Source organism: Neovison vison, chromosome 9, assembly GCF_020171115.1.
Source record: "Neovison vison isolate M4711 chromosome 9, ASM_NN_V1, whole genome shotgun sequence".
In the NCBI taxonomy this organism is placed as follows: Eukaryota; Metazoa; Chordata; class Mammalia; order Carnivora; family Mustelidae; genus Neogale; species Neogale vison.
In genome coordinates this window covers 45644147-45932504 of record NC_058099.1, presented here as the reverse complement: position 1 = coordinate 45932504, position 288358 = coordinate 45644147, and the positions used below count along the sequence as shown (strand labels likewise).

General features: G+C 38.9%; 1 protein-coding gene across 10 annotated transcripts; it reads right to left on the bottom strand.

Annotated features, from left to right (window-relative positions):
- Positions 1 to 64665: 64665 nt before the first annotated feature.
- On the bottom strand, positions 64666 to 210880 carry ELAVL2 (ELAV like RNA binding protein 2). 10 transcript variants are annotated; one of them, XM_044265570.1, is made up of 8 exons: positions 210358 to 210880; positions 139343 to 139433; positions 136251 to 136494; positions 107524 to 107627; positions 80196 to 80349; positions 76083 to 76308; positions 68073 to 68111; positions 64666 to 67451 (listed from the first exon to the last, which is right to left on the bottom strand). In XM_044265570.1, exons 2-8 carry the CDS (start codon positions 139412 to 139414, stop codon positions 67121 to 67123), a joined length of 1170 nt encoding a protein of 389 aa, XP_044121505.1. In that variant the 5' UTR covers positions 139415 to 139433; positions 210358 to 210880; the 3' UTR covers positions 64666 to 67120. The 10 variants fall into 10 exon arrangements, with proteins under 10 accessions (XP_044121505.1, XP_044121507.1, XP_044121508.1 ...); XM_044265572.1 differs by having other exon boundaries at positions 64666 to 67448; XM_044265573.1 differs by having other exon boundaries at positions 136251 to 136491.
- Between the last annotated feature and the right edge of the window lie 77478 nt (positions 210881 to 288358).

Below are 288358 nucleotides of genomic sequence, written 5' to 3'. Positions count from 1 at the left end.
TTTAATATATTTGATTTCCTTTAAGTACTTCAATTGTCTGACTTAAAACCTTCCTGAGTAATTAAATAAATCTCTTAAATCAAATAAATTAAATTTATAAATATAGCAAATCAAGTTCTTTTAAATATTCCAACACTGTAGATCAATTTAGTAATATTTCAACCTAAAAGCACAAGTCTAAATCAATTACTCAATTACGCATTTTAAATTAGAATTGTAAGACTGATTTGTTACTCTACCATATGAAATTTTCTTAACATATTACAAAAACTTTAAGTACCAAATAAACACAGGTTTCTTTTTAACAAGAAAACATGTTATGATTCTTTTAAATATTTTTCTTTTTCCAACCAAAAAAAAAAAAAGGCTTATTTATTTGAGAGAGAAAGTGGGGCAGAGAGGGAGGTAAGCAGATTCCCCACTGACCGGGGAGCTAGTTGCAGTGCTCAAACTCAGGACCCAGAGATCAGGACTTGAGCCAAAGGCAAGAGTGAGATGCTCATGTGACTGAGCCAACAGGCCCCCCCTTTTAAAAATATTTCTATATTTAAATTAAAACTGTGTCTGGTTAGAAGGGATGAATACTACTTTTCTAGTTAATAAACACTGCTATTGATCTCGACCAGTAGACTCTAGACTCAGGTTGGGAAAAGTGATGGGACATCCTGAGCCTTATTTATGAGGTTCTTCAAACCAAAGTTGGTGGTCACATACCAGGGTCCTAGGATTTTAGTCACATCATTACTAAATTTTAAACCAGATTAGAGTCTATAACTGTCACTCAGGTGGCTATATACTTTGATTGGATTACATATTTTTTTGGCACTTAAGATAAACCTCTTCCCCTTTTAAATCTAAAGACCTGTGTCCTCATGGTGGAATACTCATCCTTTTCCTACACTTCCTATCTCTGTCCTGCCATTCTAATGGACTTTTTTTTTTTAAGATTTTATTTATTTATTTGATAGAGAGATCACAAGTAGGCAGAGAGGGGGGGCAGAGAGAGAGAGAGAGAGGAGGAAGCAGGCTTCCCGCTGAGCAGAGAGCCTGACACAGGGCTCCATCCCAGGACCCTGGGATCATGACCTGAGCCAAAGGCAAAGGCTTTAACCCACTGAGCCACCCAGTTGCCCCTCTAACGGACTTTAAAATATATAAAATTTATTAAAATGATATCCAAATGTATTCTGGACATTTCACATACGCTTCTGTGGATTTGCTCAAGATGTCCAAGGTAATTCTACCGCAAGTGCCATGTGAAAGGACTATACCAGGCTCCCCTGCTCAGCTGTCACAGGTAGGAATTTGCTTAGGCCATGTGGTACACTGTGAGGTGTGCCACACTATGGGATTAAAACGCCAAAAGCTGTTAACAGGGATCCCAGGCAAGCTGTAAAAGCCCTCAAGTTAAAATGGAGAACAAAGGGATATATTCTTTATTCTTAACTTCTTAGGAGTCACCGAACTTTGAGAGAATCTGCTAAAAGTTACACACCCTCTGCCAGACAAACACACAAACCCTTTAGCTCACAATTTGCAAGATTTCATGTTTCCTCTGATAGTCACCAATAGATACCAGGTTAAAAAACAACAACCCTTAGACTAGATGGATCTTTAAAGTCGTTTCCCAACACGGTCTTGATAACGTATCTATCAAAGTGACATATCACAGAGGTGATATCAGAAATTTAGCTCAGAGGATTGGTTTTCAAAATGAGTACTCTAGAGAGCTCGTCAGAGTGAAAGTAGAGTAGAGTTCAGTAGATATTGGCTAGGGGAATTTTCTTTCTTACAAAAGAAAATTTTATAGTCTGCCCAAGTTTTCATTAAACATGTATGTCAGAGGTAGGGTGTAGTGAAAAAAACTGACCCTGTAAGGTTAAGAAAGATTTTTTTTTTTTTTACTCCGCTTTCAGAAGCAACAATGAGGAAGATTTCTAGGATAGGTTTTCCAAATAAATAAAGGAGGGCTTTCAAACTAAAGAAGGTAAAAAGCATGCACTCCATTTTTCTATAGTGTCAGGACATGGTACCACATGGTTTGTGGGGATATTTTGGTTTTTGGTTTTTTGGATGAGTTATTGAAGACAAAATAGAAACAACTTCTCTGGAAGTCATAACCTTCAGCATTCCTAATCTGGCTAGGATAATTAAGGATTACTGAATAGTAAGAGGAAGAATCACATGTTTTATGAATAACAGATGAATGAATGAATGAAATCTTACTATTCCTTCCAAACCCATAATCTGATATATGTCATGGCCGATCACGGGGTTTTCCATGAGCTTTAGCGGTTGTTTCCTCCATATACACTATAACATATTGTTTATTAAACAAGAAATAATTCTACCTCCTATTATTGTAAGTTTAGAATCCATATTTTATCTAGTAATGTCAGTCTAATTGAGTTAAAACTCCACATTGATAGCACAAGCTTAAAGGAAGATTTATACTACTGTACTCTCTTTGTGTCCTCTATGTGCTAAAAGCCAAGGCAAACTTCTAACATGGTTTCTTACCTTCTGGACTATTTTTAGAGGTACTGCCCCAAGAGCCAGGGCTCCTGCATTGAGCACATTCAAGGCTTACATTTAAGCTGCCTGGCTTTTAGAGTAACACAGAAAACAAAGCTCTGATGCATGAGGCCGTCAACTACAGCAACATGCTTTCTGTAAAGTTTCAGTTCAAGAAATGTATGCCTTACAGAAAAGGTCTTTGATTTCAGAAGTTGTTTTTTTTTTTTTTTCCTCACTCAAAAGCTCTCATTTTAAATTATGTTTTTAAAAATATATATTTATTGTTGTTTGGTAGAGATGGGAATCACCAAGGTGCCTACAGAATGATGGGGTCATAGCAAAGGGAAAGGCAAGAGGCTTGAACTCTGCAACCCTGGGCAATCCTTAAACCTCCATGGCAGAGGTGGTGAGAATATACCTAACACACAGAGAGTGAGAGGAAGGAGTGAGCATTGTCAGGATTTGGACAGCTACCACAAATGTCTGGTTCCCTAGGAGTCAGGCCTCCTCCAAAGGTATTCAAAATTGAATTTTAAAAAATGCAGTAGAAAAGCTGTCCATGAAGTGGATGAAACCCAGGGATTCAAAGATGGAGTGAGGTGCCTTTGTTACCTCCTATGCAAACACTGCTGATCAGCGAAGAAGTTGGCAAATACGCATCTTTTTCCTTTCTTGAGAAGTGGCCTAGAGGTAAAAACTTCTGCCAAGATTCCTCAATACTGTTGTAGCCAAAGTTGTCAATATTTTAGGAAATGTTTCCATTTTACCCTCACTTCCTTTAGGGCCAAGTCCCTTCTTTCCACATTGCATATTTTTCTTTTTTTAGATTTTTAAAAAATTTATTGATTTGAGAGAAAGAGAAAGAGTACAAGCAGGGAGAACAGCAGAGGAAGAGACACAAGCAGAGCAGGGAGCCGGATACAGGGTTCAATCCCAGGACCCAGGGATCATGACCTGAGCTGAAAGCAGACGTTTAACCGACTGAGCCTGCCAGGCACCCCACACATGCCCTATTTTTCACATACCCCTTCTGTTAGCAATTTGTAACAAAATGGTTCAGTTCATGTTTATGTTGACATAAAACATACCATATATTAGAACCTAAAATCAGGATATGCAAATCCCTAAAATGACAGCAAAGTGACAAGCAAAGATATATTAGAAGATGTGTTTTAGTCCAATCATATATAAAAAATGCAGAAATGATACTAACTCAGCAATCATTAAAAAACGAATTTATTCGGGGTGCCTGGGTGGCTCAGTGGGTTAAGCCACTGCCTTCGGCCGAGGTCATGATCCCAGGGTCCTGGGATAGAGCCCCGTGTCAGGCTCTCTGCTCAGTGGGGAGCCTGCTTCCCCCTCTCTCTCTCTGCCTGCCTCTTTGCCTACTTGTGATCTCTGTCTGTCAAATAAATAAAATAGTAAAAAAAAAAAAAAAAGAATTTATTCCTCTATCCATTCATCCAATTATCCATTCACTCATTTATTCATTCATTATATACTGAGCCCCTGTTATGTGCCAAGACCAGAGGGCAAAAAAGTGAACAAAACAGACACTCTTTCAAGGAGGCACTGCCTGAATATCATAGACATAGGGTTGATCATAAGATAACTCATTAGAGCATTACAGATGATTTTCTGAGAGGAAAGAGAAGGCACACTCAAGTTCAGATGAGGAAGGGGGTGGGAGCTCTAAAGACTTCTTGAATAAAGTCTTCAAGAATAAGCAGACATTAGCTGGGTAAAATGGAGAACAGCATTTTAAAGTTAATGGCTTTTTTCACACTTAACAACAAAATACATTTCCAGTATATGGAAGTTTTCCAAGACTATTATACCCACATGAGGCTCAGATCTGGTCTAAACATAATCCACCAAATGGTATCTCCTTGAAGCTCATGGGAAGTTGGTATGAGTTTTCCTAACACAGGTCCACGATTCCTCTGACAGTACAGTGGACCTAAATTGCAAACTTGATGGCATCTCAAAGAAATACAGCTAGAAGACAGCAATTACAATCCAATCCCTCTTGCATGCCGAATGTGTGCACACACAGCCACACAAATATAAGAGCCTGAGAATACAAAAGCTTCATTCTAGCAACAGAACGTTCACAGTCCACTTCAGCAGGTGAACTAAATCAAAAAACAAACAAACAAACAAAAAAACCCACAAACCCCCCCCTCCACACACAAAACCCAAAAACCAGAAACAAAACAAAACAAAAAAACCAAAACAAAAAAAACCCCAAACATTAAAAAAACCAAGGGAAAGTATCTTATAGAAATAGTTGCAAATTAACAAAGGAGATGAATTCTTGGGCTCCCTTGCATTTTCCGAGAGAGCCGGAAGAGCTGTTACTCCCTCTTTCCTACTTTGCTAAAGTCACTGTTGTTTTCAGCTCACTGTACTTTTATCAGTACTAATTGGAACATACTTCCTGCCAGGGTTTAGCATTTCCAGATTTTTTTTGTAGGCACTGATTTAATGGCACTGACATTAAGGTTTCTATCCACTGGGTCACATAAAAGCCAACTAAAATGGGCTGCAAAAGGAGAAGACTGTTGAAAATCAAAAGGAGTGGGAGGGCAGAAAGAGGACTGTCGATGTGCTTAGCCCGCCACAGAGACATGATAGCCGCTGCTGGCTCTAGTTATTAGCACAGCATGATGAAGGTCTACTGAGAGTTTCCACTGAGCCTCCTCCTGATGGGAAAAAGCTCAGAAAGGAGGAGAAGGCTACAATCTATCTTCTTTGATCTCACAGACAATGAACCAAATATTCCCATCTTAGTAGAAACAAACAAGCCAGTCCCCAGATCAGCTCTTTGAGCCATTCCCAAGGGCTGTGGCCAGTTTGGTCACCCCAGTGAAACTCGGGGATTTGCACAGATTCACAGCTCTTTCAGGAAAGAGCAAAGGCACAAGGGAGCCACCAAGACTAGTTTTTCAAAGCCCTTCTTGAATTGTTGCCTAAACCGTGTCAGAACCAGGCAAGCAATTGAGAGGAGGAAGCAAGTGTGGGTGTTACGTAAAGGGTGGGCAGGATTGGGACAAACTGGGGAGTCCAGGCCCTATCAAAGGGGCACCCACTGTTCAACTTTAGCCCAATGTTCTGCCATAACAGCATGGAGTCTTCTGATATTTTAAGAGATGTGGAAATAGAAGTTTAATGTGAAATTCCCAATTTTGAAATGTTGGCAACAAATGTAAAACACATCCAGGTCAGACAAAATAGGCCTGGTGCCAGACACAGCTGACAGATCAATGGTTTGTAACGTCTGATCAAAGTTTTAAGGCAAGAGTTTGGAGATCATCTCAGCAGCAGAAAATAAGACAAAGCAGACACCTGGCTTGAGCTTAGGTCCCTGAACTACACTACTCTAACCCAGAAGGGCCCCAAGAAACATACCAGCTAGCCTTGGACACAAATGCCTTTTATGTTTTCTCTTCTTTTCTCAAAGCAAACTTACTATTAGGTTCAAGATTTCCTAGGAAGAGAAAGAAAGAGAGACCTGGTTTTGATGCTGTGGCATTCTTTTGAAGGTTTTATGTGGCACTATCGGATAGTTTGCATTGGATCTCTACATTCAGTCTTTACTGAAATAAATTTGCCAGTTTGGTTTTCTCTGATTCTCAAGATGACTGATTTTCACAGAGAGGAGAACTGAATAAATCTGAGTCTTCTGATTAGTTTTATAGACAAACTGAGGACTTTTCAATCTGGCTTTCCTCAGCATTTCAGGGACTGTAAGAACAGTCTTCAATACACAAGGGCATCCCAGCGGAATTTCGTGGTCAAAAGGAGTTCAGAGTTAAAAAATCATGTTATAAACCTAATAAGGCTTCATAGCCACAGGTCTATTTCTGTGAAGTTGGTGGTCAGTGGGCAACAAATCAAGCCCAGACAGGCAAGGGGTTAGCCTTTCATTCTTAAAAGCGCCACCAATGCAGAGCACAGGCTTAAGCAGTCTGAAACAGAAAGAGTCGAGGCGATTCATAGGTCCATCAGGGAAATATTTATTTAATGCCTTCTATAGGCCAGGTATTGTTCTAGGGGCTGAAGATTAGCAGTAAATTAAACATATGTACAGCCACCATTAGAAAAGTTCCTCGACAAATAAATGTATATTGTACAATCAGAAAATGCCAAGTGCCACGTGAGAGAAAGGAGAGAGTAAATGAGTCATGACAGGATAATAACAGCATGCTTTCTCTAAGTCACAGGGAGCATTTCCTGGACACAGGAAGGAGCAAGAAACATTTCCCCATCTGCATTCACATCTATCTCCCTTCACCTTGCAGGGAGAAAGTGCAACTGGAAACCCAGCCAGACTAGTTAAAACTCCACTCTCTGGGCAGACTTGGGCTCCCCATGCCTCTCTTTCCTCACCTGTAAGATGGGGATAATATCAGCCACCCACCTCAAAGGATTCAAAGTGGATTACACGTGGCCATGTCACAAGACGGTGTGCAAAGATCACTGTGTCACTGTGATCATTATCGGCACTGGGGTGAGCATAGCATCTGCCTCCAGGCAGTTCCTCAGTGGACATCAGTTCCTTTTCCCTTTTCACACCCCTTAGAGCGGGGGTGCTGAGTGGGTGTGAACACACACGTGTATGTTCCAAATAGGACTTCTTATGTAGGAGTGTGTGGTAGATTGGATATGCTGGGGCTGAGGGCAGCTTGAGTTCTTTTTGGACCAAAGTAAGGAGCAGAGTTCTGATTTCATTGCTCTCTTCTCTTCTTTCCACACAAATAGTCAAACTTTACACAATAATGAAGAACTAGAAAGCAAATTTCAAAGGCATTTCTGGACTCTCTTACAGAGTATTTTTGTGGCCAATACAAATACTTCCTACTTCCACTGGGGAAAAAAAAAAGAAATTTAAAAAATTAACAGTTGTGTGAAACCAAATCCTTTAAAATGGTAGTGCTAGAATGGAACTTTAATTTTATTTGTATGGATTGAAGAGTGCCCAAAAATTGCATAAAATTTTCTAATGCAAAAATAAGAACTTTTGTGAAAAGGATGAAATGCTCCAAAAAATATATTTGATGAATCAATTCTAACACTAGTTGAATACTGACTGTGAGATTTTTCAAAGGTTGTTGAAAATGGGTCCCTTTTGGCAATGCAGGTGACAGAAAAGTTGAGAAATTGAATTCAAATTAAATTTGCAAACTTAATCCCACAGCTGCTTACCTACATTTGCCCAGATATGAATTTAATAGATTTTTCCCACTCACCATTAAAAAGGAAGTATGTGTTAGTCTCTTGAAAAACTGCCCCTAGGAAATCTAGTTGAGAAATAATAAAAATAAAGAAACAACCATTAATTTATGAAGAACAATTAATTTCTAGATGTGCTATGTACACCATGACAGCCAGCATACTGGTAAATTTATTCCAACTCTTTCACATTAATTAAATGTATTAAATCAGAAACTGCCTAAATCACAATATATTATAAAAACTAATGTTTATTTCTACATCTAATATATCTGTGGAGAAACCATGCCAGTTAATTTCCATGGATTGTCATAGAAGAAAAACAAGACTGGCATAGCTTTACTTGAAACAATGAATTTGCTTTGCCATCATCAGTTTTCACTGTACAGAAATTACAGGTCAAATAATTAGGCCTAGCATTAAACCTATCACACAAACTCTTTGTTGAATTGTATTCAAACTTTCAGCAATCCATTATCCTAAGTTCAAGTAAATCTGATCCTTTTGACCACTATACATAATAACTCAATGTCCCTCCCCCTGACTTCCAATGTCCCTCATCAAACTCTCCTTCGAATTCTCCTTTATCCACAACACTTATCTTACTACTTCTTTGTGTGTGTGTGTGTGTGTGGGCACATTTTACATAATACCAATGGCCTAATTTCCCTCAGAACACTGTAACATCCCCAAGTGTAGGAATCTTAATTTGTCCCATAACAGGACCCAAGCACTTAGAACTGTGCCTGGCACATAGTAAGCTTTCAGTTAATATGTGTTGTATGGATAAATTTAAATGCTTTTAAAGAAGCTCATTATTTAAGACACACAATGGTGGAAATTTTTTTTTGTAAGATGAATTCTTCTTCCATTTAAAAATGTACATTCATTTCCTACGTATGAGCCCATGTTTCTCTTTGCCAGGTGCTCTAAAAGAATAAACTGCAGTTTGTGTACCAAGGGGAAAGACAGAAAAGGTCACTAAACCACAATGTGGTTACTTAGATCCTCATAACCAGTCATTCTCATATTTAACAGCTCCAGGCCAACAATGTACAAATGCCAACATACCAAAATGTAGCCATTCAGACATGGTCTGGCCCAGAAATCAAAAGCATGCCATTGAGACATTAATGTTAACAAAAGTATGCATCCTGCAGGAGACCACCTTCATGTCAGGCTCATCATTCCGCTACAGTCACAAGCTCATCTATATTTACATGCACCTTATTTTACTCCTTAAAGGAAAAATGCAAAAACACTTAACGTTAGTTGAGTACTCCAAAGTATCAATACAATTCCAATGTACAGAGCTCTCCTTCGAATGGCTAGCCAAACACCTTTTCTCACTCATTCTGAGTCAATCATCAAATCACCTTTTTTTTCCTCAGGTTTCCTGTAAAGAAATACGTACTAAAGTCTGAGATATTAAAAACAACCCTTTAATGTGATCTCTACATTCACCAGTGGGATGTTCTTGAGTATAACACTTACATTCTTGGAGTCTCAGTTTCATCATTTTTTGAACAAGGTCAGTACCAGGCAGAATTATCAAGGCAGTGAATGCAAAAGTCTTTTGAGCATGGTTTCTGGCATATAGTACTGTCGCACAATTTTTATTGAGTTAATAATCTGAATTCTATTCATAGCTGTAAGAAGCAAAATCATGAGCAGTTATTTTGTTCCATTATAAGAATATAGCTATGTCTCTGTGATCTGACTCCTAGGGTCTTACTTTGGGCTTGAAAGGGGCAGCAGGTGTCAAGGGAAGAGAGGAAGGTTAGTCTTCCTTTTTTTTTTTTTTAAAGATTTTTATTTATTTATTTGACAGAGAGAGATCACAAGCAGGCAGACAGGCAAGCAGAAAGAGAGAGAGAGAGAGGAGGAAGCAGGCTCCCTGCCGAGCAGAGAGCCTGATGCGGAACTTGATCCCAGGACCCTCATACCATGACCTGAGCTGAAGGCAGAGGCTCAACCCACTGAGCCATCCAGGAGCCCTGCTTAGTCTTCCTTTGAATGAGAAGGCAAACAGTATGCCCAAAGGCATCTTCCAAATGAGACTATGTGGTACCTAAAAAGGCTAACCAAATTGTTGCTCAGCACCTTGATGAATGACGGTTATGTCTAACTCACCTTAAATGAAACAAGATGGGATCAGGAGGGAGACAAACCATAAGAGACTCTTAATCTCACAAAACAAACAGGGTTGCCGGGGGGAGAGGGAGAGGGTGGTTGGGTTATGGACACTGGGGAAAGTATGTGCTATGTTGAGTACTGTGAAGTGTAAACCTGGTGATTCACAGACCTGTACCCCTGGGGCTAATAATACATTATATGTTAATAAAAAATTTTTTTAAATTAAAAATTAAAACTTAAAATGGGGGGTGCCTGGGTGTCTCAGTGGGTTAAGCCTCCTTTGGCTCAGGTCATGATCTCAGGGTCCTGGGACCGAGCCCTGCATTGGGCTCTCTGCTCAGTGGGGAGCCTGCTTCCCTCTCTCTCTGCCTGCCTCTCTGCCATTTGTGATCCCTTTCTGTAAAATAAAAACAAAAACAAAAACCTTAAAATGGATCATGTTGTGGTGCGTGGGTGGTACAGTCACAAGTATCTGACTCTTGGTTTTGGCTCAGGTCATGATCTCAGGATCATGGGATTGAACCCCAACTTGGGCTCCACGCTCATTGTAGAGTCTCCTTGAGTTTCTGGCTCCCTCTGCCCCTCCCCCCATGCTCTCTAAAATAAATACATTATTTTTAAAAGATAAAATGGATCATTACTATAATGAGTCAGTGACAACCAATACAAATAAGAACAAGGACATTTTCACAAAATGTCAGATTGTGTAAGGCATCCAGAACTCACGTAATACCTTAGGAAGATCTCCACTCCAATAAAATAATTGATGTTGGATATCTATGCACTTTGGCAAGTAGAAGTTTAGATCAATTTGAGCTTTCAACAATGAGGAAATACAACATTTATGCAGCCAAATGTTACAGAACAAATTCATACCCATCATTCAAATGGGATGTCCCACATTAACTCCATGGCGGGATTTTTCACTGAGTGAGGGGGTTGTGAAAGTTTTTTGTTTTGTTTAAGATTTTATTTATTTCTTTGAGAGAGAGAGAAGGCATGAGCAGGACAAGAGTCAGAGGCAGAAGGACAGACTTCCCACACTGAGCCAGAATCCAGATGTGGGGGCTCGATCCCAGGACACTGAGATCATGACCTGAGCTAAAGGCAGACGCTTAACAGACTGAGCCACCAAGCGCCTTGGAAGTATCCTCTTTTTATCAGAATGGTATCAGGACATCTTCAGCATTGCTGCATCATGTCTTTAAGGCCCTAGTACCTTTCAACACCTAATCTGTGGGATACAGCCCTGGGACACAGTCACTAGCTGCTTTTTTTACTAAGAGAGCTGCAACTCCCCTGCAAAGCAACTAACCATTCTAAACTCAAGCTATCAAAGGAAGCTTTCTCCTTAAAATGAACTTCAAAAAGGTGAGTCACTCTTTTTCATAGTCAGTAAGTTACCTGCAGGTAAAAGGACAAGCATTTTCAATGCTTCAACATTGAAAATATGGGTTATGAAATGCTCCTCTGGATGCCTTTCAAAACAAAAGGACTTGAGTAACTGCAGTCACCAACGTCAGGAGACACTCCCCAGGGTGACCACACAAGCAGCGGCAGCATCGAAATGGGAAGCCCTTAATTGAGAGCTTATTCACGAGCCAGCCACAGCCCTATGCACTTCCTAAGCATCTTCTCATTCTGTCCTGATCACAAGCCACTGATACTATTATCCCATTGTTTACAGATGAAGAAATTCAGATTTAAAGGGATTAAATGAACTACTGAAGAAACAGCTAGTAAATGGCAGAGCAGAAGTTCCTGAGTCTGAGTTCTGATTCAGAACTCAGACACTAGTCAGGCACCTGAGTCAGAGGAGCACTGGACTGTGGCTTCTCGGTCAGGCCAATCAAATTCCAGTCGTCAGCCAGCTGTCCTATCTTTTGTTCTTATACCCCTTCTCTTCCTAACACTGCAATCAGCAAATCTTTTATCCTGGATCAGCCAGGATCCTGGGGAGAAGAGCAAAACCAACACCAAATATCTTACCGGAGAGAGTGTGACGTAAGGAATTAGTTAAACAGGCGCAGTGGTACTGAAAAGGTAAACAAGGAAAACCATGGTAACACAGAAATGAAAACCAAACAAAACTACCACCACCCCTAGGGAAGAAAGGGAAGAGATGGAGGTAATTTGGTTCTAGAAGCTTGGAGAAGGGACTCCGCAGAGCTGGGTGCAAGCTTCTGAGAAGTGGGTGCTAACCAGCTCATGACCAGCCGTGACAGAACCAACCAAAACAAGAGGCTGAAACTAAGGGCCACTGCCGGGGTGCTGAACAGGAACAGCGAACACACAGAATGGAGCAAAACCTTCTTTCACCTCAGGTCATGATCTCAGGGTACTGGGATGGAGGCCCACATCAGGCTCTTTGCTCAGTGGGGAGCCTGCTTCTCCCTCTCCCTTTGCCAGCTGCTCTGCCTACTTGTGATCTCTCTCTCTGTATGTGTCAAATAAATAAAATCTTACAAAACAACAACAGTGACAAAAAAAAAAAAAAAAAAAAAAAAACCAAACACCTTAAGTACTAACTAGCACACACCCTACACCAGGATGCACTGGTAGAAGGAATCAGCTCATCACTGACAATCCTGTCCCTCGGCCGATGATGCAGTGACCCATAAGAATGCCAGGTGAAAACACTGTTCCCATCTGATCTGGCCTCCAATAAACAGCTTCATGAATGAGAGAAAATCAGTCTTTGGTTGTGCCCACAGTGTGTAAATATTGTACTGAGAATCTGATCACATGCATCTTTACATTCAATGTTCACACAATAGTCAGTTCTGCTATAATTCAACACAGGCATTTGCCAAAATCAGCCTGCTATGCAAAGAAACACAATAAAAACCACAAGACTTGTAGGGCAAAGTCAGGATAGGGGTGCAACACTCACAAACTTGTCAGTGACATAGAGGAATCTAATAAAAATAGTACACAGTTTTATATGTATTGATTAAGAAATATGTTAGGTACTATAATAAATAGGTATGGAATTCTATGAAACTTGACCTTGAAAACACCTCAAGTTTGCTTGTGGAAATGAGCATCAGACAGGCTGCAGGTGATGAGTTACTGAGATGTGGTAGAAGGAGGGTCACCTGAAATCAGAGGGATAGCTTTAACACCAGCTGTGGGGATGTGAATGGGTGTGGCTAATGGCCCAAAGAACTGAAGTAGATGGTGAATGTCTGAACTGTGAGTGTGACCTGCATATCCTACACAGCCCAGTTCAGCTGGGTATTATTTTCTATATTTACCCAATGTTTCTTGCAGACATAACTCCATACAAAATCCATTTTGTGATGAAACTGTTCCCTAATATACCAATATTAAAACAAATTAATGGCTTCAAAATAATTATAAGCAGAACTGATTATATTCTGTAGGCCAGGAAGTATTAACTCCAATATTACAGATGAGAAAACTGACTCAGGAAGATCAAACTTCTCAAAAACAAAACAAAACAAAAAAAAATGCTATCTTTCTTGGGGTAGCACTGTATTTTCTCATCTAAGATATATCACTTGACAGTATGAGGTCAAAGCAGTCGAACCTAAGGGCAGCTTTCAGCACGTTTTGCTGGTGACCTTCTCTAGATAGGTGTAAGGTCCCTGTGATGGAATAGCCAGTGATCTCAATCTTCTTTAGGTCAACGTTTAAAAGCAGAGGTGCTGAGCAAAGGAATTCATGTCTCTCCTTCACTATCTCATAAATGAACTTCTAGACCTCTGTCACAGTGCTACTCAAAAGATGTTTGACAAGAGTTGAAACCCATGGAAATAAATATCCCAATGTCTAAGGTCCAGAAATAAAACATAACATGAATGTCTAAGTTTATTGTTCATACTCTGCCTCAGTATCTTTCTAAGATGCATAAGTCAATGTTATTCCCAAGGTGAATATTCTTTGATGGTTCCCTAATGCCTAAAACATAAGGCCCCATGCTCTTCAGCATGGAGGGCTGGGTACACTTCTAGATATGGCACCTACTTACGTATCCAGCTTCATCTCCAACTAAGCACTCACCTAAAACCTGGGCTCCAATCAGCTGAAAGGTTTGTTTTTCCCACACACCCAGTTCATTTCGGAGCTACGTAAATCTGCCCACACTAATCCCTCAGTTAAATGCCTACATGCTCTATGCCCAACTTCTGAACACCAACCCACTTCTGCTTACAACTACTTGGATGGGATCCCCTCCCCATATCATCAGGCAGAATTAACAACTTCTTTTGTTGGGGATCTACTGTGTCCTACACTAACTCCTATCATAGTACTCTGCCAGGTGTATTTATATGAAATTTGACTCTTTTCTTCTTCTTTTTTTAAAATCACAGCCATCTATAGGTATTGGCCATGTCTGAAATATCTCCACATCCCTAGAACCTAGCTAATGCCTGGTAACTAAATGTACCATAAATGTTTAAGGACTGAATAACAAAAGGCTGTTATCGTAACAGAAAAGAGATAAAGTTGTACCTTTTTCTTTCTTCACCTTAAATCTGGAAAGGACCCTCAGTCAGCTCCACTAAGTTCTGTGTAGGGTAAAACCTACTGATTTTTGGGAGGGGGGAGGAAAGGGGTAGAAAGAGAGAGAGAGAGAACCTTAAGCAGACTCCACACCCAGTGCAGAGCTGATATGGGGCTCAATCTCACAACCCTGAGATCATGACCTGAGCTGAAAAACAAGAGTCAGGCACTAAACCACCTGAGCCACCCACACACCCCTAAAACCTATTAAATTGATAAAGGCAGATGTCATGGATTCAATGTGTGAGTGTCCTTAAAACTCATATATTGAAGCCCAATGCCCACTGTGATATCTGGAGATGGGGCATTCAGGGATAGGAGGGGGAAGGGGGCAGGTTTAGATGAGGTCATTAGGATGGGGCCCTCCTGATGGGATTAGTGCCCTTACAAAAGGCAAAGAAAGTTCTCTTTCTCCATGCACCTGCACCAAGGAAAGGCCAAGAGAGCCCATATCAAGAAGGTCACTGTCTATAAGCCAAGAAGCAGGTCTTGGTGAAGTTCCCAGTGAAGACTGGGAACCAAATCTGTGGACACCCTGATCTTAAGACTGTAAGATATTCCACAGCTGTGAGAAATTTGTATTGGTTAAGCCACCTAGCCTGTGATATTTTGTTATAGCAATCCAACCAAAGTAAGATGATATATGATAGTAGATACATCAAATGATTTTGCCAAAATGAAGATGGCCTGGGTCCACCATCTTATCTAAAAGTATAAAATTTTTGAGGACACAAAATGCACAGAGGCTTCACACAAAAGGCCTACTAAAAATATAGAGAGTATCAAGAAAGTAAAAATTAGACAGTGGGAAATGCTCACCTGGGTTGAGTTACTAAGCAAGGTACCTACCCAAGAAGCTGTGGAGGAAAAACATAATTTTGAGTGCTGCGGAAAATCAACACTTCACTATAGAACCTGAGGACTGTAAGAAAACTGCCCCCCATCCCACAGTGGGAGGCTGACAAACTCTCTGTTTAAGTACCAGAGGCCAGTCACACGGTTCCACATTGAGGCCAACTTAAATCAAAGACCATAACAAGTTTGCAGACACCAGATCTAGGACACTGTAACAATACAGATTGTTCAGTGGCTTCCCTTGTGATTTTCTGGATCTGCATTCTTCAAGAAATCTCCTGTACTAACGGGTGGAAAGTGGAAATCTCCGGTACTGATGGGCAGCAGTGGAAAAAATAATAAATCACGTGATAGTATATCCAGTCCCAAGGAATACTAGGTGTGATTTTTTTTTTTTTTTAAGATTTTATTTATTTGACACAGAGAGAGAAGTTACAAGTAGGCAGAGAGGCAGGCAGAGAGAGAGAAGGGAGGAAGAAGGCTCCCTGCGGAGCAGAGAGCCCGACGTGGGGCTCGATCCCAGGACCCTGGGATCATGACCTGAGCCGAAGGCAGAGGCTTTAACCCACTGAGCCACCCAGGTGCCCCTTAGGTGTGATATTCTTGAAAATGCATATTCTAAAAAAAAAAAAAAGTATCCTCAAAACATCTAGTTTTTTCCCTTCATTTGGGCCATGCATTTCTTATCATGAAGAAATGGTAAACCCTGAAAGTCATATATATATATATTTTTTAAAGATTTATTTATTTATTTGACAGACAGAGATCAGAAGTTGGCGAGAGGCAGGCAGAGAGAGAGGAGGAAGCAGGCTTCCCACAGAGCAGAGAGCCCGATGCGGGGCTTGATCCCAGGACCCTGGGATCATGACCCGAGCTGAAGGCAGTGGCTTAATCCACTGAGCCCCCCAGGAGCCCCCTGAAAATCATATTCTTAAATGGATATCAGAAAATGAAAACAGGTATATTTAAAGGCAGGTATCATGGGTCCTCATTTAGGAAAGCTGGCCACACTGAGATTCTAGGTCTGTTTTTCCAAACACCGAAGGAAGATTTCCACAGTATATCTAACAGTTGCCTCAAATAATGCCTAAAGCATCCTTCTTTGGTCCCTTTCCCACAAACATGCTGACCTGCACCACAGTCCTGTTCCTCATGTTGGATCATAAGCCCAGCTGGATTACCTAGTTCAAATCCTCAAACTGTCCTTCACTTCTCCTACTTGTCTCCTCTGTTAATAAAATCTCATCACTTTCTCCTGAAAGTATTAGGGACAGGCAAAACACCTAAACCTTTTCCTGACCAGGCTTTGGAACCAAAACTTACATTCTGGGATTGGCTACAGTGCTGTTGGAAGGTAGCTGCCCAACCAGTGGGTCCACTGCTTAGCTCAAAAGTGTGACCAAAGGAGTTGGTTCCAGACCAGGGAGCGTGAGCAATGACAGGCGCCACTGCCAGGCCAGACTCATAGAAAACCCCCTCATGGTGCTCCTTTATGCCTGTCCCTTCTCTTCTGGCAGTAGTGAAACCTGAGGTCTTGAGAAATCGGGGAGCCACCAAATGGAATAAGCCTGCATTCTCTGTCACCATGTGAGAGAAAGTTGCCCTCTACCAACAACATCCCACTTACCGGATACATCAAGAAACAGGTTTTATTTTAAGCCAGTGAAATACTGCAGTTTGCTATTTTACAGCACAAAGAATAAAAATTCTAGAACCATATAAGGTTAAAGCCATTTCTGTATATGTGATAATAAGGGTTATGGCACTGCCCTTGATTATAGGATTCTGACCTCTCCTTTCTCGGGTATACAACAAACATACTGATTCAATAGTTCTATATATAACATTACTCAATGCTCACCACAATAAGTATAGCCAAACACTTGATTCAAACCTTAGAATGATTCAAACCTCTTAAAGTTTACTATTGCTTTGTGAAAAGAATTGTAATTGTACTATGTATCACATTAAAAGGAGTCACCATTTATTGACCTCTTTCTGTGTGAGAGGCAGGGATCATACTATGTGTTTTATGTATTTTAATCTTATGAACAGTCTACAAAGTAGATATTGCTAACTCTGTCAACAATTCACAAATGAGAACGCTTAGGTCCAGGGAAAGTAGCAGGGACAAGCCTGGGTCACAGAGCTAGAGAGCAGAACTCAAGCCCTATGCGGTCCTTCTCCAAGGCTCCTTGACAGCTAGCTATCCAGCCTTCTTTAAGATAAAACCAAAACAAAATAAGAATGTTAATGGCTTTCACTCCAGTTACCACATGAGACCTTGTATTTCACAATGTGCATGTGAATTTATTTTCTGCCACAGAGAATAAACAATCTTGTATTTTAGTTAACACTATTACAGAGTCCCTCAAGTCTCGCTCAGGGACCCCCAGCCGTATAATGAAAGGATGGTTTTCTGCTGCTCGTCTCCACTTGCCCTGTACGCCGCCAACAGCATTGCACAATTCACCCCGTGAGAACCTCACGTACCTCATGTAGGTGCCTCTGAAGTTATGCTTGTATCATTTCTGACCATCTTTAAATTCAATCACCTGTCTGAGAATACAGATTTCAGGCCTGGTTTCCAAAACAGTAGATCCTCGTTAGCAAGTGGGCTACATGCTAAGTCGGTTTATCATACTTTAACTTTCTTCCTCTAAGAAAATCCAGAGGACAGGTAGCTTGCATCATGCCTTTCAACAGTCTTGAGAACTGAATCAGATCCCTAAATTATCCACTACAATGAGTTGGATTTTTAAATTAATGATCTTTCCATAAACTGCCTTGTTTATGACCGACTTTCCAAATTACAAGCTCACAGGAGGGACATGTATCAGTCATGGAGTCTCCCTACACAGAGCAACTTACGTGACCAACTGTGACTGATAAAGCCTCTCCCAGCAGACAACAGGGAAGCCAATTTGTGAAACAGGATAACCAGGCATGGCTGAGGTCATCTCTCCAAGGGCACTGACCTCCTAACCCACAAAAGATTCTGGACAGGTATTTTATGCATCAACCTTGGCACAACATGTAACTTTCTGAGTTAAAATGAAGACAAAGGCAAATTAGGCACTTCCATGAGAGTACTGATTTTTTTTTTCCTATTGCTATGGTAACACCACTCCATTTTAGGAGAGGGAAAAGGAAGAGTGGGCCTTAAAAACTGAGCTATACAATTTGTCAATGATGTATCAAAAAGGACTAAAAAGATATTCCTTTTAGTTATTTCACTGCTAGGAATTCATCCCAGAGAAACAGTCTGATAAATGTGTACGTTTAAGAGACTTAATGACAGCACTTTATTAAACAGTGACATTGGAAAAATAAAAAATGCCTAACAATTAAATAAATTATGGTATATCTGTACAGAGCAATACCAGCCATTATGAGTTAGGATGCAGAGGTACACTTACTGACATGATGCGTGTTCATTGTGCACCTTTAAGTCTGCACGTTAAGTCCCAGGGTAGCATACAGCATTTGACTCCATTATAAAAATTTCCCAGGGAAAAATATCTTAAGTTATTTATGTCAATACACTAACAGGAGCAGTTATGTCTAGTGAGAGAAATTTGGGATGATTGGAAAGGTCTGCTGTGTGCTTTTCAGCATTTTCTAGGATGACTTTTCATTATTTGTGTTATTAAAAATAGGGAAACATGTAACCATGGCTACATGTTATATTGTAATTATTTGCAACTGTATTATTTATTCCAAAATATTTGCTGCTCCTTCCTAGGGGCCCTGGCCTACTATCTTCTTTCGTGAAAAGAACAGAATTCTCGTACCTGAAGACATCAGGTTAACTATGTATTTTGCTTTCACTAATAAAAGATAAAACACGGAAGGCCATGTGTGACTCCAAGCAAAAACTTTAATAGCTATTGTGTGTTTCCACCAATTTTTATTTTCCTTCTACCCTGAAAAAAGAATGTTCCAGATAGGTTGCTTCCTCTGCCTGATTCACCAAAGGAGAAGATGTAAAACAGATTTGACCAGACTTGCAACAGTCCTAGTATAAGTGAGAAATAAATCTTGGGTTGTCACAGCCACTGAGACTTTGGAGCTGTTTGTTACCATAGCGTAATAAATTCTAAGCTGACTGATACATGAACTTTTTCTACCACATTCCCAATAAGACCAAACTAAGATTTAAGTATAACAGCCCCTTTACTACCTACCTGTGATTAATTCTGGAGTTTTCGTGTTTAACGTAAACCTCCCTGTTAATGGTATTTTTAAACTGTGATTGGCGGCAGAGTTTACTACACCCAGGCTTCCCTTTACACAGCCTCTGTGCATCATACTGATTATTCCTCTGACTTTCATGATCATTTCTTTTAGGTCTCATTATTCTCCCTATAGTGCAGGCCTTGCTCATTTCATATCTACATATGGTGGCCATTGACACTGACACTATCCTTCAATGTTCTTCATACAGATATGTAAGATTTGCCTGCCTTCAACAATGTGTTGCAATTTACCACCACGGGCATACTGAACCTTTAGCCTGAATTCAGGCCACTTCACAATTCCTCAAACTCACTACCCTCCTAACACAAATCCTCAGCACTGGCCAAATAGCAATTTGTTTGCTTTGTTTTAGCAAGAGAGAGCTCAAGTTGGGGGTGGGGCAAAGGGAGAGAAAGAATCTTAAGCAGGCTCTACGTCCAGCATGGAGCCCAACACAGGGCTCAGTTTCACAACCCTGAAATTGTGACCTGAGCTGTAATCCAGAGTTAGACATTTAACTGACTGAGCTACCTAGGCACCCCATCAATTTTGTTATTTCTTGTGCACACCTAACATATTCCCAGAATCAGGGCTACCTGCCCAAGATTACAGTTATGATGTCAGCAACCTAAGCCCTGTGGAGAAAGGGTATACTGATAGCAGAATGAAGGAATAATTTCATGGGTGACTCTAATATATGTACAGGTAGTGTGCCCTTAAGGTACAGTTGACAGAGTGGGCAGAGTGAAAGGCATGGTGATAATCTTCAAATGTGGCCACCAATGACTCCTCATACCCTGGAACACACATGACCTATTTCCTTTCTCTTAGAACTGGGCTGGCTTTGTGATGTTTCCACCAATAAAATGTAGTACACATGATGTTCTGAGACCTCCCAGACCATAAAAGATCTGAGGCTTCCCCCATCTCAGAGCCCAGGCAATAAGCTGTAAGGAAGTACAACACAGACTACAGAAGGATGCGAGTCATGTGGCCAGGGACCCGGAGAACTGGTGGCCACCTCGGGTTTTCCAGCTCCTGCCAAGATCCCAGCCAAATGCAGTCATCTGAGTAGCCCCAGGCAACAGTAACTACCTAGTTGAGCCCAATCAACCTAAACACTCATGGGGACAAAAAAAAAAAGATAGTTTTATGAAACTGTTTGTTTCACAGCAACACATAACTAAGACAACGGGCATTCTTACTTCTGCCCTGAACAGAACACCGTTCCAGCCTCTTGGTGGATGGTGGTTTATGAAAGCAGTTTACACAGCAGCAAGAGGGTACCCTGAGGTGACTAACAGGAAGTGAATTTAAAAACAGTAGAATGAGGGCTGGGGGTGCAGATGAAATGGGAGAGGAAAAAGATGGCAGAGAGCACCAAAATCTTGGCTCACAGACTGACCTATAAGACAGCGCTAGATGAAAAGCCAGAGGTAGTGGAAGATCCCCACTGAAGCTGTGGCAGGAACCAGTACAGTGTGTTATTCTTTCTGTGACTTTGTTTCCTCAGGCTAGTAAGGACTTGGAAAGAGTCAGGGGCATTAATAACAACTCAGTCTATACACAACCCTAACACCCACCATGCTCTGGTTATCAGCAGAGAACCTAAGTCCATCATGGGCAGAAGCACAAACCTATCAACATCAGAGCATTCAAGTCCCAGGTGGCAGAGACGGCCAGCTGATCACCGAACTCATTTCCTCTGGTTCTGGGCAAACAGGTCACATTCTCCAGCCTCCCTTGCCTCTAACAGTGGCAGTATGACTGAGTTCCAGCCAAGAGAATGGAGATGGAAATGATGAAACTACTTCCCAGCCTGCCCTTCAGAAACCTCCATGTCTCCCCATTACTCTGCCACCATGGAAGGCACACATCAAGGTATAGCCCCAAGAGGGCAGACTCTGGGTCTCTGATCTACTGCTTGGAGGAGAGTCATCACCCAAACCAACACACTGATTCTGGTGACAGAAAAGGTGTTATCTTTTATACCCTGCTAATACATCCTAGTTGCTGCATGGAAACATCATATGTGAAAATGTCCTTCAGTGCAAAGATATCCAAAACAAGAGGTTTCCAGATATTGTGAAAAACTGCAAAATAGTAATAAAAAAATCTTAAGTCTAAAATCTAATCAGCATGGCAGTGCAGGAGTCAACGTGAAATCTTGATTCTAAAGGTGGTCTAGAACAGATCTCTTGGTAACCTTTATCTTTTATCTTAAGGCTTCAACTGATTGGATGAGGCATGGCCAGATTATGGAGGGTAATCTGTTTTATTGAAAGTTTATCATTTCAATGTGAACCACATTAAAAACAAACAAACAATAAACAACAAGAAACCCTCAAAGCAACATCTAGACTGGTGTTTGACCACATAACTGGCATTTGACTAACCCTAGCCAAGGCAACAGCTAACATTAACCACCACACCAGAGAAGCTAAAGTCTTAGTGAGCCTCTAAGAGCCACTGCACTATAGGACTGTGAAGCTACATAAGCTAAGAGAAGTAACATCAGCTGACTACAAAGAGTTTTCAATTATTATGACCTCTCTTTTTTCTTACAGACCTTTTTATTTTTAATCAACTAGGAAAATTAGGTTCTCAGATCCCCAAATATTTGAAAGTTCTGTGGTTGCTTCCTAAATTCAAATAAACAATTTCTGGATTAGTCATTTTATGTGACCTGAGCCGCCTCTTGATCCTACAGGTATAAAACCCAACAGTGTAGTTTTGGTGGTGAGATCACCATTCTCAGTAGACAGACATGGACACTAAAAGTTAGTGTGGTCTTCCATTCACCTCAAATCTCCATCTGTTTAGAAAACTGAATTTTAAAATTAATGCTGGTAGGTATTCTGACCAGGCACTTAATAATTACATGTTACATAAACATGAATAATTTTGTATGTTGAAAAGTTGGAAAATGATGATATAAATGAAATGCTAATTATTCTCTTTTAAGAGAGTTGTATCCTACTAGGATTAAATTCTTGCTTTTTTGACACATTTTTAAAATCTGCACTTCACAGCAGTTAGGAAATAGCAGAATTTGGTTCTGATTTAATCATATGAGAACTAATTCAGCTTCAGGCCAAAATGACACTTGGTGGGAGAGGTTGGGAAGCTTTCACACTACATTTTTTTTAAAACACAAATTTCTTTCACTCTTCCCTTGAACTTTCACTCTGCTTGATACTATTCCTAGATTTTAATTCCTAATTCCCCGAAGGGTAGAGAAAGCCATCTAATGTATTATAATCTAAGACATCTTTAGTTTAAATAGAAAGGTTTTAGAATATTAGAATCAAATAAGCCACTTTTTAAAAACTCTGATTTTGGCAAAGAAGACAATAATATTTATATACAGAAACACATTTCATTTTGACCAAAGTCCCTTAACACCAAAAACATTTGAATATCCCTTAGCTACATTATTTCTGTGTTTCACAAATTATGCTCCACACAGATCTTTGTAATAGGCATTAGGAAAAAAATAAAATAAAATAAATCAATCAGCTGGAAGGAAACTCTAAGTTAAACAGGTTCCTTTTTTCTAGAAAGTCTGTTTTTTAAAAGATGTTAATATATGTGGTGCTTAAAATGCACAACACGTGTGCACACAGATCCACAAAATATGGGTGGTTTCCCAAACTTACTTGCTCATGGGCAACTTTTGTTCCTCGCTCAAAGCATCTCTCAGGATTTAGGTTCTACTAAAACATGCTACAAAATGGCCTAAAGATACATCCAGGAAGAACTGACACTAACAACTATAACCTCTGCTTATAAATTTTAGGCTCTCTGTATCTGACTCAAATCCAGTGTCAATATGGCCCACTCATCAGCTGAAACGCAGTCTAACCTGAACAGCAGCAATGCTTCCATTATCCAGCATTCCAGAAAACTGATTTCCCTAAAAAATACTGACAGTCTTTCAAACAAGGGTGGATTAATGGTAGAACAACTGCTGGGACAGGGCACTAATGCAATATGATAAAAGAAGTCGAAATTATTAGTATTCCTCATTTCTAAGTTGTTAAAGTTATGGGAGGTTTTTTCCTTTGTGTTGTTTTAAGTATTCTAAATTTCCTAAAATGAGCTATAACTTTTCTAATTAGAAAATAAATTTAGGGGCACCCGAGTGGCTCAGTTGGTTAGGCATCCAATTCTTGATTTCAGCTCAGGTCATGATCTCAGGGTCCTGAGACTGAGTCCTGTGTCAGGCTATGCACTGGGCATGGAGCCTGCTTGAAGTTCTTTCTCTATCGCCCCTTCCACCCTTCCCACCTCTAAAAACAAAAACAAAACTGGAAAAAAAAAAGAAAATAAATTTAAATGTCATTTTTAAAATATCACTTTAAAAGGTAGTCAAATATATTTTCTCAGGGGAGCTTTTTTAACGTAAATATTTACAACGACAACATTTTCATCTTCATAACCATTAGACTACAGAAAACCTAGATCAAAAATTAAAACTAAAACATGAAAAATGACCAAAAACTGCTAAACCTGGCTTTGTTTTTTCTGTCAAGGTACCTGAGCTGCCCTTCAGCAAGAAAGGAGAACCTTCACTTTTGCATTAAAAGATGCAGAGCAGGGGCACCTGGGTGGCTCAGATGGTTAAGCATCTGCCTAGGCTCAGATCATGATCTCTAGGTCCTAGGATCGAGCCCCGCATCCAGCTCCATGCTCAGTGGGAAGTCTGCTTCTTCCTCCCACTCTGACACACCCCCTGCTTGTGTGCTCTCTCCCTCTCTCTCAAATAATCTTTAAAAAAAAAAAAGAGAGAGAGATGCAGAGTCAACCACTGGAAAGACAGATTTTGCCTAACTAGAACTCAGATTACAAAGAAAAATTCAGCACTACAGTCAGTAAATCACATCCAGAAGACTCACTTTCAAAATAGCTCACATGCCGGTGGTAGGCTGAATAATGCACACCCACCCCTAGAAGGTACCCACAACTTCATCTCTGAAGCCAGATCAGGTTTCAGACTTTCAGCCTCCAGAGCTGTATGAGAATAAAGTTTAGTTTTCTAAGCCACCAAGTGGGTGGTAACTAGTTAATAGGGCTCATAGGAAATGAATGCAATGCTCCAGTCTTAAGGAGGCAGAGTCCCGGTGTACACCAGGCTGCAGGAGACTCACCCGCTGGCTGACCAGTTCCTGAGGGCAATCATCACCTTGGGTGGTTGTCCTTTAGTCCTGATTCAAGGATGACCAGGACACTTGTGTGCAAGCTCCAGAAGCAGCGGCTTTGAGTCACACATTATTAAAGTGAGTTATCTCTAGGACACAGAGCCCAGTCATGTGATTACTACCTGGGATAATGTGGATTTAGTATTAAATACTAGGGTTTTTTTTGTTTTTTTTAAGATTTTATTTATTCATTTGACAGAGAGAGATCACAAGTAAGCAGAGAGGCAGGCAGAGAGAGAGGAAGGGAAGCAGGCTCCCTGCCGAGCAGAGAGCCTGACGCGGGACTCGATCCCAGGACCCTGAGATCACGACCTGAGCCGAAGGCAGCGGCTTAACCCACTGAGCCACCCAGGCGCCCCCCAAATGTTTAAAATACTAGTGTATGTTTAGAATCATCTCTCTGTCTAGGATATTATTAAAACACGCACCTGACACAATTATATACACACCTATAATTCTGATGTCCAACAAAAAACCCCACAAATCTAGAAACCAGCAAATGTTTTAAATAGGAAACAGGTAAGAAAGAGACATTTCATTTACCTTAGTTATTGATTAAACTTTGAAAGAATAAAACATATACTGAAGAAAGAATTGTTGTACTTGTAAATCAAATTCACTCCATTTAAGAGCTCCATTATCTCCTAGTAGTACCAAAATTGAAAAGAGGTTATTGCTTTTAAAGGTTTAATTTAAATTTGGGCCCTTCAACAGCAAGTTCAATGATTTATCACACTGATTGAATTCTAATTCTCTTACTATGTTGAATCCCAGAAAGCCATTTCCTTCAAACATTAGGACCACTGAGATACAAACCAGACTTACAGGGACTCCTTCACCCTACAAAAAATAATGTAATTCACACAACATTTAATTGAACAAGACAGTGTTACTGTCACACGTGATTAAAGTAGTGGTACAAGGAATATGAGGAGGCATGGCTCTTTTTTTCAAGTGGCCTTCTAGAAAATCTGGTTTTGCGAAATGATAAAATATTGATAACTTAGTGTGTCCTGAATATGAAATGAATGATACACAACTACTAGAACACAGAAATAATAAGCTGAACAACCCACTTGTCTTCAGGAGGAACTTCATCTACCTTCCCTCGACTCACTCCATACCATACTCTACATAAGCGGCAATCTCGGTGGAAAGCCTTAGGAATTCATATCTGAACACAAATCAAGTCCAAATAAATGTCATGGTAGAGGCCTGTTAACTATTCAAACACCATTCCCATCTTTCTCCTGGAGGCCTAGATAAACAGATTTCCCAGCCTCTCAGGCCATTATTACTGTTGAACACAGGACCGACATCTGGTCAATCAAATACAGTGATGTGCATCACTTCCAGACCCGACCCCTGAAGACCCAAAATGACCCACCACACTCCTTTCTGCACCAGCCTTTGGAGCTCTGTGTTAAAGAAGGCTAGGAGAGCCACAGAATGGAAGGAGCCTGAAGGAATAAACTATTGTCATTGATTTCTTGAAGCAGCTAGCATTAGCTTAACTATACTGTGGTTTTGCTTGATTTGTTAATTTATGTGTTGATTCAGTTGAAACAAGAATACACTGGCTGCTCCACACATGCCAGAAAATAAGGAAACAATGACTCAACCCAGAAAACTCCCCAGTCAAGGAAATAACACATGTAAAAAAAATTCCAACGGTGCATGGTCCTAAATCCTATGAATGAAATACCCACGGCAATCTGAAAGTTTCTGTGGAAATTGGAGAGCGGCACTAGGGGAATATGGGCCAAGATTCCCAAGTTGATTCTTGAAACACAGACATGGCAGGTGCTTCTCCAACCACAGGGGGGAAAAAAAAAAAAAGTTAGAAACTATATGGGGACAGAGACTGCAGGGCCTGTGGAGAATGGAATGGGGAAAGAAGCGGGGAGTGATAACCATAGGCCTGGTACTCTGCAATACCCTCCAAAGTTAATATCGAATAATGCTAGTAGATTCGCTAAGAAGAGTGTACTTTATCCTCGGACAACGGGAAGTCACTGGTAGTGTTTATGGTGAGCACAGGCAGACTTAAAACTCTAACCTGGGGGAAAACACCCACATATGAAGTAGAGGGTAGGGGTTTTGGGGGTTTTTTTCCCCTTTAGGAGATGGTATGATTAGGAAGGAAAGGAATCAGCAATAAAGGGATCAAGTTTACAAACTACTGGGAATTCTAATATTGAAAATCAAAGGTTCTGCATGTGCAGAGTTCCCATATGCCCTTTTTTTTTTTTGTTAGAAATTCCTTAATTCTTACTTAATTTTTATTACGCACCAGCTTGATCTTCTTGTTGTTAGAAATTCCATATGCCCTTTCTGCTGTATCCCACATACAGCCTCCCCTAAGGTTAATATCCTGCATTACTGTGGTACATCTGTTAAAACTGATAATCCACTATACACACACGATCTAGATCCATAGGTTGGTTACATCAGGCTTTGCTCATTGTACTGTGCAGTTCTGATTCGACAAATGCACAAAAACGAATCCATCATTACAGTATCATAAAGTTCATGGCCTTAAAATTCCCCTGTGCCCTTCCAATTCATCCTCCCTTTCTTCTCTCCCCCGAACCTCTGGCAACCACTCATCCTTTTCCTACCTCCCTCGTTTCACCTTTTCCAGAAGGTCATATACTCACAGAGTTGTTTAGCCTTTTCAGACTGACTTCTTTCAATTCCTAATATGCAAGGTTCTTCCAAGTCTTTTCATGCCTTGTTAACTCATTTATCCTTATTATTCGATAAAAAACTGCTATGGTCTGAACAGAGCAAGAGTTTATGTTTTCATCTGGTAAAGGGCATCTTGGTGGCTTCCAAGTTTTGGCAACTATGAATAAAGTGGCTACAAACATTCGCATGCGGGTTTTTTGTGTTTTTAGCTCATTTGGGTAAATAACTAGAAGTGAGACTGCTGAATTGTATAGTATGACTACATTAAGCTTTATAAAAAAAAGTGCGAAAATGTCTTCCAAAGTGGCCGTACAATTTTGCATTCCCAACAGCAGTAAATGAGTGTCTGTCACTCCACATTCTCACCAGCATGTGCGATCAGTGTTTAGGATTTGTGCTGTCCTGATAAGTGTGTAGTGATAGATCTTGTTGTTGTTTAAATTTGCAATTCACTAATGACACATGATGTGGAACATCTTTTCATATGCTTATTCTCCATCTGTAAATCTTCTTTGGAGTCTGTTCAGATCTCTTACTCATTTTTTGAATTGAATTGTTTCCTTTTGTTCAGTTTTAAGTTTGGGTTTTTGGTTTTGTTTTGTTTTTGGTATATTTTGGATTTAAGTACTTTATCAGATGTAAGGTTTTTCCAAAGACTTTCCCCTAGTCTGTGGCTTGTCTTTTTATACTCTAACAGTGTCTTTTGCAGAGAAAAAGCTTTTAAATTTAATGGAGTCCAAATTTTCCAAATTTTCTTTTGTGATTCATGCATTTGGTACTGTATCCAAGAAGTCCTCACCAAACTCAAGGTCACTTAGATTTTCTTCTAGGTTATCTGAGAATTTTTTGAGTTTACACTTAGGTCTATGATCCATTTTGAGCTAATTTTTGTGAAAGGGGCAAGGTCTGTGTCTAGATTCATTTTTTTGCATATTAACGTCCAGCACCATGTGTTGAAAATACTATCCTTTCTCCACTGCCCTGACTTTGCTCAATTAAGTCAAAGATCACTTGACCATAATTGTTGTTGATCTGCTTCAAGGCTTTCTACTCTGATCCACTGATCTATGTGTCCATTCTCTCACCAATACCACAGTGTCTCAATTATTGTAGCTTCACAGTAAGTCTTAAAGTCAGGTAGTGATTTTTTTCACTAACAAAGGAATTAAGACCTACCCTTGCAAAGTTCACAGGCGACTTGCTACATATTTCTAACTCGGGAGAGAACAGAGCACCTGGGAGAGAGCCAGACTATTCAGCCAGCCTGGACCCCAGAGTGATGACCACATGGGGCAGAGGCCTCAGCTAACCCATCATGAACCTTATGCATAAAAGGGAAGAAGTTTTTGCCATTTTTAAGCCAACGAAGTTTCTGGTTTTTTTTTTTTTTTAAAGATTTTATTAATTATTTTTTGGAGACAGGGCAAGAGCGAGCACACATGTGCTTGAGAGAGGGGAGGGGCAGAGGGAGAGGGAGAAGCAGCCTCCCAGTAGAGCAGAAAGCCCAATGGGGGTACTCGATCCCAGGACCTCAGGATCATGACTAGAGCTGAAGCAGATGCTTATCTGACTGAGCCACCAAGGAGCCCCACGTTCTAGTTATTCTTTTAATGCCACATATGCTAGCCTATTGCAGGCACCGAAATTTGGACTGGGAAGACAGTTTCACAACTTTAATGAAGAAAACCACTATGATCTCTGAATCCTTCATCGCAAACAGAATCAGCACCAAAAATGCTCCTGTTAAGCGTAGTCACAAAACATTAGTTATGGCTCTCTTAAGAAGAAAGAAGTAAAACCCTCAGCTTCGGCAGATAAAGATAAGGCTCTTAATAGTAATAACTTAGACATGTCAGTGCATCTGTAGCCAGTGTGAGCCTCAGCTAGGCATGGAATCTTACCACCCAACAGAGTGTAATGTGCTTCAGCTCACCAGGGCAGAGAGGCTAAAAGCACGGGCAGGAAATCAGAGCAGAAAACAGGTAGAGCTGCCACACTACAGCATACAGACAGAGATGCCTTGACAATCAGGCACTCACTGCATCTATTATGCAGAAGAGACTGGACTCAGTCCAACTGAAGAGATACTGTACCTGAAGGAAATTGTGATAAATGTCATTAGTGAAGACTGAGAAGCCCATGCAATGAAGGGCACCTGATTCCAGAACAGTCTTGAGGGGAAGAACAAGGACAGAGGAGGAAAATGAGCAAGACACAAAAGAGGTACCCAGACTGGGCCAAAAGGAGACTATTTTAAGCCACCAGAACCCTTTTAAGGAAGAGCCGTAAGTTCATATCACAGCCATTGAACTGCCTAAAGATGGAGTATATTCACATTTTAATATATATAGGACACATTTTAATAAACGAGAGTAGATGCTGGCAAACTACAGTGTGCAGTCCACATCCAGCTCTTACAGTAAATCGAGTTGTACTGGAACTCAGCAACACCCCTTTGTTTCTGTAGTGCCTCTGGCTGTTTGAGAACTATAGTTGCAAAGCCGAGCAGCTTTAACAGAGACCATACCAACTGTAAAGTCTGAAGTATTTGCTACCTAGCCCTTTACAAAAAGCTTGCTGATGCCTGATCTAGTGTATAGATTTAGTCATTCAATAACTCTTTTTGTTGTCTTTGGGAAATTTCAAGTATTAGGGGCACCTGGGTGGCTCAGTGGGCTAAGCCTCTGCCTTTGGCTCAGGTCATGATCTCAGGGTCCTGGAGTTGAGTCCCACATCGGGCTCTCTGCTCAGCAGGGAGCCTGCTTCCTCCTCCTCTCTCTCTCTCTCTCTCTCTCTCTCTCTCTGCCTGCCTCTCTCTGCCTACTTGTGATCTCTGTCAAATAAGTAAATAAAATCTTTTGAAAAAAATTTCAAGTATTAAAGAAAGGTTCTACTATAAAAGGTCTTTACTTTAAAAGGTCCTACTGGACCACAAATGTCAATATTTTCTTACCCTCAAGAAAATGATAATGGCAATTGCTTTAAGGAGATAACTGGGAGGGTATGGAAGAGAAACAGTTACTCTTCACTGTGTTCTTTCTCTTCATTTAGACTATTTTAGCAAAAGCACATGTTAAATTGAATTTCTATGTATATCCATGCACACATTCTTTTTACTTAATTAAAAAATGTCTCTAGCAACTAAAGTTATATGGATTAAAGGTTTTATCAAGGTTCATTTTACTTAACTCTTCAACTGTAAAGGGGAAGAAATAACCTCAAGAAAAAAAACTGAGCACTGAGAAAGTGTTTATAAGAGTAGAAAGAAAACCACTTAAATGTCCAATTTTCCAAAAAATGACCAAGGAAAGGGGATGTTATGTAAACTGTGGTATATCCATTCAATGGAACTCCACATTGCCATTATAATAGTGAATTACAAATGCATTTACTCACATGGAAATATGTTCACAATGTGGTACTGAGGAAAGCTAGGCAGAGCACAACATAAATCTCAAAATACACTTAACGTGCATATGTAAGCACTGAAAAGGATTGGAAGGATATACATCAAAGTTAAAAAATTATGTATTTAAAGAGAGTATGTTTTTCTTCTTTTGCTTTTCTGTACTCCTAAAATTTTCAACAGTGAACATGGATTCCTTTTCATTATTGAAAAGGAAGAAAGTTTTAAAATATTACTGAGTAGAGAGAGTATGAGGCGATGCTGGTCATGTTTGGCTCCTGATCTGGAGGCCTGTAACATCACATGAATGTTCAATATGTGAAAATTCATCAAGCTGTACACTTATCTGCATTTTTTGGGTCAATGCATATATATGTACACACACGTAATATTACAGAGCCCAAAAGGGAGGGGGAAAAGCACTCATTCGCCATCCCTTACAGAATTTCATTCACTAATTTAGTGCCGATCAACTATCTCCCACAGACTGGACTCCATGCAAAGTATTAAAATAAAGACACACAGAATATACATTTATAGAGCTGGGTGGAGTACAAAGGCACACAAAAAGTCACACACTTACAAGTACATAAGTTGTAGGATTCAACTACAGGCTCATAAATATTTAAATAAACTAGATTAAGCAAAAAGGAAAGTCAGTAGCCCAAAGAATGTGAAGCAGCTCTGAAAAGGAAACTAAAGGCAGAGAAGCATCTAGGCAGGTGGTTTGCAGACATGATTTTGCCCCACCCCCATCCCCAGAACCTTTGGCAATGCATGAAGACATTTCTGGGCATCACGACTGAGAACACTAGTGGTATCTAGTGGGTAGAAGCCAGGGATGGTGTGAAACATCCTACCACGCACAGTGGTAGGACAGTCCCTTGCAAAAAAGAATAATTTGGTCCCAAATGTCCAAGAGTGCCAAGGTACTCTGAGAAACCCTGAGGCCTTGTTACTATAGACATGGTCTACTGAGCAGCAGTTCTAACCAGCAGCTATGGAAGCAGGTCAGAAAATCAGAACGGGGGTCCCTGCCAGGATGATTTAAATCAGAACCTGTGCATGATCCCAGGTGTCTCCTAAGCATCTCAGGATTTGAGAAGCACTACCCTCAACTCCTGCAAAGAGAGTTAGGAACTGACTTTGCCAGGCAAGTGGCTCCCTATGTGACTTCCCTTCCCTTGCTGACAGTGAGATTCTGCCTCATGCTGAAATCCTGGCTGCTATGGATTCCCAAGGCACATGCCTCATATTTCCTTCTATGAGAGAGGAACACTGACTCTCTTCCTCAGGTGCTGGGCTTACCAAGTCATAGGAGGCTCTCCTAGCTACAGAGGAAAACAGAGTCTCATAAGAGAACTACCTGAACTTAAGATCAAGAAAACCCAAACTGAAAATTCAAACGCATTTCTGAAAAACAAGGACAGTTAGCAAGACCAGACATTTGTTAAAGATTTGCTAAGCACCTATAATGTTTCAGACACTGTTCTGACTCTGGAACTAAAACAATGAAAATCACCATGTCCTGAGCCTATCTCTGAGTTCGAGCTTACATTTTACTGCACAGAAGCGGACAAACACAGGAACAGAGAAAATGCAATTACAGAATGCGAGGCACCCTAGGACATGGAGGGAGGCAAAGGTTCTAAAAAGTAAGGGATGAAGTGACAGAATGCCTAGGGCACAAGGACAAGTATTTTAAGGATTCTCCAAATGAGGTAACATTTGAACTGATCTGAAGGATAATTAGGCAGAAGAAGCCAGGGGCAGAGCATTCCATAAGGAGAGCTCAGAGACAAAAAGGCCCTGAGGAGGAGCCTGGTGGGCTCACAGATGAGGGCAGGGTTGGTGGTGAGGAAAACGGGCAGAGAAAGGAACTGGGGATCAGAGGAGGAGGACGGGGATAGGGCAGCAGAGAAAGGGACAAAACTGATGGTGCAGAAAGAGAGAAATATGGTACTGTTGTTTACATTAATTAAAATGACCCACCTTCTGAGGCAGGATAGGAGGTGGCACAAACTGACAAGGGCTCCAGGCTCTGGTAGCCTTGGTGGGAATCTGGCCTCCACCATTTATTAGAAGTGTGACTACCTCACACACTTATGTATTGGTTCACGTATTTCAAGTAGTATGTGAAGATGACTTGGAACAAGCCCACTGCCTATTTTCATATGGCCTATTACCTAAGAAAGTTTTCTTTTTACATCTTTAAATCTTTACATTAGAAATGGTAACATTAAGTACTTGCATTATATACTGGATTTTGCCCTTGGTCCACAAAGCCTAAAATACTCAGCATGTGGCCCTTCACAATAAAAGTCTGCCACAGAATCAGGTGTGCGGGCAGCAGGTGCTCAGAGGTGAGAGAGATTACTGCCCTCTGTCATCTTGCCAGATTAGGTGGATCCCCAGCGGGCATGAGCGGTGGCTTTTTTGTGCAATACCTCCTAAAACAACCATTTGCTTAATTTACACTTAAAACACAGTCAAGTAATTTTCCAAGAACACAAAACTTAACTCTAAGTCTTGAATTAAAATCTAGTTCTTCATGTTCTCAAACCCATGGTCTTTCAGTACTCCATTATGATTAAGGCTTTACTTTTTTTTAATTAAGATTTATTTATTTGAGAGAACAAGAGAAAGCACAAGCAGGGGGGAGTGGCAGAGAGAGAGAGGAAGAAGCAGGCTCTCCACTGAACAGGGAGCCTGAGAAGGGGTCAATCCCAGGACCAGGAGATCATGACCTTAGCCAAAGGCAGATGCTTAACCGACTGAGCCACCCAGGTATCCCTAATTAAGCCTTTATTAATCTTTTTTCCAAGCCAGACATGTTTTTCCAAGCATGTCTGACACACAGACAGTTCAGATGGAACTGCACGTGGATGCCTGGGTGGCTCGGTGGGTTAAGCCGCTGCCTTCGGCTCAGGTCATGATCTCAGGGTCCTGGGATTGAGTCCCGCGTCTGGCTCTCTGCTAGGCAGAGAGCCTGCTTTCCTCTCTCTCTCTTGTCTCTGCCTGCCTTTCTGCCTACTTGCAGTCTCTCTCTGTCAAATAAATAAATAAAATCTTAAAAAAAAAAAAAAGATGGAACTGCATGAATTTTATCACTTTGCTTACTATATGACCAAAAAGGGGGCCAGGGAGGGGAGGAAATAATTGTTTTTGAGGGTAAGACTTAAATCAATTTATTATCCTTCTTTTTACTTTTCTCCTTTTCCAATTTTCTATAAGTGTGTTACTTTTGTAATAGGTAACTACATTTTTTTTTAAAAGAAAGCAAGCAGAAATAATCAGTCTTATGGGAAGTATCTATATTGTACTTTTTTAAAGACAGCACTATTTTGACAGCCAAAAAATACATTTAGGAATGCAGCATTACAAATTCAAGATCATGTCTTATGAACTTGGCTTAAAGAAAAGCCCTCTGAAAAAATACAACCTACCATCTGTACAGTGTATTAAAAAATGATTAGCATAGTATGAAAAAATAATGCTGGAATAGCAGGAATTTTTTTCGTATTTTAAGAATGCCCCTGGTTCAAGGTTCTTTTCAGATTTCTCCATGAGGTATAAGCAAAGGCAAAATGGAACTTCAAGTCGAGAACAGAGACACAGGAAATAAACAAAGATGGACAAGGAACAGTAAATGCCCTTTACTGAAGATGTGGCCCTGCTCTAGAAATTGCAGAAAGCCCAAGAGAGGAACCTTTGTCTGCATGCACCCATGTGGAGAGCTGTACGGGGAAGCCTCCCATCTCTGGCTTCAAATTTGAAGTCCGAGTCCTCCTTACACTATGTCAGCCATCAAAAGCGACACAGGCCTTTCTCTGACAGCAGGGCTCTCACTCTCATGTCAGCAAAGTGAATCAGCAGAGCTTGCAGATGCAGAGCTGGGAAAAGTCCCTCATAGCTGACCATGCAGAGGGAGCAAAGGAAGTGTGGAGCAGGCTTTCGGGCTGGAAGAGCGGCCTGTGGCTCAGCTTCCCTGTTAATCAAGGAATAGCCTTGCACAATTCCCTCAACCTCCTTGAGCCTTAGCCACACACACACCAAATTTTAAAAAAAGAAAGAAAGAAAGAAAGAACGAACTTAGGCCAAGACCTTACAGCCAAAAAGCCATTCTATGCTTTTCTGATGTTAAAAAATGAGGTGCTGTTCACATTTATACAAAGAATACAGTATTATACAAATAATACAGGCTTAATCAGTGGCTTCCAAACATTGTCAGCTTTAGGAAACTGTGTCCCATAGATGTTTACATACTTTTCCCCAAAATGGAAAAAAAAAAATTTAATGTTTGAATTTCATACCTATTATAGGGGTATTTAACATTCAGGTGTAGTGCCCCAAAGGTCTCCGAAACACCAATGCCTGCATCTGAAAAAGCAGGTGGGGTGGGTTTTGCTCCTATCTTGCCAGTGGGCCCTGGAGGACCCCCACAGATGAGCTTGTTCATAGGAAAAGCCACCACACCAAGAGTTTATCGAGAGAATGACCTCCAGCTCTCTGTGGCAGCTGGGAGTTCGGTGCCTAATGGAACTTCACTTCTCAGGGGCCAGAAAAGCTCATTTAAGTCAGGAGGCAATCTCTCTGCTCATGATCTCCACAATCTCTTCAGTTTCATAAGTTGCCTTACTGGATGGTTGGAATGGCCAAGTCCTTAACACTGGCAAACACAGATGTTCCTTTAATGCTTTGTTTGGTCTACAGACAGAAAAGAGAGGAAAAAAATAAATAATCATACCTCTGACAATGCTCCTGCCAAGAAGGATCTAAGGGTTGGATTAGACAGACATACAAACATGTTTTCTCAGAGACTGCCAAATAAACTAACAACAGAGGTCAGTAGTTGCTGTAGTTAGGTTTTTGTAGGCCACCGTTTCTGCTCCAACTACTCAACTCTGCTGTTCCAGTGCAAAAGCGCGACAGACACCATGCAAACGTTCCCATAAAACTATTTATGAGCACTGAAATTTGAATTTTGTATCATTTTTATAGGTCACAAAATCTTTGATTTTTTTCCAACTACATAAAAACATAAAGACCATTCTTAACTTGCAGGCCATAAGAAATGGGTGGGCTGTGGCTTCCTGATACCTGGCCAAGAGAATGAGACTAGTGTCCTATTCAGCATCCCACCACAGAGGATGCAAAGTGCAGAACCTTGCTTCGTAGGCTTGGTCACAACTGATTTACCCCTTTCCTTCCCCAAACACAATCCTTCAAAATAGTCCACCCATGGATCTCTCTCTTCCCTTCTTTGCTCCCACCATCCTGGCTCCTCCTGATTCTGCTCACATTACTCACACCACCAAAGCAGTCTCCAGCAGCACTGAAGGGGCAATGGGCTTTGAAAGGAGGTGGAGTCAGGTCACTCCTTGTGAAGCTCCCTCAGTAGCTCCCCAGTCCTTTCAGAATTAACTCCAAACTCCTCACTGGGACCTGAAAGGCCCTGCCTCTCTCTCCAACTTCATTTGTGCCCCTCTCTGTGACTTTGACCCCTATGTAACCTGACTGGATCACACAGTGTCCAGACACTTGGATAAACATTATTCTATATACATCTTGGATGAGATTATCACTGGAATCAGTAGAATGAGTAGAGCAGACTACCCTCTGTGTTAGTCAAGGTTCTCCAGGAAAGGGGCACCTGCATGGCTCAGTCAGTTAAGCATCTACTTTCTGCCCAGCTCATGATCTCTGAGTCCTGGGATCAAGCCCCGCATCAAGCTCCCTGCTCGGTAAGGAGTCTACTTCTGTCCCTCTCTCTCTCAAATAAATAAAATCTTAAAAAAAAAAAAAAAAAAAGGCTCTCCAGGGGAAAAGAGCCAACAGGAGATTGGCTAGTAAGATTATGAAGGCTGGGAAGTCCCAGGATCTAAGTCCCAGTTTAAAGACAGGGGAAGACTGATGACTCAGTTTAGTCATTAGGTTGGGGGAGGGGGTGGGTGGAAGAGAGAGAAAGAACTTAACCTTTATCTACCTTTTTGTTCCATTTGGACCCTCAGAAGGTTGAATGATTCCAACCCACATTGTGGGGGCAATCAGCTTTACTCAGTGCACCAATTCATATCTGTTCTGGATATGAACACCCTCACAGACACACCCAGAAATAATCTGCAAGACCCAGAGTAACAGCGGTAGAGCAATGGCAGGGGAGGAAAATTAATGCATACAAAGAGTTAATAAGAGTCTTTGCTTAGAAAAGTAGAATTGGAGAGACCATCAGCTTAATGTCATACTATCCTAGTAAAGTATAAAAGCACAGTACTTTTTGAAAGAGTAGAGTACTTTTTTACTAGTAAAAAGTGCTTTCCCCTCCTCTTACTTATCACCACCTTTGGCAGGTTCCTCCCAGTGACTGCTTGCTTTCTATTCCTCACACTCATCCGTGAGAAGAGCTTATGCTTCCACACCGTGCAGAAAGCAAAGTGAAAGTCAGGCAATTATTTGTGGATTTGTTTGTGTTTGGTCTGTGGTAAAGCTGATGAGCTTCTGTTCTGTCCTGCCTCAGCCTGCTTCCCAAACCGTGACAGAAAGAACATCTTTAATTTAGGTAAAACAATCTGATCTCAGGACATGCTACAACTTAACTGAAGATGAAATAATCTGTCAGCCCTGGTTACGTGAGGCTGTCACCCCACACCTGAGAGCTCCCCAACGAGGCCAACCATGGTCATCTGAAACCTGCCAGCAAGTCTGGGAACCCAGCCCTTGGAAATCATCCTTTGCTAAAACTGCTCTATCAACACAGAACATCAGACCCTCGAAGATCTTCAGGCCTATATGTGCCTGGAATGGCACCCGGCTCACTTCGATCTTTAATGCAGAACATTCACACTGGAGTGTGAAATGTGTTCATATCCTGTGAAGCAATTTTGTTTCCAAGTAAGAAGACCCTCCTACCTGCTCTACTGAGAGGCTTAATCTTGTCACCTTTTCCAGGGTGCATTTCCTGCTGCAAGGGGCTCAGTATGAGGAAAAACAAGGCAGCTATTTTTTTTTTTATAGCTGCCCAACTTTCTGTGCATACAGCTAAATGGGCTTATCCACAGTGATGCCTCCACAAGCTCCCAAAAAAGATGCTCAACTTAACAGTGACTTACACCTGAGCACTTCCCCCTTTGAATTTAATTCTCTTTACAAGGCAGCACCTTGAGGTGCGAACTTCTAAAGAACAAGGGAGGGCAGCTGCAGGCATTACAGTTTCCTAGCTCTGGACCTCACTCTGCAGGCTGTTGACTCTGCAGCTCGGATTCAACGTGGGAGTGAGAGGTCTGGCAGAAGACAGTTTAAAAAAAAAAAAAAAAAAGCCAATTATGTGGGACATACCCCTAAGTGATTAACAGCTGGCCGGCAAAACCAGAGCTGCTTTTGATTCACTAGAAACACATTTCTCAGTCCTGCATTCCGATAAGGCAATGCAGCTCAGTTTGTAGTGCAGGTCTTGTTACACAATACTTCTTTATTTGATTCCAAGTACGTATTCGTGAGATATTGCTAAAAGTCACAAAGGGAAAGAGGGCATTAATCGATCGTGTTGATTCTAAGCTTTACCTCCACAATATACAGGGAAGTGCTAGAGATGAAGGAATGTCTCCATTTGCCTGAAAACCTCCAACATGGCTTTCTAATAATAAGTACAACTACTGGGTAAAAGCATTTCTCAGTATCTGACTAGTGATGCCTCCCACAGCTGGTAAGATTAGGTTTCCAGTAAAACTTACCCCCTGGCCCTCCCCAGCTGCATGAGTGAGAAATACAATGGTCTCTGCTTGATTCCAACTATACTTTATTCCTCAACTCAGACTCTGGTTTTCTTTAGGAGAGCTGTTTAAAACTGCAACAGTAAAATGATTATGATGATGACGATGTCATGAACGTTCTTACTGGAGAGCTTCTGCACCCGGCGTAGGCACCTGAACATACTAGCAGCCTAAGGATGCAGGGCCACAAAAGCTGACTAACAAGAACGTCTATCCTAACAATCAGAACAAGTTGACATTTCCAAAAGTGTAATTCACTAAGTAGGGAACAAGAAGTTTTCTGAGAAAATTGCATATAGGAAGTAGGGTTAAATAAAAGTTAAATGGAATACTTTTTTGCAGAATTTCTCTGAGCCTTTAATAACCCAACATGTACGTTGAGTCTTGAACTTTCTACAACTGAATTCTTTTTCATAAACTGCAACATTTTGTAGGGCTAGCACTCTATGGGATAAATTTTTGGGATCTTTGAAATAGGCCAATTAAAAGTGTAGAAAGTATTTTACTACCTTTTCTGTCACACACATCCTTTTCACTATTTCCTATCACTCCATCACAGGGTGTTTTGCATAGGGCAGGGTAAAATACAGTATTATACTAATAGAGAGGATACAGGGCAATGAAGAGGTTTCCAAATGCTCATTGGCATTATTCCTCCTATTTCCTACTTGGCTGGTATTTTGGGAAATTCTGGGATGGGTCTTTCCTCTGAAGCACATGGTGATCTGAAGAAAGCATGAATGAACAAAATGAGGGGCCGCATAGAAGTGTGACTGCCACATCTGTTAGCAGTGCATTTGGTGAGCCTTCCCCTGTCACTATATATATTCAGAAATAATGACAAAGAAATGCAGTTCCTCCGGGCAAATGAAATGGAGGTGCAAATTAGAATCACACCTCCAGTCTCATTTTGGTATCACTTCTTGTCTGGATAAACAACACTTACTCTCACTTTCCTACTCATGGCAGGTAGCCACTGTTAACACTTGCATTAGGGATCAGTCACAACAAATTACAGTTAAGTTTCACACTGCACTGCAGGAGGCAGCGTGGGCCCCAGGGGAGCACCGAGCTAAACTAGGCCCGTTACCAATTTTGAGATAACTATCATCAGGGCTGAAAAGGCCCCTGTGCCTCAGCCACATGAAGTGGTTAAAATTCTAATAGTCTAAGTGGTATCTTAATATTACTGTGTATGGTCATTTATTATTCTCTGTGGAGAGCAGCAGTGGGTAGCTGCTTGCAAAAAGGGTGATTTTAATCACCAATCATTTTCAAGAACACAAGAGATCAGTAGTAGTACTCAACTGTGAAAGCCTTATTATAATGGGAAACTGCCTGTGTGGATTAAACACACAAACAGATTTCACTTCAACATAACTGTGTTAGATGCTAAACTTGTGGCATGCAAAGAGTAGCCACCTTGCGTCATACAAAACTATCTGTGGGGAAGAAGAGGAAAATACACACTGTAGACTCACCACTTCCATGAATTTACCCTAACAGGTGGACAGAAGAAAAGGGGATTCTGTAACCCTGATTCCACAATGGCTAGCTTATTAGATGTTCAAATAGGGCAAAGTAGTTCACCTTTTCTAGTGAAGCACACAGGTGAAACCTGGGGGAAAAAAATAAATGCCTGTAGAATCCACACAATCAACCTCTTTTAAAGCAGCCAAAAATAAAGTAAATAGTTATCTTAGGAAAACTTAAGAATCAGCATAGCTATGAATAAATAGGAGAAATAAGCAATATTAAACATGTTTGAATGTAACAAATTCAGATGAACTCATTCTTCACCAGATTTGCTACATTTTTTGGCAGATTACTTATTTAGGGAATCTCTACTAAGTTCCTGAGTGATCCTGACATTTCAAGATGGGGGGAAGAACTGAGGCCCTTTGTGATATGGGACCAGATGATTTTCCCAGATCTGGGAACAGGATTCATTTTATAATTTAGTATATTAAAAAGGTAGCAGAGATTTTTGACATGTTTTAATCCCAAGTAAAACATGGATGGGTTTAGGATGGCTGTAGATCTCTTCTCCACAAGGCTCCTTCCTATTGCTAAGTTTCAGGTATCTGCGAGCTCTTCTCTAAGTACAGGAAAATTATTCGACTCCATCATATGTATGTCCCCTCATCCCTATTCCTTGGAACATCTGTTAAAGTGGCCTCTCTTATTTAGAAGAAATCATTATGTCAAAGGCCCCCTTATAGCCCAATGTTCACAACGTTATCAGTAGCAGCACTCCTTAAGGGCAGTGGTCACACACCAAACTCCACACTAAGTCCTGGGTATGCACGATCTACCTTATCCTTCACAACAAATCTGCAAGCAAGTTTTATTATGCTTATTTTACAAGTGAGGAAGTTGAAGCTCAAAGGGTTTTTGAAATCCGACTGCTCCTGGTAACAGGGCCAGTAAGTGATACACTATAGGTTCAACCCCAGCCTGTCTGACTCCAGTCAGTAAGCATGTACACATCTTTACTGAGGAACCAGAAAGTACAATGTAAGGAAAACAGATGTGCGAATCAAGATATGTTATTAATGAGCTTAAAGCTTAATGGAAACCACTGTGAGAACCAAAAACCGGGATAGGCTACAACAGATTTCAGGCCAAGAGAGGAGAATGCAAAAGGTGGCTTTTGAAGTATATCTTGAGAAGAGGAAAATGTTCCCTTTTCTTATTGAAATCCTGTTCTTCTTTCCAGGCTCAACAGGATTTGTTAAGCGGGACAAGGGCATTTCAGATGAAGAAGTAACAATGTAAGCACAAAAAATAAAAAACGAAGCTCACATGTTCATAAAAATGCAAATTCTGCAGGTTAGCTGAGATTTAAGTACGAGGAAGGACATATAGGTAAGACTGGAAAGATAGGATTGGGCCAGTAATGCAAACAAGATACGCTTTGGAATGGTACTGAACTCTTCTTCCAGATCACTGCCGAACTCCATCTACCCTTGCATTTTCTCCCAAGCCTCTTCCTTCCATTTCCACAAGCATTTCTTCCCTTTCCTTTCAGTTGGCCACTTAGTTTTCTACTCATTTTCCACCTTTCTTGAGCTCTCCTTCAAGTCCAGCTCAGGTTCTGTCACTATTCCTCAATTGCAAACCTGGCCTCCTATACAGCATCCGTGGTCCTCCCTGACTTGGTCCCATGCCTTGTCTCCTCCATCTCTCAATGTACTTAACACTTGTTAGGTTCACTTTAGGGCTCTTCTCAAAATAGCTCTAATGGCTTTGATAATATGCCATTAACTCATCTCCTCCCCCAACTATGTTTCGCCCTCACTGTTCCCCATTTCAACAAATGAACAAGTGAAATTAGAAAGCACAACTAAGATAGAAATCTCATCATCAACCAAAACTCCTACCTTTCCTCTGCTCTGATTTTGAATGTAATTTTTTAAAAGATTCTGTAACCGATCTCCTTAATTTTAGACTTATCATCCTCCTCCCAAGTCCTCATCCATATTTATCATAATAATGAAATTTAATCAAATCACTTATCTGCTTAAAACTTTTTAAGGTATCTCACTGGCCCTAGGAAAAAAAGCCTAATCTTTTAAACATGGTATAGAAAACCTATAAGAGGGGCACCTGGGTGGCTCAGTGGGTTAAAGCCTCTGCCTTCGACTCGGGTCATGATCTCAGGGTCCTGGGATCAAGCCCCGAATCAGGCTCTCTGCTCAGCAGGGAGCCTGCTTCCTCCTCTCTCTCTCTCTCTGCCTGCCTCTCTGCCTACATGTGATCTTTCTCTCTGTCAAATAAATTAAAAAAAAAAATCTTTGAGAAAAAGAAAACCTGTAAGAGGTGGCCCCTGTTTGTATGTCTAAGCCTTGCCTCTCATTGCTCTCTCCCTTGTCCCTGTGCTCTCGTTCACAGGAAGTACTGTAAAGTTCTTACAATCATGTGCATTTTTCCCCCCTCATCTCTGGACAGGCCAGGCCTGGACATGGCCTGTCTCTCTGGGCTTTCTACATGGGCCTAGTTAACTAACACCCCCTACACCTTCCAGAGTCTCAGCTTATACATTCCTTTTTCCAGGCGGACAGATGTGTCTTTTCAAATCTAAGTTAGGAGTTTCTCTGCTGCTCCTCTACAGCACCCTGACAGACTTACCCTCTCCATTCTGTACTGCAACTGCCTTTTTTGTCTTTCTCACCCATTATCTCAGGAAGCAGTGCAGGATCTCCTAATTCCTGCAATCTCACACATGAGAAAATGAACTAATAAGTCAGTACTACTGAATTCCCTCATATTTATATATTACTTACTCACTTTTCACATCTCTCCCTCCAAATCTGAAGAAAACAGTAAGGAAAAGAACCATATTCACATAATTTTCTCCACTCTCTTCCTCTGCTTTTACACAGCAAACTTAGCTGATAACTTAACTGGTCCGTTTGAGAACATAACAAACACCTAACAGTAGGAAAATACAATAAATGAGAGTCTTAATAAGTGATGACTCCATGTACCAGGGTTTTTTTTGTTTTTGTTTTAAGATTTTATTTATTTATTTGACAGACAGAGATCACAAGTGGGCAGAGAGGCAGGCAGAGAGAGAAAGGAGGAAGAAGGTTCCCTGCTAAGCAGAGAGGCCGATGCGGGGCTCGATCCCAGGACCCTGGGATCATGACCTGAGCCCAAGGCAGAGGCTTAACCCACTAAGCCACCCAGGCACCTCCATGTACCAGTTTTTAAAGACTGTATGTATAAACTCCATTCACATCAATTAATGGTACCTGGAATCTTAGACTAGAAATAAGAAAGATGGGGGGAAATACGCCAGTTTTCCCCTCTATCATTTCACATTCATTCTTTTCTGTTAACAGTGAATTCTCCTAGTAAAAAAGGGATCTTGGCATGGGGGGGGGGCGGTACCAGGACAGCTCAGTCAGTTGAACGTCTGGCTCTTAAAGCTCAGCACAGCTCTCAATCTCAGAGTCATGAGTTTGAGCCTTGCACTGGGCTCCACACTGGGCGTGGAGCCTGGGCGGGGGGGGGGGGGGGGGGGATATGGGGGGATGGGGGGATGGGGGGATGGGGGGATGGGGGGATGGGGGGATGGGGGGATGGGGGGATGGGGGGAGGCAAGGGGAGAAGGGAGAAAGAGTTGTTGGGTACAAAATGCACTTTGGGCACCTGAGGCCTCCATTTATCTCCAACAAGATGTTTAAATGGGACACAAGTAGTTGCCCAACTGTTTGACTCATCCAGAGAAAATTGTCTTAAAATCAATAAACACGTGAGTATGAATATTGCCTTTCAACAGCAAAAAGGTTAGTACCTGTCCCTTACTACACATTCTTGATGAAAACAAAAAGGCAAATGCAGCATATGTCTAATAAATCTTTCTCTTTAAATTGAGTAGTAAAAGCAGAACTTTCAGATGGGCAAAATTACAATCCTTCCCCAGGAAAACTGGAGAGACAGGAAATGATGCAAAAACAATGCAGAAATATTTGACTGGTATTCACATTCTAGCTTGTAAACAATTTCCAATTCACTTGCCTAGAGAGTTAGCCATCAGTCTGGATGTAAAGAATTTAAGCCCAACCAAGAAACAGGAAGCATCAGTTCTGACACATGTGTGTTTATTTTGGTGGCTCACATCTGCAGATTTTCCCCCTCGATGTATCCTTTCAGAACTAAAATGAGGGAGGGAACAAAGTTATTGGGCCTATATCCATCACTGTGATTATGATAAACTGAACCACCCACTGCATCTTGAAAAGGAAGTTATTAGTTTTACAATGAAGAACTCCAACCCATATGGAGGCAAAGTCTAGAAGTAAAGGAAGTCTATTCAATATGATTGACTTTATTCAGTATACCCAATGGCATCCCAAAACTGAACTAGTCACATTAAGTTTAGAAAGAGTTTATCTAAATGGATGTGTTCAGACTGATGTTCAAAGGCATTTGGTATGCTTTTGGGAGTCAAACATCAGCAAAGGATCTTCCGGACTTTATTTTGTGCTGATGATGAAATTACTTCCAAATAATCAGAACCTTTGATAAACAGTGAATAACACAAAGTGCCATTACCAAATCTACACACCTAAGGGTATACATTAGGCTTGACAACTATACTGCATGAACCCAAAGCCTTTGAAAAATCTCCCACATACATTGAATTCTTGTGGTCTTGAACAGGAGTTGAAACCCTGGCCCACTGGTTAAATCTTACTGACCACCTCTTACTGTAAATAAAGTTTTATTGGGACAGAACCATGACCACACATTAATGTACTGTTTTGTACTGCAATAAAAGAGTTAAGTAGTTGTGGCAGAGATCACAAGGCCTACAAAGCCTAAAATATTATCTTGCTCTTTACATAAAAAGTTTCCAGATCCCTGGTATAGAATGGTGGGTTATTTGCCGATCCTTGCTCTACAAAACCAGCTTCTGGATCAAAATTATTTTGTCTTGATTCTATACTTCTTTATTTAAAAGACCCTAGCACTTAAGGCTTTAGGTTGGCCCAAAGACAACCCAACCCTCCACTTGGAAACACTATAGGAATGGGTCCAAATGGCAACCCTACAGATCTGAACAGATGCCTTTTTTTCTTCTGCCCATGAGACAGATGGTCCTCAGAGAGGGGAGAATAATTCGTCCATGAGAGAGAATTCTCTGTGCAGCACTAATTTTGGAAATTTATCCCTGATCCATCTGGCCAAAAAGGATTCCTTAGGAGTACCTTTGCTATTTGAATTTGCTTAACATTCAGGAGGGGAATCCTAAGTACCAAGGCTAGAATATCAGGTATTTTCTCTCTAAATGTCAGTAAAGCTTTCCAAGTCTGCCCTTGAGATAAGAAAATTCAAATACTTGTAAGAACAAAGGGTAATTATAAGGATGAAGAACAGCTTAACCACGCATTTAGGGGCCCCACTGCAAAGAATTTGTTCACTTCTCTGACAGTAAGTAACCCTTCTGGGTAAGGAAAATAACAACCAGACATTTTTGCCATGTGCAGAAAGTAGGAGGAGCAAAATTTACTCTCTGACCCTAGATGCAACCTTCACCTTCTCATTAAGCACTCTAACCTGTCTTTGATTTTCTGACATTGTTGTACCAAACAGCTTTTCTCCCTGGGTAAAACCTATACATTTTCAAAGTTCATTAACTCAGATATGTTTTTTTCCTCGCTTCATTCCTAAACCTGCTCCAGAGCTGAATATTTGTTGGGTATGTTCCATCCAGAAATAAAGGAGAGATAAAATTTAGAAGTGACAAGGAAAAGTTAGGCAACTGGAAAGAGGAGCCCCACTGAAAGTAATTGTGTAGGGAATCTTTCCTTTCAGTTTCAGTTGACAGGCTTCTGAAGTCTGGTGATCTTGAGTTCAAGTCCCACTTCTACCACTTACTACCGAGGTAATCTTAAGGTCCTCAACTATTAACAAAATAACCTACTTTCCTGTGCAGTTATCAAAACAACTGAATAAAAATGCATATAAATCATTTAACAGTGCTTGGTTAGCAGTAAGTCCTTACTATTTTTTTTTTTAAAGATTTTTTATTTATGTATTTGTCAGAGAGAGAGGGAGAGAGAGTGAGCACAGGCAGACAGAGAGTCAGGCAGAGGCAGAGGGAGAAGCAGGCTCCCTGCCAAGCAAGGAGCCCGATGTGGGACTCGATCCCAGGACGCTGGGATCATGACCTGAGCTGAAGGCAGCTGCTTAACCAACTAAGCCACCCAGGCGTCCCCCTTACTATGTTTTTAAGTCCTTAATACGTACTTAACAATCTTTATGAAGCAAAGTTCCTGCTAAGAGCATAGCTGCTGTCAGAAACAGAAATAAAAGTAGACTAGGGAAAAGAATCACAAGGGAAAGCCATCTTTCTTGACTCATACGTACTTGGAGACAAAGGAAAATTCTTAGTAGAAAAGAGGTCATTAAATTCAATATCCACTATTCCCATCATTAGGAACATTAGGAATATCATTAGGAACAATAACAACAACTACTTTTAGAGTGCTTTTGGCCCCAAAACCATCTGTGGAGTTACTTGTGAGCCTGCTACACCATCCAACATTGCCTTACTCAGTCACAACATCAAGGAACAGAAGATGCTGCCTCAAATAACTGGAGGTCTCTGTAGATGATGCTATGCCACATCAGTCAATCAAGAAATAGTTACATGCCCAGCATTATTTAGGCAGAGTAGATTATGGAAGAAAAGAGTTCATTCTACAAAGAAAGTAGCTATAACAAAGAAAGTAGCTATAACATTAGGAAAGTAATATCACTGACCCTGGTGTGGTAAAAGCACTTAGTTAAATTTAGTCTTACGGGATTTTCTTTAAGAAGCTACTATTTGTTTACAAAATCATAATATCTTCCATGGGAGATCCCTAGATTTGTGTACAAAACGTAGGAACAGAGACAATGAAATAATAATAAACCAAGGAGCAAGAGTAGATTTTCAAGAAAACCAGGCTGGAGACAAAAATGACAAAGGACTTTATAAATGAAAATCAATACCTGAATTGTATCTGGAAGCAAATGGGCAGCCAGGACAGACGACAGAACACAGCTGCAGTGACTTCTAGCTGCTGTTAATCTTATAGAGCTCGCCTCCGGGGCAACTCCCTGAAAGCAAAGCAACATTATCCAGCTCCTCCTGCCAGATGCTGCTCTTTCTCCAAGCTCCATGGGTTTAGGTTACATTTAAGCTCGCTTTCACCCATGTTGAGAGCTAATTACAAAGAAACCAGAAATGTGGCAATGAACTGGGAATACCGTAGGCTGCTGTAACAAACCTTAGCACTATCTGCTGAAATATTAAGATGCTTGTTAAAAAAGTTGGCTGCCAGAGAAGGGGGTCACAGCACTGGCAGTGGGGAAGTTCTCTTTAACAATTACTTTTTACTTCTCTTTCCAGCACAAAAACAGTGGAGCACTGAGCACTAAAGCAAAGGTGAACAGTCCAGAGATAAAAGACCACCTTTGCTTACCTTCTTCTCCTGCTCTAGGTGCCAGCAGGAAGAGAGCCTAGAGTGCCTTGGTCATCAAAGGACAAGAGAGATGGTCAAAAGATTGTGGCATGTTTGTGTGTTTCAGTAAACAACAACAGTTATTTGGGAAAATACATAGGAATGTCATTAAAATTCCCTTCTTTTTTATAATGATTTGGCAGAGAAACAATCAAAGTATACATGTACTTATGGAAGACATCATGTAAATGTGGTTTCATCCAGGTGTGATCATCCCTTGGACGCTCACAGAATTGAAGGTTCTCTTTGCATACTAGATGTTTCTCTCCCACAGGAACAGTCAAAAACAGCCTCAGGTTTGTGAACAAAGAGCAGGCTGACAGAGTTTCAAGGAGTTTAAGGAAGGGAAAGGAAAGTCTTAGATGATTTAATGTCACTGTTCACACAATCATACACAATCATACCAGTGGACAAGAAGTAGACAATAATAGCTCTGGTCGTTCATACTCTCTCAGCGAAGGGAAGAACATCCATCAGGCTCCAGGTGATGAGGACAGCAACAACAATAAGTAACGGCAGCCAACATCTCTTGAGCACACACACCACGTATGAGGCATTACGCGAGGGGCTCCACCTGCTACACATTAATCCTTCCAACACTCTGAGGCAGGTACCGTTTTCTCATTTTATAGGGAAAGGAAACAGATGCTTACAGAGGGTAACAACCTTATGCAAGAGTTCGTCAACCTGGAATGGGCAGAACTGGCACAGAAGCCAAGCAATCTGACTGCACGCACAACCACTGTGCTCTAGCCCCCACAGACATGGTGTCAGTAGGCCTGCTTACATAAGGGAGGGTCATCATAAGGTATAAGCAGCAACGAGGAAGACAGACTCTATAAGAGTTGAGCCACATGCTTTAGAGAGACAAAAAATGGAGCCAAAGTGACTAGAGGGGCGCCAGGCCACCCATGTTCAAGACTCTTCCTTCTTGTGACTACCAGCTACTCTGCCTGTCTGCTTCTCTACACTCCACCAACTGGCTTCTACTCTGTCACTGGCTAGACTACACATAGGCCATTCTTGAGTCAAATACCAAGGGTCCACTTAACAGAGGTCAGGTACAAAAGCCTGGGCCATGAGGGCTGCAACTTCACAGGAGTGACTGGAGAGGCAGACAAGCATGAAAGGAGCTAGGAGCACAGCAGGCCCCAGGCTGCTCACATAGTACCGAAAGCAACTCTCCAATCCTTCTTGGATCCTGACTCAACATTTTTGGCATTTACAGGGATTATTTATACCCAAAAAGGCACAGATGATTATTTCCCAGTCTCAGTAGTTTCCGTGTAGTGAATATCTAGACGAAAAAATGGGTGTGTAAAGATCTCCTACTAATAAGTGTGAAGAGTACCAACAAAACAGACTAGCAGCCTGTGAAAGCTTTTCCTCTGCCTTCTTCACTTTGTGTTTCTTTCAATGTCCTGTTTATCAGAATTAAAGGTGCACGGGTTCTGATTTCCACTTACCAGGAGGCTGGCCATTTTTCTTCATTATGTGGAGGGGTGGCTCTGAGTTTAGCTCAACCATCTGTCGTCCCTCACAAGCCTGAGGGAATCACAGCAGGACCAGGAGAGTTTGCCAACCCTCTCGAGCAGGCTCTCAGGGCAGGGTCGTCAAGTCACTTCCCAAGCCTGTGTTGACCAGACAGGAAGAACACATGACTAGATATAAAGCTAGACATGTGGGCCTGATAGGTCATAAAAAAGCGAAGTAACCCTGTGGGAGGAAAAAACCCATCGCCCCAACATTCACTGTTGAAGTCTCAAGTGCTCATGCGGGACACTACCTTCAACTCCAAATGTCTCTAAAGCCAAGAGGCCAAAAATGGTCTCAAGGTAAGTAAGACATTTTATGTAGACAAAAATTAATGAGGCAAACATTCAGCTGCAACATATGCCAAAAGATGAACAAACCTCTACAATAAGTGTAAATAATCCACTGGGAAGAATACTTCACTTTTAAAGAGGCAGGGCATTTTAAAATGTTTTCCTAAGAAAACGAAGTTCTAAAGACACCGGTATTAAGTGTAAGTAGATTAGATCCCCAACTACTAATGCATTTCAATTTTACAAGCCTTTCCATGAGATATTTACAATTCTCAACTATTCTGCTAACAACTTTTCTAGCCTCTTTTAAATACACTTGTAACAAACTGTTAGACTAAGCATGGGAAACCTATCCAGGTTTGGAGTCAACGGTGAGTGTTTGCTCAGAGGCTCTGCCATTTATCAACCTTGTTCAATTCAGCCAGTCCTTCCTCCACCTGGCTGAGTTTTAGACTGGTTTCGTTGGTGTTCTGTCTGTTTGTTTGTTTAAGATTCTATTTATTCATTTTGAGAGAGAATGCACACACACAGGGGGAGGAACAGGGGAGACAGGGAGAGAGAGAATCTCAAGCAGACTCTGCACTGAGTGTGGAGCCCTAGGTGGGCTCTCATGACCCTGAGATCTCAACCCAAGCCTGAAATCAAAAGTCAGACACTTGACCAACTGAGTCAGCCAGGCGCCCCCTGGTTGAGTTTTAGGTTCTTACCTATCCAGCCCAATCCCATCTGTAAAAGAGCACAGTAGCATCTACCCTATCTATTTCACAAGATTATGAATACTCTTAAAACTTCAGAACTTTGAGGTAGGCATGAGGCATTTTCATTTCTAATGGTTGCATGGGCTCATATCTATTTTACCTAGCTTTCCACAAAATATGGCACATGTTGAGAGTAGGTTCCAGACCCCATGTTCAAATCCAAATTTAAAATCTCAGCTCTGCCAATAAATCTTGGGGATTTATTTAAGGCCATGTTTCCTCAGCTGTTAAGAATGGAACGCACAAAAGTTAGTGTATGGAATTGTGCGGTACCTCACCCAGCACTCAGCTAATGGGATACTCAATGAAGCACTGGTTTTCTTATTCTAGTCCCATGGTCCCTTCCACCTAAAACTTCCTGAGCTACCTGACAGTTCTGTGATACCACAATTTCTTGCAATATAGTAAGTGCATATATATATCTTGCCCAAAATGAGCACTAAGCCTTCTTCCTAGGGCACATTCTCCAGAAAATAACCTTCCAACTTTCAGCTCTATTCCAAAAGCAGAAAAAGTCAAAACAAAAGAAACTGCCAGAGAGCATGAATTTTAAAATCCTGATAACTGGCACAGAAGAAACTTCTACTCTCAGCAGTCACTTTATCAACTGATGAATGAGTTGCCTTTTATTATTATAGGAGGATGTTGAAAACTAAGGGCAAGGAGAAAATCCTACATCCCCAAGCTTCATCACCAAATTTAAAAAGCAAAGTTTGCTGAGTTATCACACCCACAAATAGCGAAGCAACTTTTTTCTTTTATTAGGACCTATCGAATACTTAAGGCCAACAAAAAAGATTAATAATGGTTTAAATATTGGAGGGAAAAAATGCTCTAGAAAAAAATGGTTTAAATATTGGAGGGGCTGGAGTGTGAATGTACCAGGCCCAATGTTTTTTAAAAATTTCATGATACAAACAAGAATATATTTAAACTCTAAGAGCTTTCATTTGAGGTGAATATAAACATAGTTACATAGCATCCAACATCTACCTCCCTGCAAATGTAGCAGTCATACAAGGGTGGGGCTCCCTACTTCCTGACCACAGTGATCAAAAGAATCATTTATAAGCCTAGCCTTAAAGGTACCTATGCTCTCAATGGATAAACACAGAAAAACACCTTGAGCCAAAGTAGTAAGCAGCCAACCCTCCATATACAAAACTGCCTTAAATTGATTTAAAAAGGAAAGATTGGCTGGCCAAGTAGGCTGCTGAGTTCTGATCACTGTTTGTGGTACTTGGCAAGGGTAGCGATGAGAAATTATGAAGAGTTCTTAGAAGGAAGTGGAATCTTAGAAAAGCTGAGATACACAATTCTTCCTTTTTGAGAATAAAGAGGGCAATGCTTCCGGCCAACCCATTCAGAGGCTTCCTGGAAACTGCTCAATTATTATTTCCCTGTTCTATTTATCCTTACATATATATTTACCTATATAAATGTTTCTTCCCTTCTCATAGTGATGACAGAACACTTTCCCATCAACCTCAGCCCTTCTCAGGATAACTTTTCAGTAAGTAAGGGTAAAACTGTTGTGGACTCCACCTTCAGCCCTAGATAAAAAGTACCCAGAGAACTGGCTACACAGGTTCTTAACTTCATGGAGTTCAGCCAACCAAATGATAGAGGGAATAACCCAACCCGAGAGGCCATCCAACCACTGCTGCAAGGTATGCAGAGACAGGCCAACTTCCAATGCATGCACTCCTGACCTACTGAATCAATCTCTGAGCCCAGGATTCTGTTTTAAGAAGCTCTCTGGGTCCATCTTAAGCACATTCAAATTTGAGAAACACTGCCTGAGAGCACTGATTCTTAAATTTTAATGTGCATATGCATCAACCTGGTAATTCCACAAAAATGCAGATCATGGTTCAGTAGGTTGGAGGACAGAGACCCAGTAAGTCTGCATTTCTAACAAGCTCCCAGGTGGTATCAGTGCTGCTGATCCACGGACAATATTTAGAATAGCAAGACCTTAGAGAACAGAGTCCAACAACACTCTTGTTCTATGTACTACAATAATTTATTAGCAATCTAATCTGGGAACCAAACAAAATTACGTGATGTTGGAAGGGTGGTAATGATAAGTAATCAGACCCAGCCTAAGATACTGCGCAGTTTAGGAAAAAACCATACCTTCTATTTCTATGCACTTTAATTTAGATAGTGAGTGCTACTGCAAAATGTATTTCCAAGTATCATTTCACCTAATCCTGCTCAATTTCTAAATTACAGCCTGGTACTTGGAGGCCTGCAATTCTAATCACACAGCAAGTGCTCAACATTCGTCAAGCCAATCGCTTCTCTTCTACCCAAGTTCCTCACCAGCCAAATGAAGGCATTTAGTCCAATTAATCCACAGGCTTATGTACTCCTTACAGGTGCAAGAGTATGCTCGACCATCAGGAAACATTAAAAACAGAAACTGCCGAAACTTGTACCGACATAATTTTCTACACACAGAAAGCAGTAAGGTAACTGTGTATGTTACCACCTAAAGGACAAACGTTCTCTCATCTCCGAAGGCAGAAAAATAAAGACTTTAATCTGAACTAGCTTCCATTACAGCTTGCGAGCTTTCTGATTTCATGGAGCTGCAGGTACCACAAGACACAAAGGAAATAATCTGAGTTCCAGTACCCAAATGCATTCCCTGGGCATACTTTAGTTACCAAATACATAACTGACCATTGATCTACCTGGACTTGGAGAACTCTCTTTTCCATTTAATTTAGCAATGATAAAAGAAGCTAAAACATCACCCCCCCATCAGGGGTTCCTTTGTCTCTTCAACTCTTGGGTTTTCCTATCTGTAATAGAAGGATGATATATGATGCACCTTTCAGAATTATCATGAAAATTAGCAACAACTCATTTGAAATGCCCAGACTCCTGACTGGGTCATGGTTGACATTCAACAGAAGAAAGTCATTATGATAACACAATTTTATACAATGACAGTCTGATATGATTTAAAGAGATATCTGTTCAAATATATGCCAGAACTCCACACAGAATGTTATGGATGGGGTATCTGTACCCGCCTCCCCCCTCCCCTGCCCCACAATGCACATGTAGAAATGGAATCCCCAGTGTGACGGCATGTGGAGTGGAGCCTTCCAGAGGTAATGAGGTCATGAGAGTAGACTCTCACGAAAGGGATTAGTGTCCTCCTGCAAAGAGGCCAGAGAATTGGCTTGCTCTCTTTTCACTATGTGAGATCACAACAAAAAGTTGGCAGTCTGCAACCTGAAGGAAGACCCTTCCCGCAGGCAAGAACCCTGATCTCAGATGTACAGCCACCACCACTGTGAGGAATATCCTCCTGTTGTTTAGGAACCTACCCATCTCTAATGTTGTATTTTAGCAGCCTGAACTAAGATACTACACATAACATCCTGATATTCTGGCATGACTCTCTTATTAGGACTTGGATGTAGTCAAGAAATGACATTAGTCAAGCTATAAACTCTAAGCAGGGAATATTCTACTACCTAGAGTAAATTCAAAGAGGCCATGTTACTCTTCTATTAACACCATAATATTTCAATAAAAAAGGGAAGAGCTGTGAAATCTCTTGTTTATAAATGTACACCAACACCAGGTCACCTGGGACCTCTGAGAAACAAGGCCAAAGACATTTCAACTTCTATTTATGCTTCTGTCTCATTCTCACTGATACACACGCTATGTACAGACATAGAACCAGATTATATATTGTCCAAGAGAAAAGACATTAACTGTTCATATTCCTAGTATTCACATTTAGAAGACCTTTCTACTCAAGGAGAACAGAAACAGAATGCATATCAGAAGTCCCTGGGTGGGCAGACTTGTACTTCCTCCTGGAGCACCGTAATCCCTTTCCCATACTTTACCTGGGGTCATCATTTTACAATTTAGTTATTATTTCTGACCCTGGCTTGCCCCCAAAACAAGCAAGCAAACCTGAAATGTTTAAGAAACACAGATACTAGGGGCGCTGGGTGGCTCAGTGGGTTAAAGCCTCTGCCTTTGGCTCAGGTCATGATCCCAGGGTCCTAGGATCGAGCCCCACATGGGGGGGAGGGATTACTGCTCAGCGGGGAACCCACTTACCTCTCTCTCTGCCTGCCTCTCTGCCTACTTGTGATCTCTCTCTGTCAAATAAATAAATAAAATCTTTAAAGAAGATTTTTAAAATCTTTAAAAAAGAAAGAAAGAAACACAGATACTACAAGCATTAATTTCCTGACAGAGAAAATACATTTAAGAATATACTGGGTCTAGGGACGCCTAGGTGGTTCAGTAGGTTAATCGTTGTCTGCCTTTGGCTCAGGTCATGATCTCCGGGTCCTGGGATTAAGCCCTGCATCAGGTTCTCTGCCCAGCAAGGAGTCTGCTTCTCCTTCTCACTCTCCATATGTGTGCACGCATGCGCTCTTTCTCTCAAATAAATTTATTAAGAATCTTAAAAAAAATAAAATAAAATAGGTCTCACACCAACTCAAATTCGGAATAGACAGCAGCTCCTCAAACTTCATCCTTCCCTTTTATGTATTCTACAAGTATGCTGAATGCTCACAATGTGCAAGGTGCTACAGTGGACACAGAGGAAAAGGAACACCAAGCTGAATCACAGAAACATCCTACCCTAGGGAATTTCCCAGTCTAGAAAGTGAGCTAAAACATGAACAAACATAACTGTATTACGGACTTCGCAAACATACACACACTCCAAAACACCCCAGCAGGACTCTTTCCCAAGAGGAGATGTATTTGCAGCAGTAAACCCAAACCACCTCATTTTAGGGTAAAACCAAATACGTAAAAACACGGCTGCCCACTATTAACCATGACAATATCAAGTCTTGCTAAGACTGTCGCTCTGAAGTCAGATACGAAGCTAAAGCGCTCGGGTGACTTACTAACTGTAGTCCTTAGACAAGTTTCTGTACTTCATCAAATCACATTTTATTTCTCTGATAAATAGGGATTATTACAGTACCTCCTTGTGATTTTAAGATTGATACATATACTGTATATAAGGTGTTTAGCATGGTGCTTGACCCAAATACACAGTCAAATATAAGTTTTCTAGGTGAAAAATGAGGTAGGAACAGACAACAACAGGCTTCCTGGAACCTGAAAAGACTACAACAGAAAAGGAAGAAGAAAGACACAGAATAGGAACACCCTGTATTCCTATATCCTTTAAAGCCCATTAACCATTATACCAAGATGTCTCTACCTTGGCTGAAAAACCTCCCTGCACTATGAAGCCCATCTAGAATTTATGATAGGGCCAGAGAACAAGAATCTGGGGGTGAGCCTCAATATTAATGCTCCTAAGTTTCAAAAATGAGTGTCAAGTTCAAAAGTGATCATGAGAACCATCGTGAAAGATAAAATATTTGAGAAGTGCTGTAATATTTGAGACATGTTTCAGCTAAGATCAGATGCTTCACTTTGAGGCTAATATAGCTAGCTGCCTACTCTTAAAAATCTCAGGATCTCTGTATTAAATTATCAAGGAGTCTTCCTAATGAGGTTTTCACTGATTCATCAGTACAACCTCACCTCCCCGGGGCATTCATTGCAACAAAAAGGACAGCATCACACTGAGGTACCTTCACTCCTCCATTCAGATATTCTGGCCAAACCATCTAGCCACGTTTCCACATCCCTCTAATCTCACTTAACGGCATCTCTGTTGAGTCTTTCCTTTTCCAAGATAATGCTGCCACACTGCCTTCAAATGTATTCATAATCAAATCTGAGTATTAAAAAAAAAACCTTGTCCAATAAACATACTTCAATCCTAGTAGTTATATTGCCCTCTTATATACTGGTTAGGTTGCCAAAAGGTTTAACTATATGAGAAATGGTCTCAAAAGTTTGTAAAAACAAGAAAGTCATCCATAATTCATATTACAATTATTTACTGTTATTCAGAAAAGGAAAGGGGATAATGTCTTGCATTTTGCTGAAATTTTTATGTTCAATTCAAATCATGATTCTTTGGGACTATAGCATTGTTGAAAAATAAAGTCACCCAAAGAGAGAAAAATTTTACAGGAAAATTTGTTAAAGTTACTAGGTTGGGGGTACCTGGCTGGCCTTGGTGGAGCATGCAACTTGATCTCACGGTTGGGAGTTCATGCCCCACAGAGGGCACAGACCTTACTTTAAAACAAACAAACAAACAAAAACAAAACAGAGGCACCTGGGCAGCTCTGTTGGTTAAGCATCTGCCTTTGACTCAGGTCATGATCCCGGGGTCCTGGGATTGAGCCCCTCATCAGGCTCCCTGCTCAGCAGGGAGTCTACTTCTCCCCTGACCCTCCTCCCTGGACCCTCCCCCCTTTCACGCTACCTCTCTCTCTCTAATAAATAAATAAAATATTTAAAACAAAAACAAAAACTAGATTTTTAGTTTACAGGTGTTCATACCTCTCCAACTATATGAAAAATTTTATTGGAGGGTGTGATTAAAGGAGAAATACTACACTTGACTTAGTAATAATAGATTAAAGCTGGCTAATCAAACAGATTGCCATCTGGTCAATCAATTGCCATATGAAACGCTGCTCTAAAAATACCTTCATGTAAGTGTCTAAATCTTAACAAAAATGTATTGACTCCTAATTAATTTAGGCTAGCTAGCAGGAAACAGATTTTCACTGGACATTTTAGATTCCCACTTATAATACAATTACCAAAACCCTCCAATATTCCCAAAATATTTCCCCAAATAGAGATGAAAAAAACATATTCTAATTCTACTCTAAACTTTCCAAGAAGTCACTATATACTAGTCTTGGGCATTAAAGTAATCTCTAGCAGCCTTTAAAATAAAGCAGAGTTCATCAACCTGCTTCAGCTTAGTACGCTGGCAGTAAAACACACAAAATACGTATTTTCTTTTTTGTACAAAAGCAAATAGCCACAGTACAGAACAGTTAAGCAGGTGGCTGGCTACCCACTAACTTTGAGGCTATCTACTTTTCCAAAAAACAATCTAGAATTCCCTACCTCACAAGTTGCTGTGACATTCAAATGTAAAAATGTATATAAAAGTATATAATGAATCCTTAAGCAACAGGGCTATTAAATATGTACACACATATACCTTCTTCTATCAAAAGTATATTCAAAGGCAAAAGATGTGATAAAAACCATGAAACCCACAATCCCTTCATTTGAGCTGCTGTTTGGGGAAGTGTCAGGCATTAAATTAGAGCCAAGATTATCTAAGAAGTCATTCTTCACTACAGATATAAATCTGAGGCACCAGACTCTTCTGTGAATCTCTTTCTCACACTTGCACATGTAGATTATCCCACAAAAGCCCCAACAAATCAAGAGCAACAAACAAGGAGTAAAAGCAAAGGAAAAGTTACTGAGAAAAGTGCACGATGCTTTCGGATGAACCATGTTCAGGTTTGCACAGGGAGGACTCAGGAAGAATGGGAGAGGTTCATTCTGCAGCATCCCGGCTTTGTGAAGCCATCCTGGCTTCCACAGAGCAAGGTGTTTAAGTGACTCTGATCAGCACAGCATGCTGATGATCCCATTGTACATCTGATTTGGCTCAGGATCACCCAATCGAATTTGGTAACACAGTAGACTCCAGAAGAACTACCCGTTAAAAACAATCCAAATACAGACTCTAAATGGGCATAAGGCCTTTTGTGATCTCCGCTGGAGCTTATAGTATCTAACAGCTGCAACTGTGACTGTTCTAGCTAATTGCTCTCAGCAACAAAAATAAACAATCGCTCCAGGAAGAAGACTGTACCCGCCAAATATTAATGAATTTTTTAACAGTCAGAAATCTCAAATCTTGATTTAAAAGCCCTGCTACAGGTTTAAAAAAAAAAAAAGTCTCCAAGAACAAACAGGGTTGACGTGGCCTAGACAGAAAGTCCTTATTTTGTACTTAATCCTCCCCCGCACTTCTGCCCCCCCCAAAAAGAAAAGGAAAACTGCCTTGTGTCTGGAAGAATTTAAGCAATCTGAGATATTTTAACTCATGTATAACTTTTTAACATATGGGGGAAAAGAGTCGTACTGATTGGAGCTATTTTTAAAGTGCAGCTCTACCGTAAAAATAGACATTTACTCATAAGGATGCTTGAATAGAGAACAAGCCCAATCTACGTCTCATTGTTAAGAAAGGGGTGAAAAAAGGCTGCTGTGCTTTCTGGAGAGCCGTTTATGGTCCGCCTGTGATGTCATGGCAGGATCCAGGTGCACTCTAACAAGCGTCTTTCAGCCTCCTCAATTCTTTTAAAAGTGCTCTTCTACCATCAGCTACTTCTCTGAGCACAAGCAATAAGGAGCTAGTATTTACTCAGACCTTTGCAAGAGGGAAGATCACTGCAATCAGAGACACATGGAAGGAGAAAGAAAAATTACTCACCCACAATGAGGTGCCTCATCATCCTCTCCTCGTCCAGCATTTCCTTTTGCTAAGGAGAGAAAGGATAGAAGCAGTTGACTTATCAGTACTCTGGGACATCTATATGTCTTCTGTGCATAAGAAGTAGTAACTTCATAGCTCTCTCCCCATTCAGGCCCCAGCTGCTTAGGTGACCCTCACAACCACATACCCGCCATAGATAATGGCAAGCAGGCATTTTAGGCATCTCCACAACATAACGCTTGGAGACATCAACCTGGTTTCGGGACCTCAACTGGTCTTTAGCCTGCAGCAATGGAGTTGTAATGGAAAACCATGTAGATACCCTGAATTTAAGTCCTCCATGAGAAAATGTCAGCAGCAATCTGATACCATAAAAAACCAGCAATGGCTTTCACGTGCCAATCTTAAACCCAAATCAGAATTCATTAGTTTATGTCTAAAACAACAAACAAAACAAAAAAACAAACAAAAAAAACTCTCCATACACACCTGGAACAAAACCAAAAAAGGGGGAAAGAATCCTTATCAAAAGAAAACTAAAAAGCAAATGTGAATGTTAAAAAATTTTTGTTTAAAAGACTAGATAGAGGGGCGCCTGGGTGGCTCAATGGGTTAAGCCTCTACCTTCATCTCAGGTCATGATCTCAGGGTCCTGGGATAGAGCCCCACATAGGGCTCTCCGCTCAGCAGGGAGCCTGCTTCCTCCTCTCTCTCTGCCTGCCTCTCTGCATACTTGTGACATCTATCTGTCAAATAAATAAATAAATAAAATTTAAAAAAATAAAAGACTAGATACATAATCATGACTTTTAAAATGTCAGAGAAAAATAAATAAATATGCCAGAGAAAAAGAGGTGCTCAAGTATCTTTTTCGTAAGAATGAATTAATTCTGATTTGTGTTTTTTGTACTTTATAAATTTTCTTATAAATACATTGTATTATATTACTTTATAAATACAGGGACTGTATTATTATTGACTGAAATTCTCCACAGGGATTAAAATAGCATCAAGTGCCTCATAATAAAATGTATGCATCTGCCTATGTTCAACTTCTAGATGCCATATATATCTGGCAGGATTTAATAAATCTGATTCCACAAAAGAACACAGTTTATACAAGTTAATTTAGCACGTGTTTTAGTACTCAGTTATAGTGAAGGGCAAAGAGCCAGGAGTTAGAAGGCTGGATTCAAGTGCCAGGTCTTACATTAGCAAAAGAACCTTTGAGAACCTTACCATCTCTGGGACGGACTCACACATCTGCTGAACAAGACCCCCAAAGTGTCTTCCAGCTCAAAACTGGAGAAAAACTGGACATAAATTAAATGTTAAGCCCAGAAGCATGGCATAGCTACTGGTACAGAGCAGGTGCTCAATGTATATTTAATGAAAGAATTACCAAAAGAGAAGTTTTAAAGAATATTTGAAACAGAGCATCCCAACCTGTGTGCCACCATGTCGAAAAAGGGCTAACAGGTGTGTCAAGCTACTGATCTCCTCAGGACTACAGCCAAAACCATTTGTGAAGCACACCTTTTAAAGTATACTATCATTACACACACAAAGCCATCTTTATTTGGAAAAGTTCATGATCAACTTATAAAAAGTTCAAGATCAACTTATAAAAAAACTTATAAAAACTGCCCTTCATTAAGAAAGACAGCATGTGGGGCTCTATCAACTGATACTCAAGCCATTTCACCTGAAAACAGAGAGCATGAGAAGCCCTTTGCTTAAGAAGCTTTGAAAGGAAACCTTCTCACACAATTATGGGTGTGAACAGGTACTTCTCTTAAGAACAAAGTCTGAAAACCAAAATCCTCTCAACATGCACTTGGGTACATATGGAGAACACACAACAGCAACCATTCTCAAAAGATGAAGTTCTGCAAAAGAATATTTAAAAGTAATACAGTAGCAACTGCAATGTGTGGCTTGAACATTTATAGCAATAGCTACTTATCCTTTTTGATAGTAACTCGGGAATTTTTCGGTGTGAAAACCTGCAATATTTCTTGCAATTATTAAAACTCGTAACATCATAAAACCTATTTTTCTTTTGAGAAAGGAAAAGATCAGAAACATATGGAGGGGGTTACTTTCAACGTGGTGCTTAACTGTACTTCCCAACTGGCTGCTTTTCCTTCCGTATTCAACAAATGGAAGTTGTGCATCTTTTGGAAGCCCCATCACCTGTATTTATGGGTCATACCTTTCCTTTCCCCCGTCTCACCACAGTCACTTCACCTCTGTCTTATCTGCAGTGCAATCCACAGAAAAAAGCTACCTTGCCAACTGTACTTCATTCCAAAGTGTGGGTCACTCAGAAGGGGGCTGCCAGTTTCTTCAGATCTGCAAGGAAGTCCATGGTGGGGCTGGTGGCTTCTGAAACTGTCCAGGGAGGATTCTCGGAAGGAGTGTACAATGAAAATCAGAGTTAGAGATGGCATGTGACTGACCACGATCTGTAGGTCCAAGGGGCCTGCAGAATAAACAAACAAGTCCTCCTCCCTAAAGGGCCACTTCAATGGTCTGCCTTTCTTTCCTATGATTCTTCATGGAAAGGGAAGGTGTGGTTATAAACTGAGCTCCCAAAAAATCCCAGAAAGATAAAAAGCTATCAAACTAAAACCTCATCTTAGAAATACCTGAGGAACATCTGAGACAATGTTCCCCTCATCTTATAGGAATGTGGCTCTTGAGCAATATGGATTAAGAATGAATATAAACTGCAGTCCAATATTAACAGTCAAATGGGTACTCTGGCCCTAGAAATAGTATAAACACTATAGAAGATCACTTTACCATCTAAAATCACGGAGTTTGAAAGATATACACACTGACAAATAGACTGGTCTGTGTTCTGAGGAGATTACTGGAGAGATTTTGTAGGAGTTTTTGCTTTTGTTTTGCATATATTGAACAAACGCTCCAAATAAATGTCTACCTTAAAAGAAGGCACTGACCTTCCTACCAACTCCAAAAATCACATATTACCTTTTATAGCAAGTATTTCTAGTGCTGCAGTAGAAATATGGGCAAAGGAACAAAAGCAAAGTTTTGAATGTTTAGATACTTTACATTTCATTATGGACTCAAATTTCTGACTCACCTGAGATTTAACTAGTCACAGACATAAAAATGTTTAACAAAATCAGAGGTCTATATTGAATGACTGAATTACCCAGAAAATACTAGAAGAAAACAGAAGCTTACCCTTTGATCAGTGTTTTTTGTTTTGTTTTGTTTTTTGTTTTTTACTTCCCACCCCCTACCCCAATCTCTTTCAAATCCCACTTAATGTCCCAGCTCAATTGCTACCGTGTGGCTTCCCATTTCCACCCAAATTACCCTTCCAACACACACACACACACACACACACACCCGACTCCCTTCCTCCTTTTCTTTTTAATGTACTTTGTCCACAGCCCTCTTGATCTTCTTTCTACTGTATAGTTACTCGTAGATGTGAACAAATCTTGAGCCTAAGACAGACTCTGTGAGAACAGAGAAGCGTATGTCATGCAAACACTTATGTCTGCCCCTTTGAGACACTGTACATTGTGAGGGTTCGTGCTTGGTTGCTATAAGGTATTTGAAAACGTAATATCCGTAAGTATTTCTGGGAGTTAGTATCAATTACTACATCTTAACCTGCATCTTTAGTTAAATTAAAAGTAATGTTAATATTGAATTTGAGACCGTAAGATTGTGACGTCTTAATTCAAAGAATAATGCCAGTCGGCATACTTTTAATATTCAGGGTATTTTACCATATTAGTGCTTTGTAAATCATCACCCCTATGTTGTATGTTTACAGAGGGCAAGAACATCTGGCCAAATTCTTCCATCAACCCAACTATTCAGATAAACAGTGTCTCATTGTATATGATAACTTTCATTTTGTTTCAGAAAGGATATGGACAATTTAATGCATACGAGAGCACTTCAAGATCCACTAAATGACACTAATGTCAGAAAAAAAAATACACAAATGAGCTAATAATTAAATCCAAGAAAGGAAAAGCAGGATCCATAAGAAGGGGAAAGCAGGTTCACCTTTGCAAGTTGTAACTGGGCTTATAATAACTAGAGGAAGTTAGCTTGAAACCTATTCTGGGCTCTCAGAACACTTACGACATTGTGGTCCTGGTCCTGTGGCTTATCTGTCCTCCAATCTGGGTGACAGTTTCCAAAAGGTAAGAGCCACAACTTGGTCATTTTTATAGACTGGGGGCACAACACACAGTACACAGATAACCAATAAGCCCATGTTGGACAGCCAAAACAACTTCTGTTTATTTCTATAAACCAGAATTCTGGAGTGGTTAATTTCAGTAACCCTATTATCAACAGGGTGCCTGTATTAATGGTATAGATGTTTTAATTCTTTCAACTTAAAGGGAATTGAGCCTATTTCTGGAAATTTTCAGAAAGAATACTAAGAATAGTAGAGAAACACGAGCCATTCCCTGCGACGAATGAAGTTATAAATGTTCTTCAAACAATAATTGTTACGATTTGGGCAATACTTCTGTTTGAGGTTCTGATATGGTAACAGATACAAAGGATCAAAACCAATGCCTCTTATATGTATCTTCTGATAAAAAAAAATATGCATACTCTTCCGGAAGTATATTAAAACTTCAACATAGTTACTGTTAAAATATATGCATTTCCTTATTTCTAGGTAACCCTCTGAAAAGGATATTATAAGCTTTCACTACACTTTTGAACCTCTCATAAAGTAAGGGTAGGACTCTTAGTCTTTTTTTTTTTTTTTAAACAAAAAGGCTAAATTGCTAACACTTTTACTCAGACCAGATTTAAATAATGTAAAATGATGTTAATATTTAAAAATTTATGTTGGCAACCCTAACACAGAACTGCAATACTCTAGGATTATTTGCATTATATGCATTATCTCTCCCTGAGGGGAGAAAGGATTCTAAGGGTGAAAAAAATCTCAAGTATACCAGTAGTCTCACCAACCTTCTTTCCTGAGAATTTCTCCACTATCTGCTCAAATATAAAAGACCTGCTGACATGCAAACCAGTCAACATACAGGTAAGCATGCAAGAATCGAGAGGTAAGAGGGGGGGAATGTTCTGTTATCACAAAATCAGAGTATTAAATTCATATAATAAAGAAGCAGGTATGGAGATTTGAGATTAATTGCATGTTAGAAGAAAAGGAATTGTCTTGTCACTCAGCTATGCTCTTGACTACTAAGTTGTGAATTCAGGACAATTACTTTAGAATGGCTTTTTACAAAAAAAACAAAACAACTTACAGATATGGTCAAATTTTAAAAAGCCATTTAGCACACTTTATACGAAAAAAGAAGTACTTCATTAGTGTATCAAATTTTCTTAAGTTCTACAGAAGTAGAATCTTCCATAAAAGATCAGCAAGAAGTATTTTTCTTCCTCCACAGACCTGGTAAGGATGTGGTAATGAGAACTGAACAGGTATATGCAACACAGATTTGGCCCAGTTCCTGACGTGGACCCGTGCTACCCACATCAGCGTTAACCGAATGAAAACGGGAGTTTCTGAATTCAGAGAAGAGTCGCTTCACAATCTGGCACTTGGGCAACAAAAATAAATCTCACACACCAGTAGTTAATCCCACGGGTGAATTAAACCTTGCCGGCAGAAGCAGAGTAAATTATCTTCCTTCTCTGGTTTTTCTTTAGCTCAAGTAAATGTGTGAGGACAATTCGCATTTGTTTAAAAAAAAAAAAAGTTGGTGATTATTAAATCAGAGAAACAGAATGATGTCAGCATTCAATTACCCAAACTTTACAACTAGCAGATGAAAGCACGTATTCCTATAAAAATTACTCATTAAGTAGTATTTGAAAGCTAACTATCAGAAGTGTCATTCAAAAAAAATTTTTTTTGCACATCCTACTTCAATTAACATGCTTCTGGAATTCTTACTTTAGATAACACAGCGTTCAACTAAAGCTCTGAGAGGACCTCTTAACTCAAGAGGGTAAGTTTATAAGCCTGAGCACAGGAGCCCCCAAAATGCGTATAAAGACCTACTCACCACACTGTTCTTTCCCTTCAACTTTGTTTATTGATGTACTGAACATGAAAAAGTACAAAGAATCCAAACACAAAAGAAAACATGTACAGCCTCTTAAATACTCAACAGAATATATTTTCTATTCCAACAGATGTGAATTAAGTCATACTGTACAACTTCAAATAAATACCAGCCTTACATTTTATTAAGTGCTCTGATAAACACTGTAAAGTGAAGCACAATTTGCATGCCCTCTCATCAATGCCTTGGTTTGCTACAGTAGTATAGGAAAGAAGCATGTAGCTGCTGTTTTCCCGGGAGGGAAACCTTATTTTTTTTTTTTTAAGTATATACATGTATTTTGTTTTTTAGTTTTTTTTTTTTTTTTTTAACGCAGAAGGTTAACTCTGACAATCTAAATGCACCTAAGGATATGAGAAAGTGCTAAGCCAATTGATTTCTGAATAGCATTGAGTGGGTCAGCATGAAAACTCGCTTATTCACTTTAGCACGCGCCTCACAGTATATGTACTGTACTATACTGAAAAATTTTATAACTACAATTTTAAATAATAAAAAATAAAACTCAACGCAACCGCAAAGATAATGTACAACTATGTTATGCATAGCACATTGCCTGTTCTAAGGGGAAGCATGTGAGCATCTCAGTTTATACAAAAAGCAGGACGTAACTATATAGTTCTCAGTGCATCCTGATGAAGGCATTTTTGCCTTCAGCTTTTTTGAAAATTTATTATAAGCTAGATGCTAATCAGAAAATATTTTGTATTTTTTAAAATTTCTTTCATACATGGTAAAGACTTATTTTATTATTTCCCCAAATAGTGGTTTAAGCATCATACAAAGTTAAATTTCAGTAGCATACAGATATTTATGATTTTTGTATGAAAAATGTAAGGAAATTTGTTCAAAACCTATGGTTATACTCATTTTTTTTACCACAAACATATTTATAAACGAAAATGTAGCATCACCATAAACAGCTGAAGCTAGACTATCTACAGACAAAATTAGCAACAAATCTGATGCACTGTAAATTCAAGTCCTCAGGACAACAAAAGTGATTAAGCAAGACCTCAAGTAACAATGTTAATGCCATTTACAAAGGAAAAAACTGATACAAAAACATTCAAAACCTGAACATCACTTGGCATGTAAGGGAAAAAAAAAAATCAAATTAGCTGAAAGGTTCATAAACACAAGGTCTTATTTACATTACACAAAGCTCAGGTGTTAGCCTTGAACGTAACTTTCAAAATACCTTCAAATATATCCAACTCAGATCACTTTTGCTGATTTGCTGCAGTACAAATCATGTGCAACATCTTTTTTCCTTAAGACAAAACAATTCTTCAAACAATACTGCAAGTACATCACTAAACACCATGAGCTCTATCTGAAGGGATTTCTTTAGGAAGAACAGATTTTTTTTCCCCCATCTCTTGGTAATTTAAATTTCTTGCCTGCTCTTATATATTCTTTTGTAAATTTTTTTTTATTTGTTTCAAAATCACAAATCAATGTGAGCCATCTATCACATAATAACCAGGATGATCAGACGCTCCACTGGTGATTACAAAAACGAAACCAGCAGTGTTTCCCCCATTGATTCTACTCCTTTCATACAAAGATCTCAAAAGTAGTATTTTCTACATCATAAATCTTTCTAAATTTTCCAACCGCTGCAAATTTCCTGGTAAATTTTAAAAGCTCACTAGGTGTCATATGAAGAGATTTCTCAAAGTATTCAAGTCAAAATATTTGTTCCAGGACCAGTAAAAAGTTTCTCCAAATTTTCTTTTTTATAAAAATAGATGCTTTTTTTAAACCCACATCAAAGAGGCTCTTATCTCTTTGGCAAGGTACTGCTTTACGAAAAGTTCTCCAGTATTCTTACAATAAGCGTTTATAATGTAGCCCCCCCCTTCCCCAACCCAAATCATAATTACAAAATAAATACTGTTTTTAACTTCATAAATAAAAATGTAAACTTCAAAATACTTTTCTTAGACATAACAGCAATGCTTTAAATGTAAACCAAACACAAAGCTAATTGGAAAAAGAAAGAAAAGGGGGAAAAAAAGACACAACCAACTGAAGAATTACAACACAAAGCCTCAATATTTACTCACAGGTTCAAGGCAGTTATGTAAAAAGAAAAGAAATGTCTTCCCTTAGCTGAAACACTTTAAAAGGTCCACCTTCTTCAAAGAAGGCAATAGAATGCAATGTGACAGGTAAAAACCCTGTACCTCTTGTCCATATTCAAACATAAAAGATATTTAAGAAGTTTTAATTCAAATACTAGCAATAAAAAATCTCACATATTTCTTAGGATGCTAAGTAGTCGTTTTATCCCCATCTCAACACTGACTTACAAAGACATTTACTAATGTATAAAGTTTCTCTTAACTTGCCTTTGTTGTATAGTTTTCATATATAAATGGACTGAGGACAAGAGCTCATTAGGCTTTGTGCGTTTTGTTTGTCTTAAAGGAGACCTGCAGTACTCTGTCTCCCAGACGGTATCCATTGAGGCTAGCTATCGCCATGGCAGCCTCATCATAGTTTGTCATAGTCACAAATCCAAAACCTTTGCATTTATTGGTGTTAAAGTCACGGATGACCTTCACGTTGGTGACAGCTCCAAAAGGCCCAAACATTTGCCACAGGATACTCTCATCTGCGTCAGGAGCCAGGTTGTACACAAAAATACACCACCCTGTTCCTGGGTGCCCAGGGATATTAATTCCAGCCAAACTGGTCATTCCATCAATGGTCATTGGAGAAAACCTACTAAACAAAATAGGAAACACACACACACACACGCACGCACACACACACACACACACCACACACAACACACACACACACACACAAATAGAAACAAAGGTTGGTTACAGCAATGGACGTATTTTTTTCCCCTCCCAGCCCAAGAGTTGCAGTAACCCCCTCCCCTCCAACAGATATATACAACTATCTGATGTTTCAACCAAGGTCTGTGTGTGTGGCTTGCGGTGACATGCTATATTGACAAGATATTAATAAATTATGAAATGGACATTATATGCTGTACTGAACAATACGACCCACAAGAGCAAAGAAATATATTTAAAATATATTTAGAAGTGGCTTCATGAATTAAGCAGGATTGGAGGGAGGGGGTACCAACACATACACACACATGCTATAGCGTCGCAATGCAATATAAAACAAATAATGGGGTTTTTAAAGACCAGGTGGCATCCAGTGGTATACAAATACTCAAATCAACCGTGCTTCAAAAAGCAACTTTTCATTAGGTTGTACATGCAAAAGAAAACTGAACACAAACTCATGAAGGGTGTCACTGCCAAAATCAAAGAAACTAATCAATTATGGGAAGGGATTATGAGTATCATGAACCTCTATCATTACCTCTTTACTCCATAAGCCATATTGAGCAGATTGTCCAACCTGCAAAACATACATTTAGCAAACTTCAGTTTTTAATTTTCCCCCTTGATGTTCCAGAAAGCTGGATTTGTTACAGCCATCTTCCAAGGGGATATTTGTATGTTAATTCTATGTGAAGTCTCAAAACTTTACTTCTTTTCACATTCCTGGGACAGTGGGTACCACTGCCCCAAGACACTAGCTCTTCCGATGGATGGTTTATCCCTATAGTGACCAGAGCCATGCAGGTGTAAGGTAGGTGGTCATTCAGAGAGGAAACATGGAGGCTCTGCAGCAGTTCGTCTTTGGGTTCTCCCCTATTACCAGGTAAATTCTAAGTTCTCCATGTGCACTTATGGGTAATTTATACTACTGTTTAAAAAAAGAAGAAGAAGAAGAAGAAGAAAACAGGCCTCAAATGGAGTCACCTGTGCTGAGCCCCATATCAGCAAACCAAGACTTAATATCTAATCTAATAGTAGGTTCAAGAACACAAACTTTAACCAGTCAAGCTGGAATTACCTGGTCAGCTCTAGTGATGTACTTTGCCTGAAATGACTCCCACCCTTCTCCCAAAGGAAGGTGACCTTGCCTGAAACAATCCACTCTTTGTTAGAAATGTCCCTTTTCCTGCTCCCTTCTGCCTATAAAAGCCTTCCATTTTGTACAGCTTCTTGGAGCTCCTTTCTATTTGCTAGCTAAAATGCTGCCTGATTCATGAATTGTAGAATAAAACAATTTGATGTTCAAATTTACTCAGCTGAATTCTGTTTTTTAACATTAAGTTTTATAACTCCATTGACTCCTGTGTATACCAGGCACACTGATTATGTGACTTGCCAAAGACCATAGGGCTAATAAATAGTGACACCAATATTCCATAAATTTCCCTTCAACCTCTCAACTCGGAAAGACTTTCATTTCTTACAAAATGGTGTGTTACAGGTAGAAAAAACCTTACAGATTGTATCAGCTCAATGTGCCATTTCTCCTTGTGCTCAAATAAGGTGCAGAAAAAGACAACAGACTCATTGCTTCAGTGAGCAACAGGGCAGAGTTCAGATTCTGAGACTGATGCTTATTTTGACTACGCTACAGAAAATGTAGCTCTACGCAAAGTCTAAGTCAGGTAGAAACCAACCAACCACCCTGAACCTCCCTTAAAATTTTTAAAACCAAGCAGTTGGGGGTAGGTAGGTACTCTTTAAAACTCTTCATCCTTTCCCTATTTCAAAAATTAAGTTGATTTTATAATATTTGCTTCTTTTTGCTTAGAGACCATTGTGATGTCCCAAATTTCCACAATGTATACTAATCAATTACACGTATTTAGAGGAGGTGGGCACAGCTTATGGTAGACAGAACCACCTTCAACACTCTCCAAGTGAGACCCTGAGGCAGGGGGAACAGTTTTGTTCTTTAACACCTATGAAAAGGTAAGTCTGAAAAATGCCTCGATGTTGTTGTCTAACCTGTGGCCTCAAATGAGACTAGGGTACACATAAGAAAGCAACTGCTTCTAGTTTTATAAAAGCCAAAAAACCATCTCTTTCTTGTGTTTTAGAATTGGAAAAGGAATCTTCACACATTCCTGTCCACAACCACCTCTAGGTATTTTGTGTGTTTTGTAAAAATGGAAAGAAATAACTGAGCTGATGCAATGCAAGGTGTAAGGAAACAGAACAAATCACAATGACAAAGGATCCTCATCTGTGTGTATGTCTGTTGTCTTGTCCCAACACCCTCTCAGAAGCAGGGACATGTTCATTCCCCACTGTGCCACTAAGCATAAAGCACACACCTGGATCACTGCAGGTTTAAAATAACTATCTGTTGACAAATAAAGCAATAAGGTTACAAATACTATCCTTAACTACTTAATCCAGAATGAAAAGTATCAGGAAGGCTGGCCTGCAGAGCCTGTTTGCACATGCAAGGAAAAAGCACGTGTGTGGAAAAAGTACACAGGTGGGAAGGCTTGGTTTTCTGCAGAGGCAGTAAGTCAAAGAAATTAAGGCTTTATACACCAAAAGAAAGGCCACAAACACCAGAATAAAGATGCATACAACTTAAGTATCACCAACCATCAAGTAATGTCATACAGAAAATTTCATACAGGGACAGGAATGATAAAGAATGCATTTGGCATATGATACCTATAGAGCAGAATGGCAACTGAAGTCTCCTTTCAAAGTGCTGAAGGGCCTGGATGCAGAGACACCTAATCGATTCACTCAAAACAGAGTTACACCACCTCTGCCCAGGTTGGGAGTGTCACACTTTGCCACCAACAATCAGCTTACTATACCAACCGAAAGCCCGTGGACAGAATCTCCTAAGCAAGTGTTCAGTATTTTCAAGACAGGTTGGAAACCAAAACTGCTCCAGAAGTGGATTACACATGTTAGGGAGAGACATCTTTTTCCCCATTCTCCATCCAAGGACCTTCCAGGCAGGAGGCCTAAGACTTCTACACTTGGATCTCTGAGGACCCTCTCAGTGAGCCTCCTAAGCAATGGGTGCTCCACGTGGACACTATGCACCCCAAATCTCATAGCAGCTGGAAAAACCGTAAACTAAGCATCTTCTCTTTTAACTGCCTAGTTTACAGTTCACTCAGACATAGGACCATTATTACTCTCCAGAACTATATATTGTTGTTGGGGATGTCCAGAGCTCAAGGACAGCCATCTTTTATATGTGGTCATTTAAAAACGGAAGCCTAAGTCAGTAGTGTCCAGAATGATCCAGGGGGGTGTGAATGATGATATACTACAGTGTGGAAGAAGAGAGTCCATTCAAAAGATACTTTCAACTTTAAAAGTATTCTTCATTCAAATTTAATGGCTGCACCACAACCAGTACCCTCACTGAGCAACAAGTACCCTCAATCAGTTCCCGCGCATTGCTTCCTTTCCGGAGGAAGACTGAGCAGTCCTCAAGGGAGGTGGCACTCTTCCCCTGTTCTGTAGCTTGGATATAATCCACTTTACAAATAGCACATTAAGTGGATCTGGAGGATTAGATAGGGAGGCCTAGCTTTAATTAAAAAAAAAAAAAAAAAAAACCTCCAAGAAGAGGTAGCTTCACAATGATTTCTATAGAAATCATCATCATCAGACTCAGGATGATACCAGTAAAAGCAGTCCAAGTCAACAGAAACAGGGAGAGCTGACTATTTCTGATTATTTCTCCTCTTCCTAGTATAAAGTCTGTGATGAGGTCAGACACAAGATAATCCAACATGTAGTTCAAAATTACTAAGATACTTTCATAAATCTTGCCTTAAAGATATAGGATTTATTAAGATAGTAGATAAATGAAGTCAGTCAGCATGATAATAAGCAAGATATTTAAAATATTGTTTCTTTCATCTTTATATATATTTTCTATGTTTGATTAGGGTTTAAGAGTTCATTAATGTAACCGCACAAAGCCCATGTTCATATAATTTATGAAAAAATGATATACTGGGAGGGCGGGCACCTGGGTGGCTCAGTGGATTAATAAAGCCTCTGCCTTGGGCTCAGGTCACCATCTCAGAGTCTTGGGATCAAGCCCGGCATCGGGCTCCCTGCTCAGCATGGAGCCTGCTTCCCCCTCTCTCTCTGCCTACTTGTGATCTCTGTCTGTCAAATAAATAAATAAAATTCTTTTAAAAAAATGATATACTGGGGATACAGGTATAAACATTTTCCTCTCAACAGGAATACAACTCAGATGGCACTATTTTGAATATTAGGTAGAGCACTCTCATTTCAAAGTTAGAAGTTACAAAAAGAAAACACCTACTTAATTTCTAAGAAATTTAGCCAACAGACTATGGGGAGACCCACATGCAAGTAGAAAGGGAAATGTGAGGTCAATTAAAGTCAGAAATAAAAATATAAAGAGAGATTACTAACGGGTAATAAAGTGCAACTCTGAACTCTACAAATAATGGTTCTCAAAACCTCTCCAAAGCACTAGCCAAGATATGCTTTGAAATTAACCACAAGATCATCAACTTACCCCTTATCCTATTAGATGGTGTCATCTATCCTCTAAGAAAAAAAAAATTACTCAGGAGGACTGATACCACTTTCTTCCAAAAGGAAATTATAAGAGTAGCAACCAGCACATGCCTTCAATGCATGTGCATGGATTTAAAAGGCTGTTTTAAAAATGCATAAAGGCTTACAGAAGCAGGCACACAGGCCATTAGACTAGATCACGTTCAATAAAATCAAAGCTGCTCCACAAGAAGAGAGATGAAAAATTTGGCCAAAAGCTTAATTCTGACACCATGTCCTAAAAAATATACTTAAGGGGCTTGAATTATACTATCCATCCCAATAAATAAAGATGGTTTTATTTTGAAAACTGTAGTCAATTAAAAAAACATATTAGATCTGCAGTGCTCATGTTAAAATAATTCTCTATTCCTATGGGTTCACTGAGCCATAAACTTCAGAAGCCCACTTTTAAACTTAACCCTTACTGCATGGGTTTTACATTTTTCTGACTTCAAAAGATATGGTGCATTTCATGAGTATTAAAAATATCCTTGAGGGGGAAAAAAATATATCCTTTAGGGGCGCCTGGGTGGCTCAGTGGGTTAAAGCCTCTGCCTTCAACTCAGGTCATGATCCCCGGGTCTTGGGATCAAGCCCCACATCGGGCTCCCTGCTCAGCAGGGAGCCCGCTTCCCACCCCCTCTCTGTCTGCCGCTCTGCCTACTTGTGATCTCTCTGTGTTAAATAAATAAATAAAATCTATAAAAAAAAAAAAAAGAAAGAAAGAAAGAAAAAAGAAATCCTTGACTATTATTATAATACTTAGAACTTGTATTCTCTAGTCTCCTTGAACTCCCAGGGTACTATGACGACATAAAAAACAGAGTGAGAAATGCACTGTCTACTGGAAAGTGCCAAAGTAAAGGCCTTAGGACACAGATGTCAGGGACAAAATATTCCTGCAATGATCTAGATCTGAGTGAGAGAAGAGCAAAATACCAACATAAGAAACAAGTCCTTTAATTCAATAGTCTTTGTGAAGAGAAAGTAGCTTCAACCTTAATTCAACAGAAGAGGGACAAAGATATAGGTAATAACACCAAGTTTTTAAAGTATTAAAAGCAACCAAACATATACCAGGTTAAACCTTAATTCTAGGAATAAAGGCTCCCAATTTCTTCCAACACTGCGTCTAGACCAAGCACTTTCACTCAGTTCAAAGACTAGTTCATTACTTATTATCCACACAGAGGTTTAAGGAAGGAACGGAGGGCAGTAGAGACGAAAGTCAGGAATCTGAAAGCAATCTTCTGTTTTCTGAAACTGAGTTTACCTTACAACAGACAGTTCTTATTCCCATTTACAGAATTTCTTTTTCTAGCAATCAAGGAAGAATTTCAAGTTAATAACATACGGAACAAAAAGATAAAAGCAAAGGATGAGCAGAAAGATATTTAGAAAGATATTAAATGTGACCATGAGAACATCCTTGAAAGCTTTCCCAACCCACAATTAAGAAGCACAGAGCATGCAGGAGTGGGCTGGGTGGGGTTGTGTGCAGACACAGCAGTTAGAAGCCTGGTCTGGGAGTCTCAGCAGGCCTCACCATTTCAATGATCAGGCATTCTCCTATAGATCCTGCCACCTCAGACCTCTCCATCTGATCTTCCTCATCATTTAGTCTTGACCCTCAATGCACAGTCTTACTTAATAACTACCATGAAATGAAATCAGAGCTTACAGTGGGGAACACCAGGAAAAAACTAACAATGTAAAACGAACACAGCTTTCCATTACCATCAAACATTTTATATTTTCACAGGGTTGAAATCAACCAATAAGTCTCAAAGAGCCTCCCTCTATGTAAGCTCAAAACTCTTTTCTAGACCCCAAAGAGGTTACCTGGATAGGCTGTCCAGGAAACACCTCTAAAATTCCTTCAAGTTTGCGTAAAATTTGCAGGAAATATTATTTACTTTAAGATACCACACAGGAAACCTACAAGCGGAGCTTTAAAAAAACAAACAAACAAACAAAAAACCCCCAAAAAATGGTTTTTGAGATTTTTCTCTACAAGATCTAGTATCAAGCTGCTCCAATGCATCTTTTCCCCTGCAGCCATGGCCTGGAGTACCCACCACCATCATGCGGAGCAGTGTTTCCTGACAATGTGTTGGTGTGTGGGGGTTTTGTTGTTGTTGCTGTTGTTTTTTTTAAACATCGCAAAGTTTAAAACAGAGAGTAAACACAGGCTCAATCAACTGGGTAACCCAGTCATCCAGTCTCAGATGGATCCTTTCGTCAGTCCCACCTCTACTGTCAGGGCAAAAGCCAGCCTAAGTAGGAACTGAACACAGAGTTTATGGTGAATTTCTTTCTCACACCTCATGTGACACAACTGAGTACTTTTTTGAAAAGAAGGTATTTCACCAATTTCATCTCTATTCTTTGGCACTCCTAAATACCCCAAATGAAAAACTGCATATGATTTAAGCTCAAAAACATAACTCCTCAGGGTGCCTAGGTGGCTCAGTGGGTTAAGCCTCTGCCTTCAGCTCAGGTCATGATCTCAGGGTCCTGGGATCAAGCCCTGCATCAGGCTCTCTGCTCAGCGAGGAGCCTGCTTCCCCATCTCTCTCTGCCTACCTCTCTGCCTACTTGTGATCTCTCTCTCTCTCTCTCTTTCTGTGTCAAATAAATAAAATCGGGGGGGGGGACCTCCTCGTTAAGCTACATTTATGATCCTATTTTTGGTAAGTAACTATTCTGCCCCTGCAAGGAAAGAAAACTGATAATGCATTTGGGATTAAAAAAAAAAAAAATTAGCATGGGGTTAGATGAAATTACGGCTGCAGTACACCATATGGCCAAAAAGGATATTAAAAAATGTTCTAGGGAAAAAAAAAAAAAAAACTGGGTGGCTTTGCTTATGAAACCATAAGTTCTTTGTGCTGTGCTTAATGTCTTAAAGTCACTGTTCTCACATGCAGATCGGAGATGTTTTTTATAATGACTCTCGATTTGACTGTTTACCCCAGGTTTAAATTAAACTTGAAAAATTAAAATATTTATGCCTATCTACAAGATAGAATGTCTTCCTTGGGCTGAAGATGCATAGTCATTCTACGGACTATACAGGGGTCTGAAAACTACCACCCACAGGCCAAATCCACACTGCCATCTGCTTCTGTATCACCCAGGAGTGAAGAATGGCTTTTACATTTTTAAAAGGCTGTTTAAAAAAAGATCTATATGTTACAGAGACCATGACCCCCAAAGCCGAAAATATTTACTATCCAGCCCTTTACGGAGGAGGTTTGCCAACCCCCAAAATACAAGAAATAAAAACTTTATAAGGGGATAGGGATCCATTTGTAGAAACTTAATGTTTTCACATAGGTTTTATCTCCTTAGTGGTGTATACATTATAAAACAAAGTAACTGAAAGAGCTTGACCTAAAAGCTGAACTACGAGAATAAAATCTTACCAGGAAAAGAAAAGGGGGGAAAAAAAAAAAAAACCCAGAAAGGGGAAATCAGAAGCACTGGAAACACAAAGAACCCAGCATTCCATAGATCAGGGTTTCTCAACCTCATACGATTGATGCCTGGAGTTAGACCATTTGCTGCTGTTGGGGGTTATGCTGTACACTGCAGAACGTTCAGCAGCAACCCCGATCTCTACCCAGTAGATGCCACGAGGAACTATACCCAAGTTATGCCCACACAATGTCTCTGGATGCTCCCAAATGTCCCAAGGGGCACAATTACTCCCCAGGTGAGAGTGACTGCTATAGCTTATTGCCTTTTTTTGTTACCACCTTCAGCAAAAGACACTACACCCCAAATATGTTTTCTCTTATCCTCATAAGAAATAGAAAGAAAACATTGCCAGCAACAGTAAGAACAAGCCAGAATCCTGTCAAAAGAAGTACTGCACAGTGAACCTGAGAGTTCTGAGTGTAGTAGCTGGGCAGAAGAACCAGACCAGACTTACCTAAAACGCTGTGCCTGCTGAGCTAGTGGTCCTGGATACCTTCTGTTTGGAGACTGGTACAGCTGGGAAAGGATGGCCTGATTGGTTTTTTGGCTTGGATTATTAGCAAACTTTACAGTGATTGGCTCTGTGGCACCAGGAGGTTTCTGGCCATTTAGGCCTTTGATAGCTTCTTCTGCCTCAATCCGCTTGTCAAATCGAATAAACCCTACACCCCTTGATATGCCTATTGGTAGATTTGGGTAAGGATTTGGGGAAAAGGGAGCGGAAGGAGAAGGGAGGGAGAGAAGAAAGGATAAATTAATTTTTCCTTCTCAAAAACATGTCTTCACCCACATAGAACATCTGCCACAAAACCACAGGAGGAGGAAAGTTTTACCTTACCTTAGTAGCAATTCAATCTAGAATCCCAATTTTGTATTTTTTAATTCATCTACACAATCTGAATACCCACCATTACATGCCTACCAATAAGCCTAGACAAATAGAAAGCACGCAAATATATCCATGTTCTCCCTACTTGCTGCCTTCTCTCTCCCTCCATAGACTCCCTTGTCTTTAATAATGTCAACAATAGCATGCCTGATTTCTACTTCTCAAATTATGGTATCAGATAAGCAGCTCAGTAATGAAGGGCACAGTAGCTTCCTTTCTTGTAAGGGGGAGAACAGAACCAGGCATTTACTAAAAATTCTAAAAAGCTATGCTAAAAATACATCACAGTGGTTGTAAGATATCTCAGCAAAATTTTTAAATAATAAAATTCTACTTAATAATATTACAAAGGATACTGGCCTGCTAAGAAAAATGTCTGAAGAGGCTTTTCTGGATCCCTGAAACTCCCCCCACTGGTTTTAACTAGCTAAACCTTATGAGAGAAACAATATTATAAGGAGAAAAAGGGATAAAAGAAGACCTAGATTTTTAAAATAAAGAAAATAGAAATAAAGCCTCAAAGCTTTCTGGCTCTAGCAGTATTACTTCTATGGAAATGCCGTTCTCTATCTCATGCTCTCTCCCCACTCTGAGAGACAAGAATAGGGAAGCAGGGGGATGGCCAAATACCCGTCCAGCTTTTGAAAAATGGCAGAGAAAAACCCAACGCATTCCATTTAATTAGCTTTAATGGGCTAGCTGAGGTAGCCATAACTGGCCATCCGGAGATAAACAGTTGTAGGGAAACACTTTCTTGGCAAGCAAATTGGTACTAGCTGTGCTAGCTTAGGACTAGTATCTAGAAAAATCTAGATGATTCAGAGCATATAAATGAAGACTAGAACAAGAGGTTATTGAGAAAGACAGGCCAAGAAAATGTACTCAACCATCATGATTTATAGGAACTTTAAAAAAGAATGAAGTTCTACTTGCTTTGTAATTAACACTGTGTAAGTTCACTGGTGTAGAATTTTTTTCTAAGGTGGAGAGGCATTTCTTCCAGACACCTATCTCAGCCCATACCACTTTTCCTTTCCTATTGAAGTTATATCAGTTGTACATTATTACTACCTCATGACTAACAAAATTGCAGGGTTTTCTTTTCCATTTCAGATAAACTGAATAATTTTGCCTTGAAAGTCTTAAGTAGAAAGATTAAAGATAAAATGGTGAAATGAGAGTAAATATATTCTTTTACTTATCCACTAACATGAAGAATTAATAACCCCTATTCCATGAGGAAAGCATTAGGTTAGCACTGCAATAGCCTCCACACAGGCTGAGTCACCCAAATCTGAGGTCCTCTAACTTGAGCATGCATCAGAAAAACCCAAAGAGGGGTGCCTGGGTGGCTCAGTGGATTAAAAGCCTCTGCCTTCAGCTCAGGTTATGATCTCAGGGTCCTGGGATCAAGCCCAACATCGGGCTCTCTACTCAGCGGGGAGCCTGTTTCTCTCTCTCTGCCTACTGGTGATCTCTCTGTCAAATAAATAAATAAAATCTTAAAGAAACCCAAAGAGGGTTGCCTGGCTGTCTCAGTCAATTAAGGATCTGACTCTTAGTTTTGGCTCAGGTCATGATCTCATGGGTCAGGAGATGGAACCCAAAGTTTGGCTTGGTACTCAGTGGGAAGTCTGCTTGAGATTCTCTCCCTCTGCCCCTCTACCCACTTATGAGTACATGCTCTCACATGCTTGCTCTCTCTCTTATATAAATAAATCTTTAAAAAAAAAAAAAAAAGAGAGAGAGAGTGAGAAAATAACCAAAAGGCTTGGTATAATGCCCACCTTAAAGAAATGGGACTTCTGTATCAGAAATGAAATCTAGGGGCGCCTGGGTGGCTCAGTGGGTTAAAGCCTCTGCCTTTGGCTCAGGTCATGATTCTGGGGTACTGGATCGAGCCCCGCATCGGGCTCTCTGCTTAGCGGGGAGCCTACTTCCTCTTCTCTCTCTCTCTGCCTGCCTCTCTACCTACTTGTGATTTCTGTCTGTCAAATAAATAAACAAAATTTTTTAAAAAACAAAAAAAGTGAAATCTACTCTCCACTCATCAACTTGTCATTAAGAATGATGAATTAAAAAGCATGAATGATATGAACCCCCCCAAAAAAAGTATTTCTGTTGCTTTAAGCAAATTTATCTGGATTGCTAGACCTGGATTTCTTCTATTTAACCAACTAACAGTCTGTGTGATACAGCAAAGTGACAGAACGTACACGGATGATTACAAAATGCAGCTATGATGAAAAGGCAGTTTTTTTATATTTCTTCCCTAGACTAAATTTTCTTCATACAGCCAAACCTATAGGCCATTCTCCCACGCATGTATATGAAGGTAGGTATCTTTCTACCCAAAACTCTTAAGGATGCTGCTTCTTATGTATGAGGCCCATTAACAGCACAGAGGAGCAGAACATGACTGCTTGTGTTCAAACTCAGATCTTCACTTGAAGAATTAAAAACTTGGACTGATTTTTATTCTATAGTTAATCTACTGCCCCTGTTGGTTTGTTTTGTTTTGTTTTGCTTTGCTTTGTTTTTTAAGATTAGAGCAGAAATAAATGTTATAAAGAAACTAAAAAGACAATAGAACAGATCAGGGAAACAAGGAGCCACTTCTTTGAAAAGATCAACAAACTGATAAACCTCTAGCCATATACATCAACACAAAAAAGAGAGAAGACTCAAAATCAGAAGTGGAAGAGGAGAAATAACAGAACCACAGAAATAAAGGATGATAAGAGATTATCCACTGCTACCTTTAGGAAAAAACAGACATCGTCATACACGATGATACATCTCCTCTTATGGTAGTAGGAGACAGAGGAGAAAGAAAACAGGGAAAATGAGAGGAAAGAAAAGAAGAAACACAAAGAAAATTAAAGAGGAAAATCTATCTATGTTTTCCCCCCAAATCTTCAAGTGACTGCTTGAGTATATGGTAATACACAGCCAATTTTCCCCTCCTTACCATGTTTCTCTATTTCTGCTGTTTTTAAAAAGAATAAGCATTGCTTTTATAATAGAAAATTATAATTAATTCTTAAAATCCATGGTCAAACCTATATGGCTAGCTTTTCTTTAAAAGCCTTGGCAGAAGAGCACCCTTACAAAAGTTTTAATAAACCTATTAGTCTCCTCATTTCAGTTTGGTCAAGTTATACCAGGCATAAAATAAATTTTTAATATTCAAAATGTCAAACACTTACACATGCCCGCATAACAAAGGATGGACCTAGAAACCAGCCTGAACAGCTAGTGTGGACACAGGGTCATGCTCCCTTAGAGAACAAGGTACATACTGCTGCATTAAACTATGCTTTTTACAAGAAAAAAGACTATTTATTAGAAGGAGTACTTTATGAGGAGGATAAGGGCTTTTTTCACACAGAAGCTTGGAAATGAGGATTATATCATCTACAAATTTATTACATGCCATAAAACAGACTTCAAACATGCCCCTTCGGGGTACAAATGACGCAAGCTCGCTCACCCCACTCCACAATCTATTTTTATCCATGCAGATTTATGAACAATTCCCGCAGAAAGTTATGTTTTCTGGTCCACATATACCTTTGGTATGTTCCAGAGGCAAGATCACTGTGCGGAAAGGCAGAGTATTTCACAGTCTGCCACTCAGAAAGTGTCAAAGATTGTCTGGAGCAGCTGCCTACTTACCGGTGACCTGGTCAACAAGAATACGAGAAGTAATGATGCGTCCATATTGTGAAAAAAGCTGCTCCAACTCCTTCTGGGTCATTGTTTTCGGAAGTCCGCTGACATACAAATTCGCATCTCTGATAGAAGCCGAACTTGGGCGAGCATAGGAAACCTAGGAAAGGAAAATGGAATTAAGCATCTACACACACTCAGTTACCTCCCTTTAAAAATTCAAAGACTGTCTAAAGTTAGCAGCTTTTCCATACAGAGCATGTAACAAACAATAAGTTAAAGCAAGTCTGGAGTTAACAGTTTTACTCATTTCTGGAGAAATGCTCAACAAATGAGAAATGCCACTCCCCTGGGGAGAGAAAAGAGAGTATTTATCCCTAGGTTTGCAAGTTTTCAAAACAAACCACACAGCACAGCAGTAGGTTGTCCTCAGTGGGGCCAAACCCCTAAATGAGGAATGTAGGCTCAATAATTAAGTTTAAGGACTCTAAATTCATCCAACACATTTTGTGACCTGTTTTTGAGCCTCTTCCATCTCTGCTGGTGGTGGTACAAAGTTTCTAATAAGTCGCCCTATTATCAGTAAGTATGCCTTTTTGATTCATTAGCAAAATAACCTTCTATCATCCCTAAATCCCTACAAATTTAAGCACTTGAATGGAGTTACAACCCTGGTCACTCTTTGCTTATTATTTTCTTGTCCTCAAGTCTCTGCAGTGTTGTTTTTCCAAAAGGTCTTAAGTCCCTTTATAGCCTCTACCTACCATCCTTTCAAAAAGCTTCCTCTCTTTAAGACATAGTGTCCCAAATTCTAGAAGGATGGAAGATAGAATAAGATTGCCTGTATTTATTTGTAATTAACATTCTTCATGTAAGCTCCATGCCCTAAGGAACTACATCTCTTTTTCTTGTAATGATCATCCTCAATATCTTGGCATGTGATAGATGCTGGAACATTTGCTGAGTAAAACCCATCTCATACCCCACTGATCCTGTGGGTTCACACCAGCTTGGTATACCACAGGATTTAAGGAACAGTTCAGGCAGTCATCAAGAGCTTGCCCAAATTATAATTGACGGCTCTCTGCTTAGAACTATCTCTGCCATTTTTCAGATAGCTTTAAGTCTCATGTGCTATTCCTTACCACATTGCCTCTGGTTTATTTCTGAGCTTTCCTGGACTATCTAACTGCAAGAACTTCACAACATACCCCACCCCCATTTTTCAGATCATTCATAAAAATGGCCAGTGGGTCTAATGCTGATTTGTTCAGGTACCGTAACATGACAACTTCCGCTTACTTCTTTTATCTATTAGTATCCACCATAAATCTAGTCCGTTGCTCATTACAAAAGAAACAACAAAAATCATCTTTTGAATTTGAACAAGCTTTTAGGTATTTTCAAATATTTTCTCCATGGTTTAAATTATGTCCACAGTGTTATCAGCTTTTTATTTTTGGCTTTTCAGGCAGAGGGGAAAAAAGCCAGGATCTATACTCCTTTATAACAGTCTTGCTATCTTTCATCTCTGCTCCACCAGTGTTAACATTTAATATTCTTATCCTTTATTCAACAAATTTGCTCATTAACAAGTGAAAATACACCTATTGGTCCAAACATGCTATCTGAAGTCAAGTGAGCACTGTCCTGTCCTAAACATACACGGAATGTGGAATAGTGGTAGAGAGCAGATAGATAACTATTCACATGTGCTTTGTCTCTACGCCTAAACACCTAAACACTTAAGAAGAATGGAACTTAAATGTTAAGTGGAAAGTAAGAAATGAAGGCAAATTCCAAATGATCACCAAAATAATTCAAGTGGAATCTAGTCTTGGGGCTGTTATAAACTGAAAAAACAAAGCAAATGAATTACACATGCACTCAGTGGTATGAAAAAATGAGTAGCCAGATTTCTTTTCTAAAGCACAATTCTCAATTATCAGGCTAAGCTAAAAATCCCACCACATAAACTTGCTTTCAGTGCAGGGAGCGCTCAGCAAGTCAGCTGTTCTGCTGCTCCGGGTCACATGACTCAAGTGTTCCCTTTAGGAAGAGCCACTTCCCACGGGCACCAGAGTAAGCATCTGTACATTTTCCAAGTTGGGAGGCTCCCTCCCAAGGGCTGATGAAGCAGGCCTGGGAGGCAGGCAGCCACTCCATGAGCTCAAGCAAGGCGTGAGGTAATGTAGTTCTAGGTGACAGCTCTCTAACCAGTATGCCTGGGCTCAAAACTACTTGCCATTCATTAAAGGTTCTGTGAACTTGCATAAATTATTTAAGTCTATTACCAGGTAACTCTAACTTCTTTGTATGGTTATTAGGAATAATTAACAAAGTAATTTCTAATCTACATAAAATTCTTAACACAGAACCTGAAAACCTAGGTGACTATAAATATTATTTATCTCTACAAGCATCTGAGAATATAGGTAAAGACACAGACCATTAAAGTTGAAAGTAACCTGAATCCATTACTGTGTTCCAGAATAATTTACTCATGCAGTGACATTTACTGCTCTGTGCATTTCAGAGGTGTGTGGGTGGAGTGTTTTAAAAGTTATCCTAAAATATATTTAGGAAAACGGGTTTATATTTAGTGCTTATATAAAAGCTTTGAAAACATACTTGGGTCAGTTATGTTACCTGCTTTTTTTTTTTTTTTCCTTCAATGTCTGGTCTTAAGTTTACATTGCTTCTTTAATTCTCAGCTTGTATTGACAATATTTTATTTTCTGTTGATGCTCTAGCATCTGGGGCCTTGATCCTGGAGAGACTGCCCCACCCAGGTATAGCTACTTCCTGGGAGACAGTAAATGACCCCCGTGAGCATGCCTTTGATATATGAACAAACAACTCAGAGCTCACACCCATAACTCCTTTATCAAATTCTCACATACCACACCTATTCCTCCCTCCCGTCCCCCCAACCCCGTCCTCACCCCAGGGGGCCAGATGCCTGACAACTACCCCCCACTAAGCTAGAGTCCTCCAAAATTATTCACACTAACTAGTGCTAAACTTACTCAGCACACCTACTCTGCTTCCCCCATTTCCTTTCCACAAGGAACTCTAGTAAAAGCTCTGGGCCATGCTCTGCACTCCTGACTGACCATCCCTGATGACTCCCCATGTGACCCTACATGTCATGCTGACATACCCTGTTTCTAAAGATCTGTAACTATAAAATTCTTCCTTCATAACGATAACTTCCATGTCTGCATGTCCTACCATACCTGATTAAAAGCAATCCTGGGTACATTTTTAGAATACAAGCACATTAGAAGGGCTCCAAGAATCAATACTAAGCCTCTGCAAAAAGAGTATTTTTCAATAACTTTGTCAGAAACTGGTTCCCAGTTTCTGTCAGAACTGTTCCCAGTTCCTTACCACAGTAGGACAGAGGTAACTACATTGCATATAAACTCACAGTAGTAACAAATAATATTTCCATTTAATTTACACATAGGGACTTAGAAGACTTCACCATGTAAAAGCATTTTCAAATAGAGTGTTTTGTTTGTAGTAGGTAAGGCACACATTAGTATTCTATAGCTGGGCAAATAGGTAAATAACATGCCTAATGTTACATACCCCTGGATTCAAACTATGATCTTCTGACCCCATGAACTTGCAGCCTTGTCCCGTTTTCTTTCTACAATTTACCACACTATAGTAACTTTTGTTCTGAAAGTTTGGAAAAATTAAATGAATCTTGGTTGTTTCTTTCACACACCACACACACAGTGAAATTGAGAGCTAAGACAGAAGAAAAGAGGATGACACTAGAAATTATAGTTAAGTCAAAGTTATTTTATTTCATTTTCCATTAATATTTCTGAAAAGTAACTTCTCCCAAGAATGAGCGGTCACTAATTGAGATTCACTGCAGAAACTGCATGATAATTAGAATTTTTAATTTAGTTTTATTACTTTCTAATTCTTAGAATGAATTAAATGAGCAATATATCTCCGCCCTACCCCCTCATCCACTTCCAAGAAATAAAAGTGTAAAAAAGGGCAAACATCCTGCTCTCCCAGACCACGGGGCCAAGTCTTGCCCCTATACCTCTGTTTCTCAGGATTAACAGGCCCCTCCCGTGCTCTATCAAAGATGTCACTGTCAATAACATCCTCCTTTCTAAAACTGTTTTTCTTCTTCTTCCTCTTCTGCTGCTGCTGCTTCTTCTATCTCTAAAGATTATCAACAGAATATACTTAGATCCAAGTAGGAAAAGACTCCCCCACTAGGATAAGGACTTGTATTTGAAGATTCAAATAGGCTTCCAGACAGAATTAATTTTTTAATAAACATACAATGTATTTTTATTCCCAGGGGTACAGGTCTGTGAATCACCAGGTTTACACACTTCACAGCACTCATCATAGCACATTCCCTCCCCAATGTCCATATCCCCACCACCCTCTCCTGTCCCCCCTTCCCCCAGCAACCCTCAGTCTGTTTTTTGAGATTGAGTCTTTTATGGTTTGTCTCCCTCCCAATCCCATCTTCTTTCATTTTTTCTTTTCCTACCGCCCAACCCACCCACATTGCATCTCAGCTTCCTCATATCAGGGAGATCATATATGATAGTTGTCTTTCTCAGATTGACTTACTTCGCTAAGCATAATACCCTCTAGTTTCATCCATTTCCCAGACAGAATTTTTTATCTAGCAATTATCAGCAACCTTCTCCATTCTGATTTTTCTGTGGAGGTGAAGCTTATACTGGTGCCTTGAATCACTACAAGAACCACTCTTGAGCTATCTTAAACCTCAAAGTGTTAAATCTATTTTTATGGTTCTTTAAAGTTAAAACATCTTGGAGAAGACCCAAGAGATGGTTTTGTTTTATGGCAAATTATGTATTAGAAATATTTCAATCCAATGAACCTCCAGCATATGTCCCAGTGGGGTCAAAATAGCTTCTTCCTTCACCAACTGCAAGCTGTTCACCTAATCTACATTCACTGGATTAATAGAATGGGTTTGGATTTTAAATTTTCACTGCCATTTAAACAGGTGAATATTTAATGCCTGAGGAGCAAGGTTATGAAATGTCAAAACTACTAAGTGAAGGATCTAATTTAAGAGGCAGCCAGAGAGTCTGCAATTTAAATATTTAAAGATGATACAGGGAGTACAACACTGAACACCAATCTACTCCAAAGATAGCAATTTAAAATTCAGGTTTATTTTGGAATTTCTCACAACCCTACAAGTGATATAATAAACAAAGACAAGCAATACTGAGATTTCTTGAGGGGAAGGAAGGGAAGCAGTTAGGAGTACCAGGCAAATAAATGCTCTAGCCAACAGTTTCTCAACTTGTTCTTCACAAATGAGATCACACTGGACAAAACAGAGATAAAAATAGATTTATCAAAATAATTAGGTCTTGAAAATGGAATAGTTTGAAACACAATATATTCCTTGTAATTAAAAACTCATTTCTTCATCAGCAACTAAAACTAATTATACATTAAACATTCAAGGACAAGTAACCTATATTAAGAATGGGCTATCAAAACACAAGTTAATCAAAATACATAGTAGTAAAAGAAATGAAAATATCTTATGGATTGAAAATATCTTATGGATAAGAATTAGTACTTTATTACACGTAAATAGTGAAGTTTAAAATCCCAGTACATTGCTTTTAATAGAAGTCCATCGCAATGCCTTTGTCCAAAAACACAACTGCTCTCATTTCTCTCTGATTCATCAAGGAAAGATCAGTGACAGTGGACATTAATACCAACAGATTAAAGAGATAAGGTCTATAAATGAACAAAGCAATTCCTTCTTTATTAAACTAAGGACATTTGAAAAATCTCCCACTGGCAAGATCACCATTGAACAACTTCTATCACTTGTCAATTACTGACCCAGGACTATAAACATTAAACCTGAAAATTAGATACTTGCCACTTCAGACTTTTTTGAAAAGCTCCATTCAATCTCTTCAGCTGAAAGGAGTGGACAAGGTCACGCTTGTGCCTATTTAAACTAAGAATTAATTGCTGTTCATATCAAAAAATGGACTCTTGATGGGACTGTCTGAAAAATGACTATCTCACTAAGTGGAAGTTAGCTCTGGCTCTGGTAGAACGTAGCAAAGGTCTCATGGCAGCATTAAGCCTCTACTGAGGTGGCTACACTACACCCTCCAAAAGAGCTCAGAAGTTAAGAACATAGAAGGATGGGATCTACAATCACAATTCAGGCCACAGACCTCAAAATTCACCCAAAAGGAAGAATTGTACTTTTATCTGCTTCTAAACGCAAAATCCTGCCAGGAACAAGTCTCAAACACACATCAAGGCATATACATATCATAGTCTAAGATTAAGTTTTTTAAGGGTAGGCATGTTTCATAAGGGGTTGCAAATGAGTAACCCTGAGAGAACAAAGCATATAGAAATAAGTCCATAAGAAATCAAAGATTAGCTCTAGCAAAGGTGCTGGAGTTAAAAGCAATAATAATCACCCCTAATAGGAAAGCTTAAAAAGGGTATTATAGATTAGGGGAGTTACCTTTAATAGGTATTCCAAGATGTGGAATTCAGAAAACTACATCAGTGGAAAATGCACGTGAGACCTCAAATTTTACTGAGACTTGATTTGCTGAATGCTTTAAGTCTCATAAAGACTGTTTTAATTCAAGCAACACCAGAAACACAACTGACTGTGTTCTTCTCTGCTTCAAATCCCTCAAGGGCTCCCTAATGCTTTAGGATTAATTTCAAATTTCTTAGTTCTTTATGCTCAGGGCACTGACTTCCCTTTTCCTTATAAACAAACACAACCTTCAGTAGTTTTCCAAACTTTCCTCCCTTACCTCCCTGTGTTAATACAACCTGCTCCTCCCACTTATCTAAATGTGAGTCTCTTCGGACTCAACAAGGGCATCACTGAGTGCGCCTCACATCCACTCTCATCTGCCTTCTTCAGTCGGAGCTGGTACCCTTGCCAGTAGCTACCCTGCATCACACATATTCTCATCCACACTAAGCAAACCAAGATACACTTGTCTCTTATCACAGCCTTATGTCCTTGAATAAACCTTGTCTTTACCCTACTCTGTACACCCTAGTACCTCCTGCACATTTACTGTAATGAAGAGGATTTATAATCACACACAAAGTAGGGAAGCTTCATGTTTGAAATCTTGTCTAAAAGTTAAGAGGGGCCATAATCTGCTTTGTATATAGCAAATGCCATATGTGATGATACTCTGTGCACACTGTGCAGATGCCATTAAACATGTCAGAATGAAGTTTCATTTCACAAACTGGGGACTCAACTCCCCAGAGACAGTAAAATTTTTGATGGAATAATATGTTGCTGGGAGGAGAGAGGGTCTTAATTTTGGAGCAAAAAGAAAAGAGATCATTTAGCCCAATTCCTTGATTTTTAGGAAAGAGGGAGGCTGAGGCACACAAAGGTGATGTGACTTGTCCAAAGACGTAGAGCAAGGGATTTTCCACTACCGCACTGGGCTGCAACACAGTCTGAAATTATACAAGTTTGTAGAAAATGATAATTACTGGGAGGATGATCGGACATTTACAAGGAGATACCAGAAGAGATACGTAAGAAGGTAAGAACTTTAGCTCTGCTGAAGTTTTTCTTCTATACACATAAGAAAATCTGAAATACATTAAAATGGGTCTTTTCCTTAGGACAGTTCCTGTATTTCTTCTACTAGTATCGCCTGATAGCCATTTAAGAAATGTCTGAGGGGCGCCTGGGTGGCTCAGTGGGTTAAAGCGTCTGCCTTTGGCTCAGGTCATGATCCCAGGGTCCTCTCTGCTCAGCAGGGAGCCTGCTTCCCTCCCCCCGCCCCGCCTGCCTCTCTGCCTACTTGTGATCTCTGTCAAATAAATAAATAAAATCTTAAAAAAAAAAAAAAAGAAAGAAAGAAAGAAATGTCTGAAAAAGAGTTAAGAGTATAAGGGTAGGGGAGAGCAGCTGAAGAGAGAAAAATCAAATCAGGAACCTGGAGACTATTGCTTTACATGAAGTAAATTAAAACATACCTCAAATAATCAGAATATTTTAGGTATCAAACATGCTTTTAAAAAAAAAAATCTCCTATCACTTGACAGAAAGGGAAAATAGTAACTGGGTGTATTACACTAGCAAGACTACCCGGTTTTACATCATTTCCTTCAGCACAACAACATTAAATAAAATTCAAAGCAGGTGATTCTTACATCATAAAAATGAACAAAAGAGTAAATAATGTAAGAATAAAGAGATCATATATGACATTATTAAAAACAAAAGTGTGCTGGTTATAATACTTGTATTAAACAACTCTTCATAAACTGGATACTTGACAACTTAGATTTCCTTTTTCACACATCTTAAATGCAGCCTCTGAGAAACTACATGGAGCTGAGTCTATTAAATGCTACCCAAATCAGGGGTACCTGGGTAGTTCAGCAAGTTAAACGTCTGTCTTCAGCTCAGGTTATGACCCCAGAAACCTGTGATAGAGTCTGGCATTGAGCTCCCTGCTCAGCGAGGAGCCTGCTTCACCCCCTGCCTGCTGCTCCCACCCCAGCTTGAGCTCATTCTCTCATGCTAATAAATAAAATCTTTTTTAAAAAGTTACCCAATTTGATTTCATGCATGTGTATTAATTAAATGAGGGTCCAAACAGACTGTCCTGACAGATACCTTTGTATCTTATTATAGTTTCATTAAACAGTTGGTTAAGCGGCTGCCTTCGGCTCAGATCATGATCCCAGCGTCCTGGGATCGAGTCCCACATCGTCCTGGGATTCAGTCCCACATCAGGCTCCTTGCTCAGCAGGAAGCCTGCTTCTCTCTCTGCCTGCCACTCTGTCTGCCTGTACTTGCGCGCGCGCTCGCTCTCTCTCTCTCTCTCTCTCTCTGACAAATAAATAAAATCTTTTTTAAAACATTTTTTTGTTAAAGTATCTAGGTATTTAGTACACTATCAAAGTTAGTAGAACACATCCGGCCTTCCATTGTTGCTTGTGCCTGGCTGTTGTACACACCTGGTTCAACAAGGACTCTAGTGCTAGTAAAGGCAAACAGTGAGCCTGTGGTAAAGCATTCTTGAAAACGCAATTTAGGCCAAAAACACCTTCCAAATTTCTAAAAAAAAACAAAAAAAAAAAAAAAAAAACAAATAGATCAGGTAGTGATCTGGCATCTGAAAGAGGGTGGGGAGATTAAATCAGATGGACAATTGCAGCAGCGGTGGATTAGTCATCTTAAAGTCTAAGCAGTAATCTATCAATGGAATGGATATTCCATATTGCATTTCCAAGCCCATACCTTCACTGAGCCCAGGAAAAATTTTCAAAAGTGATTACACTTAAGTGGTTTGGGAGGGGGAAAAAAATGGGGAGTTTCAGCTGTAACCACTAGAGTTCATTCCTATCCCCTCTGCATTAAGAAGTTTTCTGTACTGGTTAGGAAAAGCAAACTTCCTTACTTTTAACATTAAAAATGAGAAAGAAGACTATTATTTATTTGGCCACATATCTTTTTTTTTTTTTTTAAGATTTTATTCATTTGACAGAGAGAGAGAAATCACAAGTAAGCAGAGAGGCAGGCAGAGAGAGAGAGACGGGGGAGGAAGCAGGCTCCCCGTGGAGCAGAGAGCCTGACTCAGGGCTTGATCAAAGGACCCTGGGACCATGACCCAAGCCGAAGGCAGAGGCTTTAACCCACTGAGCCACCCAGGCGCCCCTTGGCCACATATCTTTAGGCAAGTTAAGTAAGGGATGCCTGGCTGGCTCAGTGGGAACTGGAACCCTTGATCTCATTAGGGTCATGAGTTCAGGTCCCACATCTGATGTGGAGCCTACTTTAAAAAAAAAAAAAAAGTATTAAGTAATATAAATAGGCTAGAATTGAGGCAAACATGAATTAGTTTAGTACTAGGTCAAAAAACTTACAGAGGCAAAAGAAAATGCAACATTACTGGTGAAGTTCTGGCTGCAACAGAGCATACTCTGAACTACTGGCCAGAAACTGATGCTTGTACCAGTACTCTCCAAAGTCATGAAGTACTACAAACACAGGGCATGGAATCACAGAGTAAGTTCAGACCTTGCCTCTGTTACCTTATCAATTATATAACTGGGGAATGAATAATTTCCATACATTCTCTGAAGCCTCTATTTCTTCATTTGCAATCTGACATTAATGATAGTTCTTACCTCACAAAGATTAAATGGAAAAATAAAACTATTAACACAAAGCTGGAGAACCATAGTAATGTTTCATCATACCATAGAATTTCATGTATATAGAAAATCACAATAACATAGATAGATCATGATAACCTCAAACATTTATTAAATGATTACCATGTGCCAGGCACTGTTCTTGGTATGGTATATATTTATAGAAGATTTGTGAGAGAGCGAGAGAGCATGTGCAAACACCTGTGGTGGAGGAAGGAGGGGAAGGTGTGGCAGAGGGAGAGAGGATCCCAAACCGACTCCCTGTTGGATGTGGAGTCCCCAACACAACAACCCTGAGATCATGACCTAAGCTGAAATTGAAATAAGATGCTTAACCAACACCCAGGCACCCCTCGGTATGTTACATGTATTAGCTGAATTGATCCGAGTGGTAGGGTATAAACGGTAGGGTATAAATTATCATAAGTATCCCTAATTTATGTTAAGAAGAAACTCAAAGGTGACTATTATCTCCGAGAAGACACAGAGAGGGCCATTTGGCAAAAGATATATGCACTTTAAAAGGAAAATAGTTCAAAGGGGGAAATAAGTAAGTCTCTCCCAAATCCATGGCAGTTAGTATAAAAATTAATCCTTACTAGTAATTACTTTATTACAATACAATATTCCCAGTATTTTGATAATGGCAGAGGAGCACGTTGGAAAGCCTGGCTGAAGCATGAGGAAAAGGGTGTCTTGCTGTCATATAGAGGGTCCACATCAAGCATATTTAAATGGGCTGATAGAAAAGACCAACTTAATCTTATTTGTCTAATTAATTTTATGCATATTAAATAATCCTCCCACCTCCTTATTCTTTCTCATAAAAGATCTGTTAGAGACTAAAGTTGGATGCAAAATGAGAAAGAGGAGAAATCCATTTCAGGGAGACAGTGGTAGAAATAGTAAGTGGACTTCGGGGAACAGGGCCTATTTTCTTAGGCCTGCAGGTATGCTTCTGAATGTGGGCTGCAGGTTATTTGTGGGATTCAACTGCAGGTTATTTGTCACTTTCATGTGTTCTTTTTTCTCTCTCAAACCCTAGATGGAGTATGTTCAAGCCCTGGGATATGTAACCTACCAAAACTGGCTTGCCGAGAACCTTCTTTTTCCACACATTACCAACCAGTGTTGGCTGAATGCAGATTCAACCAGTGCCTAATGATTCAACGTGATTTCACAGTAGAAAAAAATGCTAAGGTGGTTATGCTAGGGGAGTACTGTGACTTTTTCATTTTGGACACTATCACTAAATATAGTGGGAGGACATTAGGGAGACTTCAAGAAAAAGAGCAATCTCAGTACTAGTACTCAATACTCAGCCATGTCTCAGGCTTCCTCAACACTGCCAGCACAGCAGACTGCCTCCATGCCTCCTCCCAGGTAACAGGACCGCCATTCGCTTACAAAGCTTTTCTATTACTAGGCTGTAAAGTCCTAGAGGGTTGAAACTAATTCTTGTAGGGGCCCCTATCTTACAGCCCCACCCACCAAGGAGGCACTCCAATTCCTGCTGACCTGCCTGGCCTCCTGCAGAGGGGCACTTTCTGAATGAAGTACCTCTTAGGCAAGGTGATTAGAAGGTGTGATGCTTGTCCAAACAATCTGGCTTTCTGTGCTTCACTGGGAACAATACAAGTTAAACTGGCTTGCAGAAAAAGAGTGTACTCATTCAGTTCTTAGAAAACTATTCTCCAGGAGTTGCTTCTTAAAGGTTCTTCTTTCAAGATTCTGAAATTTGATCAGATGCAATCTCTAACAAAAGCCATACTATCAAAGTTACCAGTTACAATTTTACCTCCAAAAATAAACTTAAAATATAATTTATATAGCACTGGACCACCCAGCAGATGTAAAGCACTGCCAACAGATTAAATGTTGAGTTAGAAAGTGAAACCTAAAGAAGGTCTCCACAGTATTGTAGAAGTAAACTGGAGAGGTTTAACGATAAAAGTCAACAAGCACTGGTTGGTAATGTGTGAAAAAAGAAATTTCTCAACAAGCCAGTTTTGGTGGGTTACATATCCTAGGGCTTGAACATAATCCATCTAGGGTTTGAGAGAGAAAAAAGAACAGGTGAAAGTGACAAAGGACAAAAAGACACAGGCTGATGGACATTACGTGGAAAATCACTCATAAAAGGAAAACAATAGTTCGATCTTCATTAACTGTAGAAAAGAAAAAGCAGGTAAGCCCTTCATATATCCTTCATTTGGATGTGTCCTCAATAAATAGTAAGACCTCTCAGGAAGTGTCAGAGTTTCACTTTTGGTTTCACTTAAATTGTGAATTTTCCTATCTTTGAGCATATAGAGCACATCTCCACCATCCTTATAAACAATATACAGAAACTTCCTCCTTCAGAAATTTTAAATAAAAGCTTAAGTATTTTGTGAATTGCTCTGAAGACAAATCTGACTACTCCTCTGACAGTAGACCATCCAAGGGAAAAAAAGGTAACATACAGTAAAAAATAAAATAAAATAAACAAATGCTTTAATAGCAAAATAAAAAGTCAGTAAGTTATGACCTTGGTATAGGGCAGTATAGGCAGAGAATGAAATAGGACTTTGACTTGCATCTTCAAGGATGAGGAGGCCAGGTGAGCAAGATTAAGGATCTCTGTAGAACAAAAACAACCCTGTAATACCAAGTTGGGGCAGATTCTGGAGCCCTTTTATGTCACAGAAAAGCATTCAATGAGCAGGGGAGTGATAGCCTACAGAAATGTATATATATATATATATATATATATATATATATATATACACACACATATCCAATATGTGGGTCAGACACATATACGATATAGAGGTAATTTTCCCAGGATAAGCTAGGTGAGAATAGTCAAAATCAGTGTTGCCATTTAAAAAGCTATCTTAAATACAATCTACAGAAGTTTGCTTTTGTTCTATAACTAGAAGAAAAACTGCTTCACCACAATGTTGGTTCAGATATCCAAGTCTTCTTTGACCTACTTATACATACAGTAATGAAAATATAATGATCCTATTTCTGTGTGTACACTAAACACTCCAAAGAGAAATTTCATCTTGGCACCATTTTTAAATATCTTAAATGACACAGGTTACCAAGATCTATGGTATATATGAACAAATGAATTAATTTGCCCAAAATTCATCTCTATAGTTCCTTTCATGAATTAGGTCTTCACTGAAAAAGGATAAATGTAAACTATGGGGCTAGGTTTAACCAAATTTTCCTCCCAATCATTTTCATAGAAGGTTAATACTCAACAGACTGAGCACACTTTATAATTTCCAAATGTAAGTTTCTTCCAAAAAGTACATGTCACATAAAGGCCTCTATGCCTTTGGATGAGACATTCCTTCACGTCTAATACCTGTCTTCTTTCTCGGCGTGATAAACCCTATTTTGTAAAACCCTATCACCTCTGAAGCCATTGCGGAGGCCTCTCGACAGCCAGTGACCAATCCATCCCCACTGCACTCTGCATTCACTTATCATACATCCAAAAAAAAAAAAAAACAAAAAAAAAAACGGTCATATAAAGTAAGTGCTGTCTCTTCCTACTATACAATGACATCAAGGACAAGATGATATCTTGTCATATTTTAGCATGGCTCCAACATTTAGCAAAGCTGACTGGTACATACTAGACACTCAAAATGCTTGCAGAATTAAGTACTTCATTACTCACAGATGCTGCCTATCCAAGATTCCCCATCTAAGATTGTACAGTCTTTAAAAAAACAATTTGTGATTCTTTTTTTAGTATTACTTTTTATATCTTTGCCCTTGGTGGGGGAGAAGAAGGAAGAAAAGCACATGTACAGTGGCCATTAATAATTTTTAAAAGCATATGCCCTTCCATACAAACTTGGAAACAAACTGTTGAACTTGCTATGATGATTTCACATAATGTAGAAGCCCCTAATGGGATAAGGCTCTTAAAGATGAAATACTCGCTTTTACCAAACCTTTAACGTCCTTAAAAAATTATTCCTCAAACATCTAAAGGAAAATTTCTAACAATCTTCCTTCAAACACCTGTTGTAAATGTAAAAACAGTTTGCAACACATACCTATATTACAATTAAATCACAACAGCCAAGAAGTGTTTTCAGGCCTGTTTTAACCCAACTGTCAGGAATCTAGTGTGTGTATGCTTCTATGTACACACGCATATGCACAAAAAGTTAGGAAACTACCTCACTTTCTTTCAAGGTGAGCCTGTCTTTGGTAAACCTTAATGAGTACAAACTATACACCATTTGAAGGGGGTGGGGAGGAGTAACAAACATTTTGGATTGCACAAGGCATTTATCTCTCAAATAGACCTAGATGACAATTTACATGTCAAACACATGTAATAACATTTGAGAAGAGGAAAAAAAGAATAGGAATGCTATTATAAATCCTCCCCAGAACCAAAGAAACTTTTACCAAATATATTTTGTGGACCTGACATTAAGTTATACAACTATGAAAAATTTATTCAATAGAGTTTAAAAGGAATAACCCCTGAAATACTACTGAATGTTTTATAACTTCAACCTATCAAGATATTTTTCTCTCAACATGATTAGACATTAGAGTATAATCACAGGGAAAGCTTTTTTAAATGAACTGATTTGCAGGACTAATAGTCTCATTCAAAGACAATCCCTCATTCTCCAAATATCTATTAGACACCTGAGCTATATATCCTCCCAAACAGCTTTAAGAAAAAGTAATTACTGTATTCCTAAAGCCTTTTGTATGCCAGTTGTGAAGATCTTACAAGAAAGAGGGTTGGGTTTTGTTTTGTTTTTAAGATTTTATTTGACAGAGAGATCACAAGCAGGCAGAGAGGCAGACAGAGAAAAGGGGAAAGCAGGCTCCCCACTGAGCAAAACGCCCAATGCAGAACTTGATCCCAGGACCCTAAGATCATGATCTGAGCCAAAGGCGGAGGCTTAACCCACTGAGCCACCCAGGTGCCCCAAGAAAGAGGGATTTTAAGGAAAACACCAACAACCTTAAATGTGCACAAGGAACAGACCATATTACTTCCATTTGTAGACACCTCCAAAAATTTAATGAACAGCAGCAGGAGGGGATAACCACCTTTACCTGTGTTGCAAGACAAAGTGCTCTCTTGCTTCAGATGTGTGGAAGCACCTCTCACTTTACCTTGAGAATCCAGTCCTGAGGTATTTAATTACACTGTCGGGAGCAGCAAATGGTCTGGCACTGTGCCCTTTCCCTGGGTCTCGCTGATTGATAGCATCAATAACATTCACTGGCTGTAATTAAACCGCCAAATAGTACCCCATTTGCCACTTGGTAGATCAATGTTCTTTAATACTCAAAGGACAAAGTACAAAGGTGATAGGTGTTTTTAGCCCTCACCTTCATGGTTCATTTGACTTTGTACGCCAGAGCAATGTGCAGACAATGCATATTTCACAATTCCCCCAAGACACTGGTTAATGAAGAACACGATGGAAAATCCTGTAAGTTGGTGACAATTACTTATTAACCCATTTTTGCAAATCTGAGAACAGAGACATTGTAAGCCTTTTGGTGACAGTATGCACTGCTTTCACATAGCTTTGGGACAAAATTCAATTTATAGGTCAAAAGGTTTCTAAATTAAGGTGACATACAGTAAATAGGTTTTTCTTCCTTTCAATATTTGTAACATGCGACGTGAGGGAGTATTTATGATAACAGAGCAAATTCCCATTTATTTAAACCATGACTAAAAAAGTTCAAACATCCAAATACTAGGGAGGGGGAGAAGAGGGGTATGATTGGGAGCCTATAAATAGGAAATTAATTTTTATAGCACTTTAAAAGCAACTTCCATATTCTAAGGATTCACAACCATCTTGAATCATAATTCAACTCCCCAATCTCTATACTAACATGAAATACCCATTTTAAATGAATGGGCCCCAGAAGAACCATGCTGCAAATTCCCAACCCTCAGAATCAAATATTAAATGACGTTTATGTACTTGTAAAGCTAAAATTACTTAATGACACAGAAAAGCTCTGAAAATGAGTACTGTGTGTGTGTGTGTGTGTGTGTGTGTGTGTGTGAGAGAGAGAGAGAGAGAGAGAGTGGTTTATTTAAGTCCAGCATTATATTCATTAAAAGTACATCTGTTAACCACAAGTATTCCAGATAGTTTATGATAGAACCCACAAATGAAAATCTTATTTACATGTAGATTTATTTTGAAACAAGCACCACAGACCTATCTATCCAAGTTCATATCATTAAGGTCCACCAAACAATGGTTCTCAGGTCAGACCACCATCTATTAACAATCACCTGTAGTGTTTGGTTAAATACAATCTTTGTTGTCAGTCAGTTTTACTGGAGTCCAGAAATATGCATTTTATCAACCGCACCACACCAGAAATTCTGATGAATGTTAATGTTTTGGCACTCCCTTACACAGGGGGACTTTAAACAGGTAATCCTCAAACTCTGGGGCCATACTCAGGATTCCTAGAAACTAGTTTTCCTCCTTCTCACCAATTAATGTTGGTTTCCAAGTGAGTAAGAAATTCATAGGCAGCTTGAAAGGATATATGAATATGAATCACTGACAAATATAAACATGTAAAAGTAAAACAAAGCCCGTAAAACTCATCCCAAGGTATTTCCAAAAACAAGCTTGGCTGACTGGGGCTTGGCTGGATCAGGGAGCTCATCAGCTTGGCTGGTCTGTGCAAAAGGCTGCTGTGCTTAATTCTGTGAGGTGAGAGCCACTCTCAGTGACTCCAGAATCTTTCTAGGAATACAAACAGGGTCATTTGGGTGAAAACAAATAGGAATAGTCAAATTTTTTTTTTTAATTTTATCTATTTATTTGACAGACAGAAATCACAAGTAGGCAGAGAGGCAGGCAGAGAGAGAGAGGAGGAAGCAGGCTCCCTGCGGAGCAGAGAGCCCGAAGTGGGGCTCGATCCCAGGACTCTGGGATCATGACCTGAGCCGAAGGCAGAGGCTTTAACCCACTGAGCCACCCAGGCGCCCCAATAGTCAAATTTCTAAACAGTCATTTAACAAAATTTGTGGAAATGAAAACATTTTCTGAATGACTAGTTTCCAGCACCACGCAGGTGCTTGCTGCTCACCTAAGGGTCAGGGAGGGTCACTTCAAGACTCATTAGCAAACCCAGAACCTATACAGGAAGGATTACACTTCTCTTTCCTATGGGAGGAGGTAACCTTATACTAATGACCAAAAAATGGAGCACATTAGCATGATTTATTGATTTTTTTCACAACCCACTTCTCTATAGCACAAGGTAACTACAATAGCTTTTCAAATATCCAACAAAATTAAACCAACGAACTAAACAGGGTGACTATTTTCATCACAGAAAAAGTAGCTTTTCAATTTCCCCAATTAGATTTCTAAAATACTACTCTACTATAGAAAAGACTGAAAAACAACTTAATATTCTTGATCTTCTCTTTCTAAAAGCCACGGGCCAACACAAGTACTTTCTACCTCTAGATGTTCAGTAACATGCTACACAATAATTGTGTCACAGTACCACCCCACCATTTTACAAATGAGAAAGCTAGACCAGGAGAGTGAAAGCAGGACAGAAAGCCAGGACTTACGGCTCGAGGTCTTGATGCCACATTCAAAGGAGCACTCCTCATTTGGGATGGGGGGCATACATGCAACAGACTGCCTATACCGTTTTCAAAACACAGCCCTCCCTCTCTGCTTAACCATCAACAATAGGTCAAGAAACATCCAAAGTAAAACCCCACAAGCCAGATTAGTGCTTGTAGCTTAGAAGTGATGCTAAGGGCAATGACAGGAAAAATCTGGCAGAGGTGGGAGATAAAGAAAATGGACCTCACATGCTTTTGTAAAGAGTCTGCACACAAATGTGACAAATGCACTTTAACTTTTAAACTTGGATCTAAGACTATCAAGAACCTACAGGAAAAACATTCTGAACGGGTCGGGTCCTATAGAACAGAGATCTGGGCAGTTATTATAATAATTCTCTCCCATTACCATCAAAATACTTAAAATCTCTAGGAACTTGCCCATCCACTAACCAGGACCTCCAGACACTGGTTTTCCTCTCAAGCTGGAGGTGTGAATGTCGACAGTACTCAGCCTAAAAGACAGCAGTTTTTCCACGACTAGGAAGAGCTCCGTTTTCTCACACCTAACAGAGATCGGATTCAGAAAGTCTCAAGACAATAAAACATCCCCAATGAAGGTCCCCAAGAAAATATTCCATTTGTCTGTAGTGGTATCTATAACCCATTTCTAAGGAAAACACCTGAATATCAATAATAAGAGATGGAAAGAAAACAATAAAAGCCACCAGTGTCAGCCAACGTGACCTTACATTCCTGTTCCTAGTGGTGTTATCAACTGCACTGGGTTTTGAACAAGTCCCTTAACCTGAGCTGCATTTCACTGGTCAAAGGGAGTATTTGCCTGGGGCACTGGGGTGGCTCTGTTGGTTAAGCATCTGCCTTTGGCTCAAGTCATGATCTGGAGGTCCTGGGATTGAGCCCCATATCAGGCTCCCTGTGGGAAGTCTGCTTCTCCCACTGACTCTCCCCCTAATCCCACTGCTCTAAATACATAAATCCTTAAAAACAGGGTGGGGGGAGGGGGGTAGGAGGAATGTGCCTACAAAAGACTATTGTTTTTGCATAAATCCAGACAAGTAGAAGGATAAAAGTCCTATGCAAAAAAGTCCTACTACAAAAAGTAGATAAAGCAAGAAATTAAGGGACCCTTCAGAAGTTAGCATGCCCATCTTAACCTCTCAAGCTAACTTTACAGGACACACTGAAGCCACTCAACTACCTGGCAGTACTTCTCCCAAGTCATAAATAAAAGGCCACACGCCCTACCCTACCCTTAAAGAGCAGTAGAAAAGATAAGCAGACAAGCGTTAACAGTGCCTAGCCGAAATGCTTTTGCTGATACACATCTATGAAATAGGCAGGAAAAGCAGAGGCTTGGAAAATAAAATGATCTATAAATTCCCTCCTAAGATGGGCGCCTGGGTAGCTCAGTGGGTTAAGCCGCTGCCTTCGGCTCAGGTCATGATCTCAGGGTCCTGGGATCGAGTCCCGCATCGGGCTCTCTGCTCAGCGGAGAGCCTGCTTCCCTCTCTCTCTCCGCCTGCCTCTCCATCTACTTGTGATTTCTCTCTGTCAACTAAATACATAAAATCTTTAAAAAAAAAAAATTCAATCAAGTGCTGAGACTCTCCCACCATCCCCCTGTCCTGATTCACAAGCAGGGGTGGGCAGGAAGCAAGTGGAGACAATGCTAGAGGGAACCTTCCTCCTCACCTATCCCTCTGTGCAGGCTCACCTCTGCTCTACCAACCAATCTACAGAAAAGCCATTCAGATAATGCTAAGTTACTGCCCTCTGGAAATTTTCAAATGTCTCCTTTCCACTATGAAGGGAGCTTGGAAGGAGCAGGAGTTAACACTAATGGGCCTGAGTTGGGATGATGAAGTTCTGGACTAGGCTAGTCCACCTGCCCACACTGTACAGGTCATCCAAGGTGAGTAAGTAACCTATGGTGCTTTTTGTGGTTTAAAAAAAAAAAGAGAAAAAGGGCACCTGGGTGGCTGAGTTGGTTGAACGACTGCCTTCACCTTGGGTCATGATCCTGGAGTTCCGGGATCAAATCCCACATTGGGCTCTCTGCTCACTGGGGAGTCTGTTTCTCCCCCTGACCTTTCTCTCCCATTCTCTCTCTCTCTCTCTCAAATAAATAAATAAAATCTATAAAAAAAAAAAAAAAGAAAAAAGAAAAAAGAAAAAAAAAAATCAAGCTCACAATGAAGTATTCTACAAACACATGACGAGCATTATAAAAATAATACCTGGGCGCCTGGGTGGCTCAGTGGGTTAAGCCGCTGCCTTCGGCTCAGGTCATGATCTCAGGGTCCTGGGATCGAGTCCGGCATCGGGCTCTCTGCTCAGCAGGGGGCCTGCTTCCCTCTATCTCTCTCTCTCTGCCTGCCTCTCTGCCTACTTGTGATCTCTCTCTGTCAAATAAATAAATAAAATCTTAAAAAAATAATAATAATAATACCTTATTTTAAAAATCTTATTCCTAAAAAAAAATAAAAATAAAAATAAAAATCTTATTCCTCATCTCCATTGAGGACAATGGTAACTAGTCTCGGTGTGCATATAAGAGTTTTATTTAAATGCACTGAAGGGGTCTGATAATCTGATGTAGCAATATATTGGTAACACTTGGCACACGGCTCTAGAAAGTTCCAGACCATGAGTTAAAAAGGAAGTTAAAATGCATCCAGTCTTTATTTTTAAATAGGCAAAGAAATTATTCACTCAGCTTCCATCCTCACTTCCACTCTTGGTATGTACTTTTTCCACTTTTTTTATCCCTCCACAAACGAAAGTCTGACCAGCCAAACAGCAGTTTAGGTTAACATCTCAGAAGTTGTCAGTTAACTTGAGGCCTGTCCTTCAGACTATTACTTTCAAATTTCCAAATCTAGTCAAGGTAAAAGGTAAATGATGATCCAAATGCAGCAGTGCTGAAATATGGGGTACTTTATAGGAGACGCTTTGTTTAGGTCTATTAAACTCACACTTCTACAAACATCTACACTTTGCACAGAAAACAAAATCAACTACATAAGCTAAAAGAACACTAGGGTAGCCTGAGATGCTCAGAGAGATGCAGGATTTCTACCAAATAAAACTTCCTTTCTTCACAAATACTTAAGTCAAATCCATCAGTGCCCTGCTCGAAACTCTTTCATCGTTCTCCCTCACCTACAATATAAAACCTTGGCATGGCACAGCTGCCTTTTATCATCCCCCAACACTCTCTGGCTCCTTTCTGCATTACTTCCCCTGCTTACTGCTCCAGCTAATTCTGTGTGGTTCCCCTACAATCTGCTTTCAAACTTCCCTACAAAAGCACAAGCCCTCGGCAGTGTTACTGCTATTATGAAACCCACTTGTCTCAAACACCCCAAAATGGTGCTGCAGATATTCAAACAGAGCACCCAGCAGGTGGCAAGCCTAACTTCACTCACATTTCCAACTTCCATGCCCGATCCTTCTCAAGCCTAAAGAGTCAATGATTTATGCAGCATTTTCTAATGGTCAGAATTAAATTTTATAAAAGAAGGGTTTAAATGGTAAGTGAAAACCAATGCCCTCCCTAGTAATTCTGTACCAAAAACAGGGTGAAGCTAAGGAATGATTTCTCAGCACAAATTTTACTGTGGCTGATAAACTTTCAACAATGGCAAAGAGAAACAGTTAAAACTGTTCTCTCTTCAGGACGGGGTGCTACACTTCACTACTAACTAAATCATTCCATGATAACCATGAGTTCATTAAATATTTATTAAATAGTTACACCCTTTACAATGCAATTTGGCAGAACATGGAAAGCTTAAAAAAAAAAAAAAGTAATGAACATTCTCAGTGACGAATAAATTGACTATTTTTACAGATAAAATGGAAACTTACAAGATTAAGACTTGTCCAAGATTACAAAGTCAGTTAAAACACTTTATCAATGTCAAAAATTTCAGAAATGCAGTTCTGTATTCCTCCTATATTAAAGATATAGTTCCATAGGAAGAAATTTTTGTGACCCTGGGTTAGGTAAGGGTATCATGCATTCAATACCAAAAGCATTTTATTTATTAAAAGAACAAATTCATATATTAGACCTTGTCAAAACTTAAAACTTTTGTTCTTTAAAAATCCCGATTAATAAAATGAAAAGACAAATAAAAGTAGTAACAATAAGGACACAGTTCATGCTAAACAAACACACAAAAGAAGTCTGTAAATATGACAGTTACTGGAAAAAGGATAGTAAGCTAGTGAGAAAAAGATATAAATGTAAAAATAATTTAAATCAACACTATGGCTAAGAATAAAGGTCTATTGGCTTTACTTAATTGTTCTCTAACAAACTGAACACTTTAAGAAATAGACACTGTATTTATTTCAATTTTTGTAAAGATTTATTTGACAGAGAGCGAGATCACAAGTAGGCAGAGAGGCAGGCAGATGTAGGGGACAAGCAGGCTCCCCACTGAACAGAGAGCCCTATACAGGGCTGGATCCCAGGACCCTGAGATCATAACCTGAGCTGAAGGCAGAAGCTTAACCCACTGAGCCACCCAGGCACCCCAGTATTTCAATTTCTATAACAGTTTTTCCATAGGACTTTAAATGGTGGTTTGGTTATTTTAATATGAGAAATTTCCATTAATATATGTCAATTAATAACCTTTAAGCAAAGTTAAAATTTAGGTTGATTTATGTCTGAAAGATTAAGAAAAAAAAATTATCTAATCTAAACCAAATTTAGGCAGTTTTTCCATGCTGGTAGGATTTCCAAATAAGGATTTTGTTTTCCTTCAATGGGGCAGAGAAGCCATGATTTTCTCAGGGTACCTACCAGTAATAACAAAAAACTTCTATTCCTTGAGTTAACATCTCCTACTTCCAAGATAAAGCAAGCCCACTTTTGGGAATAACAAGTATTTCTACACCCCCGTAGGAAGGGGAGAAGTTGGGAGTGATGCTGGGAGGAAAGACTTCCATCACCTATTCATAGTACTTGATGGGGGGATGGGGCAGGGGAAAGGAGCATAGAAGACTTTTTGGAAATCTTCAATATTTTACTCTATTAATTATGAATTTAAGTCTGGTACTATTAACCTAGGCAAAAAATGCATTTTTCCCTTGGTGGGGGAAGGGTATTAGCTTGAAGCCATACATGTTTCATATACCAGTGTAGATTTTATCAGTACCTGAGACTCCTAAAAACAAAATAAGCAAAGAACATGAAGACTGAACACAGTAGTCACAACCACTGAGATCCCAAACAGTCCACAGAAGAAAGGGCTCCCCTGGGGAACAGTGGTGTCTTGATGAGATTCCCACCCCCTCGCCCCAGTATACAATTTTTGCCGCTGTCATGATAAGATTCCCATCCCCCCACACTTGAATTGTGTACATAATATACTACCTTTTCACTACACTCCCTAATATCAGAAGTTAAAAACATCTTGAATTCTTCACACCATATTTACCATCTCAGTGTCAGGGACAATGTGGGCAGGCTTTATCATGACTGCCTCCCACATAGCTCAGAGATGGTGTGATATCACCAGCAAGGTAAGCTGCCAAAACATAAACCTAATCAGGAAAAAAATAGGATCCTTAGGAGAAGACAATAAGCACTTTGAAACATTAACCTATGAATGCTATTTATAATAAATATCTTTCTAACGTAAGGTGAACATACTAAGTTTTTCTCATTTCTAAAGTGAAGATGGTATGAACTTCTTTTTACTCTGAATGCTGAACTACCTATCATTCAGTATGCTAAGAATTACCCACAAGAAGATTATCAAGGTAAAAGATGAAAACAAACTTAACTTTAAATGCAAAAATACCAAATAGAGAACCCACCTATTCAGAAAAGGTACATTTTGATGGCTTCTACATGCTAGGCCTTAGACTTGCTGTCATGAACTGGAAAGCTTATTAAAAAGCAGATTCCTCAGCGGCGCCTGGGTGGCTCAGTGGGTTAGGCCTCTGCCTTTAGCTCAGGTCATGGTCTTGGGGTTCTGGGATTGAGCCCTGAGTTGGGCTCTCTGCTCAGCGGGGAGCCTGCTTCTCCCTCTCTCTCTGCCTGCCTCTCTGCCTACTTGTGATTTCTCTCTGTCAAATAAATAAATAAAATTTTTATTAAAAAAAAAAAAGATTTCTGCATCTCACTTCTGGACACTGATCCAGTAGCTCGGTAGTGGGCCCAGGAATCTGCATTTCTAATTCACTTCTCCTGGTGATTCTAATGCAACCAAGTTTAGGAATAATTTCTTTAGGATTTCACAGTGCCTGAGGGACTTTGTTTCACTCATGGCAGAAATACTGAATATTCGTCATTTATTCAACACACCATCCATCTATTGCAAAAAACCCAACTGGGCTAATGCTATTAGGAAGCCCCAGGAGAAACTGCTAAATAAACCACCTTTCACAGCACTTGATACACTGCTTCAATATTGCAATTACTAGGAATTCTACCAAATGCATACTAAATGCTAGGTGGCTTGGAAGATTTAACTTGAGGAGCACACAAACATTTGTATACTCATATATGATGTATGTATTAATTAGTCTACTGTAGCTTTCTAAAGGGAAAGAGTTTTGCCACATTAAATGTAAGAGTTTTGTCTTCAACGGCCTGGACTTAGCCAAGCTCTTTGAGCACTAAGGTCTCAACTCTTTTACTGAGGGCAATGGCTGAAGAAAGTACTTCAGATGGGCTCCCATAGATGGGGAGATTGCTATTCAACTAAAGCAGCATGAAAGGGTATGCCAGGAGTTGAGACTACAGGGGAATATGTGCAGAGCCTGAGAAGATCAGCTCACTAAGGAAGAGACAGGTTGACTGCCCAGAAAGTAGTAATAACACTGGGTCAACTCCAAAGTTAACTCAAACGACAACGGTGAAAGAGCAGGGAAATACAAGAGAGGTCTGAGTGAGAAGTAACATGAGGAGACTGGTATTTGTTTAAGTTTAGTCCTACAGTCACCGCCAGGATGGACTGCAAGAAGGATAAAAAGGCTAATTTATGGAATGGTATCCCAGAGAATGGAATGGTTTAAGTGGAGCTTCCAAAAGGTACTTGAAGCAGCAAACATGAGGAGAAAACTGGCTCAAGATGTTGCCTAAGAACACACAAAACATGTCTCACTGAAAATAAGAGAAAAAAAAAAAATACAAAGAACAAACAGACAAAAATGGTGCTCTATAGTTTTGGAAAATGGCCTGCTTTGCCTCTCAGAGAAATCTGGGCCAAAATGAGGATACCAGCTGTTATCTGATATTTTTACAGGAACTGAATGGGGGCGGGGAAAGAAGTAGCCTGCTGCCTTCCCCACCACTCCCACCCCCATTTCGGAAAATCAGAAGTAGCAGATGTCACAGTTTAAAAGCCACAAGGCATTACTGTCCTTTCTTCCACGTATTCTGCCTGAGCAGCTGGGCCCTGAAGAGAAAGCCGGGCAATGGGCAGTGAGGAAGCAGCTGCCATCAATGGTTTCCTTGCAGGCCATGGAAATTTATTCTCTGGTGACCTGTTTCCCCCGCATTTCTGCCTTCTTATGGACATTACTGCAGAAGAACTTACAGCAAAAAACCTGACTCACTAGAATGAAATAAGGGCGGCTATTTCTGGAGTGGAGAAAAGGGTATGCTCTGGTATGAACCATCCCAACCATCTATTCCAATTTCTTCTTAACCACAACTCAGGATCTCAACACTAAGATAAATTAGCAGCAATTCTGGAAATCAATTTAACATGAGGAGCCCTGCAAACGTTCTCAGGAAGACAGAGGGCACACAAAACATTCTGAAGGTAACTGGATATTAGAGGGGTTTGTTTGTTTGTTTTTACAGCATTTGTTATTATTTAATAGTAATAGTGCTTAATAGTACTAGTAAAAGGTTAACCTTTGTGACCTACCCCCCAAAAAAAGTGTGCAGAAAAGTATGGAATTTAGATAAAGCAATCCAGATTAAAAAAAAAAAAAAACAAGTCTTTGTGATTGTAGACTATATTAGAAATCTAATTTTTTCCCCCTCAAATTTTGGTAGCATATTTACCAGCTCATTATCTGGCTAAAGTGAATATTTTCAGAGGATATTTTCTTGATCAACAATTCTTGGACATCTTACCATCCAAATGTATTTGGGACCCCCCCAATACAGTTCCTTTTAGATGAGACAGATCCGGAAGGCATTTTTCCTATGGGCTAACAAAAATTAAGAATGAGATGTCAAAACTATCCAGAGCTAATGAATTACCTTAGCTGACAATTCTGAGAGAAGCAACTTTTAAACACAAAGATGACATTGCATTTCCAGATTTCTGAAAAAATGAGCAGAAATCTTCTAGACAAGGCTCTAAGCAAGATGGATGCCACAGTCAGCCTTGACTAACTTCCCCTCACCACTTCAGGCTATAGCCTGAGTTGACTTCTTAAATCAAGGGTGGAAAATAGGTTCCAACTTGAGTCAATTGATAGAGGTTGTCTGGAACGTTATTTTGAAAAATATTTGGGAGCCACATATAGACTTAGTGAGACAGACTGCCATGATTGATTGGTAATGTCTGCACTGGGCAGGAGAGGCAAAATTGATGGCACGTGCACTAAGCATTTGCCAGAAGCAACATCTGTTTTATTTTCTAAAGGAAAAAATATCTATACTCCAAATTGTATTAACTTCTTATTCAGTTACAATCTATGTCAGCATTTCGAAAATTCAAAAAAGCCGGAAAATATCCACAGATTACTGACCAATTGTCTTAAAAAACGTAACAGGAAAAACAACCTGTGTGGCATGTAAGCAGTTCCCGTCAGTCCCCTCAAAGTCAGAGCAGAGTCAGAACAGAGCCAAAGGACCACATTCAGCCTACAAGCTGTTTTATATGATCCATGAGCTAAGAATGACTTTTACATTTTTAAATGACTGGGACAAAATAAAAAAACTGTTCTGTGACACATAACAAGACATAAAATTCAAGTTTCAGCTTCCATAAATAAGATTTTCTAAGATCACAGTCATATCCTTTCATTCACGCAGTTATTGGCTACAGTTGCTTCAAGGTACACGGGCAGAGCTGAGAAGTCATGACAGAGGCTGCACGAACCACAAAGCCTAACGTATTTACTACCTGGCCCTTTATAGAACAAGTCTGTCAAGCCCTGGGCTCAAAGAACTAGTCAAAGGTTTCCTCCAGCTTTACAGAAAGTAAGTAACTCCAAAGGAAGGAGATTTAATTCAGCAGGCTTCACGGAGTACTTAGTGAAGAAAAGTTGCTGCTGCCCCCCACCTTGTTAATACAGGAGTGATTACATAAAGTACTCGTGAATAGTTTCCCCATCATGCAACAAGCAAAAAATTCTGATCTGCCTCCTAGAGAAGTGTCTATGTGGGCATGAAACAAAGGAAAAGAAGTACAAGACTTGAATTCTTTTTTAATCTCTGCTCTGCAAGTAGATATAAAAAAAATTTAAACATACTTTTATTGTTTTGGTTTGAAGTCTCAATCCATTCAGGGTGTTGATAGCTTTCTCTGCATCCTTAGGGTCAATGTAGTTCACAAAGCCATATCCCAAGCTCTGCCCTAATGAAAGGGAAGGAGAAAAAGGCATATATTAGTTCTACACCACTGATGACAGAGATCCACTCTCATTCTTGCATATGGTCTTCTCATTAACACCAGCACGTTTTCTCAATAGTAAAAAGAAGTCTACATTAATTCTCCTAGAAACATACATGGGGGTCTTTTTTTCCAGCTACTGTCTACTACATTTGCAAGTTTAAACATCAGTTAGAACTCAGCAAGCTGTGCATTTAAAAACAAAACAACAACAACAAAAAAACCCCACACATCTCTAAAGAATTCCATCAAACATGCCCTGCCTGAGCCAGAGCACCCAGCAGCAAACGCAACGTTCAGCTTCAGAAACTGTGGGTGCAAGTCTCCGCCAAGCTGCTGAGTGGGCTTCACGGGCACGACTTTTTCAGTTTCATTTTCTTTACCCATAAAAGGGGAAGGCATCAAGCATCAACCAAGAATCTAGCAGCATTCTGTACACTGTACTCTGACTAATTTACAGCCTTTACCAAGTACAATTATTTCCACTTAAAAGGTGCAGAATTTTGTGTTCACATGTGCACATATATGTATACATGCACATTTATTTCATAGAAGACCCTCTTCAAATAAATGAAGTATGATTTTCTAAAAGAGATTTGATGACCTATATAAGGATACGGGAAAATCTGAACACAAAGATTTATACTGAGAACATCTAAGCCAATGAGAACATGTAGGGAAGGAAGAAAGAGTATAAACAAAAATAATAAAACACAATTTCTGAAGAGTTGCTTAACAAGGAGTATTGTATTGTTTTTCCCTATCATCTGAGCTGTTTAACCCCTGATTCAATGATGTCCCAACTCTCAAACAAAATGAAGGGTATTCAAGGGACTGAAATCAATGAAATGCACATATAAGTAAAGCCAATCCAAAAGGCCAATTTTTCAACCAAGAGGAAGTTCCTCAGTTTCAGAAGGTAAGAAACACTAAATAAAATAGGTTAACAAAAACCGATATAAGACCAGTTTAGTCTACTGAAAGTCAAACCAAACTAATTGAGGGCTTCCCAGAAGATGCTCAAGAAAGGTCCAAATACATTTTATTAAATATATTTCTTTTCATCAATTTCATAGCAAACTGATGGGTTTTTTTTTCCCTTGATGGGGCACTTTAGATGCATGTGGTTATGAATACAGATATTTAGGATGGCCACTCTGTGTACCCTAATGTGGTTTCCTATTAACTACACAAAAAAAGAGAGAGACTAGAACACTAAAGACAGAACACTAAATATAGTACCAAATAGCCATGAAAACATGTGGTTGTATTTTGGGACCACTACCAGAATCTGGGTATTGTAAACACCCAAAACTAATATGTTAATTTACCTCAATTAAAAGGAAAAAAAAGAACTTGGGTAATCATTGCTAACATATACCCTGTTATCAAATTGTGGTTTTTTTTTCTATTTTTAAAAAAAGAGGGTGATAGAAGAGCTAAAACTAATTCAGTTCATTATTTTTTTTCTCACACTAATCAGAGATTTTGTTTTACTCACAGTTCTATTTTTAAGTTGTTCCACGGGAAGCCACTGTATTTTAAGCATTTAGTTTTTTACTAATTCAACATTTACCATGGGTCTATCGCATGCATAGTGCCCTCTTATGAAATGTGCTTCAGTTCTATTGTCGTTGAGCAGGATTCAAGTGGGCTAAACATAAAAGCTGCTCAAGCAAGCAGATTAAGACGGAAAGACAAGCTTTGGAGACAGACACACAGGAGTTCTAATCTTGCCTCTGCTGTTTACCAGCTCTCTGACTTTGAAGAAGCTGCTCAACTTCTATGATAGCCATATCTCCCTTATTTCTAAAATGAGGAGAGTAATTTCTACCCAACAAGGTTACAGAGGCCATGATGAGAGAATATTCACTACTGATGGAAGTAAATTATTTCAGTCAAAAGATAACGTAAGAAAAGTAACATATATTTACTAGATTTTAATGAGGTTCCATGTATTTATTTAAAATTAAATCAGGAAGACCCCTGGGTGGCTCAATCCATTCATCGGCTAAGCATCCAACTCTTGATTTTGGCTGGGGTATTGAATTCAGGGTTGTGGAATCAAGTCCCTTGTTGGGCTCTGCTCCAGATTCTCCATCTCCCTCTGCCCTCTGTCCCCACCTAACACTTGCGCTAAGTAAATAAAATCTCTTAATAAGTAAATAAATAAATCAGGAAAATGCTACAAATATAATGGAGAAAGGAAAGGCAAGCTGAACACTGTATAGTTTTATCACACTGCTATTCTATAATAAAATGTATCAAATCAATTACAACAGTATTAACAGTCTATTTCTCCTATCTATGGCACTATTCTCACACCTGCATTTTAGCAGCTTCTAATTAATCAAAGTGCTTTTTCAACCTTGGTCACACACTGGAATCATCTACAAAGCTTTTAAAAAAATATGAAACAACAACAAAAAAACTAATACCGGAGTCCTTTTCCCAAAGATTTTTAGTTTATTGATCTATTTGAAGCACTGGTACCAGGTTTTTGAAATCCTGGAGATTCTAACATGCAGCCAAGGTTGAGAATCAATTTTAATGGCGAGAGAGAATCTGGGGCTCAAATCTGGCATCTGGAACCCTTGAGAGGGGCCATGTACTAAGGGTCTGGGCATGTGAAAAAAACCTGCAGAAAGACTGTCTTTCTTATAGATCCATTTTCAGATACAAGTGGATGTCTTCCCTCCAAAACCTTCAAGTTCAGAGAAACTGTCAGGCATAGAAGTGCCTGCTGGAGTTGGGTCACCGGGTAAAGTAAAAAGCCTACTCTGCAAGCCCCCGCTTAGCCCTCCAGCTGGCCTCTGAGCGCTTACTCCTAAGCATATGGTAGGTACTGAAATGCTTGCTAAATAAATGAATGAGAAACACAGCGGTGTTATGTATTTAACCAAAGGCATTATCATCAGCATCACATCAGATGATCCATCCACTAAACGGGTCTTTGACTTGACCGCCCCCCCACCCCAGCCATCATGGCTAGCTATAACAGTGAGTCAGCCATGTTTCTACTTCCTGTCAATCAACTACACTCAGACAACATTTTATTCCTAAATGACTTCTCCTCCACAAAGTTTCTAATTTGCTTATTGGCATTACTAGAAAGAAACCCAGCTATCAATCAAAATGTGCTGTGGTAAGCAAAATTTTACGATTAATCTAAGGAAGATCATACGAAAGGAGGTATTTGCTGCAAAATCTACTATAGGAGATGAATTAGCATATTGGCACTGAAAGTGCAAGGGAGTTAGGAGCTTGAGTGATTTTCATTTTAAGGTATTATTAAATGCTTACAATATAAGGTTTCACAGATGATACCAAGATAGGCAAGACCCCCCCATTCTCACCTTCCAGTTCTGTGGTATTTCGCTGTTTAATTTTAGCCTCACACGTATCAGGTGATATACTCAGTTTCCTCTTCTGAAAGGGAGATATGATTTTTGAAGCTGGACAAGGTCAATCAGCTCCCTCAAATCAAAAGAGCAGGTGGGAAGTAGTGGTCAGGATTTGAATCCAGAACTCTCAAATGCTAGGCTCTTCTGCACTCAAATCATAGCTAGTTAATACATGAATTCAGGGGCGCCTCGCTGGCTCAGTGGGTTGAGCCTCTGCCTTCGGCTCAGGTCATGATCTCAGGGTCCTGGGATGGAGCCCCACATCGGGCTCTCTGCTCGGCGGGGAGCCTGCTTCTCCCTCTCTCTCTATGCCTGCCTCTCTGCCTACTTGTGATCTCTCTCTGTCAAATAAATAAATAAAATCTTTAAAAAAAAAAAAAAAGTACATAAATTCAGACCTCATCTTCAATGTGCTTGAAGTATAATGCAACTTGGCATTTTCAAAGAGGGTTCTACCACAAAATATTTTTTTTTAAAGATTTTTTATTTATTTATTTGACAGACAGAGATCACAATCAGGCAGAGAGGCAGGCAAAGAGAGAGGAAGGGAAGCAGGCTCCCCGCCGAGCAGAGAGCCCGACGCAGGGCTCGATCCCAGGACCCTGAGATCATGACCTGAGCCGAAGGCAGAGGCCCAACCCACTGAGCCACCCAGGTGCCCCTCTACCACAAAATGTTTTAAGACTGTTGTTCACTATCTCAAATTCCTGTACATGTGCAAATATCAGTTTCACTATGTATGAATTTCAATGTTATTATTCATTCCTATGACAAAGTCAAGTGCATCTTAGATAGTGACCACTTCACTTCAGGTTATCCTAAGTGAGTGCAGATTTTTAAAAAATAAAAGCAGTATCAAGTCAAAATCAAGAAAGATTACTTAGCCAGGATCCACTGTTTCACACTCTTGTATTCATCAGCCAGTAACCGTGATAAACCACCAGGGAAGGCTTGGAAACCAAGCATCATCTATCCATACCATCCAAATCTAGTTTTCAAATCATTCTGAATTTAGAACGTGCATATTGATAATCCCAAAACCAAGAATCATTTCTTTAAAAAAAAATGTATAAAGTTCTACATTTAAATTCCAAGTATAAAGAAACCCAACGTGATAAAAGAAAACTGAACAAAATGACAAAGCTAATAAGTCTCTTCCCAAAAAAGCCTTTAAGACACACACACACACACACACACACACACACACAAAATCCTACCTTTATAAGGCAAAAAATTCCTTCTGGTAACTGGACATCAAGAATAATGTCAAGGGCGCCTGGGTGGCTCAGTGGGTTAAGCCTCTGCCTTCGGCTCAGGTCATGATCTCAGGGTCCTGGGATCGAGTCCCGCATCGGGCTCTCTGCTCAGCAGGGAGCCTGCTTCCCTCTCTCTCTCTCTGCCTGCCTCTCTGTCTACTTGTGATCTCTCTCTGTCAAATAAATAAATAAAATGTTTAAAAAAAAAAAAACAAAACGAATAACGTCAACATCACTTGTCCCCAGCTATCCTCCTTACAAGCAACCTATGGTCTTAAGGCCCACAGGGATTTTTGGAACCATTAATCCAAGCCTTGGTCCGAATGGCCATAGCAAGGATTCTAGAATCCCACTACAGAAAAAACAACATGAACAATCATATGGCCCAAGACCTCCACACAGGCACTTAAGACTCCAGGTAAATACCACACTTCAGCACACGTGCTCTATACACTGCATTGTGAATGCCTTTGTTTTGCACTGCCCTTTTTAATCTAGAATGTATGCTACAGAAGATGATGTCTTCTTCAGAAGAAGTAGAAAAATCACTTATAAACTGCTCCCAGCATGAGGAGAACAGCGAGAAGCAGGCTACTTAGAACCATAGTCAAGTGATCTAAGCACAGAGCTGAAGCACTCCACAGGCCTCTGAATGGGACCGAGACCCATCAAGAGCCACACGGGGGTCAGGGCAGGAAGAGGAAAACAGGAAGAGTCCTTATAGTAACAAAGTGCTGGGGAGACACACAGTAAACTCCAATTTATCCCAAACTGTGCGTAATTCAAAGCAGCAGCTATTCCCCTGCCACCTACATTGCTTTTAATAGCATACTTTAATTAAAAATTTAATTGCATATTTTAATTAAAAATACACAATCTTCTGGACCCATTTAATTCAAGGGTCACTTTATTTAGTCTTTTCTATTTCAGATTACTACCAACGTACAGAATATCAAATTACCTCCTCAGGTTTAAAGGTAAAGGTAATATACCACCATAATTCTTGATCAACTGGTACAACTAATATTAATTGAGACCCTTCTGAACATGAACTGTGGACAGTAAAACTCTGTATTACAAAAAGCCATCCTATATATTCTCACCAACATTTAGCATTCATTTGTTTAACAATTATAGAAAGTCTACTTTCTGCTAGTCCAAAGACAAAAAGTTTCTCTTCATAAAACCCTAAATCCTGGGGGTGCTGGAGTGGGTCAGTGAGTAAGCATCTAACTAATGGTTTTCATTCAGATCATGATCTCAGGATGATCGCAGGGTCCTGAGAGCATACCTCTTAGCAGGCTCTGTGCTCAGAAGGGAGCCTTGCTTGAAGTTCTTCCTCTCTCTCCCTTTGCCCCTCGCCCCTCTCCCCACTTACTGGCACGCTCACTCGCTCTCTCTCTCTAAAATAAACAAATAAAATCTTTGTAAAAACAAAAACAAAAAACCCTACATACAGTTAGAAGGACACAAAACAACAAGCTCCACAGTGTATCAGAAGAAAGTAACGGCTAAGGGGATAAGAGAAAAAGAGAGGAGAATGTGGGGGGAGAGGGATCAGGACTCCAATTTAAATAGAGTGGGCCTCATCCAGAAGGCAACATCTGATCCAAGACTTAAAGGAGTAACTCACAGTCTAACAAGAAAGCTCTGTAAGACAGACTTCGACACAAGGGGTATTTCATAATGGTATCCCATCCTGTCAGTTCTACCAGCTAAATCTGCCCTCCTCCCTACCCCCTCTGCATTAGCACGGGTCCTCATGTATTATTCTAACCTGGATTATTGCTACAATACCTTAAGCCATCATCCTTTCCCTAGACTCCTGTAACTCCTAAACCAGTTGTCCACCATGATGTTGCCCAGATGATCTTCCTAAAACATAAATCCATTTCTTCTGTGGTTTCCAAGGTGGTCATTGGCTTCTTGCTTACTTGCTCTACTCCTCCACACATACCCTAAAATGAACATTCAGTTCCCTGTGCCTGGATTACACATCTCCAACTCGCCAACTCCCACATATCCTTTGAGACTTTCTCTAAGACCCTTTCTTTACCTGACACAACTTGTCCCATTCCCAGTACACACTGTTCAATACGCCTCAGTCCTTCCACAGCCCATATATTATATACCTCTTTATCTTTGTACACGTGGGTAGTGAGTCCACTTGGATTACAGTCTCCCCAACCTGCTTTAAACTATTGAGCAAAGGCAAGCTGAGCATAGGTCCTGACATAGAAAACCCTAGCACAGATTATTAACTACACGCTCACTGAATGAAAGAACAAATGAGCTAATGAACAAAGGAAGAGCCGTCTGCCTTTCAGAAAACTATGGTTTAGAGGAGAGATACCCTGCTCCCCCATGTCCCTGCATTGTTCCAGAAGGAACAAATGTTACAGTGTTCTGTCCTTCTAAGGGAGTGATGTGTGATATATTTTTTTAAATAGTTCATGTAAAATTTTTCATGAAAAATTTCTACAAATACCATTTAAATGAAATCTCAATTTTAAAAAATAATGTCACCTAGAGTAATTTGATAGATTTACATAAATCTGTTTCACAAATCTGTAAGTATGAATTATGGGATGTCAGCATATAATTTTGTTGAAAGTGCTTTTTCACTAATATAATTAAGTCTGCCGAGACTATTCATGTACAAGTCAAATAAAATGCAGAGTGAATTCTGTAAAAACCTGGTAGTTGAATCAACAATAAAAGGTGACTACGCTGATTGATGTGTATCTATTATTTCATTTAGAGCAGTAGCAATGTTTTATGAAATAAAAAAAGACAAAAGCAGCATAAATCTTTTCTAAATCCCACAGTTCGCAGAAACAGGTCACTATGGTTCTGTCTGACAAGCAAGATTATTTGCAATCTGAGGTCTAATAATGCAATACTTTAAAAAAAAAAAAAAAAAGAAAGAAAGAAAGAAATAAAAAGAAAAGATTCACTGTCTCCAAATAAGGCCCCAATATAAAACCTCATCCCCTAACCAAAAAAAAGCAAATAATTTGAATCAAGAAAACAAGTTTACTCTGGGGGAGGGGCGAACAGTGCAATTTTTGTTTTTAAAGACAGACCCACCCATTTCCATCATTGGAACACCCTTGTTTCCTCCTTCCCCCAACACACACTAAAGTTGCAAATGTGCTGTGCTTCTTCAGATGGACTTCCTGTTCTTGGGCATTGGTTATGTGTGTCTGTTCAGACAGGCTGTGTGCTGCAACTCTGGCACCAAAGCAAAGAGGACCAGACTTTACAAAGGAGCTCTCTTAATATATCAGATCTGATGTGTAACAAAACCATGTGGATACCACACATCAGGGGGAAGGTTTGAGAGAATAGTAGCAGAACAGAGGGATGCAATCCTCTCCAGTCACGTCTCCTCTCCAAATTTTAATTTCTGACTTAGCCTGAGTCTCCTCAGATGCAGCATGCCAGATGCAGCAAGACCTTTCACTTAAACACTCAACTAAACTCTGGTCAAATTAAACAGGTCCTCCTAGCTGCCCTCTAATGAGGAAGATCAAATTGTGAGGCAGAGGACTAGTGAGATCCTATTACTACAAAACAAGCCAGCCTCCCTAAAAGCTCGGAGCATTTTTACCAGCTTCCCAAAGGACATTACCAGGGATTAGGGCAAGAAAGAGAATTCAACCTAGAGGCTCACATAACACAGAAACAGATGGCTCACTCGAAGACTCCTCTTCTACCCAAATGCTAATAAAGCTGGCCTAAGACTAAAATGCCCCAATATTTTAAAAAAGTTTTCAGGACTTCACAGATACATTGAGATAATAGTGAAGAGTTTAAATTGTAACTTTTCTGCTGAAATCAAAGTTGTAAATAGTGATCATTTGGTAAATATTACCTAAGCACCCTAATTCTTGAGGGAGCTCTTAACATCCTTAGCACCAAGGCATTTTCCTTTCAAGTTAATTTTAATGGCCATATCTGTCCTCTGATTATGCAACTCTATTTTCCTATGGTTCCAATCCCAGTAATTATGAATCCGCTGGCAATGCAGCATGACCTTGCTTAAGTTGGTGAAACTGTGGATTCTTAATACATCACAATTTCAGACAACATTAAGAACTCCCACACAATCCAGGCTTAGGCTATTGAGAACAGCAACAGCATATTAAATTCTTCAGTACTGCACATGGGTACTAAGATGTCTTACATTTAAGACCAGGAAAATTGGGAAATATGATCTTTATCCAAAGTGAGGAAAATAAACCAACTGCTCAAGCATGTAAACATCTTAGAATAAGACTTCACCTTAGAGGTTCTCTAGCCAGACACACGGTGAGCTACTATAACATCTCAACACCACAGTTAAAACAAAAGCCAGCTCTCATTACTCACTAATTTAGGTAGTTGCCCTCAAAGAAAAATCAACAGTGTCACCTTAAATACTGCAACTGACCCCATAACAAGAACAAAAGCCAAAAAATGGCAGGTGGCCAGAAGGTCAGACACTACAGTTCTAAAAACAAAACAAAACAAAACAAAAGCCCTAGCAACTTTTTTTGTTTAAAAAAAAAAAAAAAAAAAACAGAAACATAAACAAAAACAAACCAACAATTCTGAGCTAAGGCAAAAACTTCTTTCAGGGGCCCCTGGGTGGCTCAGTCATTAAGTGTATGAATTCCACTCAGGTCATGATCCAAAGGACCTCTGCTCAGCGGGGGGAAGCCTGGTTCTCCCTCTTCCACTCCCCCTAGTTGTGTTCCCTCTCTCACTGTGTCTCTGTCAAATAAATAAACAAAATCTTTAAAAAAAAACCTACTTTCAGCAGATCTAGGTATGCTGCCTTATTCTCATTTCTTTATTAATGAACTCTCTACAAATTTTTTTTTTAAAGTAGGCCCCACATCCAGCACAGAGCCTAACATAGGACTTGAACTCATGACCCTGAGATCAAGAATCAGATGCTTAACTGAATGAGTACCAGGGCACCTCTACACAAATTTCTTTTAATTCTACACACACACACACACACACACACACATACAAACACAAAAGTGCGCGCACTTGAGTTATTTGTTTTATATTGTGCTTTCCTAAAAGGCAATGGAGTTGTTCAAGTAACTATCATTTGAGATGAGGGCAAAAGAACTGTGTACATCAAAATATTGTTGTGGTAAAGAGAGAAACCAGTTAACAACTGTAGTAGTAAAAAGGGCATCTGCTGTTGCTTTTACCACCAGCTGGTGTCAATCTATGCATACACATACACAGACACTGGTGAGCAGTCCATCAAAAAGCAATACAACTTCTTGGGGCACCTGGGTGGCTCAGTGGGCTACCTCTACCTTCAGCTCAGGTCATGATCCTGGAGTCCTGGGATCAAGTCCACATCAGGCTCTCTGCTTGGTAGGGAGCCTGCTTCCTCCTCTCTCTCTCTCTCTGCCTGCCTCTGCCTACTTGTGATTGCTATCTGTCAAATAAATAAATAAAGTCTTAAAAAAAAAAAAGAAAGAAAGAAAAGCAATACAGCTTCTTAATGTGTTTTTCTCACTTTGTAAGACATTATTTTTTTATTTAGATATTGTAAGAAGAAAAATTTAAACGTCCTAAAACACTAGAATTAGCTTGGGGCCCCTTGAAACTGTGTCAAAGAATCTCAAAAACTACTATGATGAGCTCCCTGCTTTGTCCAGAACAATGGAAAATATAAGCCTATAAATCCCACCACTTCTACCTGATTAAAAATCTTGTAAGAGATAAATTCTCTTCTTGAATACATAATAGTTTGCATAAAACAAAACAAAAAACATTCTCTCATCCAAAGGTAAAAGTTCACCAGGCAAAGCCTTCCAATACAAAAAGCTCAGTAAGTCTGCGGGAAAAGTCTGTTCCTACTGATCCATGAATGCTTTTTTCTGAAGCTCTCTAGAAACAAACGGTATCACTGCCTAATTATAAACTGCCATCAAACAATTAATAAGTCTTACATTACACATACTTATATTTAATTCTCACAATAAAGCTCTGCATAGATAAATCTGTACCAATTTTATAGTTATAAATTTGGAGGCCCAGAGATGCTAAGTAACTTGCCCAAAGGCATACAGTAAGCTGGTTAATGGTAGTTAGGGTTCTTCAAAGTCAAGGTTGACCTTTCCAAACTTGATCTTCCCAGCATACACTTCACTGACTTTGGCCAAGTTCAGGAATTACACTGAAATGGAGTCCAATGTATCCAAAGGTCACATGTTTTCAACCAGGATATTCATAATCTTCAAATACACCTGCAATTTTTTTCTTGTTGTCATGTAATCGATTGACTGAAACCACCAATCTTTCCTAATCCATCAAGATGCTATGTACAAAAGAAAAAAAAAAAAACAAAACCTAGGGGGAGAGGAAAAAGGAAATGGCATGCTGCAGGTGCACAAACCATTTAAATCCTCAAAACAAATCCATCATTACAAAACAGATTAGAGATATCCACATTATAAAAAGATTCATTTAAAACAGGACTTGATTTGCATACTCTTTTTCCAGAAACGCAGAAAGCAATTCTTATGGCTAAAGCCAAACATGTTTGCTACTGCCAAAATTGTCTCCCACACAAGACACTTCTCTCGTCAGCAGATTGCATTAAAAATGCTTTCATACGCACAGTGTGGTTTCCTAGCTGAAGAAAAGCAGGTGGGATCAATACCACATGCTCTCTGCCCTCTGAAGACCTTTGCTCAGAAATTTAAAGCATGACAGTAAACAAGGGAGAAGCACTCTCCTAATGAACACGGAATATCTACGGTAAAAGACTGGCGTTTCATGTTCAACCAGCACAAACTTGCAAAAGATATATTTAGTTGGCTGAAACGCAGAAGAAACTTGGGGAGTTTCCTGACAGAGAAATAAGGAAATAGGCATACAGAGGAGAGCTAATGTGTAGAGAAGAGAAAGACAGAGGAGATGGTTGGACTAAAGGCATGCTGAATGAACAGCACGTGATCTTTACAGAAAGAAGCAGATCATAAGAACAGGGTGCCCCACATGAAGGTCGGCAGTCATACTGCAGCATGCACCAAGCAGGGATGGACAACGAAGAAAGATGAGAGAGAAACCTAGAGAAATCAGGGAAGTAACTCTGGAAGCCTAGAACAATCAGGACATACAGATCTGGGATAAAGAAGACCATTGAGAAAGAAATACTGATGGCCAGAAAGGGGATCAGAACCAAATGCCTTTCATTCAAGTCCCCAGAGATCTCTAAAAAAAACAAAAATTGCAGGATAAAAACCCATGACTTCTTTCACAAAACCCTACAAACTACTACAATCTGAAATGGCTAATCTCCCATCTACTCCTTATTCTCCTAATCCACAAAAACCTTTTGCTCATGCTACCCTTCTCTGAGCCACTGCTCTGACCTTAGAATAAGCATGATTAGCTCCTTCTAATCCCTCTATACCCAAAACTGAAATTTCAGACCAACTACTCTTTTCCTTCAGTGGACCTTCCGTTAGGAATTCCTTCCATGAGGAAAGGAATCAAAGGCAAACCCTCCTTCCCCAAGTAGCTCTCTACTTCCAAGACATAACTTCTCACCTTCCTAAGAGTTAACAAAAGACAAGGAACTTTCTGAACCTTAATACTTGGCAATTAACACAGAGCACCAACCCAAGAGCCTCTCATACTCATTCACTATTCAGCTAGCAGACATGGATAACCCCAGACATCAAACGGCAAAACCCAACCTGATTACCCAGGGTAGACACAATTTTCCAAGACCTCCTTTACAAAGGTATAAAAATATATATATCTGAATCCTGCCCCCCTAATCCCCACCCCCAGCTAAGCTGTTCTTATGAACGGAAAGTGTTAATATTAAGTACCATAAGCCATTTTGTGCAACTAACACAAAGTTATACATGATTTCTGAATGCACGCACATACCTAAGACCCACACATACAAATAGTGATACCAAGTCAAAAAAGAACAACAGTGAGAAAGAGGGGAAGGCTGAGTCATTTAAGAAGGGGACCCTAGGGGCATGTGGCTGCCTCAGTTGGTTAAGCCGGTTAAGCATGGGACTCTTGATTTCAGCTCAGGAATTGATCTCAGGGGTGATGAGTTAAACCGCACGTTGGGCACCACACTGGGTGTGGGGCCTACTCAAAAAGGGGGGCAGGCTGGATAGCATCACATCATCATCTGGGGGAAAAAAGTTTCAAATAAAGTAAAAACATGTATCATTTCACCTTCTTATCTGTATCACTGATAAAGTATATTCAATATATGTAACAAGGTTTTCACTTGGGGCAACTCTCCACTTTAGTTCATTTTATTTCAGTAAAGAAAGATCATAATTAAATTAAGAGATATTTTTAGCAAAGACAAAGGAAGTAAATTCCAAAGGACATCCACTGTCCCCGACTGACGCAAAAATTTAGGTATAAATAACGTGTGATTTTTCCTTCTCTTTTGTACAGCACATTTTGTTTAGTTTTATATTTAATAAAAAAAAGGCAGTTACATTTTCAAGAGGATATGAGGAATATGGGTTTTTTTTTCCTCCCCCTCAACTTAAAATAGTCACATAAAAGCAATGATTTTTATACTTCGGAGAAATCCCCGAACAGACCAATTGTGTTTGGTCAGGTAGGGTAGAAATGCTGACTATAAAGGAAACTTATTTAAATAATGCAGACACAGCTTTAAGGACCTCAAGAAGTCCTCTCTGAACTAGTAAAGAGAAAAACAATCTATAGAGAAAGGCAGGAGTACAAGGTGAAAGTTTAAAAAGCTACAGGTCAGATGGGAACCATGGCTACAAATTAAGTCAAAGAGGTACCAGGACAGAAATAAATAGGTGTTTTGATTTGCTAAGGGACAGCTATGTTACAGCAAACCACTCTGAGACCACAGGGCAATTTGCCCACCAATTAACAGATGGCTGCTGCTGCTGCAGCTTTTTTTTTTTTTTTTTTTAAAGATTTTATTTATTTATCTGACAGAGAGAGACACAGCGAGATAGGGAACACAAGCAGGGGGACTAGGAGAGGGAGAAGCAGGCTTCCCGCTGAGCAGGGAGCCTAAAGTGGGGCTCTCGATCCCAGGACACTGGGATCAAGACCTGAGCCAAAGGCAGAGGCTTAACAACTGAGCTACCCTGATGCCTTCTAAAAAGAAATACAAAATGCTCTGGTTCCCAAAATTCATATACATAAGCATCTCTGACAAAATAACCTAGTTTAAAAGTTGAAAGATTAGGGCGCCTGGGTGGCTCAGTGGGTTAAGCCGCTGCCTTCAGCTCAGGTCATGATCTCAGGGTCCTGGGATCAAGTTCCGCATCGGGCTCTCTGCTCAGCAGGGAGCCTGCTTCCTCCTCTCTCACTGTCTGCCTCTCTGCCTACTTGTGATCTCTCTCTGTCAAATAAATGAATAAAATCTTTAAAAAAAAAAAAAAAAAAGTTGAAAGATTAACTATTGTGACCCTCCAAACTTAAAATTCACATAAACACTTTAATTAAGAAGCAAATGCTTAAAAGATTTTGCTCAGACAATGATTCATTAGCACACAAAAGTGATGTGGCCCTGTCCTCATCAGCATCACAGTAAATGCGCCATCACACTGACCTGGAGAAGCACAGAGGCTGATCTCTTACCAGGTACTAAGAAGTACATTAAAAAGGAAATATGCAAATCATATACTCCACGACTTAGACTATCTGACCCCAATTTCCCCCCATGAAACAGGAAAAACCTAAACAAAAAAATAATCTGTTCAGGGGCGCCTGGGTGGCTCAGCAGGTGAAAGCCTCTGCCTTTGGCTCAGGTCATGATCCCAGGGTCCTGGGATTGAGCCCCACATCCAGGGTCTCTGCTCAGCGGGGAACCCGCTTCCCTCTCTCTCTGCCTGCCTCTCTGCCTACTTGTGATCTCTCTCTGTCAAATAAATAAAATCTTTTAAAAAATAATAATAATAATCTGTTTAAATTACTACCATGTTATCGTCTCAAGTACCCATGAACCGAAAGCAGGATGTTGGGGAAAAGAATTTTATTTAATAAGTGCACCTAGGGTGCTTGGCTGGTTCAGCTGACAGAGCATGCAACTCAATCTTAGAGTGAATTCGAGCCCCACACTGGGTACAGAGCTTGCTAAAAAAAAAAAAAACAAACTTTAAAATAAATAAAAGAAGTATACCTAAACTTTTAATTTCTCTTAAGGACTTTTTATTTTTTTTAAAGTTTTTTAAAATTTCTTTGAGATCGTGAGAGCAAGTGAGCTCTATCTTTGAGATAGAGCGAGAGCAAGTGAGGGGCAAAGAGAGAAGGAGAAGTAGCCTCCCCATTGAACAGGGAGCCCAGCTCCAGGTTCAATCCAGGACCTTAGGATCATGACCTGAGTTGAAGGCAGCCGATTAACCGCGAAGCCACCCAGGTGCCCCTTTCTTAAGGAGTTTAGAAATGATGCTTCCTTTCATGTGCTATTACTGAAGTGACCTGATTACATATCTGAGGCTCACTCTTGGGGAAAATGCTGTTTTTTATGCCACCGGATTAAATAATATTAAGGATGTCTGACGTGGGAAGCAACTTCTACAGACAAAGCTTCTAAGCCATTTGGGTCACATCACATGGCAACTCTGCGAACATATTTCAAGATTAGGGCAAAGACAGGTGGCATAAGGTATCTCATTCAGAGAAATCATCTTTTTGCCACAAAGTGTCCCCTAAAGAAAAGGGGCTGGGAGTGTAAGGTCTCCTGCTAACTCAGCCCTAAGATGCACATCTGTGAAAGGATTCCTCACCTGTGGAAATAAGTTGGGCTATATGTACTCTCTCATGTTCACCCCTGCAACTTCACCATCTACCTTGCCTTTGTTAAGTTACACAAAATCAATTCCTAACAGAACGTTGCCATCAGAAATATTATTAGAGCCTCCTAGGCCGTAGAATTCTATACAAAATGCTAGGTATTCAAATATACAAATGACGATTTCACTAAACCCTAGTCTTTCAGATGATACTAATATTGAATAATCCTTAGTGTCAAGGAGTTTTCTGTGTTGTTGTTGACAATTTCTTCCTTGCTATTTATAAAGAGGTAAAGGCCTAAACAGTTATGTATTACAAACTAATCTCCTTTATTTTGGGAAAACTTGAAAAATCTTATGTATGTTGCCAGATCCACTTACCAGTCAAGCCCTATATACAATGTATAAAACCTAATACAATGTATAAAATAAGGGCTTATTCTAGCTGTCCTCATAAAACACCAACATTATTAAGGTAGTCCATTTACACCTACATGATCTCATTCTCCTCAAGCAAGAAAATTTTTTTAGCAAGAAGACACATATAGCCACTGAAATACATTTTTTTTTTAAGATTTTATTTATTTATTTGACAGAGAGAGAGATCACAAGTAGGAAGAGAGGCAGGCGGGGGGGGGGGTGCCCAGGGAGCCCGATGCGGGGCTCAATCCCAGGACCTTGGGATCATGACCTGAGCCGAAGGCAGAGGCTTAACCCACTGAGCCACCTAGGCACCCCAACATTCTGCAGATGTAATCCTGAAATACATCTCTTGAACCCAAAGCCTTCCATACTGTGCCTGGGTTCTTCATTTCCACTCCTCTCCCAAAAAATTACATCTCAGACTACAGAAGTAGAACTTTAAAGTTTCATCTCCTATAGACAGTTGTAAATTGTAAAGGTGTAAACACTTCAGATACCTCTAATATCAGTTGAGATTGAGATAAAGATTGACCAGCTCTAAGTAGCATTCTTCTGAAGAAAGAGAGAGGGACAAATTATTTTCCTTAAGACTCCAGACTATGAAAGATTATACCAAACATCAATTAAACAATTATGCTCTTCTGTGCTACTGGAACATCTTTTAGTCCTTGCACTCTTAAAAGATGGAAATTCACCCAGTATTTCTTCTTATTCCCAGCAATTCTCAAGACTCTTGATTGAATGAATATCCAGAAATGAAAACCTGAAGGTTAATCATTGTGATAACTGTATGAGGTATCATAACTTACTAAATGATAGTCCTCAGTCAAATTTAAAATCTTACCATCAGACGTAATGACTGCCCCAATCTTGCCTGTCACGCGAAGACCCTGGATTCCATTACTGCTCACAGAGCTACCTTATCCCTTTACTTTCATTCTCTGTAATTCTCATCTAAATTAAAAGGAGGGAAGGAAAATTTCTACAGAAACACAAAATGAGGGCACCTGGGTGGCTCAGTGGGTTATGCTGCTGCCTTCAGCTCGGGTCATGATCTCTGGGTCTTGGGATCAAGTCCTGCGTCCGGCTCTCTGCTCAGCGGGGAGCCTGCTTCCTCCTCTCTCTCTGCCTGCCTCTCTGCCTACTTGTGGTCTCTCTCTGTCAAATAAATAAATAAAATCTTAAAAAAAAAAAAAAAGAAAGAAAGAAAGAAAAGAAAAGAAACACAAAATGACCAGGAGCTATATTAGACTATTATAATCCTCAAAGGAATTTTGTTTTTTTCTGAATGCGGAATCTACAGGCTAATGAAGGTGTTATTCAAAAGCCTTCTGTATCATTTCCTAACACCTAGTGATAGCCTGGCCGGGCCATACCCCTCCAGACCCTCATGCCATGTTTCCACTAAAAGCTCCTTGAACAGATATCCTATTCTAATCCTTTAAGCATACATAAATATCTTAACAGGTTACAAGGTGAGAACATGAAACCAACTGGATAGTCTTTCAAACAATTGCAGTTACAATTCTGTATCAGGGACTAGTTAAAAATAAAAGTACTGCAGAAAAGAAAGCTAAAGCTAGAATTTGATTTAAAACACAAACATACACACAAAACTGACAACTGTCTAAAAAATCACTGATACTGACAATGTAAACCACTGACTCAGTGGGACAACTGATCTGAGCCACCATAACCAACCTGCTCAGATCCATTTTAAGGTGGACTAAGAGCAAACTATATAATTCATTTCAGCGGTATGAAAAAAACTCTCACAGACTAGTACCAGGGTTAAGAAAGAAGACTCAGAGAACAGTGCCTTGGAGGCCACTGTGTCATTCACCCAGTGGTACCTTAAGACTGGATTTAAAGCATCAAAATGTGAGAAAATAAAATTGTTCCCTCAGGCTCCAGTGACCTTGAATACAATGAAAGGACTCTGGTTTGCCTGTTTACAGCTGCTCTGCCTCCTTTAAACCTTACTCTAAAAGGAAAATTTGACTTTCTCAGGAATAAGCCAGAAGGTCAAATAGGTTGTGAGGAGTCAAGGACAAGACCACATCTACACTACTAAGTAAAAATAAATAAATAAATTAAAAATAAATTAAAAAAAAAACCCAGATCTATCACCTCAAATGCAAAAATGCAAATTTCTATGGAGCTGGACAGGAGGTTGGGGGTGGATTACAGGACTTGTGAGCCATATACACTCCCCTTCAAAACCAAAGCATTATGTAGAAAACAGAGTTCCAACAAAAAGTACAATGATGAGAAAAGAACTCATTAAAAGCTAAAAATAAACTCTAATTCACAATATGCATACGGATTTAACAAAAAAAGGAAAACAAGATGTAAAATTGCATCTGCTAAGTTAACCAGGCCCTAGTGGAAATCGCCACCCCCCTTTACACAAACTGAAATCTGTAAAGTCTGTGATGACTGAATAAAAGCAAGGCTTTAAATGTTTTCAATGAATATTCCAACTAAAGAAAACAAAGGGATAGCAATTTTTTTTTGAAGCCTTCTGATCTGCTAACACTACAGGAATACTGGACTTTTTAATATCCAAGCACACCAGTCTCTGTATTTCCCTACCTGAACGTCTTATTTTATGAAATCAGAATATTTGGTAATAGTATTTATAATTTATATAAAAAGGATACTAATTTTAAGGAAGAAGATGTCCATAAAAGTGAAAACAATCCTCAGTTTTTATCTAACCAATACCTCATGACTCAATTTAACAATTTGCTTATCTTCCAGGCCAGTAATAGTTCACTGGGGAAGCTCAGCAGAGAGTACCTTCATATTTTAAGTCAAGTTCATTCATTCTGAATAACATGCACACAATACCCCACACTTCAGCACTCTGATTCAGAGAGACTGGTGTATCAGTAATCATCTTTCTAGGCTCCCAAGTCCTGCCTTGAACTTCCTATTCCCACCTTGTCCCACCACTAGAAAATCAACTGTCTTGGTCAAATCATCTAGAAAGCAAGAACAGAATATTAGCTTTAGGTTCTTCCCACATCATGCCTGAGAAATTATAAGAATTCTGAGGCAACAGATCTATTTGAAGATTTTTTCAAAATTGGTTCACTTAAGGAAAAAAGTCTGCAACTGTCATAACTGAATGTGTTTTAACTGGTAAGGAGGGGTATGGAGAAAGAGAGATGCCTGTGTGCTACCCACTTTATGAAAGAGACTCAACTTTGGAGTCACAGAGCTCGTATAAGGCTACATTACAAATAAGTGGCTAGACTGGGATATGAACCCAAGTGCTACATTCTTTCTAGGCTAACACCTCAAATTGCTTCATTAAGCCACCTCCCTAGCTAGGGAGTAGCAGGTAGCAGACATTTTTTGCTTGGATGTTAATCCTGAGAACTTGATCGCAAGCTAACCAAGTAACAACCCTGGAGTAATAGCAGTTTAGTAAATCCTATTACCATCTCATTCAAGTCCATATCATATGGAAAGATACAAAGGAATGCTATGAACACAGTTTAAACTGAATACTTCCATCTTGCATTTATTTCCATGAAGGAAGCACACAGAGTAAGAATCTCTGTTCTTATTTAGAACAATGTAGAAGGAATGATCCTTCCCCAATTAGTTCAATATCATAGATGATGTAAGGTTGAATAGTTAGATCACAAAAAGACAGTAACTGAGGATCTGTTTCTTCACAATACTTGCAAGAGCGGTCAATGCTGCTTTACAGCTTTAAAGCTCCTCAGAATATAGCTGACAACAGTACCATCACCAATAAAAGGACACCCAATGAGGTCAAAATATTGACACTTTAAAACTTTAAAAAGTGAAACCACTTTTTAAGGAGTAAAACATGCTAACTAAAGCCAATGCACAGGACTCACAAATCAAACAACACTGACAAGTAAAATGCCAGGAAATATCTTTAAAAGCTGACCTTTTTAGTTGAAAAGGCAAGCTTCGAGGGTTTCCACAGCTTCAAAATTCGGTATAGTAGCAATGCACTCCACTGAAAGTCAATTAACTTAAAACAAGCTCGGAAGAAGCTGGTGAATTGTGAAGCACGGTTTTAGCTTCAATGATCAACTATTCTGTTCAGGAAGTACTTAAAAGGAAATGTTCCAACAGGCGCAAAATCAAAATGCTTTGCTCTATTGATAATTTCAAAAGTTAAGAAACAAAGGCTGATGCTAAGGTAGCATAACAAATAAGACAGTGAAATAAAAACCATCAAAAGAAAAGCAGGTTGATTTTGTATTGCATCATGAAAAAGGGAGGGGAGAAAGCCAATTTCATAGGTGATGAGAAAGAGGATTTTAACATTCTATGGATTTCAGAAAAAGAAATCGTATATCAGAATTTAATTGCTCTCTATCTTCTCCCATTTTGATCACCATCTTCTCTCATGTACATTTTTCCATTATTACTAGGACAGCCACTAAATAAACTGAAGGCAGTTTCTACTCTTACAGCTGCTCTGCCTCCTTTAAACCTTACTCTAAAAGGAGAATGACTTTCTCAGGAATAAGCCAGAAGGTCAAATAGGTTGTGAGGAGTCACACAATGCAGAAGTAAACAAAACTAGAAAAAAAACACTGTGAAAAGATCTGCAATAGCAAACAGCACACAGCCACTCACACTTGGCTAAATTTTAAGAGGAGGATTCCTTACAGAAGAACTTCAACTCTGTTTTCTATGAACTTGAACACATTAACAAAGTTAACGTTTTGTACCAAATTAATAAAGGAATCAAGTCAAAGGCACTCAATGAATTTTCTTAATCTGCTGACAAGACAACCATGATCATTCTAGAAGCCCTAGTGACAATATGGGTCAATAAACCACAGAATCAAAACTCATAAACCTCATTTATACAGTACGTCCAACCTTATTTCGCCAGTAGATCGTCTTAAAAAGCGGCTAGAAAAATGTGTAACTAACTCTAGGGAGCTGCAATACTTTTCTTCATTAAGCAGCACAAATATCAACATCAAGAAATCAGAAAAACTAAAATCCAGACCAATGACACATAATAAACAATGGTTTTGTTTCAAACGATAGCTATCTTTTCTTTCCAGCAACTAACCATTTCAGGTTGCATTACCATTAAGATAGTCAAAGAAAAACCTTTTCTGTTTAGGTTTGCTAACTGAAAGTTAATTTATTTCATGCTAAAGGGGCCCTAAAGAAGGTATCACCGCAAATAAGTCATTTTGGCTTAGGATCATTTTGAGCTGAAGGCAGTTAAGAATCAACAGACACAGAGAGTTCTCTCCCCTATCCTTTTCTGCCTACCAAGGAGGTCACAAATTTCCCTTGGGGAGAGGTCCCCTGCCACTGTGCCAGAAAGAGGAAAGAGCCACTTTCACCACCAGAGATGGAGAGCAGGCACCAAAATGTATAAACAAACCTTGCTAAAATAGCTCAATACCTTCCAATAGTTTCCCCCATGTAACTCCTGGTCACTTTCCCACAATTTACCAAGCCTCAGAACCCAACCCCCTTTCCTTTGGTAAAATGGTACAAGCCCCCAAGTCTAACCACTTAACTTTTGAGTTTCAATTTTTTTGTGTGTGAACTTCAGTGCACATGAGGCGCCTGGGGGGCTCAGTGGGTTGAGCCTCTGATTTCGGCTCAGGTCATGATTTCAGGGTCCTGGGATCGAGCCCTACATTGGGCTCTTTGCTCGGTGGGTAGCCTACTTCTGCCTCTCTCTTTGCCTGTCTCTCTGCCTACTTGAGATATCTCTCTGTCAAATAAATAAATAGAATCTTTAATTTTTTTTAAAAAAATACTAACAAAAATTGTGCTTCTTCTGTTAATCCACCCCCCCCCCGGTTTATTGAGATAGCGGTGACATAAAACATTGTCTAGGGGCGCCTGGGTGGCTCAGAGGGTTAAGGCCTCTGTCTTCGGCTCAGGTCATGATCCCAGGGTCCTGGGATCGAGCCCTGCATCAGGCTCCCTGCTCAGGGGGGCAGCCTGTTTCCCCCTCTCTCTCTGCCTGCCTCTCTGCCTACTTGTAATCTCTGTCAAATAAATAAATAAAATCTTTAAGGAAAAATAAAAACTGTCTAATTTATCTTCTGTTATGTTCAGGCCCTAGGGGCCTATGAATTAAATTAAGAGAATTAAGGAAAAGATTTTCCTACATGATAATGATAAAGAACTGCATTTAGTTTCTCAAATTTGATAAATTTTAATTTTATCATCCTTAAGTTTTCATCTAAATCATTCAATGCGGACATTGAAATTTATTCCATAAAACACTCCAAGTTCAAGGTTTAAGTGGAAAAGTGAACACAGAATTCTTAAGTTTTTCCCCCAAAACTTCATAAAAAGCTTCTACAATGGTAACAATTTTTTTAAATGACTGACTAGTCATTTAAAATAGGTTTAAAAATCTTTGAAAACAGAAGAAGAGTCAATTAAAAAAGTTTTTTCAGGACCACCACCAAAAAAAAAAAAAAAATCATTTTATAAAAATAATACTTTATACAAATTTAGTCACTAAAATCTAAAAATAGCCATAATGAAATGTATTGCATTCCACAGTTAATATATTAGGGACCACCAAAGCATTTACTAGTACAGCAAAGATGCCCTTGTTTTGTGAGGACCTAAGGACACACCAGTCTTTCCACTAAATCTCTAAATAAACAGCTCCCAAAGTATGCAATGTGAGGTATTTATTAAACTACCACCAACCACCCACCCACCCTGCCCTCTTCAACTACTTGTCTGAAAGAATCAGTTCTTAATCTCTTCAATCTCTTCATACTATGGACATCCAAAAGCTGACTTAAGGATTGCAACAGACACATACAACCACCTTTTCAAATTAATGTTCATCAAAACAGCCTGAGACTCACTGTGATTGACTTTATCACAGTAAATAAATGCTATTAAATTTGAAGGTATGAATTAGAAAAATAAAATACCACTTACTACTTCAATCCTGAAAAGCAAAGATTATGTTTATTTTTAAAAGGAAGAGAAGAGGGGAGCGCCTGGGTGGCTCAGTCAGTTAAGTGTCTGTTTTCAGCTCAGGTCATGAGCTCAGGGTCCTGGAATCAAGTCCTACATCAGGCTCCCTGGTTGTCCCTCTCTCACTGCCCCTCCCCTCTCTTGTGCCTTCTCTCTCTTTCAAATAAATAGGTAAAATCTTAAAGAGGAGGGGAGAATATTCTCAGGAAGCAAGAAAGCTATAATTTAAATCTAGCTTAAACCCTATTTAAAGAAGGAAAAAAAAAAAAGAGGAGTGGCGGAACTGTGTTAGCATAGGTGGTGCTGTCTGTTCAAAGGTAATCATCCAAGGATGGACACTGGCAAAGTCCCTCCTTGGGTCCCCTACAATTTGTATATGTTTGTTTGGGTGTTTGTTTTTCCTTTTTGTCTGAAAGATTCTTGTTGGCAGATGAGATCAGCACAGGACCCACCTCTGACAAGTCCTGGAATAACAGTGCAGACATTACATCAAGATAAAAAGGAGCATCACTCATTACCTGAAGTCTTCACCTAACTTACTTCTCTGCTCTTCCATTAGAAGAAAGGAAAAGTAACAATGACAGAACAAGCTACGTTGGAGGTTTGAAAACCAATTATACATATGTACACACATACACACCCTTTCAGGGACAGGTTAGATATTCGGTAAAGACATAGCTTAGTGACTTTTTTTTTTTTTTTTTTAAGATTTTGTTTATTTATTTGACAGATCACAAGCAGGCAGAGAGGCAGGCAGAGAGAGAGGAGGAAGCAGGCTCCCTTGCAGGATCCTGGGATCATGACCTGAGCCGAAGGCAGAGGCTTTAACCTACTGAGCCACCCAGGCACCCCTAGCCTAGTGACTTTTAAACTTGACACCTCTAGTCCTGCACCCCAGGAGGTATTCATCAGAAACCACCACTGGGGAAGGGACACCACCACAGCTGGCTGTAGATAAAGTACTGCAATTATTACAACTCTCCCACCCATCTCCAGCCAAAGTTCAGGTAAACCTGGAATATTCTGGTTCTACCTCCATGCAAAATATTCAGGGAAAGTAGTGGATAACTCTCAGGTAAATGGAACATTCTGGGCCCTACTTCAAAGATTCTGCTTCAGTAGGTTTGGGCAGGGCCCAGGAAGCTGCATTTCTGGTGGTCATCCCAAGTGATTCCAAACCAGGTAACTCTACTGATTATACTTGAAAAGACTGATTCCCAAAATTGCTTGTTTGCCCATCAAAATCACTTGAGGAACTTTCTGACAACAGATTCCCAAAGCCCCCGAAATCTGTATTTTTTAAAACTCTCTCACATGAGGATGGGGAGCCAGATTTAGCAATCACTGAACTAAAATACCCAAATTCACAACTATAGAGTACAAGTTTTATAGAGCAACATGGATGTTCTCCTTCATTTTATGTATCCATCAGTCCTTGATCTCAAAACTCTCTTATTTCCCCCTTCTGAAGAAGACACACCCACCAAAAGATGCCCCTCAGTGGATCTATACAAGTTAGGTGTCTCACTATAAATTCATCAGTTGGTCCTATAGTTAATTTTTAAAGAGTTCTGGCCTCTAACAAGAAACAAGGAGGAAATATCCCAGGATAGAAGCAGAAAACTGGAATTCTGGTCCCTGCTCTACCACTTAACAGCTATGAGGTCTTGGACTATTCACATTTAAACAAACCTCGCCTTCAGATCACCTGTTAAGCGAAGGAGCTATCTAAGGTCATCTCAAGGACATTTCTGATTCTAACACTCTATTACTCACTCCTTGCCTCATAAAATCCAGTTCACTCCTCTAAAATGCAGCATCAGCAGGTGTCAAGGACTCTAAAGTACATAAACCCAAAGAGATGGACCGACATCAGCTAAACTGTATGAGCAGCAGTGGTTTCTCATGATGAATGTCTATAGACAGGAAATGGGATGAAGCATAAAGCTGGGCATGAGACCAAAGAAAGGACCTGAAAAACAACATAATAATAAATAGAATTTAGGCCAAAGAGAAGATTACTATATTTACTACTGAAAGGTGTCTTAATGTATTTCTCTAATCCTCATTCTATCAAAATAGTGACATTAATTTGCCAACAACACCACAATCTAAAATTATATACTCACTTTTAGGACTTAGGCAAGAGGCACATATTTTCCTAACTGGATTTTTTTTTTTTTTTTTAAACCTGAGATACAATTTCCTAATTCAGCATTATTTAAGCAGGCAAAGATTAAAGAAAAATGAAAAAGAGCAATTTAAATGTTCTTCCCAAAGAGTGACCTCATAGTTTTCTTACAACCCAGACAATTAATGCTCACCTCCTACAAAATCAGAATACAAAGAGCTGGCCCAGGAGCTCCCCAGGAGGCAGGATAAGTTGGACAGATAGACCAAGGAACTCAGACTTGACCCTACAAATGTGTACTGAGAAACCGCATCAACCGGCCAATGTTAAATACACCAAAGGGCAGTGTCCACATCCTCACAAATTCTTCCAATCTTTCCAGGCACGTTAACAGCAGTTTCTTAGGAAGATATGCTCACTTGCCAAAGTACAACCATTCAAAATCCAGTTTTAAATCTAGCATTACTATACTATTTTGTTCAATACAAATATTAACAAAGAAACTCAGGATTTAAAAATATATATACACATTTAAATTTGGGCTTTGAGACTAAATGAGTCAGACCCTTCTGAACACCACTTTAACCCATACTAAGAATGAGATATCACTGGACTAAGTCAAAACAGGGTTACTAGAAGAGGTGCTCTGTATTCTTATTTACCTGCTCACCTTTTATAATACATAGTTCATTATCATGGATGTTCATTTATGAAACATGCTCATGAACTTTGATATGAACAGGTTACGGTAGAGTTTCAGAATGTATGATAATCTGTAAAATGATTTCAAAAGCTTTCATAGCAAAACCCTTTATATGCTCGATGGAAATCTAGTATTGGGGAGATATCCCCTAAAATGAGTTTTGTGGTCAAATAAGGCCGGAAAACCAGCTTCTTTACTGTAGGATTTAAAAGTATGGTTCTAAAAAAAATAAAATAAAATAAAACAAAATAAAAGTATGGTTCTAATATGCTAATGATCTACAATTTGGCTCTTACATAGGAAACTATGAAGGGCAGCATTTCTCAAATTTGTCTGTCAATGGAACATTTCCTCTGAAGAACAAGTATGATTGTGTCTCTTAGAATAAAGTTTAGAAAATGTGTTGGGACCCTCCTGCCCACTGTGGATATTCTTGGGTACTCCATTCACTTATTAATAAGTTTTAAACAGATATTTTACCATGGTGGGAAAATATGTTCATGGCTCCCTCTCACCGAACAGACAATGGGGTATTGATGGGGGATAAAGAAACTGGACAGGAAATATTAATGCACTTTGCCAGTATCCAACCATGTCCTTCATATTACCATGCACTGTGGTTCCATTACCACTGTTTATCACACTGAAGATAGGGAGGCAAAGGGTATGAAGACATACAATCCAAATTTGTTGCACCATAAAACAGCTCTAGTAAAAGACTTATGGAAGAGTAAGATAATTCAAGATCGACCAGAGATGAAAGATTAAAATCTTGGAAATGTTTTCTGCAGAAGGTGCCTAATAAAAAGGATATAAGATTTGTTCTGTATTTTTATCTACTCACAGTATCGTAACAAAAAATTCAACATTTATATACCTAGTTCAAGTATCTTTTTTTTTCACGGTAGGGACAGTTACTAAGCAATTAACCCAGAAATCACATCACTGATATCATGGCCTTTATACCATTTATCAGACAGTCATTTATGTAAAGGAGGTTGCAAAAGTCACATATGAAGAAGCTGTTTTGCTAAAAAGAATAAAATTTAGTGTCAGAACAAATGTATTAAGAACCATTTGTTCTTGGGGCACCTGAGTGGCTCAGTTGTTAAGCATCTGCCTCCGGCTCAGGTCATGACCCCAGAGTCCTGGGATCGAGCCCAGAGTCGGCTCCCCACTCAGCAGGAAGCCTGCTTCTCCCTCTCCCACTCCCCCTGCTTGTGTTCCCTCTCTCACTATCTCTCTGTCAAATTAAAAAAAAAAAAAAAAAAGGTTTTATTTAAGGAGCCATTTGTTTTCTAACTTTTTCAACTTTTCAAAAATGGTTTATAAACTTCACATATGCTAACACTGATTTTAGAAAAAGAAGTGGGAAAATATTCTCCATTGGATTATCAGTATCCCCCCCCCCAAAAAAAAGATAATAATTTCCCTGATGATACTGTGGTGAACATCTAAGTAACATAACTAGTTAAAGTGTAATTATTCAGTATGGACTGATGACAACCAGGTTTTACTTAGGTTTTTACTTGATTTAAGTATGTTCCCTCTGTGAGTTTCAATTTGTAGCTCCAGGAAATAGGATTGTGAGGCCAAGCTGAGGTGATTGCTCTAAGAACACAATCTCCCACCTTGGAGGCAGTAAGTCCTGCTGTCTTGATAAAAGAAAGGTACTATCTCAGACAAAGTAAAAATGACTGCAGAAATCACCTAGTGTGACCCCTTTCTTAAGCCTCTACCTCATTTACCTACGGACATCTGAAGCCAAGAGCTGACTTGATTCTTGGTCAAACTCTTCTCACTGCCTTTAGGTATTCTCTGCCCATTTCAAATATTTAGTTTTTAGGGCGCCTGGGTGGCTCAGTGGGTTAAGCCTCTGCCTTCAGCTCAGGTCATGATCTCAGGGTCCTGGGATCGGGTCCCGCATCGGGCTCTCTGCTCAGCAGGGAGCCTGCTTCCCTCTCTCTCTCTCTGCCTGCCTGTCTGCTTGTGATTTCTCTCTGTCAAATAAATAAATAAAATCTTAAATATTTAGTTTTTATAGTTTGAGTTATAAGCCATGTAAAGCAATTTAATATACATCACCCCTCAAACTTAATAATGACATGAGAAAGTGAAGTCTTTCTACACTTAACTTTGTACATTTTCATTGTTTCAGAACAACTCCTACAAGAAACATTCCCAAGAACATGCTCAATTAGACTTTGGCTTATTCTAAATATTTAGTTGAATCTTACAAAATACTAAGGTTATTCTCCACTACCCAAAACCCAAAATGTATCAAAGTTCAAATTACCCAGACTTTCATTTTTATCTTTACGATAAGAAGAACACCCATACACCACTTTTTCCTTTCCTTGTCAAAGAACAGAACATAAGATCTTGCTACACTCAAATTATATCAGTGCAAGTATTTATACATTGACAATGTGAATACTACTATTTACTCTGTAATATATATTAAAAGCAGAACTATACAGACTTAAAGGAAAGGACATTTTAAGAAGTTTCTTCCTTCTCCAAAACAGAATAAACTTCCTATATCTCACTGTAAAAATGCTAAATCATATAAGCTCAGGAAACTAAAAACTGAAGGTTAACATGATACTTTCTGTCCCAGACATACACACACTCCTGAAACATTTTTCAAAGATGTTATTGCACAGTATATGGTATATAATAGTCTAGTTATAATACATACTGTCCATAAAAATATTTTATGCTTTAAAAGGAAAACAAAACTTTTAAAACTAAGTTTCATCCTGCTAATGTAGTCAGTAACAGAGAATCCCTAGATGGGTAAAACTGCAGCACCGAATGATCTACAGGCAGTAAACTTATTATTTTCTCACAAAAGAAACATAATCCTTTAAAGGTAAGTAACACATATGAAACTGCATACCTGTTATTTTGTCTCTTACAAGCTTACAAGACTCTATCTCACCAATGCTCCCAAAAAGACTCTTTAGTTCCTCCTGGGTCATGTTCTGAGGAAGGTAGTTGACTATTAAGTTGGTCTTGCTGTCCTCTGTGTTCCCAGAGTCAACTGGTGACGAGCAGTTGTTGTTTATGGTGGTTGGACCATTGGCTGTGTTATTGCAAGTTGGCCCATTAGACAGTTGTGTTTCCATGGCAGCAATTACCTGCTAAAAACAGAGAAAACAAGAAATGTCAGAATTCATATTTCACAAACTATTAGAGATTCCAACCAAGAATGTAAATACTTGTCACTAAATACAAGTCATTCTGCTGAAAATTACAATAAAGCTTCAACAAAAAGTACACCTACGCTAATTTATACTTTATATTAAGCTAGTCAAGTTAAGTTCACAATTATACTTTCACATACATATTCCATACATGCACATAAAAAAGCACACTCTAAATGTTAAACATTCTCTAGAACCGCATTTTGGGTCTATTCACATACCCTTACTCACCTGCGGTATCCAAACACTCAAGGAAATTTAGTACCAAAGGGCATGGAATTAAACCCTGACTAAAATCATTCTACGAAACAGAAGTGCTTAACATGCTACCAAAAGACAAATCAAAAAATGGTCTTCCAAACTCTAAAGAGATTTTCAGTTAGCCTAAGAGTTTCAATATTCTAAAACTGACATACATCCATTAACTTAAAATCAAGGAGGCAAGAGTACTTTAAAAATATAAATTTGTCAACATGTACTGTTTTGGTTACATATTGAAAATGTTTTTGATTGACAGTATCTTATACCTCTTCTGTTGGTAAGAAATAAGAAAAAATATTAGATGTCAAATGTTAGGGCATGAAAAGGATTTGTAGGATAACTTGGAAAAGAAGCTATGAGTACTTAGCGTACCTTGTAGAATCTAACAAGCTATTCTTGTCAACCTTGCCAGCTAAAGATCACCAACAAGGCAACTGATCTACAGCATCAAAACAGAATCCCCAAACAATTCAATATGGCATTTTGCCTTGATTCTAACTACAAATGGGAAAAAAATAAAAAATAAAAAAATTTTAAAAAAAATAAAAACCTATCCAGGTCACCAAAACAATAACATAAATATTTCAACTTTTGCAAACAGACCAGCCCAAGGAATTTTCATTTGAGCACATAAGCCTGTTGAAATGCAAGTAATAAGGTACCTATAAACTCCAAATACAGGATAAGTAGCAGATTTGGGGAAAATGGCTTCAAACTGTTCAGGCTATTCTAAAAATCTACTTATTAAGCAAATTTGGATCTAGTTTCTACAAATCAGTGCTATGACCTTTGAGCAAAAGAGTTACAAACCACAGCCCCAAATTTTCTAGAACCATCTTCCAAAAGGTATCTACTTTGGTCAGCCAAGATTGCGGGGGAATCCAAAAATCAAAGCATCAGTGAAAGAATTATCCTTCCTATTTCATTCAATACAGCTCTCATCTCCACAAAGAACTACTTCTCAAAACTGACAATTCTGAATTGATGGAATGCTAGTTTTGGGGGAAGCTCTCTAACATATAAAAGGCAAAGAATTTGAGGCAAATTTTTTAAAAAGCAAAGTAGAGGAAAAGAGTGTTACAAGAGGAAAAAAAAGTCTTTTAAAAAGCATATTACTTAAGAAAAATGAAAGGGCACAATAGTGGATAAGCCTACATACAGGAAGAAATCTCGACTGCCGAGAGATGTTTATAAAAGAAGGCAGCATAGGATAGATTGAGACTGGTCAACTCACCAGATTAAGACTGGTCAGACTGGCAAGAATCCATGCTATCATGATTAAAAAAAAAAAAAATAGACAAAATCCAGACTACCTATCAAATATCAAACAATCTAAACCCTCCATGACTGCATTTCCTTTTCAAAGAAATGCGTATTTCTTTGCACAAGCTGCAAGCTACCTCTCTTGGGTAAGTGTTCTTCTTACAGTACTTAAAGGAACAAGGGAAAATAAAGAAATCTTTAGAAATCTGCAAGAAAAAAAAAGTGAAACAATTCAAGACATGCATTTTATTGTAATTAACAACTTTATCTGAAACTGAGAAAGGAGTTTTCAAATTTCCTAATAAAGCGTAACTTCCATTCTGTAGATATTAGCTATGGGTCACTTTCCACAGCAAACTCTTATGGGATTAACCTTTGCCCAGCATTTATGAAAACAATGAGTTGCGAGAGTGGCCAAGGCCAATTAAAACAAATCACTGTTCAAAAATTAGGGTATGTGTAGAAACTATATGAACCCCAAATATGAGATCTGGATTTAACTCACTGGGATGGCATGCGAAATATAAACTGTTCATTGACTGAAATTAGCAGGATTTAGCAAGGACAACAAACACTCCTCACTTAATTGCACATTTATTTCCATGTTCAGGTGGCAAGAATGAGCTCCTAAGCCAACATTCAAGTGAACAGCTGCAGTAGGCTGTGTGCGCTGAAAATTACAGCATCTCTCAGCTATAGGACCATCTGCTCAGAATAAAATGATACTAATGTGCTATATTTTACAAATAATGCATATTCCATTGATAGGCTCAACACAACTGTTCACAGAATGCAAACTCTTTCAACAGTTACTGGGCAAATAATTTTCAGCCAGATTTACAATTTCAACAATTTTTTTTTTTTTGAGCATCAGGAATTGTAAATAACTTCAAAATTTAGTAACCAAAAAAATACATAGTAAACAGAATGTAAAGAATTACGGTAACTTAGTATTCAGACCATACCAAAACTTTTTTGTTTCTTTAAAAAAAAGCTTGTCACTCTTTTCTTTGAGTCTGCACTAAATCCTAATTTAGATTATAAAAAGTTACATAGAAAAGCATGGTTCTGATGCTACATGTACCACTATGGTTAAAATTGCAATGTGCTTTAAGTCCTAATGATGGCCATACCGCAATAGGTTAAACGTAAGAATAATTAGTATGCCAAATGAAAAGTTCAAGTGTTTGGTATGGCCTCAGCACTCCTGCAACATGCTAAAAAAAAGTAGCCTACAGAATTTAAGAAAAATCCCACAGACCCCAGTCCAAGGCTCTGCTGCCCACGAACCACTTCTAAGCAGAGAAGCCACATCACACAGTCTGACTGCCATGTTAGTTTGGAGTTGCCGTCTGCAATATGGACACAAAAAGTACCGTATGTTAGATGAGCAAGATAATGCAACAAATCAGTTTGTACAAAATTTACAGTGATTGTATTGATATTCCCAGCACGTCCATGCAGTGTGGCTTAATTGAATTTGAGGCAATTCCAATCTAATCTTTCCAAATTCATTTTAACATGTAGTTTTCTTGCACAAATTAAGCATTTTTAATTAAGAGCCTGATTTTCAAACAGTATTAACTAGTTACCTTGACATCTATCCTGAAGAACTACCTTAAACCACATCTCAAAAAAATTTTTAAATAATAAAATGAACCAAAAACACTGCATGCTGTCCTGCCTCTTAAGGATGTGGGAGAAGGAAGGAAATGTGAATGAAATTTATAGGGAGAAAAGGCAGTCATGCAATTCATAAGTGAATGCTTTGCATAAAAGCATCCTTTCCCCAAAATATCAGAAAGGCATTAAAGGGAAACTATATTTGCCCACACTGTTACATTATAGTATAAATGATCCGTAATCCTGGGACTTAAAATTAAAAGTGAATCGAAACCCTGTGAGGTTATTTTGCCACCACCGTCCAACTGATCTCTAACAGTTTCACTGAGAATTGTTCACATATACTAAGAGGCAGTAAACCAGCATCTTTCAATTGAAATAATTGGACCAATAAATAGGATTGTTTGGAGTAATGTTTATATAGGATGTCAGCTTTGTCCCTGAACGAAATCAAGTGAACGTTTTTTAATATGTAAATTGTAAACGCAGCACGATTTGAAATTAGTGCTGCTATGAGGCTTCCAATATAGTTAATGAGCCATTTACCACTTATTACAACTTGCCCAAATACTAAACAGAGCCACAATATTGGCACAAAAGCCAAAGTATACATTTTAGCCATATATGCAGATCCTTTAAATTGTCAACAGAATATTCAGAAAAACTCAGTCTCTGAAAATAGACAATGAGTAACAAAGGAGGGCCAAAAACATATTTTACTTGGGTACTTAGGATTATAAAAATTTCATCCTTGGAGTTAAAACCTGGCTGATAAGTGAAATACTCTTGTTGCGAGTGATGACATTAACAGGTAACAAGTAACAGGTAACAATGGATTCCATTTTCTGGCATCTACCAAAAGGGTTTAACATACTCTTTACAGGATGCCATGAAAATATTTTACACCTCCTCCCTTCTCCCACTGTTATAATTCAGTGTTATAAAACATGATTCCATGTTTTTTATTTAAAAAGCAAAAAACCTACTTATAGTTGAACTAAACCTGTGAAGAAATAAAGTGTTTTTTATATCCATGAAATATTTTGACAAGAACCTAATTGTGGTTAGACCATATGTGTAGAATAGGTAGGACCACACCCAAGAGTTTAAACCAAGCTTAAATGTATGTCCTGAATACCCTTGGGAATTGGTATCTAACATTTTTCACTACATAAAACCACAGATTCACATTTAATGGCCTTGGTCCCGTCTATTCCACAGGAGGCGACACTAATAAGCTAATCTACTGACACCCCTCCTTCTGACAGCCCCAGGGATGTGAACAATCACTTTACTGCACCAACTAGCCAGGAAGGCTGTGTATGGAAAATGAATCTACTGCACTTTTACATTTCAAGCACCCCAGACAGTTTCTCTGCTTGAGGGCAGACACATACCTTGATGGAAAGTTATAAATAAGTTGCTCACATGGCCCTTACCTTTATGCTGGCCAACAATTCAGTTACTAAAAATGTAAAGCTACTTCCCCTTCACTTAAGGACAGGCGATTCTGCTCTACTCAATCTACCACAGACAACACGGCCTGCACTATTTATAGATTCTATTGACTCTGAAACTCGGGGGGGGGGGGGGGACATTCCAGCAACACAGAAGCATTCATTTTAAAGCTTAAAAAATAATATTTTAATATATGTTCACATCTTAATTTAGACATCAATTATGCCAATTAAGACGCCTTTTTCTCCTGTTACTCTCCACATAGTAATTTATGAAAGGCACTTCGGCATAGCTCAATCTAGAATATTCTAAACTTTCCCTGAGCTCCAAGAGATAATGATAAGGTGTTTGGTGGAATCATGATTTTCCGGGGGGTTGGAGGGGAGGCCTGGCAAGCCTCAATGTCTTCACATCCACACAGTTTACTTCCAAAACTCCATAAAAACTTTTTAAGTTCATTTTTTCCTTTTTTATTTAAATGGCCTTCTGTGTACTATAACTTCTAAATTTTCTTATAGCAGTGGATTTTAGGTAACCAATGTTATTGCTTGATTTCGTCTACCTGGTACCAAAAATTTTCTGGTCACATGAGAGAAAACAAAAGTCCCTATTTTCCAAACCACCTAATACAGAGTTCTGAAACCTAAGGTTCATCAGTCTCCTTCCTAGTTCAACCTCTTACAGACAACCACCAAATAAGACAGACTGCTAATCAAAAACATCCTAAATCTATTCTGAGAATTCTCATTAAGTACAAAGTCTGCAAGGGAAAAAAAAACGTTTTCTAAGACCTAGATCCCACCTGATTTGGGGAACAGGCCTTTGCAGTTTAAAGTCATAGTAGGACCACTGAGGGACCACTGCACATCCCCTGGTGAGGCCTGTCCATCTTCCTGGATTTTTCCACTGTCACAGTTATAAACCCAATTTGGGGCCTCATGTTTCAACATCTGAACCACTGAACTATAGTCTTCCCAAAGGCCCTTCATCATCTTAATCCACACTAACACTACTACTCCCTAATAGATTTTCTTAAACCTACGATAGTTCCCTGTTGTCTATCAAATTAAGTACAGACTACTTGTTATAAACAGTATAAACATCTGAGACCCTCTAGAACTTCTTTTACCAGCCCACATATTCAAGCAACTAAAAATCTGAACCATTCCTTGTCCCTCAAACAGTTGCAATAAATGCAAAGCTATACATTCTCTGGCTTTGCTCATGCAATTCCATCTGCCTGGAAGGCCCCCAGCCATACCCATCACATATCTATATCCCTGGTTGTATAGACTAAGCATGTGAAAACATACCTAAGGACAAGAACAGTTATTCTTTTTTAAAAAGCTGAGCATGAAAGGGCAGTGACCTCCCTAAACACATGCAAACTTAGTAGCTTTCTTCTATTCCACTTCAAGTATTTCAAACCAGAGATAATTATGAAAGCATATTTTCATTCAATTTCTGGCATGCTCCATAAGCCACGCTTATCCACTAAAATCCAAATTCTTGTTAAACAGCATAACAAAGAAAAGCTATCTTAAGTGATCACTTGTGTACTTTCAAGTATTTCAAGAGTCTATCATGTCAAATTGCCAACTACATAAAAGCTGGATGCCAAGACAAAAATATAGCATAAATGTACTCCAACCTCTGGCCAGCAAGGTTACAGAGATGTCACATCTGGAATTTGGGTCTAACTTGAGGAAAATGGCAGAAGGAGAGGTAGATGGAAGAAAAGGGGGGGGGTCTTTATAACAAAGGTGTTTAAAAATGCATCATAACTAAGTTATGGATCTCAAATAGTTTTAATTTGATGCAGACTAGAATGTTTAAGCAAATATAAAAGGTATTATCTCTAAAAAGAACTTTCGCCAGGATTAAAAGCTAGCATTTCTCTCTCATTTTGAAAGGTCTAGCTTGGATAAAGTGACTTTGGTCTGGACACTTCCTTCCAAGCTAACAGATTCTCAATACCATGAGTAGCAGGAGCACTAGGACAGAATCAGGGAAGTGCAAGTCTTCCCTTTGACTACAAACCTCTCTAAAAGCCAAGTTAACAAGGTAAACAGAAGGCATTTGCCTCTAAAGTTTAAGAAGAGAAACTACCAAAATAAAGCCAGAATCTTTGGCCCAAAAGCATTTTCCTTTGGGGAATACAAGGCAGGGATCTAAAGCACTGGAAATAATCAGCAGAGTAATGAGAACTTACAGATGAGAGCTGGGTAAGCAGCTGATGGGGCTATCCACCTAGCAAACACACCATTCCCACATCATAATTTTTAATCTTTCCCACTAAAATGGCATTTTCAGGATATATTTCAGCTCTACTGAATTAAGCAACAGAAGAACTTAATCAAGCACTAAAATCACGGGGCTGATGTGTCAACTACAGGAATGAGCTATCAGTTTGTTTTCTTTAAACCTCTTCACTTTCCTTTGTCCTTCCTAAAATAATAAAGGTTTGTGGCTTTAAACTTCATGTGATTTCCTCAGTTCTAGAGTCCCTGTCAATTCTTCACCCTACCTCCATAACCATTTTAGCTGCCTGACAGCTCTATAGATTCCTCAGCCTTGTCAAGCTCAGATTTTTGGCCTTGGGGTTAACAAGGGTCCAAGAGCTGCCAGAGACAATACAACAAACAGCTGTAGGAGTCACAGGGAGAATGTTCTTTGGCAGTGAACACCAACAGTTCTCTGTCCGTGGGCCCTTTATGGATCCTACAGACAAACTAGAGTCTTTCCTGTAGTTGTAAGAGCTGGCAGGATGAAAACCTTTGAGGTTAGAGAGTAAAGCAAATGAATTTAGGAGTCCCAAGTCCTCCCCTTCATTCTATGTCCACTTCAGGCATCCATGCTGGGCAAGAGAAAAGCAAAGCTCCGATGAGAAATATTTGCTTAAGCTTCACACATTGTTCATTCATTCACTCCATCATCATCCATCCAACACACTTGTAATCAACTCCAAAGAGCTAAGGACTGTCCCAGGTACTTGAGATACAGTAATGAAGATGAATCCTGGAGTGTACATATGCAACAGGAGGTGTATGCAGAAGACCACTAATGAACACATATAAGAAAATAGTCTAACAGTATTAAGAAGTGAATTTTGGAATAAAAGAAAATGTGGAGCTGAGCAGGAGTTGAGAATGCAGAGAAGGCAGTTTTCAATATTAAACAGCAGACATCCTTAAGAAGGTGAACTCTGAGCAGGGTTTGGAGGAGATATAAACTAGCCACTGTGGGGGGCAAGAGCTCACCTGGATGTCCATATCCTAATCTCTGAAATCTATGAATATGTTGTTACATAACAAGATGGATTTAAACTGCAGAGTATTAAGGCTGCTAATCAAATGACTCCAAAACAAGGAGATTATTCAGTATTACCCAGGTAGGGCTGGTGTAAGCAGAAGAGTTGTTTTAATTGAAGGCTGAAGAGTCAGTGTCAGACTAACACCACATGAGAAAAAGACTAAACTGCCTTTGAAGATGGGGGGGGACAGCCACCAACCAAAGAGTATGTGCAGCCTCAAAAAAGATGGAAAAGGCAAGGAAAAGAAAACAGATTCTCCCCTACAGACTCTAAAAGGAATGCAGTCCTGCCAACAGCTTGATCAAAGTCCAGACAGACCCACTTCAGGGGGCTGCCCTTCAAAACTGAAAGACATAAATTCACAATGTTTTAAGCACCAAGATTATGGTTACTTGTTAGAGATGTAATAGTAAACAAATACCTCCCCATGGGGATATCCAGAAGAGGCACATTCCAGGCCAAGACCATCTAGTGTGAAGCTAGCAGTAAGAGTGAGAGGGGTCAAAGAGGTAATAAGACCAGACCTTACAGGGTCTTGGAGGTGTAGGGGAAAAGAAAAGTTTCTTGGACCCTCCTAGGGTCCCTGGCTGGGTCTGAAAATAAAACTAGCAAAGAGATTAACAGGAGAAAAACATAAATTTTATAAAACTTTTTTAAGTACATGGAAGCCTTCACAAGAAAATGAAGACGAAAAGTAGTGACCAGAGCAGGAAACTTTTACACCTTTTAGGTAAAGAATAAATTTGTGAAGAACTGACAAAACAAAGGGGTTGAGGCTAGAGGTATTAGTTGATGAAAAAGTGACTGGAAAGAGAAGGGTTGGTTTAACAAGGTTTGTCTGTACTAATTTCTAAGCCCCAAATTCTCTGTCTCTGGTGATAAGAACGTCTTCCTTCCTCCCAGTACCGTGTGCGTACACTTCACATATAGAGTTTTAGAACCTGTTTCAGGGGAAAGGGGGGTGGTAGGCAGGGTGACCTTTCTCCTCCTGTTTTCTCAAACTCCTTCCACTTAAGATACTCAATATGCCAAGGTGCCATATTTTGAGGTAGTATGTCCTGAGCCCCATCAGAGGCTACCGTAAGATATTCAGCAAAACAACAGTATGTGGCAGTTGTAAAAATAAAGCATATATGATTGTATGGGAGAACTCCACAACTTTGGCAACAGGAAGACCTATCCAGAAACAACTGCAGTAACCTTGATACAAAAAGACAGGGACTCTAACCTTGTGTAGATAAAGGCTATTGTTACTGGGAATCCCAAAAGGTAAAGGCCACAAAAATTGGTGGGTACAGGTAAAGCACTTTAAAGCAGTCAGAGTCAAAGCAGCACTCTTCTCTGGTGACACCAGAGTAGACGATATACCCAGGAGAAAACAGTTATTAATGTGCTACTTTAATTATGTCAGTTAACTGTTTAAATGCATGATCAAGAAATCAGTTTTGATTCTAACTTCATAGGCTCAATCAACAACTACCAGTGCCATTTATTAAGACCTGGGCACTGAGAATACAAGATGATTAAGCAAAGGAATGGCTTTCTATAGTAAGCTGTCTTAAGGGGGTTTTGGGGGGGGGGGGAATCTCCACAAGGAAATCCAACACATGAAAACTGAGTTTATGAATATTAAATCGAGTTATTCATTTTATATATGGATTAATTATAGAATGACTTTTTGATTCATTTAATACGTTAAAAAAAAAGTTTAAAAATGGGAGACACTTGTGCTATTATGTCCCACAGCAGCAAACTAAGACTTAATTCCTAACTTAAAGGCAGTGTCAACCTATCCCAGGAATAAAACCTTAAAACTAGTAAATGTGGAATTGTCCAGTGAGTACTATGGAGGTAATTCACCTAACAGACCCCTTCTGTCCCTCCAAAGAAAGATGAGGTAATCCACATATTTTCTTTCCACTTATGAAAGACTCCCACTTTGTTCACTCTCTGGAGCTCCTTTCTGTTTGCTAGAGAGGATGCTGCCCCATTCTGGAGTTGCTGAATAAAGTCAGTGAGATCTCTGAAGTTTATTCAGTTTAACTTTGTTTTCGTTTTGATTTGGTGGCAGTGACAAGATCCAAAGTGAAACTTGCTGATGACATCCAGGGCAACAAAAACGTAAGAGTAGTATTTGCAGAACCCTTAAGTTCTAGGTCTTTCTCACCAGTCCCAACAGCCATGGTTAAGTTCTTTTACTTTGAACACCACACCCTGCCTCCATCAGGCTCCCAATCTAATAGGGCTTCTAGCTGAGGGCAGGTCAGCTGGTGCTAGCAGATGGTTCCACCAGGAACCCAAGTCCCTTGCCCTTGAGACAGTCCACAATTTCCCTTTTTGGAAACCCCGTCCAGTACACACTCCTCATTCTTAACATCTGCTCATTTAGTCCTTTCCCAGTGCCAGGTTGGGAAGTGCTGGTGGTGTAAACAGGGCCTTCTCTTGGCCGGTGTGCTGTAAAACCTCTTGGTTACTGCCATTGTGTTAAGGTGTATATTTATTTTGTTCGTGTAGATAAAGGCTATTGTTAATGGGAATCTTGGGGGGAAAAGGCACAAAAATTGGTGGGTATAGGTAAAGCACTTGAAAGCAGTCAGAGCACTCCCACCTAAATCAAAGACTCCAATGTTAGGATAAGCTAACAGGTTAAGTAACACCTTGGATTAATACTGGAGTCACCAGCCAACCATAAGAAACTTCCCATGCAATGAAGTATACTGTATAACATCACAAAATTCCCAACCCAGATGCACATCTACCTTCCAGCCATCCATCTGGCTCCCAGGGATCCAAAGGCTTACCTAAAAAAAATATTTTTTCATAAAATAAAATAAAAATTAAATTAAAAAAATTAAAAACTAAATAATAAAGAAGATCTTTAAATTCTAAAAAACTAAGCAAACCACAATCCAGGACACTTGCTTATTTTAAAGTCTATGATCCCAGAAGCTGTAAATATCTACATAAATAACAAAATCTTACTAAAAATAACCTAGAATTAGAGAAGCTCACAGTGTTATGTCCTGAGAGCTCAGCTTGGTAACCAACCTGGTTGGTGGTTGGGTCAGAGGCCCCAAAATACCACAGGGCAGAAATATGGGTTGAACCCCATTTGAGGCAGATATGCTGGACAGAAATGTGAGTTGCTCTCCACTTGTAGTTAAGAGTCCTACCAAACCACTGCCAATTCCATCAGGGGAATTACGGTGGCCATTATGAGAAATGTTCCAGTAAGTAAGATCATTTAAGAAGAGGCGCACAAAAAAAAACTAAGGGCTCCCAGATTAAGCAAAAAGAATGGGATACCTATTTTAACTGATATGCAGAAGGCTACAAAAGGTTTCAAGATTCTGGGCACCTGGGTGGCTCAGTCATTAAGCATCTGCCTTCAGCTCAGGTCCCAGGGTCCTGGGATGGAGCCCTGCATTGGGCTCCCTGCTCAGCAGGAAGCCTACTTCTCCCTCTCCCACTCCCCCTGCTTGTGTTCCCTCTCTCGCTGTGTCTCTGTCAAATAAATAAATACAATCTTAAAAAAAAAAAGTTTCAGGATTCCAAAATAGCTTCATTGAAAGATTCACTGTAAAAGGCTAACGAAAAATTAAACACATAAGAGAGGCCTAAAACAAAAGACTGTAAGATGAATGCCAACTCCTACTGCTCTCCTCCATCCTTCTTTATTCAAGTACTCATTCTAGTAATCCTGTCTAAATTGTCTTTCTACTCTAAAAAGTTTACAAGACCATAAAAAAAAAAAAAGAAAAGAAAAAAATTCTGCCAAGTTAACAGACCAACTTCAGGAAGATTATTCTTATCAAACAACTACAACAGAAGTGAAAAAGTCAATTAAAACTTAGACAAAATGAAAATTTCTTTTAAATGTCTTCTCCACACTTATTAGTAAAAAGCTTTCACCATGTGAGCAAGTAACCTCAATTTATCTCACTTACCAGAAAAACAACTTAGATCCAACTTCTTCCATAACTAGTGAGTTTCGTTTCGTATTATTATATCTGACTGACAGCAGTAATTTTAAAATAGAAGCTACATGATCTCTGCATCTACGTATTTGGATGTCTACATGTTCATATGTACCTACACATACGTTATACATGTGTATTTTCTACCTCCAGATGGTACTGCCAAACATAAATTTGTAAAAGAACTCTATGTAACTGACATTAAGAAAACAAAGTACTGATACAAATTCAAGTGTCCCTAGAATTCTCAGAAAAGTAACAGAAACTAACCCAAGTATTCTTCCAGTTCAGGTGGAGCTGGGAAAATACTCAGTATTAAAGTCTACTTAAATTTGTAGGTTTAATTAAAATAAATGTATCTTTAAAGTTATCGCCACTGAATATAATGCATACAACTTTTATTCTGCCTGGATTAGTCAAATAAGTTCATGTTTTCTGTTATAAAAGTTGTCAGCAAGAAAAATAACTTGGTTTGATGAAATTTCTTAAAAGTAATCGAAACATGATTACTGAGAAGTAAATTAAATAAATGTAAGCAAGATAAAAGTTTTTAGGTAAATTTTTTTTTAATAGTCTCCCCAGACCTTCTTGGTAACCTGAAATCTTACAGTTCTGCTAAGTTAAATTAAAGGATGAATAATCATTAAATATCAAAATCATTTCCAAATATGATAAAACACAAGAATACTAATTACTAAAAATAGGCTTATCCACTTTTGGCTTCCTTTACAGAGGAACTAGAGATAGATATTTTGGGTCTATTAGTAAACATGTTTTGTGCCATGCTGAGAAATTTACTATGAGAAACATATGTTTCTAGGAATTATTTATAAATTTGCCAAGCCACAGAATGCTAATTCTAAAAGACAATTTACAGTTGTATACTTCTTTACTAGAAATTACGATTTTTAAGCATTAAGAATTCTAACGTATCTAATTAAAATGACTAGAACTACGTATTCAAGGAAAGTAGAATATGGGTTGTTTGTTCTGGCTAGAAAAGACATGAGGTTTGAAGATGGATTTCTATTAAGGGTAAATGAAATATATTTCCCAAAGTAAAACTGGGTTATTTCATAATGGAAAAGGAGAAAATAAAGGACAAATTAAATAGAAAGTTGGGAAGAGAGAAAGAGAATCTTACCTTGTTTGGATCAGTTGGTTAAAAGTAAATGAATTTATTATAAGGGTTATAAAAGCAAGCTTTAAAGTCAGTAGTGCGAAAATTAGCACTCAATTTTCCTTCATCTGCTAAAAAGACAGTTTTTTGGAGGACTACTTGTCATTTCCTGGTAAAAAAATTGTAATAGGCTTTTCTTTACCTTTTAAGCATTCTTCCTGGAAAACACAGATTTTGTGTCTTGTCAAAATAATTTCCTGTGTTTCATGTCATTCTTTTTTTCAGGTCTTTGATTATTTTTGAAATCTCAGTCTTCCACATTAAAAGAGGTTTTAAAAGAGTTTTGTTGGGTTTTTTTGTTTGTTTGTTTGTTTTTACAACTATTGAACTTTCTGTGTTTGCATTCAAAATGTTTAATTGTCACTATGGTTAAATGGATAAATAAGTATTATTTCAAAGTGACCTACGATCCTACTTGACCAAGTGTTTCAAAACCTTTTTGATAGTTTTAATAAACTTTACAGAATCAAATTCTAAATGATGCCTTTTTTACCTCAAACTAACTTGAAATTTTTCAGATGGCCCCTGGAACATCTCAAAAGTTATGGCTTCTCTCCTTATCAAAAGGGAGATGTTAAATTAGACTTATGTGATAAAAATTACATGAGAAGTACTGTCAAGAATACTAAGCTTTTTTATGTTTTATTTGTATAAACATATGTTAGAAGGACTCCAGAAATTGTATCTAACGACAAGAAATCTGACATATTCTGGTATAATGTTATCAGTCATAACTGCAGTTATCTTAAGATGTTGTATATTACAAAAATAACCAAATTTCCTTGTCAATTCCATTATGATGAACACTCATCAGATCTTTTAAACATGAAATCATTTTTAAGCCTTTTGTCTTTTGCAGAGTTACTGTTTTATTCTGACGGTTTTGCAAAAGGGTTCCTGTAAAAGTGCTTCATCTTCAAGGAGATTCACGGAAAGCACTTTGACAACTCCAAATTTTTGTTAAGATTAAGTTCATAAAACTGCACTGTGTAAAAAAAATCACCAGAATAAGGAAACTGGATTAAAGCGAACAAGTATTAATGGAGAACTATAACCTTTAGGACTTTTTGTTTGAAAACACTGCTGGTTCCTTAGTATTTTGAGTTTGTAGACTTAAGGAAATCTTTTTTCTTAAACTGTCTATGACTTATAGCAATTTGGTAAAGTATATACCTTTGTAAACAAGGAGGAAACATTTTTCCCCCTACCAAATCCCTCCAAAATTCAAAAACTTTTGAATAGTCTTTTCATGGCAATGTAGAGATTTACATAAATTCAGTAATAATCTATTCTCCTTTACCAGGACACAAAAGGATATACTAACCAAATTATCAAACCTTTGAATGGAATGGTTATTACAACAGATGTCGTGTGATGAGGAGTCCTTAGCTTGGCTTCCTGGTCTCCAGGTTTTTCAGAGTTCAATGTAAGATTCCTTATGAAAAGTTCCAGCAAGGCATATTAAAAAAAAACCTTACATGGTCAACAACTCTTCTTGGTGCACTTATATCAAGCCGAGTTTAACACAAACAAATGCATTTTACTGTGATTACCTTTGGGGAATGAAATGAGGGTAACTACAGAGAAAATTTGTTTATGCCTTTGTTGATATTAAATTTTAATCTCATTGTCTTTGAGGCTATATACCTGTAGAACCAACTGGGTCCTAAATTATTCTAGTTTCCTAAATTATTTGGCTATGACTTTCCAAACCAGTGTTTCAAATTTTCTCCCTCCTTTTTGATTTGGAACCACTAAGAACAAAGACTGCCCCTAAAATCTCCTTGAAAGAACTACACCAGGTCTTCCTCATACCCAGACAGCAGCCAAACTTCAGGAACTAAAACATCAGGCACACCTTTCACAGGTAAAAAGGCTTCACCTGACATCTGTGGTCCTGTACAAACACTGGAGACCTTCAAGTCAAATTGCTGAGGAAGAAAAGTAGTTGACATGGATGCAGACTGCTTCCTCCCAGACACCAAATCAAGACTTCTCACCTTAACTAAACATGAAACCCTTTTGTCTTCTTTTTCTTTGCTTCACCATAGCATTGGGCTAGAAAGATAACACCATCACCTTTATGTCCAGGCCACTATTAAGAGGGGTAATGTCTCAGACTGTTGAATTTATCATCAAAAACGCCAATCTGCCATGGTTCTGGAGACCCCCTTGGTCCATTTTCTAGTCTCTTTTAATAAGCCCAAACCCAAAGAAACTTGGGACCAGGCCCTGTATGAAGAAAGGGACACAAGACAAGCTAATCAGAATAAAACCACCTATCCAGTCTGCAGACTCTAAAAATTTATAGGCCTCCATGACTGTCACTTTTCCTATCCAAGGCCACAGACTCTAATGAACCTTATCAGGAGGCATTTATGATTCAAAATTAGCTTCCATTAGCAGGTCAGTGCTCTCTTGGCTACAAATAAAAGGAAAATGAGGATATGGGCAGGGCCCTTTCCTTAACTCTTCAAGAAGTACTCCTGAATCTGCTGCTAAAACACTAAGTACCCAAGAACTAGACTCTTTGGCAAAAGATGTTCTTGGTACTAAGACTGCCTTTAACTATCTTAGTTCAGCAAGGAGAGATCTGTGCTGTTGCCAAAACCACCTACTAACCTTGGATTAACACCTCTTGGGAAGTTGAAACTCAGCGACATAAGATCTTATGAGTCTTTGACTTAGAATGGTGAATCTTTCCATCAGGTCTCTTCCTTTGACTTAATTGAGTTTGATTGCTTTGGGTCTTGGAGACCATGGCTCCAAAGCACACTCCAAACATGGGAATTATCCTGCTTATAATAATCATAGTAGTCTCCCTAGCATGCTATATTCTCTGAAAAGCTACAAATGCATGTCTATAGCGGCTAAGCATCAAGCAAATAATCTCCCTAAGCCTGGACTGTCAAAAAAGTAACCAAGAGAATGACCAGGTTAAAAATTGTGAACCTGAGGGGGCGCCTGGGCGGCTCAGTGGGTTAAAGCCTCTGCCTTCAGCTCAGGTCATGATCACAGGGTCCTGGGATCGAGCCCCACATCAGGCTCTCTGCTCAGCGGGGAGCCTGCTTCCCCCTTTCTCTCTGCCTGCCTCTCTGCCTACTTGTAATCTCTGTCTGTCAAATAAATAAATAAAATCTTAAAAAAAAAAATTTGTGAACCTGAATTAATGATATGTAATATCACAGAGATTAAGAAAAGATCATCATGGCCTATGAATATCACACAGAGGATCAACAAAGACTTAAGAGAACTTCAGAGCAGTAGCTGGGAGTGGTGGTAACACCTTGAATTTTTATCACATCTTTCAGTTAAACTGAGAGTCTGATCAAAAGGGGGGCATTGTTAAAAGACAAAAAATGGGTCCAGAGTGGAGTTACTTGTGCTAAGCTCTGTATCAGCAAACCAAGACTTAATATCTAATCTAGTAACAGTCTCAATTCCTCCCTACCCTCCAACTAGTAAATCTGGAATTTCCTGGTCAGCACTTAGGAGGAAATCTGCCTCATGAGTCCACACTGCCCGCCCCCCAAAGAAAGATGGCGTAAATCCACTCTCTCCTTATCCCTGTCTCTTCTGCCTATAAAACTCCCCCATTGTGTTCAGTTCTTTGGAGCTCCTTTCTGTCTGCTTAACAAGATGCTTCACAATTCATAAACCAGTAAATAGGGGCACCTGGGTGCCTCAGTTGTTAAGTGTCTCTCTTTGGCTCAGCTCCTGATCCCAGGGTCCTGGGATGAGCTCTGCATGGGAGCTCCCTGCTCAGCAAGAAGCCTGCTTCTCCATCCACTCCCTGTTTGTGTTCCCTCTCACTGTGTCAAATAAAGAAATAAAATCTTAAATAAATTAATTAAATCATTGAATAAAGCCAAGGTCTTTACAGTTTACTCGGTTGATTTTTCTTTGCAACTAGTAAATAAATTTTTAAAAATCAGAGTAACTTAAAAGATGGAACAGTCAGTAGGTTAGAAATTGTTCATAACCTTAGAGAACCTACTTAAAGCTGTCAGAATTCAAAATAAGAAAATGTCTCAATGTTACTCCCAAAAGTTAAAAAAAAAAAAAATTATATGAGATAATGAGAATAAATTACATCTTGTGCAATGGAAGTAAGTTTTTCAATCTATATTCTTCAGAAGAGCCATTTATACGCTTCTAAAACAGTGCAAGTTAAGCCAGGGGTTAACTCAATCCTGGTTATGGGCTGGAATATGCTACCTTCTAGTGATGAATCATTCCAACCTCATTCTTTCATTCTAACCTCAGTGGGCCTAATTAATTTCCATGCCATTATTTGGCTATAGAACCTAAAAAGAGATATGAGCATAATAAGAATAAAATCACCTACTCCCACAGTTTGTAGCAGAGTTCTTGTTTAGTATAGGCAGATAAATTTGAATTGCTAAATTAAGACAGTTAACATAGTAATCAACATAGAAATTGGATTAACTTCACATTCTTCCACTAAAGTCACAGCTAAAGGGAACCCCCTCAGGATAGTAACAAATTGTGAAAAGCTGATTGGAAATCCTCAAATTAATCCCAGTAGTTGAAGGTTTTCATTAGGTAGGTTAAAAACATAGCTCCACAGTAGGATACAGACATTAAAATACAGTTACATTCAGGCTCCAAAAGAGAAACTATGCCTAATCTTAAAGGGACTATAAAACAAGGAAGGTTTATGGTCACAAACATTTTTAACACATAAGTGTTATAAAGGGCCACAAACCCCCATCTGGCCACTAAGGTTAGCATTTTACTCCTCACTGTCATTTAGCAAGCTTTAGGACAGAAAGCCAAAAACCATAGTGTTTAATCCCCACTGGCTAATACCAAAATGTCAACTAAACAAGGTACACTTCCTTAATAATCTTGGGAGGCTACAAATATTTCTTTCAAACTTCAGAGAAACTGAAAACAAAGAGCAAGCAAGAGTGGCTACCTTCAGACACAGAAAATCTTATTATAATTTGTTACTATGCGGTAAAGCCTAGAACAATGGGCCCTCACCCCGCCCACCACAGCACAGCATTGTAGGGAGTATAAACCCTGATCAATACACCCAGCCAAGCTTCCTTCCTCTCTGAAATGTAGATCATCTCACTGGTGTTCGCTTATGAAATGCATTTTTCTTTTCAGCTGATGTTTAAAGTAACTGACATTCCCAAGAGATGTATACTTTTGATTTAGAAACATGACTATGAATTATTTAGTATGGAAAGTTGGAGCATCTTAAAAAAACAAGACTCACACTAAGAAAGATACTTTATTTCCTTTGGTCTACCTCTTCCCCTTCCTCCCTAAAAGACAGCTTTCTTGAAAAGCTACATCCCAGCTGGAAAAAAAAACAAAAACAAAACAAAACAAAACCAAGAAACACAAAAAACCAAGGTAGGTACATCTGTGGCTTCTTATGATAATTAAATTCCTAGTTGTTGGCAACATTTCAGGAGGGGGAGAGAGGGCAAGAATTGACACTCAGTTAATCGCCAAGGAAATTTCTAGTTAATTTCCTGCCTAAGATAGTGTTAAGAGCTAAAGCTTTAAAGAACAAAGAAAAAAAAAGAAAGAAAAGAAAAGTAAGACTATACATTACAGATCAGGTAAGGCCTCCTTCTTAACCTCAGATCTTGTCTGCTTAATATACATAGTGGGCACATACACCCAATCCCAGATCTCTGATATATAAAAAGGAAAGGCTTCCAAGTGTTTAAGTTCTCTGCTAGTGACTGTCACTTCAACTTGAGTTAGAGTCCCCTTTTGCAATTTATCTTAACTATCACCAAAATGAAGCACATTTTAATTAAATGCTTAAGGATTTCTAAAAGTACACTGGGCCAAGTCCTCCCACTGCAAAAACGAACAATGAGGTAGGTGTGTGGGTATATACGTGCATACAGAACCTATTTATGTCTGTACATATACATTTCCAAGAGTTAACGAAAAGCAAGATTGATCTCCTATAGGCTGAAATGTTGAAAGGGGGTGCATGATACCACAGGCTATACTTTAACATAACATTCTGAAGACTCAAACCACAAAGACAATTAGCCTTTAAATTATTCTCACTCTAGTAAGGGTTGGGGGGGAGGGGTATAAGGGTCTGTTTTCTTTTTTAATTATATAAGTATTATTTAGTCACAGAGTATGTCAAAGCACTTTACAAATTCTGAGGTGCCAAGGGAATACTAAGGGTTAGCATTATTGTTAGTTAGACAAAGGAAGATGCCTCTTTTAAAATGTTACCATAGAGAAGGTGCCAATCTATCTTTTAGGTTAAGGTTTAGGCTCCCCTCCCCCCATGTCTATGGCCAACATGTGTAGACAGTTTTGCTGGGAGTTTCTTAACATGAAAAGAGAACACTGTGGACACAAAGTGTAAAATGCAGACTTTGCCCAACCGTGACTGTCAGCTCCGGTGCAGGGCCTCTGAAGCAGATGCTGTGTTAAACTACATTTAGCACACAGCTACAAATGGTGACTAAGGAGGATAAGAATTTTTACTTGACTTGCTGCAATTTTTAACCCCAGACCTCTAAAGACTACATTTAAATATACAGAGAGCCAAGAGCCTAAATGTTTCATAGAGTTACAGCCTTGTCTATTTTAATTTACCTTACTTTTAAAAAATGTACACACACACACACACACACACACACACACACGAGTGCACATGCCTTCCATCCTCCTCAACTCCATCCTCTCATGATCAGCTGCTCAGACTCTTGGAATTTTAATATTTAAAATTAGAAACTGCTACCTCACTGTTCCTTTGGCTAAGAACTCTGAAGATAACACAAGCATCTTCCACTTCATCACAAGGAAGAATGGGCATGCAGAAGTCTCAGCCACCAGTGTACTCTGCAATCCAGACTGAATATGTGCACAATGGGATGGGTCACATGGTACCACAGTCTCACACATCCACACACAACTGTACTGTCCCCCTCCATCTTCCTCCTATCATGATTTTCAAAATGACCTGAATTTGAACATTATTTTTCTAGGCCGGCCCTAACTTCAATTTTAAGACAATGTTTAATTTTAAAAATAATAATAAAATTAACTAAGGCATCTTCCTAAACCCTCCACAGGATTTGGGTATCTTACTACAGAAAAGAAGTTCAGATTATCTGAGTGCCTCCTCTAGCAGAATAAATCCTAGTACCAACAGAAGGTAGGAAAAAGTAGAAAAGGAAAAGAAAGTAGCCATTTATGGACTCCTTATTCCAGGCCAGGCCTCAAACTAGATATTTTACCAACAAAATCCCACTTAATCCTCTTGTACGCTATGAGCTATATACATCACCTTTCAGTTACAAATGAAGATGCCAAAATTTCAGGAGTCCATATAGCTATTAAGTAGAGAAACTGGAATTTGAAAGCAGTGCTGAGACTCCATCTGAAGACTCCTAACAGAGGTCTTCTGCTTTCAGGTTTACCCTTTCTTCAACCCATTCTCCATTCCACAGCTATACTTGTCTACATAAAGGGGTCAACATCCCATAACCATTTCCCTTTTCCAGGTCTTCAGTGACTCTCCACTGCCTACAAAGCAACATCTCAGCTCAGCGATGAGACACTCGACCTGGTTCCCAGTTAGCTCTCCATGGCACACCTACCACTCCACTTCACACCACAGGAGGCTCCAGCAAACTCCCCGCAGTCGCTCCCTTGCCTAGGCTGCTTCCCACAGCCTCATTACCTTTCTTCTGGTAATGGAAACATCCTCATGCACAAAAAGAAGACACAAGGTCTCCAGGAAGCCTTCTGTAAACCACTGAGTTGGGCCAGATACTCCTTTGTGCTTCTATTAGCCCATATACTCACCTTTACCTCCTCAGCAATAAATGTGAACAGAGATCCATAAAGAGACACCAATGTCATCAAGTGCAATTCAAGATGGTGAGGGAAAAAAAAAATTCCCACGAATTTATGGGACTTTTCAGGTGGTTTTACATTCTCTGCCAAGCAGAAACTTTCCAGTGCAAATCTGTATACCTGAAGGAGCCAGTCAAGGTCCCCAAAGACTAGAGGATGGTAGACTTCGAGCAGGCTGTCATAGCCCACCATCAACACACACATACATACCCCTTTCCAGTTACACCTGCTAGCTATTATAGGCTAAAGCTTCACGTTGAATCTGATTTTTTTTTTCTTTTAATTCAAAGTATAAGCCTTTGTTAGAACAACCTAAGCCTCAGGGAGTAAGTGAGAGGGGGAAAGCCAGGGACTGCCACATCACAGTTTAAAATAAGCAAACCTTACCACTATTGTGAAAAAACAAGAGCATACCACAAGATAATAACTCTCCTCAGCCTAGCCAAGGTCTGGTATATAGAATACTATCAGGGGAGAGAAGTAGAGAAGAAGACACCAAGGAAAAAGGCAACATCCCTGATATACAGGGCATGACAGGCACACTGTGCTAGACACTAGAAAAACAAGGTGCACAAAACCTATTCATATCCCACCCCTCATGGAGCTTCTCTAAAGCATACCTGCATCCAGAGGAGTCAAAGGCTTGCAAAGCAGTCTTTAAGAATCCACAGTCAGAAATAATAGTCTCTCTGAATGACCTATGCTAAATACTGTGCTATCCAAGAAAAAGATACAAGGGCAAAGTCATTGCCATGGAAACTACCACCTCTAACTTAAACATCTGAACTTAGACACATATTTGAGCAAAAAAGAAGCATCTTTTTTACTAATGTTTAAAATGCTAGAGAGTAATAGGAGATTTTGTAGTTATCTCACTTAAACAGTAAACTGGATTTCTGACTCTTTACAAAAATTTGAAACTATGAAGAAACAAAAGCTAAAGTTTTTCTGCTTTAGGATTGCTAAGAGCTTCTTCCTACCCATTTCCTGCTATAATGTTTTCCCACATAGAGAGCAAGTTTCTTTAAGAGAACTTGATCAGCACAGACTTTTACATGTAAATTACTGTTAACAAGACTTTCAGAAAGTACTATGTAACAGGAAATATGCTAGTCCAGAGCAGTGTAGACTACAACCTGTTTTCAGATCAGCCTACAAGGAAAAAAACTTCTACCATCATTTACTACTTTAATCTCAGATGAACTTGGAAAAAAAAAAAAAGGTGAAGTGAATCCTCAAGCGATTCTTGAGGCCATGACCCCAAATTTTTTACTCTTTCTCTGGAAGGGGGGGGGGAGGCAGAGATCGACACAAGTACAGTCTTTCTTAGACATATTTTAGAGTTCTTTCACTTGATTTTGATTGCCAATTTCTGGCTGAGACTCATCACTATACAGGAAATAGAATGGCTTAGAAATTGGATTTTACTATACCCTTAGCCCCACCCAAGCATGCTTTTTAAAATCATCTTATGCTGGGCTAAAGCCCAGGATTCACAACAAACGCTTGGGGACTGCTGTCCTTGGAACTGAGCTGAGGAATCAGGATACTATTTTTCATTTTCTATTTCAAGAACACGGAAATCAAGAAGCGGGAAGGGAATCATCGAGGTAGAAGCAGAAGTAGTAAATTAAGACTGGAGAAAACTTACATTGCATTAGAACACTCATTAGAACAATTTCACTGCCATCAGGTTAAGAAAGAACAATTACTATGCATCACTGGCCAACACACTGTGGTATATGGCTAAAGTAACTACTTGTCCTAAACTGGAAAAAAAAAAAAAAGTTATCTTGACTTGCTGAAGTCTTGACTAAAGACAGTTGGCTTCCTATATTATGAACTGACCAGGGGCGCCTGGGTGGCTCATTTGGTTAAGCTTCTGCCTTCGACTTAGGTCATGATCCCAGGGTCCAGGGATAAGTCCTACATCAGGCTCCCTGCTCAATGGGGAGTCTGCTTCTCCCTCTCCCTCTGCTGCTTCTGTCAAATAAATAAATTAAAAAAAAAAAAAAAAACTGACCAAAATGCACACAAATAAATCCTCTTATTTACCCATCAAGATAGCCTCACATTAATCAAGACCTACTCAACATGGCTACAGAAACAGCAACAGCCAGGTGACCACTTGACATCTTTTGTGGTATAATGCTCATCATATACCTAATGGCACGGTGAACAAGACCCAAAAGTGCCTCTTACGAGAAGGAAAAAAAAAGCTGGACCGAAAAGGAGCCACACAGTGTAAGGATAGAAGGAGTCAAAGTCCTCCTGATTCAAGTATTATGCACTTGAATACATGCGCACGTTTAATAAAACCAAAAATAAAGCTCAATGACAATGGACTTTGGTTAAATAATCCATGAACAAAGTGGGAAAGGGGTTACAGGATCACACCTGGAAGGAAGAATAAGGAGAGGTGCCAAAAAATAGTCATGAGTAACCACATATGATCATGCACATGCCTCTTGGAGGAAAACCACAAGATCGAGGGGAAAAGCTCTTAGGCAATGATGTTCCTTAAAACCTCCAGCCCAGAGTCACAACTGGAAACCAAAGGGCAGATTTAGTCTACAAACATGTGCTATCTGGTGTATCTACTGTGTTTTTCTTTTTAATTAGTAATGTCTAATACTTAAACTTTACCAATTTAGCTATTCCAGTTTTTTGTTTTGTTTTGTTTTTTAATTCCTAGCTTCTCTTAAAAAGAGAGACAACAGAGGCCACACATTCCCACAGCGCTATTAGCCAACAGGCTGCCCTTTTAAAGGAGCATGTTCTCTGCAGCTCTCCCAACACCAGCTTTCCTCCTTTGCCTGGTTTCTGCTAAGGCTGGACCTCAAGTAAAACAACATCACAGCCTGAAGGTCAAACATGCTGAAGGGTGCACAGCTTTTCTCCAGAGGTAGTCGAGAGGTTCAGGAAGACTGGGGTATTGGCATATGGATGGAGCAACAGAAACGACGAGATCCCTAGTGCAAGACACTTGCCAACTTCATTGTAGATACAGCACAGAAGTACAGGATTGGGTGAATTAATATTAACTGCTTTTGGCATGACATGTTTATCTAAACTCAGGATCTTCCACTTCTACCACGCTACGTTATTAAATGGTACTTTTGACTAGACTTCTCTCTATCCAGATATGAGCAAAAAAAGGAAAACAAATTTACTAGAACATTGGGTCCATAAAAATCTTGTGTCACAAAGCAAAGAGAACTTTTTCTTGAAGACAAACATGGAGGCCATCAATTTGAAAATAATTTACATAACAAACAAGACAATTTAGAGGAGAAATACTTGGGTCCATTAAAATAAATTCTATTGTAAGAAATAGATTTGAATAAGCTAAGATTAAAACAGATAAAAATAGACTGTTCGAAATAATTAGAAACGATGACAACACAAAATAATCTCTCCATTTTAGGCAGCTAACTGCAAAAGGTAATAAAGAAAATTAAATGAATGATGAAAAATTCTACAAGAATCTAGAAGAGATTAAAAGTGAGAGAGGCTTATGAAAAAATTTGAAAAAACATGATATATAACAAAATATTACTATCTTTAAACATATAAAAATGCCAATATAGGAACAGAAGAAAAAAGAAAGAAAAGGTTTTCCTTGAAACTTATCCTGCTGCCTTCAGCTTACCCAAATAATACTGCTGCAAAAACCTGCTTCAAACCAGGACAACTGTCAGGCCAAGGGACAGAGAAGACCCCTGAGCCTGCAGCAATCTTTTGAGAACAAGGAGAGTAGAAAGCCTGAAGGCTGGCCACTTTACTCCTCGATGAACATGCAAATCCGGAGGTGGTTAATGGAATGAACCACTAGAGGGTGGGCTGAATGCAAGCTTCCAGGCCCCCAAAGCAGCTATTTTGTATCTGGTACAAGTTTTCAAAGCACTGCAAAACTGTCCTGAGGTCCATTTGGCAATATCAGAGCCATTACCACTTGGTTAAAATGCTGAGGTAATTAACTCACCATTCTTTCCAATTCTCTAACAATACAGGTCTAAACAAAGAGTAAGGGACACCACCACCCAATGATAGAATAATGGTCTCCCAAGAATCTCCTGCACGGAGAAATATTTGAGCATTGCAGTTTCGGTAATTTCATGCAAAGACCAGAGAAACTATACTTTTCATCTCTTCATCTCTTCTTGTAAGCTAAAAGCCACAGCTAAAAATAAAAAGCTAGAGGAACTCCAAAATTGAGGGTTTTATAGGACACATTAAATTATTCTCTATCAACTGCAAATCTTTAAGGTTGCAGAACGCAACCTTAATGCTATTGATTTTTTTTAACCCCAGAATCCATGGCAATTTTCCCTTTTTTAAAAAAAAAAGGAAAAAGAAAAAGTCCTCATGAACTTCCATTCTAAACTCTATTGTGAGGGAAGGAACTCTGAGTCCCTAAATGTATAGAGCATACTGCCTATTTTGCAGATAGAATTTAGGTAGATTTTCTTCTTCCAGGGCTGTATTACCAAACATCAAATGTGAACTGACCAATATTTAGCATTAAACAGCAGTGGTGCATTGAATTAATTATTTTATGTTTGTTTACTTATCTAGTTTATGTTTCCAAAACAAAGTGGTCCAAAAACAGAGACCTTACTAAACATGGAATCTGAAATCTCATTTAAGTAAAAACACTGACAAGCATTTAGTTCTCCCCTTGACACCCAATTGTTATTAACCCTCATGACAGGTTTTTCAGCCTAATAAACTTGGGAAATTGGCTTTCCACCTACCAAATTCCTCCAATTTTACAACAGTTTATAGGTACTGAGTATTACAGTTCTCTGTATAATCACTATCTCCTGGTATTTTTGGTCAATTTACTATGACCTTGTAAGAGTTACCCTCTAGAATATATGAGTGAGTAAGAGAATATCCAAGCAGACTGCCTGACGTGGACCCCGGAGATCAGGATCTGACTCGGAAACCAAGACTCAAAACACTCAATCACTGAGCCACCTAGGTGCCCCTTATTATATTCTTAATTAAGGACCAAGGTTACAGAAATAAATGCATTGGATCAGTCGAAATTCAAATCAAAATTATCACATATAATATATAGCAGTTTCCAAGTCTAGCTATAATTTCCCATATCCAAAATATCAGAATGAAATGTATCCATCTGTATTAAAATGAAGGCTTCAGTTCAATTCTTTAGAAGAGTTAAGAGATGGCCAAATAAAAATCAAAGCCAAGAAAAGACAAGTCTCAATACTACATCACATGTTGGGGAGATGTGGAGTTTAGACTTTCACATTAACCAAAGTGAGGGCTGGAAGTGACCTCGGGGACAACTATGTCCTTCACCAGTGCTCATCTTCTAGACAGAATAGGAGGATATGGAAACAGGAGAGTAAAAGTTAAAGCCTACATGAAGCAAGGAAGTTGACTGCCAGTCCTAATTGTTTTTTTCTTAGTAGTTTTGCTGCTCTTTGACACATTTTAACCTCAGTAACTTCCCTTATCGAGGAAGTATAGATTTTTCCTATTCTGTCTATTAACCAAGGCTTTTATAAGAAATAAGTTAAATAATAGGGCGCCTGGGTGGCTCAGTGGGTTAAGCCGCTGCCTTCGGCTCAGGTCATGATCTCAGGGTCCTGGGATCGAGTCCCGCATCGGGCTCTCTGCTCTGCAGGGAGCCTGCTTCCTCCTCTCTCTCTCTCTGCCTGCCTCTCTGGCTACTTGTAATCTCTCTCTGTCAAATAAATAAATAAAATCTTAAAAAAAAAAAAAAAAAGAAAGAAAGAAGTTAAATAATAGGTAAAAGAATGGCTTATGAAAATACTAATACAATAACCTTCTTGAGAACAGTCTTCTGTTCCCCTTTCTTCTACCAGCACATTTCTAATTTACGCTAAGGTCAAGATGTCACAATCACTGTAACCTGGAAAACTCAAATTAACAAAGATAAATATACACTACTCCTGCATATAGATTATGGTTGGCTGTGCCTTCTCACTCACTCAAAACAAAAAGGTTATTTTCTGTCTTAAACTTGCCTGTAACCAGACCAAGAACTCTCACATACCACATTCCAAGTACAAAATACTTAAACCACCACAGCAGACAGAATAGACTATTTGAGTAGTTTGTTTAACATCAAGTTTACACAGATACTGATTCAGGTGCCAATTTAAAAACCACACACTGTAGATACCCCACGATAATTCATAATCAAAGTACACAGTAGGCATGTGCTTGCAGCCTAGCATAGGGTTTAACACAAGGTCCTAAAATGGTCAACAAACTGACAGTAGACTGAAATTAATATTAAATGCTGAGCATTCTTGAAAACATAAGAGATTAGGCTAATTTCAAGAGCTAGATGTGTGAACTAAAATTAAGCCTGATGATGATTAGTATGTAGCACACCATACCAAGAAAACTACTTTATACCGCCCGTACTTCCTGGTACAGTCTGCTGATGAAGCAATCCTACATGAATTTACTGATAAACTACTTACAATCCTACCAAACAGCTTGGACACAAGGGAAAAGCATAACTGAAGATGGAAACCCAAAACTCCAAAAGGTGCAGGGGCCAGGGTGGGGGGACTAGGAGGAAGAGCAGGAAGGAGGTAAAATTTTCTTGATAGTCTTGTACATATCTTATCCACCCTTTACTTCCCTCCAGTTTTTTGTTTTGTTTTTAAGATTTTATTTATTTGAAGGAGACAGTGAGGGAGAGAAAGCACATGAATAGCGGGGAAGGGGAGAAACAGACTCCTCTGATGAGCAGGACGCCTGATGCTGCCTGGATCCCAGGGCTCTGGCATCCAGACCTGAGCTGAAGGCAGTCACCTAACTGACTAAGCCACCCAGGTGTCCCTTCCCTCCTAGCTTCTCATCAGGCCCTCATTTCCTCTCCCAATTTGAGATCTCAGCTGGGTCCTCAAAGATCCTAAGATACTAAATATTTGCCTAGTGAGAGAGTGAGAGAGAGAGAGAGCGCCCATCACATTTTCTATCACATCCAACAAAATTATACCTCAAAAGGGCAGGAAATATCTGGAATTGTTCCACTACTTGTGAAATGTATTCTCTGGGGCATGGAATCATCCTCCTAGATGATCCATTTGGGCAGAAGTATCCTTACCTTAACTGTTAACCTCTACTGCTCAAATAAAAATAGCCAAAGTGAACATAAATGCTCAAAGCACCAAGGAAGGAAGATAGATCTCAGTTTACAATCCAGAGGTACTTCCACGGAGTGACTGCAAGCAAAACTAAGTAAGATACACAGAAGAAACACACATAACTTCAGACAGTGTGACAACCTGTACAACTAAGACAACTACAAAGGGGCCATGTGCCAACCTGCAAACAAGGAGATTACTGGGGGAGGAGGCATCAGAGATTCTTTGAGATGGAGCTTCCCAAAAAGGCTTAAATCACAACTAAAAGGACACAGAAAAAAATAGATGTGTCTCCAACATCAACACATTTGAAGGACAAAGACATTCACATTCATTCTAATATGCAAATCCTGTAACATTCAGGGCACTGTGATGGGTACTCAAGATGACTCAGATAAGGAGTTCCCATTTAGTGCCTAACAAAAAACAGAACACATGCAGAACTACAGCACAGGACACAATCTGGTAAGTGTGAGAAGCAGGGATTATATCTGGATGACCAAGAAAAAAATCAGAAAGGTTCAAATAACAGAGAAAGGACATATGCACCAGACGCTATCCATTGTCATATGTTCAAATACAGGATAAGACACATGCATTCAACCACTTAATAAACACTTGCATTATCATAGCCAAACTACGGGAAGAGCCTAGATGGCCATCGACTGATGAATGGATAAAGATGTGGTGAACACACACACACACAGGAATATTATGCCAGACACACACACAGGAATATTATGCCCCACACACACACACACACACACGAATATTATGCCAGCCAACAAAAAATGAAATCTTGCCATTTGCAACGATGTGGATGGCAGTAGAGGGTATTATGCTAAGCAAAATAAGTCAGAGAAAGACAATTATCATGTGATCTCACTGATAAGTGGAATTTGAGAAAGAAGGAAGAAGTTCATAGGGGAAGAGAGGAAAAAATGAAACAAGATGAAACCAGAGAGGGAGAAAAACCATAAATGACTCTTAAATCTCTGGAAACAAACGGATGGGTTGCTGGAGGTGAGGGGGGTGGGAGGGATGGGGTTGCTAGGGGATGGACTTTGGGGAGGGTATGTGCTATGGTGAGTGCTGTGAACTGTTTAAGACTAATCAATCACACACACCTGTACCCCTGAAACAAATAATACAGTACATGTTAATGAAAAAAAGAAAAACAAAAAACCGGGCATCAGGGTGGCTCAGTCAGTTAAGCGTCTGCCTTCAACTCAGGTCATGATCCCAAGGTCCTGGGTTTGAGCCCCACATCAGGATCCCTGCTCAGCGGGAAGCCTGCTTCTCCCTCTCCCACTCCCCCTGCTTGTGTCCCCTCTCTCGCTGTGTCTCTGTCAAATAAATAAAATCTTTAAAAAAAAAAAAAAATGCCTGCACGAGTTCACAAAACAGGCACTCAAAGAAGGCAACTTAGTAGGAGAGATAAAGATATTAAAGAATCAAAAGGACAAAACTAGGGGCACCGGCACCTGGGTGGCTCAGTGGGTTGGACCTCTGCCTTTGGCTCGGGTCATGATCCCAGGAGCCTGGGATCGAGCCCCACATCGGGCTCTCTGCTCGGAGCAGGGAGCCTGCTTCCCCTCTCTCTCTCTGCCTGCCTCTCTGCCTACCTGTGGTCTCTGTCTGTCTGTCTATAAATAAATAAAATCTTTAAAAAAAAAAAAAAAAAGGACAAAACTATTATTGAAAACAGCAATGCATGCCATGAAAAGAAAGTAAGAATCTATGGGAGTAAAATAGGAAAGGTGACCAGAAAAGTCCTCTTTAGAGAAGTGACATTTAAACTGAGATAACACCTAGAAGTAAGGAACCCGTTAGATCTATGCCAACACTTGGTCTTTCAAAGGGGAGGGCAGTGCCATGCAACATGCAAGGTACTCAGGGGTGAGGGAGCTGGGATGGTGAGTAAGACATAACCTGTGCCTTGAAGAATCTCATCCTAGCGTAGCAGTCTCGTGCAGAATGTGGAAGTCCCATCAGCAGAACTGCACCATTATGGAGCCTTAAGAATCTGGAGAGATCCTGAAACCCATCCGGGTCAACCATTCCTTTTTTCAAATGAGGGATATAAAGGCCACAGATTGGCTCAGGGCCACTGAACTAAGGAGCTGCAGTGGGGCACCAGCCTACCACTTCTCATTATTCCACACTGCCCATTAGCTTTTTAATCAGAAAATTCATTTGGGAAACCACAGCTCAGTAGTTGGAAAGGTATAAGGAACACTTACCATCTGTAAGGAAAATAAGAAGACTCGGGCCTAAGTGTCAAGCACTTCACCAGACATTATAGAACGATCTTCCCTGGTTCCGGACAAAATAAAAAATGTAGAGAAGATTTTCATAAAGTGAAATATATTCAAATTCTCTTCTGAAATCACATGCATCCAACTTTTGCCTAAGCATCCAGGAAATTATATTTGATAATGGAGATTCTTCAGATTTTCTAAAATGACTTCCTCTGGCAAAAAGAGTTGGCAAACTGATCAAATCCCCTCCCCCACATACACTTTTATGTTTTACTGTACTTGCCTGAGAAATACAAACATTAAGGAACAACTGTTAGAGAGGGTAACAGGGAATGTGGGGAACTACTTAAGGAGTTCACAGCAGTAAGGTTCATCAAAGCAAAAAAATTAAAACTCCAGTGCTTATCAAGGAAGATAAACAAGTTGAAGACATGAAGATAAGTAACTGGTCATATACTCACACACTGACTATAATTCAACAGCAAAATAGGACCCATGCTTAGACCAATGAAGATTATAAAACTGAGAAATTTGATGAATTTAATTCTGTGTCCTGCTGGACAAAAAAGGGATTCTCAATCTTCCAAGTTATTATAGCTGTCCTAAAATGTCAAATGTAGTCAAAAAGGAAACATTAATTTTTAATCACATGTTTTCCAAATCACACATGATCATTTTTTAAGGACAGTGTGGAAAGAAATATAATGGGAAAATGCCCTTTAATTGGAGCCACTGTAACTCAACCCTCACGGCCTTACACCTGGTTAACCCAAAACTCCCACTACAATCACTAATCATTTTATAGCACAGAAACCCAGACCTACTCTGCCAATTAGCAGCTGCTCAAGGTCGACCTGTTAAGAGCTATTTCTAAAGCCTATGACCAGGTTTACCTGAGGCAGAATAATAGGTTAAACCTGGAAAGGACACATAGTGGGAAAAACAGTAAATCAGCTTATGAAACTCTACAGAGTTGATGAGACAGTGGGTCTGACTTGAAGAAGACTTATTTCAACCTCTCACTTAATTCATAGTCTCGAAGAAGAAATAATGACCTAAAAATTCTAGACCTTGTGTTTTGAAGGTCACCAGATGAAATCACTGGGAAGAGGAACTCTCCCAGAATGCTGATTGATCTACTGGAAAAAGTAGCCTGGCTGGTCTTCACTGATGCTACGCTCTGTTTTGGACACTAACTGTCTCAAGCTAGCTGAAGTTGGGAGATTTTTAAGTCTTTCCAAGGACATCAGAAACATTTGTGTCTGTACCAGAGCATTTATCTCTGTTACTAAAGGAAAGTCACCTTCCAGAAGAATTGCCGTAAAAGCCCATATCATGTGCACTAATATAAAAAGTAACATAGAAAAGGAAAAGTAGTTTAAAAACACAATTCTATTATATACCAAGAAAGTCAAGGTGAACTTTAAGAAAATTAAAACCCTGATACCTAATTTTACCAAAATGATGTAAGCAATAAAGATCTAATTTATACTGAGACACACTATATAGTTCAGACTATTCCAGACAAGGTATTCAGAAGAATGCTTGTTTCATACCAAGATTTATAAGACATGAATGATTTAGAAATGTACATGGACCTGAGCTATTAAAATGATGAAAAACCCAAGGTGATTACTGACATATCAGAACAATAACAGGAATTTTGAGGTCTCTTTTATTCTCCAAAAAAAAGGAAAAAAAGGTTCAATAAAAACTCTTTTAAAAATAGAAAGACAGTTATCCCTTTCAACTGATGTAATCTGCCCTTTATCACTGGACATAGAATATTTTACTCAAAAAGTCACCTTGAAGCTATAAAGACACTTGGGGGGAAAACTAAACTTCAGGTAAGGACAGGGCTAGCAACCTGTTAAGACAAAAAACTAAGACATATGTATTCAAGAACAAATAGCAGGAAACTTGCAGTGGCTTCAATAACAAAGTCTTTAGTGGTAAGAGAAAAACAAAAGAAAGCCTTTAAAAAACACTAGGCCATTGAAATTTTAGAACACCCACAAGTCCCACTTCACTTTACTTTGAAAAAAAACTTTTGAATCAGTATGTTGTACACCTGAAACTGTACGTGAACTATACTTCAATATTAAATTTTGTTTTAAAGTATAGGAAATTAGGAATAGGAGGAAATAGAAATGAACAAATTTCATATTTTCTCAGTTGGAACTCAAGAGATTTGCTCCAAAGTTTCAAGGAATAAATACATTACAAAAGGTTATAGTCATCTTAATCATAATAGGAATATAAGCTTTTCATAGTAAAGAAACACAAAAGCACACCCTATCTCACGTGCACGCGCGCGCGCGCACACACACGTAAGAAATACCAAATAATAAAATATTTAAAAGTAGCAACCAAAAAAATAAAATATAGGACAAAACTAAAACTAAAATATGTTATGTAAAGAACTCAAAATGGATTAAACTCATTTGTAAGAAGAAAGAAATCTGCTTAACTCACAAATAAAACCCAGCAATATGGGGGCACCTGGGTGGCTCAGTCTGTTAAGCACCATTTTGGCTCAAGTCATGATCTCAGGGTCCAGAGATTGAGCCCCAAACTGGGCTCCATGCTGGACATGGAGCCTGCTTAAGATTCTCTCTCTTTCTCTCCCTCTGCCCCCCCCCACACCACACCCTCCAAAAAATGAAAACTGAGCAATATGCTACAAATTAGAAACATATATAAATATGTCAAATTTATGAAAATGTTGAACTTAAAAAATCTTTATAAAAATATTTTATAAAACGGGGCGCCTGGGTGGCTCAGTGTGTTAAAGCCTCTGCCTTCGGCTCAGGTTGTGATCCCAGGGTCCTGGGATCGAGCCCCGCATGGGGCTCTCTGCTCTACAGAGAGCCTGCTAACTGCTCTCTCTCTCTCTGCCTGTCTCTCTGCCTGCCTCTCTGCCTACTTGTGATCTCTGTCAAATAAATAAATAAATAAATCTTTAAAAAAAAAAAATATTTTATAAAACATTTGTCAAAATGTCTCCAAAAGGTTGTAATTTTTTTTTTTTTTAAATGGGGGAAAAAGTCTATCGGAAAAAGTAAACAACAACATTAACAAATTAGAAGCTGGTATCCTAATTTCAGACAATCTTGAATTTCAGTCTTTGAAACAAGCATTAAATGTGATTTTTTAAAACACCACAAACGAGGAAGTTTACAATCTATAATGAAAATAATATAAAATCTGTGTGGTCAGAAGAATTTTACAATGTCCCCTAGTATTCCTCTTAGTATCCATCCATGTCTTGCATAAATCTCGCCCCCTGAAGTTGGAAAAAGACAAAATTGATGCCACGTTATCTTTTTTTCTTTGAAGTTTTTCAGGTCTAATAAAGACACAAATAAAATAGAATCATCATTGACCTGCAAACAAATTTTAAAGGTAAAGAAAAATTCAAACACACAGGAAAGGCAATAAATAAGAGAAAGAACATGGGCATTTGGAAATGGGGAAAAAAAAAAACAAACACTGTTGGATGGGGTGAAAAAGACAATAGTTATTATTAGTTTAACTGACGGTGTGCCAAGCAGTGTGCTAAACCCTTTAAGGGGCAGTATCCCCATGTGATCCTACCAACAAGGAAATGGGTCATTTTAGCCCTATTTTGCAGATGAAGAAATGAGCTTTAAAAAGATTAACTTCCCCAGAACTACAGAACTTGCAAATCCAGGTCTATCAGACTGTAAAGCACATGCTCTTTGCACCACATCAGTAAAGCAGTTAAAATAACCAATGTCTGGCTTCACCCCAGACCAATTAAATAAGAATCTCTTGTAAAGGCCCAGACAGTGGTATTTTTTAAAGCACACATTTGATGCTAATGTGCAGCCAACGTTAAGAGCCGTTGCAAACATCTTCATAAAACAAGTGGAGGATCAGCTGGGTCATGCAGACCAAGTAGGAGCCAAATCATCAGAGATGGAGGAAGGCATCCAGCTTTTAGGAGGAACTGACTGTGGGCATCAGTGAAGTTGAAGAGGCAGAGCCAGGCAAGAACATGTCCAGAGAAAAGTCTCACCAGAGCGGGGACTAAAAAGGCAAAGAAAGTCAACTGGAATCTTTCTGCTGAGCACAAAGTACAGGCCAGGAGATTTGTACCATAAAGACTGTACGTAAAAAGGGGGCACAAAGTAATTTTGTAACCTATGTAACAAAAGGAATATGAATTTTAGGAAGCCAAGAAAGAAATAACAGTTGACTAATCTAAAGTCAACGGGCAGTAAAGCTGGGTGGCTCAGTCAGTGAAGCATCTGCCTTCGGCTCAAGTCATGATCCCAGGGTCCTGGGAGTCCTACATCAGGCTCCCTGCTCCATGAGGAGTCTGCCTGTCCTTCTTCCGTCCCTTTCCCCCACTTGTGTCTGCTCTCTCTCAAATAAATAAAATCTTTAAAATAAAATAATAAAGTCAACAGGCAGAGATATGAAATAAAGGAAATGACAGATAAAAAGCAGGGCTTGGTGAGCCACAGACTAGTGTAGTGGTTATAATCACGAGCTCTGTGGTAACCCTTTCCAGCATCCCCCATTCTATACCTTGATATCCCTTATTTAGAGAAAGGAGAAAATATCACATCATCTTGCTCACTTAGTGGAAGGAAGGAATAAATGAAAATAGAAATAAAATAAAATATGTCTCTATTTTAATAGAATGCAATATAATAAAATCAGTACCCCAATTTTTCCATTACCCACTACAGCTACAGATGGTCTTGATAGTTTTAAAGATTCAATAAATGTAGACTAGAACCTTGACCTGCCTTTTCAGTTTCTATTTTCAATTACTCTCCAAATCTGTCCAGTCCAGTACCCAGAGGTAGGTGCAGCCATGAAAAAAAAATTAGAAATTCTTCCTAAATGGTAAGATGGAATATATCCTGCCATCCTAGAAGAGATTTTCATTTCACAAATAGTCAGTATAAATTTATATATTGTCATATATTTATGTAATTTACATATAAACTTACATACAAAATATTAAATAATACTCTGTCCTCAAATGAATTTTGGGGGTCAAGTAGTATGTACGAAATAAATTTACTAAGAGGACTGGTTAAACATTCAGTTACTAGTCAAAATAACCACCCAACTTAAAATGTGAAGTCTGTGAAATGATTAAACTTTGATAGTCTGTAAGATTTCCTATTTAACTGTCATTTTCCCTTACCTTACTTTGCCTTAAGATGATTTCACACACATAAGGTGATCCTTTAGCTAAGTAATCTTTAAACTCACACTCTGAATGGTAAGAAATTGCTTTCTGAATAATTTATTATTATACAAGCTATCCCGTCCAGTCATTATGATGAAGACCTGAGTTGATGGTTAGGGTCTCTCTCCTTCTCCAAGAAAATAAACATTCTTAGAAAGAAGGGGGTGGAGGTCAACATAGGAAAAAAGCAGAGTACATTTGTAAAAAGAGTCAACTTCTATCTTTCAAGTTTTTATTAAGTATACCTTACAAATGACAAAAAGATATTAAGTTTTTTTTTTTCTTTTTTAAGATTATTTATTTGAAAGAGAGAAAGAGAGCAGTGAGAAGGGGCAGAAGTGGGGTCGGGGGGCAGGGAGAAAATCTCAGGCCAGCTCCCCGCTGAGCACAAAATCCTAAACTCTCAGCTCTAAACTCGGAGCTCAGTCCCATGACCTTGAGAGCATAACCTGAGCAGAAATCAAGAGTTGGATGCCCAACCCACTGAGTCACCCAGGCGCCCCTGAAGTTGTTTTTAAAGAGCTCTGTGTCCTTTTAACCCTCTCTTGACTATAAAGAGGTAGGGCTCTCAGAGCTGGGGAGGGGAGAGGGGAAGAGGACAATGTACCTAGAATGAGTAATTAATTTCTAGATCCTAAAACCACTTTTCAAAGGGAAAACAGCTATAATGCTTAGACAGCCTATTAAGACACACATAAAATGGCAGCTGCTGTTGGGAGGGGGGAGCCTTTCAGCAAATGAGAAATTTTCTCCTAAAACCATTCTTTGGCTAGAGAACCACTCTAAAGAAGTGAAGGGTCCTACAGCTCTTGCTTTGTACAAGAAACAAAACAGATCCAACTACTGGAATGAATCTCAGGGAAAGATCAGAGAGGGATGCCGGGAATTGACAAACTTTTGTGGCAAAAAGGACAGAAGGCACAAAATCCACTGAAATACCCTTGCTTGGATGGAAGAACAGTGGGTATTTTCACCAAACCACTGGAATCCACATTCTCAGAGACCCACATCTCCCCTTCCCCATTCTGTACCTGCACAGGTAAAGCAAAAACATATTTTGGCTTTGGAATGGCCAATCTATTTAGGATAAAGTAGAGGCATATCAGCTGTTCTGGGAGTTCACTTTCAAACAAAACAAGGCCGACACTGAAAAACATGACTGAAGGAAATAGGGTAATAATACCCATTTCTGGCTCCATCCCATTCTCACAACTCCACTGCAAATACCTCTAAACCTCAGCCTAAAGAAAGTTAAAATTCTCAACTGTGTTCCCCCAAAGAGCAAAGTCAAAAGGTCTTAATCTCTGACAACTACCCTGATGAGATAGGAAAGCAAGAGTTTAGTTGGGGCCAAGAACTAAACTGACTAGCTAATGCAGCTAGGTGCTAGCCGTTTATCCCAAGCTCTGACTTTTCTTTATTAGGGGTTTTTTTCTTTATTAGGGTTATTTTTTTTTTTTTAAAGATTTTATTTATTTATTTGAGAGAGAGACAGTGAGAGAGAGCACGAGCGAGGAGAAGGTCAGAGGGAGAAGCAGACTCCCCGTGGAGCTGGGAGCCTGATGCGGGACTCAATCCCAGGACTCCCGGATCATGACCTGAGCCGAAGGCAGTCGTCCAACCAACTGAGCCACCCAGGCGTCCCAGGGTTATTTTCTTTATTAGGGTTTCACTTTGAATTTGAAAACGAGAGCCTCCTTAAGAAGTTGTGACCGGCAGACATGTACTATGGGTAAGTACACAAAGCAAAAGCAATAAAAATACCACAAGGCTTACATCTCTTAGCATTTCCAACACAACACAGGTTGCATGAGGAACACTTGACTTTCTGATGTTCTTGAAGTAAAGGGGGCCCACAGGGTCTCACAGCTGCACAGACACTTCAGCAGACGTTCAGGGAAAACACTGCCAAGGCCCTCTCGAAACCCATGGCAAAGAGCATCATGTCTTTTAAATATATGTTCTGTTTAAGTGGCTTTTAAGGCATAAGCGCGGTGCCTTTAAAAGCAGTTTGTAACAAAAGGTCAGACTATAAAATTGAAGAGATGAGAGAAGAAATCAATTGTATGTCAATTGTCAAAACCCAACTTGCAAAGGCAGAGTTGGTCAGAAGCTGTTTTATGAGGTAAAAAAGAGAAGAAAAAAAAAATCATCACATTGGAAATGCCTAATCCCTGGGGTAGGAAAAAGGAGCCTTTGACCAGTTGTAAAAATCAGACACCATTTCTCTTCTGCACTGAAAAAAGAAAAACTATACATCAGAAATGCAGGGTAAAGATGAATTTCTCTTCATCGCTGAAGGAATTCAATACCTTTACCCCTGTTGTGGGCTGGATGTTTCCCAAAATCCATAGTTACATTGAAGTCCTGACTCCCAGTGTGACTGTGTTTGGGGACAGAGCCTTTAAGGAGGTGATTTCATTTAACAAGGTCATAAGGGTAGGTCGCTAACTGAATAGGGCTGGTACCCAAATATAAGGAGGAAGGGTCACAGGAGCATGCATACATAAAGGCCAACTGAAAACATGGTTAAGAACATAGCTACAAGCTAGGGAGAAGGCCTTACCAGAAACCAACCTTGCCAGCACCTTGACTCTGGACTTCCAGCCCCCACAACTGTGAGAAAACCCATTTTTTTAGTTTAAGCAACCCAGTCTGCAGTACTGCAGGAGACTGATACAGCCCCCAAACTAATTCTCTCTCAGTTACTATTTCCTTCCCGATGCTGCCATCCACCCTTCAGAGATTTCTGTGATCAGAACCCTGGGTAGAGATCCACTGAACCATACATCCTTAGTTTTGAATCCACAACCATTAATTTTTCCTTAACTACCACCAACATCCACCCTTCCATCTTCAATTCCCTTGACACCAGGGCGAGCCTTTAGCACCATATGTGTTGCTTCCTGCCTCCTTCCAATCACAATCACTTACGCTTCATTCCAATCTGGCTAGCTTCAACTTCCCAAGAGGATCTCACTGTGTCACCTGCTCAAATACCACAAATCACATTCATAAACACCTATATTGAAGGGTGTTTTCCATTTTTTAACCACTTAACCATAATGTACCCTCCTCGCTTCTCAGGCAAAATCCTGTACAAGACCAAGATGACCCATAGGCATCCCGTGAATCTCTCCTGCATTTTCCCCATTTCCATCTTTCTACTGTCACTGTTTCAACAACTTAGAATGTCCGCTCTGCTCTATTTCCTCTTTCTAAATGATGGCTGGAAGACAGGAGTTACTAAAACATACTGTACAATCACAAGAGGCCACGGCAAAAACCTCATACCTCCAAATGCTGCTCTGCTGTACATTTTATTCAAATAAGCTTTTAGCCCACCAAGGCATCATGCCAAGTTCTTATGTGAGACCTGCAAGATGGTACCTTTTACCAGAAGAGAAATGGAAACAGAGAGTTACAAATTCCATAACATGTCCAGACTATTTCTGGCTTGGAGAGAAAGGAGGAGAAAATCCACAAGGGCTTCAAATGACCCAGAAACAGGTACATAGAAACAGACTATATGCTCTACCTAGAGTCAATGATGTTTAACTTACACAGCACAGTAAAATTTCAGCTCCTCACAAATAGGAAATGGGGGAGATCATACATACACGAAATTCAGAAAGTTTTCAGACTCTCACCTTCCCCTAAACCTTATTCTAAGGACTGCATAAGGTATAGAAGGAGCAAATGACACCAAAAGACCTGTTCTCAGAGTTCAACCAGTTCTCGCCTAAAACCCACTTTATTTCTAAACCCACCCCTACAACCCAACAACAAAACTTGTAACTAAAGGAGACTTTCAGATTTTCCAAATTCTCAGGGATCTTCTCCCCTAGCTATCCCAAGAATTTCACAAGCCTTTTCAACCCTCTTTTTTTGAGAGCATGACTGACTATAACCTACATTAGATACTTAACGGATTTTCATCATGTGGGTGACAAAAAAAATTAGTAATACACAAAGATTTCCACAAATTGAATGCCTGGCTCTTACTATATATGTCCCCAAAACAGCCTCTGCCCCACTCACAGGACTTTCACTCCATAGTTTCATATCTGCTATTTTCTCCACTTGACATCCCTCTCTCCCCTAGTTCCAATTCACACACTCACTCATCACCGATAAAAACTTCACTCACCTTCAAATCCCTCCTTTCCTTTAAAAACAGTACTTCAAGAGCTCTTTCCCCGCAAGTTAGCATGCACTACATCATACAGACACCTTTAAGACCCCATCAGTAAGGACTTCACCTGTATGTGGTCATTTTTATGTGAAGACCTAACCCAAGCAGAGACTTAAATACACCCTTACCACTACTGCTCCACCCTAAATCAAAATGAACTGTAGTCAGCTAGCTCTTCACAATACTCTAGCGTCACTGGCTAGCACACCAAGAGCACACAGACAGCCTGATTTCCCATTCTAACATAAGGGTGAAAAGACAGGGAAATACGAAGCAGATCTACAATCAGGTTCAGGAATCAGAAGGAAATGTATAATACGACATTCAAGGACTTCAGTGACTGTTTTCACGTTTTCTTGTTTCTTGGAACACCAAGTGCCCAAGAGGGCTGGGCCATCAGCTTCACATCAAAAGGGGAAAAGAACCACCCACTTTCTAAAACAGATTGACTGTTAAACATGTACAGCAGGCCCCTTGCTGGAGAAAAGGCAAGCTGTCCTGCCAGAGTTCTTAAAAGCTTCTGAGGACAATTTTTTTTAACAGATGAAAAGATATATTCTAACCCATACTGGATAGATAGACCCCTTTCTCGAATTCGTTTAATGAGAAACTTTTTCAGTTTTAAAAATTCCTATAATTTGATATTTCCCAAAATACCAACTCTTTTTAGATCATATAGTCAAACCAGACTAATTGTTGAAATTACACAAGGTTTGTATAATCAATCCCCAGCGTTTAGAAAAATCTTTCTCAAATTCATGTGGTTAAAAATGCAAACTATCTTTTCAGTCAGTACACCAACCACTTGACACAGTTCTCTTCGTCAAAATTTCCTGACCAATGGAATAAAAATAAAATAGGGCAAAGTAAGCATTAATGTTTCCACCCTCTACATTACAGATAAGCAGAGAGCCAGGACTATATATGATAGGTATACGTAGCTCCTGTAAAACTAAAACTGAAAAGATTAATGCTTCTCTTTAACCAAAATTTCTCTTTTCTCTTACACACACACAAAAACACCTACATACACAGCCTGCAAATGAATATCAAAATAAACCACAAGAGTAAAATGGCATTATTTCTTTTTAGACACTAGAACACATTTCTAGGCAATATTTTCAAAGCTAAGAAAGCCCTTTCAAAGACCTACCTTCATGGATAGAGGAGTAAGGGGTCATAATTAAGGAAGATAATTTGTTTGTATTTTATATTAAGATTCTGAAAGAGTCCAAGACCCCACCAATAACTATGTAAGACACGGAGAAGACCAAATTTTAAGTATTGGATAGTACGTCTGTAGTCATTAACAGACTACAAAATGATCCTAAAAAGAATGGGACACTTAATAAAATACAGAACATTTCTCACAGAAATTGTAAATTGCCTATATTAAAATAGACTCTAAAATCTCAAAGTTGTATATTACACAGCCATTTTTTAAAAAGATTTTGCCATGTGTAAAAACATGGATGGACTCAGTATTCATGCTAAGTGAAATAAATCAGATTGAGAAAGACCAGTGTCATATAATTTCACTCATACTGGAATCTAAAAAACAAAATAAATGAATAAACAAAAAGCATAATCAGAGAACAAATTGATGGCTGCCAGGAGAAGAGGCGGATGGGCAAAATGGGTGAAAGGGAGTGGGAGATATAGCCTTCCAGTTGTGGAGTAAATAAGTCATGGGAATAAAAGCACAGCATAGAAATATAGTCAATGATATCATAACAGCATTGTATGGTGGCAGATGGCTGCTACACTTGTGGTGAGCACAGCATTAAGGGACAGGGATGTGGAATCACAATGCTGTACACCTAGAACTAACGTAACATTGTGTGTCAACTATACTCAAAAATTTTAAATCTCTGACACAAAAAGCTGACACAAAAGTAAGACCTATTTAATGGCAACGTGTCTCCTCCCTGAAAGCTGATTTATTGTTATTTAGCATTTCCAGGAAAGTATTTCCAGGAGCCAAACAATAGTTTTTAACACTGACTCCTCTTCACAACCTGCTCTGTAGCACTACCACCTCTTTAAAGACTGAGGAAAAGGCTTACATGGATGCTTAAATGACTTATTTCATCTAGAAATTTTTTCCCACTAGATTGTGGAATAGCGTACAAAGGAAGTATACTCATTTTGGTCCTTGGATTTCTACTGCGTCTTAATTTTACAACTATGAAGAGTAACATACTTCAGCAACCGAAGGAAGAAAGAGGAGCTTTCTAGGTCCCACCACGGAAGGAGTACCCAAAACAAGACTATGATGTGAGAAGGGTGATAAAAGTGAAAGCCTAACTCTGGTTCCAGCCTTCATCTCAGGATTTCATCTGGTTATTACCCGGTTCCGGTGATTTACAAATGTGGAAGCTTATTACATATAAAGCTCTTAGTTCCAATAAGCTCTGGGTAACTTGCTATCTCCATTTTAAAAACCTCTTCCTCACAATTACCATCCATTTGAAGAGTGATTTGACCCAGACTCTGTCCTCTGAGACATTATATGAAAGGACTCTCACCTACTCAAAAATCAATCTTTTCAATTAGATGAAAACCTAATGAAAGCTGGGATCATCTTGATGAAAGCAAAATACTGCCAAAAGGCAAAAACAGTTTCACACTCTAACAGTAAACCCACAAAGCTGCCAGATTATAATTCTACTATATAGTTATTATGGTCCAAAGATCTGTAATTTACCTCAGTAAGGCAATGGTTTTTCTCTAAGTTAGAGTTTACCATCTTTATAGGGGAGCCATGACACTATCATTGTCAAATCTATGTACAGATTTGGTTCTCTGAGCAAGAAGGTATTTAAGCAAAGTTCTATAATTCAGTCTCTTTAAAACAATATCCCAAATATTAGAAAGATATTATGAGAATTATGCAACCCTACGTCCTTGGTATAGGTTGCCCTACTGATTCAATATCATTATGGAATGCAACAGAAGGGATGAATTTAGGTTTGCTTAATTAAGGGATGAATTAATTAATTAAGGGATGAATCTAGGTTTGCACTAAACCCCATTCTACTTACGGCCAATCATAAGGCTGCATTCCATAGAGAACAAACCACTAAAGATGAGAAATGGGATGATGGAAAGCAAAGCTGGTTGACATGGAGTCCAACTCACAAAGAGGACATGGCAGCCAATTCAGCTAAGTGGACAAAGGTTGAATTAACCTAACCTTTATGCTTCAATGTCCTGATTTGTACAGTGAATATTATCTGCCCAGCTGAGGTCTGAGCTGCTAACAATAGGACTTGAACAGTTTAAGATGTGAGAAAAAAAAAATGAAGCAAAATTCAGAATGAATCCCGTTTTTATTTAAACCCAACAGTGAACCTTCATTCTGTTGAGGGGGGGGAAAAAACAAGTATTTTCCAAAAATATACCCAACAAAAGCACTGCAAAAGAGATTTTCTAAAATCATTAAATTCAATCTTAAATCATTTTCTAAAAATCATTAAATTTAATCTTAAAACATAAGCAGCCCAGAGGCGCCTGGGTGGGTCAATGGGTTGAGCCTCTGCCTTTGGCTCAGGTCATGATCTCAGTCAGAGTCCTGGGATCAAGCCCCACATCAGGCTCTCTGCTCAGCGGGGAGCATGCTTCCTACCCCCCGCGCCCCCACCTGCCTCTCTGCCTACTTATGATCTCTGTCAAATAAATAAATAAAATCTCTTAAAAAGGGCAGCCCAAAGTAAGCACATGATCCCTGAGTAAGTCCCTAATTCACTGCAGGAGGAGAATAAATACAACAAAAACTAAGAAATGTGTACGTCATCCTCATGTTATAAGGTAAATCTCATGTAATACACACTTAAATGAGCCCTGAATGCCAGACATTGCGAAGTGAAAACTGAAAAATCAAGGTGCTGCAGAGGCGAGGGGATAATGACAGAACTAACCAAAGATAAGATGAGAGGAAATGGAAAAAGACATCATCATGTGTAAGATTCAAGGTAGCCATGATATGTATGAATGAACAAAAAGTACAGGCTAAGAATTCACTGACCGCATTCAAAAGGGGGGTGGGATCTCTGACTGGTTCATAAAGTGGACATTACATTTGGGAAAGAATGGAGAACTCTGAGTACCCAAAAGTGCTTGAAATCTATTCTGTAGGCCATAGGGAGATGCAGAAGGTTTCAGGCAGGACTGGCAGAGCCAAAGCTGTCCTTAACCTACTCCCTCTTCTGTACAAATGTATCTAAATTTCTTACAGGTCTACTTTTATCAATGGAGATCTTTCATAAAAATCAATGCTAAAAAGGCTACAAAAGCAAAGCAGTACTCCAACTGATCCGCAATTGAGGTCTAATACCTGAGCACAGAGAACTCTAGTACATTTAATATCGTGCGCTCTCAAACCAAACTGCATGCCTTCCAATTCTAGCTCTGCCATTTACTGCATCTTTGTGCCAATAACTTAGACTGCTCTGTGCTGCAGTTTGTCTGTAAAATGGGAGAAATTTGACTTACAACCTCAGAGTTCTGAGAACTTGAGAGAAAGAATGCAGATTGCTTAAAACAGTGCTCAGAACAAAAAAGCTTCCAGGTGAAGCTGATACAACCACTTCTACTGTACCATATTCTTTTGACACCCGATTAATGTTACTGTAACATTTCATATAAAAGGAAGAATTTTGATTCAGGTGCCTTTGTAAAGGTCTATGTGTGGAGGGGAGGGAGATAAGAAAGCGGAGTCTGATTTTTTTTCTGTTCTGATACTTCCATAACACAAACTAAAAGCTACAAAGCTGGGTGAACACTTTTCTTTTTCAAGATGCCTTGTCCATTTTTCCCCTCGCAATGGCTTAAAATGGTTCCCAGGCACATGTATGTAATTAAAATTCATTATCTTAAAAGACTGCTTTAGGAAACCCTGTAATGAAATCTGCTATCATTCCTTTTTTATGGATAGATATAATTACAACCTAATAGGCATCATTTAATCAAGACTTAACAATTAGGTTCTTAAATCCAAAACTTGATTATTTTCTTCCTTGACACAAAATTTTCTCCCAGGTGGTGGTCATGTAAAGGAAAAACAGAACTATTAAACCTTTACCATAATGGACTTCTGAAGTGCTAATTATTATCCAATTATGACAGGCATAATCTGAAAGTAAAGACCCTAATACAACCTTACACAATCTCATCACATTTTTATTTAAATTTGTTCACCTCCATCTCCACACAACTGCCCACAAAAAGCCCGAAATATAAGTTGTACTTAACTCTAACCTACTGCTTCTAGACAAGAAAGCAAAGTCATCAGTAACAGCATCCAGCCATTTCCCTGATTCTAACATTAGCAAATCAGATTGCTAAAGGAGAAAAGCAACCCTGCGCCTGCATCCCATCCCACATTTTGGTTATAAAAAACCACTGGCTCTGAGAAGTGACAAGCTTTCCTAAAACACTCAGGGTCAAACTGGCACTAGGACCCAAGTCTTTCCCAGTACAAAACAAGATTTTGTACTCTACCTTCACCCCACAATGTGAGGGTGGGGAAAATAAATAATTTTTTTTGAGGGCCTACATTTTCAAGTCTGTCCCTGTGCCTGCACACCTAATTACAATATCTATCCCTATTTCAAGCTAAATAAGATTAATTCTTAGTGACTGATGCTTACTTAATAGTAACCCCTGCTACTCCCAGCAGCCAACACCCTAGTCTGAAAGGGATGTAGATCACTAATTAATGCATCATCTACTGAGAGCCTGTAATTGCCTTACCACACCCAAGTCCCTTCTGGCTAGACTAAGCTTCTTTACAGACCTAATACACCGAACAGGAGACACACAATTGGGCAAGAAATCTATTAAAGAATTAGAAAATCCTGAAAGGGCTCTATTTATCACTGAAAAGAGAAATCTAAGCTCTTCACTGTTGCATTCTCTTCCCTTTCCCAAAAACTGTGAGACACCTCCCCACAAATCTAACCCAAACCCTTGCCTTTAACTTACTTGTCCAATGGCTCTATGGTTCAGAGGACAGATGTGATCTTTATGCAAGAGTCAAAGAATTCTAAATATAGTAGAAACAGAGACTTAAAGTCAAATAATTTCTCCCAAAATAATCTCATTAACATGAGGGAGTATTTTCAGTCTTCTAAAAAATTCCAATTCAGGACAGAGATAAGAAAATAGCTACTGTTTCTGAGAGTTTACTACAGTACTCCCATCAACCTTTTGTCATGGGTGTCACTCTCATTCTGTAGATCAGAAACTGGAAGGCTTAGAGAGGCAGAGGGACTTGAATAAGAACCCTGAATTCCTCATCTCCTGTGTAACAACCACGTTCTCAACCAGAACAGAGTTCCTGTTTCTGCTCTCAACTTACTTAACACTGGCAGATGTCACCAGGTTGTCAGCTCCCTAGGGGCCACTTCACAACTGATGGTGGAGCCAGAGAGCAGCTCTGCTGAACTAGAAAGAACAAAGGGCCGCCTGCTTCAGCAACACAGGTCAACCTCTAGCACAACCTCTAGTACAAGCTCTCCCCCTGCCTCTCCTCTCATCCAAAGAAAGTGAAGAGGACCGCAGCCCCACGTGCTTTCTTAAAAAACTAAAATGATATTTTAAGAGCTGCTCAAAGGATGTAATCTTTACTAATGTTAACTGGTAGTCTGCATAGTTTGACAATGGAAAGCCACTTGAGATTCTGTACCGCTTTCTCTGCCTGCAGAAATCAGCACGGAATCCCTCCCAGCAAATGAACTTACAAAATTAGAAAATCTCAACTTATTTAAAATAAGTTACTGTAAAAGTTTAAAACTAAATTTTAAAATTTAGTTTGCGGAAGCATATGATGTTTGACATTCTTATTCAAATACTAATTTAGATCTATCTTCTCTCAATATGGGTGCCTTTAAGGACAATGAATATGCTTTTTAAAATCTCCTCAGAAGAGCTCATCCTCATTTATTAAACACAAGCCACACGAAAACTGGCATTAACATCCTCTTCTTCCTAATCTTCCAAAACAAGAGCACCTCATTTGGGCTTTTCAGATCAAAACCATATTACATACTAACAAACCTTACAGCAGGACCCAGTTCCAAGCCTAAATATTGTGAACTGTATAGCAACCTTTCCTTCCTTCCATTTTTACTTTCCATTTCAATCTGGAGCTGTATAACACAGATGCGGTTGCCCTGCAGACTTTGTATCTCAAAATAGCCCTTTGCCTTTAGAGATACCCTTACTCAGAGAGAGACACCTCAAAGTATAAAATATAAAAGCCCGAAAGAAATATAAAAGCTGCATTAGTGGAAAGAGGCTCAAATTTTATTTGTTTATTTATGTGTTTGCTTATTTATTTTTAACTGACTGCTGCCTTATTTCTTTTAAACTAGGCAGAAATTTTCTCAGATCAAACATTTCATTTTTTACAGCCACAAGTGATTTCCAAAATAAAAAAGTGATTAATGTTCTTAATATTGAATTTTGTATTCAAAGGAAATAAAAGTTTTACTATCATTCTATATTAAATTCTGTGTACAAGGAACTATCAGAATATAAAAGTGTCATCTTTGTCATCAAGGACATTAGAGTTTCCAGAGATGTCAATTTCTTACAACCTCAAACTCTAAAATACCAGGATTCTAACCACCACCCAGCAGAGGTATCCTAATAAAGAACATGTGTTTTAAATAGAAATCAATATCCTTAAGAATGCTAAATGCCACTGGTATGGATATTTCTTGATCAGATATGGTGTATGAAGTTCTCAGTAGCTGACAACATAATGTTCAGGAATTTGCTATCCAAATAAAAATGCAGAAAAGGACTAAACAAGCAAATCTGAAACTTAAAAGAAGTTAGTGCTATCAGAATATTCAACAAATGTAGAATCACTACACAGAAAAATGAATGGAAACCTCATCACCACCAACAACCCCATGTTATAATTTAAGAGGGGAAGTATTCTTGGGGCATTTTCTTCTCCCAAAAGACAGAGCAACCTGGATCAATGGACAAGGAGAGCCCTGACTGGCTGTGGTAGTCTGGATGACATCTTACCATCCTCCTCCTTACCCATCTAATCCTATGACTACTTGGGGGCGGTGGGGGTGGGGGGCGTTGGGGAGAGTGAAATAAATGCAGTGGAAAGTTTAAAAAATGTAGTGCAGGTGTGTTCAACAGCTGACAAAAGAGGTTAAGATTCTATATACACCCACAGTACCATTTAGTCAATTTCTATTTAGGAAACAAACTGGGACAATGATTCCAATGTACGGAATGTACATTAGGTGAACTACACCAAGGTGCATTTTTAGCTCATGTGACCTTCCAAAGTGCTCCAAACTGTGAGTTATGTAGATGTGTGGGTATGTGCATATTTATAGAAGTGTTGAGAGCACTATAAAAACAACAATAAAAACAACACATGACTAAATCATAAAATGATAGCACTGCAAAGGACTTCTGACAACCAGTCCATGGCCTCAATTTTTAGATAAGGAAAATAAGAACTAAGACTTGGAACAAGTTTTTAAAACTTCACAACACCGAGGTCTTCGGTCCAAGCAAAATCTCAAATTATTCTCAGATTCCACGCCTTTATTATTAAATTTACACTTCCCCTGGAAAGATGACTGTCTACTTCCTCCCTCTAATACAGATTCTAAATTGTCTTTTAGGGCTCAAATGAGCCTTGCCCTATTTCTTCCAGGCAGGTCGTTAATACAACCCAGTGGTTCTCAAATTGTGGTCTGGGAACCCTAAGGGGCCCTAAGACCTTTTCATAAATCCAGGAGGAAAAAAATAGTACCTTTTTCTTCTTCTTTTTTTTTTTTTTAAGATTTTTATTTATTTATTTGATAGAGAAATCACAAGTAGGCAGAGAAGCAGGCGGGAGGGAGGGAGGGAGCAGGTTCCCCGCTGAGCAAAGAGCCGGATGTGGGGCTCCATCCCAGGACCCTGAAATCATGACCTGAGCCAAAGGCAGAGGCTCAACCCACTGAGCCCCTCAGGCACCCCAACAGTACCTTTTTCTTATTCCTTCTCTCATAAATGTACAATAGAGCTTTCCAAATGTTATATATGTATGGCATCTACTTCTTATTCAATCTGGTACAATACGACAATACAGCTCACCTCTATTAAGCCACGCATTAAGAGACCAAAGAATGTAAAACCATGCTACTCATCACTATTTTTCTTTTAGAAAAAAATATGTATAAATATATATATAAATATAAAATATATATATATATATTCCACCTTTAAAACATTATTTGAAGATTTATTTATTTGAGAGAGAGAGAGAGAATGAGTGCGGAAGAAGAGGGAGAGAAAGTATCACAAGCGGACTCCACGTGAAGCATGCAGCCCAGTACCGGGCTTGATCCCACAGGGCTTAATCCCACAACAGAGATCAGATCCAAGCCAAAAACCAAGAGTCGGATGTTCAATTGAGTACACCATCCAGGCATCCCTTCAAAAGGTTATTTTTGTTAATATGTGTCAGGTTTATAACTAAAAGATAGTTTTAAAACTTCTCAACTTAATTTCTAACAAATATTGACAGATACAACCTAAACAAACAAAAGGTCTTTTGAGTTCTAATAATTTAGTTAGTCTGTAAAAGGAGTAATAAGACCAGAAACTCTGAGAAACACTGGTCTAACTCACTGCTAAGTAAGCTTTCTTTTTTTTTTTTTTTTAAAGGAATTTATCGTGAATTCCTTTAGCACGTAGGCATGAACTCCAGAAAAGCTTCCTATTCCTCTTCCCACCTTCAAAGGGATGATCCTCTGGCCCCAGGATGACATAAACTACTTCTTGGGCCCAATACTTTTTAATCACGTCAACTGCATTTGATAGGAAATTTTTATAAACCCACAATATGAGGGGCACCTGGGTGGCTCAGTGGGTTAAGCCTCTGCCTTCAGCTCAAGTCATGATCTCAGGGTCCTGGGATCAAGCCCTACATCAGGCTCTCTGCTCAAGGAAGCCTGCTTCTTCCTCTCTCTCTCTGCCTGCCTCTCTGCCTACTTGTGATCTCTCTCTCTGTCAAATAAATAAAAAACAAATCAAAAAAACCCACAATATGAAAGCCATGAATTTACCTATTTCAGTTCTCAGGAAAGACACTTTATAAAGCAGCATAAATGATGTTAAGCGTTGCCTACTTAGACTGGTTTAGAAAGTGCTTCTGAAGGCTACAAAGATCTCCTAAAAAAAGTACCCAGGATGCCAAGAAGTGGTTTTTCATTTAGTCAATTCCATAATAGGCAGAAAACCATCTTCTGTTTTCCTCCTGCTTCTGCCCTGTTGGCCCCTGTCCTTTACTTCAGCTTTCCTCACACCAAGTCAATCCTACAAAATTGTCTGATTTCTCTCAAGTCTGATTTCTCTCAAGGCTTCTCTCTACCACCCCTTACTAGGAAAGTCTCACAATGCCCTTCACCATACAAATGGAAACATTTTGGCCTGGGTTTCGGGACCCTTTAGAAAACCCAACCATCCTCCAACAGTCAAAAAAAGATTTTCTCAATATGCTAGGAGTACATCATACGTAATCTCCCCTTTCTTCACCTAGGAAAAAAGTCTCCCTGTCCTATATAAAATCTCCCTTCAAGTGCCACTCACATTTATCTACCTTCCCAACTATGGCAGCAGCGCTCACGAAACCCAAACTCCCATATTCAGCACGTCACGTGTCCTGCCTGTGGGCTGTCAGCCAGACTTAAACAATTGGAGGACAGCATCCATATCCTCCTATTTCTGAACTCCCAGAGTCCTGGCACAATATAAGCACCAAACACTACTGAACAGTTTAGAAGCAGATGTTAAAAATTTATTAAAATGCTCTGAAAAATACAAAGGGGGCTATCTCTTGAATTAGTAATTATGTGTCAATAATATTTTTTCCAAATTAAAAAATATATGGCTGATGCAAAAAGATCATAACTGATAAACCATATAAAATGAAAGAGAGAAGTCTTGGTAATTCTTCCAACCCACACCCCAGAGATTAAGAGTTTCATCAGCACTCTGAACACTGTCAAAATGAAGACAAATGTATACCAATACAGATGAGGAAAGCAAATACCCTACAACATACACAGAGATAGACCTTTCTGTGCACCTTACTTGTTATACTTAAATATCAACACACAGAGAATTCTTTCTTTATAGATGACTGTAACAGAGACCTGTTATTTAATTAACCAATTGTTTTAATTTAACCAATTCCCTACTGATAAACATTCCAGGGTTTTGTGATTTCAAACAATGCTTGCAACAAATAACTTATACAAGAGGGCAAAAATATAAATTTAAAGATAGTAATTGCTGGTTCACAGTCTATTTGCATTGTTAATTATACTAATTGCTGCCAAAAAGCCCTCTAAAAACTTATCAATTTGTAATCCCTCTACGGCATCGCCTGCATTTTAAAAATGAAACCGAAAAAAATGCAGCAGTGTAGAGGAAAAGGGATTGGGAGAAGGAAAGAAAAGCCAAGAATCAGCCATGGGTCCAGAACCTCCAACCACTGTCACTATTCCTAAGATATTAAGCAACACACCTTAAGCATTAGCCCCACCTGTACAAAAACAGGGTATGGGTTGGTATTGTGCATAAGGGCCCCTCCAGCTCTAACATTCTCTGGCAATCTTGAATTTTCTATATATAAGAAACACACATTAAATACCAAGACAAAATCCTTCTTCTCTTGTGCTGCCCAGACTAAACAAACAAGTGCTGGGAGGTCTAACTGCTGCACACGAGGAAAGCTCTTATGAAACCCCTGCTAGGAACTTAAAAATGGAACTGAAATGGAAACTGGAAGAAATGGCTATCTGAGAGGAAAGATAAAAAACCATTCCAAAAACAAGAAACAAACAAACAAAGGATTACTCTAATCATTTGAGGGCTTTCCTTGTTTAGGGCAAGCTGAGTCTCAATAGAAGAAACATAGCGAAATGGCTATCACAAGCAAGGACCAAAGCAACCTGATGGCTACTAATTGATAAAAAAGCCACAAACATCCCTTTCAAGTTTACCATCTGAAAAAAAATGGATGATAACAGAAGATAGGACTTGTTAAGCTAAATAAAAGCCTTCATTAGCAAGAAGTGACAGGTTCACAACCCTGCTGCTGATAAACTGCCAACACACCAAGGCCTTCAACGAAGGGCGGCCCATTTAACATATTGCAGCTTTAAAATGAGTTGCTTTAGAACAAACAGTTTTATGTCAAAGCATACCAGATGGAGCTGCTGCAGAACCCTGGGGTTGGTGTGCATGTGAGTGGGGGCCAAGGTGTACCACAGGAGTATCCAGGGCAATAACCCTTCCTGTGTGGTTAGCCTTCCACCGTGAGAGCATCCACCTTACACTCCACTTCTACGTCTGCTTCCAGAAAGACTCAGTGTTGAGCAGAAAGCAGCCATTCTTCCAAGAGCCAGAGGAGGTTTCACACTATTAAATGATTGGCCCAGTGGTCATCCCTAAGGCCTGCTCTCCTTAATCCTGGCAAACACAGCCTCTCAGTCCAGTCCTGAAGCAGTGACAGCTTTTTAATATAGCATGCTTTGAAGCTGTATAAAACAGGTCATAAATACATGTGGAAGGCACAATCTCCACCTAGCCAGAGTGGTTAAAGAAGCAACACCCTAGACCTTTCCCTGTGTGGTCCAAGGAAATTATTAAAGTCACCAGCTAGGAGACTGAAAATAGATACAGCGAAATCTTAATTAATCCTGGGGATGGATGAAGAGGAAAAGCACCGTTTATACAGAAGTCACCTTAAAATAATAATTATCTATTATCTAGCACTTAATTGCTATTATATAGTAATATATAATATCCACTTAAAAACACCAAAACACTCAGTTTAAAACATTAGAAATTTTTATTAATTCCAGGTGGTAAAGTATGTATATTATACATGGCACCTTCACAGAAGTCAGGGTACCTACGCAGAGTATACCATTAAAACACACACACACACGGCACCTGGGTGGCTCAGTCATTAAGCATCTGCCTTCAGCTCAAGTCATGATCCCAGGATCCTGCAATCGAGCCCCAGCATTGGGCGCCCTGATCAGTGGGAAGCCTGCTTTTGTTCCTTCTCTTGCTGTATCTCTCTCGCTCTCTGTCAAATAAAATCTTTAAAACACACACACACACACACACACACAATCTCATATACAGTGTTTACCTTGAGCATGTATAATTCCATAATTTTAATTTTGATATTAATAAAATAGGACCTACTACAGCCAAGGAATACAGCTGCAAGACAGGATCACTGACATCAAGGAACTGCCAATGTACTTGAAAACATTTAAGAAGTATCCCAAAAGTACAAACTTGGGGTGTGTGTGTGTGTGTGTGTGTGTGTGTGTAAACTAATTGAAGGAGCCATTAAGAACAGACCAGGCAGTGGGGGAGTTCTCACCCCAAACCCCTTCCCTTAACTCTCTCGGAATAATACCAGAAAAAGCATTCGAATTCTCCTCTCCCAAACTAAAACTAGTTTTACTTCTCTCCCAAGTTCCCTCAGTCAAGAATGGAGGCTACTGTGTATTTTCAATGTCTTCGTTCTACAGAAGAAGGGACTAAAATCTAAAAGCTTTGATAAAATAAGATTCAACAAGAAAAAAAAGTTGTAGGAGCCAAATCACTGAATTCTATAAGATATCAACTATCAGGGATTCAAAGTTTCAATTGCCTTCCCAAAAAACCACGTAATAGTAAAGCAGAAACAGTTGTTTTGGCCATCAGAGTCCACCTCTGAGGACTAAGGAGTTAAAAATATATTCTTATAAGGTTAATAAGCATGTAAGATACTATTTTATAATACCATGTATTTTACATGTACGTGTTCTGTACTGTTCTGATCATCTGTGTGTGGATGAGGAAACTAAGACACATGAATAATCTACTTCCTCTTCATTTTCTCTTTTCCTTCCTTGTCTTTTTGTGAGGATTTAAAGAAATCTCCCAGACTTGACTAATCTCTTACAAATATACGGAGCCCTTTAGGATTAAGGGACTGCCCAAAAGCCACTCGGGTCATTTCCAAAAGTGTTTTTCAATAAATTTCTTTGTAAAAACCTTAAAGACAACTGCCTAACCCTCTGTCACCCCAACAAATGTTTTAAAGACAATTCCAAATTATTATGGTATTTGTTTCTCGTTTAAATATAAATGAATATAAGAAGGAACAGTATTATGAAGAATTGGGGAGAGGTTCAAGATCTGGCAGAGAAGGATTCTATAAAAGTTTATTCATAAACTGAACAAATCAATGACAAGCTAGAATTTTTAATTGGTATAGTACTTTAAGGCAAGCAAAAAGCTTAAGAGACATTCTTCTCTAGTTTTTACCACCTCAATCAATATACTGGAAACACACTACCAAAAAAAAGCTGATAAATTATACGTCAAAAATCAGAGAATTTTTTTCAAAGTCATGAGTGAGGAGAATAAAGGATGGAGACAATGCAGACCTCACTGCTGGAGCTGGCATTCCTGGTATATTTTTGGTGTGAAAGCTGCCTAATTATTTTTGTTCTAAAAAGAACATTAAAATTTGTTTCTCAGCTGTAAAAAAAAAAAAAAAAAATTGCCAGATCTATAGTGGAATACAAGTGAGGCAGAAGGGTTCAGATTCAGGATCCAAAGTTCACCATGAATCTATCAGGGAAAAGAGGATTCAACTTTAAAAACCTTATCTAAATACTAATGTTTAAAAATTAAAAACTAAAAACCCTACCTTTGTGTAACACAAGGAGAGGGTAGACAGGAGTAAAGATAAAAATGAAAAATGAATTTCCCTGACTGCTTCGCACTAAGTTAGGAGCCCCAGAGACTTTTCCTTCATAGAACAAATAGAGTTACAACAATAACTTCTAGAACTTTAACCTGTGTCCCCTTGAACAAACGCTAAGTTTCATATCAGCAAGGACTATATCATCTTCACCACCATACCTCAATATGTAAGAGTGGGTGATGAATAGTATGTATACAAACACTTACTAAATAAATGAACTTTTCCATAGAAACCAATAAATGTTCATATATGGAGGCTGGAAAAATAATTGTTTTTAAACTACTGCAGGGTAGAAAAGGTTGATGAACATTCAAAAAAGTGAATGGGTAAGCAATTGAAAACAGCAAAACACCTTTAAGATCAAGAGGCTAGGCAAAATACAATTACAAAAATGTAAATTCTATAAAAGTGCAGGTCTAGAGAAAAGTTTCAAGATTTAAGAAGCCACTAATAAAAACTAGATTTTGCCAAAAAATACAGAGTGAACATTTTCAAATATTCACGGGCTATTTAATAAGCCATCACCAAATTTGCTTCATTTAAGACCATAACACAGGAAACAATTGTGGAGAATGGAGAAGAGAAAAGAAAGGATGATGAAAAACTCCTATGGAGAAATCGCCACAAAACTCCTTAGGGAAAATAAATAAAATAGGACACGCAAGACTTGACAACAAGTCCCTGGATCTCTATAGGTTTCTGAATTTCTTAGAGAACTGGGCAACTATAGAAAACATTTTACTCAAAATCTTTGTAGTCTAGGGGCGCCTGGGTGGCTCAGTGGGTTAAGCCACTGCCTTCCGCTCAGGTCATGATCTCAGGGTACTTCTAGAACTTTAACCTGTGTTAAAGGAGGGGGATGGGGTCCCACATCGGGCTCTCTGCTCAGCAGGGAGCCTGCTTCCTCCTCTCTCTATCTGCCTGCCTCTCTGCCTACTTGTGATCTCTCTCTGTCAAATAAATAAATAAAATCTTTAAAAAAAAAAATCTTTGTAGTCTAGGCCAACTTAAGAGAAAAACAAAACAAACAAACAAAAAAATTAAGAGAAGTGGTACACATTCATCAAAGTCATAGGTTAAGACTGTAGTGTCCTGTAAGTTAAAATGATGTGAAAAAGCTATTCGGCTTGGAATTCTGAAGACCTGTCCTAGTTTGTTTCATCTTGTGATGCCGTAAATTATAACAGTAAAGAACATTCTTGGCAGGACTGCACTTTCTACTCTTTGCTGTGTCTACTGCCTGTTTAAGCCAGTTTTCTACCAGAGACACCTGCTTGTAACGTAGAGACAATTTGATTATTTTATTGTTTTAAGCCTACACCAGCTTCACAGAACACAGATACTTATAATCTACAAGGAGTAAAATACATACAGGGAATAAGACACCGAAGAACATGTTCACGTGGAGCTTACTTCAGCTTCTCAATTCTAAGACATCGTAGAAAGATGTACCACTAACCTCACAGCTTTGAGAGAAATAATCACTTCATTAAGCAGACATATTTAGGAGACTCAAAAACAACGTAAAAAATTTTTACACCTAAGACCTGAAGAAATATGGCTTTTGTTAAAGCAAGTTTTTACTAGTATTTTCCTGTAGTAATTAAAATTTTAATAAGATCACCTATTGTTTGTGGCTTACCTAGAGATTCAAATAAAATTTTCTCAAATGACAGTAAGTTACTTATATCGTAAATTATCTTCTCTATTCCAAACTCTGAATTCAAGTGAATTAAACAAATTTTTCCTAAGTTCCTGCTACAAACAAGGAACACACATAATGAAAGAGATAAAGTAAAACAAACAAAAAAAAATCCCTTTTTCTGACAAGTTGGAGAAACAAGGAGGATCAAGAACAATCTTTACTGGGTAGATATTTTCTTGATTTAGGTTTGGACATCATACATCCTATTGAACACCTGACCTGCAACTGTTTTTCTGAGAACAAAAATAGTGGTGTTTTGAAAAGCCCACCAGATTTGGAAAATACTAGTTTCAGAAACTTAATAAGTTTAAGGAACAGCCCCTATAGATTCTCTACTACAGTGAGCCGGGGTTAAATGAATGTCACTTTCACTGGGAATAGAACATACAGTATTTCAATCTTTTTTCCTGAATTTAGCAAAATCCAAAAATAAGCTGGAGACAGTGTCTTCATTCCCTTGCTTATAGAAAATAACCAATCCATACTTCATATGCCTCCAAAAAGTAATCCTCCAAGTCAAGACTGCCAGCTGGCATCAGGAAGACAGCAGCCTGTGATGGAATCCTCCCAAAAGTCACCTAGCCATGGACCTGAAATAATGCAAGGTCAGAATCCTAGCTCTGAGGAAACAAGTAGTAGGCATTTTACTGCAAGTGCTACAGGGACCAGAATGAAGCTTTTAAAACAAAAAACAGTAATAACAGCTCCACCACTGAAGAACTGAACACAAAAGAGCCTAGAGATGAGAAACAGTCACTGAGCTGCCTCTTGGATCTGACTCTCTGGCCACGGGCATCTTAAACTACAACCAGCAGAACTCTGAAAGGTAGAAAAAAAAACATTTTGGGAGTTCATGGAAAAGGTACTGTCTAAGAGTCACAGACCTAGGTTCCACTTCCCCACTGGGGAGGTGGAATCCTTAGGCAAACCACCTAACCTCTGAGCCTCATTTTCCTCATCTATAAACTGAATATCCGGGGTGCCTGGGTGGCTCAGTGGGTTAAAGCCTCTGCTTTCAGCTCAGGTCATGATCCCAGGGTTCTGGGATCAAGCTGCTCAGCAGGGAGGCTGCTTCCTCCTCTCTAGACTCTGCCTATTTCTCTGTCTACTTGTGATCGCTGTCAAATAAATAAATAAATAATCTTTTTAAAAATTTTTAAAAATTAAAAATAAACTGAATATCCCCAGGGAGCTGTGGTAAGGTTCTGGAAGAACAGATATGTTGGACACCATCACTGTTACTGGAGGAAATGCTCTCATCTCCTGGTTCCATCATTTTGGGTGGTGCACCACCTTCAATTACTGTTTTTCTGTCCTAATAGGTCTGTCAGCAACTAAATGCAGGCAGCTCTTTGGTGCCCCCACCCAATACACTGCCAAATTGTCTGGGATTGTTCCTCTGGGACAACAGCGGAATTAAGACAGTCACAGCAGCATCTCTGTCCAGTCGCAACTTACAACTTGGCAGGTTTTGCGGTGCATAAATATTCTTCACCAGTGACTGGGCTCCTGGCAAACCAGGAAATAGTCATTACCACAATAGAGAATCAAAAGAAACGAAACTGACATGGGAAGAAGTGCGAAGAGAGAGACCCCAAAACTAAGTAAATAAATATACAAACAGAACAGACCAAGAAAAGCTACACACTTCCTATCCCCAAAGCAATAAGCAGCAACCTGGCCATATCCCTAAAGCAGATTACAGAGATGGGTCCCTTTTCTCAGTCCCTCAAACACTTTTAAACTGCAGGGTGGGGGAGGGGAGGCAATCTTTTAAATTGTTTTCTATCTCATCTCCTTAAGCAAACAGACCAAACAGGAGAACAAGGATGCTTTATAAACCTTCTCTAGAGCTCTCTCAGTATCCAGCACTTAGTAATAATGTGTGACAAAATAATAAACACTATACAATCTTCCTGGCTTCTGAGCACAGTCCCAATACCGAAAACGTGAAAACTTTTTAAAATCCTTTAACTAAAAGGGCGCCTGGGTGGCTCAGTGGGTTAAGCCGCTGCCTTCTGCTCAGGTCATGATCTCAGGGTCCTGGGATCGAGTCCCGCATCGGGCTCTCTGCTCAGCAGGGAGCCTGCTTCCTCCTCTCTCTCTCTCTGCCTGCCTCTCTGCCTGCTTATGATCTCTCTGTCAAATAAATAAAAAATAAAATAAAACCTTTAAAATCCTTTAACTTAAAAAAAAAAAAAAAGACAACTTTAAATGAATTTGGATAAGATCTATATGCCAAGTTAATCACAGCCACCTATAACAAAGCCTTTCTTAAGGTACAGAAGTAGCTCCATCACAATGATTTGTAACCTTTAGGGAGATAAAACTTTTTTTTCAATTCTCAATTCCTCAACCAAATCAACAATGAAGACACCCTAGAAGCCCCTTCAACCAGATGATCCAGGGTATATTAAAATAAGTAACATATTCATCTAAAAGAATCATATAATCAAGGAAGAGGACTGGTAGCCTTGATACCAAGAGGTTCTTTTTGGGGGGGTTGGTTTTTTTTAATTTTATTTATTTATTTGACAGAGAGAGAGATCACAAATAGGCAGAGAGTCAGGCAGAGAGAGAAGGGGAAGCAGGCTCCCTGCTGAGCAGAGAGCCTGATGTGGGGCTCAATCCCAGGACCCTGAGATCATGACCTGAGCTGAAGGCAGAGGCTTAACCCACTGAGCCGCCCAGGCACCCAGGCATCCCCCAAGAGTTCTTTTTAAGTGCCTCTCAGAAACAAGTTCAGAGGGTTGGTTGCCTGGAGGCTCAGTCAATTAAGCATCTGCCTTCAGCTCAGGTCATGATCCCAGGTTCCTGGGATTGAGCCCCAGTTGTGCTCAGTGCTCAGGGGGGAATCTGCTCCTCCATCTTCATTTGCCCCTCTCACAGCCCATGCTCACTCACTTGCTGGTGTGCATGCACATCTCCCCCCTCTCCCACCAAACATAAAAAAAAAAAAAAAAAAAAAAAAAAAAGAACTTTTCTGAGAAAGTTCAGAATATACCTATAATTTTTTCAGAACTATATACATAGTTAATCCAAAATCAGGTTTTTAAAATTAGCATATACTTTTACTCACATCCCAAGTATAGGGGGAAGAAAAGTGGATGGGCTGGAGACTGCACCAACTTTTAAACTGCCAGCATTACGCTCCTATTACTATTCAGAAAGGTTTTGCTAAGATGTTCAATAGAAGGCCATATTCTAATTCCTCATTATGACTGGCCTACCTCAAGTGGCTGCCAGGAGAACGGGGCTTTACAGGCATTGTTCCGTCCTCACACACTACATCAGTGCCAGGTTGATCAAACAGATCTTCTTATCTGTTTGCCAGTCTGAACAAAAAGTTAAACTAGAGGGGCACCTGGGTGGCTCAGTCGTTAAACATCTGCCTTCAGCTCAGGTTATGATCCCATCCTGGGATCGAGCCCCACACTGGGCTCTCTGCTAGGCAAAGAGCATCCTTCTCCGTCTCCCACTCCCCCTGCTTGTGTTCCCTCTCTCACTGTGTCTCTCTCTGTCAAATAAATAAATAAAATCTTTAAAAAAAAAAAAAAAGTTAATTAGAAATATAAGTGTGTCAAGTCACCAAAAGGAAGGCTCTACACTGACATTTTCTACCTACTTACCATTCAACTGCATTCATCTCACTAGACATGAACACACACCAAAGTTGCTCTCTGCTACTCAAATTGTGCTATTATGCTCAGGAGCAGATTAAGAATATCCAACTTCCTTATTGTTAAAAAAAAAAAAAAAATTAGGGGCTCCGGGGTGGCTCAGATGGTTGGGCGTCTGCCTTCAACTCAAGTCATGATTCCAGGGTCCTGGGATGGAGTTCCACACCAGGCTCCCTGATCAGCAGGGAGTCTGCTCCCTCTCTCTCCCCACTGCCCTGCCTTATGCTCTCTCTTACTCTCTCTGTCAAATGAAAAAATAAAAGCTTAAAAAAAAAAAAAGTTAAAAAAAATTAAATTACAGCACTGGTCCAAACATGATTATGTGGAACCTCTTTCTACTTCCGCTGGTGCGTCAACTTGCTCTACTGCACACATGGGAGAAACCTTTGCTGAAGCTGACCTGCTGTTTCTAGAGAAGCACAGAAAAGGCTGAAGGCTGAAAAAAAAAAAAATATAACAGGAGGAAGAGGAGAGACAACATACATAAACCTCACACCTGGTAACTGCTCATATCAGCTCTTTTTTTTTTTTACAGCAATCTAAAGGGAAAATGTCTCTTCTAAGCTGACACCATCAGCAATGTAGTTAGCAGGTGGGCCACAGGCCTCTTTTAAACAGTTCATAACATCCTATTAGTTTTCACAGCACCCAAGCAACTTCTGCTGACCACAAAGCATGTGAACAAATACAAGCAGATGACCAGCAGGAAGAAATTCCCACTCCCAGTAGGGGCAGGTCTAAAATCCTGGGAAGGGGGGGGGAAGGGTAAGATAAACCACTATATCTTCTAAAAGAAGGAGAAAATCTCTTTAGATCAGAGATTAAGGAGACTTCTCCAAATGAGGTAAAGGAGTCCACAAAATCTAAATTTATACACAGTGGTCTAACATCATTCAAATATTGACAAGCACAATCAAAATGAAATCTTAAGCACTCCTGCCTTTGTCTTTATATCTGAGAAAATTTTTAATTTCCATAGCCTTAGGAACTGTCACAAAGTCATAGCTCAAATATCCAAAAAAGCCAGGCAGGAATTTAATCTGAAGTGAAATAAATCATACTCCATATAAAGGATGCAGTTGACAAATATTGGCCCTGTGTTACTCTACCCTACCAACTTTTCAAGAGACATTAAATACAGTTCTAGATCTTTAAATGATACTTCCCAGCATCTAAATCAACACTTAACTCCTTTTATTTATTTTTTATTTCTTTTCAGTGTCCCAGAATTCATTGTTTATGCACCACACCCAGTGCTCCATGCAATACGTGCCCTCCATAATACCCACCACCAGGCTCACCCAACCCCCAAACCCTACCCCCCCTCCCCTCCAAAACCCTCAGTTTGTTTCTTAGAGTCTCTCACGGTTCGTCTCCCCCTCCGATTTCCCCCAACTCACTTCTTCCTCTCCATCTCCCCGTGTCCTCCGTGTTATTTCTTATGCCCCACAAATAAGTGAAACCCTATGATAACTGGATCCCTCTGCCTGACTTATTTCACTCAGCATAATCTCTTCCAGTCCCAACCATGTTGATACAAAAGTTGGGTATTCGTCCTTTATGATGAAGGCATAATACTCCATAGCATATATGGACCATATCTTCTTTATCCATTCATCCGTTGAAGGGCATCTGGGCTCTTTCCACAGTTTGGCGACTGTGGCCATTGTTGCTATGAACACTGGGGTACAGATGGCCCTTCTTTTCACTACATCTGATCTTCGGGGTAAATACCCAGTAGTGCAATTGCAGGATCATAGGGTAGCTCTATATTTAATTTCGTAAGGAATCTCCACACTGTTTTCCAAAGTGGCTGCACCAACTTGCATTCCCACCAACAGTGTAAGAGGGATCTCCCTTCTCCATATCCTTTCCAACACATGTTGTTTACTACTTTAAAAAAAAAAAAAGTGTTTTAGGTCAGTGGCACCTGGGTGGCTCAGTCATTTGGTCATCTGACTTGGTTTCGGCGGGGGTCATGATCTCAGGGTTGTGGGATCAGACCCATGTCAGGCTCTATGCTCAGCACAGAGTCAGCTGGAGATTCTCTCCTATCCCTCTGCCCCTACCATACACACATGCTTGCTTGCTTTCAAAGAAATTATTTGGGGTGGGGTGGGGGGATTAAGCCAACTGAAACAAATACATACCATAGGCAACCTCCAGCCATCATTTGGGACAGATAGAAGAAACTGTCCATGGATACCCATTTCTCCTTTTTGTCCTCTAATAGCATCAATTCACTTGGTCACAGAAGATATTCTTCAATGAGTAAACTGTAATAAAATGCTTAAGAGCCCATGGAAAGGTACAAGCCAAATGAAAAAAATAAAGAGACAAGTGACTAGGCTGCTCCTGACCCAGAATTGCCAGGCTAGAGTTAGAACTACCACAGGGCTCAGAAGCAAGACAGGTGACTAGGGGACAGAGGGCTAGCACAGACATGTCAAAGAGAAGAGAGGAAGGCTTTGGGTAGATCAGGTTCCTTGCAGAAACAATGGTGGGGAATGTTGAAAGTCAAAAGCACTGATGACCTAGTATTTGGGAAACGTCCATGAGTCATTCACAGCCATGGGCCACAAAGGGCCCCAGGGGCTTTAAACAAAATAAGCCAGCAACCAGTAAGTAGCACCTCAGGGAAAGAAAGCAGTGTTGAGTAAACCCACTGGGAAACAGACCTTACCTGTGAATAGGTTATAAAAACTTGCTCACTCTGTAATAAACTCTGTATACGTAGTACAGCCCAGCTAGCTCTGCAGTAATGGTGGGGGATCCTCACATCACCAGAGGGGCCTCCAGCAGAGAAGCGGAATCAGGGAGATTTTTAAAAACGGACTTTCAAAAGTAGCTCAGAGTAAACTCAAGATCAAGCACAGTCAGTTCAAGGAATATTTTCCTAACCTTACCCAATTCGCTGAATTTATTTTCAAATACGCAGTGATTTATTTGCTTTGAGAAATACCTCATGTACTTCTGATACACACACGATGCCCAAAGAATAAAAAAGTGTTAAACATCCTTTAAAAACTGAACAAGTGAACAATTTCCAATAACTTACTTGACAGGGCATCCATCAATGACTTTTCACTTAGGCTGGTAAGAGGGTATTGAAACAAGCAGGGAAAAAAATGTGTTTCTATGTAAACTCCATTTTGTGATGTAGAGGAATAGATCCCTTGATAAGAGATTAAACAAAATTCAAATCAGAAAAATACGGACTGATTATTTTAATTTAAATGCTTAAATTTAAAAATCTGATTTCTCATTGAAAAAAAGATGGGATATTTAAATTGAAACATTTATATTCCTGGAATGTTAGCTGGCTAAATTCTCATAATTTCACATGTAATTTTTTAACATTATTTATATTTTCCAGAAAAAAAAATGCATTTTAAACTTCCCTTCCAAATCCCATCATCATAGATATATTTATACCTATTTCCATACCGAAATGCTCAAAGACACAATTCTCTCAAAACCTCCCGGCAGTATGGGGATCTTCTTTCTCCAAGGCAGAAATATGCATTATATCATGATACATTATAAAGAATCACTTAAAATTGTGGTTAATAATAACGCACTGAAGGCCAAATATATAAAACTAATCAGTGGGAACCACTGATTACCACCTTTCCAATTCAGTAAACGTTGTCAATCTACTGCCAAAAAAATCTCATACTTCGGTATGCTCATCATCACCTCGTCCTTGAGTTGTGGAGGGTAAGCTTTTATACTCAAAAAGGTTAAGAAACCAAGGACATAAGTAATGGAGCCCTAGACCAGACAACGGAAACTTCAAGCTTCCAGCCTATAGCATATTCCACCTGGCTCTGCTAAATTAAGAATTTCAACTTAAGTGACAAAACCTACTGAGGCAAAACAACTCGGTAGCTAAACTGGCAGCACTGTGCTCACCACAAGACCTTACATGTGTAATATTTGTTTACAAAATCAGAATGGATTTTAAAACAAACTATGCGGAGACAAGGAAGCTTAGAATTTGCCTTCAATGAAGAGCCCACATTGCTAAGGCCATAGCTGACGGGCACTGATCCGAAGAGCTTCCCCCCCTTACCAGAATAGAGGACAACTCTAATACTCGAGAGGTCCTATTTCCCAAACGGAAACCTTATTTTAAGCCTCTTGAATCCTGAAGGCTAGACGGTAAAAACTGTATGGCAATTTCGGTGTATATACATTTCTCTAGGTAGAAAGGGCTCACAGCTTTCTTCAGAACTCAATACTAACAAGAAATGTCAATTTTACAGGAATTCCGTAACAAAGATACAGGAAAGTTAAGCATCCCTATTCTCTCGAAGAAATAAAACTAGTCAAGAAAATGTCTAATAAAGCTTGAAGTGAGTTTGACCACTGCTAACTAAAAGCAAAATGAAATAAAATAAAAAACCTGTCCTAAAAAGGTAATCTGCTTGATATTTATGAAAATATGGATTTTGATGACAGTCTATTAATACAGCCTCTAAAATTGCTAAAATCATCTCCAGTAATGAACAGCCTACAACAACAAAAATTCTGTAGGAAAAGAAAAGCTAGTCATGTAGAATGTAAATTTCTTTTTTATGAGACTGACTCCTTTTAAAGCAAGGGAAAAGGCTGGTATGAATCTATTACCATTAGATTAGACTAGGAAAAAATATACAGATACTCAACTTAGGAGTTCAAAACTTATCTAAAGCAAAACCTTCAACATGTTAAAACAAAACAAAACAAAAACTATCATTTTACTGTCTCATAATAAATAATCTTAATAAAGAAAAGCTCTCATTTTCCAAATAAATAAATCTCTGAAAGTAGGAATGGGGTTCTTGCCTGTCAAACCTTACTTGCCATACATTTTCAGTCAAACCAAGAGAGTGGAAATCAGATATGGAAATAACACACAAGTACTACAAACGTGCAAGTTTTAAAAAAGAAAAAAAGTTACTTGCAATTTTTAAGGCAACGTCCAAATTGGTTTAGTTTCAATCTCCTGCCACATATTCCTAGGACCTTAGTTATTTTACCTATCCCACTCCTTCCCAAAGCAATCATCCTTCTCTGTATGAAGACTTATTAAAAGGAAAACCTGTATGTCATCACTCAAAACTATTCAGCAACTCTCAAAGGGGAAATATACACTTAAGAGTATCAGTGAAATTGATGCCTTCAAAACCTAACCCATAACTCCGAGAAAAATCATACCTTTACCAGAAGTAGATTTTTTTTTAAAGATTTTATTTATTTATTTGACACAGAGAGAGTGAGAGAGAGTGAGAGGGAGAAGCAGGCTCCCTGCTGAGCAAGGAGCCCAACTCTGGGCTCGATCCCAGGACTCTGGGATCACGACCTGAGCCAAAGGCAGCTGCTTAACAACTGAGCCCTACCCAGACACCCCTACAAGTAAACATTTTAATGTAGCCCAACCTCTGGATAGGTAGTACTGGTATTAAAGGGGAAGGGTAAGATGTGTATAGGAATGCACCTTCTGCATGTTACAAAAAAGTCACCTTCTGCTTTATACAAAATACAAGGATAGAGACATATCAAGCCATATTCTCTTAAAAAATATTCTCCTGTGATCTTACTAAAATTAAAATTATGATAGGCTCATGCATGCTGAAAGCCAAATCTGTTTATTTCTGGTTAGTGAAAAATTTCCTACATATTCCGTAAAACCACCACAGGTTTTACTATACTAATTCCTATTGTTAGTTCAGATTCCAAAAGTTACCAATGCTAGTTAAACCGTAATAAAATGTGTATTTTTTAATACACAAAGCCTTCCAAGCTTAAGCACCTTCTATTTCTGCTTAGCAGATTTATATTACTTAAAATCAAAAAGAAAAATCAACAAAGATTGCAAACCAATTAGTCTCTAAAATCAAATAGAACTTAAATGTTCTTCCCAAATTAGAAACATAAAAAACAGTAAGTTTGGCATTAAAGTACACAACATGTGGGTTCTGTGAGTAACCAGAACCAGTGAAGACTTCCACAGATCTATAAAATGAAACTGGCCAAACCAAGTGAACATTCTGTGTGTATGATGTATGATGTCCTCTCTAGAGTTAATTCAAGAGTTGGGTGTGGCATCACCAGTGCATAAGGCCTTCAAACAGTTCTTTAATATATTAGCATTAAGAAGCATTATTGGCAGCTAAAAACATTATCAAACGATTAAGACTCTAACCAGGATAAGCTACGTAATCTGTGGATCCCAGTGTAAAAGGAAAGAAGAGGGTTCCCTTGTTCAAAAATTTAAGAATTTCAAGGGGGCGCAGTTAAGACGGCAGAGGTTACAAGCCCATAAAGCAGTTCTGCTTCCAACCAAGTACTCACGCTTCAAAACAAAACCGAACGTCAAATGTGGCAGCTTACTGCGAAGACTGGCCTGTCCAGCTGAATATCCAAGAATAAGAAAGAAATGGATTAGCCGGCTACGGGTTGTTTTTCCACGGGGTGACATATGACTCAGCCCCATACCACCTCACCTATACAGCCTCCTGAAATGCCATGAAAAAAATTAATAAATAAATAACCTGACCAAGCTAAGTACCACGGACCTCTAGCCTCCTTATTTCCAAATAAACAGTACTGGTCACAAAGGTAGTAAAATAACATGTTATGGTACCTTTAGTAATACTTCGAATGAGAGCAAAAGAAGTAACCCTACCATGCGGACCAATCTAGCAAAAAGGTAAACAGTAAAGTCAGTCTTAATAAGATGCTATTTTGGAATATCCAGTCCTTTGGGAAAAAAAGAACATGAAGAATAACGTGCCACTGTGGTGTTCTTGTGCCATGCTAAGGTCTGAAAAGTATACCAGGTTTAAAAAAAAAAAAAAAATTCCCATCAAAGAAAGGGAATTTCCCAGTTTAGATGTCAGGGTATTCAGGATGGCTCTGCTGTATCCTTAAAGAAAACTTGTGACTTGTTTTTAGAATAAAAGAAAGAGAGGTGGGGGAAGAAGGGATGGAAAGCAGTATTTTTTAAAAATTATAATAATGCCAACCAGAAAAGCATATAGAAGGCTGGAATGGCCTAAAGTGGTAACAAGGATTCAACCAGAAACATCTGTCTGTATGTAAAGGTCCAAAAGGGTAGATTAAGGAATGGGATAGTAGAAATGTCACTTAGAGCACTGCTGTTCCATGTCACACCAGGAGAGAGGTCATAACTAAAAGTGTAAAACCCAGGCAGAGAAGAACCTTACCTCTCTACGCAGAAGCATTAACTAGAACCAAGCAACCCTGTTCAACCCCCAAGAAACAAACAAAAACCAAAAAAGAAACTCTTAACAACCCATCCATTCTTAGCCTAGAAAATAAGGTTCAGTAGTAAATAACAGGCCTGGCCACACTTACCGGTTTGTGAGTACCTATGCTATTACAGGAGCATACCCTAAAACAAAAATTCTCTTCATCCACAGTAATAGTGTGTATGTACATTTTAAAAGAGCTGACCTGATTCCTAAGAGCAAACACTATACAGTGAAGGAAACACCTACAGACCGATAAAATTGGGGGGCCTTAAATGACAGCCTCAGGCGGTCTTTGAAGGGTAAAGAAAACAATTTCATTCCCCCAAAGGTGGCAGCACCAAGTTACCCAAATGGGCAATAAGGGCCCAGTTTGATCACACAAATTCATGTTCTCAAGAAGGAAAAAGAAAGAAAAAAAAAAAAAAAAGCAGAGGAATCATATCAAATTGCATGTAATGTTTCTTCATAATTTAATTTTTCCTAACCCACCCCAACCATTACTTTCCAGACACATTTTCTTCTTGCCCTGTTTTCCCTTTCCTTCCCCATTTCCAAAGGAACTTTCTCTAAGTATGCACACACACTTCACCTGAGCAGTATTAAAATCACCACTCCTACAGATCTCTCATAAGGAATAACCCAAAAACAAACTCAGTAATGTTCCAGTCCATCCAAGGAAAACAGTCACCATTTCTAGACCCAAAGATCTAGATGAGAAAAAGTAGATCCACGAAAGCTTTCCTGCCCGCTCACCAAAATGGAGACTCCAGGTCAGCTTCCACAAGAAAGAGCGTGCTTAGCACAAATGAAAAATTCAAAGGACTCTGGGGAAACGGTTCTTGAGAAGATTCTCTTCAACAGCAACTAGCCAGTAATTCAAACTGATTTTTTAAAGAGATGGGGAAATTACACCCCAACTGGTATTCGAGTGGTTTACAATGGACTTATTTGTCATAAGTTTGGGACTGAGATATCTATTTTAATTAAGACAGAATTATGGGTAGATCCACCAAAAAATTAAGTTTCAAAAAAGTCTTTGTCCTTGACGGCAAATATATTCACGTAGCATTGCTAAGCACCATTCTTTGGGGAGGGAATGAAGAGAATAGATATTCGGGAACAAGTCCTCCTTTCTCACATTCTCAGAAAATGTAGAGAAGACAGGAGATGAAATTTTTATCATAAAGATGATCTTTTTAAATACACACTATTTTAAATGGCCATCTGGACAGCTACAACTCCGTGCTCATAGCTCACATCTAGAGACAAGGTTTTGCGCCCCGGTCCTCCAGGATAACAAGTAGGCTTTTAAGGCAACGCTGTGGAAAGACAGCCTGCTGGTCATTGTCAAGACCACTGGAGGAGCAACTGCTGGTGAACCGATGGTGGTCCCCGCGAGACCACCAGTCGCACCAGTGCACGCACACTCGTCCGTGCACGGGGGCCGCAAGTGGCCGGCCCTCCCCGCCGAGCTGGAGGCGCAGCTGCCGCAACCTACGAGCGAGCGAGCCAAAGCCCCGAGTCCACCTCGCCCGGCGGCCCGGCCCGCCTGGCGATTCCCGCCCAGCGCACTGCCCGCGCTCAAACCCAGGATGCCACCGTGAGCGGCGACCTCGCGCGGCTGCGCCCGGCCTCACCTAATACCGCGCAAGGGAGCGAGCGGCCCGGGGGAATCCTCTTTGCTCTGCCCTGGCCGCCTCCAGTCCCATGCCACCTCCGCACACTGCGTGGCCGCTCCAAGTCTCCAGACGCCCCAGGAGCTCCAAGGACCACGCGCGAGGAAGCGCCGTACCAAGTGGGCACGCCACCAGACACCATCCGACTGGAGAACCCAGTGCACACAGCCTCCCACAGGCGGGGTTGCCAGTCCGCCACAGGAATCCTGCCCTTTTTCTGGAAAAGCCCCCTTCCCCCACTTTCCCTCCAAAGCACTCACCTGCGTCTCGGCGCAGCTCTCCCGGCGCTACACGCGGCCGTACCCGGGCACGTCCAGGCCTGAGCACGCTGCCTGGTGCGACCGGCCCCGCTCGGCTCCCGCCGCCCCCAACCAGCTTGTGCCCACAGGAGGGGCGGTGCCACCTCCCAAGAAGCCCAATTCCCTCTACTCCCGCCGCAAGGGGCCGAGCTCTAGGAACTTCGCGTGCACCACCTCCGCCACCCCCACCGGCGTTCCCGCCCGAGGCCGGTCTAGGGCTCCCACCTAGCGGAGGCCGGACTCCGCTCGGCGCCGCGCACAGCCCTTCGCTTCGGCGTCCAAAACAGACCCGAGGCCAGGCGCCGCGTGCCCGCCTTCCCCGCCCCCACTCCCACACCCCCCGCACTTGCCTGCTACGACTCGGAGCTGCAGCTACTACGGCTCGCGCCGCCAGCCGTCAGCACAGCCGCGGAGGAGTCGCTCCGGGCGGGCTCCGCGGAGAGGCGGTGGCGGCGGCGGCGTCCCCAGTCCCGGCGGAGGCGGGAAGGCGGACTGGAACCCTGTGAAACCCCCGCCCTACCCGCGTCGCGCCGGCGACCGGCCTCCTCACCCGGCCGGCAGCTGCCTCAGTGACGCCCAGGCGCCGCGGTCCCGCCGTTTGTAGCGGGGCGGGGAGGAGGGGCTTGCTTGGAAGAGCGCCAGGAGGCGGGGCCGGCGGCGAGTTAGCGGCGCCGCGACTGCCGCCGCCGGCGCGTGCCCTGCCCGGCCGCCGGCGGGTCGGTGCCTGCGAGAAGACGCCCGGCTGCGGCCGCTCCGCTCGTCCCTCCCGTGTTCCGATTCCGAACAAGCTCTGGGACCAGGTTCGCTGGCAGCGCGGAGAGCGTCGCGCGCCCAGTAGCGGTAGATTCCAGGTGCAAGTTTGCAAACCCCGAGGTTTCAGGCGCTAACTGGGAGCCAGAGCGACTCGCGCGGGGGTTACTTTGAGGTATATGTGCATCAAGTATATACACAGACATACATACGCATATAATGCAAGCGGAGTCAAAAGGCTCTTTTTTCCCCTACTTCAAGCCCAAGGGTCCTGTCCCTTGGCGGAAAACTAAAGGCTTAGCCCCGGCTACCCCACTCTGCCTCTCTAGATGGAATCTGACGTTCAAATAAGCCCGAGTACCTGTGCGGGGTGCTATACTCTGCTTCAAACGCAGAGTAGGAAATCCTGCACTCGACTATACAAGAGCCTGCCGCTCTCTGCATCCTTCCAACGCCCCCCACGTTAGCCCCGAAACGGCCAACTCTTCACCGAGGGGGCGTCACATCGCTGCTTAGCCTTGGCCCGCCCCCACGCCCAGCTCAATCGCCTCTCTCCTAGAAAAACCTGTGCCTGTCCTCAGACTCAGCCCCGCGACTGGGAGTCAAAACCGACCCCGAGCCACGCGGTGGTAACACGTTTTTACACCTGCTCAGCCGTTAATTATGAGAGCACCTGTCGTGTTGCTGTGGTTTTCATTGCGAAGGCTTCTGTTTTAACCCTTCCCCCTTAAAAACTGCACTTAAAATATCACCTGTCATACCTACCTGAAATCTCAGGAGTTAAGAGAAAGGAACTGAGCAGTGGGCGACTGAGTCGCCGCAAGAACGTGACCGAGGTTACAGCTTCAAGGGCATGATGCGGGTTTGATGCAGCAAGGTCCGCTAAGGGCGCCCAGCGCTCCCCGCCCCCACGCGACGGGCGGGGCGGGGAGGTGGGGGAAAGAATGGAAGGACTCCTTTAGCCCGGGGCGGGGGTGGAGGAGACAAAATTGCCCTCTTGGACGAATTCAAATCAGGCGTAGTAAGGTAAGGCGTTTAACCATAATCGAAATGGAGACAATCTACCCCTCAATTTGGGGGACCCTGACTGGGGACACCAGAAATAGCTAATTGATTCTATATCAGCATTTCTGTTGTCACCCCAAATCCGATTAGCAATTAAATGACCTTAATTGACTTTGCACGGGGTTACTGGGAAAACAGCTCAAAGCGCCTGCGCCTCTTTGACCTCCCTCTAAACAGTTAATTATAATATTCTTATCCCAAGCAGGCGGGTTGCTAAAAAATGCCTGGTTCCAAACGTTAGGCAAAAATGGGCCTACCACATTTGCCAGTCTAAGCCTAAAACTCTTAGAATGCCCTACGCCCTACTCCCTGAAGCTGACTTTTTGAAGTTATGGGAGACCTCTCTACAGAGTTCCCTAAGTCTTCCAATCCACTTCGACCTGCAAACGTTGCGTTTTTCATGGAGAACTCCAGAACAGGTTAAAATGAGGTGCCTAAGCCCTTGGTTAAAAAAGAGAAGAACCCAGAAGAGATTGGTGTAAGACAGACTTAGGGAATGACAATAAAAACTGAGAGACAGTTACTTTTTTAAATCCTCCAAAAAGCGACTTTTAAAAATCAAAATTTTCTGGTTTTGTACACTTATTTGTCCAGATTCTGACAAACCTTTCAGATGTCCCATTTAAGAAGCCATTTTACGAAGGAAGTCTTACAGGCCCAAACAGCTTTTCTACTCTATCACCCCTAAAACATGCACACTTTTTCCCTGACCTTTAAGAACTTATTTTTATTTTTTTTTAATTAGGAAAATAATTTATTCAGCTACTATTGTCTACTCTGTATTCTTCCCCCACCCCTCCACTTTAAGCTTGCATTTTATAAGTTGCAGTATAGGCCTAAGAAATAACCCATCTCCATCTCTCTATTCCCTACATCCAGAAGATGGAGAGGGGGCGGGGGGGGGGGATGGGCTAAAGGTGTAGAATCTTAACCAACATGAGTGTTTGTAGTGAGTGGGGGCGGGGAAAGAACCCGTGCATTTCGGGGAGAAAGTAAGAGACATTCATCCCATCCCAGCAGTGTTAAGAGTAAATACTAATCGGTTGACTGTTTCTCTCACTCAGGCCACAATAAAGCCAGATCTGCAGCTGGCAATTACAAGAGAAAATACCCAGTCTCGACATCAGTTTCGCTAACCGGTACTTGAAAATGGCAAACGGGGAGTGTATCCAACCTCCAATTTGCCACAGTTGTATAGCTCTCATATTAATTCTTTACAGACGTGAAATAGGTGGGTACGTAGCAACGTGCTGGGCATAAATTAAGCAACAATGGCCACGCGACGTCCTATTCGCCGCGGAGCTTCCGTACAGGGCACTGCCACCTTGCTATCCCCAGACCCCACCACCCCGGAGATGGCAGAGTCGAATCTGGAGGCTGGCCGCAAGTTGGCTTTTAGACCCGGGAGGGTGGGTAGGGTGGACAGCGGGGAGAAATTAATAACCCCGGCGGGTTTTATACCTTTTCCCCATTCTCTCCGTCTCACGCACCACACCGGCGCTCTCACGCACACTCACCCACACCCCCTCGTGCCAATAATTTAAACTTCTCTTAGGCAAAGGCAGCACCTCCTTCACCGCCACCATCACCCTCTCGGTCCTCTCCGCCCAATGAACATTCTCCCCCCTTTCCCACATCTACCCTAATTTCTCTTTTTCCGCAGTAGAAAGCCAGCTGGTTTCTCCCAAACCCTGAGAAATCACAAAAGTTAAAATGAAGCATGGGTCTGCCCAGCGTCTCATCCCCAACCATCTTTCTCCTAGCGTCAGTTTAACAATAGCTATTGTGGCGGGGGCGGTAAGAAAGGGAGTGAGGGCAACGTAGCGGAGTTGGCTCCTGGGGTGACTGTGAATCTTCGCGACTGCGAAGGGGTTTCCCCCTCGCGCCGAAGGCAAAGTCAGCCGCGTAGGACCAAGGACAGGGCTTGGAATCCACTTCCCAGCGCCCAGCGCCGCAAGGTTCCCAGGCAGCCGCCACTCCACAGACACAGCTCCAAGGATCTTATTTACGCTTTTCTGAACAAAGGGAATCTCATATCCGGTACAGACTTAAGAATTCAGCCCTAAATTGGCTATCTTCTTTTAAAAAAGAATTACGGTAATTGGCGCCCATGATTTAGACCCCGCACACCTAGCAATGATGAGTTTTTGACAGCTTCTACCCACCCTAACCCCAGCCCTAGCCCTAGCCCTCAGGCGGCATGTACTTTTTCAGTCAACTACAACTAGCAGCCTGGTGTAGCATCTAAATTCCATCTGGCAATCCCATCTCCCCAGCACATGTTATCTGGTTAATGCAATTAAGTGTGGGGTTTTCGCTGGTCTAATCTGCAAGTCCAGGCTTCTGATTCCCCTCAAAGGTATTAAAGCCTCTCCAGTCCCTTAGCTGCTGTGCGAAAGTGGAGGCATGCATCCCCCAAAGCCCAAGTTATCTCTCTTCCCACGAAATGAACTTCCAACCTCAACCCCGTAGCTCACTCAACACCTAGACTCCCATTGTACCCCTGCTCTACTCTAGTCACATTTACCACTTAAGTTTCTGCCATTGACATTTGCGAAAATTCAGTACGTCAAGCATGCGTCCTCTTAGTCTAGCTCTCTAGAATTAAAAAGCAGAGCAGTAGCTTTGAAATGAGACAAACATGTGCAATTAACTTCATATTCTGTATTCCGCTCACTTACAGGTTTTCTGGGTTTGCCAGCGCATCGCTGCAACTAATGATTAAAGAAACCAAACCGAAACTTACCTTTCTCCCTTAAGGTTTTTGTGTATGTGTGTTTTTAAAGTAACGGTGCAGTTCTCCCAATAAGGATGAGCAAGAAGCTGCTGGATAGTTCTCTTAAGACAGCACGAAACCTAAACTGTGCTCGGCTTAAAAGAAGCAAATAAAAAGAAATGCTTTCGACCCCAAAGTCCAACGCTAAAAGAAATGGCGAAAAAAAAAATATGAAAGGGGAGGGGAAACTTAAAAAAAGAGAGTTTAAAAAGACGAAGAGACTATCCTCCTATTGCCGTTCAACTAAACAAAAAGAGGCAAGAAAAACAAACGAAGGAACAAAGAAAAGAGACGAAAGAACGTTTTTTCAAAAAGACGATGTCTTTCTCCTTGTTGCTTTTTAGTAGGTCGCTACAGGAGTAAGCTGCTGCATCTCTAACTGAGAACAGAAATAAGGGGGGAGGACGTCTTAAAAGGGAGGTGGACTGGACCACAGATTTATAGCACCGTATCACCAACCCCTTCTCTGCCTCCGCACTGCCGTGTGTGCAGCTGCTCTGCCAGGCTCCTATCCCGGGCAGCACGCGCGGAAGTATACGCCGAGTGGCGCCACAACGTAACTTGCTTATCTCCCCAGGACCCTGATTGGTCTGGATGCTTCCATTGAGGCTGCCCGGGCGATCATGCTTGATACGATTGGCTAGAAGCTTGTGTCACTCTCAAGAGCTCAATGGAGTCCCGTTTCAAGGTAAGTTGTGCGGGGAGGTACACACTTAACACAGGCGGCGAAGGGAAATGCAAGAAGCAAAAAGAGATGGAAAGAGCAACGTGGGAGGGTTGGAACTGTAGTATCAGAGTTTGCGATATGGCATGATCTTCTTTTCTCTTAAATCTTTCTGCTTCCGAAAGACTCATTTTCCTTGCCATCACTGCCGCATCTATGGCACGTTTCTTTATAACATTAAACTCTGTCCGGTATGTATGAGTCATTGAGAGCTCCCTCTCTTTGATCTGAGTGAAAGGGATGAATGTACATCCATTACTTACCCGCATGCCTTTTCGATTTATGCTCCACTATTCTGTATTAGATATTAAGCAATTTTATGTCTTTCTCTCTTTTAATATATGCATATTGCAGCTCTCTTATTTATTTTTAGGGTAAGAATGAATTCAGAAATGCTTTCAAATAAAGCTGCACGGTTTGAATTAGCTTTCATTTCATGTTAGAAAAGTATAGGAGAAGCATCCTGTCAGGAAAAAAGGTACTGAGCAGAGCTAAGGTCCTTTACTTTGAGGTATATGGTGACTCAAAAAGAGCATCTGTATATAAAATTAGAACAAACCACTCCTCTGTATTTGCTGGCGGTCCAGTGCTTGGACCACATACGTACTGCTGATAGTAAATTAGTCGAACCTTTATCTGGGTTCTTTCTCTGAGGATTTAGAAAGTTTAGCCAGAAGGCCAAATGCTGCCAATGCTTCCGTTTTATAGCTGAAGACTACTTTATTAAATACCATATTTTGATAGCATTCAAGAGACTGAAGTATAGTTTTGTGCATGATATTTATTTCTTCCTCCAAGTGAAAACGTGGTCCTCAGGATCGACTTGATGTATAAATAGAGACAAAATTAACTTGAGGTAGGTTGTTTTTCAGCCTGAATTTCTTCTTTTAATCTTGACAGTGCCAACTTCCTAGATAGTAGATATGTTTCTTATACAGTGTAACATATCTTCTCTAGATGCTCATGCCTTTCTAAAAGGAATTCCTTTACCTGTTTACTACTAGTGGCTATCTTTGAAAATTCAGAAAAAGGAGACACAGGTAAGAGTTAGAGATTGGAGGAGGGCGGATTGGGATGGTGGGAAAGGGACAGATAGTCACAAAGCAAAATAACTACAAAGTGAAGGGTGAAGTAATTCAGAGTTCCTTGAGAATGTCCTTGAGTGTGGATAAATGATTAATGGCGAAGAACACGAGACTTGTTTATCTCCCCGTATAGCCAGTGTAATATGTTCAAGTTCTGTTACTTTGCATGACAATAACACGGGATTGGAAAAGGAGGCCTGAATCTATATGTTATCTTATAATTAACATTGTTATTTTAAAATTTATAATTACCATGTCCTAATCCCCAGCCCCACTTTTTATATAACAACAAGACTGGGGTCCTAATTTCAAGTTAAAACTATTTTCTAGACCTGGGTGGAACTCCTAGGAAGTAGAAAGAAAAGCAGTTTGTGGAAATGGAATAAAGGGGCTGAGGGAGGGACAAGTCAAGGGAAAAGACAGAAAGACTCCACTTTACCTAAAGTAGATTAATCACTGTATGAATAAATAGTTGGAAGATTGTGTTTGTTACCATCTTCTTCTACCCCTCCCTTCAGCCCCAGGTCAGTACATAGAAATAAATCTTAAAGTAATAAATACAATTTATATAAAAATGTAATACTGTTTATGCAGACTTATTTATGAGGTGAAATGCCTTTTCCCCTTGTTAACATGCTCTTAATATTGAATTAGTTGCATATATTCATATAATATTATCAGCACTCTGTAGGAAATCTTTACCATTAACTTAAAACTACCTAAGTATCGTCTAACTGGGTGGAAACTAATACCTTGTTTTATTTTTTGATGTGTGTTTGTTTCTACAAGAAGTTGCAGATTACAGTGGTATATTTTCCAAAAGGGGGAGGGTGGATAAGGACAGCTGGGTGTGGTGTGGAGTGGTGAAAATCTAGCTTGTGCGTTAGGTAGTTAAAGAAATTACTTGAAAAATAGTAAATTTGTCCATTCAAATGCAAAACACTAAATTCTGTGGATTGGGTATATATGCTTTCTTTACTTTAGGCAGAGGAACAATTGTTTTTGAAAATGTTGTCATCATCAACATGTTGTTTTTTCTACATAAGTAATGAAGTTAAATTACTTAAAATATTGAAAATATCTTACAATACTAGTTTACTTCCTCAATAAAACAGATGTTTCTAAATTTAAAAACATTTGAATGGATACATATACCTTAAGTAATGTGTATTTTTCCAACTTTTAAAAATAAAAACTGAATACAGCCTATTTAAAATAAATGATATCTGGATGTATATTTCACTTTGAAATTCATGTTATCATAGCTTGGAATACTAACATAATCTATCTTGTAATTAATAAAGACTATGTGTAAACATCACACTCAACATTAAGGAACTGTAATCAATCTCTCTTCATTCATAGTTAGGTAAAGAATTATCCACAGCATCTGAACTTGCATTAGAAAAGCATTTAAAAGACATCTGAGTTTTTTTTTTTTAGACATCTGAGTTTTGACTGTTATCTTAGCTGACATATTTTTAAAGTCTTTAGTACTATTTTAAATTGCAGCAGAGAATGGATAGAGTTGAGGGGTCACTCACTGAAAATTTGGAGAAAAAGTTTGTTGTGAAGAAAGTTGCAAAAAAAAAAAGCTGAAAAATAATGAATTCAATGGATTATTTTGCTAAAGTTTATAAAGGAACACTCATTCACAGGAATACTCATAAGCTATTGTGGGCAATATCTTTTAGGATGAATAACTCCCTTACACTAGTTGAGGGGGGGTGTGACTTTAGCATTTTATGATAAAGGATGCTATCAACTACTACTGTGACATTTTTTAAAAAAGTAAATAAAGCAGTTAAGCTATTTAGGTGAGTTTACAATGTGTGGCTTAGGTCAATAGTTCCAAATATTATACCCTCTCGGAAGAATAAAAATATTCTGTGTTAGTTTGTTGGGCAATTTGGGGTGGGGGTGGGGTCTGCAGTTCAAAATGTTAGAAATATGTCATTTTAATGCCTGTGTGAGAAATATAGATATTATATAGCTTGGTGATTACTCTTTTATTTGTTCTACCTAAAGGAGCATGTCAAGTTTCCTTCTACAGTTTAGAAAACAGGAAAAAAGTTGTGGAGAAAATTGACACCAACATTGAGTTTAGAGCGTGGCAACTGGGCAAGGGAATGAGGCAGGAATTAGCACCATGGACAGAGACGAGCCGATCCAAAATAAAGGTTTGCAAAGCCTGACTGATAGTGTTTTCTGTCCCTCCCAAGTAAGATACGGAAACGGCAATTCTTGGGAATGTTTCATTGCACAGACTTTAAGGAAGAGGCTGTCCTACTTCACAGAAACACGTTTATTTCGAATTAGGCGGCTTTTGCTAGAACTCGGCCTTAGTGACAAAGCGTCAGGATAGTTAGAATTCTGAACTCTGGGCACACCATCCACTAAACTTCTCTTTTCACATGCTCCCTTGCCCAGATGAGCCTGTCTTTCATCAAAGTATTCATGCAAAATAAATGCAAATCCAGGTAGTCATCGGAAAGTCTGCTAAACCTACTCCAGAGTTCTTAATCCTCAAAATTCCCAGCGGGAATCGCAACAACAACAAAAAAAACCCCATACCCCTTCCCCTTCGCTACCCTCCACCCTCAATTCCTCCCCGGCTCCATCCACTTACTGGCAACAGGGCAAAGTCTTTTATCTGAAGATAAGTGACCTCCTAGACTATTTTGCAAAGGACTCTTTATATTGCAAACACTTTCCATCAGGGACAGTGCCAGAACCGGGAGTGAGCAGGACACAAACATCCTTCACTTTCTCTTTACATTTTGTCTTTAAACTCCTGTCCGAGAGAAAAAACTGTAAAGACAGTAGACTCAGGGAGAATTCCCCTAAAACCTTAGGATACTGCTCACACATAAAGACATGTGAATTGTTTATTTAAGTGTTTAAATTTTTTTAAATGTTATCTAGTGTCACAGTAAATCTTTTGAGACCAACTTAGAGTGCTCTCTCCCCAGTCCCACCTTTTTCCCCCCCTGGGTAAAATTTGTACAAAGTTCATTCTCCTTTAAGTGATTTGACTGCAAATATTCAGATTCAGACTAAGATCTGTTGCACGTGCCCCAGAGTGTCTCGGAAAATATATTTCCAGCTTCGGATCGACGATCATTTATGTAAAGCTTCCCACAAAATGTCCTCAGATTTCTTTTCCTCTTCTCTTTTACACAGTAGCAACTTTAAGTAGAATAAACTCACATCTTTGCTGAGCATGCAGAGAGAGGTCTAGCAGACCAGTCAAGGGTGAGGTAGGAAAAACTGGAGGTGAGAAAAGGCAAATCAGAGCTTTGTGTCCGTTTCTTTCAGGGATGCTAACAGTTTTCTCTAAGCTTCCTCCTGGAGCCGATACATCTCATGCAAAATTAATACAAATAATTAAAAATAGCAGTTTCCAAAGTTAAAGGAAACCATCTGTCTCAGCTGGTGGCAATCAGTCTTTTGGCCGGCCCCTTTACCGGGACCTGGGAAGAAACGGTTTTTCTGCTTCCGATGCTCCGAGGCTCTTTCTCATATTGAAGATTTATGTTTCCACTTGTGTGCGATGCACGTCTAATTTGAAATAATAAAGCCGGGCTGAGCGACCAGTCAATCAGGGCTATCAACTGCGCCCGGTATGCAGCCCTGCCCCCACCTCCCACTGGTCTCTAACCCTCCTTCCCTCCCCTACTTCCTCCCCCCATCCCACACCATCCCCCTCCTCTCTCCTCTGCTCTCTCACACATTTGCACTTTCCCCCCATGTGTGTTCAGATCAAACCCTTGCCCCATAGAGCAAGTGACCGCACCGGGGCACAGTGACAAAGGCAGAGTTTGTATCAGAAGAAGACTGAGGCCCGGGGAGACAGGGCGGCTAGAGAAACAGCTGTCTTATCAGCCCGGTGCAGAGATGGAGATGGCTCGAGAGGTCCTCAACAGATAATCACTTGAATAGGTTTGCAATGCGCCAAACTTCACGCTTGATAAGGCCAACCCAATGTAGAGAGCAGCCCAGATCCTGCTCCATTCTGTTTTATCTGAGCTGTAAATTAAGAAATTGAAATTCAGGTGGCAGAGGCAGCAGTCGGCTGATAGACCGCTAAAGTAAACTGTCATTAAAATGCTTGCGGCAGGCAGAGAGGGGGCGCCTGGAATGGGATATTGTTTTTTTTTTTAATGGGGGGAGGGGAGCCGTGTGAGAAAAAGCCCACCGGTTTTAAAAATTATCTGGGGAGCATCAACTGAGGAGGACTACCAAAGGGGCACAGCATTTTGATCATAATTCTTAGTCATAGCTACTCTGCATAAACAATCTGAAAAGTATAAAGTTGTGGGAAGTTTGGTGAAATAAGAGTTAGGAACAATTGAAAGAATCTGATAGAGAACAGAATTCTGTCTTTATCAGAGCACGGGGCAAAGGAAGCTCCCTGGCTGCAGTATTAGAAACTGATTCTAAATGCAATCTAAAGTATTCCTTCTATTGTGAGAAAAGCAGATCAACTGGATACAGAGGAGTTACCATAAACTGAGGTTAACTTGACCTTTTTGTTGATGTGATAGAGCCACCAGAGATTCCAGGGTAATTTTTAGAAAAGCCTAAGAAATTATCTACCACAGAAGAGAATCAGCTTACCTGCTTACAGGAATAAGAGTTCTATTCCACCCCCTTCCCCTTTACCCAGATAATTACTAAGGGGTAATTCAGGGAACTCAAAAAATTCCATGTGTGTATTTGACACCACATGGTTCTTAGAGCACACTTTATACCTACAGTCTGCTTTTATACTTTATACCTTATGTCTGCTTTTATGGATAGGAGGGTGTGAAATTCTATGCATTATTTGACTAAATGTTTCACAGAAGTTTAAAATGTATGATGATCAGAATATAACCAGTGACCTTGGTGCCTGATTCACTTATGACTTTGCACCGTATCTTGTTCCTTTTGTCATTGAGTGGATTGCAAATTCACTGGTGTACATTTATGAGAGTGCATGACAGGATGCATTTCATTTTCCACAACAGCATTTATAACTTAAGTTTTAGCAATATTTCTACAAAGATACCTTCTGGTGATAACACATAGTTAATGCAGCTTTAGGAAATCAATCCGTTTTTACTTTAACCCCAAAACTTTGATCAATCCCAGGGTACACTTAATTGATACTATTAAGGCTGCTTAAATCACAGTGGAAACTGGAAGAATTAAAAATGAGTTTGTCAGGAAAAGTAGTGAAAAAAAATTAAGGTGCAGATATATATTTCAGTACTTAATTAACTATTTAGATACATTAAAAACTATTATTTTAAACTATGCACTTAATCTGATTACTCATAGGAAGATGAGCAAATATATACAAGTCAATGAATCTCGAACACATTTCTTTTCAATTCTTTATGCAAAATTCCTTCCTATCACCTAACCCAAAGATCAGTTTTTTTGTTTTTTTTATTCAAGTGTATGGATAAATGAGTGCAGTATATATTCTTTAATGAGAGAAAAATTTATGTTTATGCAAGCTAACTTTTCCCTTCCGTATCACCATTTTCCATAATGTTATATTGGTTTAAATAATGGCTGCTATATAAGCATTTTAAGAAATATTCTTTCAAATTCCAGCCTTTCAGGCATTATTATCTTCAAATAATCAGACAATAAGATATTTTTCTGCTAGTTACAAATACTCTTAAGTCTGAACTGCCAGCTTTAATGAGGCTCTTAAGCTATATTTATTTTTGTTTTTCTTAATTAAATTGAAAATATGCATACAATAGACAGCTTAAACTATTCTTTGCCAAGACATGTAGGACTTTTTAAAGATGAGAATTTACAAAAAGTTTAAAAGATGTACTCTCACCAAGTCTGAAATGAGAGAAAAAGATATTGTATAAATGTACATTATAATGTTTCAAAAGATAATTCAGAAGATAATTCTAAAAAGGAAAAATCACACTACTGAAGGGGAGAATGTTTTAGCATTAATTATAAAAACCACTTCTAATTTTTGTCACAAATAAATTATATGTATGGCATTATGAATGATGAAAAATAATTTAAAGATCCCAAAATGCCAATTTAATTTTGGGGGGATTCCCCATTATTAACTCCCTCTAAGGGAAATGGGATAATAGATTTTTAATGAAAACATTCTCTCTATGATATATAAAGGCATTATTTTCAAGAGCTTTAGAAATACCTAATTTTGTAGTATTTTTGTTTAAAACTGATTATAAATCTTTTACCAAAGAAAAAAATCAGACAACTGATATTGTCCTTATAATATTTATCTTCAGGCGAAGATCAAATGATCCATACATAATCAGTTCCTGTTTCTATTTATTCCTGATCTTTGACAAAAGACCCATTTCAGTTTGCTTCAAGCATCTTTTGAGTGCCAGTATTTGTACAATATCTCCTCCTAAGTTTTTAATAGTATAGCTTGTCAAAAATTAGTCCTTTAAATAGATATTTCAATGTTACTCTACCACGAACTACAATTTTGAAAACTGTTAAGAGTTTGGGTTTGTACATAGGCACATCCTGATCTGAACATGACTTCATCATTGTGGGGCCTTGGACAAGTTACTTAATTTCTTCTAAGCCTTGATTTCCTGATCTATATAATGGTGATAATAATGCTTAATGGAGGATTACTGTGAGGTTAAATGTAACCATGAGTGTAAAATATTCAAACTTCCTGGAACAGAGGAAACAGCTGATGCACGGTAACTACGATGATGGAAACAAAAATGGTGACTTAGCACATTTATTTGACGAAGGAAGAATTAGAGTTCCTGCTTTTACATGGCATCTCTTAAATATAGTCATTTGCTCTCATTAATATCCCAACTGATAAATCCCATGATAAATATCTTCTCCCATTTCTAATTGTAACCAAGTTTAAAAGACCTCAAAAGGCATAAAATCTTCTGTCTACCCTCTTATGTGGCTTCAATATATTTCCCAATACAATTTCATGATTTGCCCATAAAAAGTTGTGGGTCTTCAGAAAGGAACTTAGTCTGAGGTTCCATTTGATTGATATAATAATAAAAACACCTTAGATTTTTATAGTACCTTATATCACAAAAAGCTCAATGCACTTTTACATATTTATCATTGTAACCCAGAAGATAGGGAAGGACATAAATTATTTCTCATTTCAGGAGGGTAACAGAGGAATTATGAATATGGGTTACATTTTAAGATTAATAGGAATACAGAGCAGCTTTCCTGAATGTCTTCTTGGTACAGTGTGTTACTCTCTTTAGCATTAACTATGACCATTGTTACTTTAGTTAAGCTCAAAATTGCTGTTAGGCATTAAGTGTAAGTTATAATTCAGTTACTTACTCACTGAAATCAAGTTGAATGAAATCATACCATCACAGTCTAATCAAATTAAAGCATTTTGATTTTATGCCAAGAGATACTTTCATTATTCAATTATATATATATATATGCATGTATTATCCATAATTATTTACCATTCTGTGTTAACTCTAAGGCAAGAATTTAAAAGTCTTTAGTTGTTTATGACCTTGGAAGAAATCGGTTTCAATCTCCTCATCACTGGCCTTTCCCTAGGCTGATTCCCTCTCTCCACATTTTTATAGGCTATTACATTTATTCCATTTACATAAGCTAACAGTACTTTCTGCTCTAGTTTTCTATTTCTTAGATTGTCTGTGTTTGATAAATCTATCAGTATAAATATCCAAACAAATATGGAAGTAAAGTATATAAAGGACACAAGAGAATATGCTTTTTATAATAGTTTTTGTTTTGAATGAAACAATGTCCACTTGACATTGGAAAACATATCATATCAAAAGAATACTAAAATTTGCTTATGGTTTATACTTTCACAGTTCCCTCCTGGGCTAGCAGTGCCATGGATTAACAGAGATGCAGCTACAGATGTGGACTTTCAGTGAATAAGTAGAATGGAAGGAAACAAAACTTTGCAGCCTGATCAAAGAATGAATCTTAAACTTTTTGAGGTCTAAGTTCATATATAGGTTACAATTTTTTAAAAAACAGTATTTTCATTTTAAATTTAAGTTTCATTTTAAACTTCCACGAGCATCTCTCTGTGTCCTAAATGCACCTTAAAATTTGATAAGACTGAATCACACAAAGTTTAGTCCAGTCATGTGACTGCCAGGCTTCTATGAGGAAGTATAATTAGCACCGAGAAGAAACACACATGCTATTTACACACAGCCAGAGCTGCTCTCTACTGCCATCACTCCAACCCCTTATGATCCTTCATGTTGATGTGGCTAAAAATCTATTTCTCTCACTGAGCATGTATGTGCATTTTAAGGGAATACTGAGAATACTATTGTAATAAAAATGATGCTCTCTTCCTTTGGTCACTGTCATTCTGGTATAAGAAATTAGAGAATATGTTTGTTTGAAACGTCAGTTTTTGTAAACACGAGTTAGAAGATGTAATATAGATGAATGGTGTTACAGACTATTTAAACTGTTTGAGTAACAAATAGACATTTCCTTGAATTATTTTGACACAATTTACTGTGAAATTTCTTTTTTTCTTTTGCTGATATTTCGAGATTCCTTGTGCAGACAATAAAAAAAAAGGCCTTTCTTTTTTGTCAGTGCTCATTATTTAACTCATACAACACTGATGTTTTCTAGAATACTAATATTTCCGAGATATGAAATGAATGCTAAACGAAAGGTATGTTTCCATCTTAACCACATCAGAAGGAGACATGAAGATCTGAGCCTCTTTATACAGTGTAAGAAAAGAGGAAAATATAAATATATATTATGGTGTTTTAGTCCTTAGTTTTTAAAGATCTTTATATAAATCTACTTTACTGGGTATATGTGCATGTCCGTGTGTGTGTGTGTGTGTGTGTGTGTGTGTGTGTGTTTGAAGCAAATGACATGAGGTACAGAGGAAAAAATTGCAAAACTTGGGTAGAGGAGACCAGGCTGACTGTAGAGGAGGAAGTGGGCTTGAGAGCAAAGATACCAGGTTGATTAGGTTCTCCAGGGTCACATCATGGAAAGGCTTTGAAAGGCAGCAGAGGAAAATACTGACATAAAACGACTACACTTGATCTTAGCCAAAAGGGTGAGAAGTGAAACAGACATAAAACTACTGGATACAGGATATATCTATTGATAAGTGTAAATTTTGGACTCACCAAGTGCAAAGAGACTCAAAGTTACAGAATCAAGACATAAGGAGGGTTGAGAAGCTAAAAAGTAAAAAACAAACAAAATAAACATAAAACCCGTTGGAATGAGGTGGCAAAGTCGGAGGATAAATAGAGATGGGGGAAGACTCATAGGTATAGAAGAGGAGTTCACTGATAATAATGAAAATGTTTTGATGGCCAAAATATTGATAGAAGGCCCTGGGAAAGTGAAAGAATTCTGAACAAACAGTACTTTTGAGCCAAAAAGCCCAAGATAGCTATGAGGGTGAGAAACCAGGCACCCAAGCCTGCACTCTGATTAGCTATAGATGCCTCTAAGAACACTGCTAGGAAGGGTACATTGAGCTCAGATTCCTAGGCTTGGAGAAAAGAGACATGAGTCTGAGTATTATTTCTCCTACTGTCTAGCTGATTCCCTATCAGCAATTCAGTCAGCATTCTGACTGAATGTCGTGATTCCCCAAAGATTGGATTAGTGAAAATAATGATCATGGGTAACAAGTATTGAGTATGTACTACATGCCAGACAGCATTCTAATGTTCTACACGCATTAAATCATTTAATCCTCACAATCATCCCATCACTTTAAAGATGAGGAGACTGAAGAAGTTGAGTAATTTGCCCAAGATCACACAATGAGAAACTAACAGAGATGTGCTTTGACCCCAAGCACTTCTTTTTTATTGCCTAAGTCCTTAACAACCACTTATCAGATGACCTCTGTGGTACTTTCCAGGGGTAAAATCCAGTAATTCTAAAGAAATAGAGCAGAAATTTATATATATATATATACATATATATGTATATATATATATACACATATATACAAATATATAAAATATACATATATAGCAGAAATTAAAGATGACATAACATTTGCAAAAGAACAATAGTACAGAGATTACAATTAACATGAATAGATAAAACTCTTTAAAATTGGAAATAATCATACTCAAGTCTTGACATGCTGTCTATTGCTGACAAATCGAAGTGAGATAAAAGATACTTAAGATGATTTACTTCTTTAAAATGATTCAGGTCAGATCAATAGGATTTTGAGAAACAGAATGTATGATGTCCTAGGAGGTCCAAGCCACCAGTCATATTAGGTTTTGAGGACATTTTCATTATTTAGTTTTTATAGATTTTAATTTTGAGAAGTATACTCTATAACCATAGTAAACAGTTATAAGCCATTGAAAAGGAGAGTATATGTTTGTAATTTAGTGATATATAAAGATTTCCATGAAATATTGTTGAGAGTATTCAACAATCTCATAAAGAATAGTCATCAGAACATTAAACAGTGGCTATTTTGAGGTAATAGGAATTGGACTTTAGGTCCTTTTTTCTTTGTGTTTTCTGCATTATTGGGTTTGTAAAAATTCAGAGCATCTATTCTTTTTATAAATCTTAAAAACAGGGAGTTTTGTGTTTGGGGTCAAAAAAACACACCAAAACTACGCTGAAGAGCTCAAGCTTCAGCCCTGTAGTCAGCAGGTGGAAGCTAGTAGTAGATACTGAATGGAGAGGAACTGCTTAAAAGACAACTTAGATTCATAGAGAGGACAAATGAACAGTCTGGAGTTTATAAACAAGATAGTGTTCACTTGCAAAAATAAATCTTGAGATTTAAATAATACAGCAAATTAGGGCGCCTGGGGGTCTCAGTTGGTTAAGCAGCTGCCTTTGGCTCAGGTCATGATCCCAGGATCCTGGGACTGAATTCCACATCTGGTTCCCTGCTCAGAAGAAAGATTGCTTCTCCCTCTCCCTCTGCCTGCCCCTCTGCCTACTTGTTCTCTCTCTCTGTCAAATACAAATAAAATCTTTGAAAAAAAAAATACAGCAAATTGACAAAAATTTCAGAAATTGCTCCACCAGTTTCTTAGAAGAATACAATATAAGATAATAACTAATCTGCCCATTTAGAATTGCCTAATATTCACTATACTCAATAATATCAAATATTTCCTTCACTTAATGCCTATCTATATTATGACCAAGGGATGTTCTTTTCATTTAATTAATCATTTCTTTTTCCTTATTATACCCTTTCCTGCAGTTGCTAGAGAATCTCATAAAATGCACCTTTATTCCCAACTAGCAAAACCCTTAAAGTGATTTGCGTATATTTCTATGGGATATAAATAAATGAACGCCATAACACAGTAAATAATTATAATGAGATTGAACAAAAACTGGCTTCCTGACAGGTACCATTTAGTGAATTGCTATTTCAATGCCCTAAACAGTCACCTGAGTTAATTCAATTTTCATATTGTTTAATATTTGTCTTTAAAATCACTCTGCAGAGAATGGGGAACTGGCTCCCGGTCTCAACTCCACAGGATGGTACAGTCTGAACATTCTCATTTATTTAATTTTGCTATTTAAAAATATTCTACTATTATGACCAAGAATCTATTAAGAACTACATGCAGAATTATTTAATTTTAAAGGCATATAATGACCGAACCTGTAGTCTTGGGAGAACTGGAAAATATTAGAAAGAAATATTAAGAAAGAATATGAAAATAAGAGAAATTTCTTTTTTTAACATGGCTCTGCTACTGTCTTTTAAGCTTTATAAGTTGTGAACATATATTAACTTTTAGGTATGAATTATGACTGTTTTGAAAAAACATTATTTGTCATAAACAGAGGACATAAAGCACTGCTGCCCTCGATCACGCACTCATTTGACTCATGGCGCAGTCTTGAATAATTTTAAACCAAACATGACTGCGGCAATCAATTTTCGTCCAATTTATTGGGCATGAGTTAAAGCCAATTAAAAAACCATTTTTGGTGCAATTCAAGGGGAAAATGTATAAACCCATGAAAAACAGATTTCAGTCCTAGACATGAGTCATCACTATTCTAAAAAATGGTGTCAGTCCCAAATCAGAAAGAACAAATCCTAAAATTGCATATTCCACATTGAAAACTGCACTTCTCAGCAATGATTTTATAAAATTTTTAGTATTTTTTGATAAGAAATTAACCTGGAAGAAAAAAGTAGGCTCTTCTAACATTGTGTCATTTCTGAATATTTTTTAGCCATGAAATTAGAAGGTAGTTTACTACCTTCAGTTTCTGAATTAAGACCTAAATTAGAAAGCCATCTATGACTTTTATACAAAGAAAGCAAAACAGTTGACCTATAATTTTAAAGAATCTTTTACCTATTAGACCATATCTCCTCTCACATGAAATATAGCAGCTCTCTTTTAGGGCCATGAAATGAAACAATCCCTGTACACTCTGAATAATCTTAGGATAATCAAACAACAAAATGGGAGCTTCTAGGTTAGAAATTACAGCTATAAAATACAGCCATGCATTTTCAATCCGTGTATTTAAAAGGCCTTCTCAGGCTTGTAGTGGTTCATAGTATTCTGGTTCTGCCTCTCCCATATCCGTGGTATATGATTTTAGTCACATTCCCCGACCTCTCCAAGCCTCAAATTTTTCATCGGTAAAATGGGTACTATACAAATAAAAGCCACCACCTTTTAGGGTTATTGTAAGCACTACGTGGAAAAGTATTTGTCAAGGGCTTAGGAGAATGCCTGGCACAGAGAGACTCTTCAGTGATGGTTAGAACTGGTGAGAGGAAAGCCTGGAGGTTCTCACTCAAAGCTGCGGATCGAAGCCTCAATCTACCAGGGAGGCTCTTTTCTTTTCTTTTTCTTTTTTTTTTTTTTAAAGATTTATTTATTTGACAGAGAGAGATGGAGAGGCAGGCAGAGACAGAGAAAGGGAAACAGGCTCCCCGCTGAGCAGAGAACCCAATGCGGGACTCGATCCCAGGACCCTGAGATCATGACCCGAGCCGAAGGCAGCGGCTCAACCCACTGAGCCACCCAGGCACCCCGGCTCTTTTCTTTTAAAGTACAGAGACCTGGTCTGTATCCCAGGGTGTCTGCTTAGTAATTCTGAGGTGAGGTCTAAGCTTACGTATTTATGAAAACCTCCACAGATGATTCTGATGAACCAGTGATTTTAAACAAAACAGTACAAATTTTCAGTTGCTCAGTTAACTTGCAGTTAAAGTGTGGCTTGTGGGGCGCCTGGGTGGCTCAGTGAGTTAAAGCCTCTGCCTTCAGCTCAGGTCATGTTCCCGGGGTCCTGGGATGGAGACCCGCAACGGGCTTTCTGCTCAGGAGAAAGCCTCCTTCCCTTCCTCTCTCTCTGCCTGCCTCTCTGCCTAATTGTGATCTCTGTCTGTCAAATAAATAAATAAAATTTTAAAAAAATTAAAAAATATAAAATAAAGTGTGGCTTGTGTGGCTCTCTGTTGGGCAGATTAATTGGAATAATTATCAAATCTCTACTTTGTATTATTCTGGAAGACACTTAACAGGGAGACTTTTAAAAGATTTGATTTACATTCATATGTCTGTGAGGTCACAGAGTAAACCTGATTTTCCACCATTTCCTGTCATATTGAAGAAAAGATGTGTAAGATGGCCCTGGGAAATTTCAGTCATTCCATTGGCATGGGTTCGTTTTAGTGTTTACTATAGCTTGTAGCTTTTACTTCTATTTAATAAACATAGAGAGATAAGGCAGGATTTTTTTTTTCAGTTATATTTTTCTGTTGAGTGAGTTCATTTCTAACTGTCCTATTTCAAGGTAAGTAAACAGTCTCTACAGTGATAGAGATCAAGGAGTGCCACATGGTTAAGAAAAGCAGCTATCAGAAAAATATTCATATTGGCTTGACATGACCACCCTACAAGTTATTCACCATGATTGTTTAACAAAAATGAGGACATTTTCCCTGTAAGTCACTTCTAAATATCAACTGGGGGAAAAAAAAAAAAGGACCTTCCTTCATATCTTCCCATTAGTGGAGAATAATTTATTAGATTAACAACCTGTCACCGTAGAAGGGAAAGAGATATTGTCCTAGGAGACCCTGGGTTTGAACAATATAAGTAAAGGGACAGCACAACCCTAAGGAAACAAAGGATGGCCAGGTTCTAGAGGTATCAGGAGAAGGTGATGGAATGGTGAAAAACCAATCACAGAGTTTTCACTATTTTTGCCTAGAACAGCTCTAGGTGCAGTTGGTATATTCTCAGACTTATGGCTTTTATAGGCCTTGTTAGTAACAAATCAAAGTTATGTAAGCCCTGGCATATTTCTGCACAGGAATCCAAAAAAATTCTAATACTGTCCCACCACCAGATAGAGTTTTTAATTCAGAGAGTTTTCAGAGAGCATACACCCTTTCCCTGGATCTAAGAAAGCAAAATTGCATAGGTGACCTAAGATTGAGAAAATATTCATTCTCTGGGAACATTTTTAGCCTGACCCTAGGGTTTAGAGAGGATTCTTAGAGTCTAGCTCTAATTCCAACATCATGCATTGGCAAGCTATTGGTAAATCCAGGTGTTAAAATTCTGATGAAGGAGTTGGTATCCCCAGATTCCAGGTTTTTTGTTTTGTTTTGTTTTGTTTTTAAGATTTTATTTATTTGACAGAAAGAGAGCAAGCAAACATAAGCAAGGGGAGCAGTAGGCAGAGGGAGAGGGAGAAGCAGGACCCTTGTTGAGCAGGAAGCCTGATATGGGGCCGGATCCCAGGATCCCGGGATCATGACCTGAGCTGAAGGCAGCTGCTTAACCAACTGAGCCACCCAGGTGCCCCAACCCAAATTCCAGTTTTAAAATTGTGAACTCTGTTTCTATATATAAAAGAAGATGATATTATTTATTTTTCTTCCTTTAGAAGGTTATTGTGAAGTCAAAATAAAATTACATGTACCAAAACAGCAATTTTTTTTATTGTTATGGCATAAGAATTGAGAGGAAAATAACTTTGTTAATGTATAGAACTTTCTGGCAAATTATCCAAAAGGCTTTCAGGAACATATTTCCTTTTTCTTATTAAGTAAACTTTTTTCCCTTTTTCAATATGATTTCACAGAAGTTTCAAAATTAGGTTGTAAAATAACAACCTGTGTTAAAACTTCAAAAGCTGAAATTGCCTGAAATTTGCAGAACTATAATGAAACATAAAAATGAAAATCTGTAAAAAATAAAAATAAAAATAAAACCTTCCATTTTCTTTGTTTATGAAAATTATGTTTTATCTGAGTCTACCCTTAGACAATTGGTTTCTAAAACATGCTCTTTGAAATTTTGGAAGAGATAGCACTTTCAGAATTTTTCATTGAACCACCAGAGAACTGCTTTCTCACAGCTGGAAACTTAGATAGCGGATGAATCTGGATACTTTTCTATTCCCCTGGGTAAGAGTTCAACGACCCTCACTGTGCCATCAGGACAGCCAGTGATATATGTGGTCAGGAACATGTTCCAATACAAGCCAATTCCAAAACCACCCCTCCACACAGCCCCTAGGACCAGGGAACAGATAACTCAGAGCCCCATGTCACCTGAATGGGAAGATGCTCTATCTGTTGAGGAAAATCAACCTTCATAAGAATCTGCTTTCTGACCCAAGATCAGAACATAAGGCTTATATGACCATAAGGATTCTTTGAAGGACTTCTATTATTGGTCTCAGGATTTGGTATCTGAAACTTATCAATATCGCCCCCAGCCCCAATTTTTTACATTATATAGGAAATTACTCTTTCACTTCAGATGCACTTCTGAGTCTCTCTTAGTAGAAAGCTACATAACTTTCATTTTTAATTTACAGAAAGAACAAGCAAAAAAATATTTCAGCATAGCTATCACTGCAGTACTATTTACTGTATCCACTAGAGGACTCCTCTCAGAGTGGCTCAAAATATCTCCCCTCTCTTTCCCTGTGGCCTCTGGCATTTGATGCTCAACTAACTCTTGAGTTGGGCCACTGGCTACACATCAGTGTTAGAATGAAAACATTCCCCCTACTTTACACCTCCTGCTAGTTCAATAAAGTAATGTTTAAATAACTGAACTGGCTTCAATGAACTGTACTTGCCATTTTTTCCTCCTTCTTAGCTAGATAAAATGGAGATAATTATGAAGTGGATGAGCAGGTTTAATGAAAGCCAGTTTCTTTTGGTATACTCCTGAAGCAGCAATCATCATCTGTTTGGCTTTTGAAGAGCAACAATTATAATCACTTAAACCCCCAAGGGGAACAAAAATAGAATTTACATTAGCATATAAAATATACAGCTGGATTGGGCAAGCCTATAAAATTCTGGGGAAATCATTCTAATCTGAATGCTATTCAAACTCACAAGTAAAATGAGTTCAAGAGTATTTTACATGCTTCCTTCCTATAAAATAATACATATAACAATGTTGAGAGGATTTTCCTAAAAATGAACAGAAAGAAATAAAAAATTGTTTCCAGGAGAGAATCCCAGCAAGAATGCATTGTCAAGATATCAGAAAGCAAAATGCATAATGACATTCACACGAAGTACTAATCACTCTGAAGTGAAGATTTTTCAGGCAATTGGGAGTTTAAGAAAGAAAAATAGGGTGGTTTCAGTCAGATCAATGATGAAACTTAATCCTAAGTAAAGAAAATTTCAGATTAATAGTACTTCCCTTCTCCAATGTAAATGTGAAAGCAACACAAAGGAAAGTGAAATCACTTAAGTTGATGCCCTATTGTTATAAAGCAGAACTCTTTTTTCTATTTTAAAACATTTTCATATCGTTTCCTCTCAACCTCTTTCTTACACCTCCTCTTCTAATTCTAGCCCAGATCACAGGCAATCTCCCTCACCATTTATGTTATTTAATTACTTTTGCTTTTGTGTGCCTTTCACGGTTTGCAATATACTTCTTTCTCAACTCCACCCCCCCACCCTCGGCCTTTGGTAGAGCATAGAAGAATAAAAATGGAGCCTGTGCTTTATCCATTATGCTACCAGCAACAAAACACTAACATAATCAATATATTAAAGGCTTGCCTGGCTGTGCACATTTGTCAAAGGCAGTGTATCTGAGAAATTACACTAATGTATCTTAAAAAATTCAGCATCCTACGTAGAAAACTTGCTCTCCCTCATCTTCAGCACATATCAAATATCAAAATGTAAAAGCTAGAAAAATACAGACCGTCTTTTTTTTTCTTTCTTTCTTATTTATTCGTAGACTGTATCTTTCTTTATATCATTTGGAGGTCCAGTATTACATTTTTTTTTAAAGATTTTGTTTATTTATTTGACAGACAGAGATCACAAGTAGGCAGAGAGGCAGGCAGAGAGAGAAGGGGAAGCAGACTCCCTGCTGAGCAGAGAGCCCGATGTGGGGCTCGATCCCAGGACTCTGAGATCATGACCTGAGCCGAAGGCAGAGGCTTTAACCCACTGAGCCACTCAGGTGCCCCCAGTATTACACTTTTTTAATGAAAAAAAAAAAAAAAAGTCAGTGTGCAAAACTTCACCTCCACTGGTATTCACTTCCTGAATACCCCCCCTCAAGCAAACTGCCAGCAAATTGGTGCTAGTTTCCTCTGCGCTCCGAAAAGCACTTTGTACATAGCTCGGATAGCAATGATCTCACTCCATTATAACCATTTGTTGACATGTCTGTCTCCTACACTGACTGTGCATTGCTTGATAGCAAAGCCATCTCTCCCAGCAGGGTATTCCCGGCTCCAGCACTGAGCCTAAAACCTAGTAAGCATGCTATGATGTTTGTTGAGTAATATATACCATTAATTTATATTCCAGGATACACCAAAATGTTATGATGTCTAGGATAAGAACTAAACATATTAAATACCATCTCTGGGGGCGCCTGAGTAGCTTAGTGGGTTAAGCCTCTGCCTTCTGCTCAGGTCATGATCTCAGAGCTCTGGGATCAAGACCTGAATTGGGCTCTCTGCTCAGCAGGGAGCCTGCTTCTCCCACTTCTCTCTCTGCCTGCTGTTCTGTGTACTTGTGATCTCTCTCTCTCTCTCTGTCTCTTTGTCAAAATAAATAAAATCTTTAAATAAATAAATACATAAATACCATCTCTGCCATAACACCAAATTTAATGGTGATAAATTAAGCACTGAGAAATTAGAAATTCAGAAGTGTAGATTTCTAAAGCAATCTTTACTCTCATTATCCTTAACAAAGGAGAGTGGTGATTTTTTTACATTTTATTAAATATTTATGTGTCCCACGGTTCATTATTTTTATTAGAAACACTCAAAAAGCTGAGTTCTCGGTTCTTAGTGGTAATGACCTCAGATTTCATTAACTGTATATTTCTATTTAAAAAATCCATTAAAACACTGTCAATGTCTGTCAGGTGTGGTGGTATCTAGCTTGTGTTATTTTGCTCTTTCCTGTAAACCCTTCATGCTCTGAGAAGCTTTGAAAATCCATAACATACAACTTTTCTTTGAACACAAAATGTAATAATTTCATGTTTAAAAGAATTTAAAAGGATTATTGAGGTGCAAATCTTGAAGGCTTCCATAACTTGTAAAAGAATTATCTTAAGGTTCTGTCATTCTTTTCCTACTTTAAACATAGTCCACACCTCCTAATTTTTCAAGTGAAATTAACATTTTGTATGAAGTTAAGGGAAAGCACTAGTGATGATATAGAAGAGAATAGACTCAACAGGCTTATCCTAAAATACTCAAGATTTTTAGTTAATAATAAATATAGTTAAGGAACTTTTCATTAGATAAAATTCAGTTTTACAGTATTATTCCATAAGATTAAAACTGAAAAGCTGCTTTAATAAGTTTTCTCTTTTGCTTCATACCAATGAAACCCTCACTTTTAATATATGTTTATTTACACTTATTTTATATATATATATATATATATACCTGTGTACTTTGATGAATTTGAAGGGTAAGAAAATTGTCTTAATACAGTCCTGTGATTTTAATACATAGTAATATAATGTAAATTTTCAAATCAAGAATAAAACAAAGTTATACAAATATTTTATTAACTATGATAAAAAACTGAGATTGAATTTTATTTAAAGTGAGGTAAGTAACTAGAATTAATTTTCAGAGGGTGATAATCCAAGAATCTGTCAAGGCATGGTCTCCAAGGTCAAAGTGAAATCCAGCTGAGTTATATGTGACCAACAGCTAGAATATTGCCAGGTTGAAACACTCAAGCCCCACAGTTCTCTGACTGTTAACATGATTCTTAAAAATCGAAAGTTATCAGACTTTTTAAAAAAAGCTACTGGAACTCTTATAATAATTGGGGCTTAAACATGATAGATTTATGGGGTGCCTGGCTAGCTCAGTCAGTAGGGTGTGTTACTCTTGATCTTGGAGTTGTGAGTTTGAGTCCCATGTTGGGTGCAGAGATTACTTAAAAATAAAATCTTTGAAGAAAATAAAAGTAAATATGATAGATCTGGATGATTTCACTTTATAAAAGGCTGACACAAATCAGACCAATTAATTTCTAAAAAGTTCTTCCCTTGACAAGAACATAAATTCAAATGCTCTTTTAACATGTGAACTCTGTGCATTTTAAAAAAGTAACCCAATTTAAAAAAATGTTTACACTAAACAACTCAGGAGACCATTTATTGCATAACATGCAGACAGAGTTATTCTGAGTACTTTCATTTCTTCTCAGGTGAAAGTGAAAAATCGAGGAGTTTTCTGTTGAATGGAAATGATGTCCTTAAATATTTTTTCATTGGTACTTAAGGGAACTTGAATGGGTTCTCATCTCCATTTTTGCAGATTCAAGTTAATAAATAAGCAAACCAGAGCAGATGCAATATCTGTGTCCCAATCTCTCAGGTTCAAGGATTTCATAAATAAAAAAAGAGTACAATTAGAGCTTTTTAAAGGGAATCTTTTTCTAATATTTGAAAGTCTATCATCTTGCATATTTAAAAAGGAATCAAATAATGGGATCTCATTTGAAAATTCTATTTTCTTTTTTTTAATTTAGTTTTATTTTTTCAGTGTTCCAAGATTCATTGTTTATGCACCGTACCCAGTGATCCATGCTATACGTGCCCTCGTTAGTACCCACCATTCTACATCACTTTTTTTTTTTTCTACATCACTTTCTATATGTCTCTTTAGTTAACTAAATCAGGGCAGGTTAAAAGTTCACAAGATAGTTACAGCAGAAGTTAATTGATTATAGGTATTATCAAGGCAAACTTACTTAAAAAATTCCTAAGTATGGCAAAAGATAATTAAATGATTTGCCACTTATCAAATCATGTAACATTTCATTACTTAGACAAATATTATTATACTCAAAGTTTCAAAGTCTTTAAAATGAAAAATTAAAGAGCATTTTAAGTTGGTAAAATTTTTAAAAAATCACCCTACTTATTTGATTGTAAATCCTCTTATAAGGAAAACTAATTTTGCAGTTAGGTTTTCCTTTTAGTAAGTAGGCATTGTTGGTACTTATTTGAAAATACTTTTGTCATTATAATTGATTTAATCTTGCTTTCCTTTTGCTTGTTTTTGGGTTGGGATGGAGAATGCAATAAGTTCTCCATAATTATTGTCCCAAGAGAGAAACAACCAACAAATTAGCCTAATGTACTTTCACCCAATTTGGGAGTTATGATTAGGAATATTTCACTAAGCTTTATTTCTTCAAAACGTTTTATCAAAGAAAGTGCCAGGATTAAGGGTAATCATTCCTACCTTGGGAATTTGTGGAGATCATGTGGGTTTTACGTGGAGGGTCTCTTTAAATTCAGAAAATTATCTCATATTTTCTATTATTTGATTTTCATTTTGTTTGATTTTAGATCAAGTTTCAATAGATCTGATTCAAATGCTCATTAAGCTGACTGGCCTTACTCTACTTAGTTGCTAGGCATAATAAAACCTACCTCCTAGTGTGTTTTGAAGATTAACTAAGATAATACATATAAAGCACTCACATATGAGTGGATTCACGCCTGGATCATGGCAGGTAGACAACAAATGTTAACTATTAAAGTTAACTTCTTAGCTGCTTTAGATTGTCTACTTATAAAAGGTACACATTCAGTTTAATACTAATTAGAAGTAAGAAATGAAGGTTATTTTTGAATTGTTAAAATCATAATACCACTTCAGCAATTCCTTTTTTGCTTGTTTGATTGCAAGCACATTTCATGTCCTAGATAGGTACAAGAGATAAAATGTTCAATGTAATATTAGATGACCTTAGCTGCAACTGACCTGCACTCCCTACATCTATCCCATCTATTTTGCTCCTTTATATATGATACCTATTTACATAAAGTGAGTCAATGTTATGGGAAGCAATGACAATTTCTATGAGAATATTGCTTAGTTGAAAACAATTAGAATTTTGTTATTATGAATAATATAAGTTTTCTGCTTTCATAAAATTTATGGAAAATATCAGAACATGGCCGCTGTATTTCTAATGAGCTAATGACATCTAATTAGAACATGGAGGAAAGAAATGATTATAGTATTACATTCTGATATAAAGAAATTTCCTATTGAGAAAATTTAGTAAATCTAAAATTGCCAAAGAACTGTGGTATTAGGGAGGGAAAGTGCCAGGAATGTATGGCAGTAAATAATCTATGTTTATAAGCTATTAAACCATATGCACCATTATTAATTAGCACTTAGACAACTTTAAATTACCCAAGTTATTTTAAATAAAAAGTTTTATGAATGTCTTCAAGTAAAACAGTATTTTCAATGTGTAGATGAAAAGTTATAGTAAAGTTGAGGGCTTAGTTGAGATTATGAGTATTATCAAATAATTCAGATTAAAGTTGTTTTCCCCCAAGTATCCAAGTGATCTAACTTTGCATCTATCCAGGCCATAAATTTACTTGCAAATATCTGTACAGCAGTAGTAGTGAATTCTTACTTTGTTTATATTCCTTATAGAAATACAGTTTAAGATGTTCATTAAAAAAAAAAAAAAGCCAAAAACCCAGGCAGTACCAATATATATTAAGATTAATCGCAAAAAAAAAAAAAAAAAAAGATTAATCGCAAAACAGAATAGGTATGACAGTTGAGTATAATGGTCCAAAATAAATTACAGAGTTAAAAATACTGTTAGTTGACTATAGTCCAAGAATATCAATACAAAAAAAAGTAAAATTCCCAATTGAAACTCTTGCTACTACAAATATATAAAATACTATATTCTAATGTAACCCCTTCTAAAAAAATGTTTTTTCAAAGTTCCACTGACTTGACTCTGCTTGTACCAACAGATGAGTAGTTTAGTTAGCCATTTGGTTTTTAAAGTCCCAAACAGAAAACTTTTTAAAGAAGGTGATCGCAAATGGCAAGACTAACAGCAACAGTGGTGATTTGGAAAGCCAACTGCATAAGCTTTCACTTTCCTTTGATAGTTACTGGTAAATTCCAACAACTTCATGAAGAAGAGACCAAAAATAAATCAGTTGTTAAATTAAATTATTAAATGATAATGCCCAACAAAATTCATGAACTCTGTTGCAATGTAATCAGCCTAAAAAGTTATTTACTGTGTTTTTTTGTGATCAGAGGAAGTTTGTAATGACTTACAGGTTTAGATTAGAAAAATGCAAGCATATGCAATTATACTGCATACATAATTATCAAAAATAATGATAATTAAGAATGGTTTCAACAAAATATGAATCCTGTCAGGGGGCATTTTTGTTTCCATTCCGTCCTTCAAATGAGAAAACTCAGATGGCCTTGCCTCACCAGAGAACCTGCAGGTCCAAACAGCCCTTGACAAATTAAAAGGTAACCAGATTCACAAACAGAAAAAGTTAAGAGTACTGAGCACTGCTAATGTTTTTTTTTATTTGTTTAAGTCAGAGCTGGCCAATTTAGAGTTTTCCAGAGGAAAGGTTGACCCTTTTACCAAACTTGAAATAGTTAAGCATACTACAAATACTAAGTTGCATAGCTATTCTCAGAAAGTGAATGAGATAAAGGGACAAAACTCAGAAATCCTTCCCTGGAACACACCTCCCATTTTTAAACAGTAAAAAGGGATTAGGAGAGGAGGTTGGGGAAGGACCCTTAACTAAATCTGTACTCTTTAGTTTAAAAGGAGAGAGGACAAGGAGAAGAGAAGGTAGAAGTGGGAAGTGGGATGGTAAGCAATTCTTTTCTCCAGCCTCAAACCTCTTTTTAGGATTACAGTTTCCAAATGTATTATTTTGCCATCCATAAGTGTTTAGAATTTGCCTAAGAATGATGGCTTCTAATGTTGCTACCTGAGAAGTGTGAAGATGGAAGGAGGAGGTCTACCAGTACAGGTGAGGGCACAGAGATAGTTGTAGTGATTGAGGATGACCCCATTGTTCATTTTCTCCTTAAGGATTTAGATCAGGAAGACCCGGCTACTGTGCTGAGTTCAGGAAGTCAGAGCAGCATGTTCTTTTAGAGACCAGACAATAACCTTGCTCCCTTCACCTCCCTCCCCTGCCCCTCAACCCTGCAGACTGCCAACTCTCACCCACTTTAAACGCATCAAGCCCATCACCATCCCAAGAGAATCAACCGGATAAATGCAGAACATCTCTACTGACCCCAGTTAAAAGAAAAACAAAATTAGAACTACTGTTTTTTGTTTGTTTCGCCACCCCCTCTTCCCAGCCCCGAGCCCTTTGTGTGTGATGATTCCCCTTCAAACCACCCACAGACCAAATATACGAGAAGAAATGGTAATTTTTGGTTTAAAAGTTCACTTACCACAGCAACCTCATATTGCTTTGTCATGCTTTTTGCACTTAATTTTTCAAAACTGCTTGTGCAGGGCGCAGAACTGGGAAGGCAGGACTAAAGTATCTCTAGTAATCACAACAAAAAGGAGAGAACATTCACCAATCAGAATTACATTTAAATGCACAAACCTCAGAGCAAGACGCAGGGTTCACACCACAGGAGGGAGAGGGTGGAGGTGGAAAAAGCCAAGCTTACAAAACAAAAGGTAAAGGGGAGAGTTGAGTGGTTGGAGGGCAAATTGATCTAAGCCATCTTTGGACTGAGGACTGCCTTAAAAGCACCACCACCATCACCCACCCGCCCGCCCTCGCCCGCCCTCGCCCGCCGCGCTCCCAGCGCCCCAGCGATTACCCGAGTGACTGCACTTGCCTCCAGCCAGCACAACTGCAGGACAGGAATGCCCCATCTAAGTTCACTAGCCCTGTCACGGTCTTCCACTGCCTGATGGGTTCGTTCAGGAAAACACTTCCAGAGGCATCCATCCACTTGAGGTCTGGGTTTGACTGCTGCTGCCGGGCTGCTGCGAGCGGCTGCTAGGATCGTTGCCGTAGCGTTCCTGCCTCATTCGCGCTGCACAATAGTCCCGGCTGGGTGCACCTCATTAAGTCAGCCTGAGAGCCCCAGGAGCAGGGCAAGCCGTGTGACAGCGCAGCCCCTTTGTAATGACTGTGTGATGGATGCAACCGAAGGGTGGGGTCTGGGTGGGTCAAAACTGTTAATGACAGTATGTATCATTCTGTCTGTCCTCCAGGAGAGGGAAGCCCCCTGCCCTCCCCCCTAGGTCGGTTTCTCTCTCTCTCTCTCTCTCTCTCTCTTTCTCAAACACACACACACACACACACACACACTTCTTCCAAACCCCCCCGCCCCGCCATGGCATTTTCTGCAGCCAGCGTTCAAAAAAAGTATGAAAACCATCGAGTCATTTCTAGCTCAGTAGATCATGGACAGCGATTTTATCCAAACACTTCAGGAAACAGAAGATACTAAAATCGAAAATAGGGGCGCAGGAAGGGCAAGAAGAGCGGGCGGGGTGGGTGCGGGATCGAGCAGGATATTAACTGGCGGATAGTTTGCAACTGGGAGTCAACTCGCACCACCAGCTCCCCCGGCTCCGGGAGGCGCGGGACAGCGCTTCCGCGCACACCGCGCTGCTCTCGAGCCCAGGGACTGTCAAGGGGGCGGGCGGCGGGGCGAGGAGGGAAAGAAAAGCAACCCGAGAAGCACCCAGGCTGGGGAGGACAATGCAGGAGGGGGTCTTGTACTCTGACCGCGCGCAGCCTGTGGGGGAGGAATCTGGCACCCAGACCGACAGCCCACCTGGCCAGGGAGGGGCTGCCAGGGTGCTGGAATGAATTCCGGGGTCCGATACGCCGGGTCGGGAGAAGGGCTGGGTCCCGGGCTGGTGGGTATCCCTAGGGCCAACGCCCCCCTTCGGGTTCACTGTTCCAGGTGTTCCTGTGCCGGGGAGCACCACCCCTGCAGGTGCGCAGCGAAGTCACCAACTCCCGGACTCGACCCCCGACCTCTTCCCTCTCGCCCACCTACAGACCTGACACCTCTTCCTGCCTCACTCGGTTCTCGGCCTCGCCCCCGCTGCCCCCGGCAGGCGGAAAGCACTAAAAATGCCTCTCCTTTTGCATACTTTGTGGAGTCTTGGATTTTGCTTCCCTGACTTCCTCTAGTCCTGTTGAAAACGTCCACGGATACACTTTTATTCCTCTTTCAATTTTGTTAATGGTCAGAAGAATCAATTCACAAACACTGAATTTTTTTTTTTTCAAGTACAGTGAAGTCTCACAGGGCTTTAATTTCCCTACGTGGACAAATAGACCATTATTTTATAGGTCAGCGTTCTATTTCCAACTTACTGCGATGCTGTGTACTCTTGATGTGGCTACAAAGCACCTGTTCCAAACTACCTGAGCGATTCCTCCAAAACCGCGTGGGTATTTACTTACGTTGATTAGAATTTATGGAGCGCCACGTCTCTGACACTACGTAATCAACTCCTCTCTTTTCATCATTGATGCCTTATAGCAGCTAGAAGAAAGCAATAAGCAGAGAGAAAACAGGACATTTATGTCTAATGAAACATCTCTACCTTTTTATGTCAACTATTTATTAATCACTTAAAATTTGTGTATATAGGGGGGCGCCTGGGTGGCTCAGTGGGTTAAAGCCTCTGCTTTCGGCTCAGGTCATGATCTCAGGGTCCTGGGATGGAGCCCCGCATTGGGCTCTCTGCTCAGAGGGGAGCCTGCTTCCTCCTCTCTCTCTCTCTCTCTCTGCCTGCCTGCCTCTCTGCCTACTTGTGATCTCTGTCTGTCAAATAAGTAAATAAAATCTTTAAAAAAAATTTTTGTGTATATAGGTTATGTAGCCTGTTCTAGGCTATGGGAATTCCCTAAGAAAAATCTTTATGACCTTCCTCAAAAGGCTTCTGATATCTGGGGAAGGTAAAAGAAGGGGAGGCTCTTAATTGCTTCTAATAAGAAACCACTTTTTGTAGATGGGAAAGGAAAGATCTTGTCACAAGAATTTTAGCATAGGAAAATAAGGGTGTGGTATTGATTTTGTGAGGTTCCCTCAGGTCTTATAAATCTATAATGTCACAGAAAACTTTCTCTTTTTTTAACCACTGTTTACAACTTTTAACAATTCTATGATTTGAAGGTAGTACCAGACTTATGTTCACATATTTTCTATAACTAAGTAAAGGGGGGATGATTGGGGAGGAGGGAAGACCAGTTAGAATTAGTGAAAAATATAAATAAATTGACTTATTAAGTAATATATTGACTGACAGCAATACTGATTTAATAAGGCGTACTTAAAAGATATCCCTAGAGATATACCTTAATGAGGAAGAATAAGAATTACATATAATTATAACAAAATAATTGTTTCTACATAAATACCTCCTATGAGCGTGAAAACTTAAAAAAAACAGTTGCATTTACATTATCTTGCTAATACTTTGCATAATGTGATTAGCTAAAAATAGTGAGTGGAGATAGCAAATGGTTTTTGTACTAAGTCATCAATTTGTAAGTATGATAATAAACAATAAAAGTTTATGTTGTTATTAAGCTCTCCAGTCCTCAAGACCTAGATGGGCAAGATACTAAATACTTTCCTCTGAACATATTATCCTGGTTGAAAACTATGACCTTTTTTTAAAGAATAGCTCATTAGCTAGCTGGGTAAGTTCCCACTCTACCCTCATGAACTTTTCAACAGTTTTGAAGGCATTCTGGAAACATACAGTATACTAAATTCATTTTTCTCTGATCACCCTTTCTGTTCCTCCAACCTAGAACGACATCATTAGGAGCGGAGTAACAGAAGGGATGGGAATGCTAACTAATGGAATAAAGGTATTTTCCTTGACACTTTGAAAAGTAGACAAAAGAAATGAAAGATAAATTTGGAAACTGGGTCTTTTACTAAATGAAACTTTTAAGATGGGATAAAAACAGCTCCAATAAGTATATACATTAAACGTATTAACCCTGTGAAACGTAAGATTGCACCTGGGAGAAGTTAGCACAGTTGGAGATTATTAAGACACATCAATGCACTCAGCATTAATGAAAACTTGAGCCTCGTGTGGAACACAGTTGTAGCAAATTGGCCAGAGTCATATACCTAAATGTAAACTGAAAGTTTTCTAGGAGGGAAGGATATAACAAATCCAAAGAAAAACTGTAGATATTTTTTTAAATCTACCATCCTACAACATGTTTATTCTACCAAAATTTCCTAGCACATTCCACAATAACCTATTATATAGTACATTCTGAAAAGAGAGTGTTTAATACCTGACAAAGGCAATATGTTCTATTTTATATATTCTATTTTCTATTTTTATTAATACTATTATAGGCTTCATTTATTTCAGGGCCAGCTCTATGTAGCAGGAGAAAATAGAGGACAAAACAGTTTCTTTGGCATACATCAAGGAATACATTATAATCAATAAAAGCAAACCAAGTCTGGAAAATATATAAGCCAGGTATTAAATAAGCAATTCACCATCTGTAAATCTCCCACCAGTGGGTGAATTTTGAGAGTCATGCTAAAGGCTTCAGTGACTAATGGGATACAGTGCTTAATCCTAAACGACCTTGACTTCCTCCTTTTAGGAACTTCTCAACAAGCTTTCTGACAGGTAAAAACAAGATCACTGTGTAAGAATCCAGTAATGGATTCTGAAGAGTCTCCTTCATGCTACCTTTTAAGAGGAGGTTCAGTCTTTGGGAAAGCATTGTTGTTGTGCTCTTATGATGTCTTTGCCCATGTTGGAAAGCAGGATTTCTGGAGTCATATCGAAATTGGCTCCAATGCTTATAAGCTAGGTAAACTGGGCATTTTCTTAACCACACTAGACCACACTTCCTTCTTTAAAAAAATTAAAAGAACAAGGACCAATTTCTACTATTGTGATGATTTAATGATACAAAGTGTGAAAACACACTTCGTAGTAAAATGTAAGCCTTATTGAAACAGATAATGTAACTGGGCTCACTCAACATAAATTCTCAACCTCCTCCCTCCTTGTCTTCAATTTAGAGCCTGGAAATTTGAATATCTGATTTCCCAATTTTCTTTGCAACTATTATTGGCTGTTTAAAACAGTTCTGGAAAATTTGATGTAATTATATATTTGCTTACGGGTTGCCTGGAAAAACTTTTGCTTTCTTGGTGACAGAAGAATAGACACAGCTGCCACCACCTTTTGTTTATTTGCCCTACTGCTTTCATCTACCTGGATATTGTGTGTTGTCTGGAGGTGAAGCAACCATCTTGAAATTATGAAGCAGAAAGTTGAAGGCCAGTCCCTGAAACATGGTGAAGAGAGATTAGGAAAACCCGGGTTCCTGATGACATGCTTGAGTTGTTCAATTAGTCCTGGACTAGCTACTTTTGGACTCTCGTTTTATATGGAAAAAAGCCCTATTTAAGCTGTATGTCACTGAATATTCTATATCTTGACGCTTCCCCAGCTGATATATTGGCTACTGTTGTGGTTTCCTGCTTATAAATGCACTCTGCCTTGATTATTATGACCCTCCATGACAGTCATTTTGAATTCCAGGTAAAAGATTTCTGAGACTCCACCTGTAACCAGGTCACTGGTACTGGATGGGATAATCTCCTCAAATTATTGAACAAGGAGTGGGTTCGTGAGAATAATTAACTTGAGGAAGTCCCACAGTAATAGTTCTTTTTGAAGAAGCTGCATAATTGTGCTCTAATAGGTTGAACTTTAAGTTTATCTAGTCCAAACATCTTTCCTTTTTTATGATTTTTTTTTTTTGCTATTGTTTTCAAACAATCATACATACCGGCGTACTCACCTTGGAATGTATCAATATTGAAATATTTAGAATACTCACCTTGGAATACAATAAACTCTTATTTGTAATTGATGATCCCAATTTGCTGCTATGGCTAAAAAATTTAAAAGCCTTTTTTTTAGGAATTATGTTCACAATCTGAATCATAGTTTTAGGGAATTCCTGCAAAGTCAACAATTTTTTTCTCTGAAGATTGGATTTGACTTTGGAAAATATCCAAAAAGTTGTTCAAAATCAAATCTGGTAAATTAAGTATGCAATCACTTACAAACTGAATAATACATATATTTGTCATTGCTGTTTAAAAAGTTAGATGTATACACAAAATAAACAGACCTAAAACAGGCCTAAAAGTGGGTTGTAGCAATGATGACACTGCTTAATTAAACATTTGTCTTCCCAAGGTGACTGCTTTGGAGATCCACACACTTGGTCACATGTGTTAGCTAAACTTGTCAATCTCATAGCTATGTTCAGTTGCAATTTCTTTGAATAAACCAGATGTTTCCCTTTCTTTTTTTTTTTTTTTTAAAGATTTTATTTATTTATTTGACAGAGAGAGATCACAAGTAGTCAGAGAGGCAGGCAGAGAGAGAGAGAGGGAAGCAGGCTCCCTGCTGAGCAGAGAGCCCGATGTGGGACTCGATCCCAGGACTCCGAGATCATGACCTGAGCCGAAGGCAGTGGCTTAACCACTGAGCCACCCAGGCGCCCTAGATGTTTCCCTTTCACCTTTCCCCTTCCATTCTGTCATAAATTTCTTATTCTGAAACAGACTCATTGTTCAATTGATTCAAAGCATTTTTTGTAGTACCATTACTTTACTATAGTTGATTTTTTTTTAAAAGTACAAGTTGCAAGACAAAATATTGCCACCAATAAGGAGTTAGACTACAAATCCAATAGACTTTTATTTGAGCTCCAACTTTATTATTACTAGTTGTTTGATTTGAATGATTATTTTATCACTTAGGCTTATTTTTTGTTCTGTAAAATGAAGATAAAAATAGTACCTTCCTTAGGTCTTGTGAGGATTAAATAGGATAATAAATATGGGTTTTGCATGTAATGTCTGCCATATAGAGAGTGATTAACAAGCATCACTTAGGATTAATACCATGTTAGACAGATAGTAAAGTCTTTGAAATACTTAAAATGGAAAAAAAAACACTTAAAATGTAAAGAATATCAGGCTGTTTGTGGGAGTTGCTATGAAGAACCACAACTCTACTTTTCAACAGTTTTGAAGAAATTCTGGAAAATATACATTTTACTAAGTTCACTTTCCTCTGATCTCCCTTTCTCCTCCCCCAACCTAGGACTACATCTATTAGGAGAGGAAAAATGTAAGGAATGGGAATGCCAATTAATGGAATAAAGGTGTTTTCCATGACACTTCGAAAAACAAAAGGAATTAACAATGAATTTATTTTGAGTGAATTATGAGTTAATCACAGATAGTTAACATGGAATAATCTGGATACTTATTGTTTGATGCAGTGGAAAGACATCCGATGTAGTAGAAACAAACCTGTCTTGGCTCTCATCTATGATTCTACATAAAGCTCTTAACCTACCTAAGTCTCATTTTTCTCAATGTAATATAGTTAACTCCTGTCTTTCCAGGGAAATGTTCTCAAAAATTGGTAAGAATCTAGTAATTACTTTTCCCCCGCTGCACTTTTTAAAAAAATTTTATTTATTCTTCCTAGGAACATCGCCAAAGGCAAGGGAAGCAAGGGCAAAAATGAACTATTGGGATTTCATCAAGATCAAAAGCTTTTGCACAGCAAAGGAAACAGTTAACAAAACCAAAAGACAACTGACAGAATGGGAGAAGATATTTGCAAACGACTTATCAGATAAAGGGCTAGTGTCCAAAATCTATAAAGAACTTAGCAAACTCAACACCCAAAGAACAAATAATCCAATCAAGAAATGGGCAGAAGACATGAACAGACATTTCTGCAAAGAAGACATCCAGATGGCCAACAGACACATGAAAAAGTGCTCCATATCACTCAGCATCAGGGAAATACAAATCAAAACCACAATGAGATATCACCTCATACCAGTCAGAATGGCTAAAATTAGCAAGTCAGGAAATGACAGATGCTGGCGAGGATGCGGAGAAAGGGGAACCCTCCTACACTGTTGGTGGGAATGCAAGCTAGTGCAACCACTCTGGAAAACAACATGGAGGTTCCTCAAAATGTTGAAAATAGAACTACCCTATGACCCAGCAATAGCACTACTGGGTATTTACCCTAAAGATACAAACGTAGTGATCCGTAGATGCACCCAAATGTTTATAGCAGCAATGTCTACAATAGCCAAACTATGGAAAGAACCTAGATGTCCATCAGCAGATGAATGGATAAAGAAGATGTGATATATATACACAATGGAATACTATGCAGCCATCAAAAGAAATGAAATCTTGCCATTTGCAAGATGTGGTATATATACAAAATGGAATACTATGCAGCCATCAAAAGAAATGAAATCTTGCCATTTGCAACAATGTGGATGGAATTAGAGGGTATCATGCTTAGCAAAATAAGTCAAGTGGAGAAAGACAACTGTCATATGATCTCCCTGATATGAGGAAGTGGAGATGCAACATGGGGGGTTACGGGGGTAGGAGAAGAATAAATGAAACAAGATGGGATTGGGAGGGAGACAAACCATAAGTGACTCTTAATCTCACAAAACAAACTGAGGGTTGCTGGGGGGAGGGGATGGGGAGAAGGGGGGAGTTATGGACATTGGGAAGGGTATGTGCTATGGTGAGTGCTGTGAAGTATGTAAACCTGGCGATTCACAGACCTGTACCCCTGGGGATAAAAATATATGTTTATAAAAAAATGAATAAAATAAAAAAGATTTTATTTATTTATTTGGCACAGAGAGAGAGAGAGAGATCACAAGTAGGCAGAGAGGCAGGCAGAGAGAGAGGGGGTAAGCAGGCTCTCTGCTGAGCAGAGAGCCCAATGCAGGGTTCCATCCCAGGACCCTGAGATCACGACTTGAGCTGCAGGCAGAGTTTTAACCCACTGAAGCACCCAGGTGCCCCACTTCTTTATCCCTTGTTAATAAAGAACAGAAAACCAGATGCATTTTCTAGGAAGGATGCATTTCTAGGAAGGCATAATTAAATTGGAGTTGACAAGACCTCCAGAGGTATTTCATTACTCAGAGAAATAAGATGACAGTAGAAGGTAGATGACTATTTAGATCATGTATGTTTATGACATATCAAGCCAGGTGATCAAACAAAAATTGGTGTCTGGGTGCAAGTTAGTCAACTCCTCTGTGTCTGTCCTTCAACTACTAAATGAGAAAGTGGAATATGAGTGTACTTTTCAGTCATCAATTATTTGCTTATAGTTGATTTTAATAAAATATAATTCTCTTGGGCACCTGGGTGGCTCAGTGGGTTAAAGCCTCTGCCTTCGGCTCAGGTCCTGATCTCAGGGTCCTGGAATGGAGCCCCACATCCGGCTCTCTGCTCAGCAGGGAGCCTGCTTCCTCTCTCTCTCTGCCTGCCTCTCTGCCTACTTGTGATCTCTGTCTGTCAAATAAATAAATAAAATCTTTAACAAAATATAGAATTCTGGGGCACCTGGGTTGCTCAGTGGGTTAAGCCACTGCCTTCAGCTCAGGTCACGATCTCAGGGTCCTGGGATCAAGTCCCACATTGGGCTCTCTGCTCAGCAGGGAGCCTGCTTCCTCTCTCTCTCTCTCTCTCTCTCTCTCTGCCTGCCTCTCTCTCCGTCTACTTGTGATCTCTCTCAAATAAATAAATAAAATCTTTAAAAAAAAAATAAAAAAATATAGAATTCTCTTATTTGACTAAACAAGACTTTCCCTTCACTGACATAATTGCATTTGGCATGGAGGAGGACAGAATGTAGAAGGGGTGGAGAGATACAAGGGGAGAGATGAAATAAAATATTACAATAGTTTTTTTTTTTTAAGATTTATTTATTTCAGAGATAGAGAGCATACATAGATGCAGGCCAGAGGGAGAGAGAGAGAATCCTCAAGCCACTCCCTGCCCAGCAAGGAACCCCATGTAGGGTCTGATAGGGGGGTGGGGCAGTGGGGAGGGCTGGATACTGGGACACTGAGATCATGACCTGAAGTGAACCCAAGAATTGGATGCCCAGCCGATTCCAGGTGCTCTGGAAATCTTTCAATAATTTTTTACTGACTACAGCTAATTTTGTGTTAGGGTACAATCTCAAAAGGGAAATTATATTTTTCAAAGAAAAGGGAAAAGTCAAAGTTCTCTAAAAGTATTTAGATTTTTAAAAATTTCATATTTTATGGAAAGAGAAATAAATCATGAATAATATGCTATGCATAAAATAGTTTATTTAAAAATAAATTTAAACATGTTAAATTTTAGGTTTTCTCTAACATAGAAAAGACTCCACTGTAAACCAATGGTTCTCACAGCAAGATCTGCAGACAACACCATCACCTGGAAATTATTGGGCCTTATCCAGACTTACTGACTCAGAAACTCAGGTGAACCTATGAGTTTATGTTTTAACAAGTCTTCCACAAGATTCTAACGCATGCTAACATTTGGCAACCACAGTTATAGGCTTGAGCAAAGGATTCTGTACCTTGGCCTCGAGAATCCTTGCACTTTTCCTTTCTCTTGATACCTAGGCACTGCCATGGAAACAGTAGCAAAGTAGCCTATGAAAACATAAGAGATCACATGAAGGAGAGCCCACGTGTCCCAGTGGAGGCCATCCAGACCAACCTACAGTCATCAGCAGCTGGACACATAAGAGAGCCTGGCCAAAGTCAGGAGAGCTTCCTCCAGAACCCACAGCTGATGTGTGAGTAATGCCAGCCAAGAGTGGAAGAACTGCCCAGCTAAACCATGGACCCATAAGCAATAATAAACGCTTATTGATTTAAGCTGCTGAGTTTTTAAGTGCTTCGTTATGCAGCAGTCTGTGAACTGATACATCCTACCAAATGTGTAGAATATATACTTTTCCAGCCCTTCTTTGAGAACCTTTACAATGATAACATTTTAATGAGGTTAAGGCATCCTGTTATTGGTGAGGTGATATTTGTAAAAATCATTTTAAAGATTGCCAAGTAATTTGTATATACCGTTGCTAATTTGTACACGAGCCCTGCGAAGTGGGTATTGTTATTAATCCCATCTTACAGATGAAGAAATTGAGAATAATACAGATTAAATATTCACTCAGTGTCACATTGTAAGTGGTGGAGTTGACAGTGGAACTCAGCATCAAAGACCCTATCTCTCCACTCTGGTACATTGTAGGAACTGCAAGGACTATAAATACCTTCCAGGCCAAACATCTTATTTTGCAGGTTTAAAAAAAAAAAAAAACCTAAAGAAGTGCAATCATTTGGCTAAAGTGATTCACAATACAAACCTTTCAATCTTTATGATGCCAAATATTCACCCCTGATTGCAAAAATGGAGATACTAAGCAACAACCTCAGAGTTGTTTTGACCTGGGCAGAGGCATCATTTTTAAATGAGCCTAACAGGCGATTCTGTAAGTAGGCTGTGCATTGTTTGAGAAAGGCTGAGTCAAATTCGTCATGGAGCCAGGACTTAAATTCTGGTGTGATTCCCAGTAAGGTCAGCTTTAAACTACACCAGTGATTTTTGAGAGAGTAGGGAGAAGGATTCTGCCTGGTGATGGAGAATGGGCAGGAGGTGGTATATAACAGAATCACCTTACAGGTTTTCTCAGACCACCCTGGTCAGATAAGTCCTCTCTTGCTCGCTACAAGTGGGAAAACTTGCTAGAGTAAACTACTGTTATTGATGGGCTTATGTTATCTTCTCAAGCCCCCAGGTGCATGGAGGTTAACAATAACAATAAAGATGGAGAAGTTCCACTGTACTGGGTTACACTGCCTCAATTATTTTATTTGGTTAAATTTACCCTCATGCAATAAAATCTAATGAATAAAGGCTTCAGTGAGAATGGAAACCAGAAGTACTGTATTTTGAACACAGTAAGTATATAATGGCAAGCTTGGGTCTTGCTCAGGTAATTTTATACCATTCCCTAATGGGGGCATGTAACTTCAACCCCATATTCAGGTGATACTAACCTCAGGGTAAGGCAATACATAGATCTCTGAGGGGCTGAGACAATCTAAGTGTTCTACTACTTTGACAGTAATTTTCTAGGTCAGAAATATGCTTTGTTCTCCATTTTCTTCGTCAATGTGTATTATTAGACCCTTAAACAATTAACTGGTTGTCATGCCCTTTTTACAGGTCTTGTTCATCATCTGTCCTAGGGCTCATGACCTGCCTTTCAACTTCTCTGAAACCACCATCTACCTGCCTGGCTCTCTGTCCTTTTATTTGCCATAGGACTGACGTGCCAACTGTGCTTGTGTCCTCTCTGCTCTATCCCTCCCTACATTCTTCCCAAGACACAGAGGGAAACCTGTCCTCAGAATGGCAATGCTAGGTAAAGGAACCTCTTACCTTGTTTCTAAATTCAGACACCCAGTGTATTCTTTTCTTTTCTTTTTTTTTTTTTTAAGTACTGTAGATTCGGTCACTGCAGCAGTGTCCCAGGTCTTAGAAATGAACTGCAGGATAAAGAAGGTGAAATGTGAATTACTTGCCCAGTCCTAGAAAGGCCGTGTAGTATAGGCATCCAGAGGTCAGTGAGTTTTTCACTTTTACAGATTTATTATTTTTATTATTGAGAGCATGTGGGGGGAGAGGAAGCAGAGAGGGAGAGAGAGAACCTCAAGCAGACTCCCCACTGAGTGGGGAGGAGTCTGACATGGGGCTCAATCTCTTGACCCTGAGATCATGACCTGAGCTCAAATCAAGAGATGGATGGCTAACAGACTTTTCCATTTTTTTTTTTAAGATTCTATTATTTATTTGACAGAGAGAGATCACAAATAGGCAGAGAGGCAGGCAGAGAGAGAGAGAGGAGGAAGCAGGCTCCCTGCTGAGCAGAGAGCCCGATGCGGGACTCGATCCCAGGACCCTGAGATCATGACCTGAGCCGAAGGCAGTGGCTCAACCCACCGAGTCACCCAGGCGCCCCAGACTTTTTCATTTTTAAAAAAAAATTTTATGGTTTCCATGGAGCAAAGTTACCCAAAAGAGCTGCTTTATTTGCCTAAGGACAGCCCTATATCAATGGACATTCAGAATCATGGTCCATGAAGAAAAGTTATGTGATGTTTTTACCTTCACTGTGTTAGTCATGTATTGCTCTGTAACAAATTATCACTAACTTAGTGCCTTACAACAACACAAAACTTTGCAGGTCACAAGTCTGAAGTGGGTCTCATTGGGCTAAAATCACCATGTTTGGAGGGCTATGTTCCTTCTGGAGGCTTTAGAGAAAACCCTGCTTCCTTGGCTGATGACTCCTTTCCATCTTAAAGCCCACCATGATGAGTGGAATCTGTCTCACATTATATCACTCTGGTACTGACTCTCCTGTTTCCCTATTTCCCTTATAAGGACTGTTATGATTACACTGGGTGCACCTGAATAGTTCAGGACCCTCTCCCTATCTTGAGATCATCTGGTTAACAACCTTAAATCCATCTGTAAATTTAATTCCCCTTTGCCATATATTGACAAATCCTGGGGGTTAGGTTATAGCTATCTTGGGTGGGGGAGCATTATTCTGACTACCAAAACTACATGGTGGAGATGGCAAATAAGCATCTAATGTCATCTATTCTCTAGGATTCATAAAGACAAAATACAAAAAAATTTTGCCAGGCTCTTTGACCTAAGGGAATTTATGTAATGTACTGAAACTTCTAAGGTGATTAATAAAGCAATTGTTATGCAGTAGGCTGTATGAATGTATCTTTTTATTTTTTAAAAGATTTTAAATTTATTTGACAGAGAGAGTGACACACACAGTGAGAGAGGGAACACAAACAGGGGGAGTGGGAGAGGGAGAAGCAGGCTCCCCACCAAGCAGGGAGCCCTATGTGGGGCTTAATCCCAGGACGCTGGGATCATGACCTGAGCCGAAGGCAGATGCTTAACGACTGAGCCACCCAGGTGCCCCTATTTTTTAATTTTTAAAGAAGATTTACTTATTTATTTGAGAGAGAGAGTGGAGGGGGGCACAGAGGGAGAGTGAGAGTCTCAAGCATACTCCCAAAAGGTGGCTCGATCTCATATCCCTGAGATCATGAAGTAAGCTGAAACCAAGAGTTGAATGCTTAACCTACTGAACCATCCAGGCATCCCTGAATGTGTCTTTTTAAAAGTGTATCTGGTTCTTTGGTTCATCTTCTGTAAGTATTGTTTTATTTTTATTTATTTATTTGAGGGGAGAGAGAAAGAGAGAGAGAAAATGAGTGGGGGTAAGGGCAGAGGGAAAAGCTGACTCCCTACTAAGCAAGGAACCCAACATGAGGATCCCAGGACCCTGGGATCATGACCTGAACCCAAGGCGGACAATTAATTGAACAACACAGACACCCCTGTAAGTATTGTTTTTAACCTGAAAGCATCACACCTATGTGTATAAGGAAAACATTTGTAAAAGCCAGCCCCCACGAAATAATGGAGATCAATTCAACTGAAATGGGTACAGGAACAAGCAGAAGGAACAGAACAAACAATCGCTTTGTAAAAGTAGAAGCATTTTTTTTTGCATTCTTATTATAATGTAATAATTATAGTCTCAAACCTTCATCATTTCCTTTGGCTCCAACCCTGAATCCCATCTATGCTGTTGATTTAACAGCCAAGTCAGTGATTTAAGTGCAAGGACTTCTTCTGCATGCTAAATTCTGTTTACAGAATCAAAAGATTTTCAAATGGAAGTGCTTATGTGGAATCTGGAGATGAGATCTATCCAAGTGCACAGAAAATCTTAAGTCTGAGAAGTAACTAAATTACAACACTGTTTTTATTGAGTTCAACATCAGTTTGTTAAAAAAAATTAAATGTCTCTCTTTTTTTAATCTTTCTTGTTCATTTTTAAAAGAAAAATTACTTTATTGATTTTGTAAATATAAAACTTGCTCATTATAATGAGTTCAAGTCATGCAGAAAAGTAAAAAGGGTTTTTTTAAAAAAATCACCGCAAATCCCTTTTTACCATTATTAACACATAATACTTGCTATTTTTGTATGCAGAATGAATTAGAATGAAGCCGAAATGAATTAGAATGGGTTGTTAAACTTCAAATAAATATTGTATCCAGTACAGCGCATGTTCATTCTTAAGAGATTCCTGTAAAGTTAGAAAGCGATTATCAAAAACACCAAAATGTTGAAAAGATAGCCTTAAAACCTGCACATTTCAACTGTAGATGGTATCAACTGTTTCCCTACTCTGAAAGATGAGGACATCAGCTTTTTTACCTTCTCCCACCTCTTGATCTTGTTATTTATATTATTATTATACCTTGCCAACGTTTATATATTTGCACTGTATTCTTAAATGATTTAAGTATATTTTAGATTGTTTCAATGCTCACCCAAGACCTTTTTTTTTTTTTTTTTTTTAAAGATTTTATTTATTTGTCAGAAGAGGGAGAGAGAGCGAGCACAGGCAGACAGAATGGCAGGGAGAGGCAGAGGAGAAGCAAGCTCCCTGCCAAGCAAGGAGCCCAATGTGGGACTCGATCCCAGGATGCTGGGATCATGAACTGAGCCACCCAGGCGTCCCAAGACCTTTTTTTTTTTTAAAAGATTTTATTTATTTGACAGAGAGACAGTGAGAGAGGGAACCAAGTAGGGGGAGTGGGAGAGAAAGAAGCAGGCTTCCCACTGAGCAGGGAGCCTGATGCGGGACTCGATCCCAGGACCCTGGGATTGTGACCTGGGCCGAAGGCAGACACTTTACCACTGAGCCACCCAGGTGCCCCATCCCCCAGGACCTTTTACTCCTTTCCTCTTTATTTTTTAGTCTGCTTGTAAGTAGCTGGGTTTTATTATCAAGTAATGCGTGTTGTCTGGATTTTTGGGTGGGGGGAGTTGTTTTGTTTTCATTTTGGTGAAGGGTGCATAGTGTTCTATTCCTCAGACTTCTTTCATGTTTGAAAACATCTGTTCTACCTACTGCTGTTGTATACCGAGTGGATGTATACTTTGTCTATTTTGGATGTTTGTATTATTGTTTGATTCTATTTCTTTCCTTCATAATTTATTATATATTTTCCAGTGGCTTCTATTAGTGAATGTTACTGTGAAATTGTGAGACCAGCATGGATATTTTTCTTTAACAATGATTTGCTTTGCTTTTTGGGGTGTTAAAAGCATCTCATGCTTTAGTGACAAGTTTTCCCAATCAAAATACCTTGGAATATATGTTACTTTTCAGTCTGTAGATCGAATTGTTGCTTCATGTCAGATAAGTTTCTTCTTCATTAAAAAAAAAAAAAAATATATATATATATATATATATATATAGGCACATTGCTGTGTTCTTCTGGGTTTTCTACCTGAGACATAGGAATGTCGCTCAGAATTTTTTAGCCCTCCACTTAGACGAGCTTTGTTCCAATTCCTTAATTTCTTCTTCTTTCATGTATTTGCTATGATCACCTCAGGTCTTTCTTTCTTACTTTTGAAATGTTATTATTATGGGGGTGCCTGGGTGGTGCATTCAGTTGGGTGTCAGACTCTTGGATTTGTCTCAAGTTGTAACATCATGGTCATGAGATTGAGCCAGGGGTTGGGTTCCACACTCAGCATAGAGTTTGCTTGACATTCTCTCTCCCTCTCCCTCTGCCCCTCCTGCTCATTCCCCTCTCTCTGAAATAAATCTTAAAGAAAGAACAAAAGAAATTTATTATTATTTAATAATTATGCTTCAGTCTTCTATTTCCTTAGATTTGTAACCCCTCTTTTCTTCATTCTGCTGTTATTAAACTAATTTTTGGAATTTTTGTTTTTTTCTTCTTAAGCTATAAATAGCAAAGCACTTGCAAGGAATTATTTCATTTTCTTGCATTATTTTTTTCTAGGCTTAGTTCAATACTGGTTCTTTCACTCTTCCTGCCTTCTTAATTTGTTTGCATTATTGCCTTGCTATTTCTTTTCATGGTGTGTGTTCATGGAGATCTGTCCAGACCTGCATTTCTTTTCTTATAATTAAGGTATATTTTGACAACAATGCCACCTTAACTAAGACCAGTTTGTTTTCTCCTCTTATATGGAGTTTGGTGGCTAAGAATGTATTGTTCTAGATTTTCTCCCCCCTGGATCATGAAGGCAAAGGGGGGACAACTCAAGATTGTATGAATATCTGGGCTCTGCTACTACTTTGCACACACTGTGAAAGGTCTTCTACCAGGGTTCATTATTTCTACTTCGAGGTGATGGTATATCTTATTCTCATTGAAGAATATACTTGGAATTTGGGTGTAATTCTGAGTGTAGATCTTAATTCTGAGTGTAAACCTCACTTCTTTCAAGGAGAGAGCCCGCACCATTGTTCATTTCATTGTTTCATCTCCCCCTTGGCAATCATTTCTAACTACTCCCAAGTCAGAAGAAGAAAAAAACAAAGTTGTGTACTCCTAATGGTACTTTTCCTGTTGGACAAGATCTGTTAGTACCATATTCTGGTCTTTCCTTAATCAAAAGAGTGCCAAAGGAGATGGAGTGACTTCCCTGATGGGTAATGATATCTCTGACTTGGTGGATAAATCTATCTAATTCTGGATGTTGACTGGTCATGCATTTTGTTCTTACCCTAAACTATGTGATCAACTTAGCCTCTTTGAATTATAAATACAAATATTATATAAATATAATATTTTATAATATAATATTATATAAATATAAATATAATAGCTCAGTTGGTTAAGAGGCTGCCTTCAGCTCAGGTCATGATCCTGGAGTCTTGGGATTGAATCCCACATAGGGCTCCTTGCTTGGCAGGGAGTCTGCCTCTCCCCCTGACTCTCCCCCTTCTCATGTTCTCTCTCTCATTCTCTCTCTCTCTCTCTCTCTCAAATAAATAAAATGTTAAAAAATCCTTTAAAAATATATATATATATTTCTTCCTTTCTGCCAATACCTTGTGTTTTCATTTTTTCCCCTTCAGAACACATGCCAGAAAGTCCTCCTCAGAGTCCTCAACAGTTCAGTCTGGGTGGGAGTGGGGTAGGTTAGAAGTTGATGTTGGCAGACTAATCATGCATGTTGTCTTCCAGAATCCTATACTTACTTCATTTGCCACTCCACTTTTTTTTTTTTTTTTTAATAATCTTGGGCTATGTTCCTTCCCATGTATATATGAATCGGTTTTTGTTTGTTTGTTTGTTTGTTTGTTTTTTTGGCCTGGGTTTTACTATTATTATTCTGTAATTTATTTTCATTTGGTCATCTTTACGTGCAAGTTTGAAGTTATTTTTTCCTTTTAATTAATTTAATTATTTTTTCAAGTAGGCAATATACAGTACAAAATCCAAAAGACACAAATGTGCATATGGTGTAAAGTAAGTATCCTACCTATTCCTATCTCCCATCTCTATGGATCCTTTCCCCAGAGGAAATCACTGTCATCAATTTCTAGTGTAACTCTCCAGAAATGGCATTTGTGTATACTTTTAATTCTCTTAAAGCTTTTATTTATTTGTTTGACACAGAGAGAGAGAGAGATCACAAGTAGGCAGAGAGGCAGGCAGAGAGAAAGGGGGAAGCAGGATCCCTGCTGAACAGAAAGCCCAATGCGGGGCTGGATCCCAGGACCCTGAGATCATGACCTGAGCCAAAAGAAGAGGCTAAACCCACCAAGCCACCCAGATGCCCCTACTTTTTAATTTTTTAATAAAAATAATAACATACAGCATATGCAACTTTATACTTTTAAAAAACTTTGTGTCTCAAAAGTAGTTCCATATAAAAAACATACAACTGCTGCATTATTTTAAATTGTGCATAGTATTTAATTTTGTATCCATACACAATTATGTAACTCAGACTCAAGATGTAATAACAGGAAGCTTTTGTTTCCCCATCAGCTCCTTTAAAATTTATTTAGTAAGTGTAATCCCTGTCCCCCCCCACCCCACCACCAGGTGGAAATATGGGGAGATTCCTAGGACACTTTGCTCCCTCTCAGCAAACCGTAGTTTCCTTTGCCATAAATACAGACTGAATTCAGATATCAGAATGCATCGTCTCAGAGATTATTCAAATCTTCTGGGAGGATGGGGAATGACAAGAAATTTAGTTTGATCCCTTTTAGGCTATATTTATTCATGCTCTCCAGACCAGGCATATGTTTAAAGTTGACCACCCCTGGTGGGCTTCTCAGTGGTTCTCTGCTGGGTCCCACAAAATATGAGATCCTTTTGACATGGGGTAGGTACTTTTTCCTTCAGCAGGCCCTTCCTATCCTGCCTCAACTTATATTTCTCTGGTAGTTCACCACAGTCATTCAATGACAGGTCCTCTCACCTCTGCCAGTTTCTGGAAGCTCTCTAAGGCCAAACTAAAGATGGCCCTGGCCTGGCTCTTTCTCTTCTGTCTATAGCTTGTCAATAGGGAATCACATCTTTTCACCCTAACAACCTTAGGACTGTGGGTCACTCTTACTACAGAAGAACTTTTTTGGTTTTACCATCAAGTTGTTAGTTAACCTTTTACTTACCCTTTGAACTGCTTACTCCTGTGGGGTGCCCTGCAGGGAACACATCTCAAGCTTTCTCACTGGCCCCGACAAAAGCTCCTTTCTAGTACTCTGCTGAACTACAGTGGCATCAGAGGCAAAAAGAAAATGTGTCCCTCTATATACCTAATCAAAATATCTTCCCATACTTTGAACCAAGTGGAAGGACGTTAAAAGCTCTTTCCCCTTGCCACCCACCCAAATGACTATTATACATAGAAAGCATCACTGTGGTCCGGTGTGTCTGCTTATCTTTTGTCAATCCGTATAAACACGGGAAGGACACAATAGCTGTGCTGCCCAAAGGACTCTTCTGTTGTACAATAATGCAAAGTCATAAAACAAACAACAGCCCACCTCAATTTAAAATTTTGTTATTTTGTTCAATGTGGATTGGTTTTGCATTAATTTTGATTTTAAAAAATCTAGTACTGGGGCACCTGGGTGGCTCAGTGGGTTAAGCCACTGCCTTCGGCTCAGGTCATGATCTCAGAGTCCTGGGATCGAGCCCCGCATCGGGCTCTCTGCTCAGCAGGGAGCCTGCTTCCTCCTAAATAAATAAAATCTTAAAAAAAAAAAAAATCTAGTACTGAATAATTATTTATCTTGATGACTGTGTTTTTGGCATCCCCTTAAATTTTTTTTTAATAATAGCTTTATTGAGAAATAATTCACATATTAGAGAATTTGTATATTTAAAGTATACAACTAGTTTTTAGTATATTTTCTGAGTTTTCAACCATGACTATTTTAGAACATTTTAATTACTCCCTTGGGGGGAAATTATATGTATTAGCAGTCATCCCTCATTCCTCCCCAGCCCTAGGCAGCCAGTAATCTATTTTCTGTCTCTTTTGATATACCCAAGAGAAATGAAGGGAAAACATGTGTCCACAAAAAAATGTTCATTGCAGCATTATTCATAGTGTCTTAAAGATATTTCCCTTAAGTTTTGCATTTGGCCCTGCTCTCTCTTTGAGCTAAAAGAGGGAAAATCCCTCCTTTCCTTTTCACATCAGTGCAGTACTTCCCTCCAAGAAATTCCCTTCACAAAATCCTCCCTCTTTCCATACTTTGAGTTATTTTTATAGCTTGATCCAGCTGAGACATCTACTGGTCTTGAAGTTGCCTTTGAGTAGATAATGAAGAAGTAGTATGGTTAGCACTTTGAGAAAGTATATTATCGTCATTTTAATTTGCATGTATTTTACTATGAGGAAAAGTAAAATAATTTTATAATTTAAAGGCCATTTGTTTTTCCTTTTCTGTGAAATATCTACCGCTTGCACAGTTTGGGAGACTGGCTTTTTAAAAATTAAATGATAGGAATTAAAGATTCCTATCATATCGCTATATTAAATAAATCAAATGATTGTATGTAATATGAGTGGCAAATAGTTTTATTGAGTTTGCTTTTCTTAGACTTGGTTTATGATATCTTTTATTTTGCAGAAATAGAATATATATAGTTAATTCACATTTTTATATACCTTTTTTTAAAACTCATTTTTTAAAAAGATTTTATTTATTTATTTGACAGAGAGAGAGAGATCACAAGTAGGCAGAGAGGCAAAGACAGAAAGAGGTAGGAAGCAGGCTCCCCATTGAACAGAGAGCCCGATTTGGGCTCAATCCCAGGACCCTGAGATCATGACCTGAGCCGAAGGCAGAAGCTTAACCCATTGAGCCACCCAGGCTCCCCAAAACTCATTCTTTAAAAAGCCTTTTTCACTCAGAACTTTTATGGCTTCCTTTTTTCACAGTACTTTTTAATGCACCTCAAATTTACATCAGTATGGGCACCCGGGTGGGTCAGTCATTAAGTGTCTGCTTCCGCTGAGGTCATGATCCTAGGGTTCTAGGATCCAGCCTCACATGGGGCTCCCTGCTCAGTGTGAAGCCTGCTTCTCCCTCTCATACTCCTCCTGCTTGTGTTCCCTCTCTCACTGTCTCTCTCTGTCAGATAAATAAATTAAAAAATCTTTTAAAAAAATTACCTCAGAATGAAGCATGTAGGCTGGATCCAATGTTGTTTTTTCTATTTCCTGTATAATCCAATCTTTTTTTCTCCTCTATGATGCCTCCCTTATCATATGTATTTGGATCTATTATTGTTTCATGATACATCCCCCAAACACATATTCATTCTATAATCTTTTTTTAAAAAATATTTTATTTATTTGAGAGAGAGAGAGAGAACATGAGCTGGGGAAGAGGCAGAGGGAGAAGAAGGCTCCCTGCCAAACAAGAAGCTGGATGTGGGGCAATCCTAGGACCCCGGGATCATGACCTGAGCCAAAGGCAGCCACTTAACCAACTGAGCCACCCAGATGCCCTTCTAATCTTTTAATTAATGTAGTTTTTTGATACCTGTCTTAATACCTAGGGCTCTTTACCTTGTACACCTTAATATTTGAAGTGAGTAGGATTCTTTAGTACCTTTATTTTTCAGACTTTTCTAGCAGTTCTTGCTTGATTGTTTTTCATAAGAACTTTAGAAGCAGCATGTCAAGTTCCAAAAATATTATCCAATTATTCTTATTGGGATAAAATTAAAGCTTAAAAATTAAATTAAAAGATATTAAAGTATTTATGTACTTCAGTTTTACTCAGAACATGGTATGCCTTACTATATATTTACCTCCTCTTTTGTATCCATTAGTGGCATTTGAATATTTTTCTCATGTAGAGCTAATACTTGTTAATTTTATTCCTGGTGTTTTATCTTTTCCGTTGTTATTTTTATTTGGATCTTTTTCTTTTTCCTTTTTAAAAGATTTTATTTATTTATTTCACAGAGAGAGGCAGAAGGAGAAGCAGGTTCCCTACTGAGCAGTGCAGAGAACCTGATGTGGGTGGGGCTCATGATCTAAGCTGAAGGCAGCCACTTAAGGGGCTGAGCCATTCAGGAGCCCCTATTTGGATCTTTTTCTTCATTATCTCTTCTAAGTTGTTGTTAGAATGTGTGTAGGTTATTGATTAAATGTCAGTATTTTACCTAGTATTTGGAAGGGGTTTTAAGCTAATTCTCTCGGGTTTTCTAGATACATGATTCTACTCGCCTAGTAATAATGATAATTCACTTTTTACACTTCAATTTTTAGATTTCTTACTCTTTCTGGTATCTACTTGCATTGACTAATGCCTCTACAACGATTCCCCTCTGCATGTCATCATGATTTGCTCTCACTTTCTTCCTCTTCTTGAATGTCACCTTAACAGAGAAAATGTTCCTGACTACTCTATGTAAAATAGCAATGCCTCACCCATCATTACAATTTACCTCAATGTCTCTCTTACTCTGCTTTGGTTTTTGCCCATGGCAGTTATCCCTATATGATATTTGTTTGCTTATTTATTGGTTTTTCCCTAATACTATAATATTTATGTAGGCAGGGTATTTAGCTCTTCTGTATAAAGATTTGCCTCAGCTGCCTAGAATAGTCTCAAGCACCAGTTGGCTTTAAATGAATGAATGAATGAATAATGGTGGTAAAGTATATCTTTAATTTATCTCTGAGTTAATGGGAATGCTTTGAAAGTTTCCCCCATTAAGCCCAATGCTGTGTAACTGGTATTTGAAGTTTATATAAAATCTGTCTTGTTTATTTATCTTTAAAAGATTTGAATCTTTTACTCTACTTCCAACATGGGGCTTGAACTTACAACCCCAACATCAAGAGTCTCATCATGCTTTACTGACTGAGTCAGATGGACCCCCAAATCTGTCTCATTTGACTTAATACAAGGATTTTAAAAAATTGAACTTTAAAAAAATTTTTAGTTCACTGGTTTAATTATATTTTTGGGGACGGGCAGTTAGGTCCAAGTGGATGGAACAGTATTAACCTTTGAGCCTCAAAAATTGTATGACTGAAATTTAGTGTTTGGCTTTGTGTCTTGTCACCATTCATTGCTTTTTTTCCCCAATATTTTTTGTTTTGTTCCACTTTGAATGGAACACCTTCACAGAAAAGTGCACAAAATACAAATGGGTAGCTCAATGACTACACCAAGTAAAACTCCTGAAAGCGCTATCTATGTCAAAAAATGGAGCACTGCCCAAACTCAAGAAGTATGGATTATACTCCTCTCTTAATCCCCTGCTCTGACTTGTATCACTATAATTTAGTTGCATATTTCTTTCTTTATATGATTGAAATCACACAATGAGTATTCTTTTGCCTATATTCTTTTGTTCAACATTATAAAATTCATCCATGTTGTTATTTATACACGCAGTCTGTCCATTTTTACTGTTACATCATGATATTTCATTGTGGGAATATACTACTACTTCCAGAATTCCTTTTTTGTTTTTTTAAGGTTTTATTTATTTATTTATTTATTTGAGAGGCCGTTAGGGGGCGCAGAAGAAGAGGGACGGGCAGACTCTCCACTGAGCATGGAGCCCAACATGGATCTTTTCTTTTTTAAATTTTATTTATTTATTTGACAGAGATCACAAGTAGGCAGAGAGAGAGAGAGAGAGGAAGAGAAGCAGGCTTCCCGCTGAGCGGAGAGAGCCCAATTCGGGTCTCGATCCCAGGACCCTGCTGGGATCATGACCTGAGCCAAAGGCAGAGGCTTTAACCCTTTGAGCAACCCAGGCATCCCCCATCATGGATCTTGATCTTACAACCCTAAGATCACAACCTGAGCTGAAATCAAAAGTCCCCCCCTCCCTGCCACCCACCAACTGAGCCACCCTGGTGCACCACTACTTCTAGAGTGCCTAATCCACTGTCCCCCTACCCCAGACAGGCACAATTGTAAAATGCTGTTTGCTCCTTTTTCCCTTCCCCCATAGAGAGTGTTCTGGCTCCTTTTCCATAACTAAACACAATTATTGCCTCTTACTTTCCTTCTCTTCTTGACTTTCCATGGCTTCTATTTTTCCTTAGCCTTTCTGCTCTTAATCACAACATCCTTGTTCCATTTTTTCCCCTCCAGGAGCCCACTCTCATTTCCCCCCTTCCCTGACCATCTAATGCAGAATATTATGATAAAGAAGAAAATACAGCAATAACAAGCTAAATCACTATACAAATGAACTATGAATTTTAATTCTTTTAATTTGTTGAAAATATACTGTTCAGAGATCTACCTTAGATTTGGAATGATACTTCTTTTTCTATGAATTTATGTTTAAGAGACAAGGGTTAGTTCTTTTTAGCTTAATTCCTCAACGTTCTGATATTTTAAAAAACTATTTCTGATGATGTAACATAATTAAAGCAATTTAGGAAATAAATGTATTTCATGTACATAAATATAATTAGATATTAAAATACATGATTCACATAAATTAAATTATTCCCTTAGCAGGGTAGCTCACATTATCTTTTCATTGCAATTTAACTAAAAATAAGTAACTTAAAAAATACTTTTATTTCTGTATGATGGATATTTACTTAAAGTAGTCTCATAAATTTTGTGACTCATTTTGGTATTGCTATTTTTTTTTTGTTTTTTTTTTTTGTTTGTTTGTTTTTTACTGATGAGAGATCACAAGTAGGCAGAGAGAGAGAGAAGGAAGCAAGCTCCCCACTGACCAAAGAGCCCGATGCGGGGCTCAATCCTAGGACCCCGGGATCGTGACCTGGGCCAAAGGCAGAGGCTTTAACCCACTGAGCCACCCAGGCACCCCAGTATTGCTATCTTTTAACAGCAAGAATAATCCAAAGTGTTCATCTAAATTTAAATATTAAGGTTATATTATTCATAACTAACATCTTTATTGACCTCTTGATTCAACTAAGTATTACTCACTTTTGCTTTAAAAATGAGAGTTCTGTGCAATCTGGTGCAACCACTCTGGAAAACAGTGTGGAGGTTCCTCAAAAAACTGAAAATAGAGCTACCCTATGACCCAGCGATTGCACTACTGGGTATATATCCTAAAGATACAAACGTAGTTCTCTGAAGGGGCACCTGCACCTGAATGTTTATAGCAGCAATGTCCACAGTAGCCAAACTATGGAAAGAACCTAGATGTCCATCAACAGATGAATGGATAAAGAAGAGGTGGTATATATACACAATGGAATACTATGCAGCCATCAAAAGAAATCTTGAAATCTTGAAATCTTGCCATTTGCAATGATGTGGATGGAACTAGAGGGTATTATGCTTAGCGAAATAAGTCAATCGGAGAAAGACAACTCCCTGATATGATCTCCCTGATATGAGAAAGTGAAGATGCAATGTGGGGGGGGGTTGGGGGATAGGAAAAGAAAAAATGAAAGAAGATGGGATTGGGAGGGAGACAAACAATAAAAGACTCAATCTCAGAAAACAGACTGAAGGTTGCTGGGGGAGGGGGGATGGGAGAGGGTGGTGGGGATATGGATATTGGGGAGGGTAAGTGCTATGATGAGTGCTGTGAAATGTGTAAACCTGGCAATTCACAGGTTTTTGTCCCCTGGGGATAAAAATACATTATATGTTTATTAAAAATAAATTTAAAAAATAATTTTAAAAAAAGAGAAAGTTCTGGTGGTGGCTGGCTGGCTCAGTTGTTTAAGCCTCTGACTCTTGATTTCAGGGCTCAGGTCATGATCTCAGGGTAAGGAGATCAAGTCCCATATTGGGCTCTGTGCCGAGGACAGAGCCTGCTTAAAATTTTCTCTCTCCCTCTCTCTCTCTGCCTCCTGACTCCACAGGCTCTCATGTACAAGCACGAACATTCTCTCTCTTTCTCTCTCTCTTAAACAAACAAACAAACAAACAAACACTGAGAGTGGATAAATCACAAGAAACCTTTCTTGAGACCGCTAGAGAGCTGAAAATTTTTAAAGAGCTTCCACTTAAATATACTCATTGAAAACATGTATTTGTGTATATTCCCTCCTAAAATGACATTAAAACCACAGTCAAGGAGCTAGAGCTATAATTCACAAGGACAAATAGAATGAGAAGAGAGGCAACAATTCTTTTAATGTTGCAATTGTTATTCTGATGAATTATTTTCAATTCAGTTACCTAACAGTGAGAATGGGCAGCAAGCACTATTTTTAGAAGAACTTCAGCAACTGCAACTGCTTGGAAAATGGAATCAGTTTCCTCATAAAATAGAGATTCTCATCTTTTTGGGGAGTTAAGCAGAGGTAGGCTCTCCAATTATAGTAATGCTATTTGAGGGTACTAAAGCATTTGTGGGTATGCGTGTTTGTGTGTATATGTAATGGACAGTGTATTGCTGGGGATAATGGTGCAGAAGGAGACCAGATGATTCCTATAGATTTTTACCCCATGGAGTATCTGTCATTCAAATATTATACAATTCCTTCCTTATTTATAAACCTATGATATCTCTATATCATTATTTAAAAATCTGATCTGTCGGGATGTCTGGGTGGCTCAGTCGTTAAGTATCTGCTTTCAGCTCAGGTCATGATCCCAGGGTTCCGGGATCCAGTCTCACATCGGTCTTCCTGCTCAGCAGATAGCTTGCTTCTCCCTCTCCCTCTGCTCCTTCCCCTGCCTGTGTTGCCTCTCTTGCTGTCTCTGTCAAATAAATAAATAAAATCTTAAAAAACAAAAACAAAAACAAAAACCCTGAACTGTCAACTTATGTTAATAGCAATGAAAAACTTGAGTTTAACAAAATAAATTTTGAGTATTACAAATTTTTACTTTTTACTTTACCTCTTTGAGAAACATCACGATTTGGTGATTGTCTCAAATAAAGAAAATAAATCATTTATTTGCAAATAACTTGTATAAATACTTGAATTGTGTTGAAGTTAGTCAGTGCCAAAATTATTTATTTGCAAATCCTGGGGCTTTAGTTTTAGTGAAAAACGAGGCATAAAGTAAGAAAAAACAACAACAACAACAACAGAAGTCATTATTTTAAAAAGTTATAAAGTTGGCTGAAGTGATTTTCTGTCTAGAGTCCCATGGACTTAATTTGAATCCTGAATTTGTCTTTTCCTAGCTGTATTACTGGTTAACACATTGTTTATCCCTTTGGAGCCTCAGTTTCTCCACCTATAAAATGGGGAAATATAAGGGGGGAAATAGCAACTAGCATAGGGCTTTTGTGAGCATTTAATGTGATTAAGCATGTGAAGGATTTAGCACATGGCCTGGCAAATGCTTAATAATTGTTAGCTATTAATGATAGAATGATGTTAACATTATAGACTGCTACCCCCAAGCATTTATGGATATAACCCAAGATAGCTTCTATAACACACCATAGTCAGCCTTAGATCTCAGAACAATGTCCTGGAAAATCTCAGCTGGTAGATGTTCTGTGGGTTTCTATGAAAGAATATGGATAACAATCAACTTCTCATTCCTCTCAGAAAAATACCACATAGAGAGTCAACATATATAGATAATGATCACTATTTTGACATTGTCCTAGAGAGGGTAGATAAGAGGCAGCATCTGTGCCAGAAAATCTGGCCTTCTATATTCATTTGGTTATGTAAGTGGCTATTGTTAGGTTATAGCGCTGTGTCGGGTTTAGCTGGCATAACGAGAACCTGAAGTATTTTAAATGTATGAGCCTGGTATTCCTGTGTGACGAAATGCATTGTTTACTAATGACATTAAGTGTAGGGTAGCTCATTTAAAAAAATTGTTCTATTGTATAAAATGAGCTGCTTTAAAAAAAAGAGCATGTATTTTATTTAATCCGAAAATTAATGCTCCTGAAGAAAATGCAAACCCATTTAATGGTTACCATGCAATTCTAATAAAAGTATCTGGCAAAAATGATCAGCAATTACTTACTGTTAAGCCTATTTTACTTGTACTAAAGGGAGAAAGATTTTTTAAAAATTTAATTTAAGGAATATATAATAGTAGGACTCCAGAATCATAATGTTCACAGAGAGTAATGGTTTATTAAGCACAATTCATATACCCTGTGACTGAGTGTGAATTCTTTTGAGCTTTAACATAAAAAAAGCAACAAGCAGTGCTAGTTTGCTTAAAAAGAAACTGACTTCTGTTGTAACTGGCTGCTAAAAAACATTTTTCCAAGTTAGGTTAAAAAAAAATTAGGAATAACCTAGCAAATGACTACAAAATGAAAAATAAGTCAACCAATACTTAGAATTGTTAATTTCCAGCCTTGCCTCAGACATCAAATTTTCTGATTATATATAATGTAAAAAGCATATTCATGAAGGAAAACAAAGAAAAGGGGGAAATCAATTATTTTTTCATATACCATGAGAATACTTTTTTGGGCTTGCAAAGCTTAACTAATAATACACTCAGAGAGCACTCTTCATAGTGGGTATAAAAATGGACTAATTTGAAAGACAAAGTGTTGGCCATGCATACCCAGTAGGTTCTATTCAGCAAACTCTTGAGGTTTCATGTTGACATAATGAAATACTGTACTATTCCTTGTAGGCTAAAATTTTTCTTTACTTCCTTGAATCAATAGCCTAATAATATTTTGTCCAACTCTGACTGCATCTAAATTTGAAGTTGCTTTGCCGAAAATTATACTCATACTGCTCTCAAGGTGCTCACCCTTTCTTTTTACTTCCCTTTCAAATATACATTAATAAGAATCACTTAAACATAGCTATTTTCTTTGTATATTAGGGAAGATGTCCATCTTTCTTAGTGTTGCCAATTGGTTTAATTTCTTCAGGCTCTTTAATAAAATAAACGTTGATGTCCAATGTGATTATTCTTGCATTAGCTAGGTAATTTCTCTGGGGTGGGTGACAATTTAATTCAATAATAAGCTGTTATGTGTATAGGGAAGGGCATTTTGGGCAGAATCTGGATTAGTTTTCACACAAGATTCAATGTACTATAAATGTATAAACCAAATTCTTCTTGAATATGTATTGTGGAAGGGTTCATGAATTTTTAATTCTCAAGTCCCCGCCAATGATATAGTGTTTTGTAGATTACATTTAATTTTTAATAGGAAAATTTTCAAACAAACACAAAAGTAGAAAGAAAAGTAAAATGAATCTCTGTGTAAGAATCATCCAAATTCAACAGTTATCAAGACTACCATGAGGGATGGCTTCATAATTTTTACTTTACAGGAGTATTTTATATATACATTTTCTGAAGAATAGCAAACTACAGAAAAGTACACAAACCATACGAACATAACCCTATGAGCATCTGTTTTATGAAGCAGAAAACAGAACCCCGACAGTGTTCTTATGTCCCTGTCTAGTCACTACTCCCAACTTCAAGGGAAACCAGTATTAAGACTTCTATCATCATAGATTAGTTTTGCCTATTTTTGGAATTTTATGTAAATGAAATCAGATAGTATAGACTCTTTTGTGTCTGTCTTTATGTGCTCAATATTATGTTCATGACATTCACCCATGGTGTAGCAGCTTGTTGGAGTTTGTCTATTCTTGTCATCATGTGGTATTGAGATGTATGGATAGGCCATTATTTACCCCTTTTACTGTTGAACATTTGGATTGTTTCTAGTCTTTGGCATTAAAAATAGTGTTACCATTAACATTTTTTAATGCGCCTTTTGCTGAATATATGCATGCATTTCTTTTATGTATACGTGTGGTGAAGTATTATAAGCAAATTTCAGAAATTGTCATTTTACCTTTACGTATTTTAGCATACTTTGTTATGCATCTCTGAAAAGTATGGACATTTCCTCACATAATCATGATTGCTTGCTATCATCTGATGCCTTGTCTTTTACTAATTAAAATGCATTTCCAGTACATTTTAAAATGAGAAAGCCCTTTTTTCAGGATAGTTTTGGAAGATTATGAGCTGAAAATATTAAAGTTGAAATATACCAAAGTTGATGGTAGTTTTCTTTACTTTTGATGGACAGATCAAATAACCAACAAGCATTTACTAAACTCCTTTTTGCTGGATCATCTAACTCCTGTTTGGCAGTATTCTCACCCATACACTAACTTACTGACTAGAATTTAAAGGGAGAAAATAATTCCTTTTGATAAGTTGTTAGCAATGGAATTGTTTATATAAGTATCATAAAGTAATAATTCAACTAACTCACAAACAAAATGGACTGTGGAGCATACTTTAAAGAATACTTACTTAAATGACTTTTTCTAAGCATAGTAAATGTTACTTCCACAGGATTTCTTTTTTTTTTTTTTAAAGATTTTATCTATTTATTTGACAGACAGAGACCACAAGTAGGCAGAGAGGCAGGCAGAGAGAGAGAGAAAGGAGGAAGCAGGCTCCCTGCAGAGCAGAGAGCCCGATGCAAGGCTCTATATCAGAACCCTGGGATCATGAACTGAGCCAAAGGCAGAGGCTTTAACCCACTGAGCCACCCAGGTGCCCCATTTCCACAGGATTTCTAAGAGGTGTTTAGAATAATTAGAATAGTAATCAATAAATTATATATATAATAATATATATTATATTATAGAAAATACATTATATAAACATATTTAAGAAAGGACACTAATATATATTAATTAAAATTTATTATATTAATATATAATTATTATAGTTAATCAGTACTTAATGAAGACATTCTCTTTCTTACTTCCTTTCTTTTTCTTTCTTTTCTTTTTTTTGAAAGAAACAGAGAGAGGTCATGAGTGGGGTGGAGGAGCAGAGGGAGAGGGACAAGCAGACCCCTAGTTGAGCATGGAATCTGACGTAAGGTTTGATACCAGGACCAAGACCATGACCTGAGACCAAGGCAGATGTTTAACTGACTGAGCCACCCAGGCATCCATCAAAGAGGTATCTTAATAAACATTTCCTACATCTGATTTCATTATTTTATGAATATAATGTCATGGAAAGAGGTGATCTTTTTCACTTGTGATACATGATAATGATTAAATAATTTGGAATACCTTTATTTATATAATTTTGGTTCATGTTTTCAGGTTGGACCACTCCTATTTTATAGATTAATTTTTTTGCTCTGATTTTCCTTATTATTTTATCACTCCAAACATTAAAACTTGTTTCAAAACTTGCCTCAAATTCTGATTTTCCAATGTATTAGCTGTGCGATCCTCATCAAGCAATGACCTCTGAGGCCCAATTTTCTTGTCTAAATCATATGGTGATAATTCCTACCTCTTTGTGTTTCACATTTATCTAATAATAATTGTAATATTTATCATGAATATTTTTCTAGAAACTCACACCATATATAAATATTCTTATATTACTATGCTATTTAAATAATTAAAAGTTCTAAAATCAAAAGACTGGCATAAACGCTATCGAAACTATTTAGGCTTTCTGCTTTTGTTTTGAATTTTATTTTTCTTTGACTTTTGGTCACCTAAAAGAGTAAAAGCAACAATTAGCTGTTGCAAACAACAGCTATGATTTACTGAGTCTTACCATCTACCAAGTATTGTGTTTATTATTTCACATAAAATGTATGTAATCTTCACAACAATGCTGTAAGATAGTTTAATAACAGTAACAATAATTTATACCTGTTTTGCAGATGAAGAGATTGAAGTTCAGAGAAGTCAAATAAGGTTTTCATTGCCACAGAGCTGGTAAGTAGTAGAGACAGAATTCTAATTCATTTTTCTTTTCTTCGGCTGGGTCAAGATTTCCTTTATACAACGGAAACTCACTTTATTCTGCAATGGCATCTGTACAAATAGAATTGTGAGTACTATAATGTAGTTATGTTAACTTTCAGTAAATTTTTAAAGAAATGTCAGTAAATAATGCTCTTTTACCAATCTCATGGGGTGTCAGGTTGGAAAATATAAAATATTAATATCCTTTCCTTTCATATTTGTAAATAGAGCCTTAAACAATTTGGTGAATTTTCATATTATATATAAAATTAGTGTATTTTAGGAACTCATTTTTACAAGTTGATAACTTTTTTTTATAAGTACAAAACTTTTAAAATAATTAATTAAATCTTACCTAGCATTTACTCATCTACTGTGATGTGTTAAGACATTAACTGGATGCGCAGAAGGCACTTAGCACCTTGACTAATTGGCAGGCCATGTTGTTTTGTGGGACTAACAATGCACAGGATCTGAGCATTCATTTTATTTATTTATTTATTTACTTATTTATTATTTTTTATTTAAATTCAATTTAGTTAAAATACGGTATATTATTAGTTTCAGGGGTAGAATGGAGTGATTTATCAGTTGCAAATAACACCCAGTGCTCATCACATCAAGTGTCCTTCTTAAAAAGTGTCATTAAAAGTTCTGTTGCAGGGACGCCTGGGTGGCTCAGTTGGTTAAGCAGCTGCCTTCGGCTCAGGTCATGATCCCAGTGTCCTGGGATCAAGTCCCACATCGGGCTCCTTGCTCAGTAGGGAGCCTGCTTCTCCCTCTGCCTCTGCCTGCCATTCTGTCTGCCTGTGCTTGCTCTCTCCCCCCGTCTCTCTCTGATAAATAAATAAAATCTTTAAAAAAAAAAAAGTTCTGTTGCAAAATATTTTCTTCTGTAATAAGGAGCCACATAATGTGGCTATTGAGAAGTCACATTCCTAGTTATTTATCTACCTCCTCGTCAGTCTAATGTCAAATTATATTTCATCCTTCCCACTGTCTTAGAAGTCTTCAGTATAAAGAATTTTGGGGGATGCCTGGGTGGCTCCCTTGGTTAAATGACCGGCTCTTGATTTTGGCTTAGGTCATGATCTCAGGGTCGTGGGATGGAGCCTTGAGTGGGTGTGTCTCCCCCCACCACACACCCACTCAAGGCTTGTCTCTCTTTCCCTCTGTCCCTCTCCCTACTCGCACTCATTTGCTTGTACATACTCTCTCTAAAAATGAATAAATCTTTTTTAAAAAAGAATTTTTAAAAAATGATTTTATTTATTTGACAGAGAGAGACATGGCGAAAGAGTTGATACAAGCACGGGGAGTGGGAGAGGGAGAAGCAGGCCTCCTGTCAAGCAGGGAGCCCAACATGGGGCTCTATCCCAGGGCCCTGGGATCATGATCTGAGCTGAAGGCAGAGGCCCAATGACTGAGCCACTCAAAAACAAACTTTTGATGGAACAATTCATAATGCCTAAAAACATTTGCCTTGCATAGTTACAACCCTAGTCTCTTTTCTGATTAAAGACGGAGGTGATTAGTAAACTGAAGGTCAGTTTTTTCCCATGTGTTAAGTAAAATATTAGCACCCTAAACTTAATAAGTGATTACCTTGGGGAATCAGATATATTTTCTAATCCTGCTTATGTTATTTCTTGTCATGGTTAAGGTTTTGTTTTTTGTTTTTTTAGATTTTATTTATTTATTTAAGAGAGAGTGAGAGCTAGAGAAAGAGATCACACACACAGAGGGAGAGGGAATGAGAGAGCCCCATGTGGAACTCAATCCCAGGAACCTAGGATCAGGATTGGAGCTGACTCAACCAACTGAGTCACCCAGGTGCCCAAGGGTTAATGTTTTTAAAGGTCCCAGGAGGTTAGAGTGTGTGTGACATGTGGCATGTGTGTGTGTGTGTGTGTGTGTGTGTGACCATTTCAGTTTGTAGGGAGGTAAGGAGTAAAGTGGAGGGGTAAGAGGTGCTGAGGGAAAGTAGGAAGAAGAAAAGAGAACACATCAAAGAGAAACTTTAAGATTAAGGTTGCTGAGTATAGAGGGGTATTACTTCAGAGATAATAGTTTCCCATTGTTAGAAGTTTTTGAAGAGATGCTGCAAGCTGTTTGGCCAGTATGTAATGTAGGGGGTTTGGATATTTGGATCTAATATCAGGTCCACTTGTACATCAAAGATTCTAGAAATCCGTAATTCTAAATAATAGGAAACTGGTTAGAGCTCCTTGGATGGCAATTATGAATCAGATCAAGTTCAAAGGGGGAGAGGTTTTTGTTTTTCTATTTGCATGGCTACAAGAACAATTTCAAATACATGATAACAAGAGTGCTTTGTCTTACAAGATGAAAGTTTGACTCCACTTTTCGCTCTCTATTACCAACAGTAATTCAATTAAAATTTTATTTCAAGCTCATCATCTGTCAGAAGCTTTGTCTTTGGTATGCTTGCATTCTGATATACCCTATGTAAGTCATTCAAACTGGTGAGCATCTCATTTGGCAAAAAGAATGCAGTTGTTTTTTTCATAAACAGCAGTTTGGAAAACTGGGTAGAGAACAAACTGTTCACTTAGCATTGCAGTTACTTTGTTCTTTTCTCTGTGATATGCTCTAATTTTATTACCACAAACAAATGAAAGGCGTAGGGATGGGAAGTAGGGTACAGGCCATATTCTGAACTGGCTTTCAATTGTGACTTGTTCTGATTCCATTTGTACATTCAAAAATGGCTATTTTGAAATTAAATTTGCTTGGCATATCTAAGCTATCATTTGCTTTTGTTTCGGGGAGCTATCTTCATTCTGTGGGATGATAGGATTCAGGTCTAGCTGGTCACTCTATCATTTCAGTGAGTGAAGCTTGTCCTCACTGAGATTGTATTATGTTTAGGAATTCACTTTCTCTTTAGCCCTGGGATGAATATTGTTATTCACTTTGATTCTTCCTCAAGTGTTATCTGTGTGTGACTTGCATCAGCATCACTTGGGATGATTCTTAGACTCTCTCACAAATTTACAGAATCAAAAACATAGGGATCTGAATTTTGAACACATTTCTACACAAACAGGTTATTCCTATTTAACCAAACATTCAAAAATCATGATCATCTGAGTTATTCTGTATTGTCTCTCCCCTTTCAGTAGCTTCTCAAAGAGAAGTGCACCATTCTTATGCCAGTTTTGGTCCCCTCTCTGAGTCCTGAGTCTTTCTAGAACTGAGGCAAATCCCCTTGTTGATCCATGAATTTTTCCCCTCGTAACTAGATGTAGAAACCAAACATCTCAAAAGAATACTGTGGTGGTTAAATTTTATATGTTGATTTGGCTAGTCTATGGTACCCAATTTTTTGGTTAAATGTTTGTCTAGATGTTGCTCTGAAGGTATTTGGTAGATGTAATTAACATCTTTAATCATTGACTTTAGGTAGCTTGCTCTTTTTTTTTTTTAAGATTTTATTCATTTATTTGACAGGCAGAGATCACAAGCAGGCGGGGGGGGGGGGGAAGCAGACTCCCTGCTGAGCAGAGTGCCCGACGTGGGGCTCTATCCCAGGACCCTGGGATCATGACCTGAGCCGAAGACAGAGTCTTTAACCCACTGAGCCACCCAGGCATCCCAGTAGCTTGCTCTTGATAATGTGAGTGGGCTTTTTCCAGTCAGCTGCCTTAAGACCCCAAACTGGCATTTCCCAGGGAAGAAGGAATTCTGTTGCAAGACTATGATAGAGATCCAGTCTGCCGCTCTGCCCTTCAGATTTCAAATTTCAGAGTAGCCAACTCTCACAAACTTGTAAGGTAATCCCTTAAAATCTCTTTCTATATAGTCTATAAATAATCTCTATCAATCTCTATCTATCTATCTATCTATCTATCTATCCATCTTTCTATCTATCAACTCCTGTTCTGTTTCTTTAAAGAACCCAGACAGGTACAAGTAGCTCCAGATGCCATGTGACTCTCAGAAATTCTCAGGGACAAACAGTCTCAGGACCTCCTTAGTAGCTCCCCAGCTGTGTGTTTGTGTAGTCAATGGTACTAATGACTCTCTCTGATCTTAGATTACTGGTTGCCTCCCCATACCTGCCCCCTAGATAAGGCCTTATACTGAACAACTAATTCCTACTTTTCTACCATTCAGCTCATCGAATTCCTAATTATGGCTTGCTTCCTGTATTTTCTGATTTTGAACTCCATTTAGTGGATTACAGATACCAAAACTATACATGTAGGATACAGTATTATTTACATGGCTCTATCTTTGCAACCAGAGAAGTTCCCTAGGACCCAATTTGTTTTAGAGTATAGGTATCATTTCAGATCCTTTTTGTCCCTCTGCCCTTCATTCTTGTCTTTTCTTAATTTTCCAAACAGATCATCATGCCTTGTGTCTACATATTGATTTGGCAACATAAATATCATTAGTATGTAAAAAAAAAATGATTTTTGTTATCTTGCTTTCTGCCAAATATTTGTGTCAAGCTTAAAAAGTGTAAATGTAAGGAGATGAAAAAACATTTTACCATCTCAGCAATTAGCCTCAGAATTCCTTCCATGGTGAGAGGGTTTTTGGGTAAAAAGCTCCCATGCAATAAATTTGTATTTTGTTGCAAGAGTATGGCAGTTGCCAAGGTCACATGTTATAGTTGTAGGTAGTATGCTATATGGTTTCAAGGAGAGGTTCTAGAATGAGACTGTATTGGTTCATATCCTGGCCCTACTATTTATTAGCTCTGTGAACTTGGAAAAATTACTAGACCTTTTGGTTCCTCATCTATAAAAAGAATGATGATATTAATAGTTACTTCCCAGGATTTTTATAAGGAATAAATGTAGTAATATATGTAATACACATAGCACAGTGTCTGAAGTATATGAAATCCTCAATCGATGTTAGCTGTTATTATTTTCTTCATTGTAAGAGGGAAAGCTCCTCTGCATGGGACATGGAAAAAAGAGAAAGGGAGAGGAGGGTAGGGACCAAGAAAGTTGGGGCAAACCTGGGACTGTATTACAATAGTAAGAGGGCAGAAAGGCATTTAAAAATAGTTCTGATTTAATATTCCACAGGAAATTAGGGTACCTGGTGGCTGAGTCAGTTAAGTGTCTGTCTTCCACCAGGTCATGATCTCAGGGTTCCAGGATGGAGCCCCATGTCTGGCTCCCTGCTCAGTGGGGAGTTTGCTTCTCCCTCTCTCTCTGCCTCTCCTCTCCATTTGTGTTCTCTCTCACTTGCTCTACTCTCTCTTAAATAAATAAATTTAAAAAAATCTTACAAAAATAATATTCCGGATGCCTGGGTGGCTTAGTTGGTTAAGCAACTGCCTTCGGCTCAGGTCATGATCCCGGAGTCCCTGGATCGAATCCCACATTGGGCTCCCTGCTCAGCAGAGTCTGCTTCTCCTCTGACCCTTTCCTTTCTCATGTGTGCGTTCTCTCTCTCTCTCTCTCTCCAAATAAATAAATAAATAAATAAATGAATCTTTTAAAAAAATATTCTACAGGAAATTGTTTGAATTGCTGTTATAAGCCCATTTTCCTTCCTCCTCTCAAAGTCAATAAAGTCTATTAAACTCATGAATCCTCCATTTTATTAGTGTGTGTGTACAATGGAGACAGGGTAGAGTTTCATATCCAGGTTAAAGTTGCACAGTATAGAGATAGTATATACAGCAGCAAGAACCAAGGTAGTCAAAGATTCTATGAACCTGAGCCCCTCACCAATTTGTTAGAAGATTTTTTATTTTGTAAACCAGATCAAGACAAGTTTGCTCAGGTAAAAAGCATGGGAAATCCCTAGCTGATATTGGATTAAATGAGTGATTTTTTTCCTTTCATATTTTTTTGAAAAATGGAAGATTTTCACAATAGTGCTCCACACTGCTCATTCTTTGAGGGTGTCATATGTATGCAAAGACAAACACTGTCATGTTAGTTATTTTTTTTTTTATGTTTATTTATTATGACAGACAGAGATCACAAGTAGGCAGAGAAGCAGGCAGACAGAGAGGAGGAAGCAGGCTCCCCACTGAGCAGGGAGTCCGATGCGGGACTCTATCCCAGAACCCTGGGATCATGACCCAAGCCAAAGGCAGAGGTTTAACCCACTGAGCCACCCAGGTGCCCTCATGTCAGTTACTTTTTAGTGATAAAGTAATTTCAATTTTTACTTGAACCTGTAGAATAAAAAAGGGTATCAAATTTATATTCCCAAACTATGCTGTCCAAAATACACTTTACTCATCCTGTAATTTTTTTTTGACGGATCTTACTTAGGAATCCAAACTCCCCTGGATATCCAGGTCTTTTAATCCCTTTGTCCCCTCTTCCAGTTCTTTGTTACATGAATAGATGTAGGCTTTGGGGCTAAGGACTCTCCTTCCCCCCCGCTCCCATTCTCATTCTCATATTTTTGCATCACAAAAGAACAGGTCCACCCAGAAGGGGATCTCATCAGGAAGTAAGAAAGAAGAGAATCTAAATGGGCAATGACAAATTTGTCTTTAGTAGGGAGAAAGACAGGAAAAGAGAAAACTAACATTAGAAACATTTTTTCCCCTACGATATCCAGGAAATCTAAAGGAAAAAAAAGAAGACCCTGTTGAATCCAATCATCTATGTCTCTTTTCTTGAGAGGGACTGATCATCATCCATTAACACATGTTAATGTTTAAATTAATTTTTGATAATGTAAGTTCATACTGAATGTATAATGTGAGCTACATTTTACATTTTTTACACATTTACATAATGACAAACTAGAGTCATTGGTATGCTAGGAAGGACAACACAAAAAAAGGCAATTATAGGCTGATCTTCCTAATAAACATATCATATATGGGATTATGTTAGCTCATAAAATTATTTAGAGATTATAACCTGTATTCCTATTCTTTGGAAGACCTGAATATTACTGGAACATTTATTCTGTGAGAGTTTGGAAGTCTTCATTAGTGATATCATTTGGGCTCAGAATTTTCAATGTGGCAAGATTTTTTATTTGGATTCAATTTCTTCAATAGTAAATAACTATCTAGATAATTCTATTTCTGCCTAAATAAGTTTTATAAGTTATATATTTTTAGAAATATTTCATTTTTGTCTAAATCTTCAAATGTTTTGGCATGAAGTTGTTCATAATATACTTATATATATATATATTTTTTTTAAAGATTTTATTTATTTATTTGACAGAGAGAGATCACAAGTAGGCAGATAGGCAGGCAGAGAGAGAGGAGAAAGCAGACTCCCTGCCAAGCAGAGAGCCCAATGTGGGACTCCATCCCAGGACCCCATGATCATGACCCAAGCCAAAGGCAGAGGCTCAACCTACTGAGCCACCCAGGCACCCTACTTATATAATTTTGATGTCTGCTGTGTCTCTGATAATTTCCTTAGTTATATATCTTAACATTAGCACTTGCTACTAGCTTATTGTCCCTATCTATATAATTCTTGAATAGGACAGAATTCCATTTCTTTCATATCACTTTCTGCAAAATGTCCACACTTTTTACCATGAGAATAACATGGTGGATTAAATAAAGATGAACACAAATTCATTGAAATCCCACCTATCAAGAGTGGGGTCTAGTTCCGTTTGTTTTGAATCTGGGCTGGTCAATGACCACGTTAACAAAAAGTATATAAGATATGAGGCCATTCTGGGCCTTGCTTTTAAGAGGAATTTAGTTTCTACCTTCCCCTCTTGGAACCCTGAGCCACTGTACAAAAAATCTGACTCCTCAGCAGGAGACATCAAATGGAGAGGCTCCAAGGCTATGAGAGATGCAGAAGGTTCCTGTAAGGGCCTATTTAGCCAGAGCGGCCCCAACTGGGTTGAACAGCCATTTTGTTGTTTATGCAGTAAAACTTAAATTGACCCTGCCCCCTGCCAGGGGAATTTATTTATTTATTTATTTATTTATTTATTTTAAAAATATTTTATTTATTTATTTGAGAGAGAGACAGCGAGAGAGCATGAGCGAGGAGAAGGTCAGAGGGAGAAGCAGACTCCCCATGGAGCTGGGAGCCCGATGCGGGACTCGATCCCGGGACTCCGAGACCATGACCTGAGCCAAAGGCAGCCGTCCAACCAACTGAGCCACCCAGGCGTCCCTAAAAGCAAGTCCAGGAAACCAGTCCCAGGTAACAAAGCCCAAATACAAAGTTGAGTCAGGTCAGGTAGAGATAACAGCTCAAACGCAGGGATGGGTCGGGTCAGGTGGAGACATCAGTAAAGCGCACATACTGTCTCCCTAGCTACCAAGGAGTGTGGGCCCCGCCTCTTGGGTGCCAATTCTGACTAAGGTGATAGGCTAGTTCAAATAGCTACTATGGGGTGGATTGTAATTCAATTGGTCACTTATTTGTGACCTAGCATGACTGTGCAGCTTTCTCTATCTGTTACAATCTCATTCACCACCTGTGTGTAGCCGGTCCAACCACATGGCCTTTGCTCTATAAAAGTTAGTCCGTGATGCAGGGAGGGGTCGCCCCCTCTGAAAGGTGCAGCCCCGACTGGTCTGTTTGACAGTCGGTTTGATTCTTGATGCTTGGCGTGAAATAAAGCTTTGCTTGACCTTTGCTTTGTATCAGTCTCTCTCCTTTGACCATAGACCCATTATCGGGGGACCCAACAGTTGCCACTGAGCCCCGCCTTCTAGCCCTCTGCACCAAGGTGCTAGGGAACTGAGTGAGGCCATATAAAACTTACCAACCAGCTTAGAAGCTCATTGAATGTTGCTGAATAATTCTTGGTGATGGAGAAAAAGAGATTGCCAGCCAAACCCTGCCTGAATTTCTGACCCACTAAAGTATGAGAGATAATAAAATGGTTATTCTTTAGGCACTAAGTTTTGGAGGTAGTTTGTTTCACAGTAATAGATAACCAGACAACAGAAGACATTTTGCTTTATGTGTCATGATTCTGTTGTCATTTTTATTCTGCATTCTCTGATAATGTGCTACATCTTCGAGAGAAATTTTATGGACTGTCCTAGGTCTGTAGTGACATTCTGGTTTGAATAAAAACTGGTTTGAATAAAGCAGTAAACCTGTATCGACCTTCATGGTAAAATAATTGAGAAATATAAATTAACTAGTTAGGGAGGAAATATATTGATAAAATAATTGCTCTCAATAAAATCATGCAGGTAGAAAACAACTGAGATGTGTTTATGGGGTAATACACCAGTTTTCTAGACTAGAAAATTTTTGAGATGAAGTTCTAGGGGAGAAAAATTAAAATTCTAGGTGAAGACTAAACTTACAATGTGCCATTTTTAAAGTGCATTACATAGAACTCTAAGTTATGTGATAGTTTTGGAAAAATAGGAAAGAAAAGAGTTCCGTGAAAAAATATGTCTGAAAAAAATAAAACTCACCAAAGTGCCAATTAATAAATATTTATTAAACCAATGAAAACTGTGCTAATGTTTAATAGTTTTATACTCTTGAGGACTTGGACTATCCTTCAATATGCTTATGCAATTGTAAATACCTAAGAGGCACAGAGGGTGAAAGAGTAGGCAGGGTTCCTAAGTATTTGACCTCAAAACAATCCTCTTGATTGTTCATCGAGGAATTACTTGCATTCCACAGAACACCCTTTGGGAAATGTTCTTTTAAATCTGTTAGTTGTTGTTGTTGTTTTTTTTAGATTTTATTTATTTATTTGTCAAAGAGACAGAGAAAGAGAGTGAGAGAGAGAGAGAGAGAGAGAGAGAGAAAACACAAGCAGGGTGAACTGTAGGCAGAGGCAGAGGGAGAAGCAGGCTCCCCATGAGCAAGGAGCCCATTGTGGGACTTGATTCCAGACCCCTGGGATCATGACCTGAGCTGAAGGCCGACTCTTAACTGACTGAGCCATCCAGGTGCCTCTAAATCTGTTGGATTCTGATATAGGCTACAGAAATGACTTTAAAAAAAAAAAAAAAAAAAAAAAGGGGGCGCCTGGGTGGCTCAGTGGGTTAAGCCGCTGCCTTCGGCTCAGGTCATGATCTCAGAGTCCTGGGATCGAGTCCCGCATCGGGCTCTCTGCTCAGCAGGGAGCCTGCTTCCCCCTCTCTCTCTCTGCCTGCCTCTCTGCCTACTTGTGATTTCTCTCTGTCAAATAAATAAATAAAAAAAAATCTTTAAAAAAAAAAAAGAAATGACTAAATTCTGGTTCCAGTAATAGCCAAGGTTCTGGTATTGGAATAATCATCCTGTCGGTAACAATTGTAAACTTTGGATTAAGTTAAAAAAAATTAAAAAAAAAAAAAAAAAAGGGAAGGCATGAGGTTTCACCAAAAGCAGGAAAATATACTAAAAGCAACTAAAATCTCTCCTAAATCTCTCCTTGAAAGAAGAGAACTACACTGAGTGAGATTCCACATTTACATAGACTTTTCCAAGAGGACAGTGCAGGGTGCTTGAGTAAAGAGACACCGAACTATTGGCTTGAGGTGTCACAGTGTGGATTTTGGGCCCTTCAAGTAGCTCAAAATTGGAAGAGTACTCCATAGAGTGCGGTTTATATGCAATCTAAGTCTATATATAATCTCTCCTTCAATCTTTGGTTAATCCCTGAACTGGACATGCATGAGGAAGATCTAAGCAGTCAGGTAGATATCAAGCCTGAAAAGCTAGGTAGATGAGCAGAGATTTCAGTTGCTGCCCACCACAAAAAAGAATTTGGAATTTGAGTCCCATCAAGTGAAATTTTATGCTAGAACAAAATCAAATATCTTCTCAAAAGAAGATGACAAAATTCTGTGTCCACAATGTGTCATCCATGTCTAGTATATGTTTGTTCTAGCCATGCAAAAAAAACCCAGAAAATATGACCTATAGTCCAGGAAAAAAAATGCAGAAAAAAGATGACAACCCTGAGAAAGCACAAGTGTTTTAGTTACAAGTCTAATCTACATTTCAGAAAGTAATTCCTTCAATATCTATAGACAAATAAGAATAAAGTAGAAGTGCTAAAATGGTAACATTTAGGGAATCTGGTAAAGGGTTTTGGAGAATTCTTCGTATTATTATTGTTTTTTCTCTTACTCTTTTTTTTTTTTTTCAAGATTTCATTTATTTATTTGAGAGAGAGACAACACTTCCGAGAGAGAGATCATGAGCAGGGTAGAGGGGCAGAGGGAGAAACAGACTTCCTGATGAGCAGGGAGCCCAATCAGGGACTTGATTCCAGGACTCCAGGATCATAATGGCACATGCCCAACCAACTGGGCCACCCAGGTGCCCTGTACTTTCTGTTACTCTTAAATTATGTCATTTCTCAAAAATTTAAAAAAAAAAGTGATATGCCATTAGAGACAGGTAGAACTAAGGACATGATTAAAGTAGATGAGTGTGTACTACAAAAAAAAAAAAAGAGAGAATATTGAATGTCAGTAAGAGTGCCACAAAAGGGCCAATCTTGAACATTGCAAGAGGGAGTAGAAGGTGGGGGACACTCTCTGAAACATCTGGTGATTTATATTAAAGACTTTGACAATAGGCATCCCATTTTATTCAGTAATTTCTGTCCTGGAAATCTCTCCTAAAAAAAAAAAGAAATATATATATATATATAATATGGAAACAGTTTTTTATACAAAATATGTCCAATCCAGCATTATTTATAAGACCAGAAAATATAAGACATCTTTTAAAAATTAGATGGTCACATATATTACAGTAAAGCCTTATGGGTGGATATTATACAATAATAAATATAATGATGAGGATGGTAGCTGACATATGCTGACATACAGTTACTGTGTATCATGAGTTCTACTAAGTCTTTTCTATGCCTTATCTCCTGTAATTGTCACAATGTCCTTCAAATCGACATTCATGAATAGTCTATATTACCATAAGAAACATTATATGATGTTAAATGTACAATCCAGCATACACAGTTTTACACAGTCTAATTAGAAACAACTTAAAGAATAATTCTATGGAATAAAGTCCATAAGGAAAATTACCAAAAGGGTAGTAAGAACTGTCTTTAGATGTTGGGATAATAAATGTTCTTTATTCCTTTTATTTTGCTCTATTTTACAAATTGTAGGTAATAGTTATGTGTTAATTTTGTAATAAAATATAAGATAAAATAAAACAAAAAGTTATAGTAAAAATTATTTCAGCAGAAGTCTATATATAGCTTTCATTTGAAATACCATAAAGGGGAAAATATTGTTGAAAGTGTCAGAAGGTTAATAAGAAATGTGTATGTGATGTTCATATTTAATCCAAATTGATTTCTTAAGACAAGAGTTATTAGATATTTTTATGACAAGACCAACATACATTATTAGATCTGTCAGACAATATTTAATGCATACAGTAAGCTTAAAGTTAAATAGTAGGTTTTCTCTGATTGTGTCTCCACTGTATTACAGACATTATAAGCATATAATTCAAAAAACTCGTTTCTGACAAAACAAAAGTAAATGTGAATTATATAAATTATATATAATATCTTATATAATTGGGAATTGTATAAATGCAGTTTAAAAATTATATCTCAGGAATTTCAAAGAAGAATACACTATTTTTTGGACTTATAAGTTAGTAGTTTATATTTTAAAGAAATAATAAAATCTACAGGATGCTTAAGTGATTGAGTCATCCAAGTGCCCCAAAAGTGTTCCTCTAGTAATAGTTATATAGTCCTAATTTCCATAATAACTAACCAAAACTTTAATTTTGTAAGGAGAAGCTTACTATTATAAATAAGCTTTCAGGGGCGCCTGGGTGGCTCAGTGGGTTAAGCCGCTGCCTTCGGCTCAGGTCATGATCTCAGGGTCCTGGGATCGAGTCCCACATCGGGCTCTCTGCTCAGCAGGGAGCCTGCTTCCCTCTCTCTCTCTGCCTGCCTCTCTGCCTGGTTGTGATCTCTGTCTGTCAAATAAATAAAAATCTTTAAAAAAAAAAAAATAAGCTTTCATTCTTGGAATTCTGTTAATACTGTCACTGAACAAATTCCATTTTAGGTAGCTACGCCAAATATTTGCATTTTAAAGATGAGCTCAAATGTAACTTTAGGCATTAAATTGATGTTTTATGTTGGTCACAGTGATGAGTCATAGTTTCTGATTAGACCTAACTTCCTACTTTCATTTTGGCAAACAAGTGGTTGTAAGTTCACCGTTATGTAAATAGACTCCCATTCTATTGAAGTGCAAAGAGAATACTGAATAAAAACTCTAATTTACGTATGTCATTGTTTTATACATATTGAATATATACCAAAACCCCATTAAGGCTGGATGACTAACAAATTCCACATTGCTAAAATACACATGAATCTATCGCTAGCCCTTGCCCTCTTTCCCTGCCCAATCCACTCTTCGTGAAAGGGTTGTGTTAAAGTGGCTACTGTTTCCTAAATGAGATAGTTATATTATAGAAGAATGAAATTGGTTGTTGTTCAATTCTCTATTAAGAATAAGGACTTGAGGCCATAATCGAAGTGAATTAATGCTGTTATTACTGTGGAGCTTGTCTTATGTCTTATTATATCTGAGTGAAGGGAGTGAGGGGAGTGGGAAGCAATGCCTTTCATGAAATCATAAAAGTATAACATTACAATATATAAAAAAGGAGTAGGCTGAAGGGCAAAAAAAAAAAAGAAGAAGAAGATTCATCCACTTACACTATTTACTAAAGCTGACAATTTGTAAGGGTATCGGTATCAGTATGTGCAATTACTTATCTATTTCCACTGAACAGTGAAACTGTTCTTTCTCTAGGAAGGCTTAGAGCAAGGTGTTTCGGGGAAGAGGGTGGGGGAAAAAGACAAAGGAGCTTATCCTGAATCTATTAGCTATAATGAACAGGTACTAAGAAGCAGACACTGCCCGAACATAAATTACAATCTAAATGAGATATTCGTATTTACATAAGCAGTTCCTCAGGCACTCTTAGCTAAGTTCATGGGAAGAAAGTCTTCCAAATGCCATTCACACCACCAGGGATAATTGTGGGACTAGAAGCATCCATGCCATTGCCGGGGAACCAGGGAATGGGGTTTTAATTTTCAGTGTTTGACTCACACGCTGTTGTCATATCATAGAGACTACAGTTGCAGTTTTTACAGCATGGTTTTTCTTGGCTTATTTTAGAATCACAGAAAGAGTAAGCTTGCAAATCTTTTAATAAGGCAATTACATTCAGACAAAGATTAGATCTCAGTGGCACAATAGATTTTTGCTATATTATTCAGTATCTTTTTGATATTCCACTGTCACTAGACAAAGCTGTGAATAGTAATGTGACAAGTCTATTCAGAAGACAACAATGAGGGTTTCCTTAATTGTGTTCACTTGTATGCCATACAAACCCTCACTTAATTTTTTTTCCTGTTTTGAAAAAGCAGAAAGAAAATATCATTTAGAGTCACAAAACCCACTGTTGAATCTATCTTTGAAATCTACATTTTATATTTGTAAAATGAAATTGTTGAGATAGTCAATCATTTAATTTTTATTTGGTAAAAATATCTTATGATTCAAAATGTCAGTCTTAATATAGGAATGAATTACTTGATATCAAGAAGAACAAAAATCCATGAGAATCTAAAGAATTGTTTAAAACATGTACTTTGTGAATGGGATAGGGATTTGGAAAATCTTCCTGTGGGTTTCTGATGGTTGCTAATAAGAAGAAACTTAAGACAAATATTTGCTTTATGTATTTTCTTCAAGGCTTAACCTACCTCCCTACACTTACTATTCTTTCAAAAACTTATTATGGAAATGTGAGAGAGACACTCATTTTTGGAATATCGAATTTAACATTAATATATTAGTTTCCTTGGGAGAAGGAAATCTTGTTCATATGATCTAGCATTTTAATTTTTTAAATTAATATCTTAGTTTCACTTAATATTTTTGTACCTGTTTTCTCTGAAGTAAAACAAAGGAAATACTTCACATGACGATAGAATGGAAAACTGATGAGAAATTGTCTGTAATTGTTAAAGCACTATACAAAGGCTACACAATATTAACAAAAGATTTAGAAGATCCAGGAATGTTCCCTAATCATAAATTTGAGAGCTTCACATATGAAATCATGGAAAGAATTAGAAATGTGACTAAGACTGTACACAAGTGTACCCTCAGAGAGGTTTCCAAGTGAAAATAAACCAATGGCTTTAAATAATAATATCTTAAATAAATTATAATATCTTTGAAAATAATTGCTAAATGATATGATGAAACAGACCCTTATTAATTCATCAAAATATTTTGAGCAACATTTGCCATTTTTATATACTTAAAAAACTATTTGATATTATTATTGGGAGTGATGGATAGAGTTAGAGCTTTCTGCTTACTGAAAAGCACTACAAGGCATTTTGTTGTTTTTGCATAAAAATTAAAGAGAATACTTAGAGTGGATGTAATAAGTGAGAACTGAATAAACTTCTTCTAGTTAACTGAGATGTTTTCACAAGCACTAGTTGTAATGATTAGACAAACTGGGAGCTATTATACTTCGATATTGCTACATAAACCTTTATTTCTGTGTGTTTACCAACAACTTATCATTGGAATGAAATTGGCCAACAGAGATCTGGCCCTAATACTCTGTTAGTATCTGATGCTTCCAAGAAATATAAAGAAAATAGTAAAAGTACTTCATGATTAATATATTGAGCAAATTAATATTCACAGTCCTGCTACAAAGTCCAAGGACTTATTGTTAAATTCTTTTAAGTTAATTTTCTCCTTTAGCAATGCAATTTAAGTCATCAAAACCAGTCCTTCACAAGGCATAAGTTTATCTTGCTGGTGTCCTTTAATACAGATTTGTCATGGACATTAAAATCCCACACAAAATCTTGGATATTTACTGTAGAAAATCTTAAATGTAATTTTTCAGCATTACATTCTACCTCTACGGATTTTAATGAATGAATAAATTCTTTATTGACTTTGGCTCAAATGGCAAGGCTGCATGACCCAGGGAATAACCAAATGTTGGCAGAACAAAAGTGAAAAATCAATAGCAATTGATTACTTAAACTCAGAATTTCAGGGTACTCAGGCAGGATTTATTCTAAGCCAAGCCCCAGTAGGAGCACTCTTTGAATCTATCTGATTTGTAAACTGTCTCCAATACTTCATCCTACCCAGTTAATTTGCAATCAGTATTGCTATTTGAAATGTAGACATCTGATCTGTTGACGAATCTTACATAGTTCTTGCAATTTTTTTTTTTTTGCTCATGTATATATTAGTGTCCACCTACTTCACTCTATTTTTATCCTTTTGAATTCTGAACCTTCTTCTTTTTTTTTTTTTTTTTAAATGTTATTTTATTTCAGGGACTGCTAGAAAAACCCCAGGACTTAGTACTCCTGTGGTGTTGTCCTATTGAGTGGTGGAGGAGGGGAGGTACCATCTGATCTCAGCCAAACGAGGCTGGGACATCATTCAATTGAAAGCCAAGAGGGACTCAATTGGAAAGAACCACACCATGCTTTTTGTATATTGCACCTGCCTCTTGGGGGTCATGCTAAAAGTGGCAGTACTTTTCAGAAAGAAAAGCTGGCAGATGTTGGAGGTGATTAAAGGGATGATTAAAAACTGGCACACTCTCTCCATGAAAGTGTGTCTGTGTTTATTCTACTACACTTAGAACTTGGCAGATCTTGGAGATATAGTTAGATGGGGAAAACTCTGGCAGGAACGCTATTACTTACAAAGAGTTTCTCTTCCAAGATATTGGGATCAAATACTAAGCTATTCAATTTGCCAATAAAATATGTAATGTCATAAACTTAATTTTTGTATCAACTGAGCAGAATACAATGAAATCATTTTCAAAAAATAGTTGGTGAATATTACAAACACTAAATTCTTAAAATTAGAGATGTTGAATTCTGTGATACCATTAAGCAATGTGTTTATGAAAATTTAGGGTTTCACATGGACAACTTGATTTTGTGTATAAAATAATTTAAAACTGAAATTTTCCACATAAAATATCTGGGCTTCTTGTAATCATGATTACACATATTTTTTTTCCTAGAGAAATCTGCTATTAATACTGTCTTGAATCACTTATTTGATTTTAACAATAGTTAATCATTTTTTATGTATTCAATATAGTCATTTTAGAACCTTTCAGTCCATTTACCCATGAGACACTTTGTTTAGGCAGATGTTAACCAAGTTGTGTGGTCCTTCCAAGAACATCTTACAAACAAAATAGCTTTAAACTCTTTATCAGAATGAGTAATCAATAGCTAGTGTTAGTTTTTTAATGATTATTGTTGAGTATAGGGATATTTAAAGTGTTAGCAGACTCTATGTGAACTTATGAATTGCTAACAAGTAAATTAGAAATTGATTACTCACTTTATAAATAGCTCACGGAGGCAAGAATATCATAAATATGGACTGATATTACAGAGCAGGAAGTAATCTTAGAATTAAACCTTCCTCCCTATTTTGAATCCTTTATTGAACATTCTTGATGAATGGTCATTTAATCTCTTTGTTACCAGTCACATTTTCTGCCATCCCCAACCTCTAAATTCAATGGATTTCTTTTTGTTGTCTATACATTTCGATGTGTCTGACTATGCTGTTTCTCCTATTTGGACTTCTTTCCATTATGCAACTTCCAAAATGTTACTTGTCTGACAATATGAAATGTGATCTTCCCTGTGAGAAACCTTCCCCAGTTCTGCCAAGGGAGCTAGAAACATCTTTTGTTCCCTACTGCTACTATGGCATTTACCACACTGTATTACTATTGTAATGTGTGTGTGTGTGTGTGTGTGTGTGTGAGCACACGCATGCACACACACACACACACACACACACACACAACTATCACTGTACTACTCTTCTGGGCAGGAACAGTTAAATTCATCTATATATTTTTAGAACCTAGAAAACTCTCAATAAATGTTTTCAAAATGAATATGTGAGTGAAAGAATAATTTTAACTGGATCAGAAAAAGCAGCCATAAAAATACATAAGCAAGAATTGAAAATTAAAAATTTGAGCTGATAAGACAAAAATAAATATTGACATGTGTGAGCTGTTGCTAAAACAACCAGAATACTCTAAGTTTCTCTTTATTTTACTTTTTTTTAAAGGTAGATATTAGTCAATGGTACTCCCAATTAATTCACTGAATGAGGTCAACCTAGAGGCAAGTATAATGAAGCTACAAGTTTTCACTTTGCTCTGGAAGCATCACAAAGTAGTCAGGAAACAGATGTTAATCTGCCTATGTCCTATAGCATGCTGTTGAAATTCATGTCTTTTTTCATGTTTCAGCTTATCAGCAAACGATAAAATGTTTAAAATAACAAAAATTGAATTTTGGGTAAGCATCCATTGTTTGGCATCATTGTCCCTTTTTTTTTTTTAAAGATTTTATTTATTTATTTGTCAGAGAGCAAGCGAGCAAGCACACATGCACACAAGCAGGGCAAATGGGAGAGAGAGAAGCAGGCTCCCTGCTGAGCAGGGAGCCCAGTGTGGGCTCTGTCCCAGTCCCCAGGGCATGACCTGAGCTAAAGGCAGACAGTTAACAGAATGAGCAACCCAGGCACCCAATTTTTGTCCCATTTTTAAAAAAAGATTTTATTTATTTATTTGAGAAAGAGTGAGAGAGAGCATGAGTGGGGGGGAGAAGGGCAGAGGGAGAGGGACAAGCAGACTCCCCACTCAGTGTGGAGCCCAAAACAGGGCTCAATCCCAGGACCCTGAGATCCTGACCTGAGCCAAAGTCAGACACTTAACTGACGAAGTCACCCAGGTGTCCCTATTGTCCCATTTTGATAACAGGCGTAAGACTTTGCTAAAGTCAATAAATGATTCTTCCTCCCCAACATGACTCTATAAACAGGGCTGAGGTTAATACATTTCTAAATTTCTTTCATTGTGAAGCTATTGGAATCTGTTCATTTTGTAGCTGTCATTTATTTTTTTAATTTTTTAATTCTTCTTAGAAAGGTGGGGGTGGGGCAAAGGGAGAGAGAGAGAGAATCTTAAGCAGGCTCCACACCCAGTGGGGTGTGCCAACTCAGGGATCAATCTCACAACCCTGAGATCATGACCTGAGCCAAAATCAAGAGTCGGAGGCTTAGCTGACTGAGTCACCCATTTGTCCCTGTGGCTGTCATTTTAAAATAAGCATAAGTGCCCATAGAAGCACAAAAGACGGCTTAGGATGATTTACATATTCAAGTAATGGATATGAGAAAAATAATTATTAATCTGAGTTATATTTACACTTCTGTTATGCTTTATTTCCATTCTTAGAGGGGATTCTCTTAAAGTTATTATAGCTGTTATAGCTTTTCATGCATTTTTAACTTCGAGCATTATGTTTATAAGTGATGTTCTAACTTTGTTAATATTTTCACAGAATGCAGCTTCTCAAGTAATGTTTCAAAATATAGCATTACCCATTCAAGCATTTCAAACAGGCCAGTGATAAATTTGCTGTTATTTAGTTTCTCTTTAGACAGCACTCATTTATAGATCAAGTTCTGTTCTTAGATATTTAAGTATACATTCATATATTATATTGTATATTTATATACATTCAAATAATAAATTCTTTCAGGTACATTAAAGTACAAATTACTATGTAGTGACTCTCTGGGTTATGATTGAAAGGAAAAAGTAACTAAACTAAGAGAAAGCATCTGTGGGAGTTTTTGTTTTTGTTTTAATAATCTTTATCTCAGGGGCGCCTGGGTGGCTCAGTGGGTTAAGCCTCTGCCTTCAGCTCAGGTCATGATCTCAGGGTCCTGGGATCGAGCCCCACGTCGGGCTCTCTGCTCAGCAGGGAGCCTGCTTCCCCCTCTCTCTCTGCCTGCCTCTCTGCCTACTTGTGATCTCTCTCTGTCTATCAAATAAATAAATATAAAATCTATTATAAAAAAAATCTTTATCTCAAGAGAATAGGAATAATACTGTCTTCATCACTAAAATGTAAAAATTTTTAAATATTTAATATTTTTAAAATAATTTGAAAATTATTATGGGCATATAATTCAATGTAATTTAGAATTCTAAGGCATGAAAGAATAACTAACAAGACAATGAAACCAAATTTTAATAAACTATAAATCAGCAAATAGGAAGTAATATAGTGAAAAACAGTTTCTGGGAATATCTGGAAAATCACTCACATACACAAATATATGAAGTTTCATAGGAGACACTGAACTAGTACAAGTTGAATAAAAATTTTAAAACCCTGAAAAACTAGATATGTCTAAGAATTATATCAAAGTGGCATGACTTGAAGGGATTAGGATCAGAAAGTTAAAACAATAAGGTACCTGAAACTAATAATTGACAAGATGTCAAAATGTGGAGTAATTAACCTTTAGAGATATCTTCCAACTCAACCAATAGTTTTTGTTCAATACTATAGAATTCCTGTGCCCACCCCCCACCCATGTCTATCTTATTATGAATTCATCTAACACAAATCTGTGGAATTCAAAAGTTCTTTTAACTCTTCAAAGTAAAGTCAACAAGTTTAAAAATAAGATGGATTATAGAGGTGTTCTTTTCTGGAAGTAGGAGGGTTCTAGTGCTTATAATTTATTTTCATAGCTGCTTTAGTGCTGCGTCTACTTTCTTTTAAAAGAATGTGTGCAGTGATAAATTTTCTACTAAAAGTTTTTACTAAAATAAAGAGAAAAAATATTACATGGAAGTTATACCTTATATGTATACTCTTCATTTTTTCAATAATTATTTATTAAGTATCTACTTCTGCCTGACTCTGTTCGTGGCTTTGGGGATACAGCACGGAC

Excerpts from the sequence above, each read along its gene's own strand:
- ELAVL2 (XM_044265570.1), bottom strand. The coding sequence starts at position 139,414 with ATGGCAGTCAGACTGTGTGATGTGGCTTCTCTGCTTAGAAGTGGTTCG. Across the intron at positions 68,112-76,082 it reads CAGCAGGCACAGCGTTTTAG|GTTGGACAATCTGCTCAATA; the intron begins GTAAGTCTGGTC and ends TATGTTTTGCAG. Across the intron at positions 67,452-68,072 it reads ATGGCTTATGGAGTAAAGAG|TAGGTTTTCTCCAATGACCA; the intron begins GTAATGATAGAG and ends TATTTTGTTTAG.